At 40.4% G+C, this 279,718-nt stretch overlaps 1 protein-coding gene across 6 annotated transcripts; it reads right to left on the bottom strand.

The window, feature by feature from the left end:
* Positions 1-39,824: 39,824 nt before the first annotated feature.
* On the bottom strand, positions 39,825-214,512 carry LOC140494638 (leucine-rich repeat and immunoglobulin-like domain-containing nogo receptor-interacting protein 2). Of its 6 annotated transcripts, none has more exons than XM_072594038.1 (3): positions 213,969-214,512; positions 115,826-116,015; positions 39,825-44,688 (listed from the first exon to the last, which is right to left on the bottom strand). In XM_072594038.1, exon 3 carries the CDS (start codon positions 44,686-44,688, stop codon positions 42,832-42,834), a length of 1,857 nt encoding a protein of 618 aa, XP_072450139.1. In that variant the 5' UTR covers positions 115,826-116,015; positions 213,969-214,512; the 3' UTR covers positions 39,825-42,831. The 6 variants fall into 6 exon arrangements, with proteins under 6 accessions (XP_072450139.1, XP_072450141.1, XP_072450140.1 ...); XM_072594040.1 differs by lacking the exon at positions 213,969-214,512 and adding an exon at positions 192,379-192,547; XM_072594039.1 differs by lacking the exon at positions 115,826-116,015.
* Between the last annotated feature and the right edge of the window lie 65,206 nt (positions 214,513-279,718).

The following is a 279,718-nucleotide window of genomic DNA, read 5'->3' as shown; positions in this document are numbered from 1 at the left end:
AAGAAGCATCATTCCAGATTGATAGCTGCTCTTTTTGTAAACTGACAAAATGTTTTCAGGATAAATTAAATCCAACAGTCTTTAATAATGGAATTTCAATCCCATATGCCTTTGATTCACCTTCTATGGTCCTTCTTCATGCCAGTAATGAAGATCATCAGGCCATTTCTCTGAATTGCAGCTTGTTCAACTGCTGCTTCCTGAACATCTGAAATGAGTTATGTTCCCCTGGGTCTTAACAGGAATGGTAAAACAAATAGGAAACTACTATACCATCTTCCTGTAACTCAGTTTACTCAGTATTACATACATTAGTGATCTTAAAAATGTTTAACATTTTTTGTTTGAAATGACATTTAAATTCACAAAAGCCTGAAAGACAGGTGTACAATAGTCTCTCTCATGATTAATGACAAGGTCTGTAACAACAATTGGAGTCAATTGACCACTGTATTTCTATTTCAGGTCTCTCATACATGATTACCCAGTTAGTTTGACACAGCCTATGTATGGTACAGAAACTTGGTTGCTACACTTGGGGAGAATGGAGAGGAGATTTTATTTTAAATCAACCCATTTGAAAGTGTTAGAGGGTGGTATATGCTACCAAATGAGGTGGTAAAAGCAGATACAATAGCAATGTTTAAAAGGCATCTTGACGGATACTTGAATAGGCAGGGAATAGAGGGATTCTGGATTAGTGGTGCTGGAAGAGCACAGCAGTTCAGACAGCATCCAAGTAGCTTCGAAATCGACGTTTCGGGCAAAAGCCAGAGGGAGTTGAGAGTGTGTTGCTGGAAAAGCACACCACGTCAGGCAGCACCTGAGAAGCAGGAAAATCAACATTTCGGGCCGGAGCCCTTCATCAGGAATAGAGGGAGACAGACCACGCAGAGGCAAAAGACTTTTAATCTAGAACTATGTCATGTGTCAGTACAGACTCGGTCGTTTGAAGAGCCTGTTCCTGTGCTCTATTGTTCTTTGTTATGACAGACCTCTGAAGCAGATAGGATTTGAAGTCAGACTTTCAGGTCCAGAGATAAGGACATTATAACTGCACCAAGAGTGACCTCCACAAGAGGCCTAAAAGTCCTTGATTCATTGTTAACAGCAACAATTAAAATATGATGTCTCACACTCCATGTATGCTGTTGTGAAGTTCTCTGTTATCTATCAGTAGCATTTTATGTGCAGCTCCTATTTACCATCCATAATGTGAAAGGAGGCTATAAAGACTTTTACAATGTTCAAAAGTAGGAGTAATAGAGGGATGTTGATTAGTAAGGTACAGCCAAGCATCTAGCAGTTCCACACAGAGCTATAATTGAAGAACATGTAAATAGAAAATCCTAAAAATATTCATGCAGCATCAGTAGAGAGAGAGAAAAAAAAACAAATTTCAAGTTTCAAATCAATAATCTTTTGGTAGAAGTCAGGGATATAACTGTTACATTAAAGGGATAGGAAGCCAAATCAAAGCAGCCACTATCACAGGATTCGCAACACATTGATCTTAAAACATTCAATGCCTTTCAAAATTGCTCAATTATTCCTAATCAAACTTTACAAATAAGCTTGTAGCTTAAACAAAAATTAACAATTTATTACTAATAATGTAACATCAGCAGAAGTCAGACGAACAACAAGACAATCTAATTAGTATTTGCAATCTGAGTCCAATCTTCTTTGAATATAACATTCCATCCACACAGTGACAGGCAGACCCAGTTAAAGGATAATTTAAAAGAAAAGAGTTGTAAGTTGCCTTTTTGATAACTATTTCAATGGTGAATACCAGGCTATCTTGAAATCCTTTGATGATAGACTGTATTACACGCTGGAAGGAATGTATATTTTACTTGAATTCTGAAGTCACTAGTCAATGTGAATAACTTCTGTAGACCTTGTTTATTACTTAATTCTCACAAACTCTTTTCTCAGAACTAGAATAATTAGACAGAGCAAAGGCCAAAGAGTTCCTCAGCCCAGCAGCTTCTGCCCCCTACCCAAAACCCGGTCAGCACTAGTTCACTGCATGTTTTCTCTATCCTTTTCAACGTTCTCTGTGGTTGGCTGACTAGGAGCAGTGATTCAATATCTGATCAGCTGCCATTCCCTGAGCATAACAACATCTTGGTGACAGCTCGTCTACAGTTTTCTTGCAGCAGTAATTAATTTGTGTTAGCTTTCTAGGCCAGTTCCAACAGGAAGCATCAGACTTTTGGTCTCTCCTTGTTTTATAAAAACAAGCTGCTGATCAAAGTTCAATTTGCAAACGCATCTCAAAGTTCCAAACTGAAAATGAGAAAAGTATGAGAAAAATAATGATGGTCTCCACATAATAGGCGGAACAAGGACAAAAAGAAGGTCTGAGAGAAGAGAGACTGGAGAAGGCTTATAGTGGCCTGTTGAATGCTGCACAAGGGAATACCACATCGTTATGAGGGCATAGCTGTTGCCACCAACTGTATAGTGAGAAGCTAAGAAGCTGAAGGAGGCAGACAATGAGAACAAGGAAGGGAAACTGTCCCATTCTGACTAGCTTATCAGTTGTTCTCAGCCAGTGACACAAATAAATACAACCGAAATTCTCACAACTTCACTTTCCTCCATTACTGATCAACATAGCACTGCTCATTGCAAAACTAATGTATTCACTTTAACTCACAGGTAGCACAAAGCTGAAGTACCACCTGTGTTGTGGGGTGGAAATTAATCTCACTTGATAATCCCTGTGCCTGTTTTTGGGAGGGTCTATTGGGTTGTGAGAAAACAGTGGCTTTAAGGGTAGAATGCTGTAAAATGAACAATTCATGACTCTTGGCAGGGAAATGCTGTTAATTAAGTGCCATACCATTAATTGGTATGTATTAATCCTAGTAATTGGTCACACATAAGTCAAGCATTAATCAAATTCTGTGGTTTGTGTCTGGAAAATTTCTATTTGTATAGAATATCAGTGATACTCTGAGTTTTTAGATATTCATTCACTTGGAAAAATCTTTGCATTCTCTCTTGTTACCAGGTTTTGACTATATGGTAGAGTGGAACTGGAAAATGCATAGCAGGTCAAGCAGCATCAGAGGAGAAGGGGATTTGATGTTTCTGGTCAGAACCTTTCATCAGGGCTGGGGTAGGGGGAAGGGGACTGCAAAACAAATAGAGGGAGGGGTGGGGCTAGGGGAAAGCGGGATGATGGTAATAGGTGGATGCAGGTAGGACCTGGTTGTGATTGATCAGTGGAAATGGTGAAACAGATAGGTGGGAAGGAAGATGTACAGGTAGGATCAGGTTAAGGGGGTGGGATGGAGAGCAAGTGCCGGGCCTCAGATGAGGTGGGGTAAGGGGAGATTTGTTAAGGCCATAAGATCATAAGCTCCTGAGGTGGAAGATGAGGCGTTCTTCCTCAGGTTTGCATATGGTCTTTTGTTGACAGAAGATAGAAATGGACAGTGAAGGGTTGGGGAACTGTGAGGTTGGAGGCTGTTGGATGGGAGATCTCCCCAGGTGATGAGAATGTAGATGGTCCTGGACATGATGGTTTGGTGATGACAGGTCGGGTCATGATCAAGGGGGCAGTAGAAGGAGGTGTAAGCAAGTTGGCATGTGGCTTCAGCAAGGCCTCAACTGCATCGACTCCAACTCCCAAATCTCTGCCCTCAAACAAAGCTCCCCCAACCACAACAAGGAGACAATCCCCTGGTCCTCACATTCCACCCCACTAATCTTGAAATCTAATGCATAATCCTCTGCTATTTCCATCATCTGCAGTTTGACCTCACTACCAAAATGATATTTTCTTCCCCACCCCTATCTGCTTTCCGTAGGGACCGTTCCCTTGTTAGGTCCACAATCCCTACCAACCTCCACTCCACACTGGCGCCTTTCTCTGCGGACGCAGGTGATGCAAAACCTGTCCCCAGACCTCCCTGCTCACCTCCATCAAAGGCCCCCAAGAATCATTCCAAGTCTGACAGAGGTTCACATGCATTTCCTCCAAACTGATTTATTGCATCTATTGCTCTCAATGTGGTCTCTTCTACATTGGAGCGATTGAGCACAAACTTGAGAACTAGTCCAGGGAACATTTATGGTCTGTAAGCTCCAATCAACTCCACACCCCAGTTACCAGCCATATCAACTCCCCCTCCCACTCATACTCCATGAATGATGTGTCCATCCTGGGCCTCCTCCACCATCAATACAAGGCCATACACAAACTGGAGGAAGAACACCTCGTCTTCCACCTCAGATCTTACAGCCTCTAACATAGAATTCACCAGCTTCCAAATATTTCCATCCTTCACCTTATCCCAGGCCTCACTCTCCCTTTCCACCCCACCTTCTTAACCTGACCCTACCTGTCAATCTTCCTTCAAGGTACCTTTATACTCTGAGATAATTATTGAATTGTATGGTTATTCTTCAAGTTCCATTTATTCCTCTAGCCCATTTTGATTCTAAAGGAATTCTATGTATTTCCTTATTGTTATATTGTTTGGTCCTCTGCAATTGTTGAATATGTAAGTTACTTATTGGAACTGGAACATGTACATAAGTACAGAAGAACTTTATCCAACACTGTTGGAGTCATACCTAGCACAAATGACGATGGTTGCGGTTGTTGGAGGTCAGTCATCTCAACTTCAGGACATCTCTGCAGGAGCTCTTGAAGGCCATGTCCTAGGCCCAGCCATCTTTAGCTGCTTTATCAATGTTCAGCACGTGAAGCAGCCCATGTCCAATGCAGCAAAACCTGGACAATATCCAGGTTTGGGCTGAAAGTAGTAAGCAACATTCACGCACCTTTGTGCCAGGTGATGACCACATCCAATAAGAGAGATTCTAACCATTGTCCTTTAACATTCAACACTGTCACCATCACTGAATCCTCCATTATTAACTTCCTGCAGCTTACTATTGACCCAAAAATGAACTACACTAGCCAGATAAATACACTGGCTACAAGAGCGAGTGAGAGACTATGAATACTGCAGCAAGTAACTGACCTCCTGACTCTGCAGTGCCTGTTCACTATTTACGAGGTTGATCCCATTTTGTTGGGATGAGTGCATCTCCAATAATGCTCTAGAAACTCGACACCATCTAGCAGAAAGCAGACCACTCATTTGGCATAATATTTCTAAACATCCACTCGCTCCACCACTGGCACTCAATAGCAGCAGTGTGTACAGTTTACAAGATGCACTGTGGAAATTCACCATGGTTCCTTAGGCACCTTCCAAACCCATGACCTTTTCCAGAGAAGGAAAAGGGCAGCAGTTACATGGGAACAGCACTTGCAAGTTTCCCTCCATGCCATTCACTGCTGTGACTTGGGAAATATATCTTTCTTTCACTATTGGTGTGTCAAGATCCTGGAAGTCCCTCCTGACTTGGTTTTGGATCTACCTTCAGTACAAGGAGTGCAGCAGTTCACCACCACCTTCTCAAAGACAACTGGGGAAGAATGTTAAATACGAACCCAGCCAGTGATGCCCACGTAATTAAAAAAATCAATTATTTTACACCCACACCTCTCAGGCAATAGAGATGTTACACCACTTCCTTCAGCGATTCTTCAGTTTTTAAAGTATTTTAAGTCTCTTAAAGCATCATACATCACTTATTCCCTGAGAAAAGCAAAAACAAAATCAATACAGACGCTACAGGTCTCGTCTGTGCTCAATCACATGTTAAAACAGGATGTCAAAGGACAAAAAAACAAAGTTCTGGTCAGATATTTGGGGTGGTAACAGATGGTCCAAGGATGTGTGAATCCTCTGCCAACACTGTTTCCTGTGTTCAGAATGGCCGCTAATGACAGGTTAACTGATGGTTACTAATGACAGCTTAACTGATGGTTATTATTAACAGGGTAACTGTTGGCTGATATTGACAAGTTAACTGATTGTTACTATTGACAGGTTAACTGATGGCTTTTGCCTGAAACTTTGATTTTCCTGCTCCTCGGATGCTGCCTGACCTGCTGTGCTTTTCCAGCACCACTCTGATCTAAAATCTGATGGTTGATATTGACGGGTTAAATGATGGTTGATATTGAGAGGTTAACTGATGGTTACTATTGAAAGGTTAACCAATGGTTACTATTGACAGGGTAACTGATGGTTGATATTGACAGGTTAACTGATGGTTACTAATGTCAGGATAACTGATGGTTACAATTGCACATGAAGCTTCAGCTCAACACATCTCAAGGAAAGAAGAAAAATGCTAACAATCGAGCAGATTAATCACAAATAAAAATAATCCTACCAATTTCTTCAAAATTGAATGATTTTTACCCAGCATTGACCACTTATGGACAGTAAACAATTTTACAGCTTTCCATGTGAGTTATATTAGGTAATGTATTTAAGCTTAAAGCTCGGGGTTCCAAGGGCTCTTGAGACCCAGTAGTAATTTAACGTATCTCTAAGACAGGATGTTCTTGTTCAAGTGTGTCATATCAACTCTGAACAAGTTGATTTATAAAAAAGCAAATAAATAGGAGTGGCTTTCATTACACAGTAGCAATGTTACTACTTCTACACTGTTCAAAATCACACAGCACCAGGTTTTGGTCCAACAAGTTTATTTGGAAGCACTAACTTTCAGAGCGCTGTTCCTTCATCAAGTGGTTGTCCTCCAAGTCATATTTTTACAGCAGAAGACACAGGTTCAAGTCTCACGTACTTCAAAGATGTGTACTAATATCACTGAGCATGATGATTAGGAACTACCTAGAGAAAGAAAACCAGGTGCTATTATGAACTATACCTGTTTGTAGGCTGAAGTAAGTACAGCAAAATGCCGTTAATACAATAACCTTTACATATTAGTAGCAAGAAAACTCTAAAAATAGCTTAATTACAGCTTTAGCATCTGTAGACTCTACAAAAACATGTACAACTTGGTTTTGAAAGTATACCCTAAAAAGACTGATTCGGAGAAACCATTTGTATGACTTAAGTAGAAAAACAGAATTATACCTTTACTCTGGGTATCGCTGCTAAACATGTGGAAAGAGAACTATTTCATAGTGACATCAGACATCAGGAAGAAGGGCTGATGCCCGAAACATCGATTCTCCTGCTCCTTTAATGCTGCCTGACCTGCTGCGCTTTTCCAGCAACACATTTTCAGCTCGAATCTCCAGCATCTGCAGTCCTCACTTTCTCCTCGAATTCCTGAAGAACGGCTGATGCCCGAATCGTCGATTCTCCTGCTCCTTTGATGCTGCCTGACCTGCTGTGCTTTTCCAGCAACACATTTTCAGCTCGAATCTCCAGCATCTGCAGTCCTCACTTTCTCCACATGGTACTGGAGCCTGCTTTTGGAGGGCTCCAGCTAAAATGCATTTTCTTACTGAATCATAGAACCATACAGCATGAAAACAGACCCATTGATCCAACCAGTCCACGCTGACCATGTTCCCAAACTAAACTAATCCCACCTGTATGCACTTGGCCCATATCCCCCCAAATCTTTCCTCCTTATGAACTTATCCAAATGTCTTCTACATGTTGTCACTGTACCTGCAATCATCACTTTCTCCAGTGGTTTATTCCACACACAAACTACTCTCCATGATAAAAAGTTGCCCCTTATGTTCTTTTTAAATCTTTCTCCTCTCACCTTAAAAATATGCTACCTAGTTTTGAACTTGCTCATCCTAGGGAAAAGACCCTTGTCATTCACCTTATCTATGTCCTTAATGATTTTATAAACCTCAATAAGGTCACCTCTCAATGTCCTACACTCCAGCGCAAAATTCCCAGCCTTTCCAATCTATTTTTATATCTCAAACCTTTCATTCCCAGCAACCTCCTGGTAAATCTCTTCTGCACCCTCTCCAATTCAATAATATCCTTCCTATAACAGGGCAGCAAGAATTGGATACAGTACTCCAGTAAGAGTCCTCACTAACATCCTGTACAACCCCAACATGACATCCCAATTCCTTTATTAATCTTTGTATCTTCTGTGTACAGTGCCAGGTAATGAGGTACTGAGGTCCTAAGATATGTTAATTTTAAGAGGCTGCATAGAAAGTTTTATTCAAACAAAAAGGACAATGAAATACAACTTAATATTTGTATGAATATGTAGGCAATTGTGCATCAAAAAGCTAATAATCTGCTTTGAAAAATCTATCTTGCAATAAGCCAATTTGCATTATACTTCCAAATGAAAATACATTGATTTCTTAATTAGTATATATGGAAAGTTTTAATCTACAGTGATAGAAGGGCAGTTGGACAGATAACAGTTACTAAATGGAAACAGCAATACTATATACATGAATTTAAAATATTTTCTTTCATCGTTTTTGGAGAGTAAAGTTACTGATGACATCCTCAGATAATAGGAGACAAGGTTTATCACTTTCTATGCACATAATGCTTAATGCAGACTGCTTTTGCAGCTTTGTTGGCTGCAGGTCATTCTTGATGTTTTTCAGCTGTGAAAATGACCTTTCTCCTGAGCATTCTGCTATCAGTAGGCTCAAAAAGAGCTGTAATACTGTTACTACATAGGGAAAACCAACGGAATCTTATCTTGGGCAACAATTTCATGTGGGTTTTAATAGCATAAGTATTCTTTAACTGAAATATCCTTTCCTAGATATAAAAGCTTAGAAGTCCTTTATTTTTCTAATGAGTTTAACATCAATGTTGTTGCGATAATTTTTCATCTGAAGCTTTGTACCTTCATCTTTAAGTCAACCAGAAATGAAAACATTTTTCATAGATAATTGCTCTTTTCTTCAAGTTGGATTCAAGTGCATTCAAAAAGGAGTGAAGGGCTTAACTCAAAATGTTTCTCTTGGAGAATGTATTTCATCAGCATTTGGTGTATCACTATCATCTTTTTCTCTCAGTCTTCTCTATTGATTTACACACTTATAGTCCACATCAAGCAGGCTTTCCTTCTCTTACAGTTCACTTTCATCAGGTTTTCTTGGGTTTCTTTCAGGAAGTGAGGAAGTGATGTCTGAAGTTTTGCACAAGCGTGAAAGGCCATGTATGATTCCCGAACATCTTGCTGATGTAAAACTGAAACAATTCCAAAGTCCGAACATGAGCACAATCTCTAATTCCTCCATTTACGCTTGCAGTATGCCAGCTTAGAATGAAAACGTGTAAGAACATTTATAATTGATCTATAACTCACAGCTATGGCTGAAGAAGTGTTTGCATTTGCTTCCTAACTATTGTCAGAGACACAATTTGGTTCAATGGATTCAGGACCAAAATTGATTTGAGTACTATGCAGCATTTTCTGCAGGCAGAGAAGATCAATTGTGGACATCAGTTCAAGGATATTTATGCTACCAAAACCAATAATAAATCATCACCCAAGATTAGGTTCAGTTGATTTTCCTTAATGTAGAAGCAATATTACAGCTCATTTTGTACATCGGTTGTACAACAACAATTTATTTTACTGAATCCAGGCAGCAATCAGCTGCAACATGGCCAGCAAGATTTAAATGTCTTTCAACAAGAAATATATAAGCATACTTACTTTTCCCAAAAAGACTTTGCTGCATACTGTTACCTATCACAGCAGCTGCTTTATCTCATGGCTGTCCTTTGCACTTACTGAAGTCAAGATGCAGTCGTTGTTTGAATGATCCATCTTGGCTCGAAACATTAGCTTGCTCTGTCTCCAAGCTTCCTGACTCATTGTGATCTCTAGCATTTGTTGTTTTCAATCCAGCCACCACGTTGGTGATGATTTCCCAACTGTTCCTTGCTAATTCAAGGAAGGTTAGAGAAGCATTCTTTTACAAAACCATCCTCAAGTAAGTTATAAATCACACTGTGATCTTTTGCTATAAATTCTGTGTCCTATGATTCTGCTCCAGTAGCTACCTGACAAAGGAGCAGAGTTCCATAAGCTTGTACTTCTAAATAAGCCTGTTGGACTATAACCTGGTGTTGTGTAATTTTTAACCATTGCAGATGTCAGATTGGCCAAATCTCTGTGTCAATTTCCCTGTTTACTGCATTTGCCCGTATGCCTTATGTTATACTTATCTTTTGTGCTGTAAATAAATGCAGGGATTCTTTTGCCCTGAAACACCTGCCTGCTGCCCTCTTCATTTCACATTCCCTAAATAAATCCATAATCTAGAACCAGGGATCTGAGGGTAAGTCAAACTACCTAAAAATCAGAAAATTACTGATGGGAAACCAGAAACCTTCACACTTCCTCCATGATAATCCTCAACACCAGTGCCCCACAAGGCTGTATGCACAATCTCCTAATGTACTCCTTATACACTCACGACTGTGTAGTCAAATTCCGCTCCAGCTCCATTCATAAGTTTGCTGATGACACTATCACTTTAAGTCAGACCTCAAACAAATATGAGATAGAGTATAGGGAAGAGGTTGCGTGCCTAGTGGCGTGGTATAAAGACAACAGTCTCTCCATCAATGTCAGCAAAATGAAGGAGCTGGTCATTGACTTCAGGAGGGGAAGTGGAGGGCATTCCCCTGTCTGTATCAATGGAGCTGAGGTAGAGATAGTCAAGAACATCAAGTTCCTGAGAGTGATGATCACCAAAAATCTGTCCTGGTCCACCCACATCAATGTGACACTCAACAAAGTACAATTGAGCCTCTACTTCCTCAGAAGGCTTGGAAAATTTGGCATATACCCATAGACTCTTACAAACTTTTATCAATGCACCATTGAAAACATTGTATCCGAATGTATCACAGTGTAGCATACAACTGCTCTTCCCAAGACCAAAAGGAACTCCAGAGTCATGAGCACAGCCCAGACCATCACGCAAAGCAGCCTTCCATTTGTTGATTCCATCTATATTCCTGCTGCCTCAGGAAAGCAACTGTCATAATCAAAGACCCCTCCCACCTCGATTATACTCTCTTCCACCCTCTTCCATTGGGCAGAAAATATAAAAGTGTGAATACAAGTACGAACAGATTCAAGAACATCTTCTTTCCTGCTGTTCTCAGATATATAAACGGATTTTGCAAATTTCAATGTTAATCACTCTCTGCATCTTCTCTGCAGCTGTTACAATGTATTCTGGAACTTTGCTCTGCTACCCTGATGCACTTTGTATGGTACAATCTTCCTGTATATCATGCAAAAATAACACTTTTAATATTATCTCAGTACTTGTGACAATGATAAATCAACTCAAGTCAAATCAAATCAAAATATTGAGAAATATCCAGTACAAATTATATTCAATATAAATTGAGTTTCCATATTATTTTGGTCAGATCCTATCCACAAAACTGGCCACTGACCAGATCAAGTTAAGTACCAATGTTTCTGCTAATTACATCTATTTGTGAGCTTATAAGGAAGCTATTAACGTTATTTTTTTTCAGAGCAAGGGCACCAAGAAGCAAGTATTAATTGTTTTTCAATATACTAAGCAACTGGCCACTATACATCACTACAACTAGAGAATGGTACTACACAGTTTCAGCAAGTAACTTTCAGTAGTCTTAAAATAAAGTTGAGTGGTATCATGAGATTCATGCAAATCGTGATGATGGAACTGATGATGTGACACTGACATCACTAGAGAAAAGCCACAAGACTAGAATGATCCTGTCAAGAGGTCTAAGACATTACACAAGTGAGCTGATTGTGAGAAGACACTATGATCAGCTGTGATGAAGAGCTGCTAAAGTATATAATGAGTTAAAGAGTTTTACTTAGTGATAAGGAGCAAATAGTTTCAGGGCTGGTGTGTGTGTAAATGCCCACAGCTCTGTGTGCAGGCATCAGTATTGACTTCAAGATCAGGGAAAGCAGATCACTTGCATCTAATGGTTATAAGGGCTTACATATTGTGATGAATCAATGTTTAGCTACTTAATAAAATAATGCAGATTAACCAACCCAACCCCAACTCTTCAATAGATCAAAGAATATTATCAATTCTACTTTATATTAAAAAAATTCTAACACACTGAAGTGATTACAGCTCATGTATGATCAGGCCCTTAATTGGCCATCAGTTGATCTCTTAAGGGCATCAACTGGTAGTGAGGCAGGAGGGGAGATCTTGAGCCTTCTAACCTAGGACTTGGTTTTGGCAAAAGTGAGAAGGTGGCCACATTCTGATCTGCACCATTCCCACCTCATTAGGTTCACCCCTGGCCTGCTGAGTCACCATTCTAGGCCTGAAAGATTTCCCTCAGAAACAAAATTAGCAAATGACTCTTGCATTCCCCTAACTTGTATCTCTTACTAATTTGTAATTAAATATAAAGTATCAAGTTAATCTGGGAAAGTGGTAAGCATTTTAACGTTAATTTGTCTGATTTTTGTCCTCAGGGAAGGCCTACATGTCTAACTTTCATGCTGATTTCTTCAGGTACCATCAATTGGCATCTAATATTGGGCCCTTGGGAAAATGTAACCTGAAATAAATTAAAACACTTGGATTTCAAATCTATTTTTGCTGTTTTTGTCTTGATATAATCTTATTCATTAAAAAGGGGTTGTAGGGAGATGCAAATTCCCCTCAGGTATTATGTTGTAAATTCCATTAAGAAGGGAGGTATGATTCGATGTAGGAATGGTTTTTCTGCTGATAGTTGTCTCATTTGACTACATTGGACAATTAAAATTATTATCTTGAAAGCAGTACAACTTCAAATAATTGCTCTCGATGAAAGCCGTTGATCATAGCACAACATAATCCCAATGCCAATTAATGATAGTGCGAATACATAAATGTGCCTGGAATTTTCACTGAGATTCTCTGGCAGGAGATTGGCAAAACTTTTGGAGCTGGGTCCCAAACAGGTGACAGCTGTCTTTACATGGCAAGATTGTCTGGAAAGGGTTTGATCAACAGCAATAACTTCTCATGAATAAAGCAAAACCTAGAAAGATTATCAACAAAATTTGATAAATTGCAAACTACATAGGGAGATATTTGGATAGGCGCCCAAAAGCTTAGATATAGGGATGGGTTTAAAGCAGCTTTTTACATGACAATAATGACATAGAGAGGTAGAAAAGTTTATGGAGGCAATTACAAAGTTTAAGCCAGACAGCTGAACACACAGTAAGCAATGGTGGAAGAATGAAAATCAGATTTGAATGAGAGATCAATAATGGAGAACCATTATGATTTCAGTTGCTTGTAGGGCTGGAGGAGATCACAGAGATAAGGAAATGTGAGGTCATGCAATGGTTTGAAAACAAGAACGGGAATTTGAGTTTTCCTCAGACTAGGACCCAATGTAGGCAATTGACAATTGCGTGGATGATTGAACAACTCACATCTTTTGACACAGAAGCAGAAATGCTGTCCCTCAGTCAAAACTCACTCCATTAGCTGAGTGAAAGGAGGCACACATTTGGTGCCATAGGTTTTCCCCAGTTAGGAAGGAATATCATATCAAAGAACAACATAAAATATGTGAAGTGATTTTAGTTTCCATGTTTTTACAGATACACTGGTAGGAAGAAATCCAAATAACTCAGTTCTCTTGTGTATAGATCACAATTCTACATCGTATTAGCCAGCTCACAGATACTATTCTCTTAGAATTTGACCTCAATAAGTGGCAGCATTGAAGCTGCTTCTTGCTTTAGGTTTGCACTCACTGGCAACTAGATGGAGATTGCTGAAACCATTTTCATGCTGAATTCTTTCAGCCAGCAGAGGGCATAGATTTCTACCTCACTGCTCTGTGCTGGATTCTCAAGAGGCAACAGTACATTTCCAATGTAAACGAATTGTAAGTTTTTGATAATTTACTTTGCAATGTGATAACAGAAACCACTCAACATTGTATATTGTTTTGTTGTAATGTGCAAACTACTTATCAACTTTTGCAGTATCATGCTAAGAGTGGGAGACTCTCACACGCAATGATGCCCATTAATGGACTGTTCACCGATTGCTGCTGTTTTTGGTAACCTGGATAAATGCTATACATGTTCTTTAACAATATCCATTTGGTTTCTTGTATCCAAAACAATGTAAATTTCTTTTTGTCAATTATCTTGACATACAAATTCAATTACAATGTCAAAAAAGTCATAAACACAAATACTTCAATCTTAGACCCATCATTCTTACTATCAATACTTGACAAATATATACATCATGTCATGAACCAAATTTGCCATGCTATTGGGATTATATGATGTTTGAGTAACATTAACTTCTGAAACTTTGATGAATAAATAAAGTCAAGTTATATTCAATTGACAGAGACTTTTTGAATTCTAAGATCCACTTCCATTTGTCCTAATTTTGGGTGTATCAGGTAAACACAGTTATAACTTCCTTATTTAATTTATTGTGAGCTTCACCTATGGAAATATAGATCATATCTTCTTGTGAAGTCATAATAACTCTGTTTGAACTGCTCAGGGCTTAGTATTGGAATTAAAGATCAGATTTCACAAGTAGAACATTACATGAGCTAGTATCATATGAGTAAAGCTGTTGCTGCATTTTCAGGCTGTTTCCTCGCTGCTGCATGCATTTAATCTTCAGAAGACAGTTATTTTCCTCAGTAAGTGTTCAAGGATGCTTCTGTACATCATTAGAGAGGGTAAAATTTGAACCAAGGTAGAGATAGAAACACTACTACTACTACTGTATCACATGAGCCCCTAACTTTCAGATGACCTAGAAAATATAGGTATTGGCAAGAACTATTCCTTGCAGACAGATGCCAGATTTCTCTGACAGCTATAAACTCAAACTAGTCTTCAGTTTCAAATTGCTTCATCTAACAATCGTCCTGGTTGATGTATTCCACTTATTGTCTTTCTACTCCCCAAAATCAAATGGATTAAAAGTAACAAGAGTTTAACAAATTCTCTACTTTAAATTTTCAATGTACAGAAAGTGTAGAATGTTGCATTTTTATTTAAGGTTTTGTACTCCAAGTTGATTCTCCCCTCTTCCACTTCTCCTCTCTCAGTTTTTATCGAAGTAGGTTTGTCATTCAATGCCAACAATTTTCCAACCACTTAAAGTAATTATATGTCAAATTTCTTACTGAGGAAACATGCAAACATTCCGTTAGTTAAGTTTTCATTTTATCTCAGTGATCCTAATTGTGGAATGAATCATTTCTATTAAGACAGAGAGTTTATTTTTTAAAGTTTGGTTTTAGGATCATTGCCAAGAAGAGTACTTATTCTCCATCTCTAATTGCCCTTGAGTAGGTTCGTGATAAGCTGCTTTCTTAAAATCTTGCAGTCCATGTTGTGAAATTTTAGCTTTTATACTGTTAGAAAGGGAGTTTCAGGGTTTTGAATTAGTGACAGTGATGGAATGAAGATAGAGTTTCAACTCAGCCTTGTAAATGACTCAGATGTAGATGCACTCATCACTTAGCGGCACATAAAAAATGAAAATCTATAACACTTGACATTTAATGATCCATGCCATCCCATTGAAAGAGATAAATCATACACACCCATGAGACAAAATGTTGTGAGCTTCAGCCACTGGAGACTTGAACATATAATCCGTGTTGAATCATGAGCATGATACTAATAGGAAGTGCTGACATTCAGATGAGAAATTAAACTGAAATCCTGCCTACCGTCTCAGAAAGTCTTACGACCATATTCAATGAAGTTTGAGGGAATTTTTCAGGTCTGCAATCCAGTAGATATCCATCAAAGTTTCACCTGCACTTTCACACATGTCATTTACTGTATCCGTTGCTCCCGATGTGGTTTCCTCTACAATGGGGAGACAGGACACCTACTCACATAGTGCTTCAGAGAACATCTCCAGGACACCCTCACCAACCAACCCCACCGGCCCATGGCAGAACATGTCAACTCCACCTCCCATTCCGCCAAGGACATGCAGGTCCTAGGCCTCCTCCATCGCCATTCCCTAACCACCTGATGCCTGGAGGAAGAGCACCTCATCTTCTGCCTTGGGACCCTCCAAACCTACGGCATCAATGTGGACTTCACCAGTTTCCTCATTTCTCCTCCATCCACCTTATCCCAGATCCAACCTTCCAGCTCAGCACCACCCTCATGACCTGTCCTGCCTGTCCATCTTCCTTCCCACCTATCCGCTCTACCCTCCCCTCTTACCTATCATCTTTATCCCCACCTTCCTCCACCTATCGCACTCTCAGCTACTGACCCCCTTCCAATTTATCTCTCCAGCCCCGAGGCTCCCCGCCTCATTCCTGATAAAGGACTTTTGTCTGAAATGTTGATTTTCCTGCCCCTTGGATGCTTCCTGACCTGCTATGCTTTTCCGATACCACACTCTCGGCTCTAATCTCCAGCATCTCCAGTCCTCAGTTTCATCCAACTAGATATCCCTCAATTGTAAAACAGATCACCTGGCCCTTTGTGGAACATTCCTGCGCTTCTCTAAATTTTAATGGAGTCAACATTTCTTTGGCAGTAAATATTTCTGAATGCCCTGCAAAGCATTATAGAAATCCTTTCATTTTAAAATGGTAGAGCTAAAAAAAGCCTTCCTCTTAGTAAACCAGTATGCTTTATAAATATCCACAAACATAATGAAATAGGATGTGCTCTGAACAGCTTGGACTGATAGCAAGTCATCCATATTGACACATCATACCAATTTTACAGTCACATAAAAGATTGCAAGTACAGAGCCCAGAGTGAAATAAATGACCTGACACAGGACAGATTTCCCTTCCCTTACTATCCAATTTATATCCAGACCCATTACTTGGCTATCTTGTTTCATTTATGCTTAAATGTAGATATAACAGAGGTGACAGTGTTTTTCATCATTTCATGTGAAAATTATGTTAAATCAGACGAGGAAGTGACAGGCTTTACCCATGAATGCTAAGCTTGGCCATTTCTCTTGACTGTGCCCCCACCAGCCGATAGGTCCCTGCTCCTGTGGCACTAACTGTTCAGCTTTGTTAGCCACTCAATGTTTATTGCTCCATTCCCTTTGCCCAGAGCCTGATGTCCCGCGTCAATCAAAATAGAAAATATTGACTGACATAATGAACATAATAAACATATTTCACATTCAGTTAGTTGTAATTATGCAAAATCTTTTTGCAGCTGTTTGGTAAAATTGTACCTTGTTGACAATAACATTTTTGTTTTACATTTAATCTTAAATCTTGCTTCTATTCTGTGTCATTTATTGTTTTGTCAGGGTCATAGCTATTGCAACTACAATAGTGCTGGATCATCCATATTTTAGCTAATGACAAGAATAGAGACATTATAATATTTTGCTAACATATTATGTTTTAGAAACTTAGCAGACACCTTCATCCAAGGCAATGTATACTACTTATTTCACTTTTACCTTACTTGTGCATTTGATATACTCCAATTTCAGAAACATTAATTAGGGTGTTTAGAGTTGTGTTCATGAACTGGTGCTTTGATACATATGTTGGTTCCCTGGAGACAGAGCATCTCATCCAGCTAGCTTTCCTAGAAAATGGTGACTTAGGATAATTAATTTGGACTTCTTCTGGTTACTTGGTCTGTGAGAATAATTGAGGAACTGGTGGGGAGGACTCAAGAGCCACAAAGGAAGCAGAGTCTGATGCAACAGGAGCAGATGACAGTTGACTAGTAACTGACCTACAAGTCAACAAGGCTATGGGTTTTATGTGTGCAGTTGGTGCAGCAATACAACTCAGAACTTCAAAAACTGCAAAATGCAAATAGGTGAGACCCATGGAGAAAGAAACAAGGAGTGACTGCCACCATGGGACACCAGCTGAGGCAATAGTTGTAAAATCTCTGGTCTATCAAATGTTGGAGCCTTAGCTACGGCACATAATTATGGTCATGCAATAATCACACTGAATTTACATGTTGTGGGATCATTCCATGCAGTATGTCTGAGGAATGTTGGCTTGGTGAGGTGCACACTGGAAAAGCGCAGCAGGTCAGGCAGCATCCAAGGAGCAGGAGAATCGACGTTTCGGGCATGAGCCCTTCTTCAGTCACATTCCTGAAGAAGAGCTCATGCCCGAAACGTCGATTCTCCTGCTCCTTGGATGCTGCCTGAGCTGCTGCGCTTTTCCAGCAACACATTTTCAGCTCTGATCTCCAGCATCTGCAGTCCTCACTTTCTCCTTGGTGAGGTGCACATAGCTTTTGGGAATGTTAAGTGTGTTTACTGCTATAATGGGGGTAGTCAGTAGTGCTGTGCTGTGCACAATTGTGAGGACTGTGACCAGTGTGTTGTCAATACTTCTCAGGCCCATGCCTGGTATTTATTGCCTAGAGTTCTAATGATTTTTAGTTAATTTTGTTCATTTTTAATCATTGTGAAAAGTTCTGAGCCCAATTTCTTTTTATCACTGTTAGTAACCTTCAGCATCATGGTTAGTGAATTATGGCTATAATTCTCATGATACTACTATTTCCAGTATTTGTTATTTCAATTGTTATTCCTAATAAATAGGGTCAAACTATTGATTCTAACATCACCATGATACTCATGTCATGACATATATCTGCTCATTGTTCCTACTTCTCAGCATTGCAAACAGATGTTGTGACTAAGCACATCCATATTTCAGACCAGTACTCCTTCTCTTTGATTTTACAGTATTGCTCTTTGCCTGTGGAACATGTGTTCACAGTTTCCAAACAAATTGGTTTTAATTTGATTTTGCCAATAAAGTTTATTATGTTTCAAAATGTTTTAGGGCAAATAATATACTCGGCAACTGGCAAACACTGCAATGGTTATCTTTTCTTTGTTATTACAGGATGGTTACGTTTAATAATTTGGTTACTTTATACTATGTTTTTGTGATATTTCCTTCAGCAGGGAAACAATTGGGTTAAAGTTCATGCAAATCTGCTGACATTATAAAATAGGAAAGCCTAATATAGATACACACCAACAAATGACAGGAAGATAACAACTAACTTGAAATCAGTCAAAGTGAGGATATCATTATTATTGATGTACATTGTAAGGCAAGATGCCCAGATTGAGGTGACTCAAGTGAGGGGTAAGAGGGGCTAGTGATTACAAGACAGGCAAGGAGATTACACACTAAAATATGGGGTTGAATTTTACCAAAAATTGGCCAAATGCCAATTTTGGTGAGTTTCACAGAGGGCTTACATCTGCAAGTCTTCGTGAGTTTTCTCACAATATCTTCCTAAACTCACCTCATTGCCTGTGCACCATGTCTCTATGCCCATCATATGCAGAAGTACTCCTCTCTGTTGGGATTTCTTAGGATCCGTGACACTGGCTCTATCTTTGAAGCTCAGCCATATGCCCGATCTAGCCCTGGCAATCTAGAGTTGCCTTTGCTGGCACAAAATGGGAGCATGAGCTTATACCAACACCTTTTGGAGCACATAGGTGGCACATCATTGTGCAGACAAGTGCATGTTTTTATATCTATTAAGTTTAAGTACCAAGTCAATTGGGGTGAGCAAAAGTCCATGAAGGGCTAATGTGAGAGACTAGATGGAAGTTTCCAGTCAACCTGTGTGCACCCTCACGGACTGGTCCATCGACATGGGAGCACCTTCCTTGCGGTAGATTGGAAAGCCATTGCTCCAGGTTGACTTTGGGGGCATATGTTGCCCCATGTGGAAGGGTTTCCTTTCTTCACAATAATAGCCCAGCTGTTGAGAGTGCCTTGTAATGAAAGCCTGCAAAAATTGTAAAATGGACATCTCAAGATAAGGGATCATGACCTTTATTTGAGCCCCCAAAATCCTGTTGGCTAGAGAGGCGGGAACGTTTTTCACTGGAGCTTAAGAGGTTAAGGGGTGACCTCACAGAGGTTTATAAAATTATGAGGGCTATTATAAGGTGAATGACAGGTGTCTATTCCCTAGAGTGGTGGATTTCAAGACCAGGGGGCATATTTTTAAGATGAGATGAGAAAGATTTAAAAAAGACAACTTTCTTTACGCAGATTTGTGTGTGAAATGAACTTCCAGAGGAAGTGGTGGATGTGGATACAGTTACAATGTTTAAAACACATTTAAAGAAGTGCATGAATAAGAAATGTTTGGAGGTTGTGAGCCAAGTGCAGTGAAGCAGTTTAGTTTGGGATTATGGTTGGCATGGACTGGTTGGACCAAACGATGTGTTTCCATGCTGTATGACTCTGTGACTCCATAATTCTGTGATTCTATGAGTTATTGGTCACTTTCACCAGTTTTATGAATAGATTACTGACTGCTAAACTATTAATCCAGAGATTGAGGTCATGTTCTGGGGACTTGGGTTCAAATCCTGCTGTGGCAGATGATGGAATTTGAATTCAGTAAAAAGAAAATCTGGATCTGAGAGTTTAATGGTGACCATGAAAATGTTGTCACTTGTCAGGAACAACTCATCTGATTCACTTATATCCTTTAGGAAAGAGATCTGACCTCCTTTCCTGGTCTGGCCTACATGTGTCTCCAAATCCATAGCAATGCGGTTGACACTTCACAGTTAAAGATGTGCCTAGCCAGTGAGGCCCACATCCTGTGAATGAATAAAAAAAATCCTTTAATACTTTAATGATACACCACCACAGCCATAAGCACAGGCAGTAAAGTATTAATGAATTCTGCTGCCACTTTAACTTATAATTTATGTTATATTATCCAAAATGAGCAAAGCTGCAAAACCCATTCACTAAAATCTTCTTTAATGCTTCTCAGATGTCAATGGACATTCTGTAAACTTATAAATACTATGCTCACAGCAATAGTTTTTGCAGTGTGTCAGGTTGGGGCAATACAGCAAGTGATAAGGCTTAATGTGAAAAAAAATAATTTCAAATTAGCATAAGCTCCACAAAACTCTTCTCTGACAAACTACACTACCAGCATATACAGCTTTCAAAGTTATGTTTGAGATCATCAAGTGACCCATGGAAGCAGAACAAAGCAAGAATAGTCTCATTGACTCAATCCAGAATTTGCAACAATTGTACTCAGACATGTTAAACACTATAGGAAGAGTGAAAAGTGATGCAACCCCAGAGAAGATGCAATTCCATCAATTCTCAGAAAATGCAGCATTCATCAATAAGAAACTCAACTGTAATGTATATGGCTCAATGGTTAGCATTGCTGCCTCACAGTGCCATGGACCCAAGTTCAATTCCACTCTCGGATAACTGCCAATGTGGTATTTGCACATTCTCGCTGTGTCTGCGTGTATTTCCTCCACATGCTCAGGTTTCCTTCCACAGTCCAAAGATGTGCAGGTCAGATTGATTAGCCATGCTAAATTGCCCATACTGTCCAGGGATGTGCAGATTAAGTGGATTAAGAACAGGGTTACAAGGATAGGGTATAGGGTTGAATCTGGATGGGATGCTTTTCAGAGGGTTGATTGGACTCAATGGGCCGAGTATCCTGCTTTCACATTGTAGGGAATCTATATTGACAGGAAACACAATAGCATCATCTGCTGTGTGGATCAACACATACATTGATGTAGTTCATTTGCATACATATTAAAGAAAAATAACCCAATTAGGATATGTCTAAATCGGAGATGGCTGAACCTTTCCCTAAAGGGATACCAGTACAAGTTTCCAACATAAAAGGAATTGAATCCTAAGTTCACAGGAATGGAATTCTTTTGCATACTGGATGGAAAACGTGGCATTGGTTTGTATACTTAGTCAGGGAATCTCAGGAAGTCACTATCTTCAGAACATTATTTGGCAAATATTGCTTTCAAAACTGCCTTTTGGTTTATTTGTCATCAAGATCTGTTCCAGAAGCGTATGAAAAAATTACTGAACATGTTCCTTCATTTCTGATGATGAGAAACCTTCACTCACTGATAGCAGTAGTTCTCTACGAAGGGTCTGTGTTCAACAGTAAGAAGGGCTAGTGAGTGTACTTCAGATCAATTCTTTTGATTCCATGTATTCAGGTTATAAAGTCTGTCCAGATCCTGGTAAAGTTGAAGATGTTAGACACATGCTTACCTCGCAAAACAAAAAAGATGAAGTCCTACCTTGGATTCTTCAACTCCTTAACACCATACATTCCAAACTTTTCTGATCAAGCTTCAACATTGGGAGAGCTCCTAAAGAAGCTTTATCATATGTATGGCAGGCAGACAGTCAAGATATTCTCAAACAAGCATTGTCAGCAGAAAACTACACCCTACAACAGTATGACTCAAGGAAAGTGATAACCATGATGTTTGACACTTGTCAAACAGAACAAGGAGTGTGAATCCTGTAGGATGGTAAATTGATCGTATTTGCATCCAAAAGCCTAACTCAAGTTCAATCCAGTTAATCCAAAGTAGCGCATTAAAGACATGCTTTGGGGTTTGGGACCATGAGATTTCACACCTAGCTGTTTGACAAGCAGTTCACTGTCAAATTTATCTCAGGTCACAGGAAATGATTTTGCATATACCATTGACACATGCAGCAACCCTGACTCTTAGTAAAAGTAAAGAGATACAATTTCAATGTCTGCTGTGGTACCAAAAGGTCATAGAAACAAATAAACATAGAACCTACAAATAGGGGTAGGCCATTCAGCTCTTCAAGCCTGTTCTTACATTCAATATGATCATAGTGATCTCCTAACTCAATGTCATATTCTCATTTCATCTCCCTACATCTTGACATCTTTAAAATATATCTCTCTTCTTGAACATATTCAGTGACTTGGTATTCAGTCTTCTGTGGTTGAGAATTCCACAGGTTCGCCATCTTTTGATTGAAAAAATGTTGCATCACCTCAGTCTTAAATTATCAACATCTTATCCTAAGACTGTGTCCTCATTCTAGACTTCCCAATCAGGAAAAAAACATCCTCCCTACATCTACTCTGTTAAGCCTTGTTAGAATTGTATGTTTTTCAATCAGATACCCTCTTATCCTTCTAAACTCTCCAAGTCCAGACGAGCAAATCTCTCCTCATAGGACAGTTCCGCCATCCCTGGTATGAGGATAGTGAATCTCCATTGTGCTCTCACTATGGCAAGTATACATATTTTCTTCGATAGGGAATAGAAAACTGTACACAATATTTCAAAACTGTACACAATATTGTACACAATATTCCTTGGTGATCTCACCAAGGCACAATTGCAATAGGCCATTCCTACTTCTGAGCTCAAATCCTTTTCCAAGTAAGGATAGTATACCACTTGCCTTCCAATTTGCTTTCATTACCTGCCTGTCTACTTTCATTGATTGGTGTACAAGGGCACACTGATGCCTTTGTCCATCCACACTTCCCTATACATCGCTCTTTAAATAATATTCTTCCTATCTGTTTTTCACACCCAAATGCATAGCTTCACATTTAACCATCTTGTACTGCATCTGCCATGTGTTTGTTCACTCACTCACCTTGCCTAAACCACCTTAAAGCCTCCTTGTGCAGTCTCCTCACATTTCACAATACTGCCCAGTTTTGTGTCATCAGCAAACTTGGAGTATTTCATTTGATTCCCTCAGCCAGGCCATTTATACATAGCATGAATAGCAAAGGCTGCAGTACACCACCAGACACTGCCTGCCCATTGGGAAAAAAATCCATTTAATCTCACTCTGTTTTCTGTTTGTCAACCATTCTTGATCCATGGATTAGTGGTGCTGGAAGAGCACAGCAGTTCAGGCAGCATCCAACGTGCAGCGAAATCGACGTTTTGGGCAAAAGCCCTTCATCAGGAATAAAGGCAGTGAGCCTGAAGTGTGAAGAGATAAGCTAGAGGAGGGTGGGGGTGGGGAGAGAGTAGCATAGAGTACAATGGGTGAGTGGGGGAGGGGATGAAGGTGATAGGTCAAGGAGGAGAGGGTGGAGTGGATAGGTGGAAAAGGAGATAGGCAGGTTCGACAAGTCAAGGAGAGTGTGCTGAGCTGAAAGTTTGAAACTAGGATGAAGTGGGGGAAGGGGAAATGAGGAAACTGTTGAAGTCCACATTGATGCCCTGCGGTTGAAGTGTTCCTAGGTGGAAGATGAGGCGTTCTTCCTCCAGGCGTCTGGTGGTGAGGGAGCGGCGGTGAAGGAGGCCCAGGACCTCCATGTCCTCGGCAGAGTGGGAGGGGGAGTTGAAATGTTGGGCCACGGGGCGGTTTGGTTGATTGGTGCGGGTGTCTCGGAGATGTTCCATAAAACGCTCTGCTAAGAGGCGCCCAGTCTCCCCAATGTAGAGGAGACCACATCGGGAGCAACAGATACAATAAATGATATTAGTGGATGTGCAGGTAAAACTTTGATGGATGTGGAAGGCTCCTTTAGGGCCTTGGATAGAGGTGAGGGAGGAGGTGTGGGCACAGGTTTTACAGTTCCTGCGGTGGCAGGGGAAAGTGCCAGAATGGGAGGGTGGGTCGTAGGGGATGTAGACCTGACCAGGTAATCGCGGAGGGAACGGTCTTTGCGGAAGGCGGAAAGGGTGGGGAGGGAAATATGTCCTTGGTGGTGGGGTCTTTTTGGAGGTGGCGGAAATGTCGGCGGATGATTTGGTTTATGCGAAGGTTTGTAGGGTGGAAGGTGAGCACCAGGGGCGTTCTGAGCTTCAGGCTCACTGCCTTTATTCCTGATGAAGGGCTTTTGCCCGAAACATCGATTTCGCTGCTCGTTGGATGCTGCCTGAACTGCTGTGCTCTTCCAGCACCACTAATCCAGTATTTGCTTTCCAGCATCTGCAGTCATTGTTTTTACCTCATTCTTGATCCATGTCAATATATTTAACAATAACCTACTAACCACTTAGGAAGAACCATATCAAAAGCTTCTGAAAATCCAAATACACCTCATCTACTCATTCTCCCTTGCTTATTCTGCTAGTTACATCCTCACAAAATTCCAATAGATATATTCAACTATAACATTTCACCCTAGATTGCTCCACATGAGTAAGCATCCCCTCTATGTCTACTTTGTTAATCTCTTTTATCATCTTACAAATCTTAACCAGATCCAGGTCTCACCTTCCATGGAACTGGGCCTGATATCCCAGGAGAAAGTGAGGACTGAAGAAGGGCTCATGCCCGAAACGTCGATTCTCCAGCTCCTTGGATGCTGCCTGACCTGCTACGTTTTTCCAGCAACACATTTTCAGCTCTGATCTCCCAGGAATCTGTTTCACTCCCTCAGACACAATTGCTCCAGCCATGTATTCATCTGGGTTTGTTTTGTTATTTTTACTCTCACCAGTGTATGGCACTGGCAGTAATCCTAAAATTACTACCTTTGAGCTCCTATATTTTAATTTTCTGCCCTAACCCCCTGTTTTCTGCCTGTAGGACCTCCTCTTTTCTCACAATCTTGTTAATACTGACATGTACCATCACCACTGACTTTGCAATCTCCTTCAAGCACACCAAGCTATGCTTGACCAGTCATCAAAGAGGTGGCATACCATCCCACAGTCTCTTTTGTGGCTGCAGAAATGCTTGTCTGTCCCCTCACTATTGAGTCTCCAATTACTGTAGCCCAGGCATTCTTCCTCCTCTCTAGTGCTTTGGAGTAACTCATGGTGCCATGGGCTTGGCTTCCACTGCTATCCCCCAAGGAGTGGCCACCTCTGACACAGTTTATTGTTCACTACAAATCAACAACACAAACACCAAGATAGAAGGTATGCGTTTTGCTCAGCATAACTGGACCATCTTCAATGAGAAACAGCTAATCATCTATAACTGAAAGCATTGTGGAAATTTAACAATGAAGAGTGGCCTGGCACAATAAGTAAGGTAGAAGACACTCTCAGATGCCTTACAGAACTGAGCTCATTATTTGAGGGGGACATTTTTCGAAGGAAAACAAGCATTTGTGTTGAAATCTTTTCTGCCAACATGTAATGTTACAAAAGGGAATATAGTGGATAAGACAATTGGCAGCCGATTTATTCTGTAGGACTTGGGCCAATGGTGACATTGAAAAGTTAATGAGGATGTCAGAGGCATGCCAAAGCCACTAGCCACAGCAATGTAGAGAATCTCTACATTCTCGCCATTTCCACAAGCAATCACTGCGCTTAAGAAGAACAGAAACTGCTGGAGAAACTTTTTTATTTTAGTGTACTAATCTAACAAGTGCTCTTTTATGTTCCAGTTTATTCACTAGCACTAATGTTGTGTGACCTGCAGAGGAATTTTGAGGTGTTGGTGTTCCGATGCACCTTTTGCCTTTGCCTGGCTGGTTATAGGTTTGGGAAGTACTATCAAAGAGGCTTTGTTGAATAATCAGCGCAATTTTCCGAACAGCTTTAACATTGATTTCAGCGATTATCTTATCTTTAAAAAGGATAACAAGTTGTGTTGACTTTTTTCTGAAAACACAAGCTGAGAAATCTTCCCTTGGAAGAAATTGCATGCCTGGCTCCAAATAAACAGAAGGGGGCAGTGATGTCTGTTTATTTCCTCTCAAGTTTTAAGCAGGATCAATTTAAAACTTATTTTGTACTAATCCAATTTTCAGGTGTATATAAATGGGGAAGGATTCAGCTTGGTTTTTTCCTGTGCAGCCTTCTACCATTATGTTGGGTAGATGAGGCACACTTGTCCTACATTGGAATGCTAAAGTATTGTAACATTATAGGCTGCATTTGATTCTGCCATCCCACATAAAAGTACCACAATATTCAAAGATTTTAGGTCATAAGCAATGTTTCTGTAGATTAGAATCAACAAACAAAATAAGAATGTACATTTATGTAATGCCTTTCATGACTTCAGGATGTTAAGACTCACTTTGAAGCCAATTAATCTAAAGTGTAATCTCTGCTGTACTATGTGAAGCATGGCTGGCATCCTTTGCACTCCAGGATTCTACAGAGATACGTTAATAACCAGATAATCTTTTTGAACAATTTTGTTTAAGGGACAAAAATAACCAGAATGCTGAGGATAACTTACCTATTTTTCTTTGAAATCATATCAGGGATATTCAGCTGGTAGGACTGAGAGATTTAGTCTAATGTCTTGATGAATGACTACACCTTCAATAAGCAACACTCTCTCAGTACTGCCCTATGTTTTTGTACTCAAATCGCTGGAGTGGGTTATGAACATACAGTTATCTGTAACAGAATTGAGAGCATTATTACTGATTTTTCTGCTTTTCCTTTCTCATTTGATATTCTCGAAAGTATGGACCATTTTTAAATCAATCTCACAATGCCTTCCCACAGCCACTATATATTTTCCAGAAGCAGATATGGGAAAAGAAATGCACAGATCAATCTTTCTTAACTATAAGAGTTCAGCTGTTGCTTTCACTGCCTATTTCAGGTAACTCATTCCAGATTAATGCTCGCCTGCACAGAATTTTTACACAAAGAAAACATACTCACCATTCTTTCAAATACCTTCAATACTTGTGTCTCTGTAAGGTTAGCAAATAGTGATTTCAATAACTTAGAAATTATACTTTAAATCTAACAGTCAATCTTCCTAGCAAAATTATAGCATGGACATTTTGAACATTAAAGAGGAAGTTTATATGTCCTCCATCCTGCAACAAAAAAAGTAGGATAGCAGAATTAAAATTGATGTGATAACCTTACTCTCCTGTCCCTGTTTTGCTACCATTTTACCTGTGGCATTTTGACAGCAGACAGAAAAACTGGCAGTGGCCTCATCCATCTGTTTTAACCAGAATTGTATAATTTACATAGAACCTCAATGCCTTTGAGGTGGGTCATCTTAGAAATCCTAGCGGCAGAGCAGAAGTAGCAAGGAAACGTTAGAATGAAAATGAGTTTAAGATTAAATTCCCTATAGTGTAGAAACAGGTTATTTGGTGCAACAAGTCCACACTGAGCCTTTGAAGAGTAACCCACCCTCCGACTGCACCTGACACTATAAGAAATTTAGCATGGCCAGTTTGTCTGATATACACATCTTTGGATTATGGGAGGAAACCCACGCAGATACAGGGAGAATATGTAAACTTCACACAGACAGTCACCTGAAACAGGAACCGAGCCTGGATCCCTTGTGCTGTGAGGCAGCAGTGCTAACCACTGAGCCACCCCAGCCACTAAGCCTCTGTGCTGCCCCATCTGATTGTGGAATCAGAAAGCCAGAAAGGCTCCACAAAAATAACATGGATTACTTCAGAAACTGTATCCATCCCAAAAGGGAAATTAAAAATATTATTTGAAAAATGAACATAAGGTTATACTGGAATGTCATTTTGTGGTATCTTAAATGAATAAGACCAGTTTGTGTCATTTGCAACTTTCAATCATCTTCTTTCTGGGACCCCACATAACCCTGTGCACCAGATCTATTCTTTGGGTGTTTGGGTTGCTGCCTAGATTAGTTAACATTGTCTGGCCAGGCACCCACTTGTGACGTGCAGGTTAGCAGCAACATGTTGAACTCCTGAAATGGCTACGGTCTCTGCCGTGGGGTCAAACAACCAACTGTTTGAGAGTTAAATAAAAACCAAAGAACTGCGCGTACTGTCAATCAGAAACAAAAGCAGAAATTAGATTACCTACAGTGTGGAAACAGGCCTTTCAGCCCAACAAGTCCACACTGACCCTCTGAAGAGTAACCCACCTAGTCCCATTTCCATCTGACTAATGCACCTAACACTATGGGCAATTTAGCATGACCAATTCACTGACCTGCACATCTTTGAACTGTGGGAGGAAACCCACACAGACACGGGGAGAATGTGCAAACTCCACATAGACAGTCACCCAAAGCTGGAATTGAACCTGGGACCCTGGTGCTATGAGGCAACAGTGCTGACCACTGAGCCACCGTGCTGCCTCAAATGGCTGGAAAAGCTCAGCAGGTCTGGCAGCATCTGAAGAAGGGTTACTCAATCCAAAACGTTAACTCTGATTTCTCTCCACAGATGCTGCCAGACCTACTCAGCTCTTCCAGCAATTTCTGATTTTGTCTAAGAGTTAAATTTCACCCAAAAACATCTTCTGGAGTTTTCCAATTCTCAAGAACTATTTCTGCATCCAGGTATATTCGTGGATTAAATTATTTACTGTAATTAAAATGACAAAAAAGGATTGTAATTATATATTAGGAAATGTTAATGTGCTTTAAGATTGTAATGATATATCCAGACATTTTACTGATATGCAATTACCAAATAAATCAAATTATTTTTGGTTACATGGTATTTTTTGACTGAGCTTCATTGTTGTTGACTTAAGAAAATGGCAAATAACTCATTTTTAAATATATATGCACTTAAGTTTTCAAGAAGGAGTTAGCTATAGTTCTTCGGGCTAGAGGGATCAAAGAGCTGGTGGAGAAAGTAGAAAGGGGATACTGAGTTGGGTGATCATCCATTACCATATTGAATAGTACACATATTGGAGATCAGATTTTACATTGATTTTACATCAGCTCCTAGTACAACTCCAACAGATGGGGAGGAAACTAGGGCACTGAGCTATTTCTCTGACTTAATGTGCTTTCCAATATTGAGAAAAATAAAAGCTGTTCCAAAATTTGCAATCTATGCTCTCTCCTACCCAAACCTACTAGAAAATGAAACTAACAGAAACTTAAGTTCAGATTATGATATTTGACTTCAATATTCAAGTAATTTTGAAGAACAACTGAACATTGACTACTAGGAGCTGAGAAAAAAATAACTTATTAGTATATAGTTAACTGAATGGTTTTTAATGTATCTTTGGATAGATCTTGCACAGTGAATGTACCTATTATTGTCTGAGCAAGGTTAAAGCCTTCAAGGGAAAATATAGTAAAATACAATGACCGAATTAAAAAAAACTTTATTTTTGTACAGAAACATTTGAGTTAAAGAATCTTTTTCTTTGAAAAACATTTTGAACAATTTGAGACAAATATAACAAAGAGACACCTAGTGGCCAGAGTTTCTAATTACATTGACAGACTGAATCCAGGTTGTGCAGAGCTTTCCCAAGATAAATTAATATGACTGTATAAAAGAATTTTCAATAGCAAAATATGTCAGCATAAAGTAAGGTTCGAATCAGAAAGTATGTCCTTTTGTGAGATTTTGATAACTTAATTTTAAATTTGGGACAACATGGGCGGAATTTTCCAGTCCTTGAGTGAAGTGAACCGTGGTGGGTCAGCTGGGAAAATGTGGCAAGACTACAGTGAAGAAACACACAATTTGGAACATTGAGCTCCACACCAATCCTCCGAAGAGCATCAGACCCAGACCCATCCCTGTAACTCGACATTTCCCATGGCTAATCCACCGAGGCTGCACATCCCTGCTCACTATGGCATGGCCAATCTTCCTAGCCTGCACATCTTTGGACTGTGGGAGGAACCCTAAGCATACATGGGGAGAATGTGCAAACTCCAGCCGAGGGTGGAATCAAACCCAGGCCCCAGTGCTGTGAGGCAGCAGTGCTAACTATGCTGCCTGAGAAAATTCAGACTTTCCATGGAAAGTTTTAACAGTAAGATGATGACCTTGGTAGTTGTAAGGGCATATCTGCATGCATTAATATCTCCTAATAGCCTTAACTTGACTCATTTACATGCAAGATGCAATTATGCCAGGTAACAGAGAGAAATTGGATGGCAATAATTCCCGACACGGTGTCTGGCAGGATAGTTTGCTCCTTTGTGTGTCCGTCTTGGACAGCCATCTGCAATGTTGTAGGTCACGCTCCCAATGCAGCAAGTGCCTGCACCCAGCAGTCTGCAGAGTTTGGCATCAAACAATCATTGGCCTCGCTTTGCCTGTGGTCTTGGGGCTCACTCACTTTGCATCTACTTTGCTCACTGTATCTCTGCCTTGTCTTTCGTGCAATGCTTGTCATTCAGAACTTACAGGCTCACAGTGTTTCTGCCAGGCCTTGCACATCATCATAGACACAAAACCAGGAACCTGTCCTGGTGGACAGCCGTGTCAGTCAAGGGGGTAGATATATCACTGTACAGCACTGTGTGACATCAATGTCTCACTTACAGCATGGGAATAGCTTGGCTAGGAGTGCAGCAAGTTCTATAGTACTATTGCTGGAATGCCATCAGGACTCATAGCTTTTGCAGTATCCAGTGCCTCTGACCATTTCTTGATGTCATATGGAGTGAATCTAATTGTATGAAGACTGCCATTTGTGATGCTGGGGACCTCTGGAGGAGACTGAGATGGATCATCCATTTGCCACTTCTGGCTGAAGATTGCTGCAAAAGCTTCTGTCTTATCTTTGCCCTGATATGTTGGGCACTTCCCTCGTTGAGGATGGGAATACTTATGGAGCCTCCTCCTCCAGTGAATTGTTTAATTGTTCTTCACTTCATGACGAGATATGGGAGGACTGCAGAGCTTAGATCTGATCTGTTGGTTGTGGGATTGCTTACCTCTGTCTATCAGGGCAGCATGGTGGCTCAGTGGCTAGCACCACTGCCTCACAGCATCAGGGTCCCAGATTTGATTCCAGCCTCGGGTGACTATCTGTGTGGAGTTTGCACGTTCTTGCCGTGTCTGCATGGTTTCCTCCAGATGCTCCGGTTTTGTCCCACAATCCAAAGATGTGCAGGTTAGGTGGATTGGCCATGGGAAATTGCTCGTAGTGTTAGGTGCGTTAGTTAGAGGGAAATGGGTCTGGGTGGGCTACTCTTCGGAGGGTCGATGTGGACTGGTTGGGCCAAAGGGCCTGTTTCTACACTGTAGGGAATCTAATTACTTACTGCTTATGCTGTTTAGCATGTAAATAGTCCCATTTTGTTGCTTCACTAGGTTGACGCTTCACTTTTAGGTATGCATGGTGCTGATACTAATTTGCCCTCCTAGAGTTATGGTTGATCCCTTGGCTGCATACTAATGGTTGGGTGAGGGTTATGCTGACCATGAGATTACAAATTGTGCTGGAGTGCAATTCTGCTGCTACTAATGGCACACAGTGCCTCATGGATGCCCAGTCTTGAGTTGCTGGCTTTTCTTGAAGTCTGTTCCATTTTGCAGAGTGTAAGGTGGTATCAATGCGAAGGCAGTAATTCATCTCTATGAAAACTGTGTGGTGGTCACTCTTACTGATACTGTTATAGACAGAGGCCTCTGCAGCCAGTGGATTGGTGAGGATGAGGTCATTGTTGGTTCCCCTCTTGTTGGTTCCTCTCATCACCTGCTGCAGATCCAGTCTGGCAGCCAAGTCTTTTAGGACCCAATCAGTAGTGCTGCTGCAGAGCCACTCAAGGTGGTGGACACTGAGTTCCCCCACCCAGTGTATTTCCTGTGCCTGTAACAGCTTCAGTATAGAGTCAGTTAGCTCAGTCAGCTAGAAGGCTGTTTTGCAATGCAGAATGATGTCAAACGTTTGAGTTCAATTGCGGCACAAGCTGAAGTTATCACAAAGGACTCTACTTCAACCTCTCCCATCACCTGAGCTGTGGTGACACTTAGGTTAAACCACCATCAGTCATCTCTCTCTCTCTCTCTAATGAGAGAGCAGCCCTATGGTTGGGTAGGACTATGGTGACCTTACAATCCCCTTCAGGTGTTGGTTACCATAGAGCAGCACAGAGTCATTAACTGAGGGAGGATAGTATGGAGTGATTAGCAGGATGCTTCATTGTCCATGTATGAGCTGATGCCATGAGACTCCAGGTGTCAAGGTTAAATATAGAGGACTCCCAGGACAACTCCCTCCTGACTGTATACCACTCCTCTGTTGGCCTGTCCTGTTGGTGGGACAGGACCTTTCCAGGAAAGGTGATGGTAGCGACTAGGGCATTGTCCATCAGGTATGGTTCCCTGAATATGACTATGGCTGGCTGTCGCTTGACTGGTCTGTAAGATAGCTCTCCCATTTTTGGCACTAGCCCCCAGATGTTAGTGAGGAGGACTTTGCTGAGTCATCAGGGATGTTTACTCCATTGTCATTTCTGGTGTCTAGGTAAATGCCAAGCGGTTCATCCAGTTTCATTTCTTTTTTGAGTCCTTCTAGTGATGTCACAACTGAATGGCTTGCTGCGCCATATCAGAGGTCAACCACATTGCTGTGGCTTTGGAGTCACATGTGGGCCAGATTATAAGGACAGCAGATTTTCTTTGCTGAAGGACATTAGTGAGCCAAATGGGTTTTTCCAACAATGGACAGTAGGTTCATGGTCATCATTAGACTCTGTTATGGACCAGACCAAACCCCCTCAAAATAAATTAAGAAAATAGCCTAAATCCTGACCTCTTCTTATTTTAAAGGAAAATGTAAGGTGCTGCATTGCAGATTGGTCAAACTACTTTACTTTAGCAAAACATACTTTATTTTTACATTACAGTTAAAATACAGACAAAATAAAAATAAAGGAAAAGAATTGGCTGAACTGTAACTCTACTGAAATGCTTAAAACATATATAACTACCATAAATTAACTGTTCCAATATAGTAACATGCCAGAAACACACCCTTGGCAAAGGTAAAATCAGTAAAATAGATTGTCTCACATGCAATTCTAGCAGCAGGAAGGGAACCCCAGCTTTGAGCTATAACAGAGAGAGCAAAAAGAGTGAGTTTTGAGAAGATTTGTAGCTCAGGTTGAGGTTCTAGATGTAAGTTTGCTCACTGAGCTGGAAGGTTCATTTCCAGACATTTTGTCACCCTGCTAAGTAACACCGAGGCCCACTGAAGATGTTATCTAGTAGGGTGATGAAACGTCTGGAAATGAGCCTTCCAGCTCAGTGAGCAAACCTTCTTCCAGAGGAATAAGAGTTTCCACATCTAGCTTCAAGATCCCAGCAACTGCTGAAAGCTAAAACCAAAATTCCTGGGTCTTTGGGAGCTTGACCCCACCCATTCAGGCCGCCTCTATTGTTCCAACATTTAAAAAAGAACAAGGCCTCACTTTATTGGTTCTGAGCAGACTGTTCGTACCCTCTATCTCAACTTTGCTGCACAAAAAAGGATAAAATTCATCGCTTAAAGCCATAGTATTGTCACAACTCTTAATTCCAGAGTTTTTTTTAACTCAAATTCCACATCTGCCATGACAAGTTTAGAACCCAGGTTCCAGGACATTAGCTAAATTTTTGGCTTGGGATTGTTAATGAAGACATGAAACAACAATTAATTGTTGAAAACATTCTTAGATAAACAAGTCTGGGTGAAAGTGTGTGGAATCTCAGTACTTATGGGGTTGATAGTGAGTGCAAGGAAGAAAGGAACAGGAAAGTTGGGAAGGGAGCATTACCCAGTTTCATTGGCTCAGCCTGTGGCTCACTCTGAGAAGCAGTATCTGTATGGTCTTGCATCCACATCTGAATTGCAAATGAACAATGGAGGTGAAAAGTAGTTGCCACCACCCTCAAAAATAAGCGGAATAACTTTTTTTTTCTGTCTAAGCACATGGTGTCTACCTGTGAGGTGTGTGAGAGACTACTGAAGGATCAATTTCATGAGCCAGACACTTAAAGATTAAAGGTGAAAGATGTTAAATATCTCACAGTTTTCCTTATATGTTCAAGAGTCACTTGATGTTGAATACCAACTGCTTCTACATTCTACTGGTCTTCAGAGAATCCCCCCAAGGATGCTTTGATTGTTCCCCAGAAATTGGTCTCTCTCCCAACTTCTGATTGACATTTTCAGATTTGCACCACCACCACCATCTTTTTGAAGCACTGCAGTCCATGTGGTGTATGTCCATCGTGCTAAGAGGGTTAGAGTTGCAGAATTTTGAGTCAGCACCCAGTGCAGATGATGTGAGAATGATTGCCCATGACTCCAAGGCAGAATTTAATCATGTGAGGCATCAAGAAGCCCTCGCAAAACTCAGTGGGAGTCAGGAAGAAAACTCTCTACTGGTAGGAGTCATACTTGGTACAAAACAAGATAGGTGTGCTTGTTGGATATCAATCATTTCAGTCCCAGGACATCATTGCAAAAGCTCCACATGGTAGTGCTCTGGGCCCAACTATTTTTAACTGATTCATCAATTAGCATTATACAGCTAAAAGTAAGAAAGTTCTCTGATAATTGCACAACGTTCAACACCATTCACAACTCCTTTGATGAAGCAGTTGTTGGCAATATATCGCAATACCTGGACAACATGGAGGCTTGTGTTAATGACAAGTAACACTTGTGAAACATGGGTACCAGGCATTGGGTATCTCCAACAAGACAGAATCTAACCATTGTGCTCCTTGACATTCAATTGCATTACTATCACTACATCTTTCACAATCAACATATTGAGATTGCCAATGATCAGAAACTGGACCAGACAATCAATTTAAATACAATGGCAATATAAAAGTAGGTCAGAGAACTAGGAACCCTGTGATAAGTAACTCACCTTCTGTCTCTCCATTGTCAGTACACCATCAATAGGCAAAAGCCCCCAAGTGTGATGGGGTACTCTTCACCCCTCTGGGTAGTTGTAGTTCTAACAACATTCAAGAATCTCATTATCATCCAGGGCAAAGAGGCTGGCTCGATTTGCATCCAATTCAACATTTGCTTCCTTCAGCACCAAATCACAGCAGCAGCAGTGTATAACATCTGAAGACACACTGTGGCAACTAACCAAGACTCCTTGCAACTTACAAACCTGTCACCTGTATTACCTGGAAGGACAAGAGCAACTCTGTTTGGGAACAGTGCCAGCTTCAAGTTACACACCAACCTGACTTGGAATCATATCACTGGTTCTTTATTATTGCTAAGTCAGAATCCTGTAACTCTCTTACAGTACTATCAGAGTCTGTATACCCCAAGGACTACAGCAGTTTCAGAAGATGGCTCACCACCTTCTCCAGGGTATGTGGGAATGGCAATAAATGCAGGCCTGTTCAGTCAAATCCACATCTGATAAACAATGCATAAAATAAATGTGCTATTCAAACAGCCTAAGTGAGTACTCATAGAATCATAGAATTCTTACAGTGCAGAAGAAGGCAGCTGACCCATCAAGTCTGCACTGATCCTCGGAAGAGCATCCCACCCAGATGCACCCCCCCCCCCCCCCCCCATCCCTGTAACTCCCTATACGGTTTTTACCATAGCTTACCTAATCTGCATATCCCTCAATGCTCCAGGCCAATTTTTTAGCACGGCTAATGCACCAACCCTGCTCATCTTGGACTGTTGCAGGAAACAAAGGAAACCGGAGGAAACCTATGCAGACATGGGGTGAATGTGCAAACTCCACCCAGACAGAGACTCAAGGGTGGTATCGAATCCGGGCCCCTGGCACTGTGAGGGAGCAGTGCTACAGGTAGTTCAGCTTGCAGATTGTGCACACACTACTGCAACTCTGGTGCTGGAAAGTGATATGGTAGATGGTACTATCAAGTGGGCTATTTTGTCTTGGATGGTGTGGAATTTCAAGGGTTGTTGGGGTTGATAAATTTGGGAAGCAGAAGCCTTTCTTCAGCAGGCAATGCTTTGCGCAGGTTTTTAAATTCATTCGTGGGATGTGGGCATCACTGTCTAGGCCAACATTTATTGCTCATCCCTAATTGTCCAGGTGGCAGTTAAGAGTCAACTACATTGTTGTGGGTCTGCAGTCACATGCTGGCCAGACCAGGTAAGGGTAGCAGTTTGCTTCAAAAAAACCAGATGACCTTTACCTGACAATCGTCAATGGCTTCAAGGTTATCATCAGACTCCAATAATAATTTCCAGATTATTATTGAATTCAAATTCTACCATCTGCTGTGGCAGGATTCAAACCAGGATCCCCAGAATATTACCTGGATCGCTGAATTAATACTCTCATGATAATGCCACGAAGCCATTGCCTACCCATAAAAGTCAACACAAGACATGCACTCTCTGTTCTACCCAAAAGCCATGTGGCCTTCTTGTAGAAGACCAAATGAAATCCAGGAGAATTTGGGGAGAAAAATAGGAACATTTTTCTCCAACATCTTCAGGCAATCAAAATTAGTTCAGAACACCATTTGGGTCCTAGTTAATGAGATAGTGGACTTACCAATTAAATAGTGATCTCCACCATAACTCAAAAAAAAAGGTCCAGCTATCATTTAAAGTTGTTTGGCATCTTGGGGTTTATGGACTAGCTTGCAGTCTCTTCAATATGCCGACTATTTACAGGGAAAGGAACCACCTTCTAACAGCCAACCTGTTCTGACCTGTAAAGTGTAGAGTCCTAAATCTTTGAAACTATTTTAACAAGGGATAGCTGTGCTAAGGGAGGATATTCCCGGAAATACATCCAGGGAAGTTATTTGGGTGGAACTGAGAAATAAGAAAGGGATGATCACCTTATTGGGATTGTATTACAGACCCCCCCCAATAGTCAGAGGGAAATTGAGAAACAAACTTGTAAGCAGATCTCAGCTATCTGTAAGAATAATAGGGTAGTTATGGTAGAGGATTTTAACTTTCCAAACATCGACTGGGACTGCCATAGTGTTGAAGGTTTAGATGGAGAGGAATTTCTTAAGTGTGTACAAGACAATTTTCTGATTCAGTTTGTGGATGTACCTTCTAGAGAAGGTGCAAAACATGACCTACTCTTGGGAAATAAGGCAGGGGAGGTGACTGAGGTGTCAGTGGGGGAGCACTTTGGGGCCAGCGACCATAATTCAATTCGTTTTAAAATAGTGATGGAAAAGGATAGACCAGATCCAAAAGTTGAAGATCTAAATTGGAGAAAGGCCAATTTTGACGGTATTACGCAAGAACTTTCAAAAGCTGATTGGAGGCAAATGTTCGCAGGTAAAGGGACAGCTGGAAAATGGGAAGCCTTCAGAAATGAGATAACGAGAGTCCACAGAAAGTATATTCCTGTCAGGGTCAAAGGGAAGGCTGGTAGGTATAGGGAATGCTGGATGACTAAAGAAATTGTGGGTTTGGTTAAGAAAAGGAAGGAAGCATATGTCAGATATAGACAGGATAGATCGAGTGAATCCTTAGAGTATAAAGAAAGTAGGAGTATACTTATGAGGGAAATCAGGAGGGCAAAACGGGGACATGAGATAGCTTTGGCAAATAGAATTAAGGAGAATCCAAAGGGGTTTTACAAATATATTAAGGACAAAAGGATAACTAGGGAGAGGATAGGGCTCCTCAAAGATCAGTAAGGCAGCCTTTGTGTGGAGCCACAGAAAATGGGGAGATACTAAATGAATATTTTGTAAAAGTATGTACTGTGGAAAAGGATATGGAAGATATTGACTGTGGGAAATAGATGGTAACATCTTGCAAAATTCCAGATTGTGGAGGAGGAAGTGCTGGATGTCTTGAAATGGTTAAAGGTGGATAAATCCCCAGGACCTGGTCAGGTGTACCTGAGAATTCTGTGGGAAGCTAGAGAAGTGATTGCTGGGCCTCTTGCTGAGATATTTGTATCATCGATAGTCACAGGTGAGGTGCCGGAAGACTGGAGGTTGGCAAACGTGGTGCCGCTGTTTAAGAAGGGCGGTAAAGACAAGCCAGGGAAATACAGAAGGGTGAGCCTGACCTCGGTGGTGGGCAAGTTGTTGGAGGGAATCCTGAGGGACAGGATGTACATGTATTTGGAAAGGCAAGGACTGATTCTGGATAGTCAACATGGCTTTGTGCATGGGGAATTGTGTCTCAAAAACCTGACTGAATTTTTTGAAGAAGTAACAAAGAAGATTGATGAGGGCAGAGTAGTAGATATGATCTATATGGACTTCAGTAAGGCGTTCGACAAGGTTCCCCGTGGGAGATTGATTAGCAAGGTTAAATCTCATGGAATACAGGGAGAACTAGCCATTTGGATACAGAACTGGCTCAAAGGTAGAAGACAGACCGTGGTGGGGGAGGGTTGTTTTTCAGACTGGAGGCCTGTGACCAGTGGAGTGCCACAAGGATCGGTGCTGGGCCCTCTACTTTTTGTCATTTACATAAATGATTTGGATGTGAGCATAAGAGGTATAGTTAGTAAGTTTGCAGATGACACCAAAATTGGATGTGAAGTGGACAGCGAAGAGGGTTACCTCAGATTACAACAGGATCTGGACCAGATGGGCCAATGGGCTGAGAAGTGGCAGATGGAGTTTAATTCAAATAAATGTGAGGCGCTGCATTTTGGGAAAGCAAATCTTAGCAGGATTTATACACTTAATGGTAAGGTCCCAGGGAGTGTTGCTGAACAAAGAGACCTTGGAGTGCAGATTCATAGCTCCTTGAAAGTGCAGTCACAGGTAGATAGGATAGTGAAGAAGGCGTTTGGTATGCTTTCCTTTATTGGTCAGAGTATTGAGTACAGGAGTTGGGAGGTCATGTTGCAGCTGTACAGGACATTGGTTAGGCCACTGTTGGAATATTGCGTGCAATTTTGGTCTCCTTCCTATTGGAAAGATGTTGTGAAACTTGAAAGGGTTCAGAAAAGATTTACAAGTATGTTGCCATGGTTGGAGGATCTGAGCTATAGGGAGAGGCTGAACAGGCTGGGGCTACTTTCCCTGGAGCGTCGGAGGCTGAGGGGTGACCTTATAGAGGTTTACAAAATTATGAGGGGCATGGATAGGGTAAATAGGCAAAGTCTTTTCCCTGGGGTCAGGGAGTCCAGAACTAGAAGGCATAGGTTTAGGGTGAGAGGGGAAAGATATAAAGGAGACCTAAGGGGCAACTTTTTCACACAGAGGATGGTATGTGCATGGAATGAGCTGCCAGAGGAAGTGGTGGAGGCTGGTACAATTGCAACATTTAAGAGGCATTTGGATGGGTATATGAATAGGAAGGGTTTGGAGGGATATGGGCCGGGTGCTGGCTGGTGGGACTAGATTGGGTTGGGATATCTGGTCGGCATGGATGGGTTGGAGCGAAGGGTCTGTTTCCATGCTGCACATCTTTATGACTCTATAACTAAGTTGTATTAAACAGGTCATTAATCTGTTTCTTATGCAATAAAGGATTATTAACCCAAACAGTACATGATGAAAACTCATTGTTTAGCAAAAAGTAATCATTTTGTGATAAATAGTTTATTTTATAAAATGCTTTCCTGTTACATTTTACACACACATATATATATATATATGGACAAGTTTTGAAATAAAACAAATTATTGCCATTTGAGTTGGAAGCACTATCAGTCGTTGAATAATGTTATTTGAGTGATACTATCCTCTCATTGCTACAGCACTTATTCATACTACAAACAATTGGCAAAGCCACATACATGTTGTATAAAACTAGTTCATTAATTTTGAATATTGTTGTGATTCATTTAGTCGGTATTCATAGTTCTCAACAGAATTGTGGAAAATTGCATTAATTGACTGCAGTTTTATTTTTCTCGAGTTCACTGGAAGTAACTGAAATTGATCAAACTGTTTTAAAAATGTCCTATTTCACATATGTGCCAGCTCATCTTAACATTTCCATCTATTATGTTCATGGAAAAATATAATTGTTCTTCTGATTTTTTATTTTAAAATTTCACAGTTTTTTTGAACAAAAAATGTTCTGAACCCTTTTTTAATTGTCGTTATTCATCTTTGCCATCATCTGGCTACAGTGCACCATCATAACTGGCTGGTTTGCAGAGTTGATGAAGCATCATATGCATTGTAGACAGGTACTCAAAATTGCACATCTTTCAACATTTACACTTCCATAAACTCAGCTTCATCAAAAGAGGTTTTCCAACTGTGAAAACGCTCCACTTTTTCACACAGTAATGTTTATCTTAAATGAATTAATATGTTTCAAATATCTCTGATTTCCTATAGTAAATTATAACAGTGCCAAAAGACAAGACGGTAGAGTTTTCAATTTATTTGCTAATTAAAGCATATCATACTGTCAGTGTAAGTTGCTTTTTAAGATTATTATAAAATGATGTAGAAGTACACATAATTAGTAATAGAGTTTTTTTTTTGAAGAATTGGGACTTTTTTTTAGCTTGACTGAAATAAATTGGAATGCTGCGGGAACACTTAACAGGTCATTACCAATGGCACCATAATAACTTTGCAAAGACATCCTTTACAAAACACCACAAAAACATTCAGCAAAACAAATTACAACAATTGCCACAGGCTTCTTTTTTCATTTTACTTGTAAGCAAAAATGTTTATGATGTAAAAGATAAAGTTCATAGAACATGTGTTTTTACATAGACACTATATATAAAACAAAATGTTCATAAATCAGTTTATTTTTAAAGTAAAATACAAAGCTGTTTCAACAAACTTGTATAAATAAATAATTTACAGCCAACTCAGTTTCTGATAACAGGAAAATATTATAGTATGGGCAAACCTGAGCAATTGTCCACTTGACTGCCTAAGAGCTGCAAATTCAGATTTCACTCCAGGGCAGAATTTGATTATATACTACTGTACGTGGAATGCTTTAACAATATAATTCCTACAAATTTCTGAGATGTGTTTTGAGATAATGTTCTCCATAATAAAGAAAGATCAAAATATTCCACTTCTCACAGAAAACAAATAAGCTTTTCATTGTCATGTATAACCAATTGGCCGAGTTTAGTTATTACAAAGGTTAAATACTTGCTTGACACAACTTTGTTGGATTATTGTGTATTGGTAAATTGAACACTCAGCATACTAGAAGACCATGTTTAGCTGACTGCTGATGGGGTCACAAGTGAATAAAGACATGGCTGGACAATTTTATGTTGTGGCATTAAAAAAGTTCTTCTAATTTGTCAATGCTAACGATGAACCACCTGAGTGGAATGTAAAGTGAAAAACAGGGTTTTATTGTGCCTGTTCTATGAGCTTGAAACAGATCCAGAACCTTCCCAATTTATTGCCAGTCACAGGGTGTTGGTGACATTTGATGCTTTGGCTAGGGGCCTCTTCATTGTTTAAGGGTATCTGCCAAGAATAGATGCCAGTTTTTCTGCTCATTCAACACAAGTTTAAAATCCCTTTGCTAAATCAGAGCTGGCTAGACTGCAACAGATGTGCTGTAGGTAGTTGTTAGGTGCATTGAAGCAGCCAAGCCAGTGGTCAAATGGTCTGTTGGAGGCAGCTTCCAGTGAGGGAAGCATTTAAAAGCAAAGCACTGCAGACACTGGAGATCCAAAATCAAAACAAAAGATGCTGCAGAAACTCAGCAGCATCTGGAGATAGAGAAAAACAGTCAACTTTTTGAGTCCAATATGGACTTGAAATTTCTTTGGAATTGAAATGGGCTGGAATAGCGGTAGGTTTTATACGGTCAACAAAGGTCGAAAGAGCAAATGGAATAAATGACAAATGTGTCCCCAAAAAGAAGGTGAAAGGAATGCTAATGGATGTAGGGAAAAGAATTCTATGCAGACTAGGCATGATGTTGTTAATAGCAGAAAATAGGGGTCAGCTGTACTCAAAGTACCCATTAACAATTCTATTCATATTGACTATACATCAATTGCTCTTCTGTTATGCCACTAAAACTCCCTTAGTATTTTATATGAAAGTACAATTACCATCTATTCCATTTGCTTCTCTCCTTTTTGTTTTACCAATGTTAAACCCACTGCCTATCTAGCCCTTTTCACTTCTGAACGAGCCATTCTGGACCTTTTTATTTCATGTAGACTAATTGTTTTCTCTATACAGATGCTGCTAGCCCTGTCTGTCTTTTACTAAGGCCAGAGGATCAGAAGGAGGTTCCTCTGTTGCTGTTTTGCATCTGTCTCAGTATGATGGTCCCCGCCGCCGCTGCATTCACACCTGAACCAATTTCTATCCTGAAAGAATTTTTTAGCGAGTTAAGTAGGTAATGATGCATTACAATGAGCCATGCCAGTCAAAGGACTGGGGGACGATCTACAGCATGCAACTCTCAGCTCTTATTTGAGCCATCAATGAAGATTAATTCACACCGTATCAGTTATGCTTATTATTATAACATGATAAGCAAGTTTGAGTTAAATGATCACTCAGTGTTGACCATGAAAAAACTGTCACCCCTAGTTTACACACGGGGTCCGTTTCACGTTGAGTTAAGGTGACTTAAATCATCTTCATGTTGAATTTCCTCGCTCCTCCTTGTCCGCCACTGACTGTTGGGCCATCGACCTTGCGGAACGAGTACTCAACGGAGAAATTGTTTTTGTGGTGGCCCCTTCCTCGGCTCCACACAAACAGGAGCAGGAAACAGAACAGCACCACCCCTAAGAAGGTGATGCACCCCATGGCTGTGGAGACCAGGATGGTTTTCACGTCAAGTGTGAACTTCAGGAACACCTGTGTGTCGTTGAACGCAGTCTCGTTGAACTCTGTGAGGTATGCTGTCCTGTTCGCATATAGGGCACCGTCTGCTGGCCGTCCCTTCACAGTCAGCACAGCGAATGAGGTATCGTTGCCTCCGGCGTTACTCGCGATGCAGATGTGAGTGCCACTGTCATGGACTTGGACAAAGCGGATCTCTAGGGTCCCACCGGGCAGGATGGTTATTCTGCCGTTACTTTTACTAGTGATCATCCTCCTCTGGGGAGAGACCCACATGATAACAGGAGCTGGTTCCCCATCAGCCCTACAAGTGAAATAGACTGTCTGCCCTTCCCCAGCGGTGACTCGCTGTGGTTTCCTGTCCCGGATTTTGGGCTTTTGGCAGGTGAAATAGCTGTGGACGGCGGAGTCCTCGAAGTCTTTCAACTCGCTGCCCTGGATATCTGCTGGGGAGGCACAGACCGGCTGGCTGCCCTCAAAACTCAGCCTCTTCCTCCTGTGCAGGAGCCACAGGAGGCGGCAGTCACAGGACAGGGGGTTGCTATCCAAACGCAGCACCGCCAGGGTGGCCACCGACTGGAAAGCGCTCTCTTCCAGGGTCACCAAGAAGTTGTTGGAGACGTTCAGCACTTTTAATTGCCTCAGGCCGAGGAAAGCATGCGGCTCGATGGTGGCGAGCATAGTGCTGACCATGTACAAGTGCTGGAGGCGGATTAAATCACGGAAAGAGCCCGATTCAATGCTGCTGATGGGATTGTAGGACAGGTTCAGCAATTGGAGATAGATCAGATTCCTGAAGGCCCCAGAGGGGACACTGGAAAGGTTAGTGCTAGTGATGGAGAGAAACGTGAGGTTCAGGCCATACAGGGTTGTGGGAGTCATGGTGTCAAGTAGTGGCCAGTAGTCAATCTCCAGCTCTTTCAAGTTGTAAAGTTTCCGAAAGTTCTGCTCTTCCAGAAAGTTGATACTGAGGTGGCGCAGCCTCAGTGTGATCAGGCTCTGCAGGTAGGACAAGGATTCAGCAGAAATCGAGGTCAGGTTGCATTTCTCGATGGTGAGCTGCTCCAGACTCACCAAGCCACTGAAGGCCCGCTGGGAGATGTAGACAAGATCATTGTCCCCAACTTCCAGGTGTTTCAAATTCCTCAAATCCTGGAACATGTAATCCAGGAGAATCACCAGCTTGTTCTCACTAAGATCCAGGCGGGTTAAGTTGCTCAGTCTGCTGAACACCCCGGTTGGGATCAGTTTCAGCTGGTTGCTACGAAGCTGCAGGGACCTCAGGTTGAACAAGTTGCTGAAAGCTCCGGGTTCGACGTTTGTGATGATATTCTCGCTCAGGTCAATCTCTTCCAAGAGAGGAAATGCTGCCAAGTCCCCTGAGTTGATGCACCTCAGTCTATTTTTGCTCAGGTCAAGTATTTTCGTTTCTGTGGGAATGCCGTCTGGAATAGCTGTCAGTCGCTTTCTGTGGCATACCACTGATCTAATTTGAGCCGCACATTCACATCGAGCTGGGCAGCTCACTGTTGATCGTGTAATTAAAACCATTAGGGTCAGACCCAGAAACTGTTGGCAGCATGATGACATTGTGTAAAACATGATGTTACTGATGCAGTCTATCATTCTCCCACGCATCTGCAATAGAAAACAAACAAACATAGTCAGCAAGATTCATTCTGCATCTTACAGTCAAACAGGTGAATCTGTTAGTTTTTAAAAAATCATACTGTCACATTTCTATTTCGGATACATTGTTCTTTTCCTTTAAACAAAGCTCTGTTTTATATTTGTCTGTTGCATAACAGCTGGGATTATTCTACCAGCACTCAGTTTGGTCCACCCTTTCCTGCAATCCCCAAACTGTTTTCCAGAGTCAGGATGACAGGATAGTCTGGTTTTGAAATTCCAGCAGCACCATTAAAATCTTACTGAATGGCTAAAAACAGAACAGGATCCTGAAAATACAAGTCAGCATCCCAGCAAGTCTAAGACCACTGAAGAAATAAACACACACTGGGATAAATCCTGAAAGCAGCTTTGAGTTGGAGGTCTAATATTATAATGGATAGTTTTGCTGCCTCTGAACCAGAAAACCTGGGCTCAAGGCTCACTCTAGGACTTGATGGCAATGGAAAATGCATTCAATATTGAGCCAAACATCATGAATATTGACTTGGACATCTTACCCTTGCAGGAGGATTTCTACTCAGCCGTGTGATAGAAGTGAAGGGGAGCTCACCCCCAAACACAGTGGAAAAACAGTAACATATCCCCTTCTCTGAATTATACCTTAAACACAATAGGATATTTTCTGTGTCTTCCTGTAACACAACATATATGGCATTTTCTAACAAGAATGATGGCACAGCAAAAACTGTCCAATAAATAAATCATAAGTACACAAAAATGTAAAGTTACTCCAGTCACTCCTGTGCCCAGAGAGAGCTACAGTACAATGGGATTAACCTTGATTTATGTGCTGGTATAAAACAGGTGAGATTGAGTTATCAATTTGTTTGCTTTTGCATCACTTTGAATGGATTTCAGTGGAGTTATAAAACAGGCTGACTCTATCACCCAATTTAACTATCACACACAGTCAATATTGCCCTCATTTTTCAAAAACATACATTATAAGATTTTTTTTATAGATATGAATGTCGGAAAATAGCTAGTTGACTTTTATTAGAAAACTTCCTCTCACTACTTTCTGTTAGTGTCATGACGACAGATCAAACCCTGGTTCACCTATGGATATGTTAAACTTTTAATTGCAACATTTAAAAAAGGGGAAATACAGTCACAAAAGAATTGCACATGTAATTTATGTGGCTATTCATAGAGGAGCCCTGGAATGCTACATGAAGGTGTCAATGAAGCTTTAAGAAGAGAAATACACTACAAATTGAACAGTAATTTTCTATGAATATCTCAGACTGTGAATATGATGAAAGACAGCCATCTGGGTGAGAGATATGTTTGTGTTTTCCCTTTTCAAGAATACACAGGGACTTAGGTTAAAAACAACCTCCAACACTGACAGGTGTGTCTCGGTGAGCTGAGGTACTTGTGTGTACAAGTATGAGTTTAAGTGTTAGTGTGCTGTGAAAGTAATTGTTGGAGGACTATCCAGTAGTTCATCCTGCATTCATAGGAAAGGACTCTCTCATTCTGCATCCTGGAAACTAGTCAGCAGGTAAGACTCTCTCACTCTCAGTGCTGGAAGTCCATCAGCAAGCTAGTTCAAAGGAAACATGACAAAATAATTTCTCACAATCTGCAAATCTTGGAATAAACTGCTCAATTCTCAGGATTCCATTATCTTCACACATGATCCGTTTTCCCTGGAGTGTCGGCGGCTGAGGGGTGACCTTATAGAGGTTTACAAAATTATGAGGGGCATGGATAAGTTAAATAGACAAAGTCTTTTCCCCAGGGTCGAGGAGTCCAGAACTAGAGGGCATAGGTTTAGGGTGAGAGGGGAAAGATATAAAAGAGACTTAAGGGGCAACTTTTTCACACAGAGGATGGTACATGTATGGAATGAGCTGCCGGAGGACGAGGTGGAGGCTGGTACAATTGCAACATTTAACAGGCATTTGGATGGGTATGTGAAAAGGAAGGATTTGGAGGGATATGGGCATTGTGCTGGCAGGTGGGACTAGATTGGGTTGGGATATCTGGTCGACATGGACGGGTTGGACCGAAGGGTCTGTTTCCATGCTGTACATCTCTATGACTAGGACTCTATGACCCACAGGCTGATTTGTGTATCTTTTAGCTTATATTTTATTTTTGTACTTCCTTCTCATTTCTGATATATGTGCATTGCATTATTATTTCTTCTTGTGGTTAGTAAAGAAGAATCCTCACTCTTTCATTAACTCGAGAAAGCCTGGTTAAATTGACACTTTTTCACATGGAAATTCATTTGTTCTGGGAGAAAGGTATCGACTAGGGAGGGGATTTTACCAAAATGACTTTTTTGCAGTGGAGACAGGTGAATAAAGAAGAGGGTCACTTCATTGCTCCTCACTCAGGAACTTGACAATTGGGTGTATCCTATTTAGATTAATAAAATGGGCAACATAACTTGGGAACTGGTTGCAACGTTAAACGTTGTTACATCAATCACACTGAGATAAATATTCCTATATTTACTACATCTAGTAAAATTGTCAGATCTCTCTCTGGGAAATAGGACTTAAGGTTTTTGTTTTGTCCTATATTCTGAAATCTGTGGATTATTGAAAAGATCAGTCCGTCTGTTACAATAATGACTGTTACTTAATTGGATATCAGCACAGTTGGGGGTGAATGTTACCAGACTCCTGTCACTAATTCTGCAATGGTCATATTCATTTCTGTGGTGTTTCACTGTAGAAGGTTATCAAATATTTTTTGAGTAACCACAGCAGTTTCATTTTACACAACGTAAAAACAGAAGTTGCTGGAAAAGCCCAGCAGGTCTGGCAGTACCTGTGAAGAGAAATCAGAATTAACATTTTGGGTCTGGTGACCCTTCCTCATTTTATCTGGTTTCTGAAGAAGTCATAACAAACTTGAAACATTAACTCTGTTTATCTCTCCCAGGTGTTGCCGGATCCACTGTGTTTATGCAACATTTTCTGACTTTGTTTCCATTTTATTTGTGATAGAGTAGATGGTGTGGTTTGAAAAAAATGAAGGATTTAGCGTGAAAGGGGTCAGGTGCAATTCCTGGTCCATAGAATCATACAAAATCATACAATCCTGACAGTGTGGAAACATGCCATTTGGCCCAACAGGTCCACACCGACCCTCCAAGAAACATCCTACCCAGACCCATTCCCATACCACTCTACATTTACCCCTAACTGATGCACCCAACCTATACATCCCTGAACACTATGGGCAATTTAGCATGGTCAATTCACCTGACCTGCACATCTTTGGATTGTGGGAGCAAACCAGAGCACCAAGAGGAAACCCATGAAGGTACAGGGAAAATGTGCAAACTTCATACCGACCGATGCTGGAATCGAACTCAAGTCCCTGGCGCTGTGAGGCAGCAGTGCTAACCACTGAGCCTCCATGGTCTAAGTTGGCAAATATAAGCCAGAGCAAACTTTCAGCTTGTGACACACTCATTTAGGACAGGAACTGAAAAATGCTATCATGGGATTTTTCTTCTTGTTGCTACCTCTGCGGAAGCTGATGTCAAAATGATTAGTGACAGCAGTAGGACATCCTATGGTACTGTATACATTCTTAAATTTTGCACAGAAATTTTGCATTATATAGAATTTGCAATGTTCTACAAAGTCAGGAACATTGTGTAAAATTTTCTGCTCACTTTTAGAAAATAAAATCCATTTTTGAATTTCCTCAGCCGTACGCATTGGAATTTTCTCTCTGTCAAGGTTCAGAGCTGAAGAATAACCATTAAAGAACCATCAGTGGGCTTCAAGCAGAAATAAAGCTACACGTCTGTATAAATTCCTCAAGTGAGATAGAGCCATGGTTTAAAATTGGAAGATTTAAGGGAAATAACTACCAAAATATTATAATTATGGAGTTATTCAAGGAGTCATGATATATTCATTTGAAAGAATAGATTGCATCTGAGCTTTGTCAAAATGTTAAAATTTTGTGTGCTAAATGTTTAGCATCAGTCTTTACAAAAAAAAATGCCAGCCAGTCAGATAAATACAATTTTACCTTTTAAAAAAATCCAAGCCGACTCTCCCAAATCAATCCACATTTTTTTCAAGTCACCAAACACAGACACTGGCTGCTGTAAAATGGAGTGTGGTTTGAATCCCCCCCGCCAACTATACTGCCCTCCAGGGAAATACTACACTACACAGAAATTGCTCCTTAGGAGCTGGGATCGGAACTCCTGGCTAGAAATGCAGATCTCAGTATTAACATTAGAAAGACGAATGAAGTTGCAATTTGTTTATGTTTGCCACTTCTCAGAATAGCTGATCCAATGCAGTCTCACAAAATCACTAAATGTGATTACTGTGCTGGCAAACAATGCTTACAAAATTCATTATGGTTACTTTAAATTTAACAATACCTCTACTAAAGTAACAAGTTGACCTCTGGTTCAAAATAGTGGAAAGATTGGTTTGAATATAAGTTTGTTAGTACTTTTGTATCTCTGTAAGCATCAAGACCAAGCACTTGATTAATAATTTTTAAAATTCATTCATGTGAATGTGGATGTAGCTGGTGAGGCCTGCATTTATTGCCCACCCCTAATTACACTGGAGAAGGTGGTGGCATTCTTAAATTGCTGCAGCACATGTGGTGCAGGGAAACCCACAGTATTGTTAGGAAGAGTGTTCTAGGACTTTAACCCTGTGACAGTGAGGGAACAGCATTACAGTTCCAAATCAGAATGATATTTTTCAGGTGTGGTGTTCGCATGTATCTGTGGTCCTTATCATTTAAGTTTGCAGGTTTGGAATATGCTGTCAGAGGAACCTTGGCAAGTTGCTACCCTGCACCTTGTAGATGGTACACATTGCTTCTGTGATGTATCAGTGCTGAAACGAGTGAATGTTTAAGGTGGTGGATTGGTTGCTTTGTCCTGGATGCTGTCCAGTTGCTTTAGTGGAGATACATCCATCATGGCAAATGAGCAGAATTCCATATACTCCTCATTTGTACCTTGTTGGTGGTGCACAGGCTTTGGGGAGTCAGGAGGTTACTTGCTACAGATTCCTATCTATGGTTAAAAATCCAAATAAAATAATTTTATTGTGATTCTGAATCATTTTAAAATACAGTAAATTTGGTGGTACAAGCCTTAACTGGAATTGTGAAGTCTCGTGACTGAGGTAAAACACAGCAAAACACTGAAATATTTGATTATTTAACAGCATAAACATTGGCATTAAAAATTTTAAGGAACCTATGGTTATAATTCTTAAAAGCAATTAAATGTACTCTTATATTTGCAATCAATGCAAAATTGGTGACACAAATGTCACAGAATTGTGGAATTTTACGCAACTGAATGAGGCACATTTGGAACATCATGCTTTTGAGAGTTATCCACAAAAATTCTCCTTCAGTTTCCTTCCCTCATAACCTTCTAAAATTGTCACAGACATTTTTTAATCAACCTGTTCAGATGTGTTATGAACATTTCTGGGACAGATGGGATTTGAACCCAGGCCTCCTGGTCAGAGATGGAGACACTACAACAGCCATGCAACATTCCCATTTGAGACAGCCATATTTTCTTTTGACCTGTTAGGACTCCTAACTTCTTTTGCTTAAGGTACGTTTGAAATCCCAGACATTTAGAATGATAAAAAAAAGTCACAAGATTCCACAGCTTAGCACAAAGGAAAAAAATTTTACAAGATTACAAAAGTAAAATAATCCACTCCAAGTACAACTTGTACTCCAACATCCAGAAGGAACATAAAATAAACATGGATGAACAGACAAATTGTGATTGAATACCCCCACAGAACCAAGCAAATAGCAAGTGAAATCCAGAGAGATCCCACAGATTTTTCATTAATCTACCCTGACATTCTCAATTTTTTTTTGAGTCTGAGTTGATTGATCTCTGAGACTGCATTTCACTGTCTTGACCATGCTATACCTCAGTGTCCAAACACAGGCGCAATCACAGTTCCTCAGCCAACAGTACTCACCTGCCAGTTACTTGATCTCTTGTCCTGAGACTACATTTCAGTGAGCTTCACAAGACTATATTCCATTGTCTGCCAGCAGATTCTCCAGGGCATTGGCTATCCCTTGCCCAAGCTACATGGATTCTGGATTAGTGGTGCTGGAAGAGCACAGCAGTTCAGGCAGCATCCAAGTAGATCTGGTTTCCAGAATCTGGTTACCAGCATCTGCAGTCATTGTTTTTACCAAGCTACATGGAGCCAGCTAACTGGACACTTCAGCCAAATGGACTTACGTCTCTGACTACTTGTCTCTTACTGACTAAAACAAACTCTGAATTATTGTTCACTGGCACTTGAACTGTTTTGAGTGATGTGCTAAAAACCTTGCAAAAATATCCCAACTTGTTCCCTGAAATATTGAAACATTTCTAACAATCTGCCCCATATTGTAATTTTCAGCTAACTAACCCTCCACCCCACATCTGGGCCAGATTCAACACACAGAATAAAACTGGTTTTATTGCAGTTTAAATTCAAGTAGGATACTTTAGAAAATATTTGAGCACCTTGGAGAGGGTGCAGAGGAAATGTTCTTTTTAAGAAACCTTTTCACAGGACGTAACTATTTCTAGCAAGCTTGCTGTCCTTTTATAATTGCTTCTTGTCCAATTCTTCCACAAATCTTGTTATTGCCTATATCACTCATACTCCTATAAGTTTCTACCTGTGCTTTCTTACAACAGTATATCAGTACAGGTCCTTCTCATCAATTACATTAGCATGGTATATCATGCTCAGCCACAGTGTACTATGCAAGGAGGCCAATGTCATGTCCCGATATAGAGTTCTGAGATACGTAACCCTCTTGAGGTGTATGTTGCATTTGCAAAATACTAATGCTACACTGGGGGAGTGAAGTACAGTCATAAATGCAAAATTATAGCGCCTCCTCCCAAAAATAGCTACCCTTGAACATCACAGACCATGTCATTACATGATTAAGTGTATGTGTGGCAATTCCAAAGCATTGTGTTCCAATATCAGGCATGAAAAATGCTGCAGAAATGACTAGTCCAGATGAAGCTTTTAATTTTGTGGCTGCATAACTTTGTCTACCTGATACCACAGGAGGCCAATTGATGCAAAAACTGATAATCTATTTTTAGTTCAGCAGCTGTCAGGATGATATAAACTCATTGTAGGGAAAATGCATGGGGAAATATGAATTTTATTTTCAATAACGGCATTAACTTTAAATGGAGACAGAAGAACAATACGAAAATGTTATAGTGTGGAATAACTTTTATTCTGAAGCTCAATAGCTCTCCTAAATCAAGAATCAAGATCTTATGATATTATGAGATTTAATATGATTGTTATGTCTAATTCTGAAATTATTTTATGAAATGAAATTAACTAAGACTTACTGCCAAACAGCATTAACCTATAACTCTTTTAGAATACTTCTTTTGGCAATATAAGTAGCATTTGATACAGATCAGTAGTTAGAAAAGGCACTGAAACAAAAACACATTTAAAATAAAGCTCATAACAGACCGCCAGAAAAATGAATGTTCAAATTATTTTACTACAAATTTTCCAGTCTCTGCAATATTTATGTAAATTGTTTTGTAATAATCCTGAGGGACTTGGCTAACATACAGCACAGTCCACAAACTGTGTTTAATGTTTCATTTGGAATGTAAATATGCAATCTCATCTGAGTTTTAATTGAATGCTGCTGTGATATCTGTCAACCTAAATTCTGTTTTACTTCAATCTGCACTGCATTCTCATGCTTGGGAATAGTTTGCTTAGATATTAACTATAATGGAGTGAACTAGATTTCCTCTTGTCCTGTGCAAAGGACTAGGTTTGCAGGTAAGTCCATGCTTCCTATCAACTGAACTAGGAAAAGTAATCTGAGTAATAATGTACCCAGGATGAACTTACTACCAAAAAAAATGATAGCTCGATATCCTCGAATCTTTCTGGCTGCAGGGAAAATACAGTGTAGAAGATTGTGGCCCCTCAGAAGGGAACAAAACGTAATGGGGCTAATTTTGGAAATTCCAGGAATGAGTTGATCCTGGCTAAATGTAGAGGCAGTACCTCATCATTGTTAGGGGGAGAAATAACAGTTTCAAAGGCTACCTATTAAAAGAAGAAAAAGCAAATCTGCACCCAAAAAGCCAAAATAAAAGGCTACTACAAGTTACGTGACAAAATAGCCACAATCTTCAACCCTCCCATTATGAAGGGTTTGCAACAGACAATGGAAATATGTGAATTTCACACATGGAGTGAACAATGGACAGGAGAAAGAACTTCAAAGGGCCTGGCACAATTGACATTGCTTTATGGAATCCTGAACTCTTCAAAATTGTCAAACTATGATTTTGAGCTCTGATCTGTTTAAAATTCTGTGGGATGCCATATTAAGTCATATCTCCCCAAAAAGACCTCTGAGATGCAATATCTTCAGAGAGGTCTCATTTCATGATAAAGGTTTGCATCAGAAATCAACCACAGTAATACCGAAAGTATCCAGCCAATCTGCTATAGCCGCAGAATTAGCGAGGAAAAACAAACCTCTTTCTCTCTCTCAAAGTCTGCATGACTTACTGAGTGTGGCTATATAAGAAAGATCCAGCATACAACTGCAAAAGCCAACATTGCTTGTCGATCTGAATTCAAGTCTAACCTCTTACAACAGCCACAATAACAAGAGTGAGGCACTGGGCTGCAGTACTACACCATTGAGGCTAATTGGAACTTGCCAGGTCTTTGTCTGAATCCTTCTCTTTTAATCTTTATAGTTGTCAGGTTAGTTTACAACTTTGCGTTTTTACTCTTAAGCAACTTTCAGTAATAGCTTGTAAACTAATCATTAATTTATTTAAACAAGGAGGCTGACTGCTGGGTTACTTTGATTTGAACTCCCAAATGAAAACTGGGGTTAGATGAGCTATTTTTAATTCAGTGATCAATGCCTGATGGTTGCCACACTCATGATGAGCTTTTTCCTCTATTTGCCACCTACTAGCTGGTGAGATTGAGAGGGTGGTCAGTATGAAAGCCAACAGTAAAAACCTGCTAAGAAAGACTATCAAGGATGGTGTCCATCAGGGAAATTCTGCAAAATTGTTGTAAATGGGAACCAAGGGAAATTTTTGCACTGGTCACAAAGGAAGATGTCTGCTGTTGTTACAGGTCAGTCATTTCAGTTTTCAGGATATCTCTGCAGGTGTTCCTCAGTGTCGTGTCATTGGCCTAAGTATCCTCAGCTGCTTTATCAATGACTTATCATCCATAAGGTCAGAAGTGGGAATGTTGACTGATGATTGAACAATTAGCATTATTCATGACTCTTCAGATATTGAAACAGTCTGTGATTAAATGCAGCAAGACCTCAATAATGTCCAGGCTTGAGCTTTTTTTTAATTCATTCATGGGATATGGATTTTGCTGGCTAGGCCAGCATTTATTACTCCATAAGTATTTATTGCCCATTTATTGGGGTGAAAAGTGGCAAATAATATTTGAACCAGACAAGTGCCTGGAAATGACCATCTCCAACAAGACAAAATCTAACCATCACCCTTTAATTTTCAATTGCATTACCACCACTGAATCTCCCACTATCAACATCCTGGCGGATTAACATTGACCAGAAACTCAACTGGATTTGACATATAAATACTATGGCTACAAGAGAAGGTCAAATACTAGAAATCCTGCAGTAAGTAAATCACCTCCTGACTCTTAGAATCATAGAACCCCTAAAGTGCAGAAAGAGGCCATTCAGCCCATCAAATCTGTACTGACTTTCCAAAGAGCATTGCATTCAGATCCACTCCATCACTGTAACCTCACATTCACCTAACCTGCACATCTTTGGACTGTGGGAAGAAAAATGGAGCACCTGAAGGAAACGCATGCAGACATGGGGAGAACATGCAAACCCCACAAAAACAGTCACCTGAGGCTGGAGTCAAACCTGGGTCCCTAGCACTGGATGCAACAGTGTTAACCACTGAGCCACCATGACACCTCTCCCCAAAATGTGTCCATCATCTTCAAAACCCAAGTCAGGAGTCTGATGGAATATTGCCCACTTGCTTGGATGAGTGAAGCTCCAACAACACTGAAGTAGTTTGACCCCATAAAAGACAAAGCAGCCTGCTTGATTGGCACCAGATCTGCAAACAATCACTCCACCGAACAAGCTCAGTAACAGCAATGTACACTATACCACCTACATAATGCAATGAAGCAATTCCCCAAGGCTACTTAGTCAACATCTTCTCAACCATAACCACTATCATCTGGAAGGACAAGGGCAGCAGATACAAGGATTCACCGCCATTTGCAAGTTCCCCATCAAGCCATGTGACTTGGAAATATATCACTTTCTTTACTGTCAATGTACCAAAATTGAGAAATTCACTTTCTAAGAACACTGTGATCTACATATACCAAACAGACAGCCATGATTCAAGAAGGCAGCTCATGGCTAACTTCTCTTGGGCAATTCGTGTTGGGCAACGAATGCTGGCCCAGCCAGTGATGCTCACATCCTCTCAATGAGTAATTCTATTCATAAATCTTTTGGAAAATTTGGGTTGATAGTTGTGTGATTGGGTGGCAGAGGTTGAAGACAGAAATTGGCAAGAAGCAAGAGTGGGAGAAATTATATGGTTTTGTTTAGATTACTTACAGCATGGAAACAGGCCCTTCAGCCCAACAAGTCTACACCGACCTGCCGAAGTGCAACCCACCCAGACCCATTCCCCTACATTTACCCCTTCACCTAACACTATAGACAATTTAGCATGGCCAATTCACCTAACCTGCACATTTTTGGATTGTGGGAGGAAACCGGAGCACGCGGAGGTAACCCATGCAGACACGGGGAGAATATGCAAACTCCACACAGAGAGTCGCCTGAAGTGGGAATTGAACCCGGGTCTCTGGCGCTGTGAGGCAACAGTGATAACCACTGTGCCACCATGCCATGAAGTGAGGGATGTTTATTTATCCTAGATGATTTATCCATGAACCATGGGAAGCACATCCACATGTCCCAAAAGCTGTACTCTGAAAAAGCATATTTGCAAGCTCCATCTACTTCAGCCTCTACTTAACTGCAGGTTCTCCTGGGCCCTGGGCAACTGATGCAGGTGGCATTACATTAAATCATTGCCAAAATGTCAGGAACACAATTTATTTTACATATTATACTAACAGACCCACTTCTCCAGACTGGGTTGCACCAAAATCCAAAACACAGTTTTCCAAATGGGGGATTGTACCCCAAGAATTGCTCAGAGTTTCAATTTTGGGTTTATGTATGGTGCCAAAACCTAAAACACAGGATTTCTTAAAGTAGGAGGGCTGTAGGCTCTGTGGCTGATATGGCCAACTATCCCCCTCCCCCACTCTCCTGTTGCTCTTAGAGGTCTTCTCCTTATCCCCAAACCCCACTCCCCAAGGGGCCACAATATTTTCAAGCTTCAAAATGACAGGGTTTGGAAAGCACTAGCATAACGGTTTATCAAAAACAAGTGTGTTCATGCTTGTTGGGTCAGGTTTTGCCAAAGTATTTTAATTTAATTTTCCAATAACCTTTCCGGCTTGTCATGTTAATGGTGGGGTTTAAAGCTTGTCACTCTATGCTTCAGATTATAAATGATGAATCATGTTTATGAAGAATCAAAATTAAAAATGGAATTGAGCAATTACAACAGAGTTTGCTGGCATGTGAAATTGTTCGATTCCTATTCCAAATAATGAAAGTATTCCAAAGTTCTAAATGTCACTGTGATAATACATAATTTAATCTGAGCCTGTCATTGTTGTACTGTCAATGGGTGAATCTCCTGGATCTGATTTCAGCAGCAATTCAGGAAAAACATGGACAACCACTTTCTTAAGATAACCAGGAAAAACCAAAAACACAATGTGCCCTGCATATGCCCAACCTTGAGATCAAAGACGGGAACCTGAAATATGATATTCATAAGTGAAATTTGCATTTACAAAATGGTCCTATAGCAAACCGGAACTAAGTATAAATCCGTTAATAGCCTGTCTGCTTTGAATTACTCTCTGCTTTGAAATCTGAACTGAGACAAAAAAAAGACAGCAATAAGTCTTCTGTTAAATATAACAATTGGTAGCTGCATAGAACAGAGGTTGACTAATTGATCTTGCTTCCCCAGATAGAAAAAAAACAGGCATTTATTATTCCATAGATTAATATGAACAGTGTCAGGAAGAGTTAGAAGCAATTGTGAAAGTGGCAGTGCCAATTGAATGTTCATTGTAAAAGGCGTCCATAGGCAAGGTAATTCATAATCAGTTTTTTTGCCAAAATAATAAAATTACATCTCATTAATCTTTTCTTAACTGCTGAATGGCAATGATTTAAGATTGAAGCGAAGTTATAATTTTCTGCTTCTCTATTTCCTCATACCATGTTGTCATCAATGACAAGATTGGCATTTGTGGTCCATCTCATTGATCTGCAACTGAACAGCTCTCTAGGCCATTACAAAGGGAAGTTAAGAATTAACCAATTTGCTGAGAGTTTGAACTCACGTGTAAACTAGATTTCCTTTTCTAAACATTCAATGAGTTTTTGCAACAATGAATGGTAGCTTCATGATCACCATTACTATGGCTTTCAATTCTTGATAATTAACTCCATTGGCCAATCTGGTGGGGTTTGAACATATGGCTGCAAGCATTAGCCTGGGACTTCGGGTTAAGATTCCAGTGAGACTACTATTATGCCACCTTTTCCCTGCTAACATGATCTGGAATCAATGATTTTTTTCGGCATGCATAAGTAAAAGACAGATCATAATGATGCTCTAGTTTGAAGGGCACGATTGAACCTTTCATACTCATCTGACAATGTTTTCTGATCAATAGATCAACTGTTGGAAGAATCCTGTTATCCATATGCTTGACAGAGAAAACAATTAAATCTTAACTTAAGGCTTTTCATGATGGTTTTAGATAGTTATTGTTATATTTTTATTTAATCTGAATGCAATGAATTCATGCATCTTTAAGAAAAACTTCAGCTGATTGAGGTCTTTTGATGGTAGGTAGTTTGAAGAACTTGTGTCTCAAAGGAGTTTACAGAAAATAGAGCTCAGTCAATACTCCAGTGGCAGATTGGGATTCAATTAACTTTGTTTGGAATTAGCTATGCTTCAGTCACTGTTTTGATGAAATACAGAACTGATTTTAATCATATTTAACTGATGTATGCCACACAAATCAATGTTGATAACAGATATTTACATGAGATTAATGCATGTGTTGTGCATTTAGCATTTATATTGTATCGAACTTCTAGATAGATCTAATTCCAAAGTAAAGAAACAATAAATACAGCTCTCAAAAAAATAAAAAAAAAGTTATGTGCTTTGTTGAACAGATAGTTTGTTGAGCAGCCTTTTAAGGCAATTGGAAGATGGTACAATGTGGGAAGGGTTGGCACTAAACCTACAGGATTATTGTGGTTAGAGGCTTGATGGTAAAAATAGAATGAGAGGAAACACTGAATCAGAACATCTTTTTGAATAAAGTATTAGAAGGGATCCTAAGACAGGATACAATAGCATGAAGTAAATGTGGTTTGTAAACAGGGGTCAGCAGAGATTTTATGTTGGTGTGAAGTCAAGTTGAATAAATTTACTGGGGTTCTTTGCAGAACTTACAAAGAAAATTCTGTGGATACTTAGATTTGAGAAACATTTTAGGGTTCTGTGTCACACAAACATTTCACAGCAATACAGGACAGAATAGATTTATACACAAGTTCACACTGGATTTGAAAATTGACTGAACTAGAGGAGATGGTTGTGGATAGAAAGATACTCATATGCTAAAGGTCAGCAACAGGATAACTGTATTAGTTGCTGCTTGCAGTGTGTGTAAATGATTTAAAATTGAAAATTTTAAATTTTCAGACGGCATCAAATTAGGGATAAACTATCAACTACTAGCAAAAGGGAACTCAAACATAAAGATACTTAGGTATTTTGGGAAGGGGACAATGGTTTGCAAATTGGATTATCGGCAATTGCGCCATAATGGTACCAGGAAAAGGAGAGAGGATACAATTTAAAATGTCAGCAGTAAAACTGAAGACTGTGGAAGATTTAGTGAACAGTTTGCTCACAATATTACCATGAAAAGCTAATTAGATCAAGATAAATAGCCAGCAGGATAAACACAAATCACAAGAGTTGACATAGATTATACATTTACATGGATACATTTGGAACATAGCATTCATTTCCATTTGCTGTACCAGAACAAGCATATTCAAACATTGGAAACAAGGTGAAAGAGGCAAACAAATAGAGTCATAGGATCACGCAGCTTGGAAACAGACCTTTTTGTCCAACCAATCCACGCTGACCATGCTCCAAAACTAAACTAGTCCCACCTACCTGAACTTGGCCCATATCCCTCCAAACCTTTCATATTCATGAACTTATCGAAATGTCTTATATGTTGTAATGGTACCTGAATCCACCATTTTCTCTGCAGTTCATTCTACTCATGAATACTCTCTGTGTAAAAAATGTTGCCCTCATATCCTTTCTAAATCATTCTCCTTTTACCTTAAAAATATACCTCCTAGCTTTGAACTCTCTCATCCTAGGGAAAAGACCTTTGTCATTCATCTTATCTATGCTCCTCATAATCTTATAGCCCTCAATAGGGTCACTCCTCCAACTCCTATGCTCCAGTGAAAAAAAGCTTAGTGTTTCCAGTCTTTACTGAACCCTCTACAGTTTAGTAATATCCTTCCTACAACAGGGTGACCAGAACTGCACACAGTACTCCAGAACAGGTCTCACCAACATCCAGCACAACCTCAACATGACATCCCAACTCCTATACTCAAAGATCTGAGCAATGAAGGCAAGTGTGCTAAATGCCTTCTTAACCAGCCTGTCTACCTGTGATGAAAATTTTAAAGAATTAGGTACCTGAACCCTGGGTCTTTCTGTTCTGCAACATGACCCACGGTCCTATCATTAATTACATAAGTCCTGTCCTTGTTTGTTTTACTAAAATGCAATACCTCAATTATCCAAATCAAACTCCACCTGCCATTCCTCAGCCCATTGACCCAATTGATCAAGATCTTTTTGTAATCTTAGATTACCTTCTTCACTGTCCACCAAACCACCAATTTTAGTCTCATCTGCAAACATAATAACCATGCCTCCTTTATTCTTATCCAAATCATTTATATAAATGACAAATGAAAGTGGACTCAGTACTAATCGCTGTGTACCACTACTGGTCAGAGGCCTTCAATCTGAAAAACAACCCTCCATCACCACTCTCTCTCTCCTACTGTCAAGCCAATTTTGTATCCAATTGACAAGCTCACCCTGAATCCCACTTGATCTGACTTTACTAATTAGTCTATCATGTGGAATCTTGCCAAAGGGTTTGCTGAAGTCCAAGTAAACAATGTCTTCTCTCTGCCCTCATCAATCTTTTTGGTTGTTTCATTAAAATAAATTCAATCAAGATTGTGGGACTTGATTTTCCTCACACAAAGCCATGCTGACTATCCTGAATTAGTCCTTGCCTCTCCAAATGCATATGAATCCTATCTTTCAGAATCACCACCAACAACTTACCAACCATCAATGTCAGACTCACAGGTCTATAGTTTCCAGGCTTCTCCTTCCAGCCTTCCTTAAACGATAGCACAATATTAGCTACCCTCCAATCCTCCAGCACCTCACCCATGTTTATAGATGATACAAATATTTCTGCTAAGGACCCCACAATTCCCTCACTAACTTTCCACAATAACTAACTGAATGGATTTAGCTACAGAGCAGAGATTGAATAGCCTGTGACTGCACACTCCACAGAAGGAGAAGCTAAGAAAAAATATTCCTCAAATATTCAAGATATGAATTGGAACAAATAAACTGGGCCCTGAAACTACCACAAATGTATGAATCAGAGGACATGAACAGCAGTCTTTTCTCTGATTTTTTTTGTGACGTTGACTGGGGCAAAATTTGACGTCGGAGAGAAAATAAAAGACCATGGTGTCACTTTTTGCTATTCATATCCAAAGATGATGATCACATCCACTGACTTCAATGGAATTGAATATTTGTTGGGAATATAAACGTGATCCCACCCATTTTGTATTAGTTCCAAAATTAAAATTCACCTGTCATATAAAGTCCATTATTCATTGGGACTGTTCCATTCTGAGTGATGGCAAGATGGGCAGTGGGATTATGCATTCTACTCAGTACCTAGTTAAGTAAATCCTGAGTCATTTTTATAGATGAGTCAGTAAGATACTGGCACTGAACCAGCAATAACAAATACTTGGCAATCAGATTAGCAGAGGGTGAGGGTAACCCAAACATCTCCTTGCCACACCGGTGATGATTATCCAGAACCTCCACAGCTCTACTGCTGGAGGTAAGATGGAGGAACTGGAGAACTGCCATGAAAATTAACCCCTAGTGCTAAAATTCTGGTTACTGCAGAAGATCAGCAGGAAACTTAAAGAGTGCCAGCGAGCTCATTTCAATCTGAAAAGTGTCAGCAAAAAGCCCAGAGACTATGATTGCCTGGTAACAGTTCAATCAATATTGGAATACCAATAAACAGAACATGCAAGTGCACAGGTCCATTTCTCCTCTAAGGCTGGTCTACTAATCTTAAAACATTCTCATTTGATGCTTGTCCCAAACCAGTGCCACAGTAAAATAATGCGCTTAAACAGCTTATTGGAAAGGTTTATGCATTCAGGTCATTTTTACATTATTTCTGAAATATCCATCGCTCACAAAGTTTTGAAATAAATGTTAATGGGGCAGCACCATGGCTTAGTGCTTAACACTGCTGCCTCACAACACCAGGGACCCAAGTTCAATTCTACCCTTCAGCAACTGTCTATGTGGAGTTTGCACATTCTCCCTGTGTCTACGTGGATTTCCTCTGGGTGCTCTGGTTTCCTGTCTCAGTCCAAAGATGTGCAGGTTAGGTGGACTGGCCATTGTGTTCAGGGATGTACAGGCTAGATGGATTAGCCATGGAAAATGCAGGGGTAAAGGGGTCGGTCTGGGAGGGATGTTCTTTGGAAGATCGGTGTGTAATAATAGGCTGAATGGGCCCGCTTCCATACTGTAGGGAATCTATGATTATGGTATCTTGTAATGTACCATACCCATCCAAAAAAAAATTACAACATTAATTTATATTGCTCAATAAAGTCAGTATTGAAAGTTTCTGTCTAACTGATCACTGTAGTCTGAAGGTAATGCAATGCAAATCCTTCTCTGGGAGTAGCTTTTTCATTCCTAATACAGTTAATACAAATAGGATCCATTGTAAATAATTTAATCTTCCATTCCTTACTAAGCATGTGTCGAATGTGACTCATTCAGTAGCACAGTCAGCTCTGAATCAGATGGTAAAACAAGGTCTTTGTTGATGTCTCGGGAGGGTGTAAGGATCTTACAGCATGAATTTGAAGTAAAGCAGTGAAGTTACCAGAATGTCCTTACAACTACTTGTCCTTCCATAAACATTACAGAAACAAATTATCAAGCCAGTTGCTGTTTGTGGAGGTTTAATGTGTGCAAATTGGCTGTCTTGTTTCCGCCACTACAGCAGAGACTGAGTTCCAAGGTCTCTAATTGGCTGTCAAGTCTTGGTACATCCGGCAGTTTTGAAAGATGCTACATAAATGCAAGACAATTTTTTCTCTCCTTTTTTAATCATAGTCTGTCCACAGGCTCTTCCCAAAAATGAGATTAAATTGATTTTTTTTCTGAATTTATAGCTTTTCTTTGAAGAGCTGCAGTCTATTAGTCACAGAGATGTAGGTTCATTCAGCATAGAAATAGGCCCTTCAGTCCAACATCTCTATGCTGACCAACAAACACTGAACTACACTAATCCTACTTACCTGCACTTGGTCCATAGCTTGGCATTTTAAGTCCTCATCCAGATGCTTCTTAAATGTTATGAAAGTACCTGCCTCCACCATCCTTTCAGACAGCGCCTTCCATATCTCAACCACCCTCTGGGTGAGATATCGTTTTTCTCAGATCTCCTCTAAACCACTTACTCCTTGCCTTAAACTTGTGTCCTCTGGTCTCAGATATGTCTACCATAGGGAAAAAAAATTCTCACAATCCATCCTGTCTATGCCTTGCACAATTGTCTATGCCCCATATAATACCTCAGTCAGATCCCCCCTCAGCCTCCTCTGCTCCATGGAAAACTCTCCTCATAACTGAGACCTTTCAGTCCAGGTAACACACCGGTGAATCTCCTCTGCACTCCCTCCAGTGCAAGCATGCCCATCCGATAGTGTGGTGGCCAGAATCCGACACAGTATTTTGTCTGTGGCCTAACCAATATGTGATAAAATTGTAACAAGACTTTCTTGCTTCCAATGCCCTGGCTAATGAAGGCCAACATCCTGTTTAACTTTCTTCACCACCCTGCTTACCTGTGCTGACACCTTCAGGGATCTATGGTCTTGCACACCAAGGTCCCTTTCCTCCTCAGTAACCCCTAGGGACCTACCACTCATTGTGTATATCCTTTCCTTATTAGAACTCCCAAAATGCAACACCTTGCACTTATTGAGATAAATTCCATCAGCCATTGCTCAGCTGATCAATAAGAGGCTTTGTATCCTGAGACCATTCTCCTTACTATCAACAACACCACCAATTTTTGTGTCATCTGCAAAATGACTAATTCTACCTTCCACATCCATGTCATTAATGTATGTAAGAAACAGCAAGGGTCCCAGCATAAATCCCTATCAAACACCGCTGATCACAGGTTTCCAACCACAAAAACAACCCTCCACCAACACACCTTGCCTCCTATTGGTAAACCAATTTTGAATCCATTTTGTCACCTTGCCTTAGAACCCATGGGCTCTTACCTTTGGACCAGCTTTCTATGTGGGACTTTGTCAAAGGCCTTATTGAAATCCATGTAAACTCCATCAAGTGCACTACCCTCATTGATATATTTACTCACTTTTACAAACATTTCTATTAGATGAGCTCTCTAACAAATCCATGCTGACTATCCCTGTCCAATCTCTGTTTTTCCAGGTATCGATTACTCTTGTCCTGTAAAGTTTTTTTCAATAATGTTCCTGCCAATGACTAACTGGTCTGTAATTACCTGGCCCATCCCCGTTGCCCATCTTGAATAAGGGAAACACATCAGCTATCTTCCAGTCATTTGGCAGTTCAACTATGGCCAATCAAGTATTAAATGGATCCACCAGAGCTCCAGCAACCTTCTCCCTTGACTCCCAAAGCAACCTGGGTACATCTAATCAGGCCGTGGAGATTTATACACCTTTAGAAGGAGTGGGTGATGTAGAAGAAGAGGGTCAAGTACCTAGGGGTGACGATAAGCACCAATCTGTCCTGGATCTCCCACATAGATGTGATAGTTAGGAAGGCACAAAAATGCCTCTTCTTCCTCAGGTGGCTTAGAAAGTTCAGCATGTCCATAAGGACACTCACAAACCTTTATAGATGCACCACAGGATGTATTCTATTTGGGTGCATAACAGCCTGGTATGGCAATTGCTTCACCCAGGGCTGTAAGAAACTACAGAAATTTGTGTGCACAGCCTAGACTGTCATTGAAGCCAACCTCCCATCCATGGACTCCATTTACACCTTTTGTTGCTGCGGAAAGACTGCTAACATCATGAAAGACCCCTCCTACTCTGGTAATGCTTTCCTCCAACGTCTTCCGTCTAGCTGAAGATACAGAAACTTGAAGACATGCACAAACAGGTTCAAGAACAGCCTCTTCCCTGCTGTTATTAGACTGCTGAATGGACTTCTCTAACTCCAAATAATGTCAAATTTGCTTTGTGCGCCTCCTGTGCAGTGTAACCTTGAATGCCTCACTCTGTCTATGCACACTATGATTTGTACGTCCTTGTTCACTATGATCTGCCTGTGTTGCTCGCAAATCAAAGCTTTTCACTGCACTTAGATGCATGTGACCACAATAAATCAAATCAAATGAAAATGATCCTTCCCTAATATTGTCTTGCTCTCTCCTTTCCCTTGACTCTGTACTTGCTTAAACACTATTCATCTCTAACACTATTCAATTCTGATGTAAGGTTATCGACTTGATACTTTAAATTTGTTTCTCTCTCCAAAGACATTTCTAAGCAGCTGAGTGTTCCCAGAATTTACCATTTTTTTTCTCAGATATTTGGCATCTGCAATAGTTTGCCTTTAGTATAAAAATAATTCTAATTGCTTCATTTCTTGAGAAAGTGGGCCATATATTCAGCAACTGAAAAAGAAATCCATTTCTCAAGGCAGGAAGATACTAAAAATGGGAATCAAACACCAATCCCGAAGGCTATCCCTTAGTATTAAATTAATTTTGAATCATTAGGATTAGTTTCATGCCCAAAGTGGATGGGTTTAGACTCAGCTGGTAGTTTCAATGATAAAGTTGTAAGATAACTGAAGAATCAATATGTGAATGTAATGATTGTCTCTACGTCACCATGGATTTTCCATGAGGATACCAACTCAGGTCATCATGAGTGACAGTGATACAGAATCATAAATGATACAGCAGACAAAGAAGCCATTTTGTGTCTGTGTCTACAATGCTGCTATCTATGCTCCTTATCTATCCTTTCAAATTACTTAGCCTCACCCAAGTAGCACAGTTCTCGATCATTTTCTCATTCATGTATTTAACTAGCTTCCCTGAAATGCATCTATACTATTCGCTTTAACTATTGTATATGTGACAAATTGCACATTCCATCCATTTTCCCAATTCAGATGCTTCTTCTGAGTTCCATATTTGAGTACAGCGTCACGTCACTTTACAGAGTGTTCCATTGTGCTAATGTCTAGAGTAAAAGCTTGTATCCATATAAGCAAAGAAATTATGGAGCGGTAACACTCCAGAGTACAGTTACTGGACAGAACAATTATCTTTTTAATGAGAACATAATAAAGCTTGTATTTTCTGAGGGATTTACAGATAATTGACTTTTGCTAATTCTCTTGCTGCTGTTTCCTAAATAATTTAACTTTGTGATTGCAGACTAATGCAGGTCCAACTGTCAATGCATGACCTACTTCTCCTTGTAACTAGATTGAAATGATGTGTAGGAATCCATAATATCTGTAATAAGTTATTTAATTTGGTTGATGTGGAGAATGACCTCTGGTGTAAAGAAATAATCCTTTATTGATTAATCCCCAATGACAAGACATTACAAGCCTTATATTTGTATTCTTTAACCCTGTGTTGATGCTAGAGAGGTGCAGCAAGCCCAAAGTGCATTGTATCTGTGATAGTCGCAATCATTTGGAATGGCCTGAATTGGTCTCCTGGAAGAGTCAAGTCTTGTGAACAAGGAAACAATCACAAAGATCCAGCACCTTGCTGGGAAAGTATATATCTTTCTTGGTGTTTCTGATGTTGAATTGATCAGAACTTATGATCAGAGGAAGATCCTAATGCAAGACTTAGCACCAGCTTTTCAGTAAGTAAAGACTTGTTGATAATATTGGGATCATGCCCTGTGTGGGATTTCATAACTTACCTCATTGAGGTTCACATGCTTAAGGGAATAGTTTTAATACAAAAGGTTTTTGATATTGGGTGGCACAGCTCCAGTGTGCCTCTGCTGGAGACCCCAAAAGCATACCTGAAACCTGGGAGGGATTACAGTATGTTCAACCTCCCCCACCCCAGATAGTGACCAGAGCATATCCCACATCGGGGAGCGACTTGAATAATTTAATGGCTTTTCAATCATGTTCTGGTGTCTGCTCACTTTTATCTACAAAAAGATCGCCGCGTGCCTATCCAAGATGTAGTAACCTGTCAATTTATGTCATTTCTCTTTGAGGCTGAGGTTGTGAATCTTGAAAAGATGTGCAATTTCTCGGTCTATATCGTGTGGATGAACTGTCCATTACACCATGATGGTTATACTTTGCGTGTGTGTGTTTTTTTTCTTAGCTATCCCGTGCTTAATAGAAGGACCCATCAGCAGTAAATGAGAAACCTGCGGAAAGTCACTCCCATGCTTGTATAGTGACCCCCTTCCCTACCTTACCATAGCCGAAAAGGAATTCAACTATGATTCAATTTTTCAACTTTGCAAAGAGTGTTGGAGTCTTTTTTTTGAAACTCAGCCAAACATTCGTAATGAGCTCAGCTGTAATTACAACTTACTGAATAGGAGAAGAAGCTTGAGGCTTCTTGATCCTGGACTCATTTGCCATTTCTGAAGCCATCTAAAGTCATCCTAACTCTGCTAAATGGGGCACTTTACATCTTTTAAAATATTTATTGTTCAAAATAAGGAGTGAAATAAAAACAAATGCAACTGTATTTAATACTGGAGTTTTATATTATTAATTATATTCATATATGTTTCTTGATATCTAAAAGGCCTCTGTACCTATACAGAGCCTTATATAGTAGTCAATCATTGTAATTTATCTTCTAAACATGTAAAATATATAATTCTATAGGGATGAGATTTAGTGCTGTTCCCAGGTTGGATTGGTGGAAACTGGGTGTAGGGGGGTGATTAGAGTACAGCCGTTTTAATTTAACAACATCTCCTGTATAGACAGAACAGTTATTTTCCAATATTTGGTATATTTTCTGAATTCACAGTAGAGCTACCAGCCAGAGCAGAGTTTCTTTAAGAATATGACAGGCAGAAATACAAACAACTTGCTAGTGGCCGTTTCATTGTTGTAAATTGTCTTGATCATGATGCCTATTAATCAAACCCTGTCAGCACATCATCAGAGCGTTTTGCAGTTTTTTCATTTGATTTCCTTGGTGCCCAAAAGCTCAAAATATAATGAGACACATAACTCAAAAAAACCCAGCAAATGGAGCAGTCACCAACCCCATCTTTTCAGGGAACAGAAATCAATTTATGTAATGGGATATAAATTGCCTTGATGCAATGCCACAGACCTCATTTACACGTGATGATTTGCCACAGGCTGGCAAAAAACACAGATTGCAATTTGGATTGACCACTAATTCTTGCCATGCTATGTAGTGTTGTGATATTCAAGCTAGTGGATCAAAACCTTAGTGATGTTTGCAGATTATAGTGAGTGAAAAATTATCTAATGCATTGCCTGTCCATATTGCTGTATGGCTGATGGCGAACCAATTGCAATCAGCATTAACTTGAAAAGCTGTCTTTATTACAAATTAATGTCTTGCTGTGCTATGTATCACTTGTTCATTTCAAGCCATTTCTCATCTGTTTCAGCTCAGATTAATTCTAAATATCTCCAGGTAAATGCAATTAAAACCATGAAATGCAATTGTGAATCCATAGACACATCTATCAAGATGCAAGCTGTTTGGATGATAAGGAACTAATAATCAAAGCTTTTCAGATATTTCAGTGCCCTGAAATTTCCTAGAAATGATTAAGCAGGGGAAATTGGTGCCCCACTTCGTGGACAACACATGGAGGTCCTGGTGGAGAGGTGGTGCAGATGAGGGGCATAATCATTCCCCAGGACTGGCAGAGGAGTCCACGACACCAGTCTCTGTCAATGTGGTCTGAGGTTGGTATCTGGGTCAGTTTAGTTTCAGTTGTCTGGGGGAATGTGCAGCAGTTTAAAAGATCAATGACTTTGTCCACTCCATTAATGTAAGTACAACCATCTTCTCCCTGAAACCTCACTTTCACTCTCTCTCTGCTGCTGCAATCACCTCCCACCAAAGCTCATAATCTACCACTCTCATTATGACATACAACATCTTCCCTCATTTGCTGCTACTTCCATCAAATCCCAGCACTGTTAATCCAGCATGACCTGTCACTCCTTACTCAACTCACTCAGGACACATTACCCAACTTTTCCCTACATGCACCAGCACTAACATCTATGCCAACCACTTTCATGACTCTTAATATCATCCCTTCTCTCAATTCATGAAGAAAACAGCCCACTGGAGGGTAGAAAGAGCTAACTATGGGTATCTCGGGTGAATAGCATTTAGCTCCAAGACTGTAGATTGTTACTGGAAGCTGACCTTGACAATGGACTGGGTCCCACTGACTGCACTGTGTTTCCTTTATCTGGACTGATGACTGCCAACAACTGTGACAAGCTCCCCCAGCTTGTGTCTGTGCTAAATGACAGGGAAAGACAGAAGTACTTTGAGCCTGGTAGCTTGGGCCAAGGGAAGGACGTGCAAAATGGCAAGGGAAGGCAGCAATGATTTGAGCATCCAGGTTAGTTCAAGGTGAGTGGGTAGTAAGTGTTCAAGCTAACAGCCTGGAGAGCCTGGCTAAAACTGTGAGCTGGACACCTGTCCCTATGGGTAAACTGTCCTTGCAGCAGCATTGCAATGGAAGTTGCTGGTGCAGACGTTGCTGCTTGACAGCAGCATGGTTTAAATGGATTTGAGATGTGTCATGACAATGCGGAGAGGCTGGCAACTGTCCAATGCCAATGTTTGTGGATGTGGGGGGTGTGCAATCGCTGCACATAGAATGTACCCTGAGATGTTCATGTTGGATATCCAAGCTGGACAAACATTGACAGCCCAGAGTTTCCCTGAATGTTTCACTGTCCTGGACATGTTAGACAGAGGGTAATTTGCACCTGCAGATTCTGTAGGTGGAATGTAGGGTCACTGCCCATCTGCCCCTGAATGTTAGTGATTGATTGAGGTTCAGGAGAACAAACAGCAAACTAGAGTTGCCAGGTTTCTGCTCTGAAATTCATGTCTGAATGTCACCATCTAGTTTCTAGGCAATTAGTGGGAGAACAGGTAATGTAATGAGGTTATTAATACATGCAAATATGTCTCTCACTGCTCACCAGCCAGAATCTCATCTTAACACTTGGCTTGGAAAATTGTGCACTAGATGGCAAAAATCTCCTTACTGTGGATTTTAAATACGTCTCCCAACTTTCTCACCAATACTCAGTTACCGAGGAATTAGAGTAGATTTTTAATCCTCTAACGTTTTCTGGGTAACTATGAAGCTTCCGTCAGTTGGAAGCCTCCAAATTCTTTTATTTTCATGAACTTTCTCAGAGGCTTTCAGATGAAGGGGAAATTGCCTACTGGGAAATTCAATTTTCTGTGCAATTCCCACAAATGTATCTGCATCAGGAATTCCTCATGGTCCCAATGTACAACTCCAGTCTACATTGTCCCAGTAACACTCTGAGCATTGGAATATCTGGACCATTATCTTCAACTCAGAGAAAAGTGAGGACTGCAGATGCTGGAGACCAGAGTTGAAAAATGTGGTGTTGGAAAAACACGGCAGGCCAGGCAGCATCCGAGGAGCAGGAGAATCGACGTTTCGGGCATAAGCCCTTCTTCAGGAATGAGGCTGGTGTGCCAAGCGGGCTGAGATAAAGGGTAGGGGGGAGGGAATTTGGGGGAGGGGCGCTGGGAATGCGATAGGTGGAAGGAGGTGAGGGTGAGGGTGATAGGCCGGAGAGGGGGTGGGGGCGGAGAAATTGGGAAGAAGATTGCAGGTCAAGAGGCCGGTGCTGAATCCGGGGGTTGGGACTGAGATAAGGTGAGGGGAGGGGAAATGAGGAAGCTGGAGAAATCTACATTCATCTCGTGTGGTTGGAGGGTTCCTAGGAGGAAGATGAGGCGCTCTTCCTCCAGGCGTCGTGTGGTCAGGTTCTGGCGACGGAGGAGGCCAAGGACCTGCATGTCCTTGGCAGAGTGGGAGGGGGAGTTAAAGTGTTCAGCCAAGGGGCGGTTGGGTTGGTTGGTGCGGGTGTCCCAGAGGTGTTCCCTGAAACGTACCGCAAGTAGGCCGCCTGTCTCTCCAAACCATACATTGGGAGACAGGTCACCTACTTGCGGAATGTTTCAGGAACACCTCTGGGACACCGCATCAACCAACCCAACTGCCCTGTGGCTGAACACTTTAACTCCCCCTCCCACTCTGCCAAGGACATGCAGGTCTTTGGCCTCCTCCATCGCCAGACCCTGACCACACGACGCCTAGAGGAAGAGTGCCTCATCTTCCTCCTAGGAACCCTCCAACCACACAGGATGAATGTAGATTTCTCCAGCTTCCTCATTTCCCCTCCCCCCACCTTATCTCAGTCCCAACCCCTGGATTCAGCACCGCCCTCTTGACCTGCAATCTTCTTCCCGACCTCTCCGCCCCCACCCCCTCTCTGGCCTATCACCCTCACCCTCACCTCCTTCCACCTATCACATTCCCAGTGCCCCTCCCCCAAATTCCCTCCCCCCTACCTTTTATCTCAGCTCGCTTGGCACACCAGCCTCATTCCTGAAGAAGGGCGTATGCCCGAAACGTCGATTCTCCTGCTCCTCGGATGCTACCTGGCCTGTTGTGTTTTTCCAGCACCACATTTTTCAAAACATTATCTTCTGTTCATAAAGATAATCCTTTCTTTGTTTCAACTGAGGTCACAATGCAAACCGAAGCAATGCAAACCGAAGCTGTTGATACATGCACAAACATATGGTTTAGTTAAGTCAGAAGGCAATTCATACCTTATATAACGCCACACAAGGCCCAACAGAGTGTACACAATTCCAGCTTAATTTTCTTTTCAGGTACAGAGCACAGACCTTTTTATTCTTGTTGCATGATTACAGTTGAAGTCCTTGACTTGAATATATACTACAGTTATCGAATTAAATTGATTTGCTTGTTTGAAATTGAGATTGGTCATCCTCTGTAAGGATTTTATTTCACATCTTAAAACAAACTGATGTGTATTTATAAATGATTTCTGCTTTACTATTCCCTATTTTTGTTTAAGAAGAGCTCTATGCCAAACAAAGGAAGTTGCTAGGAAAACCATAGAAGGTGGCAACTAATATTCGCATTGAACAAAAAGAAATATTCCTCAGTAGTTGATTATTGATACTGGGATTTTCAGTTGGTATCTGAAATAGAACTCCTGAGGCTGTCACATCAGCATAGCTCCAAGTTACCTCAAACCCAACACATTATAATTGATGGCAAACAAGGTTAACCTATATAAAGCAAGTTCACAATCTGATTTTCAGTCTATTGGAATGACTAAGTAGATACCACAAACCTCCAATAATATTAATCAGAAACTTTAGTCAGTATTAAATCACACAGCTTAGTACAGGACCAAAATTTAAATTCTAATGTGCCTGCCATCGATACATCATTTGACCATCAAACAATACAGTCAATATAATCTAAAACAGCCCACTGAACTCTGATGAACCACACACTAACATTGTCTAGCTATCACTGCTTTCAAAGTTCCAAAGCTGTGATGGATATGTGATAATGCCAGAGTTATTTAGGGACCTCATTGTTAAAGCTGCAGATGTATTTTACCGGGATGAAGGTGTTCATGCCTGTAAACAATAATCAAAGTGTCTATACTGATGGTCGGTAGGCTGTGTGTATCCAAAATCCTAGGAATGGGTTCAGAATGTTATATTTTGTAAATGGTTATACTTTAAACTGTCTGTTTAATTTTAACATATTATTAAATTTGGAGTGTAGAAGATAGCAAAATAGCATATCTACCTCGTTTCAAGGTAGGGGATCAAGGAATATGGGGAGAAGGCATGAGAATGGGGTTGAGAAACATATAAAGTCACAGAGATATGCAGTATGGAAATTTATCCTTCAGTCCAACTCGTCCATGGCATCCAGATATTCTAAATAGATCTAGTCCCATTTGCCAGCATTTGGCCCATATCCCTTTAAACCCTTCCCATTTATATATCCATCCAGATGCCTTTTAAATGTTGTAATTCCAGCCTCCACCACTTCCTCTGGCAGCTCATTCCACATATGCACCACCCTATCAGCCAGGATTGAATGGTGGAGCAGAGGAGATAGGATGAATGGCCTAATTCTGCTATCTTCTGGTCTTACAAGGATGATATGATTTGGGTTGTGATGGAGTTGGGCTTTAAGATGCAGATAATAATGGGAAGCCATTGTAGGATCAGCTTACAGGGTGCTTTCCTAAAATGTCACTCATCCTCAGGGACTAACTCAGTCTATGGGAATCTGATAGAGAAAGCTGAGAGATAAAAGCAACAAGTCTCTCCACACAAAAACTGCAGATGGGAGCTCATGGTCAGATTGAAGAGACTGCAATCACGAGAACTAAAAATTGGAAGATACACATGGCTTTAGCTAGAGGGAAGAATCTGTAATGCATTCTTTACTGTAAAAGTCAGTTTGAGGAAATGGAGTTCGCAGGCCAAGAATGGAAGAAAGGGGTTGGCAGTTAGGAATCACTTTGGAGTGGTTCTGAGTGAAGAGAATGTTTGCTTCTTGCACAGAGTAAAATGTAACTATGGGGCACCTTTCAGTGGTTTAGTGTACACGTTACCTCCTGAAATAGTGTTTGCTTAATCATGCTTTTTGTTTGTCAAGCAAAGACCATAAAGATTGAAAACTCGCAAATGTCATGCAATTCCTTTAAGTTGGCTTGGAAACAAAAAAATGTATTTTAAAAAGTTCCTGGTTTCTTTGTGGATTGTAATAAAATGCACACAGAATGGACAATTTTATGACTACCAACCAAGTGGAAACTGGATGCTCTTAAAATGGCAAGTTAACAATGCAACTTGAGCTGGACCTGTTAATGTTTTGCCCATTAACCCAAGGAATTAAACTTACCCTAGTAAGTAGGTTCAAATGACAAACATCAAGAAAAACATTGGGTCATGATAAAATCAGGATGGAATCAAAAGAAGGTCCTTCATAACAAGCATCACAAATCCAGACTTTCATATTTCTTACATCTGAAAAAAAGACAATGCCATTGAAGCTGTTTAGGATTCTAAAGTTCTAGATCCAGTTGTGATACATGATATTTTAGATGTCATTGTAATTAGTATTTTTTTACACAATTATTCTGAAACATGTTTATGTGCTTGGTTACTATCTGTACCTTGGCCCATTCATTTTTCCTGAGTATCAGTCATTTAAATATTTCTTGTAACATTGAACTGCAGTTATTAGTAATCTGAAACCTAGAGGTTCAATATAAATGAATTTGAGTAACATGGTGGATCTGATATTGACATGGAAAGGATCGTTATGACATTGGTGCTGGAGAGCTTCCTACTTAGATACACTGACTAAAGCTATTTTCAAATCTAAAAGTTCCTGAAGAACTGTGGAGATGCATGAACATTGTAAAAGTAATAAGTTACACACAAGGGTAGCACACTAGTAAATTCAGCGGACTGATTATCCAGAGGCTTGGATCACGGCTCCAGTGTCAGATTTTAAACTTTCTTCAACGCCATTGAGGGAATTTAAATAGAGTTAATTAATAAATCTGGAATAAAACATTAGTCTCTTTCATGGTGATCTGGAAATAAATGAATTGTTATTAAAGCATATCTGGTTCATGAATGCCTTTCAGGTAAAGAAATCTTGTTCCCTTTTCTGGTCTGAAAAGAAGCTATGATGATCTCAGCCTCCTCCCGATCTCCCCTGTATCACAGACACCAGCCTTCAGCCAATTTGATTTCATATCCATTTGACATCAAAAAATAGCTAAAGGTACTCAATATGCTTAGGTTGTGGGCCTAATAACATTCCAGCAATAGTAGTGAAGATGTGTGCTCCAGAACTAACTGTGCTCCTAGCCAAACTGTTCCAGTACAATTACGACACTGGCTGTATCAAGGAATGTGCAAAATATTCCAAGCAAAACAGTCCTGTCCTTAGTGTTATCAAGCGGCATACAAATATTCAAGATGAAAAATGTTATCAAACATTCATGCACGCAAATGCCAGGCAATGACCACTTCCAACAAGAGGAAACACAACAAATTCCCCTGAATCTCACATAATTTGCATCATAGGGTATATAATTGAGCAGAGGCTAAAATGGACCAGCTACATTGTATAACATGACTACATGAGCATGCCAGATGTTGGGAATTCTCCAGTAAGGAACTAACCTCCAGACTGCTCTACACTTGTCTGACATTTACAGAGTACAAGCCAGGAATGTGACGGATTACTCACCACTTGAGCTGGAGATCACTCAAGACAAAACAGCCAAATTGGTTAGCACTCCATATACAACTTTTAATATTCTCTCCTGCATGACATACAGTATCATCCAAAAGATGCATTGCAGCAACTCAACAAAAGTCTTTACACAACACCTTCCAAACACTGGACCTCTACCGCCTAGAAGGATAAGAGCAGCAAATACCTGAGAACACTACCACCTGCAGTTCCCCACCAAGGCTCACAACATGCTGGCTTGGAAATATTTCACTGTCACTTGGAAGGAACTTCCATCTTAACGGCACTGTGGATGCACTTACTCCACGTGACCCGCAATAGTTCAAGAAACATCAAGAGCCAAAAGGCCTGTACTGTCATGAAAAGTTCTAAGGAAACTCACCTCCTTCTCAAGGACAATTAGTGATGTGCAATGAATGCTGGTGCAGCCAGTGATGTCCACATTCTACAAACAAAGTCAAAACACATAAAAGAATACTAAAAGCAAATTTAGTTTAGCAGTGTTGTACACTGCCTTTCAAACCTTTTTAAGTGCATAAATCACCACAAGCGTGGAGACCAATGTGGAAAACTGAGGCAAAATTATCACTGTTCAACTGCTGCAGCAGTTAAGTTATCACTACAATGATTCCCATGATTTTTTAGTTCATATTTTTGTGCTGTACATAAAAAAAGGAAACAGTGGGTGGAACCTTTTAGGAGTTTGAGTGTTGTGGGCGGTGCTGAGACATGTGGCAGAATTTGACAAGTGCAACAAGGCCCATCTTGACTTGGGTGCAATACGAGACATCCTGGTCAGAAGTCACATGGTGAGATTCTCAATAGGCTCCAACAAGATGTCAGTTCATGGTCATTATTGCCTGTTAAATGCCTCACTAACAGGCTCACTTCATTGATATTCAGCCTCCCACTAAATGATTATGATGTCGGCAAGGAAACTAAGAACCGAACATCTGGCAAGTTTGGCTCATTGTTTATTCTGAATAACTTCCGTTTCAGGGCATGCTCCATAACAGATATTGACACCCGATGTGTGACAGCCTCTAACACTCAAGACACATCTCTAATTCACTTCTAGGACAATGCTGCACTTCAGTGCTACTCCATGGACTACTCTCATTGTAATGCTGCAGCAAGAACCCTGCGTGGCCAGGGTCATACACACAGTCAATGGACTTGATGCGACTGCAGTTCCAGGCTTTATTTTGCTGCTATAGTGCTCAATTGCTCACAGCCTACTTTGATTTTCCCAGTATTCCAGCCTTGTTTTGTACTGACCTTTTGCACTTTACCCCTCAGCTGAAGGTATGAGTCTCATCTTACTGCTGTCTTTCCATGCTTTTAAGTGCAGACATAAAGTCAGGAAACTTGTCATGGTTGTTAGCAGGCCTCAGCCATATATATCAAAGAGTGATCAGCTTTATTCAGGGGCTCCCAGCACAGTAAGTCAACGGCAACCTCCAATATCAGTTGAGGGTGGTCAGATAAGGGAGGAGTTAAATGACAGGTCACACAACATTCATCTTGACTCTTTCTGTCCTTTGTGGGCTGAGTTTCTCTTGAAGTAAGAGAGAGAGAGAGATAGGTATTATGGGATATGTAAGTGGGTAGCACAACTATTATGATTGGTGCAGGTGCCCCAAGTGAGTGAGTGGGCAACGCAGAGGGTATTTCAAGATTAGTAGCATCAGGATTTGGTGTGCATGAGAGCAAGTGGGGTAGACAGTGCAGGCAATAGCGAGAGTGGTAGAGCATGAGTCTTTGTGGAAGACAGGTAGCAGGTAGCAGAAATAGATTGAGTATAAGGTAATGGAGAGAAAATGGTGGGACATACACTGGCTGAGCATAGTTCTTTCTCCATGCCAGGCATTCCTCCGGATGGCTAAGACTGTACTGATCAGGTGGCGTGGTTGGTGCTGTCACAGAGGAATAGGAAATCCTATAAAGTCAATCAGGCCAGAATCAGACATCATAAGACTGTCATAAGGATGGGACTGGTGGTTAATGAGGCAAATTTGGTAAGATATGGCAAGAGAACTTGCTTGACTTCACACTGCAAATTTCTTCAGAAAACTTGATGCAACTCACACTAAGGTATATAAACAAGATTCAGCCCAATGTTATTTTGTGGCAGCATAATGTATCTGACATCAGGTATGTGATAGGCCGATTCTTTATAGCCTAGGATGAATGATCAAATTCATTTTAAATTAGATGATATACAAAAGTCAAGAGCTTAGGAAACCACTATTCAACACTGCAGTGGTGCATGAAAGATCCAGAAACTATTAGGTCATTAGACTATAAGAAATAGGAACAGGAGTAGGCCATTCAGCCCATTGAGCCTGCTGCATCATTCAGCAGGATCATGGCTGATTAGACACTTCTCCCAACCACTGTCCAGCCCTTTCCCCATAAACCATCATTTTGTTACTGAACAGGAATCTAATAACAGTCTTAAATATACAGAAGGTACCTACTCCAATGGCTCTCTGTGGCAAAGAGTGCCAAAAAACCCCAACCCTCTGAGCGAAGAAATAACTCCTCATCTCAGTCCTAAATTGGTGCCCTTTATTCTAAGACTATGTCCTCTGGTTCTAGACTCCCCCATGAGAGGGAGCATCCTCCCAGCATTTATCTTGTCAAGTCCCTGAAGAATCCAAAGTGTTTCAATGAGTCACCCCACATTCTTCTAAACTCCAGTGAATCACCGCATTGAAAACTGCCCACATGACTTTGGTTGTCTCAATTTCTCTGCTCCTCTCACACACTCTAACTTATCCCCTTTTGAAATTGTTATACTAAGCTCTCTCAGGTCCAACCCCAACTTTGTTATCCAACCGGCTGACAAAGGTAGTGCTGTTGTAATCTGGCGTACTGATCTTTACCTTGCAGAAGCTCAATGCCAACTCTCTGACACTTCTTCTTACCCACCATCCCATCCACTCCCTCCCACCCCCAACCCCAACTCCCCAGTCCATGACCCTGTATCCAAACATCAAGCCATTGTTGCCAGAACTGTCAACGACTTCATTACCTCTGGAGATCTTTCCCCCACTGCTCCATCCTTCTAGTCTTCCCACACTGGACAACCCACTTCTACCTCCTTCCCAAAATCCACAAACCAGACTGCCTCAGTGGGCCCATTGTATCAGCCTGTTTCTGGCCCACTGAGCTCATTTCCTCCTACCTTGACTCTATCTTTTCTCCACTTGTCCAGACCTTGTCCACCTTCATCCACGATTCCTCTGATACCCTCCACTGTATTGACAATTTCCAGTTCCCTGGCCCTAACTGCCTTCTGTTTACCATGGATGTCCAATCCCTCTATACCTCCATTCCCTACCAGGACAGTCTGAGAGCTCTCAGCTTCTTCCTCAACCAGAGGCCTGAACACTCCCCATCCACCACCATTCTCCTCCACCTGGCTGAACTTGTTCTCTCCCTGAACAATTTCTCCTTAACTTCATCTCACTTCTTCCAAGTTGATGGAGTAGCTATGGGCACCCTCATGGGTCCCAGTTATGCCTGCATCAGTGCTGCTTCACTTCCCTGATCTTGAAAAATTTGTTCATTTTGTCTTCAATTTCTACCCCTCTATAACTTTCACATTGTCCATTTCTGAAACTTCCCTTCCTTTCCTTGACCTCTCTGTCTCCATTTCAAGGAATAAACTGAGCACCACCATCCACTACAAAGCCACTGACTCCCATAGTTACCTTCACTACAGCTCATCACACTCTACATCCTGTAAGGACTCCATCCCATTCGCCTTCGCCTGTGTCCTATATGTTCAGATGATGCAAACTTCCAAAACATTGCCACTGACATGACTTCCTTCTTCCATAGCTGTGGTTTTCCATCCACAGTGGTTAACAGGGCCCTCAACTACATCCAACTATCACCCATTGCTCACAACAGCATGATTGAGTCCTCTTTGTTCTCACTTTTCACCCGCCAGCCTTCACATTCAAAGGATCATTCTCTGCCATTTTGACAACTCCAGCAGAATGCTACCACCAAATACATCTTCCCCTCACTCCCCAGTCTGCATTGAGTAGGGATTGTTCCTTTTGGGACACCCTAGTCCATTCATTGACCACCAACACCAACAACCCTTACTCCCCTTCCGACAGCACATTCCCATGAAACCGCAGAAAGTGCAACACCTGCCCCTTCATCTCCTCCCTGCTCACCATCCAAGGGCCTACACAGTCTTTCCAAGTGAAGCAACATTTCTCCTGTACTTCCTCCAAGCAGTGTGTACAATATTTGGTGCACCCAATGTGATCTACTCTACATTGGAGAAACCAAATGGATACGGGGTAACAGCTTTGCACAACACCTCCAGTCTGTGTGCAAGCATGACCCTGACCTTCCAGTAGCTGGTCATCTTAACACAGCGTCCTGCTCGCATGCCCACATGTTTATCCTCACCATGATGCAATGCTCCAGTGGATTACTGCAAAAACTGGAGAAATAACACCTCATGTTTACAATCTTTTGGAAAAAATATTATGTTCAACACCTACAAATTGTGCATCAGCTCCCATTATTCTCTCCCATTCTTTTAGCTTTACTTGTTATATTCTCTGTCACCATGTCCTCTCTCCCCTCCCATCATCCCAGTGGGATTGTCTGTTCTTTCAAGTTCTGCCATTCTCACATTCTGATTGCTTAATGTTAACTATCAACATCCTTTGCCCCCCAATACATTACACGTCACCCCTCCCCAACTATAGCATAAATGCTACCCCTCTCCACACTTCACCAGCTCTGATGAAGTCACCTAGACTCAAAACGTTAGCTTGCTCTCTCACCATGGATGCTGTCTGACCTGCTGTGATCTCTAGCATTTGTTGTTTTGAGTCTAAAAGTATTCAGTACCCCAGATGTGATCTCACCATCACCTTTCCAGTTGTAGTAAGACCACCCAACTCTTCAACATTAGCCTTCCTATACCTGTGTGCTTTGTGTTTCGTGCACAATTACCTCCAAGTCCCTTTTGCGTTGCAGCTTTCTGCAGCCTTTCTCCATTTGAATAATATTCTGTTCTTTTGTTCTCTTTTCCAAAATGAAGATTTTCCCATAACACCCTCCATTTGCCAATATTATGACCACTTACTTAACCCATCAATGTATCTCTTAGCTGTTTGTGACGGCCTCACAACCTGCCTTTCCACCTATTTTATTGTTGTCCGCAAATTTTCCATTCACATCATTCCTCTAATAAAGATATGTTGTAAACTGTTACAATCCTAACACTGAACCCTGTAGAGCACCACTGCTCATGGACTGTCAACCTGATAAAAAACTCTTATTCTCACTCACTCACCCACGAGGCTATTCCCTATCCATAACAATATACTACCTCCAACACCATGGGCTCTTAATTTATAACGGAACCTTATTTGAGGTGCCTTTCCAAACGCCTTCAAGAAGTCCAAATACAACCCAGCCTCTGGTTGCTCTCCATCCACTCTAGTCGAGACTTCCTTGAAAATCCCTCATAAATTGGTCAGACTCAATTTTCCTTTCATGAAGTCATGTTGACTCTGCTTGATTAAATTATGATTTTCCAAATGTGCTGATTTACTTCCTTAATCATTGTTTCTAGTACTTTTACAACAATAGTTAGGCTAATTGATCTATAGTTAACTGCTTTTTGCCTCCCTCTATCCCTTTTTAAACAGGGGTGCCATTTTAGCAGCTTTTCAATCTTCTGGTACTTCTCCAGAATGTAACCATTTTTAGCAAATTATGACCAAATCTTGCACTATCTCTGGAGCTACCTATTTTAGGATGCTAGGATGGAAACCATCGGGATAAGGGGACTTATCTGCCTTTAGCCCCATTAGTTTGTCTAATACCATTTTTTAAATGATGGTGATAGGATTTATTTGGCATTACCAATTGGCACATTGCAGCTGCCTAGCGAGAACCTTGTCACATCTTTTGTGAATAGCATAAAAGGTGCAGCAAGATCATTCTGATGTTGAGATGAGCATTGCTGCACTTTTCACCTGATTCTACCCATGTCACTCACACCCCTATGAGACTCCACCCTTTGTTAGCTCTGACCTCGCCATTCTCAGAGATCCACCTGAAATGTCTGTGACGACTCTTGAACACAAAATGTGTAAATGACTTAGATCATAACTTTCACATTCTGGGTTAAAGGACATGTATTATATTTGGTATGACTCCAAATTTAGTTGGAGCCATCAGATCCCTTGATTGGGTGAGTGTGATTGATATGTGTCTTCAGGCATCAGGTAATGGCAAACTATTTGATTTTGGGCAGGATCATCACACAGCCTTTTTGCTTCCATGCCAAATTTGCCCAAATTTCTTCCCTAATGAAGTATAGTCATAATTTTTGTTACCAAGGGCAATTGTGCCTATAATGTGCTGCTCCTTTTTCAAAGCAATATTGGCATTGTGAACAAGTGAGAGCTGGTTAGGGTGGACTGGAGAAGGAGTTTAGCAGTGAAGATGGTTAAGAAACAGTGGCAGACATTTAAGAAAATAGTTCATGGCTCACATGAAAGATATATCTGAATGAGGAAAAAGGATTCTAAAAAGGGGATGAGGCAATTGTGATTAACCAGGGAAAGTACAGATAGCATCAAATTGAAAGAAAATAACACACAATATAGCAAAGACTAGTAGTAAACCAGAGGATTGGGAAAGTGTTTAAAAAAACAACAAAAGACCACTTAAAAATGATTTAAAAAGTAGGAAATAAACTTTGAGGGTGAAATTGCCAATAATGTTAAGTTTGACAGCAAGAACTTCTTTAAATAGTGAAAAAGGAACAAAGTAGCTTGGGTAAACATGGGCTCCTTTGAGAATGAGACTTGGGAAATAATAATGGAGAGAGGAGTTGAACAAATATATTGCATCAGTCTTCACAGTTGAAGACACTAATAACATTCCAAACTTACCAAATATTCAAGAGGCAAATGGAGGACAAGTAATAAAAACAGTAACTATCATTAGAAAAAAAAAGTGCTCAGGAAACTAATGGGGCTAAAGACCGATAAGTCCCCTGGACCCAAGGAGAGCTGTTGTAGGATATTAGTGGAAGTAACTCCAGGGATAGTCAATGCAGTGGTAGCAATATTCCAGGAATCTTTAGGTTGTTCCCCCTTGTGGAAAAGTCTAGAACCAGAATAAGGGGTTACATATTTAGGAGAGCTATGAGGAGGTATTTCTTCTTTGTGAGGAATTGTCTGTGGCAAAGAGCTGTTGAAGTTTGTTCGCTAAGTATATTGAAGGCTGAAGATTTTTTAATCAATAAGGGAATCAAAGGTTACAGGGAAAAGGCAGGAAAGGAGAGCTGAGAATTATCAGATCAGCCATGATCTCATTGAATGGTGGAACAGACTTGATGGGCTGAATGGCCTACTTCTTCACATGCTTTCATTTTTGTTAAGTTTCGACATTAATGACTAAAGTTAATCAAGACCCTTTCTCAGACCTGAATGAAAAAAAAGATGAAAAGTAAGGGCCAAGCAAGAAGTTAAGAGAGTTGGCAGTCTGTTTACATAATAGAAAAAGAGGTACAGATGGAATTGGGACAATCAATATTTAGGAGAGTCCAGTATGAGCGAAAAGTACATGGTGTGCTGGAGAATGGTTTGATAAATGACATTGGAACAGCTTTTCAAAATGGTACAGTTGGACATAAAAGTAATTTGGCATAATCGGTTGGACATGAAGTGATGGAAGACTGAATGAGGATATGCCAGACAGAGAAATACTTTGGCATAGGATAGAGAGCGTGCAGTGCAATCATCATTAATCAGGAGCAAACTGAATATCACATAGATTTAGTTAATTAAGATATATTTGAAAATGAATACCAAAGCTCAGTTGTTTGTCAACACAATAACAGGTACTGCACTTCAAAATTAATTAATTAAATGTGAAGCACTTTGGGAAATCCAAAGGTTATGAAAAGCCATTAGACAAATACAAGTCTTTTCCTTCTTATTATGTACCATATAGGAGATTCTTGATTCGAATTTAACTGTGCTCTTGTTACCAAACGCTAATAACATATTTGAAAGGAAGTTTTACAATATTTATGTACTCTTTGTATAACACAAAAATCTCAAATTGTTTCACTTGCGACTAACGTAACTTTGATGTCTGACAGTATCTGTTAGAAGCTAATTAAAAGCACCTGTATTTACAGTGAACCATGACCAATTGGCAAATAAATGAGTTTAGGACAATAGAATTAGTGATTACTTAAATTTCATTTTATAAATTATTCTGTAAGACTGCATGAATAGATTCATCTGTTCACATCACATGGTCTGTAATGTTTACACAGCCTGGTAATGGACAATATATAATTGTGCCAAATAACATTAGAACAAAGGATGTATTCATAACAGGGGAAATTAAATATGCAATTTTTCTGAAAAACTGTAGCTAGCCACAATCCTTGGTACAGACAGGTATATTTCCAGCTATGTTTTACAACTTGTTTTTGCTACAACTGGAACTTTGTCCTGTGTTGCTCCCTCTTTCAATTATCAATTTAGCAGAAGCTAGTAATTATAAAGCTACATTTCATGGCAGAAAGCTTTAGGATATCCAAAGGATTTAGCAGCTGGTTTGTTTTGTGGCTTGAACCAATTTAATGTTGGAAATAAAAACAAATACATTTGATGTCGAGGACTGCTTCACAGATTCCCCCGGATGGTGGTGAGAGTCTGGAACTCACTATAATTCAAGGTGGTTGAGCCAGAAACTCTCAAAACATTTAAGCAGCATTTGAATGTGTTGCCATAGCCTCCAGGGCTGCGGGCCAAGAGCTGGAAATTTGCATTAGTCATATTCTTGTTAACTGGCACAGATACAATGGTCCAAGTAGCCTCCTCCTGTGCTGTATATGTCTCAGAGTCTGTGAGATGAAGAGTTACTAGAACGTCATGGTCACTGGAGGAGGAATGTAAACATTTTGGACATATCATTGGCAAAGGAAGATTATACAATACACTCTCAGACCTCTTCGATTTCTTTTAATGTTATTACAGTTATTACAGGGACATACAAAGTCAATTGGATGGCCAGTCCTTTCCTTTGTAAGGCCTTGCTTAAATCTAGCTTGGACTAATGAGCTTAAATGATTCCTATTTCTTGCACTACAGAAATGAAATGAATTCAACAGGTAGTAACCCAGTGTTCTTGCTCCTGACTACAAACATAGTAATTGACATCAAGTTGCCATCTTACTCACAACCCTTAGAAATTATTTGGTGAGAAGAAAGGAAACAGTACCCACGTTCAAAAAGAAAACTTCTGATGTTGAGTTGATAGTGATATATCCCCAGCCTATGGGTTTAGTTTCCATCTAATTTCGGAGTTAGTTTATCTGGAAGAGTTTGATTCTGATACAAAGTATAACATGTGTAGATTGAACATAAATTCAAAGTTCCTGCATTTCTAGAGATGTCGGGGAGTCATTCTCAAGTCCAGATTCCAACAGTTAGTACAGACCAGTTGAACTATCTGGAGGTGGCCTCCTGTCAGCAGTCCAGGGTGCTGGATCTCCCTGAGTGGCCTGCCCGAACAAACACCAGATATGTTGATGAGGGAAATGGCTTTAGAAATGGCTACAAATGGTAGTAAAAGCCATTTCTTAAAAAAAAAATGTTGGAGGGCACTTCCATTTTGTAGTAGGTTCTTATTCAGTTCTTTGTCACTGATGAACACAGCCTGTCACCTCTGAATGACCTCCTAGGTTTGAGAGCTTGCCACTACACTTTATTGGATTGTGTGCCAGCCTTCTTGTCATTAATTGTTTGTTCTGGGAAAATCCTATGGAGTCAGTGTTTCTTACATAGTATGGATTTATGAACCCACATTTTATCCTGATGGCGGTGTTCAGGAGCTATGTGGATAACCTTATCCATTCGTACCAGGTTATTCTGTCTGGAAGGAAATTGGTGAGCTAATGTGTTTTTAGAGAAGATAAGCAGCAGTTTTTATGGTTATGTTCTATTGTCAGCCCACAAATAACCAGATTTAGCAAATTCAAATTCACAATTGAAATCCATGTCCGTGAGGCTAAGTTGGGAACGCAGAATGAGGCTAATGCAATGTGGAGTCAGTGTCAAGAACTAGATAGCAACTGGGATCCTCATTGTGGCAATCATCAAGGTACTGACTGGCTTTCATTTCTGGGCCAGGGTTGGAGCACAGAAAAATCAACTGCTGGATTGTAAGCTTTCCAATTTGTCACCTTTAAGCAACATAAAGTTAGTCGATTTGTATCGAGCACATATCACAAAAATACTCATGTTTAGATTATGATGTAATGGTTTAATATTTGCAAACAAAGTGCAACAGCAGAGGGTGTTTGCAAAAAGTGCATTTTGGAACAGAGTTGGGGAAGTTTGATCTGTTCTGTCAGAGTTTGATTCCACCACTATTATATCCAAAGTAGAAATGTGTTCAAAGGTAGTTATTTAGCTTGTGTGGATGAAGATCAATAAAATAAAAATAAAAGTTTCACTGCACTTCGTGAGTTTCATACCTCTTGACAATATTGAGCTTATTTATATTGGTTTCTGTTTGAAAAAAAAATGATCTTTAGAAAATGATGTATTGCTTTAATGCTTTTCAACACGTTTCCTGAATTTTTCACTGTGATGCCAGACAGTGGAATACTGATTAATTGCTATCGTATATGTGGTACACATCATCGGAAAATGTACAATTTTCATTCTATAGGTACTCAATCCTTGATGGTTCTAAATGATTGCATTGGTCCCTGCAATTATTTTCGACCTAGGTCGATCATATCATTTGACAGCTTCAGCATTAATACAAGGTTCTGAGATTAAATTTTGTTGGACCAGAAAATAAACTCCACCAGTATACAGTATCCTGAAGAAGGGCTCATGCCGGAAACGTCGATTCTCCTGCTTCTTGGATGCTGCCTGACCTGCTGCGCTTTTCCAGCAACACATTTTCAGCTCTGATCTCCAGCATCTGCAGTCCTCACTTTCTCCTAGAAGGCCTTATCAACTGTGTCCTATCCACTCATAATTTTGTGTGCCTTTATCAGATTTCATCCTAATCTCCTCTTTTCCAAGAATGTTATATTTTCCAAAATCCACTTCAATGTCTCTCACAATCCTTTGTCTTTTACTGATTTTCCCATAAGTATAGACACATGTCTGATATTGCATCAATAAGTAATATAGGCTTGAATTTCTGCATGATATCCACCAAGGTATGAGCAAAATCTGGACATAATTCAGTGGAAGAGCACAGAATAATTATAGAACTGTGAGTGTAACATATCCACTTTAAGCTGGAATACCAACAATCTTTTGCACTGGTTCAAAGTTCCCTCCATGTAGAGCAGCTATCACCTTAAAATTGGTCCTAAACTAAAGTCAAAAAGGCAAATTTCCAGATATGCACTTGAGACGTTCATCACAGTGCGATGAGAAACTGGGTAGAGAACCACCCATGGCCACATGAATCCACCCATATTTAGCTGACCTGGAGTGACCAACGTCAATTTAAACCAAATTAAAAATTAAAATCATGTAATTAAATCAGCAAATTGCTCAGTCTTGTGCTACTCCAGATTACTCCATTCAAAAATGTTGACAAATGGTATTTTAAATCATCTGTTTTATGCTGGAAAGTGACTGTTTCAGGCATGAAATGACTGCACTGGCGTGCAAGTTCATCTCAGAAAAACTGGTCCAGAGCCCAGCTCCTTCAAGGTACATTTTGACAATGTAGAATAGTGCCATCAAATTCTATGTCCACAATTCATAAACTTCTCTATGCTCTCTGACGTTCTTTAAAGCTACAGAATTTTTACTGCTAATGTTCCAGACACTACCATCATCATATATGGATACGTCCTATCCCACTGACAGGATAGACCCAGCAGTGGTGGCGGCACAGTGGTATATAGTCGGGAGGGACCTGCCCTGGAAGTCCTCAACATTGACTCTGGACCCCATGAAGTCACATGGTTTCAGGTTAAACATGGGCAAGGAAACCTCCTGCTGGTTACCACATACCATCCTCCCTCGGTTGATGAACCAGTATGCCTCAATATTGAACAACACTTGGAGGAAGCACTGAGGGGAGCAATGGTGTAAAATGTACTCTGGGTGGGGGACTTCAATGCCCACCACTATGAGTGGCTTAGCAGCAGTTTTGCTGATTGAACTGGTTGGATCCTAAAGGACATATTTGTCAGACTGGGTGTGTGGCAGATGGTGAGGGAACTAACCAGAGGGAAAAACATGTCCTCATCCTCACCAATCTGCTGGCTGCAGACGCATCTGTCCAAGGCAATATCAGTAGAAGTGACCACCACACAGTCTTTATGGAGACAAAGTCCCGCCTTCATATTGAAAATACCCTCCGTGGTGTTATGTGGCATTATCATGGTGCTAAGTGGGACAGACTTCAACAGATCTAGCAACTCAATACAGGATATCTATGAGGTACTGTGGACCATCAATAATAGCAGAATTGTATTCCAGTACAATCTGTAACTTCATGGCCTGGCACGTCCCCACTCAACCATTACCATCAAGCCAGGGGATCAACTCTTATTCAATAGAGAGTACAGGAGGGCATACCAAGAGCAGCAGCAGGTGTACTTAAAAATGACGTGTCAAAACCTGGTGAAGCCACCAAACAGGACTATTTGCATGCCAAACAGCATAAACAGCAAGTGATAGAGCTAATCAATCCCCCAACCAACAGATCAGATCTAAGTTCTGCAAGGTAAAAACAATGACTGCAGATGCTGGAAACCAAATTCTGGATTAGTGGTGCTGGAAGAGCACAGCAGTTCAGGCAGCATCCAGGATGCTGCCTGAACTGCTGTGCTCTTCCAGCACCACTAATCCAGAATCTAAGTTCTGCAGTCCTGCCACATCCAGTCGTGAATGGTGATGGACAATTAAACAACTCACTGGAGGAGGAGGGTCCACAAATATCCCCATCTTCAATGATAGAAGAGCCCAGTACATCGGTGCAAGAGATAAGGCTGAAGCATTCGCAGCAATCTTCAGCCAGAAGTGCCAAGTGGATGATCCATCTCAGCCTCCTCCAGTGGTCCCCTGCATCACAGATACCAGCCTTCAGTAAATTTGATTCACTCCACATAATATCAAGAAATGGTTGGAGACATTAGATCTGCAAAGGCTATAGAGCCTGACTACATTCTGGCAATAATACTGAAGACTTGTGCTCCAGAATTTGGCAATCCCTGAGTCAAGCTCTTCCAGTACTGTTACAACTTTGCTATCTAACTGACAATGTTCAAAATTGCCCAGGTATATCCTGTACACACAAAGCAGGACAAATCCAACCTGGCCAATTACTGCCCCATCAGTCTATTCTCGATTATCAGGAAAGTAATGCAAGGTGTCATCAATAGTGCTGTCAAGCAGCACCTGCTTAGCAATAACCTGCTCCATAGTGCTCAGTTTTGGTTCCACCAGAAGCACTCAACCCCTGACCTCAATTACAATCATGGCTCAAACATGGACAAAAGGAAATTTCAAAGGTGAGCTGAGAGTGGCAGCCCTTGTCATCAAGGCCACATGCAACCAAGGAGCATGAGCAAAAACGGTATCAATTTGTATCAGGGGCAAACTCTCAGCTGGTTGGAGTCATACCTGACACATAGGAAGATGTCATGGTTGTTGGAGGTTAGTCATCTCAGCTCCAGGACATCTCTGCAGGAGTTCCTCAGGGTAATATCCTAAGCGCACTATCTTCAGCTCCTTCATCATTGTCCTTCTTCCCATCACAAGGTCAGACAATGGGGATGTTTGCCAATGATGGCACAATGTTCAGCAGATACTGAAGCAGTCCATGTTCAAATGCAACAAAATCTGGACAATATTTAGGCTTGGGCTGACAAGGGGCAAATGATATTTGCAGTACACAAATGCCAGGCTATGACAATCTCCAATAAGAGACAATCTAACCACCAACCCTTTGCATTCAATAAATTTTCTAGTATCAAAATCCTTGGAGTTACAATTGACCAGAAACTCAACTGCACTTTTTTGTGCTAGTAGCTACAACAGCAGGTCAGAGGCTAAGAATACTGTGGCAAGTAACCCACTGCCCAAAGCTTATCCATCAACACAAGTCAGGAATATTATGGAATATTCGGCACTTTTCTGGATGAATATAGCTCCAATAACACTAAAGAAGCTTGACACCATCCAGGACAAAGCAGCCTACTTGATTGGCACCACATCCACAGACAGTGACTTCCTCCACCACTGATGGTCAGAAGCAGCGGCGTATATGATTCACAAGATGCACTGCAGAAATTCACCAAAGATCCTTTGACAGCACTTTCAAAATGCATGACCACTTCCATATAGAAAGTCAAAGTGATACATGGGAACACTCCCCCTCTCAAGTTCCCCTCCAATCCTGACTTGGAAATGTATCACCATTCCTTCACTGTTGCTGTGTCATAATCCTGGAATTGCCTCCCTAATGGTGTTGTGGGTCAAACCACAGCAGGTGGACTGCAGCAGTTCAAGATGGCAGCTCACCTCCACCTTCGTTAGAGCAAATAGGGATGAGTCACAAAGGCTGGCCCAGCCAGCGACACCCACATCTGATGAATGGATAAAAAAGGGTACTAGAATAACAGCAAGAAAATTAAATAAATGTCAATCAAACAGTGAATAATCTTAATATTTCATGTATCACTGAACTGCATAAAAAATTTAAACCCTCCAACCCAAAAATATTGCAAAAATATTTGACTTGTTTTCTTATTGATGCTAGAAGCCATATTGATTCTATTTCCATCCAGATTCCTAGGTCTCTTCCTCCTGCATTTATTTGTTTCTGGCTCCTCTCTCTCTGGCAGTGTTAAAACTCTAGATAGCAAACATCTTAGCAATTACCTCCCTACATGGATTACTGGTCACTTAACTGAAATCATGTGATTTCTTGAAAACTTCAATGCAAACTCAATGTTCAAAATTATTTTTTGACATTTCGAAGAAAGTCAAATAATCACAGAACTGAAAATCTAAAGGCTTTTTTCCTCCAATTTAAAAGGCAGATTTTCAACTGACAATATTACATTCTAAACTTTCAAGTGCAGGTTCATAGTTCCTTGAAAGTGGAGTTGTAAGTAGACAGAGTAGTGAAGAAAGCATTTGGCATGCTTGCCCTTATTGATCAGTGCATTGATTATAGGAGTTGGGAGGTCATGTTGCTGCTGTATAGAACATTGATTAGGGCCCTTTTTGAATACTGCATTCAATTCTGGTCTCCCTGCTATCGGAAAGATGTTGCTAAACTTGAAGGTTCAGAAAAGATTTACAAGTATGTTGCCAGGGTTAGAGGGTTTGAGCTATAGTGCTGGGGCTATTTCCCCTGGAGTGTCAGAGGCTGAGGGGTGACCTTATAAAATCATGAGGCGCATGGATAGGGTGAATAGTCAAGATCTTTTTTCCAGGCTAGGGGAGTCCAAAACTAGAGGGCAAAGGTTTAGGCTGAGACGGAAAGACTTAAAAGGGACCTGAGGGGCAACTTTTTCACACAGAGGATAGTGCTTGTATGAATTGCCAGAGAATGTTTTGGAGGCTGGCACAATTACAACATTTCAAAGGCGTCTGGATGGATTTATGAATGGGAAGTGTTTAGAGGGATAGGGGCCAAATGGGACAAGATTAATTTAGCATATCCGGTCAGCATGGATGAGTTGGATTGAAGGGTCTTTTTCCATGCTGTACATCTCTATGACTCTATAACGTTATAACAGTGTGTGCGATTTGGTATGTCCACTACCAGATAGTAAAGGGCCCAGGTGCTGGTGGATATTACACTTACTCCTTAGAACACTGAACACTGGGTTCAGAATGTTTAGTTCAGTAAATACTTGCCTAGATGGTTCTCGTGGACCATCAATTATTGCAGCATGCTTGGAAAACAAATCAATACCTGAGAACATAGTAGCTTCAAATGAACACTCCAATTAAAAACATGCAAATACTGATTTGTGTGATATCATTTTTGTCCTATTGTGTTCATGATTGATATTTATGTCTAGAAATTATTGTTGTTAATATTAGCAGGCAAATGTTTTATTGTCCATACAATAAACTTCTACTGCAAATTAATGTTCTCACTAAAATCGGAGACAATGTATGCCTTATTAATCATCCATCTGCTGCTAACAGCATTAATGTTTCCAGATATTAGTTCTATTTCACTAATTCTAGTCTATGGCTATTATGTTTCATATCCAGACGACTGATCTGCTTTCTTCCATGAGTTTTACCACTTTCAATTTAATGGATATCAGAAGAAGTCAATGGAGTTCATATTACCATTGGACATCTATGAGTGAGGAAGATTAAAATAAAATTGATATGGTTTCTTGCATCACTTAGATAGTAAGTTAAATGGTTTTGCATTATTTTGGGTTGGTCGGTTAAAATATTAATGCTGTTCAGTGATATTGAAATACAAAGATTATTAATCCCTTGATTGGCATTTATTTACTTTTCTTGCTGTTATTCTGGTTAATTTTCACCAGCAAAATGGGTGTAACTTTAGGACATGAGAGAGCATTGACAATTCTGGGATTGGGGACACGGAGTTTCATGGCACTGACCTGCACTGTCAAAAAGAACCTTGAAGATCCACCAACTCCTGGAATCTTTACTACCTATTAATGGACATGTCAAGTTTCACCAAAGTTATATTGTAATGAGGAGCATTATCGTTTTTTGAAAACTTGCATTCTAAATTGGAGGAAAATGGACTTTAGAATTTCAGCTGGAATACCTTTTTTTTGAAAGGTCAGAAAATTATTTTGCACACTTAGCTTACAATGAAGTTTGCAATAAATTACATGATTGTAGATAAATGACCAATAATCCATGTGGGAACATAATTGCTAAGGTGTTCGCTGACTTGAGCTTTATGACAGAGAGGGAGGAACGAAAAACATGTTTATGCAGGATTAAAAGGCATAGGAGCTTGGATATGTAGGCATCAAACCTCTGGCTCTCCTCTCAGTAATAATTGTAACCAACAAACACCTGATGATGGAGCAGCACTCCAAAAGCTAGAGATTCCAAGTAAACCTGTTAATGTGATTTTTAACTTTGTACACCTCTCTTCCATGAGTCTAGAATCACAATGCAAAAGCTCAGACTAAGTGTTGCCCAGTTAGAACAGAGGTAAGAAGGAACTTCTTCTCTTAGTGAGGAGTGAATCTGTGGAATGCTTTACCACACAGGTCTGTCAAGACTGGGTCGTTAAGTATATTCAAGACAGAGACTGAGACAGACATTTTAACTCAATAAGAAAATTGAAGATTATGGGAAAAGGCAGGAAATTGATGTTGAGGATTATGAGAACAGTGGAGCAGACTCAATGGGCTGATTGGTCTACTTCTGTGCTTATGTCTTAAATTTCCAAACATCTGCTGTTGTTGAGATGTCATGGATCACACCGAAGGTTACTCCCTATCTACACACTGATTATGTGTCAGTTTTCCCCGCACATGGACAAAGATAAAAATGTGTAATATGTTGTGCAACATGTTAACCCAGTGCCCAAACTAGTCGTAATCTTGTGAGTGTAGAAACATTTTCATTAGGAAACGTGCTTGGTGCAACTTTTCAATCTAAATGCGAATGTATTTAAAAAGTAATTTCTGCCAATCCTTTATATTTCCCTTCCCCTTATCCCTCTACCCCAATTTGTACTCACTTTCCAATTCTAAAATCCATCTTAAAATCCATAATTTTGATCACCTCTCCTAACTCTCCCCCCATGAATTAGCATCTCACCCATTTTATTTTTCCCTCCAAATTGCAGTTTGGGATGTGTATTTCTATCAAAGATACCATAGAGTTGCTGTAATTATAGATTTGGTAAGAGTTTACCCATTGTCTATATGACATTGCCAGTTTTTGGTAAACTGTGAGTATAATTACCTTGGCAACCGTGCAAAGCACAGCAAATTTACCATTCAGATACAGGGAACAGCAATGAAATTAAGTGTCAATTTCCTCCAGGCTACTCGAGATGTTGTTTTTATTAGAGGACGCCTTTTACTCCAAGAAGAATCACTCTTCTCTATAACGCGTTTTGCAGAAGTAAGTCCAAAGCGTTACTTTTGAATAGTGCTGTGCTGCCTACAAATTAAGTTTGCCATATTATTTATTTGGAATCAATTCCATATGAATGAATACCCCTTGTACTTTGAGAGTGGAGATTGACGGTTATTCCACTCCATGCTCTGCACATTCTCAGTTATACAGTGTGGAACATGAATGCAATTATAGCATCTTTATTTAAATGAACTGACAATATAATTATGCAAAATCAGCAATCTCCACTGCAGGTTCAAGCAGCAGTGGTACCAGTGCATTTGCAATGGGATTTTATGTATAATAAGACTTTATGCAATCTTCTTGTAAAGAATATTAGAACATTGTGTTTAACTCACTTTAATAATCTTGTGTTAACAGAACGTAGGAAAAAATCTTTGAAATTTAAAAATACTTCAACCTTACTCAATTTTGATCAGATAATTAGAATTGTATTCCAGTTTCTCACCTGACTTTATATTTCACACTTGCTTAATAAAAGGTTATCTGTACATTGCACAAACCAAAGGCAGAGTTATCATCTAACAGGAATGAATTACACAGAAGAGGTCTGGTGTATGTTTCTGCCCCACTAGCTAGTATACAGACACAAGTCAGCAGTTAAGGTAAGTTAATGTCAACTAAAAGTGGTTCTGAGATGGTGACTGGAATTTCATAGTTATCCTGTCAAAACTGAGGCTTATATTTTATCTAGTAATGGGGTACCTAGTGCAGTTATGGAGTGGACATTCCAGAGTATTGTAAACATATCATTCCTGTTACCTGTTTTTTCAGCACAGGATCTTGCTTTCTGCAAAATGGCCACTCAGTTTGCCTCCAGGACAACAGTGACAACATTGCAAAGTAATTAGTTGGCTGAAACCACAATTGGGACATTAAGTTAATCTGATAAGGCACTTACAAAAATGAAAGTTTTTCATTTGATATAAAGTTACTTTTTGAATAGTTAGTTTAGCAAAACAGAGGGTTTAATTAAGCTGAGCCAGAATAAGTATGTAAATATTTAATTAACCAATTACATTGCCAGAATGTTGCCAGCTTTGTCATGTTACTTCTAGATCCAGTGACGTTAACTCAGCAGAGAAATAATCTGCCCTAAAATGTATAGAGATTGCTGAATTTTGACTTCAAAATGGCCCAGAGAAATAGCTATGATGATTAATATATTTTTAGAAATGATTAGATTAAAATAAGACAGCAAGAGAGACTACTGAGCACCCAGAGAAGGGTGTTAATAAGAAGTCTACACTGCAACATTGTAAATGAAAGTGAAGGCATGTTAGTTTATAGCAGCTGAAGCAATACAGAACCAAAACTCTCTTCTAAAGATCTTCAATACTACCTTCTGCTGTTGGATAGTAGACATCCCCAGTTTTCTTTCAATGTCAAAAAATGAAGGAACATTTGCTAGCGTAGTTGCAAAGATATCAACAACAAGATAAATATGATGAAAGCAGAATGAGTTTGAGGAAGATTCAAAAGTTGAACATTAGCTGACAATTGTCAAGGCAGACAAGATTCCAAAACTGGCCTAAATGCCTCCAGGCTATAGATGGTCAAAGTGTGCAGAAATAGTAATCTTGAAAACTAGGCAACACTGAGAGTACTCATCGCCCTTACAGAGGAAATCTCAAGGAAGGGATGGGATAGAGTCAGTGAAAGCAAACTTATAATTGTTTAATACATTTCCATTAAAAATTAAATTGAAAACATTCTGACTTACTGCTATTTTACTTCTGTTCATTTAAAATAAAGACCTTCTTATGGTGTAATGTGTGCCCTTAAGGCAAATGGACTAATTGCATTCCTCCTTTGAGGTTGAAAAAGGTAATGGAAAAGGCATGGTAATTTGTACAGCAGCAACATAAAATGCACAGGAAGTTATTTCCAAGAGTTTTGGTACATTAGACTATTTATAAAATGTAATTCCTGTAAATTTCTAAATTGATTTGAAGTTGTAGTCTAAAGAGTAAATGTTGTGAATATGGTCAAACAAGAATTGCATCTGAGACAAAAGGATAATGGGAGATTGTAGAACAGAAAAAGATAATTACTGAAATATATTTAATTGTTACATTAAACTGCAAATATAAGAACATAACTATCCTTGTAGCACTTTGATTTTTTTCATCTGTTAATAACTTCATTCTATGAATGCACATGAGGAATTTGAAAATTTTAAATGGCACCAGAATGTACTATTTCATCGGTTGATAGGATTAGAATTGATTTTTAAGCTTAATGATGCATTGTTTATGAGGACCAAGGGACCAGGACTTGTGTGAATATTTTCCCAAAGGTACTGTTGTGGTTTCACAACTACTGCAACATGACATTAGTGTAAAAAGGAAAATGTGATGAGACTGAACTTGCATTATTTCTTTGACAGACATTGACATTTCTTCTCTGTAATCTCACACTTGGAGTGATTTAGATATTTTGAGTGTGTTTGCAGTGCCTGCAGCAGACTCTGTTAATGATAGAGACCATGTTGCTGGGGAGTTGTAGCTCAGAGCAGAATCCTGTCACTCAGTATGGGCATCCAAGTGCATTAAACGCTAAAAAGATCTTCATTCCCCAGAATGATCACAGGGGCAGGGTTATGTCAAAGTAATTGATTGCTCTAGGAATTCTCTAGAATCAACTGGCTTTCATTCTTTACTTCTTTAAGATGCTCAGAGAACTCAAATTGAAATTCAGAACGGCCCTCAGCTCATATGGAATCAGATGGGTTTATGGTGAGTGATAAAGCTGAAGGACACCATCCTTCAGGGTCATTGACTGTCATTCTGTCTGTCCTTTCACACTACAATATAATACTTAATGGAAAAATATTATCAGGAAAACACATTACATTTCAACTCATCTGTAAAAAATGTAGTAATATGATCAATTTATCCAGAGCTCCCATGTTTCAGTTTCTATGTAGCTCAGATGTTTTAAAATAGGAATAAATTTGACTCGAATCCTCTTTGTTACCTACTTGTGTATATGCTATGTTACTGATTATGTAATATCTACCAGATATTATAGATTTGCTGCAGTAAAGCAATCAGGAAATATGCATAACTCTAAGTACAAATTTTCTGACTGCTGCAAACAGACTCATTAATATTTCCTGGAGTTTCTGTTTTTGTGCCATATCCCTTGGCAAAATTTTTCAAGGTCCAATGAGAATTTTCTTGTTCAAGAACATTTCTGATAACTACCAAGCAATGTCCCATGATCAATTTGTCATGTTCTGCCTGTTGGCTTGTGACTATTCAAACTGTATACATGTAGATCATTTCTTTTCCTCTGTCCCATTTGTCCATCATAAAATGCTAATACTGAATTTTGAAGATGTATAGAAGTATGACAAAGCTCCCCACAACTGTTTTTCTTCTTCTGTGAATGAAACTAATACTTGTATTTTAAATTTCCAAAGGGAACTTTGCTTATCAGGCACTGGAGCGTTTGTCACCTTCAAGTACTGAAGGCTATGGATTTATGACAAATTCAAAATTCAACCAGTTTACAGCAGAAAAGTGAAAATCCTCATTGCTTCCATTAGCTGCTAAACAATATTCCTCTGAACTTTAAAGGATGATATAGTAATTTTACATACACTAGATCCCACTCCCGTGTATGAAAAACATATAGCCTGCAATAACATGGAGCTGGATTTGGCTCACTTATTTGTTCTGTGGTTTGATAGAAGATAAAGTCCCTAGATAGAGTACTAGCTTTCAAATTAGATGTAATTATGCTGTCACATTGTTACAAATCACATTTATTATTGTGTTCAAATCAATGTTTTCTTGGCTGACCTATGCTTTCACTACAGGGATTGGAACTAAGGATATAATTCATGTCTTGATTCTATCTCTGATAGACTGCTTGCAGAATGAGTTAAGATATTTCCATTATTTGTTTAGGAGTGGAGGATAGTTAGGAAAATTAAGAAGCATAAATGCTTGGATTGGAATTTTACTACCTTAAGAGAGTTGTTGAATATTCTTTGTAACACCTGGAGCCAATTAACAACGGGCATTAAAAAGTAAATCCATATGGAGTCACGGTATACTATCCGTCTCTTCACACTTCAATATAATACTTAATGTTAATATATTTTGGGAAAAATACATTATATTTGAGCTTACCTATAAAAACATAGTAATCTAATCATCAATGTTGAGAACAATGTTGAGCAGAACAGAATTCATTACAAAAGATCAGTTTCTGTGATTTGGGCACTCTTGTAGAACAGTGGTATTGTCATTGCCCCTGGACTGGGAGGCCTGAGTTCAAGTCCCATTTGATCCAGTGGTGTGTAACAACATTTCTGAACAAGTTGATTAGAAAAATGGGGTAAGTTGGGGAAAACAAAAGCCATATTAAGGACCAATTGGTATTGCAAGATATTTATAGATTATCGTCATTTCTGCAAAAGTATTGATCATTCTTTAATTTGGTGCCTAACTTAATAATATATTGCAACCTAAAGATGTGAAAGAGCTCACGCCTGAAGGACCTGTTCTGTGCTGTACTTTTCTATGTTTTATGTTCTGTTGTTACAATATTAGTACTAATTCTTCACAATGGTTGAAATTTTCAAATGTCAATAGCCATCTATATTATTTTAATGAAAAGGCTTTGAGCCTACTGGGTTCTGGCAAGGCATTCTGCTTATTTGTTTATCCATTGACCCGTGTCTGATGTATATTCAGAAACAGTTGCACCTTATAATTCCAGTCTAAGATACCTTATGTATGTTTCCAATGTAAAATTGGGAAAATCAGAGTGTAACTTGATGTCAAATATTAAATGGAGGAACAAAGGACTCAGAAGATAAATTGTGAGAAAATGTAAACATGCAAAGATGCTCAGGGCAAGAGTAAACTCTTGCCATAAAAATATAATTGGCCTGATTATGCACCTGAAGTATGCAGCATAGATTATAAACACACTGCTAAACAAAATTGTGTTTAATGTCATAAGAGTTTTAGCAAGTCAAAACAACAGGGAACAAGTAATATGAGAAGATAACATTTAGTAACTGGAACAATGCAAGTATTCAGAGTACAGAATTTATATAATATTATTAAGAGGCTCATATCCAATAGTAGTCTTTGTATTCTACATAGTATTTCAAAATACAGGAAGCATGATCATTTTTTGAATTCACCTCTGCTATAGGCTAATTTGACACACAGAGAACCCTTGTGAAAGATCTATTTGAATTAAATTGGTTAGAGTTAAGAAGAAAGCTAAAGTTACTCTGCACAAAATGCTTGCCATCTAATACCTAACATGCATTTGTTCAGCACAGACTGCTTCAGGCAGATGAAATGCAAACCACCGAGAAACAGCTAATTCATATACAGCTATTATGTGATCTGTAAGCATGAGAGGTTTCATTGGCACAGTAAATAGGGTTTAGATTACACTGCACTGGATCCAAATTTGGCAGCCTGCCAGAGGTTCTTCACACTATTTTACACATGACAAACAAAGACCGTGGATATGTTTGAAAACCTGCACTGCTCTAGATTAATAAAATTTATTTGTGTTCTGTATGGATAAAAGCTTATCTGTATTCCCTTTCTTCTTATTAATTCCTTAAGTTGTCCTATTTTATACACCTTTCATGACACAAGGAAAGAGAGTGATTGGCCTTTGCCAACAACATTCGTAACAAGTTATCGAGGGTAAGATGGAGTTCATCCTAGTGACACTTGAGTTGCATTTAGCACTGCATGCAACATGCAGCTCAGATTAAACTCCAACAAATAGCAAAAGTAGCCTTTGTGGATTCCTGTACTGTATATGTGCTTAAGCATCAAAGTGCTCACCAGATCTCTGTGTTAGTTATTTTTCTATACAGTGGTATAGATTTGGAAACAATTTAAATGCAAACAAACAAAAAAACATAAAAATGAACTGTAAAAGCTCCTTTAAGAACACAAAAAGGAAAAGTTCAGCTAAAACAAATGTGGGCCCATTACAGACAGAGTCAGAAGAATTTATAATGGGTAAACAGAGAAATTAAAGAAAAGATAAAGGATTACTTTGTGTATATTTTTACTGAGAATGATATAAAATCACCTGGAGCTAGAGATCTAAGTGACTGGGAAGGATGAAAAGTTGAAGAGAAATAGTGTTAGTAAAAAGATTGTGGTAGAGAGTTTAATGGGACTGAAAGTTTATAGATCTCCGGGAACTGATATTCAGCATCCCCAGTGTTGAAGGAAGTGGCCTTGGAGACAGTCAGTGCATTGATGATTCTCTCCCCAAAAGCTACAGATTCAGGAATAATTCCCATGGATTGGCAAGTAGCAAATGTTACCCCACTATTTAAAAATAGTGATAGAAAAACAGTTCTGTTGGCCTAAGGGAAAATACTAGAATTTGTTATCAAGGATGATTAAATCAACACTTGAATAAAATAGACACTTGGATAATAATAATTTGACTGGGCAAAGTCAGTGTGAATTTGAGAATGGGATATCTTGTTTGACAAATCTTTTGAAGACATTACTGACAAAATCGTTGAAGAAGAACCGACATAGTACGCTTAGATTTTCAGAAGGCCTTAAAAAAAATCCTACAGGAGGCTGATCAAAAAAAATTAAAGTACATGGGATAAAAAATAATGTACTGGCATGTGTTACTGATTGGCTAACTGACAGAAATAGAAAGCAGGAATAAGTGAGTTATTCTCGTGCTGGCAGGATGTGACTGATGTGTTAGTCCCTGCATCAGCAATTGGGGCCCAGCTACCCACAGTATATATGAATGACTAGAGAGCGAGAAACCAAATGAAATATTTTCAAATTTGTGGATGATACAAAGCTAAATGGAATGTATTACGAGGAAAATGTGAAGTGGTTTCAAGAGGATTTGAACAGACTTATTGAATGTGCAAGAATAGAGCAGATGGAATATAACGTGAGGTTATCCACTTTGGTAGAAGGAACACATGTGCAGAATATTTCCTAAATAATGAGAGACTGAAAAGTGTAAATGTACAAAGGAACCTAAGTGCCCTTGTCAATAAGTCCCTGAAACCTAATGTGTAGGTTACACAAGCTAATAGGAAAGATATCGAAAAATTGCCTTTATTGCAAAACAATTTAAGTGAAATCTTGCTTCAGTTTTACAGGAGCTTGGTTAGACTGCACCAGGAATTCCGTGTGCAGTTTTGGTCTCCTTATCTCAGTAAAGTTATCGTTGCCATATTGCAATGAGATTTCACCAGACTTGTTCCCAGGATTACAGAACTGCCCCATGAAGACAGCTAAACGGTAATATCAAGTTACTTTTGAACATTGTCATTTTTAGTACCTACAGCAAATTATTATTGCCCACAGCAAATTCATAATTTCATTCCTGTATGCTATTACTAGACAAATTGTAAGCACATTCAAAAATCTGTCTGTTGAGTTAATTTGATTCTAAAATAGGGTCTGGATTTGCTCCAAACCAAAATCTGCAATGTATCTGGCAGAATTGAAGACTTAATACATTGCGGTTCAGGCTTGTGTGAACTGGCACCTATTTACACAAAATGAGATTTGAAGCAAGTTTTTTGCACAAACAGTTTGCTATGCCAGCTATACTCATTCACAGTAGAGTAACCTAAACATAGTTTCCCTATGATGCAGACAGAAGGCCATTCAGCCCATCAGGTCTGCACCAACCTCCAAAGAGCATTCTACCCTATCCCCACAGCCACCACATTTACCACAGTTAACCTACCTAACAATCACATCTCTGGACATTACGGGGCAATTTAGCGCAGCCAAACCACCTAAGGTGTATATTTTTGGACTTTGGGAGGAAACCAGAGTAACGGGTAGAAATTCACGCAGACACGGGGAGAATATACAAATTCCACACAGACAGTCACCCGAGGGTGGAATCGAACCTTGATCTCTGGCACTGTGACACCCTAAGTTTTTAATTAAACACAACTGAATGACTTCTTCAAAACATTACAAAATAGGCAACCATCATAAATGGAGAATGCAAATTTTTAGCAATGAATAAAAGGTTCTGGCGAAAATTAAGCAGAGATTTACCACTGAATACTGCAGAAGCAAGATCCATAGCAGAGGGATCTGGATGTCCTTGTGCAAGAATTGCTAAAGGTTAGTATGCAGGTAGATTAAGTAATTAGGAAAGCTAATAGAATGTTATCATTTATTGTGAGGAGAATGAAGTCAAAGGTAGGAGGGTTATAAGTTAGATATACAGGTCACTGGTGAAACCACATCTGAGTATTGTGCACAGTGCTGGTTATCTTATTTAAGGAAGGATTATATACACACTGGAGGCGGTTCAGAAAAGATTTACAAAATTAATAACTGATGAGTGCGGCGACTGGTGGGAGGGAAGGAGACGGTTGTCTTACGAGGAAAGGTTGAACAGGCAAGGTTTATATCAACTGGCGTTTGTGGTGATTTCATTGAAACATACAAGATCCTAAGGGAGATGGATAATGAGAGGATGTTTTCTCCTGTGGGAGAACATAGAACAGCCTAACAGGCTAGTTACTATTTAAAAATCAGGGGGTGCCCATTTCAAGGAGAGATGAGGCACATTTTTCTCTGAAATGGTTATGAGTATATGGCACCTTCTTCCTGAAAAGATTGTGGAAGCAGATCCTTGACTATATTTAAGGTAGAAGTCAATAGATTCCTGAGAAGTAACTGAGTGAAAGGTTATCAGAAGCAGGAATGCAGATTTGAGGTCACAACCAGATCAGTGATGCTCTTATTGAATGGTGGAGCAGGTTTGAAAGACAGTATGCCGCCCTCCCGTTCCTAATTCATAAGTTCATGTTTGATTCAGTGGAAATGCTGTTAGATGGAATTTGCAAAGGAAGGTTGTACTGTTAAACTAACGAGGAGCAGGAGCACTGTATTTTACGATTTGACATCTTTAACAAAGCTGAGTTGTATTGAGTGCATGGAAATAACTGGGATTGCACTTTAATCTGCATCAACTATCCAGAGATACTGAAAAAAAATGTTCAGGCATTACACCAGTTTAGATATCTGTATGGATTGATTCAACAAACAACAAAAAAAGTATTTTCCATGTTAATAAAATGCAAACTCAAATAAGCATCATTACTTCATACTAAGTAGATGAGCACAAGAGACAAGAGCAGAGACGTAATAAGTGGACAACTTCATTTCTGTCATTTTCCACTTGCCTAAATGGAGGTGGGAACAAATCCCATTTTTCACCTTGCACCAGTGATTAAGTGGTGGAGGAGTATTGACCTTCTATGACTTCTGACAGATGTTCTGGCACATTATTAAGTGGAATGAATGTTAGTTTTGAGAGGGTCACTTAATTGATTGACAGTTGGGCTGATCTCTGAGTAAGAGTTCTTTTGTAATGACACTGAATGATGATTCAACTACTTATGTTTGATTAGAAGCAAATCCTTCATGTTCCAGGAAAACTTAGGACACAACCATTTAAATAGAGTTATCAGTAATTCCTGTGTGCTTTCCATTCAACTCATTGTTCATATCTAGTGCAACTGGCCAGAGGCTCACTTTACATTCTTCTTACTGCTTAGAACAAAAGGCACTGATTTACAAAGGCAGAGAGTGTCATCACTCAGCAATGTGGAAAATTGCATGGATATATCCTGCCCACAAAAAGTGGGAAAAATACAACCTGGCAAATTACCAGTCTATTAGTCTTGTCCCAATCATCAGCAAAGTTATAGAAGACCAGTCAACAGTGAAATCAAGTGGCACTTGTTCAGAAATGACCTGCTCACTGATGCTAACCTTAGGTTCTGCTTGGGCTCCTGATTTCATTACTGCCTTTGTCCAAAAATAGACAAACGAGCAGAATGACAGAGATGAGGTAAGAGTCACCGCTGATAACACAACAAAGAGGCATTTCACTGAATATGGCAACAAGGAGCCCAAACAAAATTGGAGTCAATGGGAATCAGGGGTAAACTCTCCTCAGCTTGAAGTCATACAGAATACAAAGAAAGATGACTGTGGTTACTGGAGATCAATCATATCAGTCTCATGAAATCACTGCAAACATGTCTCAAGGTGATGTCTTAGGCCTAACCAATGTCAACAACTTCATCAATGAACTTCCCTTCATCATAAGTTGGGATGTTTGCTGATGATTGCACAATATTCAACAAAATTTGCAAATTCTCAGATACTGAGATTGCTCATGTGCATGTGTAACAAGGCCCAAACAACTTTTTTGGTTGACAAGTGGCAAGTAACTGTTTGGAAAAATTGAACTATATCCATAGTGTACTGGCTGGCTTACTGCATGTGACCTCTGCCTCTGCTCTAAAGGCAGTCTGTGGCAGCTTTTAAACATGATGTCAGATTGGTGAAGCTGAAAATGTGTGGATTTTCAGAGCTGTAAGAGAACCAGCTACTAAAGAAACAGCAAGGAAGAAAGAAAAATAAACCTGCAACTTTGAATTACTGGGTGAGTCAAAAGCTCTGTACCTTTCCCTCCCCACTACTGTCAAAATGAAAGGAAACATGAGACAGAATTGAATTTTTCCATTCTCTCAAACCCACACTGGAAATGCTAAATCTGGAGGAAGGGATTTGCAGCATGTCACAACCCAATCAGCTATTGACTGCTGATCAGATCCTAAAAGACTGCGAAGAGTGATCTGGTTTTTCAGGGCTTGGATACCTTCCTGATGAATTTCATCTCAAAGTGAAAGAAAGTGTAAGATCAACACAACTTCATTCGAGGAAAGGTCCAGACGCCCTCAAATCCAGTCAAAAGACGCCATAGATGAGCTGCAAAAGAAGAGAGCACTCGAGAATGTAACAAACATCCACAGACTGGATTAGCAGTGGTGAATAAAGGCTGGAAAACTGAGAGAATGCTTCGATTCAAACAATCTCAATAAAGCTTGGAAGAGATCCCATGAACAAATGCCAAACCCATTTCAGATGTTTTGCCACAACCTTACAAATGGCTTTGCCACCCTTGATGCAGAGGAAGGTGAGTGAAGCTGGGGGAAAGCAGTTGTTTTCGAACAACATCCGAGTACCGATGGTTTTGCATGCCATTTGGCATTTCCACTGCTCCAGAGGAGTGCTAATGCATATAGCATAAGACAGTCACTGATTTTCCTGGAGTGGAAGCTGTTGTGGATAATCTGGTAGTCTCTGGATGTGGAGCCACAATGCAAAAAATAATTGCAGTCACAATCAGAATCTGGTGTGACTCTAGACAGAGCCCATCAGATCAAACTGAAGCTGAAAATAAAATAAAACACAATTGAAAAAGTCTGAAAGCAAGGGCATAGGTCATGTACTGGTCATAGGTCATGACAGGAAAAAGGATTCCACCTGGATCCTGACAAGGTGAGAGGTGTGGCAGAGCTGCAGTGACCTAGAATTGTGGAGGCAGTGTACGATTCATTTGATTTGTGAACTATTTAGTAAAGTTCTTGCATAGTTTGTCATCAGAGTGTGATCATCTTCGCAAGTTCACTGCTAAGCACATGCAATGATACTGGGGAACAGAAAAAGAAGCAGTTTTCACAAAAATCAAACAAACAGAGATGATATTGTCAATGCTGAGGTCCTACCGTGTCAATGCTGAGGTCCTACTGTGTCAATGATGAGGTCACTGTGCATTTTGATACCAGTGAGAATGGATATGGAGCAAGCATTTCACAATCTAGTTGCATTTTCATCCAAAATGTTAACAAAAACTGAACGACGCTATGCACAGATAAAGAACGAGTGCCTGACAATTGTCTTTGCTTGTAGGCATTTTAATTAATAACTGTTTGGGAGAGACAAAGTGGAGCCTGACCATAAAACACCTTAATAAATCTTCCTCAAATTACTTCTATTTGCTCCAATGCTTGTGTCAAGAATGTACTTCATTTGGTGATGATGTGAAAGCAAGGGAAACAGATGCCCTTTGTCAATCTGTTGCTAAGAGGAGCAGTCCCGATGAGGAAGGTTGAGCATGCTGAGACACAGTGTTAAATCTTCCATATTCAAACTGATCTTCAACCTCAAAGGTTGACTGGCCCCCAGGAGCAAAAATGGATCAGCAACAGAAGTTACCATAGCAACAGAACTCACCATAGAAGTGGTATTCCCTAGGAATGAGTCAATATCAGAGGATAGTCAGAGAGAATGCACTCACATATAATTAGATGACCTATACAATCTTATAGATTCTTACAGAAGTCTGAACTGTAGGCTATGGTGAGGTTTGTGAAAGAATTGGAAAAGAAATTCGTTGAATCCTACCTCGATATCTCGATCTCACTGCATCATTTACACTTTTGACAAGTGGCAAGACTTGCTTGGCAATGGCATGTTGCCAATCAAGGGTCTTATATCTGGTTAAGTGCCCTATAAATTGCACAACACAGCCCATTAATATTCAGCTTCCTATTACCAAAACAGGCTGGGTATTGAGGAAACTTGACGTGGAAATCAGGGCAGGTACCTGGCCAATTCAGACAGCCACTTGCTCTGTGAAGGAGCTCCTTGTTGCTCAGAAAGACACAGCATCTTCAGATCCAGGGGCACCAGCCACCTGCATCCCTCATCCAGACACCGGCAACTGGTATTCACCCCGCGTGGCTGTCATGGCACTTTTCTCTTGCATTTGCAGGTACAGACCTGTACTGCAGGTCACACCAGCATCTAATATTGAAAAGCTGCAGCAGGGATACTGTGTGCATGGAGAGACATCTAGCTTATTGACTGGATCAGGCTTCATCTCAGGACTGCCTGCTTGGTCTCTTACAAGTCACTCCCAACTCCATTCCCCAGGCATGAGCACAGGCACAGAGTCGATGCCAGCTCCATATTTCCTGGGACATGATGACAGAATGATGCCATTTGCTGAAGCAGGACCTGAGGGCTGTAGGACTGGGAAGCCTTCCTCTCCAAGTTGCTGTGAGAGTGACAGCTACTCTGAACATCCATGGGGTCAATCATTCCCGGGAACAACCAGTGACCTGTGTGGGGTCTCTCAGTCAAGCATCCACAAATACATCAGAACACTGACTGCCATCTTCTCGAGGACAACTAGGAATGGGCCACAAATACTGGTCTTGACAACAGTGCCCACATAGAGTCATAGAGATGTACAGCATGGAAACAGACCCTTCGGTCCAACCCGTCCATGCCAACCAGATATCCCAACCCAATCTAGTCCCAACTGCCAGCACCCAGCCCACATCCCTCCAAACCCTTCCTATTCATCTGCCCTTCCATGTTGCAATTGTACCAGCCTCCACCACTTCCTCTGGCAGCTCATTCCATACCTGTACCACCCTCTGCGTGAAAAGGTTACCCCTTAGGTCTCTTTTATATCTTTCCCCTCTCACCCTAAACCTATGCCCTCCAGTTCTGGACTCCCCAACCCCAGGGAAAAGACTTTGCCTATTTACCCTATCCGTGCCCCTCATATGAAAATAAATGTCACAGGAATGGTATCCATGCCTAATTTCCTGTAAACTATACACTGCATCTTCGGAATTAGAAAATCCTCTCTTATATATTCTTGTTGTAGTTTTCATTTAAGAAAATACTTGTTCAATTATTCCATATTGTTTTTAAAATGAAAACTTTTGGCTGAAAACACACATGTTGCATTTTCTTATGCCTTAGGGAACACTAAATCCCAATCTTATACAAGAATGATATGTATTGAATGATAAATTATTTACAATTTAATACCACAGTGAACAGATTGGGCCAAATTAATTCAGTTTCAACATCAAAACTTCAAGGACTTTGCTGACTTCAATTTTTTGCATGTAATTCTAGTTTACTTTCCTGGACACAAGAACCACTGGCCTTCTCTGCTGTTCAGATCTATGTCCTTAAAGCATTTTCACACAGAGGGGATAATTTATTCTATTTGCTGATGTTAACATAAAGGTCAGCATGAGTGTAAAACAGTGACATTTCTGTTAATATTAGTCAAGACTGTAAGAGATCTTCACATGTGATATTATCGTTGTTTTATATTCCACTCTGCCTTAAGGTGACTCTGAAAATAGAGAAGTCAAAAAGCAAGCATTTCAAGCAATAAATCATAAAAGTAAGTCAATTTTGAAGATTTTTGTAAATTATGAAAATGATAGGTGTATCAAACTCATCTTAGATGACACTGTCAGTGCATATTTTTCTCCTTTATACCAATGATACGGGATATTAATAATTTAATTTTAAATATAGCTAGTTTAAAAAGGTCATCGAATGAATAAACATCCAATTTATTTTTAGCTCAATCATTGCACATTCATTCTAAAATTAGGATTCTAAAATGTCCATGTTAGTTCAATTTGGCACAGTTCTTTTAATAGCAGTGCAGCATTTTATGAAAGTAATCATTATGTTTTCTTCTATTTTTCTCCACTTTTCTCTAGTTTTTTTACAGGATTAACCTTATCTGGGGAAATAATCTCATCAGCGCCCTAAGTCAAGGCTTCTTGTCCATTATTTACTGTTAACCTAAGCAATGAGTATCCAAAGACAATTTTACTTTAGAGAGTTATTACATCAAGTTACCATTCAATTTTTACACTTGATTTCATTTCTCCAGGAAGCCTGATGGAATTTTTCTTCTCTCCCTATTCAGGTTGCAGAACCAAGCTTAACTGTCATACTGACTGAGAACGGCCAAGGCAGCACTTTACACTGAATCATGAGGAAGTTCCCGTATAACATTTTCTGGGTTGAGTCTCTTTGGTATTTGTTGTGATATCAAATGGAGATGGAGTTGGGCACTACAGTAAGTTTTGCATAGTTCAGCTGTTGCTGTCCCATGACAGTCAGACCACAGATCAAATAAAAACTGCTTGGCTGAATGAAGGAAATATTTCGTGTGACATTGTCTGGGAGAATAAGATTTTGCAGAGATCTGAAAGTGAGAAAAAGGAGATGTTATAACTGAATGATCATTAGGGCGACTGGTTGTTTTGTGGGACTGAGATAAGTGGCCATCTTCAAACCAAGACCATGAATTGTATATTACACCAATGCAGTGAATTCTCCCTGAAAGTGGATTCACCATGTGTACAAGTGAAAATATGCTTTACTGAATGTTAGTTTTGCCAATTATAACAATTACGTATTAACTTTGTATGAATTTTACACAGATTTAAAGTACTCAAAACATCCCAACCTACTTCACAATGCAAACTTTCTTGATGGCTCATTATGGTTGTCAGCAGTCACCAGTCTGGGGGGGCACTGGACATGTTGCTATGTCTCACCTCGCTATGTCGGTATTACATGTGCATCTTGAGCTAGCAGCAGAGAGAAAATACTGGCACTCATCCTGGTAAAGCAGAAACGTTTATTGACCTTCTTCCTGCACTGTTGGCTGTGCCACCAAATCTGGGGCTGATTCAGAATAGTTCTAGTAGCTTTAAAATAGGCATCTTTGAGATGTTGAGGGATTATTGCAGTGGAAGAACATTCAATCATAAGCTGTAATTTAAAAAAAAGGGCAGCACAGTGGCTCAGTGATTATCACTGCTGCCTCATAGCACCAGGACCCAAGTTCGATTCCAGCCTCGGGTGACTGTCTGTTTGGAGTTTGCACATTCTCCTCGTGTCTGCGTGGGTTTCCTCCTGGTGCTCCGGTTTCCCGCCACAATCCAAAGGTGTACAGGTTAGGCGAATTGGCCATGTTAACTTGCCCACAGTGTTCCGGGATGTGTAGGTTAGGTGCATTAGTCAGGAGTAAATGTCATGTAAGAGGGCAGGGGAATAGGTTTGGGTGGGATATTCTTCAGAGGGTCAGTGTGGACTTGTTGGGCCGAAGGGCCTGTTTCCACACTGTATGATTCTATTTGATGAAATGGCAGAGACTGCGCTGACCCGGGTAACAACCTTGGATGAGGTTGACAGGGTTGGTGTCGCGCCTTCTACTGCTAATCCTGGGGCTAGCTGAGGTCTCCTCTACCTCCAGGTCGCTGTCCACAAAACAGGGCACCAAGTTCCTGTTCTCTGCTAAATGCAGGGCAAATGTCAGAAACCTTGCAGGGTGTCTCAATACTGATAGCTCTTGCCTGGTGCACAATGACCTTTTAAAGGTGGCACCAGTGCCAGGGCTGCCAGTCTATTCCAACATATCCAGCAGTGGAGATTTCTTCTTCGAGCTACAGCAACTGTGTAGAATTGGGCTAGCATCAGATAACAGGGATGCCATGGGGAGGGGTAAACAAGTCGGACAAAGGAGAGCCAGTGGACATGATCTATTTGGATTTTTAGAAGGTGCGACACAAGAGGCTGCAAAATAAGCTAAGAGCACAGCAGTTCAGGCAGCATCCGAGAAGCAGTAAAATCGATGTTTTGGGCAAAAGCCCTTCATTATTTCTGATGAAGGGCTTTTGCCCGAAACGTCGATTTTACTGCTCCTCGGATGCTGCCTGAACTGCTGTGTTTTTCCAGCACTATTCTAATCTAGACTCCGGTTTCCAGCATCTGCAGTCACTGTTTTTACCAAAATAAGGTAAGAGCCCATCGTTTTAGGGACAAGATACTGGCATGGATTGAGAACTGGCTGCCTCACAGAAGGCAGACAATGGGGATAAAAGGAAAGCTTGCATTAGAGGGGATTCCAGAGGAGGTTTACAAGAATGAAGGGATTGTCATATGACCAGTGCATGAGGACTCTGGGTCTCCACTTGTTGGAGTTTAGAAGGGTGAAGAGGCATTGTCTTGAAACTTACAGAATACGGAGAGACCTCGATGGACTGGACGTGGAAAAGATCTTTCCGGTTGTAGGAAAGACTAGGACCTGAGAGCACAGCCTCAGAGTGAAGGGACAACCCTTAAGAACTGGGGTAAGAAGGAATTTCTTCAGCCTAAGGTTGGTAAATCTGTGGAATTTATTGCCACAGAAGGCTGTGGAGGCCAATCACCAAGTGTATTCAAAACAGAGATGGTTAGGTTCTTGATTGATAATGGGATCAAGGATTATGGGAAGAAGGCAGGAGAATGGGGTTGAGATCGAATGGTGGAGCAGATCCAATGGGTCAAATGACCCAATTCTGCTCCTATATCTTATAGTCTTATGGTAGGTTGTTAATAAGGCAAGTTTGACAAGTGCGAGGGAATTCACAAGTCTTGCTGATAGAAACCATCCTTGATCCTTGACAAAAATGACGTTTGGCCAAAATATTCAGCCCAAATGTCTGGATTTTGTAACCACCAGCAAGTGTGTGCTTTGACCTCAAACATGTTGTGCTGGTAAATCAAGGGAACATTATCTTTCTCACTACGCAGTGGGCTGCAGTTTTCTCTGAGGCAACCAATCAGGAAATGGAAAACTCCAGAATCAAACCACATTGAAAAGAAAATTACATCCAGTAAAATAAAGATTTTGACACACAGGTGGGATGAAGGTAGAAGCTGAAATACCTTGGAAAAACATTTTTAAAAACTTATTTTTGAAAAAGTAAGTAGTCAATTTTAATTGTGACATTTATCAACACTCAACTAATCGAACAATGTTTTAGGGGGAGAGCAGATTTGTTTTGCATCATTAATTATTGCTCAGACCACCACAAACAAGTCCAGTTACACTTGACTGAACAAAGGATAACCTTCTGTAGAGTTTCTAATAGAAATGTGAGAGTGGAAAAGGGGACATTTTTATTCATTCTTTCACTGATTTCAATGATATTTGGCTTTGGCACTGTTGGGACAGTATGTTGGGGGAAGACAGAGGATACACATAGATGGTAGACAAGGCAGTACAACCAGTGACAGACCAATGAATGACAGAATCTAATGTCAGGATTCCCATATTAAACTAGGTTTGCTCTGAAAATAAAACTGTGGTTAAGTACAGTGGGGTAACTTGGCAGAAAGCCGTAGTTCATCAACAAAACCTACCTAAAATCATTACTTAAAATATGGGAATTTCCTCAGAAGAAGGCGTTCCATTGCAATTCGAGTGGCGTTAAGACAACATGGATTGTTTTTTATGGAGATACTGGTTGACTGAGGTGGGATTTCCACACCTTGGCAACAGACTTGCCTCAGAGAGTTGTCAGCCAATTAGAGACAGGTAGCTCTCTAGAATGGGCAGCACCATCAGGTGTGGTGGTCAGTGCTGGCACTTACTGAGGTCAACATGAAGGCATAGAACATAAAACATAGAAGATTACAGCGCAGACCTTTGGCCCTTAATGTTGTGCCGACCTGTGAAACCAATCTGAAGCCCACCTAATGTACACTATTCCATTCTCATGCATAAGCCTATCCAATGACCATTTAAATGCCTTAAAGTTGGCGAGTCTACTACTGTTGTAGGCAGTGCATTCCATGTCCCTACTATTTTCTGAGTAAAGAAACTACCTCTGACATCTGTCCTATATCTATCACCCCTCAATTTAAAGCTATGCCCCCTCGTGCTAGCCATCACCATCCGAGGTAAAAGGTTCTCACTGACCAACCTATCTAACCCTCTGGTTATCTCTCAATTGTATGTCTCAATTAAGTCACCTCTCAACCTCCTTCTCTCTAACAAAAACAGCCTCAAGTGCCTCAGCCTTTCTTCATAAGACCTTCTCTCCATACCAGACATTTTAGTAAATCTCCACTGAACACTTTCCAAAACTTCCACGCCCTTCCTATAATGCAGTGACCAGAACTGTTTGCAATACTCCAAGTGGGGCCGCACCAGAGATTTGTACAGCTGCAGCATGATTTCATGGTTCCGAAACTCAGCCCCTTTACCAATAAAAGCTAACACATCATATGCCTTCTTAACAACCCTATCAACCTGCGCAGAAATTTCCAAGGACTTAAGTTCCTTGTCACTGAGATCTCTCTGCTCTACACTACCAAGAATCTTCCAATTAGCCCAGAACGCTGCATTCCTAGTACTCCTTCCAAAATGAATCACTTCACACTTTTCCACATTAAAGTTCATTTGCCACCTCTCAGCCCAACTCTGCAGCTTATCTTTGCCCCTCTGTAATCTACAACATCCTTCTTCACTATCCACAAGTCTACTGACTTTAGGGTCATCTATAAATTTATTAAGTCGTCCTTCTACGCCCTTATCCAGAACATTTATAAAGATGACAAACAGCATTGGACCCAAAACAGATCCTTGTGGTACACCACTAGTAACTGAAATCCAGGATGAATATTTCCCATCAACCACCAGCTAAATATTTCCCATCAACCATGTTCAGCTAGCCAATTTCTGAATCAAACCGTTACATCACCCTCAAGCTCATGCCTCCGTATTTTGTGTAATAGCTTACCATGGGGAAACCTATCAAATGCCTTACTGAGATCCATATTCACAACATCAACCTCTTTACCCTCATCCACCTGCTTGATCACCTTCTGAAAGAACTCAATAAGGTTTGTAAGGCACAACCTACTCTTCACAAAACCATGTTGACTATCCCCAATCAACTTATTCCTTTCTAGATGATTATAAATCCTATCTCTTATAACACTTTCCAACACTTTAACATTCTTATGGGCGGCACGGTGGCACAGTGGTTAGCACTGCTGCCTCACAGCGCCTGAGACCCTGGTTCAATTCCCGCCTCAGGCGACTGACTATGTGGAGTTTGCACGTTCTCCCCATGTCTGTGTGGGTTTCCTCCCATAGTCCAAAGATGTGCAGGTCAGGTGAATTGGCCATGCTAAACTGCCTGTAGTGTTAGGTAGGGGGTAAATGTAGGGGTATGGGTGGGTTGTGCTTCAGCGGGTCGGTGTGGACTTGTTGGGCCGAAGGGCCTGTTTCCACACTGTAATGTAATGTAATCTAATCTAATCTAAAAACCGAAGAAGAGCTGACTGGTCTATCATTACCAGGCTGCTGGAACCGATGCCAGAGTTAAGGCTGGAGAGGTGGGGTAGCAAACGGGAAAGGTGGTAAAAGTGGAGAGGTGCTGGTGAGGGGAAGAGTGGAAGAGAATCCTTGGGAGGAAAGTGCACTCTAATTGATCCAACATGCCCTTATGGTAGCACTCCCTCTTGCCCATCACTAACTGGTATGGTGACAGTTATCAGACATTTGGCATAGCCTCTCACACTACAGGTTAACTCACAGCAGGAAGTAGAATGAGGACCTTGTGTGGCCTTTGCCTCATCACATCCCTTTACACATTCATCTGCCATGGCAAACTCCTCTAAGCCCTCTGTTTCTTCCTCTCCTGCTGACCCAACCATTACCCTTCCACCGACACATTAGCTCAATTGGCAGAACTGGTCCTTACCCTCGACAACTTCTCCTTCTAATTCTCCCACTTCCATCAGACCAAAGGAGTAGCCATGAACACCTGAATAGGTCTCAGCTATGCCTGCCTCTTCGGAACAGTTCATCTTCAGCTGTTACACCACCACCACTCTCCACTTTTTCCTCTGCTACATTGATGACCGTATCAGTGCCACCTTGTGCTCCCACAAGGAAGTGGAACAGTTCTTCAACTTCACTAATACCTTCCACCCTGACCTTAAATTTACCTGGACCATCTCGGACACCTTCTCCCCTTCCTGGACCTGTCCGTCTCCATCTCCGGTGACCGACTCAATACGGATATCTATTTCAAACCTACTAACTCCCACAGCTACCGGCACTACACCTTCTCCCACTCCCCTCCTGTAAAAATGCAATCCCTTATTCTCAATTCCTCCGCCTCCACCACATCTGCTCCCAGGAGGAGTAATTCCACTCCAGGACATCCCAGATGACCTCCTATTTCACAATTCCTCTCCCACATGACCAAACCCATCCTCCAGTACACCTCCCCAATTCCCACACCTCTGCCCTTTAATCCCACCCCTCCATCCACATAAGAATAGAAACCCCTGGTCCTGACCTTCCACCCCATTAATCTCCAGATACAACGCATTATCCTCTACCATTTCCACCACCTACAATCAGATCCCAGCACCAGAGATATATTTCCGTCCCCACCCCTAACAGCATTCTGCAGAGATGATTCCCTCCACAATTCCCTCGTTAGATCCATGTTTTCTTCCAACCCATTCTCCACTCCAGGCACCTTCCCTTGACACCACAAGAGCTGTAAAACCTGTGCCCACACTTCCCCCCCCCCTCACCTCCATCCAAGGTCCCAAAAGGTTCCTTTCATATCTGGCAGAGAATTTTCTGCACATCCAAACACCTCATCTTCTGTGTCTATTGCTCTTGATGTGGTCTCCTCAACATCGAGGAGACAGGATGCCAACTTGCGGAGCATTTCAGGGAACATCTCTGGGACACACGCAACAAATAGTTAAAAACAATGACTGCAGATGCTGGAAACCAGATTCTGAATTAGAGTGGTGCTGGAAAAGCACAGCAGTTCAGACAGCATCCAAGGAGCAGGAAAGTCAACGTTTCGGGCAAAAGCCCTTCATCAGGAACACGCAACAAACAGCCCCACTACCCTGTGACCAACCACTTCAACTCCCCATACCACTCAGCCAAGGACATGCAAGCCCTGGGCCTTCTCTACCACAAAATCCGAGCTAGAAGAATGCCTCATCTTTGCCTTGGGACATTTCAACCACACAGCATCAACATCGACTTCACTAGTTTCCAAGTCTCTCCTACCCCAACTCAGCCCAGATCCAACCCTTCAACTCAGCACCGCCCTCTTGAACTGTCCCATTTGTCCATCTTCCTTCCTACCTACCTACTCCACCATCGCCATCCACCTACCACAATGTCCTTTCCAGCTACCTTCCCCCTAGCCTCACCCCCACCGTCCTATTTATCTCCCATCCCCCTTCCCCCCTCACATTCCTGATGAAGGGTTAATACTCAAAACGTCAACTGTCCTGCTCCTTGGATGCTGCCTGACCTGCTGTGCTTTTCCAGCGCCACACTTTTTGACTCATGGATTGCAATGAGAGGGGATTTTGGACTGAGGGGTGCCTCTTGATGACTGTGCCATCTTTTGTCAACTTGGAGCAATGTGAGCAGTTTGGCGGCTGGCCCAGTGCCCTGGTATTTATGGCCCTCCCATCTGCCGACACATTGCTGAGAGGTCACTATGGAATTCAGTTCTCGGTTGGGAGCTGCTCCAAATTTCCAGAATTTCAGACTATATTGATGGAATGTATATTGACGGAAATAAAAGGCTTTGCATATGTTTCTATTAGAAACTTAGGATCTGTGTGAAACAGAACGAAAGAACCTGTATTTGTTTAGCCCCTCAGGAAGTCCCAAAGTGTTATACAGCCAATGGGGTATTTACAGCAGTGTAATTACTCTTACAATGCAGGAAACACAGTGGCCAAACTGTACACAGCAAGCTTCCACACACTGCAAGGTGGTAGTGAATAATGATCTGTTTTTAATTAAAGGATAAATATTGACTCGGACACTGGGGAATAACTGCCATGTTGGTCTCTGAGTCAATGTTCTAGGTTTGTTTATCTCTCTCAGGTAGCAGATAGAGTCCTAGTTTAATACGTCATTCAAAAGAATAACACTGCAGCATTTACTCAGCACTGGCAATGAGTGTCAGGCTGAATTTGTTTGTGCCCAAATTTCTAAGTGTGAGTTGAGCCTATAATCTTCTGACCCAGAGGCATGAGGACTATCAGCTAACATGATTGATACCTAGACCTGAGCACAATCAAACAGGGCTGAAATATGTATCTTTCTGAATTGCAGCATGGCATGCAGTCTAAGATATACTGAATGATAACCTGGTATATTGCAAATAAATAAAATGCTTTAGTTTTACTTAAACCTGTAATATTCCATTCTAGGTTGGTAGCAAATAAAGGGGTCCAGCATTGTTTTGAATCATAGATGAAATAAAGATCAAGATTACATCCATTACTTACAGTGCATTCTGGTTCCAAATTTCTGTGATGCCAACTGACAGCAGATGGGTGGAATCGGTTTGGGAGTGGAAGGCATCAAATTCTCATTGCTTTTATAGCCTGGGATCCACGTTCACCTCAGACTGATAGGGAAAAGGCTTCAGGAGTAAATGCAGAGGTCTTCTTGGCCAGGTAATCTCCAGAGTACAAGCTGCCAAATTCAAATTAAACTTCTGATAAAGGTGGCAAATTTCATAATTTCTCAATTGTTTAAACTCGTCCTCATTTAAGTTGGTTTAAGCTTTGTTTCCCTGAAGCTCAAATACAATATTTTGCTGCTGTTGATCTCCTGATTGGTGCCAAGGATCTGATGATGATGTTCAGAAAATGAAGTAATTATTGTAAGATTTGGTCTGATAACTTTCAATTGTTTTCTCTTTAATATAAAGTTCAGTGGAAAATTACAAATGGAAATTATTTTCAAATATAATAAACAGATACATATTGGAAAGACATATTTTCAGAATGAATGGATTTTATTCAGTTCCCTTTCTCTTATGTTCTAGGAAAAGGGTCTTGCCTTATGGTTTCTGCTGCAGTGCTGCAGAGTGAACTGGCAGCAGGAGCATGTACCCAAAATACAGGGATCATTCTGCGCAATGTGACAATTCACTAATGATCTCGTAAACTGCAGACAAACTACAAACATTGGAAAGTGTGTTGGAGATTGCAATTCAATGTTTAATTGAGGTTTTATGGCCTGAAAGAATAAGATGAATCGTAATAATATTAATCAATTGATGTTCCCAGCATCTCTGAACCAGAATCAAATGTTCCCTGAGTCTCGAGCCTGTGGATGTATGATATGAAATGAATAAAGATGAGATACTTATCCAATTAGATATGTTTAACCCTTTATGTTTGGAGAAAAAAAACATTGGTTTGTAAAAACAGAAATATGCTACAAATCAAATTGCAAAGCATATTCATGCAAAAAAAAGTATTGCTGAACATTATATATACAGCAAAAGCACAAAAGACATGAAATCTGTTTATTTGTATTCAAGGTAGCACACAGATGCGTGACTGTGGAGAAATGATGTAATTGCAGCTCATCTTCATCCTGATGTAAACAGAGAGTGAGCTTCCATGGAGACTGACACTTTAACTGGTTAGCATTTCAAAATGGAATGGATTCCAATTGTCACTTAGCTCACCCTCCACCCCCGCCACCCCCAACCATATTTTAACTGTAATTGTGGAGAAAGATACAAGAAATCTAACAATAAGTGGTCTTGGATCTGAATGTTATATATTTTCACTTGTCAATCCTCCAGTTAATAAGCTGAATTTCCTTATATATGTTATATTTTCATGTTCTGTGGACTAAGTTTTGAATTGAAAGTGCAGATTAGGTATTTTAATATTAGTTCAAACATCTGTTTGATCCACTTCCTTTATGGTTGATTGTGTGTCTAGTATCTGCTATTGAAATGTATTTATTCTTTGGATTATTAGGAACTTACAAAGTGAACAAGCCTAGGTACAAAGACATACCCCGTTTTTATATTCAATTGAGTAAGTATTTTGTGTCCAGTATTCTACTTTACTATCCTTGTAGAGTTAATCGTTTTTCTGTTTTGTACTTGCATTTAATCTTTGCATTTATCAAGAAGCCAAATATTATTCAATTATCTGTTATAGAAGACATTTCATCATCACTCTGCAGCCTTCATTTCCTGCTCCTCAGCATCTTTCACTGTATTCTGTCCTACATTGTCCTTGCTCAAAGTATCAGCCATGTTACCTGTTCTCCTATCACTGGCATATATTTAATTCCTGAAATGAAAAGTGTATAGGATTTTCCTCAGTTGTAAATGTCAACGTAAAACAATATATAAGTCTGTTTTTGGCTCCAATTAAGCACTACTGCAAAAAAATTACATGCAGTACAATGTAAAGAAAGGGGAAATGATATAGAAATATTCTATTGTATGGGTTTTATGAATTTTAGAAACTTACAAATGTATTCTGAGGTATGGATTACATCGAATACTTGTAATTTAAACTTAATTTTAAGAGAACAAACAATAACTTTTGTTATTAATGGAGGAAAATGTACCATGTTTATTTTGCTGTTTATCAATAACAGAATGCAAATTTTATTTTGAACGGAGTTTTGAGATCTTTCTTTTGCATGAAATGTAAAAAAAATTGTTAACGGGGTTAATAGCTTGAAGATAAAATAGATTATGAAATTATAGCAAAATTAAAAGGACACTGAACTTGATAAAAGATAACTAATTGCTATCCTCTATTTAATTTTTTGGAAAAGCAATGTTCACAAAAATTGACACATAAACTTTCACTTTAATTGCTAGAGTTTACTGCTTAGTGTAATTCACTGAAGGTTCCCAGTTCGAGTCATAGACTCATAGAGATGTACAGCATGAAAACAGACCCTTTGATCCAATTTGTCCATGCCAACCAGATATCCCAACCCAATCTAGTCCCACCTGCCAGTAACCAACCCATATCCCTCCAAACCCTTCCTATTCATATACCATCCAGATGTCTTTTAAATGTTGCAATTGCACCAGTCTCCACCACTTCCTCTGGCATCTCATTGCATAAATGTACCACCCTCTGTATGAAAACGTCGCCCCTTAGGTCTCTTTTATATTCTTCCCCTCTCACCCTAAACCCTGCCCTCTCATTCTGGACTCATCCACCCAAGGAAAAGACCTTGTCTATTTACCCTATCCATTCTCCTCATGATTTTATAAACCTCGACAAGGTCACCCCTTAGCCTCCGACAGTCCAGAGAAAAGAGCCCCAGCCTACTCAGCCTCTCTCTATAGCTCAAACCCTCCAATCTTGTCAACATCCTTGTAAATCTTTTCTGAACCCTTTCAAGTTTCACAACGTCCTTCCAATAGGAAGGAGACCAGAATTGCATGCAATATTCCAAAAATGGCCTAATAAATGTCCTGTACTGCCACAACATGACCTCCCAACTCCTGTACAAGAAGTTATTTTATACCAACAACTGGAAAAACGATGGAATGTATCAAAGGAAGAACTGTAGATAGAGTTAACATAGCTCAGAGCGAGGGATGATACTTGATCAAAGTATTTTACTCTTTTGATGAAATGATCACCCAAGTTGACAATGAAAAGTTATGTCACATTAGTCAGATGTTACATCATGAACACTAGAAGCATATTTTGCCTTGATTTCATTGAATGGTGGAACAGGCTCAATGGGCTGAAAGGCCTACTCCTGTTCCTATGTCTATGATCCCTCAAAAACAGAATGTGAAGATTTCTTATCTTAGCTGCAGAAATTTTGCCAATGATTTTCAATTCTATGGCTCATACTTCTGAGAGGATAGCTTTCGTCCATCTACATGAAAATTTCTAATTTTCTTTAAATGCCTTATTAAGCTCTATCTTAATGTCTCTATTCCATTGAAGAACCGAAAGGTCTGTTTCCGTGCTGTATAACTCTATGACTCAAGAAGAATAACTTCCCAGTTCTCCTCATAAATGGAGTCACTCATCTGATAATCTCCTTTGTTTCCTTTCATATATTTTACATCTTTCCTGAAGTGCAATGTCTAGAATTGTCTACAATAATTCATCTGAGGCATATCCTGTGACCAATAATATTCTGGCATGATTGAATTCTTTGATGAGTAACAGGAGAAAGTTGATGAAGGTAGAATGGAAACACATGACCTGACAGTCATTAAAATGGCTTTTAATGTTTTACATGACACTGTTTGCTTAAACTACCCAATCAAAACAAAAGAGTGGTAAATTATGTCGCCTGTTCAAGTCCAGCTAGATGATCCCTCTCTGTAACTTTGAAGAGAAACTCAAAAACAACTACATTTTAATCAGAAAAGTTCCTCAGAAAGCAGGTTGCCAATACTTGCTCAGAATTCTATCATTGAAATTTGCTCACAGAAAACATGTCCCATTTGACTATTGCAAAAGCAAGATCCTGTAAAAAGACAGAACATGCACCTCTCATCTTCACAAAATATTGCAAACTGTTGCATATTAGAGGACAAATCTAAAAATCACATGACACCAGGTTATAGTCCAACAGGTTCATTTGGAAGTATAAGCTTTCGGAATGCTGCTCTTTCGTCTAGCTACCTGACAAAGGAGCAGCCCTCCGAAAGCTTATACTTCCAAATGAACCTGTTGGATTATAACCTGGTGTCATTTGATTTTTAACTTTGAGAGAAAGTGAGAACTGCAGATGCTGGAGATCAGACTCGAAGAGTTTGGTGCTGGAAAAGCACAGCCCCTCAGCCAGCATCCGAGGAGCAGGAGAATCAATGTTTCAAGCATAAGCTCTTCATCAGGAATTCCTGATGAAGAACCTTTGCTCGAAAGGTCGATTCTCCTGCTCTTCGGATGCTGCCTGACCGGCTGTGCTTTTCCAGCATCACACTCTCAAGTCTGGTTTCTAACTTTGTTCACCCCAGTCCAACACTGGCACCTCTACAACACATTTGTGGAGCACTGTTAAAGCACCTTTTCTGAAGTCATACTGTTTCCCTTAGATTATGGGCTGGAGTCATCAGAGGAACTTTTAAAAGCTGAATATGATTTCAGCATAGTTGAAGAAATTAGCTTTTCCTGAACAATTCTTCAGTCAATGAATCTATTAGAGGTGTAACCTTGCTATATTTTTAATTGTTAAAGCTATTACATGTTCTACAAAAAGCGGCTCTATCCAAACCTCAAGGTGATAGCATTTTTAATTAGCTAAATGATGGGTGGGAATTTGTGGATGGTTCAAACATCAGCAGGGGAGCTATCTGATGTGACAGCAGCCCAGATTATAAACCTGCTTATTATGAGATATGCATTAAACAGTGACAGAGAAATAGCCGTCTATCTAGGTAAGGTCTACTGCCTAATTTAAGACTGGACAGCAGGACGGTGAAAGAGAGCCTTTGATAGGAGTAATGTATGCTGAATGCTGTCTTGTTTACTCAGACTGTCTAATAAATAGGTTGACACTGGGATACAGCTCAGGGTTTTCAAGGAACGTTCACCTTTGAAACGTTCCTCGAGGGAAAACTTGGTAAAATAAATATTCCCCTCAATTAGTGAAGAAAGCATAAAAAGATTGAACTTTAGTTTGAAATCACAACAGACCAAGTCAATCATGTATCTGATTTGCTGGAGTACTTTGCATTAGATGTCTCAGCCAGAAATCTGTCAGCATCATAGACAACTAATTCCGTCTGCCTCCGGACCTGTGTGTGCTTCAGTGGTCAAAAGGAAATTGAAAAAAAAACTCCTGTTCTAGCTTTCACCCGAGGGCCAGCTGATTAAACTTTTAAGAGCACCATTAGATGGGAAATCAGTGCTATCTCCTTGGAACAAGTAGGAGCATTCTTTAACTGTATGATTCTCGCCTAGCTGTGGACTGCCACCTTCCTGAGATGAAGAGGCTTGTGTTTTCCATTGATCCTCTACACAATGCCGTCAGGAGTTCCAAACACCTGGTAGAACCAACCATGATGGTAAGATTGGAACAAAGGAACCAGACAAACTGCAATCCAAGACAAGTCCTCAATGGCAACCCAGGCAGAAGATATATGTGTGATATCAACAGCTGTGATGGAGGAAGAAGACGGCAGCAGTATGGAGATCCCTAGTCTTCGGGATTCCCTTGCCATTGGAACTGGGTCTACCTTCTGTCAAGGACTGTGTGTCTGCTGATGTTAAACCGTCTTACCATGTTAGAAGTTGTCCTGCCCAAGAAATTCAAACCCCTTCACACACACAACACAAGCTCTCCAGTGATCAGCAAAAGGTGACAGGGGCAGGATTGTGAGATTTGGAAGTCTCTTAACTTTGGACTGGCACATAGCTGGTGGATTTGAATCAGTCATTTCCCTCTTGGAACAGGGACAGGAGAGGGCTTCAGCAGCTTTCTTCACAACTCATCAGAATCCACCCTGCTGAGTCTGCGTATGGAAAGGGCGAAGAAAAGATGTCCTAAAATTAGTCTTCTTCCACCACTAATCTGACTGGAAAACTGGGTCCAGCAAGTCCATCTATCTGTGCTCAGAAAACCAAGTGAAATTCAATCTCATGGGCAAAGAGCAGAACAATGGTCTGGAATGAAGAGCAGCCCTTTATGCTCAAGGACTCAGGCATTTCAACATTGATCTCACTGTTCTGCAGGAGCCTCAAAGAGAAGGCAAAGGGCAGCTGTGGTAAGTTAAGAGTGATCCCTTGACATCAAGGCCAAATTCAACCAAGTGGGGCATCAAGGAGCCCTAGCAAAACTGGAATCAATGGGTATCGGGGCCAAACTCTCCACTGATTGGAGTCATACCTGGCATAAAGGAAGATGATTGTGGTTGCTGAAGATCAGTCATCTCAGCTCCAGGACATCTCTGCAGAGGTTCCTCAGAGTAGTGTTCTCGACCCACCATTCTTCAGCTGCTTCATCAATGACCTTCCATCCATTATAAGGTCAGAAGTGGGGATGTTCACCAAAGATTCAGCACCATTTGCAACTCCACAGATACTGAAACAGTTCATGTTGAAATGCAACAAGATTTGGACCGTATCCAGGCTTGGGCTGACAAGTGGCAAGTAACATTCATACGACACAAATGTCAGGCAGTGGCGATCCCTGGCAAGAGACCAACCTAACCATCAGCCCTTGACATTCTATGGTATTACCATCACTGAGTCTGCTACTATCAATAGACTTGGGATTACCATTGACCAGAAACTCTACTAGACTCACCGTATAAATACAGGGCCTACAAGAGCAGGTCAGAGGCTACGAATACTGTGAAAACTAACTCACCTCCTGACCCTCCAAATCCTGTCCATCATCGACACGACACAAGTCAGCAGTGGGATGGAATACTCCCCACTTGCCTGGATGGGTATAGTCCCAATAACATTCATTAAGCCTGGGACCATCCAGGACAAAGAGGCCTTCTTGATTGGCACTACATCCACAAATATCCATGCCCTGCATCAATGCTCAGTAGCAGCAGTGTGTACCATCTATAAGGTGTACTGCAGAAATTCACCAAAGATCTTCAGACAGCACCTGCCAAACCCAAGGACAATTCGGTGAGAAAGACAAGGGCAGCAGATACATGGGAATACCACCACCTGCAAATTCCGCTTCAAGCCAGTCACCATCCTGACTTGGAAATTTATTGCTGTTTCTTCACTTTTGCTGGGTCAAAATCCTGGAATTCCTTCCTTGAGAGTACTGTGGGTCAACCTACAGCAGGTGGACTGCAACGGTAAAAGAAGGCAGCTCAGCATCATCTTCTCAAGGGCAACTAGGGATTGGCAATAAATGCTGGCCCAGCCAGTGAAGGCCATGACCCACAAATGAATTAAATTAAAAGCTAAGAGAAGGAGGTGATTGCATCTTCTTCAGAAAAGGAAAGCCCAAGGAATAACAGGAACCCATGTACTAGATTCACAATGAAGAACAAACTCATCAATTGACTCTCAGAGCTCCCTGTTCATATCACCAATTGCCTCATGACTGTCCGTTTACATCTTGCCATGAATCAGCAGGCAAATGTACAGAGTGCCTCTACCCCAATTCTGGATGCCACAGATCAGTCGAAGGAAAGATTCTAACTCTCAATTATGGAAAGGAATTATCAGAAAGGAATGTTAACATTCTTTATCTGACCATGAAAAAGTTTCCCAATGATGTGGATATTATCTATAGAATGGACAGAAAGATTTTCATCCAGTACTGGTTGAAATCCAAGAAGAAAATGGACCAACCTCACCTGTTGAACTTCAGTATGTGGATGACAGCGTCATCTCTACACTCTTGGAAGACAATCTTCAATCTTCAATTAATGCCTTCACCTCAAGATGACTCAAATAATTTATCAATCTGTCTCAGAATAAACTCCGGCCCATATCTCCATTAAAATCAAAAGACAAATCCTCCTAAATATGATACATTTCTCATACTGGGAAAGCCATCTCTCATCCAAGGCTGACATTGATGATTGATGTGGAGATTCAATATCATATCCAATGTGCGAGCACTGCTTTCAGATACTTAAGGACGCAAGTCATCAATGATTATGACATCTGTGCTAATAGCAAGATCCTTGTGTATAAAGCAGTCAGCCATCAGATTCTTCTATATGGCTCCAAATGCTGGAATACATAGAGACATGACCTCAAGTCTCATGAGAAATGTCATCAACATTGTCAACATCAACATGCAGATTCTCTACAATCTGCTGCAAGCACAGGCGTACTAACATCAGCATCTTCGAAACTGCTAACAGCATCAGCATCAATGTCCTAATCATTCAAAATCAAATCCACTAGGTCAGCCATGTGCTTAGGGTGTCTGAGTTCCAAGTACCAAAGCAAATCTTCTTCACCCAGCTCAAGGAAGGCAATGAGAGAAGGACAAAGGATGTGTTTCAAAGACTCCCTGAAGGCCTCCCTCAAATCTTGGATTGACTCACCTTTATTTTTGTTTGAGTTAACTAAGGAATTATGTGCTGTGAAGAAGAAATATAATACTTGTGATTGAGCAAGACAGTGTTAAAAACAGAGAGAGTTGATTACCACAACTCACTCAGTGATAACACATTACAGTCCTATTCACTGTGCCCAGTTGAATGGCTGCATGTAGCACTCTATTAATTGATGTTCAATTTGCATTGAGTCTGACTCATGTTTAAGTAAAGTTAGAAAAAAAATGGAGACATCTTATAATGACTTCATTCCATTGTTATTTAGTCAAGTTATTTGTTTTGGTTTATAGATCTCAATAAGGATCATGATTTGTTGAATGAACATAAGTTCATCTTCTAAATGATCTATCCTCTGAGGAAAGGCTCAGTGTATATAGGTAATATTTTGTGCATTTAATCACATGATCCAATATTGTGTTTACTTTGCAAATTAGTAGCATATGAAATGTTGCTTGTACTTTCCACACATAAGTGATTTCTCTGATCCACCTGACTGTCACATTCTTTACAATACAATTATACTTGCAGTGCTGAATAAAAGTGATATATATTACCTGCCATCTCTCAATAATGAGCATCATCTGTCTTTCGGACATTTACTTGCTCATTCTTTTTAGTGCTTCATAATATTCACTCCTCACAACTTTGGGCTTTCCTACAGAAATTGATGTTATCCTTGTTAATAAACATTCTACCTCTTGATTTCTCCTGTGATTCAGAATCAGGTTCATTAATGAACACTCTGAACTACAAGCACCCAGAGCAGTTCCCTTGGGGGCTGTGTTAGCTACTTAAATTGGCTGCTTGCATATTGTCAGTTTGCTTGAAATGAAAGGCATTGCCATTCTGAAGATAGTATGTAGACTGAACTACTGAAATACAGCTATCAGGCAAAATAAGGCCTGTTGATTTTAGAATCGTATTGCGCATATATAAAATGAGAAGACGGGTAGGTATCAAGGCTATTATTTGCTTTAATGTAGAATTTAAAATGTTTGAATATAACTAATTATAACAGTAATATATTTAATTTTTGAGAAAAGTCTGTCTTAGCTTTGAAAACCTAATTCAATGTCCAAATACTAAATTAATGGATTCCTGTTCAGAAAGCTTCAGTTAGAATTCTGACCTTGACTGATATTCATACTCAGATAAACTCTTACAGCTCGCTTTTAAAATTCACAACACGGCTTTTCGATTATGGTGCACTCACTGTTGATTAACATGGAAAATTGCTAATGATGGTCACTGAAAATTCGGAGGCTGGGATCATCTTGTCCTTGTCTGACTGTGCGATGCCATATTGAAGGTAGGATTGAGATTTATTTGAAAGGACATCAAACTTAGTAAAAATCCCAAAATACTACACTGCATTTTTAATTAGTTTTTTTTCAGGTTTTCAGGTTTTTAGGCAGAGGTAAATAACATCTTACTTGTTCCCGTGAGATTAATATCAGGGATACATTCATCAGCATTCTGAGCAAAGCAGAACACATCTTAATCCGAAATCAATTGAGCCCCAGCAAAATGTTTGACTAGCTTACAAATGAAGGGCGAATGAAGGAGTAATACAAACTTCAGAAACAGCAGGCTAGAAATTGCAATATTAGTACATAAGCACAGCATTTTCATATTATAATACTTTGGGAACAATTTTAGCTGAGAGTTTTACAACCACAATGTAATGGCAAAAATCAACTGGACCTCCGATAAATTTATTCAACATTTGAATGGTAATATTAAATAAAACCCCAGAATTCAGAAACAGATGTGTGGGGAGGAGAGGGAGATAAAGGTTTTGAAGAAGAATAATTACTCTGCTCAAAATGGGAGACTCTGGGGATCCTAAGAATTTGGGCCCTCCCTGGAGCTCATTATTATAAAGCTGGCATTACTCAATAGCCCTGCTGACTATGGAAGTGAAAGGAAGAGTTGACCAGGGCTCAATGTGTTTTGATTGAGTAGGTGGAGGGAGTTCAGGGATCAAGAGACACGTTTGCACGTTTGAGATGGGGCGAGTCAATCAGGGGTCTGTTTCAGAAAGGTCAGAATTGGTGTTCATAGGAGAAGGGCTTTAGAGACACTACACTGAATATAGAGGTGATGGAGGGACAAAGCATCTGGTTAATGGGAACAGTGATCATTATTTTAAAGTGAACATTTGGTCTCTAGAAGTCTAGGACTTCCTGCTGTAGCCATCCATCTTTTTGCTGCTCCCTCCTGTGGTTCTGGAAGCACCCATTATCTAGCACTGCTGGAGCTACCAGTCTGAGGGCAGAACTTCCTCACACTAAGCAGTGGAAGTCCCACTCCCACCCACTTGTGCCTGTTTTGGGTAGTGGGTGAGCTTCTTCTAGGCATCTCAGCTGGTAGCCAGCTTCCTTACTGAGGGCAGAAGGAAAACGTGCAACCATCCTTTCCCCCTGTCCCCTCTTCGTCCCTTCTCTGAAAATGCAGCCCCAAGTTTCTACGAGAACCTGAATCGGACATTAAGCTTCTGATGAGAGAATGTTAGTACTTAACAGCCACTGCAAGTGTGAGTAAAGAGCATCTGGATTGTCCTCTCATAAAATTGCAGTCAGATTATTTCCAGTCACATTTGGACTTTCATTATCTGGCCTTTCTAAAGGTTGATGATGTGGCATTGCATGATACAATTTCTGGACAGAGATAATTTCTAAGTTTGTATTTCTGGTGCTGTTCAACACGTTGGTGAATGCACCTGCTACAGTAATCTTCAGTTTACCATTTAACCCATCCATTGCCCAATCATCTTAATATTATGATGTCTTCAATTCTTCCCTCATTCAAAATATCACTTCTCTATTCCCCCCATAACTTCAATTATCTTTAAAGTTTCCTAGTCCTTGGCTAGTTCCAAATGAAAATTATTTAACTGAAGTCTATTATTAGAGAGCTCTTTTGGTGCAGTGATAATGTCCCCACTTCTAGGCCAGGAGGTCTGTGTTTAAGTCTCACCTCCTCCAGAGCAGTAATATCTTTAAACTGGGTGATTTGAAAATACCTTGAATATCATTGTTGACCTCAGCTATGTGTGCAACATACTCCAGTCCTGCAACCCTCCTCTTTATTTACTTTTTCTTGTGAAAAAGAACATACACAAGGTTTGAACTAGTTAGATTTTTCCAGTTTTTTCAAGCATCTACTCAACTGGAATGGTGAGACTCAAAATAATTATCTGTATTTTCATTTCCAATGCTAATTGACTTCTGAGGAATTTTGAAATGTTTGTTTCTTAATTCTAGCATCATCTTTTATCCCTTGAATTAATTTTAGACCACAATGATAAACCTCCCCCGCCCTAGAACCCAGACAGATAGATCAAAGAAAATGAGCTGTTTTCGTAAATTCATTCCACAAACAGGAAGACCCACTCCAGTATAGTTTTCTGTGACAAATAACAGTGACAACTGGATATCAATGAAAAGCTCTCAAAGGTTCAAAAGAACTTTAATAACAGTTGCCTGACAAACTTAACTGCTAGTCATGAGCCTCCTTGCTTAGAGCTAAGATTGCTCTCAAGCAAGTGACAAGACTTCTCCCGTTTTCCATTGAAATCAGCACACCTTGCAATACTAAGTAGCATTTTAACAATCCTCCTGGCGCTAAGAGGAACCATGCTTGAATATATTTGGACCCTGAAACAATGCTGTTTAATCTAGAATTGCAACTAATTATTTTATGTGTCACAAAATTGCAGTACGATGAATTTGAAATGGATATAATATATTCATTTGAGACATTTCATAACAGAGATTACTACCAAAAGACTAACCCAAATTCTTTTTGATGACACTGTATTAGTCTGGAAACTACAGCAATGGAGATATTGGGAACAAACATTGTAAAACCATTAACAAGAGCGTCTTTCTGCATGCATTGTCATTACACAAGTATTCCAGGACCAGAGGAGATGGGGGAGATACTAAACAAGTATTTTGTATCAATGCTTACTGTGGAGAAGGACATGGAAGCTAGGGAACATGGGAAAATACATAGCAACATCTTGAAAAATGTCCATATTACTGAGGAGGTTGTGGTGAATATCTTAAAACACATAAAGGTGGATAAATCCCCAGGACCTGATCACATATACCCTGGAACTTTGTGGCAAGCTAGGGATGTGATTGCTGGGCCCCTTGCTGAGATATTTGCATCATCGATAGCCACAGATGAGGTGCTAGGACACTGAAGGTTGGCTAACATGGTGCTACTATGTAGGAAATGTGGTAAGGAAAAGCCAGGGAACTAGAGAACAGTGAGCCTGACATTGGTGTTGGGCAATTTATTGGGAAGGGATCCTGAGGGACAGGATTTATATGTATTTCAAAAGGCAAGGACTGATCAGGGATTGTCAGAATGACTTTTTGCATGGGAAACCATGAGTCATTAACTTAATTGGGTTTCTGAAGAAATAATGAAGACAATTGATGAAGACAGAGTGGTGGATGTGATCTATATGGACTTCACGAAGGCATCTGACAAGATTCTACATGTAGACGGTTAGCAAAGTTACATCTGATGGAATACAGGGAGAACTAGCCATTTGGAGCCAGAACTGGCTCGAAAGTAGGAGACTGAGGGTAGCAGTGGAGTGTTGCTTTTCAGACTGAAGGCCTGTGATGAACGGTCTGCCACAAAGATCGGTGCTGGGTCCACTGCTTTTTGTCATTTACATAAATGATTTGAAGGTGAACATAGTAAGTTTGCAGATGACACCAAAATTGGAGGTGTAGTGGGCAGTGAAGAAAGTTACCTCAAGGTACAATGAGACCTTGATCAGATGGGTCAATGGCCCAAGGAGTGGCAGATGGAGTTTAATTTAGATAAATGTGAGGTGCTGTATTTTGGAAAGGCAAGTAAGGGCAGGACTTATACACTTTGTGGTAAGATCCTGGGGAGTGTTGCTGAACAAAGAGACCTTAGAGTACAGGTTCATTGTTCCCTCAAAACTGAGTCACAGGTGGACAGATAGTGAAGAAGGCATTTGATATGCTTGTCTATATTGGTCAGTGCATTCAATATAAGAGTTAGGAGGTCATGTTGTGTCTGTACAGCACATTGGTTAAGCCACTTTTGGAAAATTGCATTTAATTCTGGTCTCCCTGCTATAGAAAGGATGTTGTGAAACTTGAAAGGGTTTGGAAAAGATTTACAAGGGTTGCCAAGGTTGGAGGGTTTGAGCCATAATGAGAGGCTGAATAGGCTGGGGTTGTTTTCCCAGGAGCTTCAGAGGCTGAGGGGTGACCTTATAGACGTCTATAAAATCATGAGGGGCATAGACAGAGTGAGTAGCCAAGGTTTTTTTCCCAGCATAGCAGAGTCCAAAACTAGAGGACATAGGTTTAAGATGAGAGGGGAAAGATTTAAAAGGGACTTTAGGGTTAACTTGTTCACACAGAGGGTGGTGCATGTACAGAATGAGTTGCCACAGAAAGTGGTGGAGGCTGGTCTAATTGCAACATTTAAAAGGCATCTGGATGGGTATATGAATAGGAAGAGTTTAGAGGTATATGGGGGAAAAACCAGCAAATGGGACTAGATTAATTTAGGATATCTGGTTTGGATGGATGAATTGGACCGAAGGGTCTGTTTCCATGCTGTACAGTTCTATGAGCCTATGACTCTACCAATTGTATCTTCTGGCCACTATCCAAGTATTCCTTAATTTGCTCGGCATCTAAAAATTATCAAACTCTGTCTTTAAAATACTCAGTGACCATGAAAACTCTCTGGAATCAGGAATTTCAAGGATTCATAACGTAAATGACTCATCTCAGTTCTAAATGGTTGAGCCATTATTTTGTGATTTTGGCCTGAATTTTCATAAAGCTGGGAGATTCTCCATCATTGCACAAATGGTCCTGGAGGAGTGAAACAAATTGAGCACCTCATGCAAGACTGGATCTGATCCCCCTTCAACCAGCTGTTGGACTAGACCTGACACCCCGCTCACCAGACTGAGCTCAAACCAACCCACTTCATTCATCACAACATTTTTGATACTACCAACCCACTTAGTTCCACCTTCTATGTCATACCCATGTGGACCACGTAAAGGACTCATGTTCTCATCTGCTAAAACTGCTCAACATTCAATGATCATCTTGAAATCCAAAAGTAAACACTAGTACCTTTTCTTGACGGTAAGCTACCTTATTAAACTTGTCTCTCATGCTTCTTTCACCCTCACCTCTGATTCTTTACTACCAAGACTATCAGATCAGGTGCTGACCTGACCCTACCAGGCCAAAGTTCCTCAGAAACATCCCTATTACTCTTGTATTGAATTCAACCCATCTTCTCTCTTTGGTCCTCATGTTAACTGATACATATAATTGTCTGCTTTCCTCAGATTCTGTTCTCTCTGTTCTCAAAATCTGCTATAATTATCTTATCTTCAAAAAATACCCACACCAAACTCTGTCACTTAGAAAATCCCCATCTATAACCTTCATTTCCTCTCCAATGTTCTTAATTATGGTACCACCATCTACATTTGTGCCTATTGTTTCCAATACTTTATGTATGAATCCCTTCAGTCAGGTTTTGGCACCTATTGCTGTATGGAAATGGCCCTTATCAAGGTCACAATAATATCCTGGGGCAAAGGTAAACTTTCACTCAGCTGTAATGGGCCAAAAAGCCTTTATTTGTGCTGTAAATCTGAGTCTATGACTCTCTCCTTGTCTTTCTCAACCTTTCTGTAGTCTTGACACAATTGATCACACCATCCTGTGGGGTGGCATGGTGGCTCAGTGGTTAGAACCGCAGCTTTGTAGTACCAGGGACCTGGGTTCAATTCTATCCTTGGGCAACTGTCTGGAGCCTGGACAGTGTGTCTGTGTGTACTCCCCCTTTGGGTGCTCAGGTTTCCTGCCAAAGTCCAAAATGTGCAGGTTAGGCGGGTTAGCCATAAAAATGCAGGGTTACAGGAAAAGGATGGGGGGGGGGGGGTCTGGGAGGGATGCTGTTTGGAGGGTCAGTGTGGACTCCATGGATCAAATGGCCTGCTTCCACACTGTAGGGATTCTATGATCCCTCACCAACAGTTCTCCACTGTCATCTAGCAGGATGAGACTGCAGTCATCTGTCTCCATTTTTACCCATCTCAGTGTAGCCTGGAGAGTCACAAATAACATCTTCCCTGTTTTTTCCCATACATTTACCTCTACTTACCCCAATCATGTATCTTTGGCCATCTGCTATTCCTCATCTACATGTTTCCTTCACAGATGTCATCCAAAATACCACATCAGTTTCCACATGTTCTGAGAAACAGTCATTTTCATTGTGAAATGGTAATGCTGTTTCTCAATGAACTGATATCACAAAAGCTGCTGAGTAGGATAGACAACTTTACCTCTTTAGCATGCGTCCGAAACTGTCTGCTATCTCTCAATTAGCAGATTGTTTATCTGAAATCCACTGCTGGATTAGTAGACACTTCCATCAATTAAATATTGGATGAAGCCAGTGTCCTAGGTTTCTGCTTAAAATTCTACTCCCTAATCACCAACATCAGCTTTCTTCCTTACAACTGCCTGGTCCTACATTTATAATCTTAAGTGCCATATTTGATCCCTTCCTGTAACATATTCATTGTCTCACCAGGTCACCTATTGCTTCTACTGTAACAGTACCAGACTCCGCACATTGTCCTTCTGCTGCTGAAACACTCATTCATGCCTTTATCACCTCTGGATTGGACTATTCTTGTGTACTGCTGGTTGGTCTTCCACGTTCTATTATTCACAAACTTGAGATCATCTAAAACTCTGCTGCTTATACCCTAACTTGCACCAAATCCTATTCAACTACCATCCTATTTCTGCTGACCAACATAAGCAGAGGACTGAGCAACACCTTGATTTTAACGTTCTCACTCTTGTTCTCAAATCCCTCCATGGTCTTGCCGGTCCTATCTCTTTAACCTTCTCAACTCTCTATCAGTACTTCTCTTATTTCAGAGTCTTTGGCATTCCCCACACTAATTGCTCCACCATTAATGGCCTTACCTTCAGGTGTCTAATTCCACCTCTGGAATTCTGTCCCAATTCCCTGTCTGCCTTGTTATCTCACTTTCCTCCTTTATGACACTATTAGCATTTTGACCATTCTGCTCTAATGTCTCTGTATCGTATTCTGTAAAATCATGCCTCTGTGAAACGCCTTGGGCTGTTTTGTTAGTTTAAAGGCTCTATATAAACACATGCTGTTATTGCATTGAAGTTTTATATTGACACATGATTAAAGCTTCCTCATATTATTTGTGAGTAGCTGAAGACCAGGGAATCCTGCATAAATTTCTACAAAACTCCACTTGCTATTTTGCGGATTCATTTTTAAAATGTCCTTTGATGAGCTGTTTTCATTGTAATCAATTAATGCTTTAATAATGCAATGAACTAAGAAGTAGATTAAATAGATGGTAACTCATGCTGCGTGGAACTATGGAATTTCTGATGTTTTACCTAAATAATTGGAGGGTGCAAAAATCTGTCCACATTAAGGCTATATTTGTATTCTTACCTGAGACAGCTAACACTAATAAGAGTTATTATTAAGCTCATTCAGAAACACTTCAAATACTAATCCAGAATCCGAGAATAGCTAAGTCCTGTACCAATTCATATACAGCCCCAGTAACAATCAAATAAAAGGATTTTTGTTGTCTGATGAATACAAGATGAAGTGATACACAGATATTTGAGTTATGTTAAATTTAATACATATCCACCTTAAATAGATTAATATTCTCTCCTGACATACCATCAATCAAATAATAGTGTTTTGTGAGGCCGGCCAATGGACAATCATTTCCTGAGACATAACTTTAAAATGTGTATTCAGTTTACAGGCAGAGAATTATCATTGTAACATTCCAAAGACTTTTCGATCAGTTTACACACGAGAAATTAAGTGAAGATTGTAAAACAGCAAAGTATTTAAATTATTTATCACTGACTTTAATTTATTAACATATTATGGTGCTTTGGCTGTGGTCAATAATAATTTAGTCTACCCTGCATGCATTTCTCAATTTATTCAACACCTAGCATTTCAGTAGATCAACTTCATTGCATGGTTTGTTAGACTTTCTTCTCCACGGTCCATGTAGTGAGTCATCATCATCAAATGTATTCGTATTCTTGGCTCAGCTACCCAGCCAACCTGTCATATTCATGCTGTTGTCTTTCAGCCTCATATTGTGCTTGGTCTAGACATCAGATTATGGCAATTCATGAAATAGATTTCATTTCTGATTTACTGTAGAATCTCGATCAACCTCCTAATATCAGTTCTTAAGTTGTTTCCATGAGAAGTCTGTGTGGTCTCATCTTCCACAATTATTGCTTGCTCCAGCTAAAGTTGTTCACCACATAAGCCATGAGAAGATGGCAGGTCCATCATTTCAGCTGAGCTGCTGCTCTTTCTCTGCTCTGCTTTTAAGACTTGACATCTTGCTCCCCTTGACTTCTCCCTGTAAATTCCTCCGCCTTTTAACTCCTGCTTTAAACATCATTTCGATTCTAATATCTATCAACAACTTCTTTACTGAATTCCAAACCTCAGGCTGTTAGGGATATACTGCTGTGTAGTGATAAAGAAAGTGGTAATCTAATACTAAGGGATAGGACTTAAAATCTCAAAGTTACTTTCAGTAATGATGACTTTGATTGTTGTACAAAAACACTTCACTGCTTCACTAATGTCCTTTCAGGAAGGTAATCTGCCAATTAGGTTCAAAGCAATGTGGTTGACACCCTTGAAGTGAACCAGCAAACCACTTAGTTGAAGGGGTAATTAGGGATGGGCAACAAATGTTGGGCTTGCCAGTGATTCCCATGTCCTTTCAGATGATTAAAAACAGCTAAGTCATGTGGTTCCATTCTGGTGTGCAAATGTACTTTGATAAAATCTGTCAGAAATGATCAACATCACTTAAACCTGAGACTAGCACCACCAACTAGCTTTCATGTCCCATTAACAAAACATTTCTGAGATTGCTTGACTGCAGTGAAACCCTGGTTTTACAAATAAAGTGACCCGACTATTAACATCCATTTTGTTTTATGATTATAGCAGTTTGCTGCATTCAGACATTTGGGTGGTTGTTAGTGAAAAGCCACCTGCAGTTTTGCTGCTTTCCAGAATTCGTTGTCCCAATAGTTTTGCAGATTTCCATACACAGTTCAAGATGTTGCAATTAGGATTTATTGCTGGCTTGGTGTTCACTATACTTCAAGCTTTCATCATATTTAGAATTTTTTTTGTCAAGATAATAAGCAGACAGTGGACAAACTGGGATGCTTTTCATTGGAACAGAGTAAATGATGAAGATTGATGAACAAAGCTGTTCAAATTTCTTCGGGCTTTTGATAAGGTAAGCAGTGTGATGGTAACTAGTGAGATTACATTTTATGTCCAAAAAATATGAGGGAAGAGTTTTGTTTTGCTGAGTTGATGTGACTTATGAGTTACTGTGGTGAAGGAGTACCTGTAATAGCTCTATGAAGTGGGTATATTTTGAAAAGGAATGATTAAAAGAAGCGACTTATAGGCAAATGAGAAAAACAGTGAAATTCAGACATCTGTTTCAGAAGGACAGAAATCTCCTAGAATTTTCAAGTTAGTAGCTGATGAACTGGCTCTAATATTGACCTATCTCTTTCAACAGACAGTCAACATCGAATACTTACCAGGCAAGCTAACATCTGTAACTTATCCAAAGATGGGCAGAAAAGTCAACCAGAAAAGTACAGATGTGTCTCCTTTTAGGTTCATTTGCAAATTTCTTGAACACATTGCTCACTCTCAGTTCACAAAATACTTTGAAAATCACAGTTCCCTGGTAGATAACATGGTTTTAGGGAAAAAAGAACAACGAGAACACAGCTTTGGTAGATTGGTTACAAATCTGAAAAGAAACTAAACTTATCACATAACAATCCTTGACATTGCAAAAACCTTTGACAAAGTGCCTCATGCAAATCTCTTGTCTGATCTCTGTTACTATGGAATCAGGGGACAGCGGCATGGTGGCTCAGTGGTTAGCACTGCTGCCTCACTATCCCAGGGACCGGGTTCAATTCCAGCCTCAGCCAACTGTCTGTGTGGAGGTTGCACATTCTCCCTGTGTCTGCGTGGGTTTCCTCTGGGTGGTCCAGTTTCCTCCCACAGTCCAAAGATGTGCAGGTTAGGTGAATTGGTTATGCTAAATTGCCCATGGTGTTCAGGGATGTTCCGGTTAGGTGCATTAGTCAGGGATAAATATAGGGTAGGGGAAATGGGTCTGGGTGGGTTACTCTTTGAAGGGTCGGTGTGGACTTGTTGCACTGAAGGGCCTGTCTCCACACTATAGGGAATCTCTGGTTATTAAAATGTATTAGGCACTTCTTTACCAACATGAGACAGAGGTGTGTGTGATTAGGAGTCAACCTACCCTCAAGAGAAGTCCTCTCTGGAGTATCCCAAGGATCATGTCGGAACCTTTACACTTCTTGACATACTTAAGCCAACTTCTCAAGATGTTAAAAAGACACAGGCTATGACTATTTGCAGATGACATGTTGTTTACTCACCAGGCAAAAAACATAAGGTGAACCTCTGGAATTGCAAAAATGACAAGACCAAGGGGAGGTAACAATGAAATGCCAGAAAATCCAGTGTCTTGCTAATCACCATCAAAAGTATACACCAACAACTAGCTTTAGTTCTCTGATCAAGTTCTTCAATAGTGAGATGGACTCCTCAGCATGGTTGTGCATCTTAGAAACAATCTTTAAAGGAGATTCCTCAATCAGCAGACAACATCCAAAGCAAACAGGGTTCTTGTATTTCTGAGGATGAATTTTGGTATTGCAACAAAAACACTGGAGTTATAGTTTACCAAGTATTTGTTTGGCCAGTTCTAGAATACACATAATGTTTGTTGGATTCCTATAATGTGGGAGATATAAATAAGACAGAAATAATTCAAAGACCGACTGCATTATTCTACATGAATCAGAATAGGTAACAGACTGCCATTACATTCTTGATTAACAATTTGGAATAGGAATCACCACAGCAAAGAAATATATTGACCATGTTTTCTTAAATACAGAATGGACTTGTGGGAATTGATATAAACAGGTGCCTATTGCTTTCTGGCGAAATGTGAGGTAGTTATTCACAACCTACAAATTCTATTTGTTTCTAAGACTGTGTATCAATATTCATTTTTCTCCCACTTTCACAATGGAACAACCAGCCAAAGGAAATAGTCACAACCTTGGAATCTTTCAGGATCCATCTTTGGATTACTTCCATTTAAATGTTTTCATTGTCAGGACTACCATCTCAAAAGCTCATGCCTGGTTTATCTAGTATGCTATAAAAATGTTAGTGAAATACTGCTCTTAGTCCATGATGCCAACATAACTAATGAAGAAGCAGACTATTCCTTACGCCATTAGTTATTCTAAATAAACACTGGTATTATCCCATAAAATATGCCTCAGCAATTTTCTAAGTAGAAAGGTTATACTTAGTGGTTACAGGAACTAATAGGAGGGAGTGAGGTCAGCTGTATGTTGTAAATTCCAATGAATAGCCACCATGGAATGATCATTTCTGAGGTTCAGGTGGTTTTAGACTTTGCATTAGAATCAATTTAGTTGACATGACACTTGTGTACAAATCATACGATTTTTTATTCAAGACCCCATGGAGGTTTCTGAACTTAATTGAGTTTAGTAATCCAGTGAAGAACTAAAGCACTGCTGGATATCCTGGTTGCAGTTCTGCATCTGAGATGTTAACTTCTGCTTTACTTGTTAGTGTGAATATTAAAGATTTTCACAGGCGTATTCAAAGAACAATGGAGCTCTCCCATTACCCTGACTAACATTCCTGCCTGGTCATCATTCCTCCGTAAATCAATACCACTAAAGAAAACAATATCTGGCCAGTCCTGTCAGAGCTATTTATGGGATGTAGTGTTACAATTTGGCTGCGATGTTGCCTATACTTCAAAAGGTAATTCACTGTGTGTGACGAACACTAAAACATGTTGAAATAATAATACATCCTTGCAGTAAATTTATAGCCTGGAGAGAGGCATTGCCAGACAGCCATCCTTTCTGAAAGCAGTTGCATTAATGGACAGCCACCTGCACTAAATTCCATGTTTTAAGAAAGGATTGACTGTATCAGAGTGGACAATATTGCGACATACTTATTTTACCCCCTTTTGACCATTCAGGAAAATGATTATTTAACTGCATTGCTGCAAGAATGATTTTAACTCTACTTTGAATGCAACTGGAGGCTTGCATCAGCCTATAACAGCCAAAGGATCATTACAGGATTCGGGAAAGTAGAGTGAGAAGCTAACCTTGAGTTTCTAATTTTTCAGTGAAACAGCTACAGACAGGTTTGGGCCCAATTATGAATAAACTCAGTATGCAGTGAGCTCAGCCACAATGTACATATACCTAGCATTCTATTTGAAGCATGACAGGAATTTAAGAACTATATTGAAAAAGAAAAAATAATTGATTAGCAGAATACTGCTTTCAGTCTGGGAACTGTTCATTAGGAGAATATTTTGGTCTGAGGGGCACAGCATAGACCTTTTAAAAATTTATTCACAGGAGGAAGCTGTCACAGGATAGGCAGCATTCCTTACCCAATCTCTAATTGCCCAGAGGGCAGTTAAGGGGCAACCAGACTGCTGTGGGTCTGGAGTCACATGTAGGCCAGACCAGGTAAGGATGGTAGTTTCTCTCCCTACAGGTGAGAAACAGAGGGATGGGAACCCAAATTGTAGTTTGAGTATACAGGAGGTTGAGAGTAGTAAGGTCCGAAATAAGGTTTCAAGGTTGCAAGAGAGCACCAGCAAGCAAAAAGCTGGTTTGAAGTGTGTTCACTTCAATGTCAGGAGTATCTAGAATAAGGTGGGTGAACTTGCAGCATGGGTTGGTACCTGGGATTTCGATGTTGAGGCTATTTTGGAGACATGGTAGAGCAGGGACAGGAATGGTTATTGCACGTTCCAGGATTTAGATGTTTCAATAGACATTGTTAGTCAAGGACAGTATTACAGTTGCAGAAAGGATATTTGAGGACTCATCTACTGAGGTAATATGGGCTGAGGTTAGAAACAAGAAAGGAGAGGTCACCCTGTTGGGAGTTTTTTATCGGCCTCCGAATAGTTCCAGAGATGTAGAGGAAAGGATAGCAAAGATAATTCTCTGTAGGAGCAAGACTGGCAGGGTAGTTGTTATGGGGGACTTAAATTTTCTAAATATTGACTTGGAATACTACAGTTCAAGTACTTTAGATGTGTCAGTTTTTGTCCAATGTGTGCAGGAGGGTTCTTCCTGACACAGTATGTAGACAGGCCAACAAGGGGTGAGGCCACATTAGATTTGGTACTGGGTAATGAACCTGGCCAGGTGTTAGATTTGGACATAGGTGAGCACTTTGGTGATAGTGACCACAATTTGGTCATGTTTACTTTGGCAATGGAAAAGGATAGGTATATAATGTAGGGCAAGAGTTATTGCTGGGGAAAAGGCAATTATGATGCGATTAGGCAAGACTTAGGATGCATAGGGTTGGAAAGTAAACTGCAGGGGATGGGCACAATTGAAATGTGGAGCTTATTCAAGATGCATCTACTGCGGATCCTTAATAAGTATGTACCTGTCAGGCAGGGAGCAACCACGGAGGAGCCGTGGTTTACTAAGAAAGTTGAATCCCTTGTCAAGACGAAGAAGGCAGCTTATGTATGGGTGAAATGCGAAGGCTCAGTTAGGGTGATTGAGAGTTACAAGTTAGCCAAGAAAGACCTAAAGAAAGAGTAAGAAGAGCCAGGAGGGGAGCTGAGAAGTCGTTGGTGGATAGGATCAGGTAAACCCTAAGGCTTTCTGTTGGTATATCAGGAATAAAAGAATGAATGGAGTAAGATTAGGGCCAATCAAGGATAAAAGTGGGATGTTGTGCATGGAGTCAGAAGATTGAGGGGAAGAACAAAATGAATATTTTTCATCAATATTCACACTAGAAAAAGACAATGTTGTCGAAGAAAATACTGAGATACAGGCTCCTAAACTGGATGAGATTGAGTTTCACAAGGAGGAGGTGTTAGCAATTCTGGAAAGTGTAAAAATAGATAAGTCCCTGGGTCAGATGGGATTTATCCTAGGATTCTCTGGGAAGCCAGGGAGGAGACTGCTGAGCCTTTGGCTTTGATCTTTATGTCGTCAATGTCTCCAGGAATAGTGACAGAAGACTGGAGGATAGCAAATGTTGTCCCCTTGTTCAAGAAGGGGAGTAGAGACAACCCTGGTAATTATAGACCAGCGCACCTTACTTCGGTTGTGGGTAAAGTGTTGGAAAAGGTTATAAGAAATAGGATTTATAATCATCTAGAGAGGAATAAGTTGATTAGGAATAGTCAACATGGTTTTGTGAAGGGTAGGTCATGCCTCACAAACTTTACTGAGTTCTTTGAGAAGGTGACCAAACAGGTGGTTGAGGGTAAAGTGGTCAATGAAGTGTATAGGGATTTCAGTAAGGCGTTTGATCAGGTTCCCCAAGGTTGGCTATTGCACAAAATATGAAGGCATGGGATTGAGGGTGATTTAGCGGTTTAGATCAGAAATTAGCTAGCTGAAAGATGACAGAGAGTGGTGGTTGATGTGAAATGTTCATCCTGAATTTCAGTTACTAGTGGTGTACTGCAAGGATCTGTTTTGGATGAGGGCATAGAAGGATGAGTTAGTAAATTTGCGGATGACACTAAGGTTGTAGGATTGTGGATAGTGCAGAAGGATGTTGTAGGTTACAGAGGGACAAAGATAAACTATGGAGCTGGGCTGAGAGGTGGCAAATGGAGTTTAATGTGGAAAAGTGAGAGATGATTCACTTTGGAAGGAGCAACAGGAATGCAGAGTACTGGGCTAAAGGTAAGACGCTTGGTAGTGCAGATGAGCAGAGAGATCTCGGTGTCCATGCACATAGATCATTGAAAGTTGCCACCCAGGTTGACAGGGTTGTTAAGAAGGCATACAGTGTATTTGCTTTTATTAGTAGAGGAACCATGAGGTCAAGCTGCAGCTGTACAAAACTCTGGTGTGGCCACACTTGGAGTATTGCATACAGTTCTGGTCACCGCATTATGGGAAAGATGTGGAAACTTTGGAAAGGGTTCAGAGGAAATTTACTAGGATGTTGCCTGTTATGGAGAGAAGGTCTTATGAGGAAAGACTGAGGGACTTGAGGTTATTGTCATGGAGGAGGTTGAGAGGTGACTTAATTGAGACATATAAGATAAGCAGAGGGTTAGATAGGGTGGATAGTGAGAGCCTTTTTCCTCAGATGGTGATGGCTAGCATGAAGGGATATCGCTTTAAACTGAGGGATGATAGATATAGGACAGGTGCCAGAGGTAGCTTCTTTACTTAGAGAGCAGTAGGGGTGTGCAGTGCAACAGCAGTGGACTCGCCAACTTTCAGGGCATTTAAATGGTTATTGGATAGACATATGGATGAAAATGGAATAACATAGGTTAGGTGGGATTCAGATTGGTTTCATGGATTGGCGCAACATCAAGGGCCACTCTAGGACATGAGTGGATCGATGGGCTTTTCCTGATAATCGGCAATACATTCATGATCATAGTTATACTTTTAATTCTAGATTTTTATTGAATTAAAATTGCACAATCTGTTGTGGTGGGATTTGAATCTGGGCCCCCAGAATGTTGCCATGAGGCCATCACCTCCCCACATGAGAACGCGACTGGGGAGAAAAGGGTTAAATTATGATGATTGATTGCATCAGCCAATGGATAAGGTAATTAGACAAAATATTTTCCCTGTCTGATGGCCTTTCTTCTCGAGGTTTCAGTGGGAAATAGCAGTTTTACATGAGAGGAGCAGGTCATTCGGCCCAGTGGACTCATACTGCCATTCAGTTCGATCATGGAATTGATCTTCAGTTCAATTCAATTAACCTGGTTTTGACTCATCTGCCTTAATAGTTTTCACTCATAAAAATCTATTGGTCCCAGCGTTGAAAATGATATTGGCCCAGCACCCATGTCTTTTAGGGATGAGTTCCAGATTTCTCTAACTGTAGAAGAGCGTTTTCTTAATTAATTTTTTTTAAAAAATCATGCCATTAATTTTGATTTCCTCATCAGAGTAGTACTTTCTCAGTGTACATGCTTTCTAATCTCTTAATCATTTTCGACAACTTGGTTAGATCATTCCTCGACCTTCTGTACTCAAAAGGAATACAAACGCCAGATTCATGCAAGCTGCTACATAATTTAATTTAACCCTTTAACCCTAGTTTTATTCTGGTGAATCTGAGCTATACTCCTTCCAATGACAATATAGCTTTCCTGAAGTTGCCAGCTTACTGTTTCACATTTTCAAAAGTTCTTTCATGTTTTTCTCTTTTGTTGGATTTTTACTTTTCTTGTCTTTTCTTCCAGTTTCACTCATTTAATTTGTTGGCCATAGCTGGTTAACCACACAGGTGGAATCTGCCTTTTAGGAGCACAAACTGGATATTATTAATTTAATCAACCTGTTTGAACACATCGTGACATTCCACCACGGCAGTGTCAATTTGAACATGAGCCTTCTGGTCTAGAGGTTGAGACATCACTATTGTGTTACAAGACCCTCTCTCTCCCACCCCCACTAGCAGGTAGTTTGTGAAGTTAATTTATAGGCCAGTTATCGGAGTCTGACTGGAAATTTCCAAGTTAGTCTGATCTGCCCAATGTCAGGAGCGTGGCAGCAAACTGACAGGATCCCAGACATAGACTAGTGGTCTTGTGCCCAAGATGATGTTGAGAACATTTTCTGCCTTCCTGGCAACAGTTAAGATCACAAGCTGTCCACGGACAGAATCATTATCCCCCCCCCTCCACCGCCGCCAGTCCAAACTCCCCCACTGATGGTGACCATCTGGCTGTGTCCATCTTTTACTATAAATTTTTCAAATGTTGCTGAAAAGTGTTTCAAGGTCCTTCTTACCTGCAATACAAGGCCTCCTAACGGCGTTACAAATTCTAGAGCCTGCTAAATGGAGCACATCCACTGACTAACAATTTGCCAATCTGGGCAAAATCAATGTCAGGTGACTTCTCCTGACATGTTGTGGGGTCAGGAGCCAAATTTCAACACCATGTTGGATAGACAACATAAAACCTTCCCAAACACAAGAAATGCAACCTTTCCAAAGTCTCTGTCACCAGATATGATCTTCAGTTTACATTAGTGATAACCTTTCAAGGATTGGTCCTGAATGTGCTGTAGTGCTTGTACTTTCCTCTCAAAAATAATGTTGATCCCAAACTGACTGTCATTAAACATGGCTTCCCAACAGCCATAACATGTTCCAGACAGCTTTTGGTATCTGAGAATGGGATCGCCTCCTCAGACTTAACCAGTTGGGTCTTGTGACTCCTGATACACAGCAATGTGGTTGACTCTTACCTGTCCTCTGAATTGGCTTAACAATGCATGTAGCTCAAGGGCAATTGGGGTGGGCAACAAATATTGTACTTGACAGTGATGCCCACATCCCTTGAACAAAGAAAAATGAGGAACTCTGCAGTGGATACCACTGAGATTGCAAGTGGCCCTGGGGTGAAGGCAGGATAGATCCCAGACAAAGGTGTAAGTCGAGAGGTATTAGACATGAAGGTATCAAGAAGCCCGGGAAGGGGAACAAGCAAGATAGATGTTGATATATTCATGCATCATATTATTCATATTATTTGATCTTAGCCAATGAATGAAGAAGGATACTGTTTTTCCAACAGAAGTTTCTAAAGATTAAAAATGGTTTATGTGTTGCAATTTAAGAAAAGGGATCATTAAAAAAACCATTAATAATTTTGCTGGTAATAATCTAACTACATTTTGAGCCTCCCTTGAATTTGTATTTACAACATCTTGCTGAAAGATAAAGCTTATGTCAAATTAGATTTCATTTTACAAAGGGAAGAAAAGTACTTTCGATTCAGAAATACAACTTTGAAACAAATGTTAAGCATGTGTTCAGTTTACATATTTTGCTTCTTAAATCCATGCGATTATTTAGATAACATCCAAGCATGGATTCATTTGCATTCAGATTATATATCAATTAAATACGAATTGGGGCACACACTGGTTAGCACTGCTGACTCACAGTGCCAGGATCTTGGATTTGATTCCAGCCATGGGTGACTGTCTATGCGGAGTTTGTACATTCTCCCTGTGTCTGCTTGGGTTTGTGCTGGGTGCTTCAGTCTCCTCCCACAGTCCAATGATGTGCACATTAGGTGGACTGGCTGTGCTAAATTGCCCCGTAGTGTCCAAGGATGTGTAGCCCAGCTGGATTAACAATGGTAAATGGAGGGTTACAGGGTGGAGGTGTGGTTCTGGATGGGACACTCTTCAAAAGGTTGGTGCAGACTCGATGGGTCAAATGGCCTCTAACTGCACAGTAGGGCATCTATGGTTCTAAATTGGGTTATTTTAGCAGATAGTAATCTTACCATATTCCACTGCAGTACAGGACTCTAAACAGTAAAATTGACAGCTGATCAAGAGTGCTTTTTTGACAAGATGACAAACTGAGTTTTTTTTTGACAAGCTTATTATATCTTCTCAATTCCACACCATTATAATCCTTTGCTGTGGTACAGATTGTCCCAATGGAATTTCTTTTGGGCAGGTTCATTCCATCTCTTTTTTCAGAAATGCTTCAATTTCCCATCTGCTTCATAAGGAGTTGATATCTTGAACTTGCTCGTGAGTTTTTATTCTGATCAGATGAGTATTAATTATTCATCAATTCAAAGTCCAGCTTCTGAATTTTAGCGAGTTGATTCTCCAAATCTCCCCAAACTTTGCCACCTCGACCTATGCTAAATCCTTGTCAGGTGAAAGGCATAGGAAGTACCCCATGTCTTTTCAGAACTCAGGGAACTACTAGGAGAGTTTTACAGAAAAGTGGCACCACATTTTCTGGTCTCCCTTTCCAAATTTCCAGGTTGCATAGCCCCTTGATTCAGTACCCTTCAGGTGTAAGTCCAGGAAAATGTTCTCCTGTTCCTTTGGCATGTAGACACTTGGCTATAATGCAATATGGCCTCTGAGGATGGATTCAGAGGCAAGAAGTCTGACAAAATGGAATGGGAAGACTGCAGATGGTATGCCTTAGGTCTTCCCATTTCCATAACATTTGGAAATCTATATCTTGTGAGGGGTGAGAAAGATGGAAGACTGTCAGTCTTTCCAAAGGCCAACTGAGCCATGAGGAGCCAATTGAGGAGAGTTTTTCACTTATGGGATGAAGGCATCACTGGCTAGGCCAGCATTTCTTGTCCATCTCTAATTTGCCTAGAGGGTATTTAAGAGTCAACACGTTGCTGTGAATCTGGAGTCACATGGAGACAAAATCTGGTAAAGGTGGCAGTTTCCTTCCTAAAAGGACAGGGTTTTTCCAACAATTAACAGTGGCTTCATACACAACATTAAACTCTTAATTTCAGATGTCTTTTTATTAAATCCAAATTCCACCACCTATCATGATGGGATCCCCAGTACAGGTTGTTCTTTTATAATGTGCATTTCATTAACACAAATTTGCTGTGATGCGATTGCTGAATTGGGGACACTGTTTCTAAAGTGTGAAGTTTTAAAACGTGCGTTGGTTGTAATGTGATTCCATCACCAATACTTCAAGCACTATTTCTAAAGCATGGTTTTTCTATAATACTTCCTCATATGGGAATGGCCCCAGGTAAATGTCATGGAATTTCTACTTTTTGGGCATTCTTCAGCTCATGAAAGGGTCACAGGTAGCAATGCCTCCCCCTCCTCCTCCATAGCATGGGCATCAGTTGTCCTCTGCCACCCACCCAAGCCCCTCAGCATAGTCTTCCATATTGGCCCTGGCACTGTTTATGCCTATTACAGCACATTCCTCACAGTGCCCTCCAGGTTAAGCTGCAGCAGTGACCACTAACAAGCCTCAGTGACATTACTGAGCTGTTGATCCTCTGGCCTGTCCAGGAGACACATGGGGCACACCATCATTCTTAACAAAACAGCAGGCCTGTCAGCAGGCCATAATGAGCTGCTGCCTGTACAATTCACTCCTCTGTCCCACTGCCCCCAAAGTGGGGGTGCACACTGCTTTTGGCCTCAAAGATAGATCCCCAGTCAGCTCTGAAAAATCCAAGCCTTGGTGTGAGCCCAAATCAGTTATCTCAAGAATATTTAGAAATTTTCAGGCCAAACAAAGAGAGGTTCACATGTAGGTGAAATAACTTCACAAAAGCCGATATCCCGTCATCAAGTCACCCTTTATTTACATGTGCGTAGTACATGGAACTGACCCAATTCGCTCAGAGCCAGCTGCTAGAGTGAGCAGAACGCCTGACACTTCTGCTTACATCTGCCAGCCAGGACTCACTGATTGGACCTGGTTAAGAGCCCCATTTGGGGAACTCAGATTTATGAGGTCCATCTGGCTCAATTTGTTCCAATTACTGCAGTAATACTATGGATCCTTCTGGTGCTGAGGAATTTATATCTCCCAGTTACTACTAACAGGAAAGAGACGAAAAGTGTGGTGCTGGAAAAGCACAGCAGGTCAGGCAGCATCCGAAGAGCAGGAGAGTCGACGTTTCGGGCATAAGCCCTGCAGTCAAACCTTATGATTTTGTGGAGCAAAACTAGTGATTTTTTTTTTTAAATCATCGATGTATTATGGATGTCACCGACCAGAACAGCATTTATTGCCTTTCTCTAATTGCCCCATTTAACTGGAGTGATTTCAGAAGGTCATTAAGAGTCAGCCACGTTGCTGTGGGTCTGGAGTCACATGTAGGCCAGGTAAGTTAAGGATGGCAGGTTTCCTCCCCCAAAAGATAATAGCGAATCTGATGCATTTTTAAAAAAATGGTTATAAATGCCACTGGCCATTTTTTCAAAATTCTAGATTCTCACTGACTTCAAGTTTCACCATCTGCCATCGTGGGATTTATAATGTCCGCATAGCATTAGCAAGGAATTCTGGATTACTAGCCCAGTGACATAACCCCAATGCCACTGCTTTTATTTAGCTTAAGGATTGATAGATTGCATAACTTTACTTGATGCTCCATGTTGGATTTTGAACCAGAACAACACATGTGTATGTTCAAAATATTATTGCATTTTCCATTAAAAATGTTCACTACAGCTGACAGCTTATTTAGAAACCTGTTCCTTGTCTTTTTGATTATAACTTGGCAAATTTCCTCTTGTGGTGAGGTTGCTTAATGAAACTTAGCAACAGAATGGCAGGTCATTAGATGCTGTCTATAGACAAGCACACTGGATGTTCGCAGATCCCTGACCAGTTTGTATGAAGAAAAAATTTCAATCCCTGGTAATGAATGGAGTTTCAATCAAAAGGGCCCCAGTGATTACTGAAATAGCTCCTCTGATTTGGGCACTTTAAAACATTATGAAATTAATTAGAAAATAACTGCAGAAAATTTAATAACTATTGCTGCAGAAGTTTGTTGGAAGCTTCAATCTTTATTTGGCAAACTGTTGCAAACATCAGTGCGATGATACAGTGAACCTTTTCCTTATGTTGTAATTATTTGTTTTGTTGGCAACATTTTTCCTTTATACTTTCTGGTCTTTTGGCAATTAGACCATTTTGTAAATTTTCATGAAAAATACCCTTGGCTATTCTCTGATAGTTTTAAAATTGCTGACATTATTAGTTCTCAAAATGAAAAACGAGTGACTTGTGGTGTCGCACAAGTACCTGAAATGGGGTCTTAATCACTCACTAATTTTACTAATGGTTTAGATAACATAACACAAAGCCATATATCTAGGTTTGTCAATGACGCAAAGGATCAGTAAGTAGCACTGATAAAAGCATGAAATTACAAAGGGATATTGATTAGTGAGTGAGCAAAGGATTGCCAATGGATTTCAGCACCAGTAAACATGAGATCATCCACTTTGACAATGAGAAAATCAGATGATTAATTATTCTAAAAGGTGGCAAATTCAGAGTAATAATGTCGAAGTGATGAAAGGTTCCTTGTATACAGATCGCTAAAATGTAATATCCAAAAACAAAACAACAATCTGAAAAGCTACTGAGATATTAATCTTTATATCTACAAGACTCGGATATAAAGGAAAGTTTTGTGATAGCTCACAGCTAACCTACATCTGACATATTGTGTATAGCTATGGGTTCCTAGGATATGCAGGCATTGGAAGCAGCACAGCAAAGACTAACTAAGCATTTAGCAAGGTTCCAAGGTTAAGTTTTGAGATAAATCATGGCTATACTCTCTGTCTTGCAGAAGGTTAAAGGGTGATTCGATTAACGAATGCATCATATCTAGACTGCTACTTCTCAACAAACTCAATTAACTATCAGAAAATTGTTACTAAGTGTAGGATTTAAAAAGGAACTCATACGGTGCATACAGAACATTTTTTAAGGGGTCTAGGACAAGGGAATTAACTGAAATGTCAAGGCCAACACATTCAGGCAAGAAGTTAGAAAACAAATGTGGTAGATATTTCCCCCACAAAGAGCAGTAGGTGACAGCTCAATGAATAATTTAAAATCTGAGATTAATAAATATTTGCGATAGAATAGATATCTAGCTAAGGCAGATGGAAGTTAGGGAGATTTCTTGGTGTCTCTGAAGCAGGGCCTCTGACCCAAAGGTAGGGATATGATCACTATGACACAAGAGCCCCTTAACAATGGCATTTTAAAGATGCTGTGGGCTCAGGAAATGTTGGTCTTTGTGTGGATATCTGCTGAGTGGAAGCCACAATGATCACATAAGTTTTCTTGCTAGCAGGTTTGCTTAAAATGATCCCATTTGATTGCAACAATTAAAGATGCACTTTTAAGCATTCAATTCTTGAAAGGCCAGAATTTTACTGGTGTCTCTTAATCACTTCATGTGGGTGAGTTGAATGAACAGTTTTAACAAGTCAAGTAAAAAATCTATAATGTTAAGTTTACCACTTAAATGTAACTCTTGCATATTTTCACAACAACTTGATCACATTGCCATTGGAAAACTACGCTTCAAAGCATTACAATAAAATGATTGTGAACCCAAATATGTTTTTTAACGTCTATGTACTCCACTTCCTGACATTAACTAAATAATACTATTTTTAAAGACAGGTTTAGAATTTTACAGATTTCAAACCTCCAGCATCAGAAGAAGACTCTTAGAGGATCTTACCTCATGAATTCAGTTTGAACATGGAGGGATGAATGAATAGATCCATCAGGTAAGTCAATATATTTCCTTTAGGTAAAAACAATAACTGCAGATGCTGGAAACCAGATTCTGGATTAGTGGTGCTGGAAGAGCACAGCAGTTCAGGCAGCATCCGAGGAGCAGTAAAATCGACGTTTCGGGCAAAAGCCCTTCATCAGGAATACATCAGTATTCCTGATGAAGGGCTTTTGCCCGAAACGTCGATTTTTACTGCTCCTCGGATGCTGCCTGAACTGCTGTGCTCTTCCAGCACCACTAATCCAGAATATACTTCCTTTGTCATGCCAGGGGACTGGCTGTCAGCACAGGATGAACTGTTAGCCAATCTTCATCTGCTGCTCTGTGTCCACTGGGTCTCCATTTCTAGCAGAGTATGGAGTAGTGGTGTTTAAATGTCTGGTATCTATGTTTTGTTGACACCTGCTGCTGCCTCGAGGTGTACATGAAATTTACTTGTTTGAGTAGCATCTTCACCAGAAACTCAACTGGATTAGAGTGTATCTCGAAGATTTTAAACTGCTTCTCGTTACTACATCAACAGGACTAAATATTTTAAAAATTGTACATTTTGATGATTTGTACTTGTGTTAGGGTTCCTGAAACAGCAATCTATTTAGCCCTATGTCACCAATACTCTTACCAGACTTTGTCTAAAGAAAAATATAAATAAGTATTGATTCAAAAAACACATTATGTTGAGGATTTCATTTTGTACTCATTAGCATAATTTGTAGGAATATCAATTTAAGGGGAAAAACAACATTTTTATTAAATAAGAGAGGAGTGCTGGTTGGTAGAGGTATAGCCAAGGAGAATGAATTGACAGTTCAGAGCCTTATTTAAATTCTAGCCCAGACAGCTTGACCTTGTCTTGCCCTGAAAAATGAACCCATGAATGGCTGTCATATGTTTGTCAAGTTGAAACTGGTGCAGTGTGTATATACGTTCTGCCTGTCTGCAAAGAGCAGGGTCCTGTGTATTAATGTATGTCGTTTCCACTACATACAATGCACTACACTATAAGACCAAGTGATAATCCTAAATTGGTTGTCCACATAATTGGTACTCTAGTGGATTGTCCTAATTCACGCAAGACAGAAACCTTCAACAATATGTGCCTTTATTCAGCAATAATCAAGTCCTGTAATACAAAATAACTAAAAGCATAAATATTTATTCATTTCATTATTAACAGATATGCTGGGTTTTACTTCCATCATTGTTTCTGGTCAGGGATTCTACATCCAAATAATAGACTCTCTGTAAAGAAAGACTTGCCTGATTTCCCTGTTTTGATAATGATTTGTTTATTTTGGTTATGATTCATTGAGTCATAAAGTTTATACAGCACAGAAAGAGGCCCTTCGGCCAATCTTATCTGTGCCAGTCAACAAATATCCATCTGTTTTCCAGCATTTGGCCCATAGCCTTGTATGCTGTGTTGTTTCAAGTATTCATGTCAATTGTTCTGAACAGTCTCAAAGGTCCCTGCCTCTACTATCCTTCTATTCAGTGCATTCCAGATATCCACAACCCTCTGGGTGAAAAAAAATCCTCAAATCTGCTCTGAACTTCTGCTCTGTACCTGAAAACTGTGTCCCCTGGGTATTCACCTCCCCTATTAACAGGAAATGTTTCTCTCTACTTACATTGTCTATGCCCCTCAGAACTTTGTGCATCTCAGTTAGACCTCTGTGTAGCATTCTCTACTCTAATGGAAACAAGAAGAAAGTGAGGACTGCAGATGCTGGAGATCAGAGTCAAAATGTGTGGCACTAGAAAAGCACAGCCGGTCAGGAAGGATTCAAAGAGCAGCATAAGCTCTACATCAGGAATGCACCACAAATTTGAACTCTAATGAAAATAACTCCAGCTTATCTAGCCTCTCTTCATAGCTGTATCTCTCCACACCAGCAACATCCCAATGAATCTCTTCTGCAATCACTTCCTTCCAATAAGGTGGTGACCAGTATACATGCAGTAGTCTAGCTCTGGCCTAACTAACAGCTCGATCATAGCCTTTTTGTCCTTGTATTCAATGCCTTGACTAATAAAAACATGTATCCCATCTGCCTCCTCAACCACCTTATCTAACCGTATTGCTATCTTCAATGATCTAAGTCACGCACAGAAATGTTCCTCTGATCTCCATGCTTCTTAGGGTCCTACTATTTAACCCGTACTCCCTGGCCTTGTTAGTTTGCCCAAAATGCATCACCTCACACATTTCAGGATTACATTCCATTTGCCATTGTACAGCCCATCTGAACTGCCTGTCCAGATCATCCTGTAATCCAAGATTTTCCTTTTCACTATTCACCACGTCATCAACTTTTTGTGTCATCTGCACACTTACCGATCATATTTCCTACATTCATGTCTAGATCATTAATGTATACAACAAACAGTGATGGACTGAACACTGAGTCCTGTGGTATATCACTGGATACAGGATTCCATTTTCAATATCACCCTTTAACCATCATCCTACCACTAAAACAATGTTGGATCCAATTTGCTAAATTGCCCTGCATCCGATGGGCTTTCAGCTTCTAAACCACCCTTTGCTAAACATTGTCAAAAGCTTTACTGAAGTACATGTAGACTAGATCAACTACACGCACAGACACCTAATTGAAAAATTCAATCAACTGTGGTTAGACATGATCTTCCTTTTACAAAGCCATGCTGACTATCCTTAATTAATCCTTGCTTCGCCAAGTGCAGATTAATTCTATCCCCCAGAAATTTTTTCTGATAATTTTCCTCCCACTGATATTTGACTGACCAGTCTGTGGTTTCCTGGTTTATCCCCACCACCCTTTTTGAATAATGATACCACATTAACTGCCGTCCAGTCTTCTAGTACCCCTCTTGTGTCCAGAGGTCATTTAAAAATTAATGCCAGAAGCCTTGTAATCTCCTTCCTCACCTCCCACAGCAGCTTGGGATACTTCTCATTTGAGCTGGGGATGTATCCACTTTCAAGTCTGCTAATATTGATGAATACTTTCTCTTTAGCAATACTAATTCACTCAAGTAAATCAAAGTCCCTTCCTGGATTTCGATGCCTACATCAGCCTTTTCTATAATGAATTCAGATGCAATACAGTTATTTAAAATCTCAGTTCTGTCTTCCAGATCCCCACTCAGATCTTCAAAGAATTTATTTCCCAATTTACCTAGAGAAAATCCATGCAAATCTGATCACCTCTTTATCACATCCCTTCCTCACCATTTTTGTTCTACTGGAGAAAATCCCCAGTTGCTCAAATGTCACATCAAAACAAAAGCCTTTTATCCCTAGTTAAAATTACATGATATGGATGATTGACACACAAGAATGAGAAGCTATCTTTTAAAAAAGAAAATCTGCCTTTATGACTGTATCAATCAGGTTAAATAAAGTGAACAATGGAAACAGAGTAGTTGTATTTATATAATTGTTTCATCTCAGGCAATAAAGTAGGTCACGTATCCTATAGGAAAGACGTACCATTTAGTTTTCTTATAACCTAAAGTTATGCAATGAAGCTGCTCCTGTGAAACTGGAATAGATTTTGAGTATTTAACACTTGAACATTGCTCTCAGGAATGTTGTGCTGTTACTGTTATTCAGCTTGCAATAGCAAAAGCAACACATTTCCTGCCAAGTGATAAGTAACTGTTGCTCATTACAAACCTGCAAATTCTCTATCTTCTTTAATGATAATATTTTGAGACTAATGATACTCCTAACCAATTAGGAAATCAAAGTGAAATAATTAGCAAATTTAAAGTAATATCATGGCACAGACTCGTTACTTAGTAAGGATTTATCGTGCAGGTTTCAGGACTCGCTGTCATGGTCAAACTAGGGGCAGAAGCCCGAACTGTCATAGCCTATGATTTCCCTGAACATCCAGGGGCAGATATGCTGACCAATTCAGGTTCATAGGAAAGCTCTGAAGCAGGAGGGCAAATAGGAAGCTGACTGAAAAAGTAGCAGGCTGCCTCCAAGGTAACAGGGAGTGGGGAAGCGGAGCTGCAGTAAAATAGATATGCCCACTCTTCACATTTTCAGCCTTAAATTAAAATAAACTCCTCAGCCTGAAAGACCAACAATGTGGAGGTGGTCCCCCTCCTGTGGCTGCAGCTAAGTTGGAAGACTCTCTAAGTCTGCCAGAGCATTGACGTCCTGGTCTGCAGCCAACTGGAGTGGGCTAGGCAGCTGCCCTATTCTCCAGAATCTCCAGGGACCTGGAGGCCAACTGGAAAAGTTCAGTGGGTTCCCAAAAACAAGCCTCTAATGAGGTTAGTTGACGATACCATTACTTTCAGATGGCAGTGCTTCAGCTCCCCATCTCTCACCTCTTAGCAAAAAGGCCAGGAGATGGACAGAGCTGCACAACTGAGGCACAAATTTATGTGTCTGCCTTTCAATGTGTTTGCCCCTTTTGGGATCAAAGTCCCAGTCCATATTGCCATTACACTTCAATATTCCAAAGAATTTTAATTAAATTCCATTATAACATGAACAGATCAAAGTGTAAACAACTTTACTTGAACGTGAAACCAGCATATATTTTATGATGCACTTTCAAATGATCTCAGAGAACAGTGGCATTATTATGTACCCTGAGAACTTTTTGTTGGCTGTTTACAGAAAGCTCGCTATGCTTTAGGATAGGCTTTGCATGTGCAAATTCACTCAGTTTATACAACCGCACTTTGATCTTGTTCTCCAACATCAGTGGAGCTCAGAGAATCCAGATGGAAAGCAAAGGGTGTAAATCAAATGATTCTCCTTCAAAACAAGCACCACTGGGAATTCAATTTGCTTTCAGCAAACTACTTTCAGGAAGAACCGGTATATGAATAATTTTATATATAGACCATTGACATAAATAACAAAATTGACTTGATTACTGAACTTAATGCTCTGAAACCCGGAGAATGAGTTCTAACTTCAAATGATAAACATGATGCAAAGGTTAAGTATTTCAGAGATGGTTGGTGATAGTTAAATTGTTACAAGAATATTCACTATAATTTCACATGGCAAATATTAAGCTTCCATCAGTAAAGGAAGATGTTGAATGTTTAAACTCATGGTTATGTCAAATCTTAATAATATTTTTACAAAAATCTGCTCAAGAGGCTAAAGTGTGTTTTGTTACCCTGCTTAAAATTCCTGCTGTGAAGCTTACAATATAGTCACCAACATTAACAGAAAATTCTTGTGAATTGGTTATTCCTGTCAATTTTTGTAATAACATTTCAGAGCTATCCTCATAGTAGAGAGGGAGTACTGCCTGATTGGACTTAACCTACAGTACTGATTTCAGCTGGGAATCAATGTTAATGCCCACTCCAGGCATGTAAATCTACTCACAACCTGAAGATAACAGTTTCACAATTTGGAGTAAAGACATCACCAGGTAATAAAAGCAGGGTTTCAAATAGAAATAAATAAGTAAGCTTAAAAAAAAGGATAATTAATCTAGAAAATTAGGAGCAGGAATGTAGGATGTTTAAATTCTATACAAAAAAGAATCAGTGCTGATAAATGCATGTAAGTACATTGGTGTAGAATGGGAGACTTTCAGCAGGAAAGAGGAAGTATCAATAGTACTCTCAGAGAGTGTACACAGCCACATGTAGAGCAGGGTCAGAGGCCAGAAAATACATTAAGTGTGCAATTCCATTTCTCCAAACATTCCCCTTGTCAAAAAAAGAAAATACAAGCACCATTATTTTCTGTTTCAAGTTGTGCAAATTATCCAAGATATGTATAAAAAAATTTATTCAATAACAGAACAATATGCTAACTCTAGTCAGTCCCATTTTTGTCAGTCTCTGCACATGTATTTCATATACACTGCTTAAATTGTGCGGTTCACTTAATGGCATGTGTGTGCATTCCCATTGGCTGTTTCTCTAGTATATGTTTATTCCTAAAGTGACATTCCTTTTCTTGGATATGTCTATTCCAGGGTGAGTGTTATTACTATGGTAACAGTTATGGATTAATTCCTTTTGCTGGAGAACAGTGAACATTTGTGACTGAAAGTCATCTTGTATTCTGTGTAGAGCATGAAATGATTTCTTCTTGATCCCTTGTTCACAGGGAAGTCAGAGCTTCTCTAGTTGTACACAGACATCTGCACTTATGAAGATATCACTGGTCATTCACATTCACCATGGATGGTCAAGGTGACAGCTATAAAGGTTTGTTTATAACTACAAACTTTCATGTTTGGTGATTTTTATTGAGACTGTTGAACATTTGTACTCTGGCTGGCTCACCAATTCTTGCCTCTGACAATGACTTGACAGTTTAATCAAAGTAAATTTTTGACATTTCGTATCAGTTCATCTCTGTAAGCCCCAATACTCTCTTATGACAACAGGTACATTAATGATACATTCAGGGTGTCCTTTCGTTAATATTTTCTTCAGCATTTGGAGATTAGCTTTTTTTTTGCTTAAATTCACAAGACAATTACCTTTCAGATTTAATGTCTCTGCTACTGTTGTAACATCCTCGATTTCCTTTATAGGGTTAGTACTCCTCTCGACAGCATGTTAGCGATGTGAAGTTTTCTTACTTGCCTGCATTTCACATCCAGGTGATGTCTCTGCAAATGAAGTAATATTTTTTTGCAGATGCTTTGGAGCAGATAGAAGCAGTTTTAGAAAAATGCTTTGAAGTGACTTGTTCATTGTCATTCCATCCCTTCCAATTTGGGGTGGGAATGTTATTGATTAAAATTCTCTCAAGCAAATTTGAGAACAAGTCACTCTTTCTCTGTCTGTGTATTGTATCATTCAGTTGGTGTTAATGTCCTGGATACAAATGCAACTGGTTGTTCTGTCTTTTTTAGAAATTCACTGATGGGATGTGGGCATCCCTGACTGGGCCAGCATTTTTTGCCAGTCATAGTTATTCATGGGAAAGTGCTGGTCAGAGTAAAGATGGGGTTACAGGAATAGAGTCATGGGCTGGGTCTGGGTGGGATGGTCTGCAGACTTAATGAGGTAAAAACAATGACTGCAGATGCTGGAAACCAGATTCTGAATTAGTGGTGCTGGAAGAGCACAGCAGTTCAGGCAGCATCCAAGTAGCTTCGAAATCGACGTTTCGGGCAAAAGCCCTTCACCAGGAATAAAGGCAGAGTTCCTGAAGGGTGGAGAGATAAGCTAGAGGAGGGTGGAGGGTGGGGAGAAAGTAGCATAGAGTACAATGGGTGAGTGGGGGAGGGGATGAAGGTGAGAGGTCAAGGAGGAGAGGGTGGAGTGGATAGGTGGAAAAGAAGATAGGCAGGTAGGACAAGTCCGGACAAGTCATGGGGACAGTTACTGAGCTGGAAGTTTAGAACTAGGGTGAGGTGGGGAAAGGGGAAATGAGGAAACTGTTGAAGTCCACAGTGATGCCCTGGGGTTGAAGTGTTCCGAGGCGGAAGATGAGGCGTTCTTTCTCCAGGCGTCTGGTGGTGAGGGAGCGGCGGTGAAGGAGGCCCAGCCATTTGGCCTCTTTCTGCACTGTAGGCCTTCTAGGATACTTTCTCTTGGTGGGACTATTGTATTGTTGTTTGTGTAGTGATATAGATTAATGTGGTTGTGGGAAGTTGATTTGCAGACGTTTCGTCCCCTGTGTAGGTGACATTTTCAGTGCTTTGGAACCTCCTATGAAGTGCTGCTGTACTGTGTCATCTGGAAATTATTTGGTTCTGTTTCTGCTGCTTCCAGTTGCCAGTTCCGGTTGTTCATTGTAGTGGCTGGTATATTGGGTCTAGATCGATGTGTTTGTTGGTAGAGTGTAGAAGCAGCAGAAATAGAACAAAATAAATTCCAGAAGATGCAGTACAGCAGCACTTCGCAAGAGGCTCCAAAGCATTGAAGATGTCACCTCGACAGGTGACGAAACATTTGCAAATCAACTTACCAGCTCGGCGAATATACCCACATTCAAGACAACTGGCACCTGAGCTATAAATCTTTCCACAAACCTTGAATATAGATTAACATAAAGTCACAGTATAAAAACTAACCATTTGGTCCAATCGGTCCATGCAGAACATAATCCCATACTAAACAAGTCTCACCTGCCTGCTCCTGATCCATATTCCTCCAAACCTCTCCTATTCATGTACTTATCCAAATGTCTTTGTAATGTTGTAAAACATTGTAATTGTACTCACATCCACCACTTCCTCAGGAAGTTCATTCCACATGCGCATCACTCTCTGTATAAAAAAATTGCCTTTTATCTTTGTTTAATCTTTTTCCTCTTATGTGCCCCTTTGTCTTGAAATCCCCCATCTAGGGAAAAGACAGATACCATTAGCTCTATCTACTCCTCTATTTTACAAATTTCTGTAAGGTTGCATCTCAATCTTCTACGCTCCAGTGAAAGAAGTCCCAGCCTATACGGCCTTTCTTTATAACTCAAGTCTGCCATACCCTGCAACATCCTGGTAAACATCTTCTGAGCCCTCTCCTGCTTAGTAATATTTCCCCTGAAACTTCAGCATCTTTCTCCATTCTCTTTGGCACTAAGGGAAACATTTTGAAGTTTTATTTCTTGGAAGTTCCTCAGTTGTTTACTATCCCCAAGAGCCTGGACTAATTGGTATGATATGATGATAGAATAAATTGAATTTGGTCTGTTGGGAAAAATTAGCTCAATGAGGCAGACAGGTTTTCCTGTTGTGTGCATTGTGATAGAATGGTTAGCAAGTAACTATATCTTTTTCCACGATCTTTTCTCACATCTTTCTGATTATTATTATCAAGAGACATTTGAATGCTGCTGAGTCTCTTCAATTAAACCAAATGGAGTGCCAAATGACATAATCAAGTGCTGTTAAAGGTTGGTAAATATGGGATATGATTGGCTCACAACATCACACTTCCAGATTTGAATTCTCAGGAGTCAACCAATTCAACTTGCAACTGCTTAGTTAAGGAACTATCAAGGTAAGATAAGAAACCCTGTTTCAGTGAACCAAGAACACTAATCTTCCACGTTCACAGAAGCTCGCCAGCTGTAAGCCACCATTCTTAAAGAGAATTAAATAGTGATGATCTGTATATGGGGAATTCTGTATGGAAGTACATAGTAACATTCCCCCAATATCCTAATGAGTAAAGCAACAAGACAGCACTGAGCCACACCAGATTTGTAGTTTGGTGCATCATTGCTGATCTCAAGAGGCCAGCAATTGATTGAGTGTACTTGGCATCAGCATTTCATGTGACTGAGAGACAAGTCATTGCTGATCAATGACTCCTACACATGAGGTGGGAACAGGGATTGAGCCATGCAATTAAAATGTCAGTATTTCTGTTTTGTCTCCACACTTATTGACACCCAAGGAGAATGCTCAGTTTACCAAGCAACTGATGAACCCATTGAAACTTATCCAAAGCAGTATCTCAGGAGATGAAGAGATTTGTTTGTGAGTGTGTTTTTCAAAATTAGAAATTGCTGTCAGTTATTGAACATTCCAACATTCTGAAATCAAATTTCTCACCTTCCCATTTTAGTGGATTTGATACTTCTTCTATTCCTATTTACAACTGTTGGCATATTAAATTTATCTTCTATTTCTTAGAGTCATGGAGTTATACAACACAGAAATAAACCCTTTGGTCCAACTCATTTGCATTGAACAGATATCCCAATCTGATCTAGTCCCATTTGGCAGTACTTGGCCTATATCCCTCTAAACCTTTCCTATTCATATACTCATTCAGATGACTTTCAAATGTTGTAACTGTGGGTGGCACGGTGGCACAGTGGTTAGCACTGCTGCCTCACAGCGCCAGAGACCCGGGTTCAATTCCCGCCTCAGGTGACTGACTGTGTGGAGTTTGCACGTTCTCCCCGTGTCTGCGTGGGTTTCCTCTAGGTGCTCCGGTTTCCTCTCACAGTCCAAAGATGTGCAGGTCAGGTGAATTGGCCATACTAAATTGCCCGTAGGGGTATGTAGGGGTATGGGTGGGTTGCGCTTCGGCGGGTCGGTGTGGACTTGTTGGGCCGAAGGGCCTGTTTCCACACTGTAATGTAATGTAATCTAATCAGTCTCCACCTCCTCCTCTGGCAGCTAATTCCACAAATGCGCCACCCTCTGTGTGAGAAAGTTATCCTTCAGGTCCTTTTTAAATCTTCTATTGTAATAGAATTGTTAAACTATTTGCTCCAACATTTTGATGATTTTGATAACCTACTAAATTCAAGTGTATAAATTAGTCTACTAAAAATAGCAGAGAAAATATCTTATACCTATGTAGTGGATATCCCATTGACCAAACTGGTGACAGTGAGTTCTACCCTTTAATGTCCTGGTGACCTTCATCCCTTCCCCCATTCACCTATTGTACTCTATGCTACTTTCTCCCCACCCACACCCTCCTCTCACTTATCTCTCCACCCTTCAGGCTCTCTGCCTGTATTCCTGATGAAGGGCTTTTGCCCGAAACGTCGATTTTACTGCTCCTCAGATGCTGCCTGAACTGCTGTGCTTTTCCAGCACCACTCTAATCTTAACAAAATAATTTCTTGCCATACAATATGACTGGTGCAAAGAAAAAAATATTGGTTCAAATATTTTGGCTTGTCAAGCAAGAAGAATAAATCTTGTGATGACATGTGATCATCAGTTTGACTATTAAAATGATGCTGAATAATCTGTTCACAAACCCCTTTATTAACTTCATTCCCAAGATGTGGAGACCACTGGCTAGGCCCACATTTATTTATTTTCCTTGACAAAGTGGTGGTGAACCACCTTTTTCAACCACCTCAGTCTCCATGAATACGGGTGCATTTACTGTGCTGAGAAGAAGGGGCATCCAGGATTCTGACCCAGTGGCAGTGAAGGAATGGTTATATAATTTAAATTTGGAATGGTGCGTGACCCAGATGTGAACTTTTAGATGGCAGTGCTCCCATATCTCTGCTGTATCTGGTCCTTCTACTTGATAGAGGTCACAGCTTTGCAATGAGAAGGTGCCGAAGGAGCCTTGCTGAGTTGTAGCAGTTCATTGTGTAAATGATATACACTGCATATCAGCAGTGGATACAATGAATGCTAATAGTGGTGACTGGCTTGGCAATCAAATAGGCTGCTTTGTCCTGGATTACATTGAGTAATTTGAATGTTGTTGGATCCAAACTCATCTAGGCACTTGGGGAGTATTCCATCACATTCCAGTTTTGTGCTTTATGGATGGTGGACAATCTTTGAAGTGTTAGGATGTAAGTTACTCATTGCACAATTCCTAGTGTCTAACAAGCTGTTATAGCCACAGTGTAAACAGATCATGTCTGCGTGTTGTTCAGGGAAGTGCTCATTCATACACATTTAAACGAACCAGTAAAACTTGGAAATGATGTCACTGCTCTGAACTGGAGATCCATATTAAATGGATTTGGACCAGATCTGCTCTTTCCAAATGTTATTGAATTTTTCCTTTCTCTGGTGGTCCACTTCCCAACAGCACGCCTCCCTCTGATAACCTTTTTATTTAGCAAGGTAAAGTCATGTCAATGTTCAGCCATGCTAAGAACCATTGTTTAGTTCACTTAAAAACACCATAATTAGTTTTGTAAAGAAAATTATCCAATGATTTCAGTTGTTATCAATGGAAAATTTATTTTTATTGAGAAATCACATTTATGACAGCATTTGTTTTGTAAAATAATCACCAATAAAATGATATGAAAACTCTTCACAATACTTGAAGTAAACTAGGTTAAAAAAAGCTAAAAATGAAAACAATTGTAAGCAATATAAATGCATAACTCTTATCACAATGATATGCTTGTGATTGACATTAAGGGCCAAATATTCTTTTTTTTTGCTGTGTTTGGGTTGGAATGGAGGCATGTGAGAGAAAAGAAATTGCACCAATATTATGTGTGATGATGTTCGCCCTCTGTTGCTGATCCTGCCGATCAATGAAAGGTCATGATGTTTTCACAACAGGGAATCTGCTGTCATGAGTTATAAAGCTGAACAGCTCCAGCCTGCCAGGGGTCGGCTGGCAGCAATCCAAACCCTTAATTTGATGGATAAAAGTGGAAGTTTTGAAGAAAATCTATTTCATCATATCATAATTTCCATGTCCTTTCCGGATTCCAACTTTTGATTAATCCTGACCTATTTGAAAATTCAAATGCTTTCATTGTTTTAATCAAGGTACAGTCAGGCCAGAAGGTACATTTCCCTGCTACATCTTCATTGCCAATACTCTAATTCCTGAGGGCTCTTGTTCCACAGTGATAGTGTTCCTACCTTTGAGCCAGAGGGGTCCATACTCTCATCCCAGAAGTATGTTCAAAATATCTATTTCAACGCCTTTCTTTGTATCAACAATATCTATCCCAATATAAGTAGCCACTCATCCCCACCAAACTAGGAAGCATTTGCCTCTTTCCATAACTCCCAAACCTAAACCACCTCCTAATAAAACCTAATTCTAATTCTAATCAAGAACGTATCTATCTTTGTCTTAAATACACTCATTGACTGGCCTCAGCAGCATTCTGTGGCAATGAGTTCCATAGATACACCATTCTCTGGATGAAGAAATTCCTCCTCATCTTAGTTCTAAACAGATTGCCCTTCACTCTGAGGTAATACCATCAGTCCCAGTCTTTCTGACTGATGGTAACATCTTCTCCACATCTAATCTATCCAGGCCTCTCGGCATTCTGTACATTTCAATAAGATCCATCGACATTCTTCTAAACTCCATTGAGAATAGACCCAAAGTGCTCAACCGCTCCTCACATAGTAGGCCTTTCACCCCTGGGATCATTCTTGTGAACTTCTTCTGGACCCCTCCAACATCATGACATTCTTCCTTAGATATAGAGCCCAAACCTGCTCACAATATTCCAAATGCGGTTTGACCAAAACATTGTATAGCCTCAGCTGTACATTCCTGCTTTTGTATTCTTGCCATCTTGAAATGAATGCTGATATTGCATTTGCTTTCCTTACTGCCAACTGAACTTGCACGTTAACCTTGAGGGAGTCTTGAACTCGGATTCCTAAGTGCTTTGGTGCTTCAGATATACAAAGCCTTTCCCCATTTAGGAAATAGTCTATGTCTCTGTTCTTTTTACCAAAATGCATAACCTCACACTTACCCAACATTGTATTCCATTTGCCATTTCTTTGCCCATTCTCCTAGCCTGACCAAGTTCTTCTGCAGCCTCCCTATGTCCTCACCACTACCTGTCCCTCTACCTATCTTTACATCATCTGTAAACTTAGTAACAAAGCCCTCAGTTCCTTAGTCCAGATCATTAATGTATAATGTGAATAGTTGTGGCCCCAACACTGACCTCTGCAGAACTCCACGAGTCACCAGCTGCCATCCTGAAAAAAGGCCCCTTTATACCTACTCTCAGTCTTCTGACAGTCAGCCAATCTTCAGTTAGCTATGCCAGTACTTTGCCCGTAACAGAATGGGCTGTTATATTATTTTGCAGTCTCCAGTACTGCACCTGGTCAAAGGTCTTTTGGGAATCTAAATCCATCACATCCACTGGCTCTCCTTTGTCTAACCTGCTCATTATCTCTTCAAAGGATTCTAACATATTTGTTAGGCATGATTTCCCTTGATGACTCATCCTACTTGGAACATGCAGTTCCAAGTACTCCATAATCTCATCCTTATAAATGAACTCTAAAATCTTACAAAAGTCCAAGGTCAGACATATAGTTCCTAGTCTTCTGCCTCCCTCCCTTCTTAAACAGCGGTATTGCGTTAATGATTTTCCTGTCTCCTAGGACCCTCCCTGACTTCAGTGATTCCTAAAAGATCACTACCAATGCCCTCACAATCTCCTCTGCTATCACCTTCATATTGAACAGCTGCTGCAGTTACCAGCAGCTGTTTTGCACCAAAGGAGAAGTGAACAGCATACAAACAAAAAAAAATTGAAAGCAGCATGAAAAAGTAAATGCATATAGCTTGAAGCCTACCTGGTTAAAAACAACCTGAGCAAAAATCTGTTTCTGAATAAAATCAATCACCCCAACATGAAGTATCAGAATTTAGCAGTGCACAGCTGGAAGGGGCTCTGGGGATAGTCTCAAGAATGAATTCAGTCAATTATCAACTGTAATGTCCATGGCCACAGGGAATTTGTTGGGAGCGCTGATACATATCTGTTCACATCATTCTGATGGCTCAAATAAGGTCAATGCATTCATGAAACACCACATTTAAAACTTCTTCCATGAAATCAGGAGATGAGGAAGAATTTACTGAGGCCTACCTCGCCTGGTTACATCCAGGAGCTGTTCCATGAACACAGCTTGGGAACTCAGGACTGAAATGATCACTATCATTATAAAACACACAGCTCTCCTACTCCAGTATGTCAGATTTAATTTCTCCCCATTTTTCTCATGACAGAAGTTCAACTAGCCTATTTGCCACAACATTGAGAATTGGGGTGTTTCTTCTCTCAATTATTAAGGCCGTAATAGCATTAAAATTCCATACAATCCAATCCTTATAGGATATTACAGCAGCCATTTACCTAATTGGTTTGGTCGACCTCCTTGGGCGTTATAAATAAGTCTTACATGGTCATTTGGATTCCACAAGTCAACGCCAATGGAATACCATTGATATTAGTCTCAAATACAGAGGCTAGAATTGGTCAACAGTAATGTAACCCAGAAAGGATAGAGAGCCCTCTGTAAATTTTCCGAAGTGCTATAGTGGCAGTATTGCTGGTTTGATAAAAGGAAATGTTTAGTGCAACTTGCTGCCATGTGCCTGCACCTGTGGTGCCACATGATCGTGTTTCAAGTTGAGAATAACATGTATGAAAAGAGGAGATTTACAAAGCATTCCCAAGATGTAAAAGCCAGAGAGGCAAGACTAATTACATTTTTGTGCAATGCCATTGCTTAATAAGGTCAAATAAGGGAACAAATGTTAATATCAAATAAGGGTTAATTACTGAGTTGGGGGGGGTAGTGCCACACATAAAGCAGGCAGCATAGCTCATCCACATGTGGCAAATTTAGAAAAGAACTGTGGCTTTATTCCAATATTATAAATGTAGATGAAACCAGCATGCGTTTCCTTCTGCGCTCGATAGTCAAGCTCTGTTTGTTCCTACCTACAGCGATGGTCTGTGCAGTTTCTGGTTATGCTTTTGAACCCAATGGAATCCAACACAATGTGGTTAAACAGTTACAGATTTCCCATTGGGCTGAACTCCTTGGATTTTCCGGCATCCACTTGATATATTGTTTTCCCAACAACATTGTGTCTGGGACTGAAGTGTAGCAACAGGCTTAGAGACCATATTGTACACAATATCATTTTTTTAAAGATTAAAAGTTAACAGCAACTTGAAGGCACCCAGAGGAAGATCAAAAATTGTGGCTTTTTAAAAAAGGTTTATAGAGTGAAAAACCTCACCAGTGGCCAGAAAAATAAATACCGAAGCAAAAGATTTTCAAGTGATGGTGCAGCTGAATTCCTTGTTTGTTGGCTGTTGAAGTGGAAATACTGCTTCTTGGTAACATTCTCAGTTATTTCAACTTAAAACAGTCTTTAAACTCCTTTTGATTGTTAGTGAGTTTACATAGTGCATATCTGAGCCACATATGCCAAGAGACTCCCAGACAGAATCAAAATTCTGTCACTTGGCAGGAGGAGTGTGACATTAGATTAAGCATCCTACATGAGAGGTAAAGGTTAGCACTTAGGGCTAAAATAGCCAATTCCCAATGACTAAACCAACTACAATGAAGAGGAGGATGAGCAACGCTCTTCCTCAAGGGCGGATGGGGAGGAGGAGAAGGAATACCAGGCACTGTCAAGGAACTTGGGGTCCAGACTTTGGGGGAAGACTGAGAAGTTATCCCAGACCTCATGGTGATTCATCGGCTTTACTATAAGGGCCATGTTGATAATAGACAATAGACAATAGGTGCACGAGTAGGCCATTCTGCCCTTCGAGCCTGCACCACCATTCAGTATGATCATGGCTGATCATCCTTAATCAGTATCCTGTTCCTGCCTTATTTCCATAACCCTTGATTCCACAATCCTTGAGAGCTCTATCCTACTTTTTCTTAAATAATCCAGACACTGGGCCTCCACTGCCCTCTGGGGCAGAGCATTCCACACAGCAACCACTCTCTGGGTGAAGAAATTTTTCCTCATCTCTGTCCTAAATGGTCTACCCCGTATTTTTAAGCTGTGTCCTCTGGTTCGGCACTCACCCATCAGCGGAAACATATTTCCTGCCTCCAGAGTGTCCAATCCTTTAATAATCTTATATGTCTCAATCATATCCCCTCTCAGTGATCTAGTATGTTTAAGATAAGTCCTATGGCAGATGACTCAGAAATGAAATTTCCATCAAATAAAACAAAGTATTCAGCAAGCACACACACCTGAATAATTCCATCACCACCCAAATACATTGATTGTGTTCTCTACAACCATCAAATACACCATGCCACAGGACGTGGGACTGGACCAAACTCAGGCCTGCATCCTTTAATTCTCATCCCTATCCTGATGTCAACCTTCAATAATGCAAAGATCAGATCGATTTTAGAATCAATTATAATTAGTACAGAAGCAATAAATGTTGCAGCAAGCATAAGTACAACTAGCAGTGCGGTGGCTTGCACTCTCATCCACTTTTAGGAGGAGATCATGACACAATAATCCTTTAATATCTGCCTAATGCCTCAAGAATTTGTGGTTCATCAGCCAAATGACTTCACCCGTTAAAGGAGCAGCACTCCGAAAGCTTGTGATTTCAAATAAACCTGTTGGACTATGACCTGGTGTCATGTGACTTCTGACTTTGTCCACCCAGTCCAATGCTGGCACCTCTACATCATGGCTACAGTGTGATCATGGCTGATCATCTTACTCAATTCACTAATCCCACTTTCGTGCAATACCTTTTGATCTCTTTAGCCTTAAGAACTATATCTTTCGTCTTCTTAAGAATGTTCAAAGTTTTGACCTCAACCGCTTTCTGCAACAGAGTTTCACCACTCTCTGGGTGAAAGGTTTCTCCTCATCTCAGTCCTAAATAGTCTACCTCAGCCTTAGACTGTGACTCCTGGTTCTCACCTCCCTGCTCATTGGGAACATCTTCCTGTTTTTACCCTGCCTAGTTCTGCTAGAACTTTACATTTATTAGATAACACACCCCTCATTCTTCTAAATTCCAATGAAAATAATCGGAATTGGTCTAGTCTCTCTTCAAATTTCAGTCCTGCCATCCCAGGAATCAGTTTGGTCAACTTTCATCGCATTCCTCCATAGCCAGAATATCCATCTGCAGATAAAGGAAACCAAAACTGCACACAGTACTCCAGGTGTGATTTCACCAAGGTCCTGTACAACTATAGGATGACATCCCTGCTCTTGTGCTCAGCTCCTTTTCCTATGAAGGCCAACATACCTTTTGCCTTCTTCACAGTCTGCTGCACTTGCACGCTTATGGGTCAGACTCTGTGAAGTCTCCCCTTCTGAGATTGAGAATGATCAGGATGGGATGATGGGGAGGTAATGGCCAGATAGTGTTACCGTACGGTGAGTATTCCAGGCGAAGGTTTTAGGGGTATGGGTCTGAATCACATCAAAGCAAATAGTGTACATTGAATTCAATCTTAAAATGATGTGGAATTTTTAAAACAAAAGCTGTCCTAATTATGACTAATTATGTCCTAATTATATCACATCAGTTGTGACACTATGATCTTTGGCTAGAAATTCTGTGTCCCATGATCCTACTCCACTAGCTACCTGAAAGCTTGTACTTCCAGATAAACCTATTTGACTATAACCTGGTATTATGTGATTTTTTTACCCCAGTCCAACACTGGCACCTCCATATCCTAATTATGACTGTCAATTGTTGTCAAAACCCATCTAATTCACTAATGTCCTTTAAGGAGGGAAACTGCCATCCTCACTGGGTCTCACCAACATGTGACTCCAGACCCACAGCAATGTGGTTAACTCTTTATTTCCCTCTGGGCAATTAGGGATGGCAATAATTGCTAGCATTGCCCATGATGCCAACATCCCTTGAATGAATAAAATCCTCAGCTCCGTCTCTGCTGTAAGCCTTTGGCAAAGGAGCAAGCTGGTGATGAGATCTCTGCACAATGAACCTAATGTGTGACAGCAGTGGAAAAGTCATAGCACGTAGAGTTTCCACCCTACCCTTCACCTGATGACATAGTTATCAATGACTTTGCTCTTCATAGCCTTCAGCCTTGCCATCACTAATGATCTGCTTCAATGGGAGCTTCACCATGTCTGGCCCTACCTTCCTCATCAGTATCAGGTCGACTGGGGTCCCCAGATTTCTACATTTAATACACCACATGATTTTTGAGCTCTCTTTTCCTGCAGGATCAGGAGAGAATGATGGTCTTCCTCACCTTTTCCAATATGGGTCTGACATGAGCTATTGTGCTCCTCAGTGTTGACCCCTTCATTACTGTACTCCTATGTGAAGTGTCTGACTTCTCAGGGATTCAACTGTCCACTAATTCTGACATTTCAGGTAGATCTATAGGTACTTAGTCTGCTCAGCTTGTGTGTATAATGCTGCATAAAGTTAACCATGATATGAAGGCGCCAGTGTTGGCCTAGGGTGGACAAAGTCAGAAGCCACATGACAACAGATCATAGTCCAACAGGTTTATTTGAAATCACAAGCTTTTGGAGTTCATCAGGACTTCAGCTGTGATTTCAAACAAACCTACTGGTATATAAACTGGTATTGTGTGACTTCTGACTCAGAAAGTTCACAGCCTACAATGTAGGTGTTGCTTGTCTTTCATGTTTCCAGATAGAATCAGATAATTGATCCTTTCCCATCATTGAAAGCATGTACCCTGTCCACTCCTCTGCTGCTGACTTCTACAGTCAACTCCATTTGAATCCTTCTGGGGTCCCCTGGTCGTTTTTTTCTCCCTGAAACCAGGAACAATATCTCTCGCCTCTCAGCGATTGCCTTGGTTGAGATCCATGTCAGGCACCAGAAACCTTCAGCATTGTTTGTCCATATTACACACTGGTCCTCTGCGAACCCACTTCTGTCACCTCCACAGTGAGTGCTACTTAAATTTTCAGAATGCTTTGATTCAATGTTCCACCTCCAGGCTACTCCCGGTGCGGCTAATTGGGTGCCAAACCTGCCTCCACCCTGGCTAATTAGGAACTTTGCATTTGACAATTTGTTGTGAGTGTAGGCCTGTAGAGCATGTACTGAAAATCTATAAATGCACATCATTGTTACTGTGAAACTCACCAAAGGAAGGAAGGAGGGGAAATTGCCAAGGGAAAAATAGAGGATTCAATGTTTTTTTTTCTAATTCAATCCATGCAAATTTTCAAACATTCAAATGTTGGTAGCATACTATTATAATAATAATGTTTGAAAATATTTAAAATCAAGTTGTAAAATATTTAACATTACATAATAAAAAGGAATTCTGAGTATGACATTAGCAGCATTTTAATTGGCTTGGTTAGGATCACATTAATGACCATACAAACATGGACAAAAATAGATTGTAAGATGGAAAACACAGCCCGAGTGTAAATAATACATTACTGCACAACACAGTCAGTGTCCATAACAGGCTTTAATTAGCATCTGTTCAGTCAGGATACATTTGCTCCTGCATTGAGATCTTCATCTTTGTAGGTCAGAGTTTATAAGGGTTTTAAAAATTGACACATGTGCAACATTTTGTAGGTGTTAGCATTGATCAGTCGTCTGTGAGTCTAAAGATTAGAATTTCAATATCGGATTTGAGCTCAGAATTGGGCTAAGGGCAGCAGTGGAGAAGTGATGCATTGTCTTAGATCTCTTCCAAACAAGTTTTTAACAAAAGCCATTTCGTGCTTTTCCTTTGGATGTCTAAGACTCTGTGGTATTTTCTGAAGAGCAGGGAGTTCCCCTGTTGTTGGTGGAACACTTCTTCCCTTAACCAAAATGACTGAATAAACAGTTAACTAGTTGGCCACATTACTGCTGTTTTTGAGATCTTAGGAAAGCCATCCTCCAGTCATTGTATGCAAACCGCTCACATTCCCCAAGTGAGTGACCCCCATTCCACCCCTTTTCGTGACCTATACTTAAGTAAAAATGTAAAGTTACCATAGTTGTACCAAGCCATAGGACTGTCCTGTCTTTAGAGAGAGATGGCTAGTGGTGGTTTAATATGAGGGTCACCACACCTCAGGCAGGAAGACAGGTTAAGCAGGAGAATCCTTCATGGTAACCTCAGCTGGTGCAGAAATTGAACCCACACTATTCGCATCACTCGCATTGCAAACCAGGCATCCAGCCAACTAAGCTAACTGACCTGGGACCTCAAAAGTTAAGGCCTCAGTTTATTAGCAGCAGAAACCACCCTTCCCTGGTGCTTGGGGGTGCTGCTGGTGTTTGTCTGGAGGCAGCTCTTCAGATGAGATTTCCATTTGACTGTGGCCTTTATCGAATGGGTGACTCATTGTTCTCCAGTTGAGAGCTTAATTTCAATAAAATAGATCCAGAAATCCTGGGGAGAGTTGAGAGGGTCTCCACCAGTTTTCCAAAACCATTGGTAGGACTCTCATTGCATAAATTAAATTCTGCTGAAGTATTTGGTGAGAACGCTACCACTCCCTTACATTTAGAAATGTGGGGTTTATTCTGAATTTCAATGCTGGTGATTCACCATTTGTTTTATGTTTCTTACAAATCAAGTACAGATATATGAAAGGCAGCTGAATCATATCACTTGATTTGTTTTTAAAACATCACACAAATTCAAGCTAAAGGACTCATGTGGTGCAATGGTAGCATTCTTACCTCTTGGCCAGGAGGCCTGGGGTCAGGTCTGACCTCCTACAGAGGTCTGTAATGACATCTCTCTACAGGTTGATTAGCTAATACCTAATCACACAAATTCAAAATTATCCACGGGGCATGTTTGATTGCAGTGAACTCATATTAATGAGCAAACTAGTAAATCTCAACAGGAAGAAGCAACGAGCAGAATAAAACTGCATCAGAACCATAGGAAATAATTGCAACACATCAGTATGCTACTAAGTATTTTTATTCTCTAGCTATTTAGTGGGTTTTGTTATTATATATAATGTGATAAGTGTGTATGTTGTCATGATTGTGATAAAGTATGGATGATGGATTTTTGAATCCAATCATCTGATTTTAATAACTGGGACCTTTATGGATTAAAACAATTTTTAAAAAGTATAGGTACAGACATAAATGGCCAAAGTCATTACCTGACCTGTAGAAGTCAGAAGGTGGTGGTGAAAACGTTGCCCCTTAGGTGTCTTTTATATCTTTCCTCTCTCACCCTAAACCTATCCCCTCTAATTCTGGACTCCCTCACCCCAGGGAAAAAACTTTGTCTATTTACCCTATCCATGCCCCTCATAATTTTGTAAACCTCTATGAAGTCACCCCTCAGCCTCCGACACTCCAGAGAAAACAGCCCCAGTCTGTTCAGCTTCTCCCTATAGCTCAAATCCTCCAACCCTGGCAACATCTTTGTAAATCTTTTCTGAATCCTTTCAAGTTTCACAACATCTTTCCGATAGGAAGGAGACCAGAACTGCATGCAATATTCAAACAGTAGTCTCACCAATCTCCATGTACAGTCGCAACATGACTTCCCAACTTCTATACTCAATACTCTGACCAATATAGGAAAGCATACCAAACACCTTCTTCACTATCCTGTCAACCTGCGCTGCCACTTTCAATGAGCTATGGACCTGCACTCCAAGGTCTCTTTGTTCAGCAACACTCCCTATATAATTAAGTGTATAAGTCCTGCTAAGACTTGCTTTCCCAAAATGCAGCACCTCACATTTATCTGAATTAAACTCCATCTGCCACTTCTCAGCCCATTGGTTCATCGGATCAAGATCCCATTGTAATCCGAGGTAACCTTCTTCACTGTCCCCTACACCTCCAACTTTGGTGTCATCTGGAAACTTACAAACTATACCTCTTATGCTCACATCTAGATCATTTATATAAATGACGAAAAATAGTGGACCCAGCACCAATCCTTGTGGCACTCCACTGGTCACAGGCCTCCAGTCTGAAAAACAACCCTCCACCACCACCCTCTGTCTTCTACCTTTGAGCCTGTTCTGTAATAGTGGGTGGCACGGTGGTACAGTGGTTAGCACTGCTGCCTCACAGCGCCAGAGACCCGGGTTCAATTCCCGCCTCTGGCGACTGACTGTGTGGAGTTTGCACATTCTCCCCGTGTCTGCGTGGGTTTCCTCCGGGTGCTCTGGTTTCCTCCCACAGTCCAAAGATGTGCAGGTCAGGTGAATTGGCCATGCTAAATTGCCCGTAGTGTTAGGTAAGGGGTAGATGTAGGGGTATGGGTGGGTTGCGCTTCGGCGGGGTGGTGTGGACTTGTTGGGCTGAAGGGCCTGTTTCCACACTGTAAATAATCTAATCTAATCCAATCCAAATGGCTAGTTCTCCCTGTATTCTGTGAGATCTAACCTTGCTAACCTGCCTCACATGAGGAACCTTGTCAAACGCCTTACTGAAGTCCATATAGATCACATGTATCGCGATGCCCTATTCAATCCTCTTTGTTATTTCTTCAAAAACTCAATCAAGTTGTGAGACATGATTTCCCACACACAAAGCCATGTTGACTATCCCTATCAGTCCTTGCCTTTCCAAATACATATACATCCTGTCCTCAGGATTCTCTCCAACAACCTGCCCATCACCAACATCAGATCTATAATTCCCTGGCTTTTCGTTACCACCTTTCTTAAATAGTGGGACAACGTTAGCCAACTTCTAGTCTTCTGGCACCTCACCTTTGATTATTGATAATACAAATAGCTGTGAAAGCGGCCCAACAATCATTTCCTGAGCTTCCTACAAAGTTCTAGGGTACATCTGATCAGGTCCTGGGGATTTATCCACTTTTATGTATTTCAAGACATCCAGCACCTCCTCCTCTGTAATATGGACATTTTTCAAGCTGTTACCATCTATTTCCTCACATTCTATATCTTCCACGTCCTTCTCCACAGTAAACACTGAGGCAAAATATTTGTTTAGTATCTCCCCCATCTCCTGCAGCTCTACACAAAGGCTGCTTGCTGATCTTTGAGGGGCCCTATTCTCTCCCTAGTTACTCTTTTGTCCTTAATGTATTTATAAAATCCTTTTGGATTATCTTAACTCTATTTGCCAAAACTATCTCATTTCCCCTTTTTGCCCTCCTGATTTCCCTCTTAAAAATACTCCTACTGCCTTTATACTCTTCTAAGGATTCACTCAATCTATCCTTTCTATACCTGACATATGCTTTTTTCTTTTTCTTAACCAAAACCTCAATTTTCCTCATCATCCAGCATCGCCTCCATCTCCCAGCCTTTATTTACACCCTAACAGGAATATATTGTCTCTGGACTCTCGTTATTTCATTCCTGAAGGCTTCCCATTTTCCAGCAGTCCCTTTACCTGCGAACATTTGGCCCCTAATCAGCTTTTTAAAGTTCTTGTCTAAAACTATCAAAATTAGCCTTCCTCCAATTTAGAACCTCAGCTTTTAGGTCTAGTCTATCCTTTTCCATCAATATTTTTAAACTAATAGAATTATGGCCGCTGGCCCCAAAATGCTCCCCCATTGACACCTCATTCGCCTGCCCTGCCTTATTTCCCAAGAGCAGGTCAAGTTTTGTACCTTCGCTAGTAGGTACATCCACATACTGAATCAGAAAATTTTCTTGTACACACTCAACAAATTCTTCTCCATCTAAACCCTTAAGTGAGGCAGTCCCACTCTATGTTTGGAAAGTTAAAATCCCCTCCTATAACCACCCTATTATTCTGACAGATAAGTGAGATCTCTTTACAAATTGTTTTCTCAATTCCCTGCTGAGAGGGCAATATGAATAGGAAGGGTTGAGAGAGATTGGGCTAAGTGCTGGCAAATGGCACTAGATTAGGTTGGAATATCTGGTCGGCATGGACGAATTGGACCGAAGGATCTGTTTCCATGTTGTACATCTCTATGACTCTATAACTAGTAGGAAGTCTATCATACAATCTCAATAAGATGATCATCCCTTTCTTATTTCTCAGTTCAACCCAAATATCTTCCCTGCATGTATTCCCAGGAATATCCCCCCCTAAGTACAGCAGTAATGCTATCACTTATCAAAAGTGCCACTCCTCCTCCTCTCTTGCCCCCCATTTCTATCCTTTCTATAACATTAAGCTGCCAGTCCTGTCCATCCCTGAGCTACGTCTCTGTAATTGCTGTGATATCCCAGTCCCATGTTCCTTATGATACCCTGAGATCATCTGCCTTCCCTATTAGGCCTCTTGCATTGAAATAAATGCAGTTTAATTTATCAGTTCTACCTTGTTCTCTGCTTTGTTCCTGCCTGCCCTGACGGTTTGACTCGCTCCTTTTCCCAACTGTACCAGTCTCAGATTGATATTTTTCCTCACTATTTCTCACTCCATTGCATCTTACTGGTTTAAATCCTCCCAGGCAGCTTAGCAAATCTCCCTGCCAGTATATTAGTCCCCTTCCAATTCAGGTGCAATCTGTCCTTCTTGTACAGTTCACTTCTACCCCAGAAGCAATTCCAATGATCCAAAACTGTGAACCCTTCTCCTTTGCACCAGCTCCTCAGCCATGCATTCATCTGCTCTATCCTCCTATTCCTACCCCCTCTAGCTCATAGCACCAAAAGTAATCCAGATATTACTACCCTCGGCGACCCCTTCTTTTTAAATGCCTGCCTAACTTTCTATATTCTCCATTCAGAATCTTATCCTTTTCCTTGCCTACATCATTAGCTCCAATGTGTACAATGACTTTTTGCTGATCCCTTTTCCCTTTGAGAACATTCTGTACCCTCTCTGAGGTATCCTTGATCCTGGCATCAGGAAGGCAACACAACATTCTGATTTTTCGCTGGTGGCTGCAGAAATGTCTATCTGTGCTTCTGACTAGATAGTCCCCTATCACAATTGATCATTTGGAACCTGACATATCCCTCATTACATAAGAGCCAGTCTCAAGAGCAGAAACTTGGCTGTTTGTGCTACATTCCTGTGAGATTCCATCACCCATACATTTTCCAAAACAGCATACTTGTTTGAGATGAGGATAGCCACAGAAGACTCCTGTACTACCTGCCAACCCCTCCTGCCTTTTCTGGAGTTAACTCATCTACCTGACTAGAGCTGTGGCTTTTCTCCCTTCCTATAACTGCTATCCATCACACCCCCTAAATCTTGTAAATTCCTTATTGCCTCTCACTGCTGCTCTAACCGATTCATGTGATCTGATAGAATTCAGAACCAAAGACCGTTCCTGCAGACATAATCATCATTTACATAGAAACTCCTACATCCAACAGGAAGAGCATATCTCTCTACTAAAGACCATTTTTGCTCCTTCACTATCTACAGACCCACAAAATAACACCGTCTTTTTGCTCGATAAACACTGCTCTAGGCTAACTTAGTACTTATGAATTATATTTCGAAAATGTAATCAAGAGACAGATCTCAGGAAAACATTTAGTCAAGAAAGAACACATTCTACACTCTACTATCGACTTACAGCAAGGTTACACTTAAAAACTATGCACTTATCTGTTCCAGTGCTGTGAGCTTTCCCACACAGGTTCCTCCAAGGTCAGCTGTGAATTTTGCTGTTTGTTAATTTTTCCTAGATGCACTGGGATGACCAGAGATACATGAACTCAAATAGCAAAGGCAGTAACTGTGCAGATTCACTGCGGTGTCAGTTAGCAGTGTCGGTTTCTTTCTCTCGCTCCCTCACTGACAATGTGGTCGCTGCCTTTTGTCCTTCTCCTTTTAAAAGTGCTGCTGTTTTGCACTTTTTCTCCCCAAAGTTCCAAAACAATGCAACAGCAGATAAAACAGTAATTGCTGTTCCTGGAATTTGAAGAAATCACCTCCAATACCAAAAATACCTCAAAAAAGGAGCAGCTCTTACAGCCACAATTTTTTCCTGTCCTCCATCTGAGATTACCCAGAATCCTTTATGGAGGATACAGGACATTGCTAAATTGACAATTGTCTGAGGTTAACACCTTACACCTCAAAGGACATAATAAGGACTTTAAATTTCTTTTTTTTTAATTTTTCAATGCTGGATTCTCTCTCTCATCTCTCTTCATCATTGTAACACTAATAATCCATTCAAGGTAGCATTTAACCTTTTGATTTTGGTGATGATCACATTAATATAATTTCACACAAGATTTATATCCACTACTTAAACAATCTATCAGGTAAGTGATAATAAACAGCATTGTATGAGATCCAATATTTGGAAAATATGTACAATTTTATATATTTTTATTACAGAGTCAGAGCGGCAGTGTGAGTGGAGCCATGGGAACATGATTGTAAACAGCAGCAGGAGCTATTGGATATAACCCTGACAAGCAAGGTCTGGATAAACCTCACGTTGAGTATTGGCGAGAGCAGGGTTCAGCTGAATCCAGAGGTGGATCTCCAGAGGTGATGTCAATCCATATCTAACATGTGGGAATCTTCTAAAAGCCAATTGATCTGAGTTCTGGACCAGTACATTCCTGTGAGGCTGATAGAAAAGGATGGCAAGCTTCAGGAAACTTGGATGACAAGAAAATCTGAAAGTTTAGTCACAAAGTTGATTGAGTTTTTTGAGCAAGTGATGAAGATGATTAATGAGGATAAGGCAGAGGACGATGTCGACACGGACTTCTACAAAGTTGGCTTGGTCATAGAAAATACAGGGTAGTTACAAAAGGGTGTTTCTCTGACTGGAGATCTCTCACTGGTGGTGTTCCACAAGGATCAGTGACGGGATCTATGTTATTTATAATATATATGTGTGATTTGGATGAAAATGAATGTCTGATTTGTACGTTTGCAAGGTACACAAAAATTGGTAGAATTGTGGATAATGAGGAAGGTTAGCAAAGGATAGATCAGAATATACATCAGTTGAAAAGTTGGGTGGTAAAATGGCCAAGGGAGCTTAATCAGTACAAGTGAGCTGATGCATTTTCGGAGGTCAAATACAAGAGGAAAGTATAGAGTAAATGGCATAAAAATTAGGGGCTTGGGGTCCAAGTTCATGGCTCCCTGAAAGTGGTAAAGATGGCGTACAGCATGCTTGCCTTCATTTGTCAGGGCATTTAATACAGAAGTTGGCAAGTCATGTTGCAGCAGCACTATATTTTAGTTAGGCCACAGTTGGAGCATGGTATGCAGTTCTGGTTACCACAGTGTAGGAAGGATGTGGAAGCTTTGAAGAAGGTGCAAAGAAGTTTACCAGGATGTTGCCTGGATTGCAGTGTATTAGCTATAGGAGAGGTTTGGCAAACTTGAATTGTTTTCACTAAAGTAGTGGAAGCTGGGGAGTGTCCCAATAAAAGTATATAAAATGATGAGAGGATAAGGTAGATCATTGAAATATTTTTACCAGGATGGAAATTTCAAATTCCAGGGGGCATTGGTTTAAGGTGAGAAGAGAAAAGTTGAAAGGAGATGTGTGAGGAAAGTTGTTTTTCACATAGAGGGTGTTAGGTGCCCGGAAGGTACTGCCAGGTGAGGTGGTCAAAACAGATATGTTAGCTAAGTTTAAGAGGCATTTAGATAATCACATGAGCAGGCAGGGAGTAGAGGGATAACCACCATGTGCAAGCAGATGGGACTAGTTTAGAATGGCATCATTGTCAGTTCAGTCACTGTGGGCTGAAGGGCCTGTTCCTATGCTGAACTGTTCTATTAATGTAGGATGGAAGAGGTTGGCACATTGATTCTTCTGAGCATTCTACAGTGAGTGCTTAGTGTTGAGAATAATGGGGTATGATCAATGGTGAATGACTGGAAGCTACTCCAGTGCCTGGCTGAATTGGTGGTGGAGTAACCTGGGATGTTCTCCCCCGACCAAGGTTATTGCTTGCTGCTCTCTGATTGCTGTTGAGCGAACACACTGTTTCACCTTACTGCCAATTGGTTCTTCTGCAGAGCTTACAGATATCTGGTACAGTGCATTGTTTTTGGCAGTTAAGTCCAGTGTTGGGTCCGACACAAAGCAAGTTATGGAATCACACAGCTGAAATGCTGACTAGAGGTTTTGCACATCATTCACACGCATAGTTTCCAAGCGGTTGTTTGGTAGTACATGATATCACATAGTGCAGTATTCTCAGAGTATTTTTCTTTGAACAACACATTATACTAATGCTCTGCCTGTTGTCCAAGTGAAATATAAATTTTCACAATAAAATTTCAGACAGTTCTCTCCTTTTGATGAGTCGAGAGTGTGGTGCTGGAAAAGCACCTCAGGCATCCTCAGGTGCTGTCTGACCTGCTGTACCTTTCCAGCACCACACTCTCAACACTGATCTTCAGCATCTGCAGTCCTCACTTTCTCCCCTTTCGATGAGTCTATCATTATCCCCCAAGATAGCTTGCCCTAGTGGGTACTCGGTGAGTTGGCACGGTAAGTGTAAGGACATAAGGGAGTCCATGGATTAGTATGAGTTGATGCTACATTGACATAGGGGGTATAAATGACCATGGGGATGAGAGGAGGGTATGCAAAGGCTGGAATGTATGGAACATGGGAAGTGTGGGGAATGGAGGTGAGGACGATTTTTTATTTCTTTCTCTCTTTGTCCTTTGCTTGGACTAAAATGGGAGTACTGAAGCATGGCTACCCTGCCAACCTGTCCACCCAACAACCTCTAAACTCTTCCCAGCACCGCTTGCCACAATCCCCTCCTTAAAACCCAGACATTTTTGAATGATTGGTGGGATTTCTGGGGAACTTTTCTCCCAATGTGGGTTTGAGAATCCAGGAATTCTCTGCTCTTCCAACCTCAGGAGCATAAAGTCAGGCCTGACATTTTATTCTATTGAACCGAAGTTAAATGGACCTGGTGGGATTTGAATACATGTCTCTAGATCATTCCTCCAGGTCTCTGGATGATAAGCAGAGTAACAGATATAATGCTCTCATGTATCTATAACTGAAAAAAAAACAAGTTAAAAGCAAGGGCTTTAGAACATGGTGGACAGCTTTAAGAAACATAGCAAAGAGACTGTAGTGATTGTAACAAGGTCAGCCAGGTGGACCTCACAAAATATGAGTTCACTGACTGGGGCTGTTAATCTGGTGTAAATAAAGGGTGAATTTTGACAGGATACCAGCCTCCATGGAATTATTTCAGACAGCATGGGCCAAATAGCTATTTGCGTGTTGTAAAATTCCATGATTCTTTTCTATGAATCATAAACCTTCAATGAACTTATCAGAAATGTCATGATGAGTCTGCAGTGAAGCAAGCTTGCATAATGAGCCTCCACTGAATTGGATGTAAAAAAAATGTTATAGATGTAGCTTTATTAATGGTTCCAGCGTAGCGTTCATCCTGCCAGCCTCTGTTTATATTTTTGGGACTATGGAACTGAGCTTCACTTGCTTCCGCCTTGTCCAAACCAGCACATTTCTGGCCTCAATGTCAACATCACCGAAAACAAATGCAAAATCCATCAGCTCTGGACTTGATTTCAATGGGAAATGACAGCTCTAACTGAAGCATTCATATGTGCAGGGTAGACAAGCTCAGGAAACTGGAACATTTATTCTCATTATACCTAGAGTCAGACCTGATCTTTCACTTAGAACATCTTGACAGCAAAATATATCAATCGGAAATAAAAATCCATCAGCGTTACCTTTCAGTTTGTTTACGCCGTTCAATATATTTAGATTCTTAATGAATTTTTTAAAGTGCTGGGAGATATCTAAAACTTAATTTATCATTGGTGAAGATGATCCTTTTCTAATTCAATCTTGCTGGAGGCCTCTTGGAGCAAAATAAAGCAAAGATAATGATAGAAGAGATGGCTTTGAACTTAGCAGCAATCAGCAATGAGCAAAAATGTAAGTGGCAGCTCTAATTTAAACATATCACAAATTAAGTTTTACCTCTGAGATAAAACATTTAAACATTTTTAAAACTATCAGCATTACCTCTGTAAAGCAGTTGTTAAAAAAAAATGCCATGCATCAACTTACAACTTAATTTTCCACAAACGATTGTATCAGCACTTTTATTACTAAAATGCAGTTTTATTTTCTGCACAAAGTGAAGATGTAACAAAAGCAACCAGAAAACAAAATGCCATTTAAGGCTGTTTGATATTTGTTGGTGACATAAAATCAGTGTTCAGAATTTTCCATAAAAACAGAATTTCCAAGAAAGATGTCATTTGAACAAACCAATCCTATTGTCTACGAAGATGCCACGACTTTGTGAACAAAGATGGAGCTACAAGTCTCAGTAGCTTTTGTCAATGTCAGTACAGCTCTGTAGCATTCTCAGCCATCATCTCAAACGTTTCCTGTGCTCAACTCCATTACATAGCTCATTCTGTCATGACAGCTCTCAGGGAAAGATCAATATCAACCTATATTTCTAATGTTAGACCATCAACCCAAAATTTATATTGTTCAATGTAACCACGAGATCTTTCTTGCAGGCTTCATAGCCCAGTCATCAGGCTCACATGAAGGTTGAGGTCTGTCTGGTGAGTGATATGATCATATGAATGAGCAACTGGAGTAGGCCATTCAGCCCTTCAAGAAAGCTCTGCCATTCAATCCTATCATGGATGATCAGATTTTAAATCCTAAATTCCTACCTACTGCAGATAATCCCACTGTTTTTTAATAAGCAACCATGCCTTGAAATTATTCAAAGATTCCGCTCCCACTATCTTCCGAAGAAGAGTTCCAAAGACTCGTGAGTCTGAAGGAAAAATGCCTCTTACCACAACCTCAAACGTGTAACCTTTTATTTTCAATACATAACCTCTGGTAGTAGCTTCTACCACCACAGGGGCATCCTTTCCACATCCAACCTGTCAAGATTGCACAGGATTTTATACGTTTCTGTCAAGTTACCGCTTACTCATCTAACCTCTAGCAAATACAAGCCTAGCCATTCCGCAAAAGAGAACCACCTATTCCAGATATTAGTCAAGTAGGAGCCCTCTGAATTGTCTCCATTGCATTTACATTGTTCCATAATCAGGGAGACTAACATTATTTATAGTGATCCAGATGCGGTTTCACCAATTCTCTCTCTTGCAGAAGCATAACCTTCTTGTTCTTAAGCACTCAATTTCCCTCACAATAAAGGATAATATTCTTGAGCTTTCCTAACTACTTGCTGTTCTACTCACATAATAATCTCTTGTGATTTATGCACTAGGACACAGAGTTATGCAATCTTCCAAATTTTAGACAATATGCTTATTTTTTATTTATCCCATCAAATTGGACAATTTCAAATGTTCATACATTATATAGCATTTGCCAGATCTTTGCCCACTCTGTGAATCTATCTACAGTATATTCTTTTGTAACTACTTACGTCATTGTGGTCTGGCATGAGCATGGGCACAGGGCAGTCTGCAGCTCTTACTGAAACAGGGTAAGCGAGGGACAGCTTCTAATCCTACTGGAGCTTTACTAACACCTCACCCCCTATAGCCACCTCAATTCGCCACAATTCCACAACCCCCCCATCCAGGTCTGTGACAGGAAGACCACCTCAAGGAAGATGCACTGTTCTCTGCTACCTGTAGGAATCTGGATATCAACTGAATAACCCCAGAATATAGTAAGACATTGCACGGCTCTGTAATGCTGAAGAGTCTAGATGTCTTAGCACATAAAAGATTTGTCATGAATGACCATTAGCAGATCAATTGCATTGTTTGCAGTTGGATAGCCCTGCCACACTAACCTTTCTTTCCCCATCCGATTTCGAAAATAATGATGTGGGGGAATGAAGAGGAAGCAGCTTGGAGCCAGGTACACTGTCTGGCAGTGCTATTTTTAGTGCCAATCTGCTTTCATCGCTGACCCTACTTACACTTAAAATGTCAATATATGGATTTAGATTAATCAATCCCATTGCCATACTAATCAACATTAATGTTAGAATAATCAGCTCCAATATCAGATTAGTCAACCCCAATACCAGATCAGTCATCTCCAATTCCAGACTAGTTTAGCCCAATGAAGGCAAATTATTATTGATGCTGGAGATCTGAAACAAACACCAAAGGTGGAGAAATTTGGCAGATTTGGCAGTATCTGGGAAAGAGTTAATGTCTTGAGTTCAAATGTCTCACCTTCAGAACTGTTTGTTCTATGTCTCCCTGGAGAGTATCATAGAATCATAGAATGTAGGACATTCCTTGTTTCAGTCCTATTCAGGCCCTCAACCCACAACTCTTCCTCAAATAGATCCATGATGTCATCAATGCTGCTTCCTGCTCTCATCTGGAATTGGAAAAAATTTATCAATTTCACTTACAATTTCCATTCTTCTCCCACCCAGGCACATCTACAACTCTGTCTTCCCCTTTTTTGACTTCTCTCTTTCTATTTCTGGAGATAGACTATCTACTAATATCAACTACAAGCTCACCGACTCTTACAGTTAACTTGACCACACATCATCACACTTCGCTTCCTCCAAGGACTCCATTCCATTCTCCCAGTTTTTCCATTTCTGTTGCTTCTGTTCCAATGATGTTACCTTTCACTGGGGTGCCCCTAACATTAGTGACCTTTTCCTCAACTGAGGACTCCTGCTCAATGTGTTTGACAGGGTCTTCACGCGTTTCCAATCCATTTTCCTCACTTCTGCTCTCACTGCTTCCCAATCTTCCCAGAACAATTCTCGGCTTCCCCTTGTCCTTTCTTTCCATCCCACTAGTCCATGCATTCAAAGGATTATCCTCCATCATTCTGTCATCTATAGCAGGAGGCCATCACCAAACACATCTTTCCTTCTCCTCCATTGTCAGCATTCCATAGGGATAGTGACATCTTACAGCAATCCTCCATCACTCATAACACTTCTGCACTCCCTCTTGACATCTTCCCATGCAATTGCAGAAGTTGTAATACTTGACCATTCTCTTCCGTCCTCCTCACCATCCAAGGCCCCTTATGGACCTTCCATATGAAGCAACATTTTACTTGTACTTCTTTCAAGTTATCGACGTTTCGGGTCCGAAACGTCGATTCTCCTGCTCCTTGGATGCTTCCTGACCTGCTACGCTTTTCCAGCAACACATTTTCAGCTCTGATCTCCAGCATCTGCAGTCCTCACTCTCTCCTTCTTTCAAGTTAGTCTATACAAACTCTCTTACAATGTAGAGTCCTTTAGATTGATGAGATGAAACACAGACTGGGTAACTGCTTTGCAGTGCATCTCCACTCTGCCCATAGGAATGACCCTGACCTTCGAGTTGTGGACTATTTCAATAAAACACCTAGTTCTCATGCAATCATTTCTGACCTGGGCCTGCTGTAATGTCCCAATAAACTATAATGCAACTCGAGGAAGAGCATCACACTTCCTGCTTAGGTACTTTACAGCCTTGAGGTGTCAATATTGAACTCCACAACACCAAAGCCTGATTACATGATGCCCATTCTCTATTCCCCTTAAATTCATCTCATCCTTATGCCGATTATACTCTACTTTGCTCTCAGCTACTTTCATCTTTCCACACCTTCATTTAGATCCATTTTCTATCAATTTCTCTTCTGCCCTATTGAGCAACATTTCGCCTTTTGTACTGGGCATCCAAACCAACTGTTCCCCTCGCTCCTCCTCCTCCTCAGTCAAATTGTAAAATCCACCATTTAAAAGACAAAAGTTCTGGAAGAAATCATATTGAACTGAAATCATTAACTTGGTTTCTCTCTCCACAGATGCTGTGTTTGTACTCAACCTCAGGTTACACTGGTCATTCCAATATAAGAGCAGTCAATACAAATGTGAGGTTGTGCGTTCCCCAATATCAGACAATTTTATATCTTAAGCTGTGGCCTACTTTCACCTGTAAATTTTAAAACAATACCTTTCTAGGTCAGGCATTTTTTCTTTAACTACAGACTCTGATCTATTTAACCAAGCAGCGGGGCAGCCGTGAGAAAGAAAAAATATTAATTAGACAGTCAAAGAAAGCTGGATTTCAAAGGAAAGTGGTAGTCATTGCAATGGCTGATACCAAAACAACATGACAAATGGAAAAGTATTGCAACATATCAGTACTCCTAGGGAGGGAATTAGGGGTTGGATTTTCTTATTGATCATTTAACACAGTTATTACACTGTGAAATGAGTTCAATCATTTGTACTGAGGGATAAACAGCACCCCTCTTCATCTCACCTCAATCTGACATGATCTCTTATGAGTGAACTTGTAGGAGTATTTGTTGATCAATGAATGAGTGTATGGTCGATTACTAACTCTCCCTAGGAATATATGCCTTATTACTGAGGCTTCATACTTAATGTATTTTCAGACTTAAATTTTGAAGGATTATGGAAAAATAGATTAATTTCTCGTTCAGTAGGCAAGTTTAGTTTTTTTGCAGAATGAAAGGGTAATTTTTTTGTAAAAAGTCACTTCTGGTAAACCACCTGACTTCAGCTAATCGTTTGGACTTACTTCTTCGAAATGACCAGTCTGGTTTTATGTGCTGCTTCTTTGAACAATGTTTTACTTGGAGGTAGCTTGATCTTCAGTTGGGACAGAGGAGGGGGGGGGGGGAGAGGGGAGACTATGGTGGAAAGGGCTGCACAGCTCACTGTGCTCCTGTTTCTAAAACACTCTGATTGTGAATCCAGTGTGAAATGTGATCATTCTCTTGAAGAAGGTGTGGGAAACTTTTCAATATTCTGCTTACTGAGCAAGCTGCATCTGCCAAGATCAGGAGACAACTGCACATGCCAAGTGGCCTGTCTATGTACATCAGAATGACAGATCAACAGCCATGTAAACATTCCACACTTCTTTCCTTTTGCTTCAAGAACTAGTAATTATTAGCTAAAAGTTTTTATTCCATAGTGAATCGTTGCAAGGCGAAATCCATTTTCTCCCCCTATTTTCATATTACAAACAATGCGTTTGGGAGTTCTGCACTTTTTGACTTTTTATCTGGTATATTAACCAAACAAAATACTCCCCGCCCGTTTCCTTCGGTGAATCAAGGTTCCTCTGTATCTGGTTTCCTCATATGAAAAAGAACAATTCAATCACCCTACTAAAGGTAAAATTGCCACAGTCCTGCCAATCTATTGGGCTGCTCTCTCATTAGAGAGAGAGATAACTGGTGGTGCTTTAATATGGGGGTCACCACCAGCGAGGGGAGAGGTTGAGAAGGAAAGGAATTGAATCACTTTGTATCACAAACCAGCTGTCTAACTAACTGAGCTAACCAACCCCTAGATGATCACTTTCCTAAACCCTGGGAAAAGGAATAAAATCATGACACCAAATGCACACAAACACTGGTATAACATTTAAAAATGACAGACCACCTAATTCAAAATGTAAGATTGAGAATATTCAGTCAATGGGGCTCTTGACTCCTTTGGGTTACCCTAAAATCACGAGGTTTTTTTTCACAATATTTATCCTCAGTAGTAGAGAAGTGTGTCAGTATCTATGAGTTCTCAGTGAATAGGTTTTCTCTAATTTGCTTGATGACTGGTTGCTGGGTTTTGAGGGAGCATGAGAGATACAGAGAAAGGAAGAACAAGCCTTCCAGTTTTGCTGCTGTGAATCTATTTTCTTTTCTCTGTTCTAATCAAAAGCAGTTACCTAAAATGCAATTCATTTGCGTACCCTTTTGGCTGGCTTCATTATTTTTTTCCAAGTTGGATAGCAGGCAAGTCTTCACTGCAATACGTACAAGTTTTGAAAGATGTAATTCAAACAGATAATACAGATCTGAGTGACTCCTTTCTGTTATTTTAATGTATTCATTTCAGTTCAGACTGGATCATATTTATTTGATGGTTTCATTAACTGCACGAACCTGTGGTCAGGTGATCATTGCAGCCATCTTAATTCAGTATTTATTTATAATAGTCCAAGAATGGTCCCACCCATTAGTAATGAAATGATAGAAGTCGAACAGTGATTGTCTATTTTACTATTATCTTAGCATTGTTTCATTTTCCCAACAAAAGGCATTGCTAATAAACACTTTAAATTGAGTCCCTTAAAAGCTCTCTTTTAAAAGCTGTGCTTACTGTGTAATAAGATGTATTCAGTGTGGCTACACTAAGCACGCAAGATAAAATAAAGTCGTAAAGAAGTAAGGTAAGAATATGTTTTAAATATATTGCAGGCATTTTGGCCCAGATTCATGATAAAATAAAGGAGCTATCTATGCTAGGTGAAAGTGAGGACTGCAGATGCTGGAGAGTCAGAGTCGAAAAGTGTGGTGCTGGAAAAGCACAGCAAGTCAGGCAGCATCTGAGGAGCAGGAGAGCCGATGTTGCGGGCATAAGCCCTTCATGGATCTATCAATGCTCACTGCTATTGGGGACTAAATTGAGAAATATCTTCTGTCAAGTGCACAAGTATTGTTATACATTGCAATCAGGAAGTTCCTCTCCAAGAAGTCTTGCTTTTCCAGAGACTTTGCTATACAGGCATCTCGCAGAGAAGCCAAACAATGAAGAGCAATTCAAAGTTTTTGTGCTTACAGAGTATTTGCTCAACAAACATGATAGAAAATGTTTCAAGTTGTCTATTCCAGTAAAAGTGGATTTTGAACAGCACAATTAACTTGAATAATTACCAAACAATCTTTCTAGTACAAAAAATTCACATTTATAAATGCAAAGCCACATTCCTTCATTGGTTGCAATTTAAACAATTAAAAATAAGTAAATAACATGTCATTTCTACCTGTTGTTTCTCCTCTTCCATCTCTATCACATCTTCCTTTTCCTTTATTTCATTTTCTAACCTGACATTAGATATTCTTATACTTCCTGATTTAAACATTAACTATTCTTTGTTGGATTAGTTTAAATTGGATTAGAAGATATAACATTGCTTTTTCAAGATTATATGTGCAAGATATAGGACTTGCATATTTTGTCAGCATTATACTGTCCATAGCTCTTTAGCAGAAATAACAATTTACAAGTGACTGATGATAAACAGCAGGCAAATAAAGTTACTGTAATTCTAATACTATTGGGTATTCACATCCTAATTGTTGCAGAGCTGGCTCCCTACAGCCTAATTTACTCTGAGGAGGTCCTGTAGGGTTGAGCATGACTTGCTTCCACTGCAGCTCTTTGAGAAAGTTAAAAATCTAAGGACAATCTAAGCCACATATGGGGTACGTGGTACTTTAAGAGTTCAATAGGTAAATTGTTTGAAACTTTATGTGCTCTGTTTGATGTCTCAGCTTCAGCTTTGTAAGTTCACAATGGAACCTTTTGATATGTTTGATCTTTCAACCCCATTCTTGCACTTTCTCCCTGTAACCCTTGATCCCTTTCATATGCGAGAACCTATCTATCTCATTCTTAAATATCCTCAATAAGTTGGCTTCCACAGCCTTCAATGACAATGAATTCCATCGAGTCACTGTTCTCTAGTTGAAGAATTTTCTCCTTATCTCTGTTCTAAAAGGTCTTCCCTCTACCCTAAGGCTGTACCCTCAGGCCCTAGTCTCTCCTATCAATGGAAACATCCACTCTGTCCAGGCCATTCAGTATTCTGTTTGTTTCAATTAGGTCCCCCCTCATCCTTCTAAACTCCATCAAATATCGATCCAGAATCATCAAACATTCCTCATATGTTAATTCCTGGGACCATTCTCATGAACCTCCCCAGAACACACTCCAGGGCCAATACATCCTTCCTGAGATATGGGGCCCAAAACTGCACACAATACTCCAAATGTGGTCTGACCAGAGCCTTATACAGCCTCAGAAGTACATCCTTGCTTTTCAATTGAAGTCCTGTCAAAATAAATGCCATCATTGCATTTACCTTCATAACTACTGACTCAACCTGCAAATTTACCTTGAGAGAATCTGGACTGGAACTCCCAAGTCTCTTTGCACTTAAGACTTCTGGATTTTCTCCCTACTTAGAAAATAGTCCTTGCCTCTATTCTTCCTACCAAAGTGAATGACTTAATGCTTTCCCATATCATATCCATCTGCGACTCTCCCAACCTGTCTAAGTCATTCTGCAGCCTCCCCGTATCCTCAATGCTACCTGTCCCTCTATCTGTCTCTCTACCTATCGTTGTCTCATCTTCAAACTTAGCTAGAATGCACTCAGTTCCTTCATCTCAATTATTAATGTATAAAGTGAAAAGTTGTGGTCCCAACACTGAGCCTTGCAGAACACTACTTGTCACTGGCTGCCATCCTGAGAAGGACCCATTTATCCCCACTCTCTGCTTCCAACCAGACAGTGAAGCTTCTATCCATGCTAACACCTTGCCTCGAACACCATGGGTCCTTACCTTACTCAGTAGCCTCCTGTGTGGACCTTATCAAAGGCCTTCTTGAAGTCAGGGTTGATAATATCCATTTGCATTCTAGCAGATTTGTCAGGCATGACCTCCCCTTGATGAAACCATGCTGACATTGCCCTATTCTACCAGACACTTCCAAATATTCTAAAATCTCATTGTTCACAACGGATTTCAGGATCTTATCCACGACTGACTTTAGGCTAATTGGTCTGAATTTTCCATCTTTTGCCTTACTCTGTTTTTAAACAGGGGTGTCACGTTAACAATTTTCCAGTCCTCTGGGACCCTCCCTGACTCTAATGATTCCTGAAAGATCACTTCTAACACCTTTACTATCTCTTCAGCTATCTTCCTTAGAACCCTGGGGTCTAGTCCATCTGGTTCAGGTGATTTATCTATCTTCTCCCTCTCAAATTGCATAGCAAATTCAATCATATTATGATCACTGCCTCCTAAAGGAACATAAGATGAATGAACCTTTATCAAGTCTCCCTCATTGCACAACACTAAATCCAGTATTGCCTGTTCCCTCATGGGCTCCACCACCAGCTGCTCCAAAAAGCCATCATGTAGACATTCCATAAATTCCTTTTCTTGCAATCCACTAAATTTTCTCAGTCCACCATGATCACTGTAACTTTGCCTTTCCTACCCATCTTTTCTATCTCCTGGTGTATCTTGTGTCCCAGCTCCTGACTACTGTTTGGAAGCCTGTACATAACTCCAGCTATGTTTTTTTTTACCTTTGTGGCTCCTCGATTCTACCCACACAGATTCTACATCATCTGACCCTTCTTCATTTCTGAGTATTGATGTAATTTCTTATCTTATTAATAAGGCACCCTCACCCTCTCTCCCCAAATCCCCCACCTGCCTCTCTTTTTGAGAGGATGTATATCCTTCAATATTCAGCTCCCAATCCTGATCCCCTTGCAGGCACGTCTCCGTGATGCCCAACACGTCATACCTGCCAATTTCAATCTCTGCAATAAGCTCAATTACCTTATTCCTTATACTGCATGCATTCAGATCTAACACCTTTAATCCTGTATTAACCATCTCTCTTCCCATTGTCATTCATTTGTCCAGTGTGTTTGAAGTTTGATTGCTAACCCTTTCCAAACACTGTGTTCTATTTGTGTCTGTGTTGGAGATCTTAATAACTTCTCCTGGGATCTGCGATCTTACCTCCTCCTTTAATTCAGGCTTTCTAATTTCACTGATAACTAACTCTCCCCCCATCCCTGTTTACTTTAAAGCCCTGTCTACAGCCCGAGTTATGTGATTCACTAGGACTCTGCTCCCAGCACAGTTCAGATGAACAGGTCCTTTCTTCCCCAGTACTGGTGCCAATGTCCCATGAATTCAAACCCATTTCTCCCAAACCAATCTTTGAGCCACATATTTACCTGGTTAATCTTATTGACCCTGTGCCAATTAGCTCATGGCTCAGGTAGTAATCCAGAGATTATTACCTTTTTGCTCCTGCTTCTGACATGGGCCAGCCTCAAAGAATACTCATGACTGATCCATTTACACAATACTTCTGCATTTTAATACTGCACCAGCAATTCTCATTGTAATACTGCAGCAAGGATGCTGTGTGTTCAGGGATACCCACCCAGCTCATGGACTGGACTCGGCTGTATCTCTGGATTCTTCTTTCACTGTCTCGGTGTTCTGAGCCAACCTTTGATGCTCACAGCATTCCAGCCTCACTTTTGCTTTTTGCATTGTCCATAGCATGAGAGATACCAGACTCATGTTACTGTTGTTAGATTAGATTATCTACTGTGTAGAAACAGGCCCTTCGGCCCAACAAGTCCACACCAACCCTCCGAAGACCAACCCACCCAGACCCATTGCCCACATTTACCTCTTCACTTGACACTATGAGCAATTTAGCATGGCCAATTCACCTAACCTGCACATTTCTGGACTGTGGGAGGAAACCGGAGCACCCAGAGGAAACCCACATAGACACGGGGAGAATGTGCAAACTCCACACAGACAGTTGCCTGAGGTAGGAACTGAACCCAGATCTCTGGCACTGTCAGGCAGCAGTGCTAACCACTGTGCCACCGTGCCGCCCACTAGAAATCCATGTTGTCTTCCATAGAAATCCATAGAATCCTGACAGTGTGGATCCAGGCTATTTGGCCCAACAAGTCCACACCAATCCTCTGAAGAGAATCCCCTGCCCTATCCCTGTAACCCTTCATTCTCCATTGCTAACACATCTAACCCTATATATCCCTGGACACGACAGGGAAATCTAGCATGGCCAATCCACCTAATCTGTACATCTTTGGACTTTGGAAGAAAATGGAGCACCCAGAGGAAACCCAAGCAAGTACGGGGAGAATGTGCAAACTCCACACAGACAGTCACCTGAGGCTGGGCGTGAACCTGGGTCCCTGGCACCGTGAGGCAGCAGTGCTACCCACTGAGCCACTGTGACACCCCATCTTACTGTGCTGCTTAACACAGAAACAAAGCCAGGCAGCTTGCCAGCTGGTTCAGTCAAGGAGAATAGACTTCAGTTGGAGTTCCCAGCACTGTGAGTGAAGGGCAGCCTCTGACACCAGTCTTACTGCCCGATTGAGGGCGGTATTCCTCATGAAGTGAGACAGAGGTAGGCATTATGGGAGATGAAAGTGGACACTACAGCTATTACTGTTGGTGCAGGTGGTGAAGTGTCCCAGTGAATGAACAAGCAGTGCAGAGGACTTATAGTCTGCTTAACGGTATTGCTTAATGGTGAGCATGAGTGACTGAGAAAATGTTACAGGCAGTAATGTGGTAGAGCATGAATCTTGGTTGGAACTGAGTATAGTAGCAGAGATGGAGTCAGTGTGAGGTATTGGAGAGCACATTTGCTCATGGATGGAGAATTCCATTGACCTTCTTCTTACATTTCCAGCAAATTGTGTTTTTGCTTCTTCGTAGTTGTTGTGCATTCTTCCAAACAACTGAGACTGCTTTTACCTAGGTGTCCAGTTCCGTCCAGGCTAGCATGGATTGGTGTCATGGTCTGGAGGAAGAAAAAGTCCCATCTCTGCATCACCCTATCCAACAGGACCAGCTGGACACTGCCCACAAAGGAGGACCCTAACTACCCCTGTCTGACATATCCAGGGAAAAAGTCAACAGCTGTAACAGTGCCTGTCTGAGTGAAAAACAAGCTTTTAGAGATGGCAGGTTGTAAGGGATGCCAGGAATTCCAAATGTCTAAGCAGTAACGAGTTGTTCTGGGTATGGGGCTATGTAGGATCAGGCAGGAATTGGACATTTCTACATAGGTAGTTCATGTGCTGGGTTTGGTAAGGTATGACAAGAGAACTCATAAAGCTTTGCATGGGAAACTCTCCGAAAAATTCAATGCAACTCAGACTGAGCCAAAAAGTTTAAGATTCATCCTGAGGAAAGGTCACCAATCTAATATGTTATCTATTTGTATCTTACCACAAATTTGCTGAGTACTTCTAGCATTCCCTGCTTTTCTTAATCCTAACAGCATATTTGTTGTAATAGAAATATTTTCACGGTATCACAGAAATGTTATGCAGAAGAAAGAGGCCATTTGGCCGTTCCAGTCTATACCAGCTCTCCAAATGAGCATTCTGACTTTGTGCCATTCTCCTGTCTTCTTCCCCTACCCTTGAAAAGTATTTCTATTCAAATCATCCTCCAATGCCCTCTTGAATACCTCCATCAGTTCCTGACAGTGCATTACAGACCGTGACAGAACGTTGTATGAAAAGGTTTTCTCTCACATCACATTTGTTTCTGTTGCAAAATACAAACTGCGTCTTCTCATACTTGATTGTGTTACACGCGGGAACAGGTTCTCATCTACACTATTGACCTCCATCATGATCAGATCCCCACTTAGTCTGCTTCTCTCCAAGGAGAACTGTTCCAACCTCTCAAAATAATCCCCATAGCTGAAGTTTCTCATCGTTGAAACTCTTCTGGTAAATCCTCTGTACTCTCTCCAATGTGATGCTCAAAACTGTACCCATACTCCAGTTGAGGTCTATCTTGCATTTTATACAAGTCCAGCACCACTTCCTGGATCTTATAGTCTACACCACTTTTAATAAAGTCTCGACACAATATGCTTTATGAACTACTGTCTCCCAGTCCTGTCACTTTCGATGATCTCTACACCTATATGTTCCAGTTCCTCTGCTCCTGTTCCTCATTTAGAATGATACCCCTATTTTATATTCTGTCCATTTCCTTCTTAACAAATATATATCTCATATGTTTCTGTGTTAAACTTCACCTGCACTACCTGCCCACTCTGCTAACCTGTCAATGACCTTGTCACTATCGTTGGAACAGTGTCGTCCTCTCAATTTACAATACTTCAAAATTTCTACCAAATAATTTATTACAACTGCCATATCAGTTATTGTGATTAGTTGAAATTCACTGTTCTTTGTCACATTTTTGACAAATATATTGCTTGGTGGTCATAAGCTAGACTGGAAAACATAGCAAAGTCAAAGATATTCATAATTAGAAGCAATCCCTTCATCTATCAAGCCACGTGGACTTTTGTACTTTCCAAATATTATAAATATCGACTGCAATTTAGTTATCTCACTTCAATAATTTACACGCAAGACCATAATTTCAGATTACTTTGACTCTTGCAGTTTTGATTTTCAAATCTCTCCATTTCTCAGTCATAATTTCTGGCCAATAATCAATATTACTCTTGGAAACTCTAATATAAACTTAACCAGGATGCTTGTGAAAGGTCCCACAATAGATTCAAACTTATTTAAGCCAGTTTATAGTTGGTTAACGATCTGAGCACTTAAAGTTTAAGTAGAATAAAAATATCTAGACAAAATACTGAGGCTCAAAATTCTATTTGCTGTTTTTACAATGTGCCAAAAATAAGCTCTGTAGACTTTTTTTGTATTAAACATATCAGCTAGCAGGTGAGTCATCCCAAAGTGAGATGCTCCCTTTCGGCAACACAAGAGGAGAAATTGATAAGATGTTGTTTGACCACTTTGGGTTTACACAATACACTGCTGCCACTAAAGCTGTGCTTCAACATTACAGTTAGATAGATCTTTCCACTGTGAGCACGCTAATTGAATGATTGCATTCTTGTTGAGGAGGGTTTGACAATCCATTTCAAATGAATCATAGCTTATATCCATCACAGTGAAACATAAACATATTATACAAACTTCCCCCTACCATTTTGTGAGCCGTTGATTGTGTTCTTTATCCTGGAATTAGGATAAGAATCTGAACACAGAATCCTCACTCCTGCTGTCAGTGTCACTCCACAATCAACAGAACAATGAGTACTCTGCAGGAAGTGACTGGTCAGCTGTTAGCATCTCCCCTCTGCTGAGAAAGAATGTTTTGTCCCATGCTGTGCTGCATTTAACAATGAGTCTTTTCTTTGATGTGCAATGTCCCACGTGCATAGGAGCTTGGTGCTGTAATCTGGGATCAGTACTCAAACTATGTCAGTGGATTATCAACTGCAAATTGATTTCTTTCTCTGATGCCTTGTGTGCACGTAAGTCAGTCTGTGATGTTGCATATTGTTGGCATTGTGGCACTATGTCCAGAACCCTATTTTGTTGATGTTAATGTTGCTTGGCAGGCAAAATAAACAGTGGGCCAAAAAAAACAGATGCAGTGGATGAAAAATAATACATTTAATTGTATAGGCTTTGCTGATCAATTTATGTATTCTGAGAGAGATACTAACAATCATTCAGTGTGGCAGAGGGAGAAAGCCCAATGGTACAAGCAGGGCTGGCAGTTATACACTGTGCCTGCTTATCATTTCCATTGACTTTAAGGAGTAGTGTGTATATTTGCTGTCCATAATACATGCTCTCTGTAAATTACCCCTTAGTACTGCTGGGCAGATTTCAGTTCCGTGGGTATTAGCTTCCCTTAATTTATTGTAAGCAATGTATGCAAGTAATGATGAGTTAAAATCAAATCGTAATAGAAAGAATCATAGTTTATTGTTATTGGTATTTTTTTTCAGAAAGCGCAGTGAAAAGTCTTTAAGTTGCATTACTCCAGCACCATTTTAATAACATATTAAATTGTTAAAAACAAATTAAGACAAAGTCCATCTTCATTCAATTCACGGCTCCAGGGCTCCTGAGATTGAGGAATCTCAGTCGGTTGCCAAAAGCTGATGCTGAAAGCTGTTGAAAGGTATCCCGGCTGTTCGAATCCTGGGCTGGATCCACCACAAAGCCAAAGAAGCCGCAGAAGCTGCCGCATGGAATCCTAGGTCCCTACAGACCCACTGTGCACCAAAGGGTCGTATCCAAAAAGTTGACTTCACCATCTCCCAATGCTGCATGGTTTGCTGTATTCTTCCAGCCTCCTGCTTGTCTACCTTGGATTCCAACATTTGCAGTTTTTTTGTTTCTAACCAAGTTTGTACCACAGCCAGGTCTCTACAAAGGATGCCCGCTTTGAGAAGTTCTCTGCCTCCCACAGACGTAAGTCCCTTTCTCACTGCCACAGAACCGAAGATGCAGCAGAAGCTGCTGTAAGGAATCCCGGGTCTCTGGAAACATGGACCTGGACCCAGCTCATCGCCAAAGCCACCGCTGAAGTAACCCGTCACGTTGGAGGACCCACCAGGATATGGCTGCAATGACCATCTGGAACGGCCGGATCCACACCACATTCTCCACGACAACAGCTTCTTGAAAGCTCTTTCCTGCCCCGAAGCCAGCAACATAAGGTACAATGAATTTTGATGTTAGAAAATAATTTAAAGGAAAGAAGAATGCGGCCTGGTGATCAGAAGCAGATGGGTCAGGGGCCTAAACACTTCATCTGCTGCTGCCACTTTTCAACAACTGATGATATTTATTAAAAATTACTCCATTAATTCTCAACCCATCTGTTCAATTTCACTGATTTCTTTAGCATTTGGACTGGTAGCAGTGAATTACTTTACTATCACTGAGACATATGTGGATATAAAGACAAAGTAATCTCAAAAGTTAGATTCAGGGGTGCTGATCACTAACCACAATAATCAGTAAACTTCATTGAAAGCAAAGTTTTTAAGTTATCAGTCAATATATCTATATAACTAAATATTTATTTATAACTAAGTATCTATAAGGTCTGATGTATCTTAAAGTATTGTTATAACCAAGTGAGGAAGGGGAATTAGCTCTCCACTTTTTAGCCCCCTCTGATTCCGTCGCAACAAATGGTTTTATTTCTTTTAGCACACAGCTTTAACCCTACAATTAAAACTCACTCCATTAGAAATGAGTGGAGTTAATTACCAAGGTTTTCTTTGGTGAAAGAAATCAGAATTTTATGCTTTACAAACCCTGAGAAAAATGATAAAAACATGACATCAAATGCAAGCAAACACAAACCTCAAGTTTATGAAGGAGACTGTCTCTTACAGATAAGGGAGAAAAAAAGGTGACGCCATTAAATCATCAACTTGTTCTGCTTACTCCAAGAACTCTGAAACAATAGCAACAGTGAAGTGATGGCAAAATGAAAGACGATCAGTGGGGGTGTCAAGTGGAAACAACATGGTCAAGAACTGGTGTTAAGTAGTGTGCTGATGGCAGGGATGAAAGGTAGACATGCTAATTAAAGAGAATAAGGTCAAGGATGCTGAAGGGTTGGCCACTGATACAATGGAAGATCTGTGTTGGGGAACCTTAGAGTGTTGTGCAATGATCTACAGCTGGAGGAAATCATGTAGATAGTGAAGATGCAAGGGGCTAGGATCAGTACTATTTTTCAATAGACAATCAAATAAATTCTGTAAACACCCTTGAGGTTTCATAACAAAATTAAAAATTCCAAAGGAAACTTACACCACTACAATTACAATATCATTTTGCAGGATAATGCTGTGTTGGCATGTACATGGTGCACTGCAGCAAGTCACGAAGGTTCCTTTGATAGCACATTCCAAACTTGTGACCTCTACCATCTAGAAGCATAAGGGAAGCAGATGCATGGGAAGACCACCACCTATAAGTTCATCCTGACTTGTAAATGCGTCATTGTTTTCTTGCTGTTGTTGGGTCAAAATCCTTGAACTCATTGCCAAACATCACTAATGGTGTATATACGTCTCACAGACTGTGGCCTTTCAGGAAAGTGGCTCACCTTAACCCGCTCAAGGTCAATCAAGGACGGCCAACAAAGACAGTTCGAGCCAGTGGCACATTGTATGAAACGATAATTTAAAATTACAAGATACAAATCGGGGCTTCTTCTCTCTTTCAGGTGAGATACCTTCCAATAAGCAGTCTCACACACACACACACACACCCCTCCATTCTTTTTGCAGGATAGATTGTAATTCAAGCTTCTAATAGAAGAGAGGAAAATGTACAGATCGCTTTCTTCTTGGTGATAGTATTCATGCTGCCACCATGATACACTACATCTTGTTTTCATTCTCTTAACAGGGCAGGCCTTTCTCAGTTTGTTTGGATTTTATGTTTATCTTGATTAATATAGCTCCAAATAAAATTTCCAATGGAAGCTCTACTGCTGTTGCCTGAAAAAAATTACATAGATTCAGAAAATAGCAGACAGTCAAGTGAGACAATGAGATGGTGAATGAGGCAGAAAGCTTATATATATATATATCAAGTTTTCCAGGTGGAAATAGATACCAGTGCAATGTTTATCATTTTTGACAAATGAATCCTTTATAATTACTTTTGAAATCGATTCTTAAAACTGATTTTCATTCAGCCCACAGCATCTTTTCAGAACACAGAAGGAAAACTGTTAAATTGGAGAATTGAAGGGAACAAATAGCAGCTCTCTCCTTGCTGTATTTGCAGTGTTGTGTAAAACACATGCCAAGTGCACAGGGAATAATGGTGCCTTCCTTTGTATGAAATAATGGATGTTACACTGCTGTCTGATCATTCACAAACCGCAGAGGCTCAGATATATCCTCACAAAATAGTTGAAGTAGGAACTAATGAAAAGTTAAGACAACTGACATATCGCCTCCTCAAGGACAATTGGGGATGGGAAACAACTGATGGCCTGGTAGCAATTCCCATATCCTTTAAAAATAAAAGCAAGTAAGAAGCTACAAATGCTAGAAATGGGGCTCATCCTCTACCCAGCAAGATACCTGCAGAAATACAAAGACACTCACAACATACTCGACAGTTCAAATAGAACAGAACTCCATCTGATTCAGAGACTCTAGCAATGGCAGCCAAAGAACCAGTATATTCCAGTATTATTTTGGCTCCATTTAAATTGCAAAACAAGGCCTTCGAATATCCAGGGATTCTTACTGTTGATCTAGGATTGAACTAGTCAGATAGGCTATAACTGATAGAGGCCAAGACAATGTGTCAAGTTAAGTTTCAAGTTTTGTTTTGTTGATCCAAGACTACCAGGAGCAATCCATCAGTGTCACACCATATATCATTCAGGCTGCTTCCGTCTTCAGTTCTCCTTCATTATGCAATCTCCACCACTCAGGTTTACCTCTTTCGGAATTCACCGGGTTCTGAACAATGTGGGACCTGAATCCATCCACCTGCAGCTGGCGAATTGGCAATTCCAGAGAAATGCACCTTTGACCACAAGTCCATCAGGAGGTGATCAGTATGCAGCTTTCGAGATCCTGCAGGAAAAGGAGAGGGCTGATACTGTCGGGTTGTTCCCTGAGCAGACTGTCAAAGTCATTTAGCAGAATTAGATTAGATTACTTACAGTGTGGAAACAGGCCCTTCAGCCCAACAAGTCCACACAGACGCACAACCCACCCAGACCCATTCCCCTACATTTACCCCCTCACCTAGCACTAAGGGCAATTTAGCATGGCCAATTCACCTAACCTGCTCGTTTTTGGACTGTGGGAGGAAACCGGAGCACCCAGAGAAAACCCACACAGACACATGGAGAATATGCAAACTCCACACAGGCGGGAATTGAACCCAGGTCTCTGGCACTGTAAGGCAGCAATGCTAACCACTGTGCCACCCACTATATTACTCACCATCAGAACTTTCAAACAAGCACCAAGACATTGTTTGGCTGGTGATGTGAGGGATACTCCCTCTGAGGTCTTTCATATGTCAGGAGTCTCTGCGCCACTGCACGTTGTCCTCAAAGTGGCTGGGATCGAGCCTGCCACACATCTGCTGTTAAAATGTGCCTTTGCAAAGGAAGTCTGGAGAGAGATAAAGTGGTTTTCCTCAAGGTTTGTCCCTAGCAGCTCTATGATGCAGGACTGTACTCTACAGTCTGCTCCCTGGGATGCACTCTGAGCCAAACATTGACTACGCTTGGAGGACCATCAACACAGTGAAAGATGCTTTTGTACTACCCGAAACTTGCTGATCTTCCAGAATAATGAGTTGATCTCAACTGAGTGTCGCAGACTGGCACATTCCAAGGTCCAGGACCATGTGCTGAGGGACGCACTAAAGCTTGGGGCAGCTGCTGCCAAGGTGCAGTGGGGAAAGACCACTGTCTCAGGTCCTTCTACCTAAGTTCAATGGGGTCCATTCAGTTATTGGATCCTCCAGTGCCTCAACTGTATGTAACAAATGCCTTGTATCAGTAAGAAATGCCTTGGGGTTGTTGTGCTCCTTATGTAAAAACTGTACAGAATGGAACTGCTCTAGTGACTAGATCTTTCTTTAAAGATATGTTAATGAATAAAGTGTATTTTTGAAATTTAAAAAAACAACGTCATGCAACTGGCTGGTTGAATTTAAATGAGGCTTGGACCTCACGCCCCAGAATCCATGCTCTGATTGCTTGCTCCTCCAGTAAGCTGCCCAGAGATGTCCAACTTTGTGCACTGAACTTTACAATTTTTTTGGCGGGTTTCGTGGAGAGCTTCTCTCTATAAAGTCAAGTGAGGTTTCTCTGCCTTCCAAAGCATTGCTCATTAACTACCTATCCCAGTCTGTGTGGCCCTTCCCATCTGTTTCTATCCCAATTTTACCATTCACCATAGCCAGAGGTACTTGCTAATGTTGAGTAGACCTGAATAGACCAGTATTCCTGGCACTGGTGTCAGGTTTAAACCACTGTTGTACATTCAGTCACAGTCTGGCATTCAGGAACTGCACACATGATGGCAGACACGAGGAAATTGGTTCCCTGCTCTGTGGCCATGGACCTAGGAGTCCTGGTGGATGAGGGGGTGCAGAAGAGAGATGTCCTCTTTCCCCAGGAATGTCAGAGGAAGCCATGATTCTTGACCCTGTCAGAATGGTCCAGATTTGCCACCTGGGTCAATGCACTCTCCACCATCTGCGTGAATGCCCAGCAACACAGTAGGAAAGTCAATGATTTTCTCCCTTCCATCTGTGTAAATGCCATCATCTGCATTCCAATCCCCATGATTAGGTTTCCCAACCTTCCTCCCGCAATACTGATAGCTTGTCCCTTGACTTTTAGTGGACAGTGCCCCCGCCCGACCATGGCCCACCACCTTGAATGAGTTGGACAGACAGCCTCGAAAGATGAGTGACAAGATTCCTGTACAGCTCACTGATTATGCTCCTGCAACTCCCTGGACTGATTGCACTGGACCCACAACACTGACCATGGCCCAATCCCCAAATTGCAGAGATACAGGTTCCCCTGACTACAACTGCCCAAAAAGCATGTCTGTCTTCTGGACCTAAGCCCCTGGACTGACTTCAGAAGCTGCCTTTGACTTATTGTGGCATGACCCCTGTACTTCACTGAGGATTATTCCCCTTAGACGTTGAGGTATGCTTGTTCACTTGTAGCATGTGCAGTATGTTTGTCATAGCTGCTAGCACACAGTGCACATGTCAAACTGATGTAGCAAGGTGTCATACAGTTTCATGTACACCTCTGCACCTTATGGCTATGGACAAGCATGGAAGGCTGTTTGCCTTTGTGCCTGCATTAACAGCAAGGGCAACGCAGCAGGTCTTTAAGCCTCTGAGCTCCGGCTGAGGGTGCAACTTGCAAAAAGGTTAAGCAAGACAAGACGAGGCAAGGCAGGGCTGTTTTGAGCATCCAGGTAGGTGCAAAATGAGTGAATGCTAAGAGAGACAGCGAGGAGTCCTGCAATGCAGTCTTGTCCAATCGATGAACTGGGTGACTGCCCAGCAACACACAATGACCTTCAGCAGCGTTGTAATGCTAGTTATTGGCACATGCCTAAGTGCAGCATTATGCTGATGTGCTATGATGATGCAGAGAGGCTGGCATATGTCAGATGCTAGCATCCATGGAATTATTAATAATTGCATGCACGCCACTACTGACAATACTTACAATTATCTTTTAGTAATGGAGCAATGAACATCTTCAGAAATATTGATAAACCTTACTAAAGCATGACTGAAATAAATTATATATTCTCCATAAGAAAAAGTCTCAAATTTATGTTGTGAAAACTATGAATTGTCAATTCACAAATTTCAGGTCCAAGTAAACTAGTTTGTGGGTGTAAAATTCACTTCATCTCACTAACGTTTTTAATCCATCTTTTAAAAACATCAAAAAATGCATAAATGCAAAAGTAGAGTATCACAGATGATGGAAATCTGAAATAAAAGCATAACATATTGGAAACACTCAGCTGGTCTGGAAGCATCAGAGGAAGTCTGTTGAAAATTCATTAATTCTGAAACTATTTCTCTCTTCACAGACGCTTCCTCAGTTGCTGAGTATCTACAACACCTCCTGTTTTTATTCAGAAAATGAACAATTTGGTCAGTTCAACATCCCATTCTGTGAAATATATGCTATAATATCTGACAGAGTTCCCTGCTCATGCACTAGTTTAATTAGGTGTTGAGGAGTAAACATATGCACCATTTCTTAGGGAGATGGGATCCACTTCCAAGACTGATTCATGATGTTGAACCCAAGCGAATATCTCATGCTGACCTGAAGTTTGTAGCAATGCCTCAGTATCCATTCTTATCTTCCTTATTTGCCCCAAAGGTCTCTCTCAGTAATTGTTTTGGAAGGCATGGGGTCAAGCTTCACATTTGTGCAATCACCCCTGATCCTTTGACTCCTGGTAAACTGACTATGGACATCAAAATCTAGATGATTAAGAACCTCCATTAAACTAATATCATTAAAACCCAAGCCATCCTCTTCTTCTCCCCCAGTTTCAATCATCTCACCATCAGCTAGCTTATGGTGAATCCAAGAGTGCTGTTATGTGCTGCACTGAGGGTCAAACCCTATCCAGCCATTATGTATTTCACTTCCAGCAACATGATTTGTCTTTAGTCCCAATTAACCTTCATTACAGTTACAACATTTATCTACATAATCCTGTCACATCTGGACTCAATTCTTTCATTGTCTCCCTCTGAGTTCTGCTTTTACAAAGTGCAATTTGTTAGAAAATATTACATTTGCATCTGATATGGCAGGAGGTTCTACATCCATTTAATTCCTTGGCTCTCCCACCTTCTGTAATTGATATTAAACTTTTCCCCTTTTGGCCATACTTTAATGCTTGGTTTCACTTCACCCCATCGATGAAATCTTTCAGTCCTTACCCTCAGTATCTGTATTTCTAATTCCACTATCTTTTCTACACCATCTCTGTTATTTCACCTTTGTTTACAGAATTTTTATCTGCCTGAACTCCGCATTCCATTTAGTTTTTCCTCACTTCCACATCTTTTAAAAGCCCTTATCAAATTTACAAATGAACATACATCTGAATGTATAAGTTTGGAGCAGATGTGGATCATATGCCCTTTTGAGCCAGCTTAGCTGTTCATGTTTGTCTTTGGAATTCCATGTCCCCATCTATCCTTGGTAACATTTCATTACTTGCTTAACAAGAATTTATCTACCTCAACTTAAAAATTATTTCATGACACTGCCTTCTAAAGTTGACAGCTCCAAAATCACAACTCTAAGAGAGAGAAAAAAAAACCTCCTCAACCCTTGTGCTAAACAGAGGATTCCTATCTTTAAAATATTGGCCCTTAGACTTGGACTGACTTTCAACATCTACCTTATCGAGACCATTCAGTATATTATACATTTCAATCACCACTAACTTTTCCAAATTCCAAAGGAAAGTTGCGCAGCCTACTCAACTTATCCTCAAAGAATGTCAGGAAGGGACAGAGGGAAAAATACATAGGAATCAGGAATAATCAAGATTTGATGTTGTGAAGATAACAAAAAGTGAAAATTAATGTCTTGATATCTAAATGCTTTTATCACTCACAACAAAGAAAATGTGCTCATTGAAGAAAATGAGTATGATCTGTAAGCCATTACAGAGGACATGGATACACTTTAACAAGGATTGGGTTCTGAATATTGAGTGATATATGACATTCATGAAGAATGGAAAGCTAAGTAAAGGTGCAAGGGTATCACTATTAATCAAGGGTGCTTGTGCTACAGTTAGAGATGAACTTGGTTCGGGAGATAGGGATGTAGAATTAGTTTCAATGAGGAGAAGGAATGGTAGTGGAAATAAGTCACATTTAGGTACCACTCAGGTCCTCTAACAGTAAGCACAGTCCTCCCGAATAGCCAGGGCTTATTTGTCTCGAATAGTCATGTTTGGTTGTTTTATTTCACGAGATAGGTTTTGTAAGTGCCTTGAGGATGTAATAGCCTACTGGTATTATTGATAGGCTATTAATCCAGAAACTCAGCTATTGCTCTGGGGACTTGGGTTCGAATCCCACCAGAACAGATGGTGAAATTTGAATTCAATTGAAAAAAAATCTAGAATTAAGAATTTACTGATGACCATGAAACCACTGTTGTTGGTCAGAGAAAAGCCTATCTGGTTCACCAATATCTTTTCCATTGAAAGCAATGAAACCAGACAGATCATCTGGCATTGCCCTAGGAACTGGAAAAGACAATGATAGAAACAGTTCTATCAATCCTTCAAAGTCCTCCTTTGGGGGCGGCACAATGGCTCAGTGGTTAGCACTGCTGCCTCACAGCACCAGGGACCCAGGTTTGATTCCCATCTTGGGCAACTGACTGTGTGGAGTTTGCACATTCTCCCCATGTCTGCATGGGTTTCCTCCTGGTGCTCCAATTTCCTCCCACAATCCAAAGATGTGCAGGTCAGGTGAATTGGCCATGCTAAATTGTCCATAGTTTTAGGCGCATTAGTCAGGGGTAAATGTAGGGGAATGGGTCTGGGTGGGTTACTATTCGGAGGGTTGGTGTGGACTTGTTGGGCCAAAGGGCATGCTTCCATACTGTAGGGAATCTGATCTCCTTTTGGCTAGCGCCAAAATTGGGAGAGATGTCTCAACAGATTATTCATAATCACATAACGTCCGAGACACCACCAGCACCATCCACACTGGCAGGAAAGACCCAGCAGAGGGGGCAAAGTTGGTAAAGTTGGGAGGCAGTTGTCCTGGAAATTATCAAAATTGAATGTAGACCCTATGACGTCTCATGACTTTAGATTCAACATGGGCAAGGAAACCTTCTGCTGATCACCAGGTACTGTCCTCCCCCGGCTAATGAATCAATACTCCTCCATGTTCAACAACACTTAGAGGAAACACTGAGGATGAAAAGTTATGCCTTGTACACAAAAAACAGATTAAATCCAACCCAGCCAATACTGCCCCATCAGTCTACTCTCGATAATCAGTAAAATAATGGAAGATGTCATCAACAGTGCAGCACCTGTTCAGCAAGAACCTGTTCAGAAACACCCAGTTTGGGTTCCACCAGGGCCACTCCGTTCCTGACCTCATTGCAGCCATGGTCCAAACATGGCCAAAAGAGCTGAATTCTGAGGTGACAGTAACAGTCCTTGACACCATGGCTGCATCAATGGGACATCAAGGAGCCCTAGCAAAACTGGAATGAATGGATATCAGGGCATCTCCATTGGCTGCAGTCATACCTGGCACATAGGAAGATGGTTGAGGTTATAGGAGGTCAGTCATCTCAGATCTCAGCTCCAGGACATCTCTGCACATGTTCCTCAGGATAGTGTCCTAGATCCAACCATCTTCAGCTGTTTCATCAATGACCTTCCTCCATAAGGTCAGAAATGGGGATTTTTGCCAATGATTACACAATGTTCAGCAGCATTGGTGACTCCTCAGATATTGAAGGGGTCCATGTTCAGATGCAACAAGATTTGGACAATATTTAGGCTTGGGCTGACAAGTGACATTCATGCCGCATAAATGCTAGGCTATGACCATCTACAGTAAAAGGCTATTTAACCACTGCATTGTGGCATTCAGTAGTCTTACTATTAACATCCTGGGGGCTACCATTGATTAGAAACTCAACTGGAATCATCATATAAACAAGGTGACTAAAAGAATAGGTCAGGTGCTAGGTATACAGCAACAAGTTACTCACCTGTTGATCCACCATCTACAAGGCATTAGTCAGGAGTGTGATGGAATACTCCCCACTTGCCTGGATGGGTGCAGCTCCAATAGCACTCAAAAGCTAGACACTATTCAGGACAAAACAGTCCACTTGATTGGCACCACATTCACACGCACCTACTCCCTCCAACACTTGATACTCAGGAGCAGCAGGTTGTACTATCTACATGATGCACTTCAGAAATCCACCAACGATCCTCAGACAGCAGCTTCTAAACCCACAACCACTTCCATCACAAGGACAAGAGCAGCAAGTACTTGGGAACACCACCACCTGAGTTTCCCTCCAAGCCACTCACCATCCTGACTTGGAAATATATCGATGTTTTTTGACTGTCACTGGGTTAAAGTCCTGGAATTCCCTAATGGCATTGTGGGTCAACCCACAGCTGGTGGACTGCAGCAGTTTAAGAAGGCAGCTCACAACCACCTTTTTAAGGGCCACTAGGGACAGGCAATGACTGCTGGGCAGCCAGCGATACCCACATCCCACAAAAAATATCCCACAAAAAATATCCCAGGCATACCCCACTACAAATAACATAATTCCTGTCAGTTTTATGTATTTCGCAATATTCTGGCTACATACTTTGCTGCATTGTTTTGTTTAAACACACGTTACATTTGAGGAAATATGTGGATACAGAAAGTATGAGAACTCCTGCATAAAGTACGTGCCAAAAAAGGAATGTGAAGAATATCAGAATAAACTTTCCAAAAGGTATAGGGAATGAGCTGCAGGGAAAGATTAGGGCAGGTTAAGCTCTGCAATTTAGAGAGAAGATTAAAAAGGATCCTGTCGAGGAAAATGAAGTATTAAATTGTATGAAAAAAATGAATTCAACATGTAAGTGGGGTCAGTAGGACACAGGATATACCTTTATACATAAAAACATTAAATTAAATTAAAAGTAAATAAGGAATGAAAGGATATTTTCTCAAAGAAATATTAAACATCTTATTAAATAATCCACCAAGAAAGATTGCATAGGTAAAGTCACTGAACCCATTTTAAATGTTTATCACTGAACTGTAAGTTTGAATACTGGAAGGACACTATATTATTCTATCCCTCTGCATCAAAATGCTGGGAATCCTGATGTTGTTCCACCTTTTCTCTCTGGGAATAATTGATTTTGTATGAATACATTTTTAGAAGGAATGTATTTCTGATTGCATTGAGACAGTGTCACATTTTATCGGAGAAGTGCAGATGAAAAGTTGAACTTCTTCCAGCTGAAAGCACCATCCACATTTTTGAAGACTACAGTGATAGTGATATATAAACTTTTAATCAACCTGCTTGAACACATCCAACACAGGCTGACCTTAAACATGGACCTTCTGACCTGGAGGTTGAGACACTGTCACTGTACTACAACATGCTGAAGGGCTGTGATCGCAAATAAACTAAACAAAGTACAGAATTTAATATCTAAGCTTATTATCTTGATACTATCAAAGCTGCTTTGGTAAAAATATAATTTTACATAGAAGTGCAGATTTGGTTATTGCATTTGTTTATGCTTCTGCAAATGTATAATTCATAATCTCTAAAAATATGAATTTAACCATTCTTTCAAACATTAAAAATTTGATGGACAGTAACTTCAGAATGCATTCATGGAATGTCTGCAAATGTGACAAATAAAATTTCCCATTTACTGTTTGCTCAATGAATTTTTAAAAGTTTTCTGAGTAGTTGAGGAGGACTAATCTTTGTTTTTGACTATGTAGCTTTGTGTAGTGAAAAAAGATACAAAAAGTAAGCAAAACAGATAAATTACCTCAGTAAGTAGCACTGAGAGATATCGATCCATTATGTAATCAGAAAAGGGAAATTCTGGTTTAAAAAACATGGACTTCTTCAATAACAATGTGCACTGCTGCATAACACCATTTAACGAAGAAAGACATGAATTAATCTTTTTGTTTAAGTCTTTGGGCTTTGTGGCATCATGACAATACCCTACCTCATAACCTAGGGGTCAGTTTGTTTATTGTGTAACCTGAGCCACCTTAATTCAATCCAGTTAAGCTTTGAAATATATTAAATATTAGAACCATTTTCTTTAAGACTTGCATTTTGTTGTTCTAGTAATGAAGAAACTATCTGACAGGTGTTTGTCACAGTTTTCTCTCAAGGTGAAATAATTCTATGACAACCATCTCAAGAGGTGGTGGTGTAAAGTGGTGCAAATATTTGAACAAAGTAAATATATAATTAGGTATCTCTTTTGTCAAATCTGTTTGCTGTGTCCTACTCCTGATGAGCACAAGGCAAAAAGCTTCATCTTCTCGTCTCCTTCTAGCAATTTTTGACTTCTGTACTAGCAAGCAATTATTTAGATTGACTTTATCATCACAAGCTAGAAGAACATAAAAGATGTTATGATCAGTTGTGTTATGAGAGAAGCCTGGCAGTTCACAGACCTTCGGATGCTCCCAAATTATATTTACTACCTCAACAAAAAGAAGACCGACATGCATAGATCCGCACCCCCCCCCCCCAAGAGAGCTAGATTTGCAGAAAAGTCATAAAAGGAGCAAATGAAATTGGTTTGATGAAAATAATCAAAGTAAAAAGAAAAATGCACCACACTGAGCATAGTTGACAAACAAAGATACATCCTCTGCTAAGAAATCACCGCAGATGAGGAAAAGTAAAGCATATCAGAATTTGGGATGGATGTATCCATCATAGTCGGCAAACAAACTAGAGAACCTCTTGCCTACATCGAATAGAACACAAGTGAGGTGCTGGAAGTTTGGAGGATAGTTAATGTGGTGTCATTATGAAAGAAAGGTGCAAGGGAAAGGTAGGGAATTATAGGCCGGTGAGCCTGACTTCAGTGGTGGGTAAGTTGTTTGAGGAGCTTCTGAGGGACGGGATTTATACACATTTAGAAAGGTAAGGATTGATTAAGGAGTGGCAGTCTGGCTTTGTGCATGGGAAATTATGGGTCGCTGACTAGACTGATATTTTTCAAGAAGTGACAAAGAAGATTGATGAAGGGAGAGCGATAGGCGTTGTCTGTATGGACTCCAGCAAGGCTTTTGACAAAGTTCCATACTGGTTACCAAGGTTAGATTATGTGGAGTCCAGGGGGACCTAGCCAATTGGATACAAAATTGACTTGAAGGTAGGAGACAGAGGGTGATGGTGGAGGGTTGTTTTTCAGACTCGAGAGCTGAGACCAGTGTTTTGTTGCAAGGATTGGTGCTGGTTCCATTGTTTTCCATTGTTTTCCATTATTTATATAAATGATTTGTATGTAAATGCAGGAGGTATGGTTAGTAAGCCTGCAGATGATGCCAAATTTAGAGGTGGAGTGGAAAGTGAAGAAGGTTACCTCAGAGTACAATGGGACCTTGATCAGATGGGCCAATGGGCAGAGGAGTGGCAGATGGAATTAATTTAGATAAATGTGGGGTGCTGCATTTTGGTAAGGCAAACCAGGGCAGGACTTATACAGTTAAACATAGGGCCCTGGGGTATATTGCCGAACAAAGGGACCTGGGGTGCAGGGGCATAGTTCCTTGAAAGTAGAGTTGCAAGTAGACAGGGTGGTGAAGATGACATTTGGCACACTTGCCTTCATCTGTTCAATGACACCTAGTTTGGGTTCTGCGAGGTCCACTCAGCTCCTGACCATATTTCAGCCTTTGTTCAAATATAGACAAAAGAGTTGAATTCCAGAAGTGATGACATCAAGGCTGCATTCAACCGAGTGTGGCATCAAGGAGCCCCAGCAAAACTGGAACCAATGGGTATCAAGGACAAACTCTCTGGTGGTTGAAGTCATACCTGGTGCAGAGGGAGATGGTAGCGGTTGTTGTAGGTCAGTCATCTTAGCTCCAGGACATTTTTGCAGGAGTTGCTAAGGGTACTGCCCGAGCTCCAACTATCCTCAGCTGCTTCATCAATGACCTTCCATCCATTGTAAAGTCAAAAGTGGGGGTGTTCACTGATGATTGCACAATGTTCAGCACCATTCATGACTCCTCCATAGACAAGCAGTCCATGTTCAAATGCAACACTATCCAGGTTTGAGCTAACAAAGTAACATTCACACCACTCAAATGCCAGGCTATGACCATCACCAATAAGGGACAATCTAACCACTGCCCCTTAACATTTGATGGTGTTACCCTGAATAGGTGCCCCATCATCAACATCCTAGGGGTTATCATTGACTAGAAACTCAACTGGACTCAATACATAAACACAAAGGCTACAAGAGCAGGTCAGAGGTTGGAAAAATGTGGTGAGTTACTCACTGCCTGACTCCCCAAAGCCTATCTATCAGCAACAAGGCACGAGTCAGGAATATGATTGAATACTCACCATTTGCCTGGATGGGTACAGCTCTAACAACACTCGAACACCATCATTCAGGACAACGCAGCCTGCTTGATTGGCACCAAATCCTCACATATCCATTCCCTTCACCACTGACGCTCAGTAGCAGCAGTGTATACTAACTTCAAGATGCACTGCAGAAATTTACCAAAGATCCTCAGACAGCACCTTCCAACTCATAATCACTTCCATCAAGATGGACAAGGGCAGCAGATACATGGGTAAACCACCATTCTCTGCAGGCTTCCCTCCAAGCCACTCACCATCATGACTTGGAAATATATTGCTGCTTCTTCATTCTCACTGGGTGAAAACCCTGGAATTGCCTCCCTAATGGCATTGTGGGTCAACCCACAGCAGGTGAACTGCAGCAGTTCAAGATGGCCGCTCAACACTACCTTTTCTAGGGCAACTTGGGACGGGTAATAAATGCTGGCCCAGCCATCAACAGCCACAAATCACAAATGACTAAAATAAAAATGGGGTAGCTGCAGGTAAGTATTCAGACTATCAAAAACCAGACAGCAAACACCTTGTTATATAAGTTAACAAAGCCATTAGAAACTTTCCCTCAAGAAAAGGGGAGAGGGAGAGGAAGAAGGAAACTTACTTAAAGTTTGAGGAGGCAAGGGTTAGACAGGGCTTTACAGGGTTACAAGGCAGCCATAAAGAAACTGGCTAGAAGGGGGGACATGAAAAAGCTTTAGTGGGTAGCATTAAGGAAAACATGAAGGCATTCTACACTTACATGAGGAAGAAGAGCATGGCCAGAATGAGGGTGGGGCCAATCAGGGACAGTCGGAAGAAGTAGGGGAGGTCCTTAATGAATACATTGCTTCAGTATTCACGACTGAGAGGGACATTGACATTTCTGAAGACAGCTTGAAACAGACTGATATGCTCAAACAGGTTGATTTTAGGAAGAAAGAAGCAACAAAAATCTTGAAAACGAGAAGGCAAGATAAATCCCCTGGGGCAGACAGGATGTACCCTAGGTTACTACAGGAAGTGAGGGTAGAGATAGCTGCACCTTTGGTGACGATCTTTGCATCCTCACTGTCCACAGTGCCAGATGATTGGAGGGTGGCAAATGTTATTCATTTGTTCAAGAAAGGGAATAGGGATAACCTTAGGAATTACAGACCAGTCAGCCTTACGTCAGTGTTAGGCAAATTATTGGAGAGGAAACTGAGAAACAGAATTTATTATTACTTGGAAAACCATGGTTTGATTAGAGATGGTCAACATGGCTTTCTGAGGGGCAGGTCATGCTTCACAAACCTTATTGAATTCTTTGAGGATGTGACAAATTACGCTGATGAAGGTAGAGCAGTGGATGTGGTGTAGATAGATTTTAGCAAGGCGTTTGATAAGGTTCCCCATGGTCAGCTCATTCAGAAAGTAAGGAGGCATGGGATACATGGAAATCTTGCTGCCTGGATACAGAATTGGCTGGCCCACAGAAGACAGAGGTGGTGGTAGATGGAAAGCATTTAGCCTGGAGCTTGGTGACCAGCAGTGGTCAGCAGGGATCAGTTCTGGGACCTCTGCTCTTTGTGACTTTAAGAAATGACTTAGATGAGGAAATGGAAGGGTAGGTTAGTAAGTTTGTCGATGACATGAAGATTGGTGGAGTAGTGGATAGTGTGGAGGACTGTTGTAGTTTACAACGGGACATTGACAGGATGCAGAACTCGGCTGATAAGTAGCAGATGGAGTTCATCCTGGAAAAGTGTGAAGTAATTCACTTTGGAAGGTTGAATTTTAATGCAGAATACAGGGTTAAAGGCAGGATTCTTGGCACTGTGGAAGAATAGAGGGATCTTGGGGTCAATGTCCATACATCCCTCAAAGTTGCCACCCAGGTTGATAGGGTTGTTAAGAAGACATATGGTGTGTGGCTTCCATTAGCAGAAGGATTGAGTTTAAGAGCCATGAGGTTATGCTGTAGCTCTATAGTGCCCTGTTTAGACCACACTTGGAATACTGTGTTCAGTTCTGGTCGGCTCATTACTGGAAAAATATGGAAGCTTTAGAGAGGGTGTAGAGGAGATTAACCAGGATGCTGCCTGGACTGGAGGACATGTTTTATGAAGAAAGGTTGAGGGAGCGAGGGTTTTTCTCATTGGATCGAAGAAGGATGAAAGGTGACTTGATAGAGATGTACAAGATGGGGCGTAGATAGAGTGGGTAGCCAGAGGCATTTTCCCATGGTGGATATATCTATCATGAGGGGGCATAATTCATGAGGAAGGTTTAGGGGAGATGTCAGAGGTAGGTTCTACAGAGAGTGGTGGGTATGTAGAATGCACTTCCGGCAGTGGTAGTAGAGTCAGACATTTACATAATAGACATTTAAGCAACTCTTGGGTAGGCACATGGAAGATAATACAATGAAGGGCACGTCGGTTAGTCTGATCTTAGAATAGGATAAGAGACTGGTACAATATAGAGGGCTGAAGGGCCTGTACTGTGCTGTGTTCTATGTTCTAAAAGCTCCAAGCTCAGATGGGATCCCATCTGTGTATAAATCTGGGGGACGCAAGGTAGCGACCTCATGCACAGAATGTGAGATTAACAAAGTTTTGCTCAGGAGTTCAAGGGCATACAATTGTTCATTTCACAAAGGAAAAGGACAAAAATCTGTGTGCGACCACCATGGAGAAAATCCAAAGCTTGTGGTAGCTCAGATGATTCTAATAAAAGATTTACTTAACAGACTGTTAAGTCATAATGAAAGTGTATTGCCAAAATGTTAAAGTGGGATCAGGTAACACAGAGACAATAGCCTTGTGGTCTTCAACTTTCAGCAAATAACAGAGAGATGCTGCAAACAATAGATAGGACTCGGCTGCAGCTTTCCAAGCACTCTGCGTATTCCTGTCTTTCCTTGCTTTTACATGATTGGTCCCCTTAGTCACAGTTTAAAGTCTGACAGGACTGGGATATTGCCTTGCTGTTCAATGCAGCCACAAAGCTAGGCAATTTGCTATGTTGGTTAATAGTCATTAGTTAAGGAAGTGAAAATCCTGCTACTGTACACACCATTGCTGCCTCAATCTCACACTGTACCATGTGCTAGCTGCTTAAACAGCAAACACTGTGTATGCTGCAATTGACAGCCATATTCCAAGGCCCAAGGGGAACTGTCCTCAGTGAAGCCCAGGGAGATACCGGGTCAATCACTGGGTCCTGACATAAGAAGTCAAGGGAAGCCTTTGATGTCGATCCGGGGGGCTTGGCCTAGTCAGTTATTCAAGAGCTGAAGGTCAGGAACCTGGCCTTGTACTGGGTGAGTAGGTAAATGCCAGGTAATCCAGCACATTACTTGGCTCTTTCTGCCCTACTGTGGACTGTTCTTTCCTGGACCAAGAAAAACAGACAGTACAATATGAAAGTGAGTGGCTTAACTGTTACTGCTGCAGTAGATGGGGGGGAAAGTGGTGAGATGCCCGAGCGAAATGGTTGGCAGCGCACAGGGCATGTCGAGTTGTGTGTGTGTGTGTGTGTGTGTGTTTGGGGGCCGGGAGAATGGTGGTGATGGTGGATGCAGTTTGGGGAAGATGAGAGCGGTAAACACCCCATGAGCCTTACTGTAAAGTTTGAGTAGTAGCAGACATTGAGTGAGTGTGAGGTATTAGATAGAAAAAATAGTGCCAATTCCCCTAGTAGAATGGAAGAGGTCATTAACCTTCTTCTTACAATGCTGAGCATTCTTCCAGACAGCTGAGGCTGCACTGACCCAAGTGGCAACCTCATAATAAATTGGGAGGGGCTGGTATTGTGCCGACTACTGAAGGGCAAGAGGACATCTCTCCAATCCCGACGGGCAGTCCTTGACCAGGTGCACAGCATCCTTTTGAAGGTGCTGGTGGAGGAGAAAGTGAGGACTGTAGGTGCTGGAGATCAGAGCTGAAAATGTGTTGCTGGAAAAGCGCAGCAGGTCAGGCAGCATCCAAGGAACAGGAGAATCGATGTTTCGGGCATCAGCCCTTCTTCAGGAAGAAGGGCTGATGCCCGAAACGTCGATTCTCCTGTTCCTTGGATGCTGCCTGACCTGCTGCGCCTTTCCAAGATACTGGTGGAACCAGGGATCTCAGCATGTCCCAGAATGTTCTGGCAGTGGCAAATACTTCTGACTACAGACAGTGAGAGAATGGGCCTCATGTCGCTCTTCTTCTCCAACTCTTGAACATATTCTTCCAGCGCAGTCGTTGAAAATAGCGGAGCCCATTTTCTTCCATGTTGTGCCCCTCTTGTGTCTATCTCTAGCTCTGAAGCAGTTTCAAAATGGCTTCCAGCATTAGTATCAGATAGATTGCACCTACTCTTTATAAAATGCAGGCAGTTTTTTGGATACCAGTGTCTCGTTCTGGCTGATGGGACCATTCATCATTTTCCAAGCTAGTACTCAATGCTTAGCTTTGTGCCAGCTGTACACCACAGTCATTTAAATGAGCAGGCAGCATAAAGTTTGTATACTGTCTGCATTGGAAGAAACACCCATGGATAAATCAGGCATCATGGTCTGCACATCAGTCTTTTGGGTATTCTGGCATTTGAAGGTCCAAGTATTTTCACTCAACATTGAGATATATTAAAACTGGCACTGTTTAGTTCTGGCGCTATGAGCAGTGACTTCTTCATGATTTTACCAGCACCTTTTCAATATTCTGAAAATAGTTACATTTGGCAGCTAATGTCTTTATTTTAGTGAATTTTCCGCAGGGCAAGACACATGGTGTGCTTTATAATGTTGTTTCAAAATAAGCAAATCAAATTAATCAATATATACCACACGATGATACAAGTCTAATTGCCGTTAGTTAGTTGAACCCCTATACACAACAGCAGATATTCATATGTCTTCCTGATACAAGATACACCCCGCTGCATTACTCTTTCAACTTAATTTTAATTCCTCTGTGGATCCACATTGACTAGAAGTACTAAGCAAGCAAGCTATGACAGCTCAGAAAGCACTGCATCAGCAGATGTATTCTAGATCCACACACACACACTGCAGCTATGCAAGACAAACAATGCCATAAGCAGCCATCAGTCCTAGTGCATGTCTCTTAAGTGTTACTGACAAAAAATTTTTAACTTCATTAAAAGCTTATTGTTGAATACAAATATTTCACAGATGCAATTAAACTAATCTTAAAAAGCTGTGATAAAAATTAAATCAAAATTTACAATCCAAACATATCAATTATAATTGTTACTAAACTCACAGATAACAGTTGAAAACATAACTTCATGCAGAGATGGAGAACCAAAAACAAATATTTAAGTGAAGGATATATTATTCAATTAATACAATCTTTTTCATGAAATGAGTAAATTATGATTAATGAAGAACTGCTAAAGATATTCAATAATGTTTAATTCAAATCAAAATAGTCAACATATTGAGTGGCTAATCAAAAATAATTTTTCCAGTTAAATAAAGGATTTCAGTATTACAACACAAAATCTCCATGTGAAATAAGTTTCCTAATCTTTCGTGAACCTGCAATGTAAGACTTTGTAAAATCACTTTCTGAAAAAAGATCTTTTTTAAAAAAGACAATTAAGTACTTTGATGTCCAGTTGGAAAGTAATTGGTAACACTGCATATCTGGATTTAATCTCTAATTCAGGATAATGGAAGATTGTAACACTTTATCACTATCCAAAAATATGTTCTAATTTCAGATGGATTGCTGAATACCAAGACTGGTGCAATAATATGAGCGAGGTGCTGAATGTCAATGCAGATTTTATTGCAATATTCCAGAAGTTACACAGATTTGGAATTCTACAATGATCTGCACACTGGCTAGTTTTTCTCTGCTAACATTTGGCAGTGGGATAACTCAAGTACAATACAGTGAAGGTGCAGCATTAAAATCAAACGGCTGAAAGCCATGTTTTCACCTACTTATCTGCATGCTTGTTTGGCTAGAATGAGACACTGGGAAACAGAAACAGCTATAATTGCTAACACTAAATTTAAAGAAATGAAGAAGTAATATATAGCAAAACAACAGATTACTTACCCAGGTTGGTATTTATCCCCACATTCCATATCATCATCGAAGAGTAGCTTAGTAGCAGCTGCAGCTTTGCTCTAAGCTGTTGACCAGCAGCACAGACTGTGAAAGACTTGTGGAAAGACACTGAATGAAATAAAATTTGAATTGAATATCTGTAAGATACTTTTCATGTTTTTATACAGTCCAACCAGCTCACAGTGCCTTGTGCTATTTTGGGAATGCAGATATATTTTGCTCATTCCTCTTTCCTTTGGGAACAGCATAGAGAAGAGCCTGTGTCCCAGAATCAACCTTCACTTCATCGGCTGTTAGTGATCTGCTTCGAACCAATGTTAAAAGCTCTGTGGCAGGCATAGATCTGTCAGAGGTGTTTACAAAACTAGTTATCACTCATTACAGGCAACTGTCCCTGCCCTTACAATTCATACCACAATAGTAAAGGTCATTCTGCATATTATATCCAAAGCCTTTAGGGATTTGCTTTAATGATCTGCTGTTATAATTTGCGAGAGTTCAGCACAGGCAGCCACTGTAATGACAAAGACAGCTCCAGTTTCCTGTGTGTCACATACACTGTCAGTGCTGGCTCGCTTGGTATCCTTCCTCTGCTGTAAAAATTCCTGGTCCTCTGCCAAAGTTATTCCATGGACAGCGAATGAGCAGTGAGCATAACAGACACATAGCTGCTGGTAATGTGAACAAAGACATCGCCATGCTTCAAGATGCTGTTTTGTTTTTAATCATCCTTGTTTCTCTTTAGAGCTGAATTAGCTTAACTGATTGCCAGATTTAGGACAAGGACAAATCCATTTCTGTCCTTTACATTTTATTCTTTGTCTGAAAAATATTCTGAAGTCTGTTATACCAATAATTAGGCTCAAAGTATAAAGCAAAAATATCGTGTTAGAAGTTTGCACAATTTATGTTATCGCACAGTACCAACAATTGCTGTCGAAACAGTACAAATCATCTATGTCAATAAATCATTTGAATAGATACTTCTTTTTCTGAACAGAAAATGGCCAATCAAATGATGCAAAGTTTGCTTGAAATTTACACTAAAGTACTTCCCTTAATTCAGCACATGACAATCGCTATTTAATCTCCTGTGGTGCTGTTCAGCTAAAAACAAATTTTCTTGCAGAACTGTAACTATCTGATTGACCACTTTCTATGCTTTATATCTCTTCTTGCCATTATCTTCCACTATTTTCTTTCTTCCTTTTCTCACTCTCTCTTTACTCTGCTCAGATATTTCCTCTTGTTGTGCGCATATTTATTTCTCTCTAAATTCCTCTCTCATGATTTATCTTTTTTATCAACCTTCTTTCCCTGGATCTTCAGGACCTTGGAGAATAGGGACAGGGAGTAGTCATTTAGCCCACTGGGCTGGCTCCACTATTCAATTTGATAATGGTTGATCATTGCCTCAATGCAATTTTCACCACACTAACTCCATTGTCTTTGATGTTATTAGTTCCAGAATCCATCAATGTTCAATAATTAAACTTCCACAGTCCCCTGAGGTCTAGAGATCAAAAGATACACCACCCTCTGAGTGAAGAAATCCCTCCTCATCACAGTCTTAACTAGCTTCTCCCTTATCCTGACAGTATGATCTCTGGTTTTAGACTAAGCAGCCAGGGGAAATATGCACAGTCACCCAATAGGAATATTGTAAGTTTTAACGAATTGACCTCTTGATATTTGAAACTTTAAGGAAGACAGATCCATTATCCTCAAATCATTGCTCATAAGACTGTCCCGTTATTGCAGGGATTAATCAGGTGAACTTCTGTTGCACTCATTTTATGGCAAGTATAATCCCTCCTTACAGAATGGGATCAAAATTGTACACAATACTTCAGGTGAGAGCTCACCAAACTTCCATACAGCTGCACAAAGATATCTTTACTCTTGTGATCAAATCCTCTTGTGATGAAGGCCAATGTAGCACTTGCCTTCCTAACTGCACATGCTAAATTTTAATGACTCACGAACAAGGCCATCCAGGTGACTTTGGACACCTGCACTTCCTAACCTCTCACCTCTTAAAACATTACATTGCCTTTCACCTTTTCTCTTCCAGAAACTATCATCCATCTGCCAGGTTAGAGCCCATTCATTTTGCCTATCCAAATCTCCTTGAAGGCTCCTAGAAACCTCCTCACAACTTATGTTCACATTCAGTTTGGTCTTATCAAAAAATGTGAAAATAATACAAATGGTCCCCACATCTGGTCCCCAAGGCCAATCAAAGACAGAAGTGGGAAGTTGTGTGTGAACCCTGTGGAGATCAGAAAGGTGCTAAATCAATATTTCTCATTGGTTTTCACTTAGGAAAAGGAGCATATTGTCAAGGAGAAGACAAATTCGAGACATCAGACTAGAAAAGATCGAGGTTAGTAAGAATGAGGTGTTATCAATTCTAGAAGAAGTGAAAGTAGACAAGCCCCCTGGGCCAGATGGGATTTATCCGAGGATTCTCTAGGAAGCTAGGAAGGATGTTTTAGAGCCTTCCGCTTTGATCTTTGAGTTGTTATTGTCTTCAGGTTTAGTACCAGTGGACTGGAGGATTGAAAATGTTGTGCCATTGTTCAAGAAGGGCAGTAGAGATGACCCAGGTAATTATCGACCAGTGAACCTTACATCTGTTGTAGGAAAAGATTTGGAAAGGATTATAAGAGATAAGATTTATAATCATTTAGCAAGCAACAATTTGATTGCAGGTAGTCAACATCTGCAGTGTTTTCAACAGTGTTCACGATAGAAAATGAAAATGTTGGCAAGGAAGATACAGAGATACTTGCATCTAGACTAGAAGAGATTGAGGTTCACAAGGAAGACGAATTAGAAATACTGCAGAGTGTGAAAATAGACAAGTCCCCTGGGCCGGATGGGATCTATCCTAGGATCATCTGGGAAGCAAGAGAAGAGATTGCAAGGCCTTTGGTATTGATCTTCAAATCATTATTGTCTACAGGAATAGAGCCTGAGGACTGGAGGATAGCAAATGTGGTTCCCTTGTTCAAAAAGGGTAGTAGAGACAACCCTGGTAATTACAGACCAGTGAGTCTCACTTCAGTTGTTGGTAAAGTGTTGGAAAAGGTTATAAGAGATAGGATTTATAACCATCTAGAAAAGAATAATCTGATCAGGGACAGTCAGCGCGGTTTTGTGAAGGGTAGGTCGTGCCTAACAAATCTTATTGAGTTTTTTGACAAAGTGATCAAACAGGTAGATGAGAGTAAACTGGTTGATGTGGTGTATGTGGATTTCGATAAGGCGTTCAATAAGGTTACCCACAGTAGGCTATTATACAAAATGCGGAGGAATGGGATTGTATTTGGCTTGCTGAAAGAAAATAGAGGGTTGTAGTTGATGGAACATGTTCATCTTGGTTTCCAGTTACTAACGGCGTACCGCAAGGGTGTTGGTTCCACTGCTGTTAATAATTTTTATAAATGACTTGGATGAGGGCTTAGAAGGGTGGGTTAGTAAATTTGCGGATGACACTAAGGTCGGTGGAGTTGTGGATAGTGACGAAGGGTGTAGTAGGTTGTAGAATGACATAGATAGGATGCAGAGCTGGGCTGAGAGGTGGAAAATGGAGTTTAATGTGGACAAGTGTGAGGTGATACACTTTGGCCGGAGTAATCGGAATGCAAAGTACTGGGCTAATGGTAAGATTCTTGGGAGTGCAGATGAGCAGAGAGATCTCGGTGTCTATGTACACAGATCCCTGAAAGTTGCCACCCAGATTGACAGGGTTGTTAATAAGTCATACAGTGTTTTGGCCTTTATTAATAGAGGGATTGAGTTCCGGAACCAGGAAGTTATGCTGCAGCTGTACAAAGCTCTGGTATGGCCACACTTGGAGTATTGTGTACAGTTCTGGTCACCGCATTATAAGAAGGATGTGGAAGCTTTGGAAAGGGTGCAGAGGAGATTTACTGGGATGTTGCCTGGTATGGAAGGAATGTCTTACAAGGAAAGGCTGAGGGCTTTGAGGCTGTTCTCGTTAGAGAGAAGAAGGTTGAGAGGTGAATTAATAGAGACATACAAGATAATCAGAGGGTTAGATAGGGTGGACAGGGAGAGCCTTTTTCCAAGTATGGGGACGGGAAACACGAGGGGACACAACTTTAAAGTGAGGGGAGATAGGTATAAGACAGATGTTAGAGGTAGATTCTTTACTCAGAGAGTAGTAAGGGTATGGAATGCTTTGCCTGCAAGGGTAGTAGATTCACCAAGTTTAAGTGCATTTAAGTCGTCATTGGACAGGCATATGGACGTACATGGAATAGTGTAGGTGGGATGGGCTTCAGAATAGTATGACAGGATGGCGCAACATCGAAGGCCAAAGGGCCTGTACTGTGCTGTAATGTTGTTTGTTCTATGGTTTCATCAAGGGCAGGTCATGTCTCACAAACCTCATTGAGATTTTTGAGAAGGTGCTCACGCATGTAGATGAGAGTAAGACAGTTGACATATACATGAACTTCAGTAAAGCCTTTGATAACGTTCCACATGGTAGGCTGTTGGAGACAATGCAGAGGCATGGGATTGAGCGTGATTTAGTTTGGATTAGAAACTGGCTTTCTGAAAGAAGGCAGTGAGTAGTGGTTGATGAAAAATATTCAGCCTGGAGTCTGGTTACTAGTGGTGTGTCACAAGGATCTGCTTTGCAACCACTGCTGTTTGTCATTTTTATAAATGACTTAGACGCAGGCATAGGTGGATGGGTTAGTAAGTTTGCAGATGACACTAAAGTCAGTGGAGTAGCGGATAGTGTAGAAGAATGTTGCAAGTAGCAGGGGGACTTGGATAAACTGCAGAATTGGGCTGAGAGGTGGAAAATAGAGTTCAATGCAGCTAAATGTGAGGTGATGCACTTTAGGAAGAAAAACAGGAAGGCAGAATACTGGGTCAATGGAAAGATTCTTGGTAGTGTGGATGTGCAGAGGGATCTTGGAGTCCATGTACATAGATCCCAGAAAGTTGCCACCCAGGTTGATAGTGTTGTTAAGATGGCATACGGTGTGTTGGGTTGTATTGGTAGAGAGATTGAGTTCTGGAGCTATAATGTCATGCTGCAGCTATACAAAACGCTAGTGCAGCCGCACCTGGAATACTGTGTACAGTTCGGGTCACCCCATTACAGGAAGGATGTGGAAGCATTGGAAAAGGTGCAGAGGAGATTTTGCACCTCTCCTCTGGATGATGGTGCCTGGTTTGGAGGGATGGTCTTATGTAGAATGGCTGAGAGACTGTGGTTTGTTCTCATTGGAAAGAAGAAAGCTAAGAAGGCATTTGATAGAGACATACAAGATGATCAGAGGATTACGTAGGGTTGACAATGGAAGTCTTTTTCCTAGGATGGTGACATCAGCTTGTTCGAGGGGGCATAGCTACAAATTGAGGGGTGATAAATTTAAGACAGATGTCAGAGGCAGGTTCTTTACTCAGCGTGTGGTAAGTGCATGGAATGCCCTGCCTGCCAATGTCGTTAACTCAGCTTAGATTAGTTCACAGGTAGACATAACATCGAGTGCTGAAGGGCCTGTTCTGCACTGTATTGTTCTATGTTCTATCCAAACCATTTATATACATTATGAAATGCTAGGGACTTGATGCTGATTCTTGCATCAACACCAATGCATCAACCTGCCATCTTGAGAAGGATCCATTTGTTCTTGGTCTCTGTTTTCTGTTAACCAATTCTCAATCTATGTTATTATATTTTTCCCAATCCCAAGTTGCATTAATTTTACTCAATGACTTTCATTGTGGGGCCTTATCAAAAACATTTTGAAATTCTGAATATAACACATCTGCAGTTTTTTTTAATCAGTTCTACAAGTAATATCCTCAAACAATTCTGCAGCAAATTTGTAATACATCATTTCCCTTTCATAAATCAATGTTGCTGCCCAACTTTACCATTATTTTCTAAATGTCCAGTTATCACATCCACTATTGTACATTCTAACATTTTCCCAACTGTCATCAAACTAATAGGTGTGTAGTTCTCTATTCTCCTTCTTCTTCCCTTCTTAAATAATGGGTCAGATTTGTTAGTTTTCAATCTGCAGGAACATTTCCAGAATCGATGGAATTCCAAAAGATAATCATCAATGACTATCAATGTCTCTTGAGCTAACACTTCAATATTCTGGGATGAAGCTCATGTGGTTCAGGGGATTTATCAACTTTCAATGCAGTTAACTGTTCAAGTCTTTATTAATACTTATCTTGTTTAGTTCCTCAGTTTCACAAATTCCTTGGTCACCTAATGTTTGTATGAGTTTTTCTTTATTTACTAATGATGGGAGACTCTGCTTCTGCAATGGTTAGGATTTCTTGTTGTTTGATGGCAGCCTAGTAAGGAGACATTAGTAGTTGAAGACTGATTGGCAAAAGGAATGGAAAGGTTGAATCATAGATGGAGAAAAGTCAGGGCTGGTGCAATGGTTAAAATCTAAAGGTGTGGACATGCCAGAGAATGAAAACAGGTAAATATGGCTGAGCAGGAGAAATGAATTTACCCAGAACAAGAACATTATTGACAATATATTAATACCAATTGGTTTTCAGACATTAATGTGATGTCTGCAACTAATAGACATGAATTTCCTAAAGTTCTCTTGTAGGATGTAGGCTGTGTTGACTAAGAAATCATAAAAGCAGTACTGAGTACATTATTCACATAAGAGAACAAACACTATTTTGTCTCTTAAAAAAAAATCTAATTCAAAGGGGCAGCACGGTGGCTAGCACTGTTGCTTCACAACACCGGGGACCCGGGTTCGATTCTAGCCTCAGGTGACTGTCAATGTGGAGTTTGCCCATTCTCCCTGTATCTGCGTGGGTCTTCTCCGGGTGCTCCGGTTTTCTCCCACAATCCAAAGGCGTGCAGTTTAGAATTGACCATGCTAAGTGGCCAATAGCGTTCAGGGATGTAAAGATTAGGTGCATGAGTCAGGGATAAGTGTAGGGGAATGGATCTGGATGGGAAATTCTTTGGGGGGGTCAGTGTGGACTTGTTGGGCCAAAGAGCCTGTTTCCACACAGTACGGATTCTAAAATATACCTAGCTTTGCAGACAAAAGGTGGGATAAAGGTGAAGACAGGTTTAAAGCTGACTTCATCGGATCAAAGTTATGAGTCTAAAATGCAATACCAGTTCTAATTTTGGGGCAAAATATTGTAGTCAGAGAGTGTCTAATAGGTTATGGGATCTTTTTGCACATCTCTAGAGTTATGCCAAAGAGACATTATGCTGCTCATGTATATAAATAAAGCACTGAGCATCTGTTTTTGACTTCCATCCCAACATTCAATGTCATAAAATGAAGCAAGAGACAGACATCATCTGCTCAAGATTCAAAATGGTCAATAAAAATCCTCACAAAATTATTTATTGAGTACACAAAGAGTATTGAAGTATGAACATCAGGCAGCAATAATACTAGCAGCAGCCTTCAGGTGGACTGGGGTTTGAATGGACTAACTAAGGATGGTTAGTGATTAACATTTTATTGCTGGCCTTGGAGACTGCAGAGAAATCCTTAGTATGGAAAACTCAAAATGTACCTTTGCATGGCTCATTGTGAATGCTGTTGTACAGGGAGACAGCACCAAATTTACATTACTTAAGGCCCTGACATTTGTTTTAGTGGTGCCTAAATAATTAGGCTTCCCATAAGTAGCTCCCTTCAGGAAGGAATAAACAACAGAACTGAATTTCCAGTGGGCATACCCACGTTCTATTAAATCATAGTAGGAGATGTGCAGCCACCAAGACAAGAGGGTCAGGAGAGGTAATACTTCCTGGAGAATTCCTGTCAACAGAGTTGGTGGAGAAGCCAACTAAAATTTCAGCCTGATTGTGGCATAAGTTGAATTGATTAAATTCCAGTTTAATATGGAAGATAAAAACATACCATATGTATCTAATTGACCTGCTCCAAGATTTTATTACACATTTCTGAAGCAGGTGAGTCTTGAACCTGGCCTGCTGAAAATATGTCATTTATTAAAGAAATTCTGTCATCAACTTTTCTTTTCGCAACAATGCCATTTCTACAGAAACCAAAATAAATGATTAAATAAGTATGTCTTTAGTTGCACTGAGCAGTTATTGCACTAAACATACACATTCTTGACTATTTTAACTGTGCAAAAATTATACACATCAAAGCACACACAGACTATTTGCTACATTATTAAAGTGTGGAAATTTCTTGAGTTTATGGCATCTTGTAATTGTGTAAATTTGCAATGTTAAAACTATTCTCCAGGCACTACATTTCAGACAAGTTTAAATGAGGATTTCTCACTCACTGGGGCTTTTGATTAACATTTTTAGACTATAGCATTTTCACACCACACCATAGGAATCAAATTCCACAAAATCATAATGGAGAAGTAGTTGCAGGAGTAACTAGAAGGCAAAGCTCAGTGGTTCATGAGGTATAACCATCCACATTTTGTGTACAGATCTTACAAAGAGCCCTTTGAAGACTTGTGCGGTGGATAGTTGCACATCTTTTCATCAACTCCAGTTTCATTACAATCACTTGACTGCTTTCCCAGAAGACAATAAAAGTAAATTAGTGAATGACACATACCAGTCCAACTTATCTTGAATACTTCAAAATGGAGCTCCAATACAAGTATACATTCCATTCAAAGTATTACTGCCCTTTACTGTTATTTTCCCTGAGTTGTCCATTGTAGTTTGAGCAATAGCATCACTGTACTTAACAACACATCCTTCCACATTACCAAAGGGTATCTCAGCCTTATTTCTTTATTGAAATAATGGCATAGATGCTGAAGCTTATGAATTGATAAAAAAAAAGCTTTATTGCATTTTAGGTAAACCTACGTCGCTATTGGCCTGAAAACACATTTTCTAGAACTTTTTAACTCTGTAAAAATGATACATATCAAACCACTGGCAGCGTACTTGCTTCACTGTTAAAGTTTAGAAATTGTAAGCCAATAATTAGTACGCATCTTGCAGGTTCACAGATGCACCCTTCTATACAATCACATATAGGGTGCCATTTTGGTGGTACAGGGTTCTGAAAGCACAAACTGCGCAGCAGGCAAAATATATGAACGCTGAGAGGTTCCATTCCCAAGGCTGTCCAGCTTATGTTGCCAGCAAACATGTCCATATCATCATCCTAAAGAGCCTCAGTCCCAGGGAGGAGTCACACTGGACTCAAAATTTCAATTCTATTTCACTCTCCACAGCTGTTTCCTGATCTGCTGAGTTTCGCCAACACATTGTCTTTATTTCAGATTTTCAGCATTCTGCTTTTATCAGAGGATGCAGTCTATAGACACCCTCACTAACTGACTAACTGCAGTGAAAGTATTACCTTAATTTGCATACCCAAAGAGATCATGTTAAAAGTCAACTTCCTTGGCCAGGTACAACCATGGCAAAATCTTCATTTGTGAGAAAAAAAATGAGTATTTTGCATCAGTATTTACTATGGAAAAGGACATGGAAGAGAAAGAATGTAGGGAAATAGATGGTGACATCTTAAAAATATCCATATTATAGAGGAGGAGGTGCTGGATGTCTTGAAATGCACAAAAGTGGATAAATCCCAAGGACCTGATCTGGTGTACCCTCAGATTGTATAGGAAGCATTGGAAATAATTGCTGGGCCTCTTGCTGAGATTTTGTATCATTGATAGTCACAGGTGAGGCGCTGGAAGACTGGAGGTTGGCTAACGTAGTGCCACTATTTAAGAAGGGTGGTAAGGACAAGCCAGGGAACTACAGATCAATGAGCCTGATGTTGGTGGTAGGTTAGTTGTTGGCTGGAATCCTGAGGATCCTTTGGAATGGCAAGGACTGATTAGGGATAGTCAACATGGCTTTGTGCATGGGAAATCAGGTCTCACAAACTTGATTGAGTTCTTTGAAGAAGTAACAAAGAGGGCAGAGTGGCAGACATGATCTATAGACTTCAGTAAGGCGTTTGACAAGGTTCCCCATTGGAGATTGGTTAGCAAGGTTAGATCTCATGGAATACAGGGAGAATTAGCCATTTGGATACAGAACTGCTCAAAGGTAGAAGACAGAGGGTTGTGGTGGAGGGTTGTTTTTCAGACTGGAGGCCTGTGACCAGTGGAGTGCCGCAAGGATCAGTGCTGGGTCTATTACTTTTCATCATTTATATAAATGATTTGGACGTGAGCATATAAGGTATAGTTCGTAAGTTTGCAGATGACACCAAAATTGGAGATGTAGTGGACAGTGAAGAAGGTTATAGCAGATTAAAATGGGATCTTGATCAGATGGGCTAATGGGCTGAGGAAAGGCAGATGGAGTTTAATTTAGATAACTTCGAGGTGCTGCATCTTGGAAAAGCAAATCTTAGCAGGACTTATACACTTAATGGTGAGGTTCTAGGGAGTGTTGCTGAACAAAGAGACCTTGGAGTGCAGGTTCCTAGCTCCTTGAAAGTAGAGTCACAGGTAGATAGGATAGTGAAGAAGGCACTTGGTATGCTTTCGTTTATTGGTCAGAGTATTGAGTACAGGAGTTGGGAGGTCATGTTGCGGCTGTACAGGACATTGGTTAGGCCACTGTTGGAATATTGCGTGCAATTCTCGTTTCCTTCCTATCAGAAAGATGTTGTGAAACTTGAAAGAGTTCAGAAAAGATTTACAAGGATGTTGTCAGGGTTGGAGAGCTTGAGCTATATGGAGAGGCTGAACAGGCTGGGGCTGTTTTCCCTCGAGGATCAGAGGCTGAGGGGTGACCTTATAGAGGTTTATAAAATCATGAAGGGCATGGATGGGATAAATGGTCTTTTCCCTGGGGTGAGGCAGTCCAGAACGAGAGGGCATAGGTTTAGGGTGAAAGGGGTAGGTTTTAAAAGAGACCTAAGGGGCAATGTTTTCATGCAGAGAGTTGTGCATGTATGGAATGAGCTGCCAGAGGAAGTGGTGGAGGCTGGTACAATTGCAATATTTAAAAGGCATCTGGATGGATATATGAATAGGAAGGGTTTGGAGGGATACGGGCCAGGTGCTGGCAGGTGGGACTAGAATGGGTTGGGATATCTGGTCGGCATTGATGGGTTGGAGCAAAGGGTCTGTTTCCATGCTGTACATCTCTATGACTCTCTGACTCTAATTCCACACTGGCACAATAGTCCATTTTGTAACTCACTACAATATTCATAAAGAACACATAAATGAGACGTGCCTGGTACATTATAAAGAAAGTCTGTGTTTTATTGCAAGTTAAGGGAGTGGAAAATTATGTGTGTAGATAAAAGTTGCAAATGTGCAGCAATGGTGATCTCAGAGGTGATGTCAATGTGGATGTCTGAAAACATTGGATAAGATCATAAAAACAGGAATAGCCTTCAACCCCTCAAGCCTGTTCAATTTTATTGAAACTGCACCTGAAGTCTGCTTACGTGCCTTTGCTCCATCAGTTGATAACCTTACCTAACCAATAGTTATCAATATGCTACAAAAACAAAGTGCTGGAGAAACTCAGCAGGGCTGGTAGCATTTGTTGAGAGAAAATAGAGTGAACATTTTGAGCCCAGTGACCCTTCATCAGAAGTGAAAGCAGCTGGGAAATGGTAATATTTAAGTTGTTGACTCTGACTGCTCTTTCTTTCTCTCTGGGCACTATCTCAGATCCCAACACACACACACACACACACGATGTAGTACTAGGCCGTGTAGTACTAGGCCGTGCAGTCAGAGCATGCGCAGAGCAACTGGCAGAGGCCTTCCCAGACATCTTCAACCTCTCCCTATACCAGGCCTCTGTCCCTGCCTGTTTCAAGAGGGACAATGTCATCCCTGTGCCTAAGAAGGCTCATGCAGCATGTCTCAATGACTACCGCCCAGTGGCCCTAACTTCGGTGGTCATGAAGTGCTTTGAAAGGCATTAATCAACTCCAACCTCCCCATTACTCTTGACCCACTCCCAATTGCCTATTGGACCAACACATCCATGTCAGATGCCATATCACTTGCCCTTCACTCCTCCCTAGAACATCTTGACACCAAGAACAGCTATGTAAGAATTCTACTCATTGACTACAGTTCAGCCTTCAACACTATTATTCCCTCGAGACTAATTACTAAACTTAGTGATCTTGGACTAAGCTCCACTCTCTCAATGGATCCTCAGTTTCCTGATCCACAGGCCACAATCAGTGAAGATTGGGGACAATATTTCATCCTCACTAACACTCGACAATGGAAACCCCAGGGGTGCCTACTCAGCCCCGTGCTGTACTCACTGTATACCCATGACTGTGTCACCAAATACCAGACTTATGCCATTTACAAGTTTGCTGATGACACCACCATAGTCAGTCGAATTTCGGATGGCGACGAAACAGACTACAGATGGGAGGTGGAAGACTTGGAAGAATGGTGCGCTGAGAACAACCTAGCTCTCAATGCCAGCAAAACCAAGGAACTCATTATTGACTTTTGGCAGGATGTTACTCATGCCCCCTTACACATTAACCGGACAGAGGTGGAACGAGTGGAAAGTGCCAAGCTCCTCGGAGTGGTCAACCACAACAAGCTTTCTTGGACTCTTCATGTGGATGCACTGGTTACAAAGGCCCAACAAAGTCTCTTCTTCCTCAGGCAGCTGAGGAAATTTGGCATGAGGGCGAATACCCTTGCCAACTTTTATAGGTGCGCCATCGAGAGCATTGTCTGGACGTATCACTACCTAGTATGGCAACTGTACCATTCAAGATTGGAGAGGGTTACAGAGAGTGGTGAACTCAGCCTGGACAATCACAAAGGCCAACCTCCCATCTACAGAATCCATCTACCAGGCCTACTGTCAAAGAAAGACCACCAGCATTCTCAAAGATCCATCTCACCGTGGCAATGTTTTTCTACAAACTCTACCATCGGGGAGAAGGTACAGAAGCCTAAACACATGCACCAGCCGGTTTCGTAACAGTTTCTCCCTACTGTGGTTAGAATACTGAATGGACTCTCAAACTCTTAACATTCACCTGTACCTGCGTTTTTGTTTTTGCCGCTGTTTACCTATTATTTACTATCAATGCTACTCAACTCTGTGATCTGTGTGTAATGCTCACAAGACAAAGCTTTTCACTGTGTCTCGGTACACATGACAATAAATTCAACTCAACACAAACACTCACACACAAAATAAAAGGGGGTAACTAGGTGAGACTTCATTGGATGGCACAGTCATTAGTGTGGAGCATGTGGGGGACATATCGGGAGGTGCACTGAAGCACAAAAGGTATGTAATATTGCGTGAGAGTTTGCATTGGATGTAGGGTAATGACAGTGAGTGAGGGAAAATATTGTGGGCAATAGTGAGAGCAGTATAGCTTTGGTGGATGTTGAGTGCAGTAACAGCGACAGATTGAGTGTGAGATGACAGAGAGAGATTGTGGCATGTACCATGGTAGGTCCAAGTACATCACTGACCTTCTTTCTACATTTCTAACCATTCCCACATGCTGAAGACATTGATTGAGATTAGTGGTATTATCACTAATCAAGAAACTCAGCTAATGTTCTGAGGACCCTGATTCAAATTCTGCCATGGCAGATGGTACAATTTGAATTCAATAAAAAATATCTGGAATTAAGAATTTACTGAAAAACATGAACCATTTTTGATTATAGGGGAAAATCTTATCTGGTTCACTGATATTCTTCAAGGAAGGAAATCTGCCACCCTCACCTGGTCTGGCCTGCATGTGACTCCAGACCAACAGCAATATGATTGAATCTCAACTACGCTTGTTGAGAGGCTAAGCAAGCCACTCAATTGTATCAATTGCTACAGCTTATAAACAAAGAAATGAAACCAAAAAAACTACCTGGCATCAATCTAGGCTCTGGAAAAGACAACAGCAGAAACAACCCCATTGACCCTGTAAAGTCCTTCTAACTAACATCTGGGGACTTGTGCAAAAATTGGGAGCGATATCTCACAGATTAGTCAAGCAACAACCTGACATAGTCATACTTACAGAGTCATACCTGACAGACAATGTCCTAGATACCAACATCACAATCCCTGGATGGACAGACCTAGCAGAAGTGACCGCGCAATGGTATAGAGTCGTGAGGCAGCTGCCCTGGGAATCAACATTGACTATGGACCCCATGAAGTTTCATGGCTTCAGGTTAAACATGGCAAGGAAATCTCCTGCTGATTACCACATACCATCCTCCCTTGGCTGATGAATTAATATTCCTCCATTATGAATAACACTTGGAGGAAGCACTGAGGGTGGCAAAGATGCAAAATATACTAGAAGTGGGGGATTTCAGTGTCCATCAACAAAAGTGGCTCAGCAGCTTGGAAAGTCTTGGAAGCAGAGGAGGTTAAACAGCTATAAGGAGGGAGAGCAGGGAAGTGGGATTAGTTGCAGATGGCACAAGTGAAGACCCTATTGTATTCCTGCCTGGAAGAGAATGTGGGAATGAATTAAACACTAAAATAAAACAAAAGCTGCAGATGCTGAAGTTCGGAAACAAAAACAGAAATTGCTGGAGAAACTCAGCAGGTCTAGCAGCATCCGTGGAGAAAGATACAGACTTTACATTTGAAGTCTGGTGATTCTTCATCCTAATATTTGACAAATTCCTTTTCAAAATGCACTTCCATAGTTACATCCAGTTCTGATGAAGAATCGCTGGACTCAAATGTAAACTACTGATGCTTATGTTATAGATGGCAATCATTTTAGAAGTACATGTTCAGTATGCATTCACTGTATGCTACAAAATGATGGCTCAAATGAACTGACTTACCCTCACCAGCATTAAAGCGCCGAATACATTATTTTGCTTTGTCAAGCACTGTAATAGCCGAATGATTGAACTTAAAGTCTACTCGCCGCTTATCATGATTCTTTATCTCTCTCCTGTGGTAGGCTCTGACCATCATTAATTGCCGACTAATTTGATTATCTGAGGGCCTCATTGCTACAATACAGGCCTCCCTCAACAATTTGGAATTCATTCAGCAGGGGTCAGTACAAAGGTCAAATTCATGCAGGGATGGTCATAAACACTTTGTAAACCTGACACTCATGATGTGTTTTTCAAAACAGAACTAACTGTTAGTGAGCAAGAAATTGTGTCTAAGGAGATGAAGCTAAGCTAGAGGCTGGGAAAGAAATGGTCCCACCTCCTCAATGAAAACGTGCATTAGTTATATATTTCAGCCATGCTCTCTGCTTTCCAATGGAAATCATGTTTTTTGGTATCATGTTGTCTCACTCCTCTTCTTATCATCATTTTACCATTTCTATGCCTGTAGATGATGTTAGGATTGCCTTTTATCCTAGCTGCCAGTCTCTTCTTTTATCCCTTCTCTTATTAGCTTTTACACAACTGCTCTGAACATTATTCAACCGAGTACTCAATTCATTTCTCTATCTGACACCTGTCATGAGGGCACACTTTTTAAAATGATAATCTCTAACCTTTTTTATAATCCAGGAAGGTCTGGATTTGTTTGCCCTATCTTGTGAAACGGAACCTCTCTATCAGCCTTCAGCACAATTTGCAGCAATAACTCTAAGATCCATGCGACAGCCTTAACCTTAGAGACAAAAAAACTGCAGATGCTGGAATCTGAAATATTCAAAACGGAGTCTGGAAGAACCAAGCAACCAGGCAGCATCAGGAGGTGGAGAAGTCAATGTTTCAGGTTATAGCCTCCAGCTTGTCTACAGCCTCAGTACATTGATTTTCCAATTGTCACAATTCAGGCACACACAGGATCCACTTAGACAGTGTATTTAAGAGAAACTGCAATGGGGCATCATCACACCAGTCCACTCCATTTGGTCAGGAAACCCAAAAGTCACATCCAAATATAGTGATCACATTAAAAACCATGCTGCTGAAACAACTGGCTTCCCAGACTGCGACCAGCTTCCTCTGTTGCAATGGAAACTAAAATTTGAATTCATGATTTTCATCAATTTACTGACAGATGCCTTCTAGTGAGGAGTTACCAAATTCATCACCTTTCCAACTGATCAACAGCACTGATGTATCAGGTCAATATATGTCTATAGCTCAGCATTCGAAAGGTCACTAATTGTGTGCATGTAACTGCCTGGACCTTTGAATGCAACCAAAACCATTGAAGCAGTGCAAAGGTTTATTATTTAAAATTACATGCACTGGTTACTTGATCACTGACATAGAAAATGCGGGTAAATGATTGGAATGTTCTTTCTTACCCCACATTCAAAGAATGAGGCAGTTGCTGCCCCTGTGTCCCCGCTCCCGCCGACTCCCCCCCAGCACCACTGTAAACCACCTCAATCCTCTATTAACACTGTTACCTCTTAACCTGATTATTCCTCTTACTCAAACTTTTCCCAGTCATCCTGTCTTTCTGACCAGACCCTGCCCCTTCTCTGTCACTCATTGTTGTGATCTAATTGTTGCTCATTGTTGTCACTCTCTTCTTTGATTAACTAACCAATCATTCTCCATCTTACATGACTTCCCTTCCATTAACTAATTGTATTATCGCCCACACAGTCCTTTTGCATACCCAAATGTTCCCCATTCTGACTTGATTGTCTCTCCTTTAATTGCTTCTTCTAAGATATCATACTGACCTCATCTTCAATGCTGTTTCATTGACTGCTTTGTTCTGCATTATGTTATGATAGTTCATTTTTATCACTATCAATTTTTATTTCCATCAACAGATTTTAATATCTGGGAACTTTCATGAACTGAAACAGTGTTAAAAATCGATAAATACAGTTAAGATGAGCACTGTAATCACCTAACAAGTTAGAGCTAAGTTCATGAACTGGCCAATTAACAAAATTCAGTCTGAATTGAAATTGACATATCATCAAAGTCATGAAAATAGTCACTCAAACTTGCATCTCCTGTTTGATTTGTAACTTTAAGTTTCACAAATTGGGATGAAAGAGAAGTCTGCAGATTATCCATCTGGGGAAATTATGAAGCTACTCACTAGAATAAATAAATGAACAGTCTTTGAAGAACAGGTTTTGGGTAGAGCAGAGAGGAAAGTGATGCATTCAGAACAACAGAACTGGAAGCTCTGGTCTTTCTCTCTCACCTTTTATAATCAGCCTCTCGGAAGCATATACCTGGTAAAAAGCAAATCAGAGAAGCATTCATTCATCAAGAACTCAAAGGCACCTATAATTTCACTAATAAGGAGGATACATGTCATCAGCTAAACAACCATGGTCTCAATAAACTTAATACCTCAAGGACTCTAAAGACTTTTTGAACTACATATTCTTGATCTTCCTTTTTGTACTCTTTTCTAACAGCTTTGAATGAATGTTTGCTTTATCACTCTCCAAATAAGTTAGCAATAACATTTGTCTTTCACTCTAGAAAATCTTGGAATTATTTCCTTAATTTCCAACCAAGAAATACTATTTAACTGAAGTGTTATGTAGCTGTGTGCTTAAAAAAAATCAAAATCTTTGTCACCACCAACTGAGGAAGAAGGTTAGATGAAGAACTGAATTACCCCATCTCATCTGATCAAAACAAAGCTTCTCAAATGTACATTGTAGAAAGGCTTTAGCATAGGAAAACTAGCAGAGAATGCTGAAGCTGTGGCAGGGCAGGAAGCCAAGGCAGAGAACATGGTGGCTCAGTGGTTAGCACTGCTGCCTCACAACACCAGGGACCCAGGTTTGATTCCAGCCTTGGACAGACTATCTGTGTGGAGTTTGCACATTCTCCCTGTGTCTGCGTGGGTTTCCTCCCACAATCCAAAGACTAGGTGAATTGGCCATTCTAAATTGCCCATAGTCTAATGTGCATTAGTCAGAGGGAAATGGGTCTGGGTGGGTTACTGTTTGGAGGATCAGCATGAACTTGTTGTGCAGAAGGGCCTGTTTCCACACTGTAGGGAATCTAATAATAATTTTAAAAATGTTGCAAAATCAGCACGGAAACAAAGAATTGTGCAGATCTGGCTCTGGATTCTGCAAATTCCCACTGCGACAATTGAGGATCTGGCATGTTCACAAGGGTCAGCTGCTGAATCCATGATTTCCACATTCTTGCCACTGGTGCTGGAGATTTTATCAACATACACTCTCAATTTGACTGACAGCTGAACAATGAGTTTTGAAAAACTCTGACATAAAGTAATAATCATTCTTCAAGCATTCTGAGACTAGAAAATAAATTATCTTTGAAGTTAGATTTTAAGCAATCCATGTTGAGTATTCATAATAGATGTGTCGTACTGTGCCTATCACCCACACCCTTGAGGGTTCTATTGTGAATGTCACAGGAATTGCCATGTGTACCAAGTGGATACACTGCCTTGCAGCCAAATGTCTGTCTATAATTGCTCCAACCAGGTCATTAACTCCTTTGCACTACATCCTGTGGAGAATTCTACGGATGCAATAACTTGTAGGATGATTCTGCAAAGATGACAATGTGTCAGCAAGCAGACATTGAGAGATACGATTTTTGCATTACATATCATTCTGGTCTTCCGGCTTTGTGTAGTCATCATCATTTGCTATTTCTGCATTTGCTCTCTCTCTACCCCATTATTTACATTTTCTGAGGGTGCATAACTTATGGCAGAATCACAAAATACAAAAGGATGATTGTGATAGGGTTCTGTGCATGTAGGCTTGCTCAAAGTTGCTGTCTTTTGCTGATTCTTAATCCTCCTATTATGTGAAAACAAAGTGTCACTGTCGTTGTAGTCGACCCAAAGTACCACTATTTGTCTTATGGTGCACATATGATTTTATTAAGTTGGGGCGTTTTTATTTGTGAGGCTTTGCATGCATAATCATTTAAATAGTTTAGGTGGTGTCCGCATGGAAGCTTTCAGGTCCTACGGCCATGTAGATTGTGTCCCAGTTATTGCTATTAATTATATAAATGGGAGGTGAGAGATTTGTATTGATTAGTTCTACTGAAAGTCTTACTGGTTGAAAACCACTATGTCTTCTAAGTAGAGCTATAATATTGATATGAAAAATTTACAAGGCATTAACTAACTCGGGAGGTGCCAGACATTATTAGTCACACTGAATAGGCATCAGACTAATACATTTATTTTTAACCATTAACTACCTCTTGAAAAGCTGCCCTAACAATATTACCATTTATGCTAATCACTGACTCAGAAATTACAGCAGGAGCTTGTGGTGACAGGATGCCAAACACATTTTCCATGTTCTTTAGCACTCTCTCTTTTCAATCCTCTGTGCAATCCATTAAAATTACAGAGCTTCTTCTTCAATTGACACCTATGGTAAAGCAACCAAGCTCTAATAACTCACTGTCACTCTTCCAATAATTAATCCCAACTACATGCCCTCTTCTTACTATGTCACCAACCAGTAAGAATAAGCTTTTATCTTTACAAAACAGCTCTAAAAACCTCAGTTTATCTTCTTGCTTCACTGAGAGAATCTCCAATATTTCAAGTCTTTTTTCATAACTATGACTATTCAGTTTTTGCCATTACTCTTGTGGAAACATTGAATGTTGTAGAAGTACTTTACCCACCATCTGTACTCATTGTCAAGTCACTGGCCAATATTTTGTACCTAGACAGATGTTGTATGAGTACAATTAAGCTGAATTTCCAATTTATGTTGGAGTGATTTCTCAATTAATAAATAATTTTATTTGCTTCACTATTGCTCCTGAAAATTTATTGCCAGAAATATTTAATTTCCAATCTCATCTTTCAATTTCATAAAATTAGGCTTTCTGCTTCTTTGACTTGATTTGAATGTTTTCCTTTACTCTCAGCTGCAACATTCTCTTCCTTTTTGTAAAAGAAAAGCTTGGATGCAAGTATTTGGAACTACTGTAAATCAAGTGGTCGCCCCCATCCCTTTCAGAACTTCCCCAATCCATGACCATCACTCATCTCTTCTCATACATCACCTCGCTTTCTCTCAGCACTCTTTGAAGTTAGCTTCTCTCATCCCAAATCACAAAGTGCCATATTTATCGCAAGGTTTCCTTGTCAATGATTAGCACCTTTATACAGCTTTCTATCGAGAAGCAAGAACGGTTGAATGGTTTCTTATATCTGCCACAAATGTGGATGCATATCATGCATATATTCATATTATATTGACTTACTTTTGTGAACTTTGAGAAATCTGACATCTCTTTCCTGACATTCTGCCAGATCTGACAGGCCTGAAGATAGCAGTCACCAGCTCCACAATTTTTATGCTGCCTTTTCCACAAGACATTTTAGGGAATTGAAGAGAGGTGGTTGGGTGCTTCTCTGCATTATAGATGATCTCCTAAATTTTTCTTGCTCTTTCTAAAAGCTTTTGAATTATCAAGTCATCAAACAAGGCCTTCCTGTGCCTCATACACTATACTTGCAAATTAAATCGTTCTAAGCACTCTGGTAATAATCCAGATCTTGCTGACAGATACTATTTCAGAGGTTTGATATGGCTGCTGGTGCTGTTAAAAGGTGTTGACATGATAAATGCTTCTCTCCTTCCACTGGCTTCTGCATTGCGCCACGATTTTGTAATGCATTATATCTTATACCAAAGTTAATCAGTAACATTGTACAACTATGAGTTTGCTTTCTTACTAAAACAGCTCAAGCAATGTTCAGTTGCTTTTCAGTTATGCACAATAGCTTTCAGTCTTTACAATACTTACATTACGACTGCAAAATGCTGAAATCCTCTCTCTACAAAAGCTTTGCTTTTCAACTATTGTAAAATACATATTTTTTTCTTTTACATCAAATTTAGCATATTTGTTTAAGCTGCAAGTACTTTATTATAGTTTATTCTTTATGCCTCCCTCACAAAACAGATTTTTCCTTCCTCATTTATTCCCATGTTTCTAAAATGTATTTATTTTCTCTTTTCCTTTAACACTGGATTTCTCACTTCTTGAAACAACCTTGGTGTAGCACTACAGCAGGGAACACTTCCCCAATACCAACCATCACATGAGTAGAATCTTCGCCAATATAAACACTATATTTTTAACTACTCAATGTTTTATCCTCAACTTCTTGCGTGATTGTGTGGGACCAAAGCTCAGAAATAAATATTGCAGAACATTCAATGTTTTAAAAAGACAAACCAAATGGGAAATGGAGGTCAGATGGGGCATTGCTCTGGCAAATACATGATGGCATAGCACAATAGACAGTAAGGAACTTGACTCAAAACAGAATAAAAGAAACCAGTGTGAGAAGTGATAAATAAACAGAGGCAGAAATTGTTGGTGGGGGTAGATTATAGAACCCCTACTGGTGCTGTAATATGGGCAAAATATTAAGCAAGAAATCAGACTGACTTAAAACAAAGAAATACAACTACCAAACAGGACTCTAATTTTCAAAATTTTGAGGATAAGTTCATAGAATGCATTTGGAACAGTTTCCTCAAACAATTTGTCATGGAACCAAACAAGGGGGTGATTTTATTTGGTTTTGTTTTGTGGAATGAGATAGGACTCATTAATAATCTCTTAGAAAGAAGTAATTGTAATAAGTATCATATTGAGCATACAGAAGTTGAAAACTAGAGTGTTAAATGACACCAGTGACATAGATTTAAGGGGTGATTTGTTTAAAATAGATTTAGAGATTAGATTAAGAGGTAGATGAGCAAAGGTGCATGCGTAAAGAAATAAGTCAATTTAAGAAATGAAAACTTCACACTTTCAAGAGGTGAAAGATCGTATTAGATTAAAAGAAGGAGCTTATAGTATTGCCAAGTAATCAGTCTGAATTTCAGGAACCGGCAAACGATACCAGAAATATTGAAAAATAAAGGAAGGAATACAGAGTATAATAATGAAGTATACAGTTTGACAGTATGCAAACTCAGTGTTGTGTTTAACTCTGACCTGAGTTTAAAAGCACATGCTTGGCACTGTCAAGATCACTTATTTCTATTTTTGCAATGTTTTGCATCATTTCTACTTTAACTCCATTGCCAATGTGGCAGTAGTTACCCCAGTCCAACACCGGCTCCTCCACATCCTAATCTGAATTTGAAGGCATACGTGCCAAATGTAATCTTTCATAGATTAAAACTTATCCAAAATATCATCATATATATACATACATATATAAATATAGATATATCCCATGCCTTTTTTACATTTGTCCTTGTCAACTTCCATTAGCTTTTTAAACTCCAATTAGTTAATTTAAAAATTCCTTCTAATTATTAGTTCTGCTGTTTCTCCATACTCATTACCTCTACAGCCTAATGTGGCCTACTGTCCCTAAAATCACCTTTCCTATTCTGATCATGACCTTCATTTTGTCCCCACGTCAGCTATAAAACTTCAAGTTATCTCAGCGTCGCACAACCAAATGCTTCATCTCTCTAACCATGTCTGCTTCCCTCAAATTCTTGCTCAAAACCAACCTCTTATCATACCTTCAATCACTGGTTATTTTAGCCTTTATAAAGTCTTGTTGCATGATTATTATGTATAAGGTGCTACATAGGGGCATGTTGTTGTTTAGATTTTTGAATGGCATTAGTGACATTACAATGTCTTTCCATTTCACTAATTTTGGTCTAGATTGGAAAACAATGGCCCCTTTATGTCTCAGCTGTTTGCACAGCTGTTAATGCTGGCTCTATAATGAAAAATGCTAGAAGGATATGTAAATGGAAATTAAATATTCACCCTGCAGCACAGAATTCCACATGTCACATGGAGCAGAACACATTTTCTGCTCTGTAGGATGGCAGTTCATTATTTCACAAATACTTAACACATTCACATCAAATTCCTCTCTGCTTTTTCAAAGGAAGCATTAATCCAGTCAAAATAAATTATAAGTGCAACCATTAGAGAATTCAGTCTTCCATCACCTCAAGGATTGTGGTACGAAAGGGAAGGATTACAGCAGGCTGAGGTGGTATGTTGGGGAATTGGGGGCAAGATACCCATCGAATGTGGGTAGGTTGTAAAAGATTGGTGTGGGGAGTAGCCTGGGACTGGAGGAGATTGCATTAGAGCAGAGGAAACTTTTGGATTACACTGAGGAAAAAGGCTCTATTGTAGTAGATCGATGTGGTGGGGGTAATTGGGGGGGTGGTAAGGGAGGCAGAGGGGAGAATGTGAATATGATGGACTATAGTGGAGTGCAATTTATTTATCATGGGATGTATCGAATTGCCTGAGTATAGGGAGCATTATCTTCTTTCCCTGAAGTCACCAAAAATAGATCAGCATATTTTTCTAAAAAATAAATTCTATAAACTTTCACTTTCTATAAAATTCGATAAACTTTCACTTTCATTTCTCAAAGACATCTCAGTTCAGGCCCTTTAAAAAGTTACCAATTGAAAAGAGGTCAACTATACACAGATTGAAGCTACTACCTAGCCAGTTGTGACATCTCATGTTAACCCTCTGCCATCAGCATTGTGAAATAGTGAAGCATCAGAATGGAGTTAATCTGAACTTAGGTACCAATGGGAAAAACAAGGCCAGCTCTTTGTACCATCCAAGTGCTACTGGATCTAACATCATCAACCATTCCCATGTTGTTCAACAGAATGCAGACCACTGTAACTGTACATTTCTATTTGACCTGAGGTGAATTTCCAATTCCAGATTTCATCGATACCCAGAGGACCATATCCTCACACCCATTCGTCATTGTTCAACTATCATTAACATGTACATTGGGTGTTTTGAAAAGCGTTAAGGTACACAAGTCCTCAGGACCTATTGGAATCTATCCAGAATGTTCAGGTAGTCATGTGAGAAAATTGCTGGGGCCTTGTATGAAATCTTTGCATCCTTTTTTAAGCACAGGAGAGGTCCCAGAGGACTGGAGAATAGATAATGTTGTTCTTTTGTTTAAAATGGGTAACAGGGATAATATGGGAAATTGCAAGCTAGAGTAAATTATGACAGTGGTAGGGAAATTATTGCAGTAGATTCTTAGGGATAGGATTTACTCACAGTTGAAAAAATATAGACTTACTAGTGATTGTTGGCATGGCGCTATGCAGGGAAAGTTGTCTCACACAAACTTGATTGAGTTTTTTTAAGGATGTGACAAAGATGATTGATGGTGTCAGGACAGTAGATATCGTCATATGGACTTTAGAAAGGCCTTTGACAAGGTCCCTCAATGCTGATACAAAAGATTAAGTCACATTGGATATTCAATGAGCTGGCAGGATGGACTTAGAACTGGCTTAGTCATGGAAGACAAAGTAGCACTGGAAGAGTGGTTTTCTGACTGGAGATCTGTGACCAGTGTTGTCCCACAGGGATCAGTGCCAGTGTCAGTGTTGTTTGTAATATACATAAAACATTTGGAGGAACATGTAGGTGACCTGATTAGTAAGTTTGCGGACAACAGAAAGATTGGGGGAGCTGCAGATAGTGAAGAAAATTGCTAAAGGACACAGCAGAATATAGATAGGCTAGAGATTTGGGTGGAGAAATGACAGGTAGAGTTTAATTCAGACAACTGCAAGATGGTGCATGTTGCGAAGGAAATATACAATAAATGGGGCAGAACTGTTAGTAGCATCAACACACTGAGGGACCTGGGCATACAGATCCACAGCTCCCTGAAACTGGCAACACAAGTGAATAAGATGGGCAAGAGGCATAATGGCATGCTTGCCTGCATTGGTTGGAGCACAGAGTACACAAATTGGCTAGTTATGTGCAGTTGCTTAGAACTTCAGTTAGTTAGACCACATTTGGAATATTGTAAACAGTTCACAATACATACTGGAAGGATCTGGAGCTTTGGAGAGAGTGCAGAAATGATTCTAATAGCTTGGTTTGGAGGCCATTAGTTATCAGGAGAGAGTGGACAACATGGTTTGTTTTCATTTAATGTCAAAGGATGAGGGGCGACCTGATCGAGTCATATAACACAGAAACAGACTCTTCAATCTAACTCTTCTTCACCAATCAGAAATCCCAATCTGACCGAATTCCATGTGTCAGCATTTGACCCATATCCCTCATTAAACCCTTCCTATTCATTTCCCATCCAGATGCTATTTTAAAGGCGTTAATTGTACTTGCCTCCATCACTTCCTCTGGCACCTTATTCCATACACACACTACCTTCTGTGTGAAATGTTACCCCCTCAGGTCCTTTTTAAAATCTTTCCGCTCAAAGGCACGAATAGAATGGATAGTCAGAGTCTTTTTCCCAGGGTAGAAATGTCAATTACAAGGGGAGTTTAGGTAAAAGAGGTAATTTTAAAGAAGATGTGAGAGGTAAGATTTTAACATAGAGGGTGTTAAATGTCTGACATGCGCTTCCAGAGGAAGTGCTGGAAGTGGATAGAATATATCTTTTAAGAGGCATCTTGACAGATTTATGAATAGGTGGAGAATAGAACTACTGTAAAGGTTTTTAAGTTTAGAAAGACATCATATGGCGGCCCAGTCTTGGTGGGCCAAAGGGTCTCATTCTGTGCTGTACAGTTCTCTGTTCTTTGTTTGTTCGATCACCACTTATTCAATGTTTTCCCTTTGTGGACTTTACAAAACTCAACTTCTGAAACTTCAGTTAATTCACAGCACAATGAAATTGGTCCTCTCTCAAACAGATCCCACTAATTCATCACCCGATCCAGAGCCACTTGCACATAATCTGCAGTCTCTAGAACATAAGTTCTAGAAATTCTCCTTTGTGGAAAGAATACATATAAAGAATTTATCATACAAAGACTCAACAATATAGAATACTTGGTTTCAGAAATCAGGAAGGAGATTCAAAATACTTCAGCCAGGACCAAGTCACAAATCCAGTGAACTTTCTGTCTAGAATCCAAAAGCAAACGCAAAAATTACAGGTGTAGAGTCAGCAACGGCTGTAATAAATCTAAAGCAAAGCTGCAAGAGATAATGTAATAGATAGAAGCCGAGATGAGTTCCAAATCAGATTACAGTAATGGAAATATTAATGAAGTACAGATGAAAATGGATGATTTATGCTCAGTTGAAAGTGGATGACCTTCAGATAACAACAGAGGGCTAAAGAGGATGCGAAATTTAAATGGGAAATGTCGTCAAATAGCAGTGCAGTGACCCAACAACTGCACAGAAGCTACTGCACACTGGGAAGTGTTGTGTTAATCACTCGGAAGATTTGTCCACCATAAGACCACATGCATAGACTCATAGAGTCATTCAGCACAGAATCAGACTCTTTGGTCCAACCAGTCTATGTCGACTGTGTTCCAAAACTAAACTAGTTCCACTTGCCTGTGCTTGGCCAACATTCCTCTAAAACCTTTCTTATTCACGAACTTATCCAACTTTTAAACATTATAACTGTACCTGCATCCACCACTTTCTCTGGCAGTTCATTCCACACACGAACTACTCTGTGTAAAAAGGTTTCCTCTCATCTCCTTTTTAAATTTTTCTCCTCTCAGCTTAAAAACATGCCCTCTAGTTTTGAACCCACCCCCCAACCCTAGGGAAAGGATTCTTGTCATTCACCTTATCTATGCCTCTCATAATGTAATAAACATCAATAAGGTCACCCCCAACCTCCTATGCTTCAGTTAAAAATATGCATGCCTTTCCAATCTATTTTTACATCTCGAATCCTCCATTCCCAGCAACATCTTGGTAAATCTTTTCTGAACCCCCTCCAGTTTAATAATATCCTTCCTGTAACAAGACAACCAGAATTGCACACTGTACTCTGAAGTGACCTCACCAATGTCCTGCACACCTCATTATGACATCCCAACTCCTGTACTCAAAAGTCTGAGCAATAAAGGCAAGCGTGCTAAATACCTTCTGAAACATTGCAGGTTATAATGATTTTAACATAAAACGATTGATACAGTTTGCATTATTCAAACATGGAGCTTATGTAAGAAATTCAAGCAGGCATTTCACTGAAGGTGACATGGAGGTTGTGCTGATACAACAATTGACTAATTGGAATCTTTAATATGATCAGGAGGAAGAACAAGGTTTTGACCTTTATTAACTACAATATAAATTTATGCCAGAATGAGTAACACAATAGATTATGAGGCATGAACAGCTAAATTCAACAATCTAAAATAGCTAACAAGAGCTGGATTCACTGCTCTCAACGTACAGGGAGCCTCACAGACTGTACAAAAGATCCATCGTGGTGGCTAGAGACCTACAAATGAAACAATTACAAAAACCAAAAAAAGTTCTCTTCGACCTCACTCACGCACACCGCACCCCATGCACTCCCCCCCCCCCCCCCCCCCAACCATTCTTCAACTCGAAGTACTCCTCAAGCCCCATCCATACCAACTAATGGCATCTAGTGCCCATATCCTCCATACTATTTCATGACTCTCACACATTGCCTTCCACCATGGCTCTTTATAGGCCGTGTGCCAATTTACATTCTCCGCCATCCTTCACTCTTACAAACTCTGTGCCAACTCATTCAGTGGCCACCATGGGCAGAGTTCACGAGCATGGTGAGATGAAATAAAGTTTTTATGGGGTGAATGTGGCCAGTCAAATGTTCATCAGCTCTAAGAAGCAGATCATGGCAGAACGCTCTGTTTGGGCCAATTCACTCTCCTCATTTACCTAATTGGCTGCAGACTAGCTTTCCAAAGTGGGGTGAGATCTCCGTTGAATTGTTCAGTGCTGACACAGAAAACCTGGCACTCTTTAACTGTGTCTAGTGAATTTTGATGACACAGAAGGAGGGCATTCATTCCTTTGATTCCAGGCCAGCTTTCTATAGAGGAATCCAGTCTGTTCCAAACACACTAAATTCTTGTAATTCAACAAAGATGTCGTGAAACTTGAAAGGGTTCAGAAAAGATTTACAAGCATGTTGCCAGGGTTAGAGGATTTGAGCTATAGGGAGAGGTTGAATAGTCTGGAGCTGTTTTCCCTGCAGTGTCAGAGGCTGAGGGGTGACCTTATAGAGGTTTATAAAATCATGAGGGGCATGGCTACGATAAATAGACAAGGACATTTCCAAGGGGTGGGGGAGTCCACAACTAGAGGGCATAGGTTTAGGGTGAGAGGGGATAGATTTAAAAAGGACCTAAGGGCAACTTTTCACACAGAGGATGGTGCATGTATGGAAAGAGCTGCCAACGGAAGTAGTGGAGGCTGGTACAATTGCAATATTTAAAAGGCATCTGGATGGGTACATGAATAGGAAGGGTTTAGAGAGATATAGGACTAGATTCAGTTAGAAAGCTGGTTGGCATGGACGAGTTGCACCGAAGGGTCTGTTTCCGTGCTGTATATTTCTATGACTTTAAGATTTTTAAAACAGTTTCCGTGTAAGACCAGCATCTGTTACTCAACCTTAATTGCCTCTGAGATGTTATTTTTCAGAGTGATCATCCAATTTCTTTTTGAAGTCATTGATCATCTCCTCTATTTTCATCCTCTTGGGCAATGAGTTCCAAATCATTATCACTCATGTCTAAAAAAATGGTTCTTCCTCAAAATGGCCAGCTCCAGCCCAAAATATTAAATCTGTGTTAATTTGTTGTTTGGACATCATCTATTGTGTACATTTTTTAAAGGAAAATTACAATTTATAACTAATTCCCATTTTTGTAAATCATGCTCTTAATTAACACAAAGTGGACAATCTTTGTGGCTTCTGCTGGAACAGTGGCAATATAATGGCATTCTGAGTAGTGACTTTTGAATCATTTTTAAAACTCTTACCAAATGAAAATCTGCAGCAAAAACATATTTAATAGCAGAACCAAAATTATTGATAACTAATGTTTCTTTCTTGATTAATTCAGTTGTTCCTTCAAAGCAAAGAAGTCATCCTTTAAAACGTGGCAGCATTTCAACTCATTCACATTTCGAATCAGCACCGGCAACAACACTTAATTATTCAGATGAGTGGGTCCTTGGAAAGGATTGCTCCAAATTGTCACCATGTGCAAGTTGTATTGTATTAGTGGAAAATCTCCCCTGATCTTTAAAAATTTGTTATATGTTGTGTTATGGACCAGATCAAAACCCCTCAAAATATAATAAGAAGATAGCCTAGATCCTAACTTTTTCTTATTTTAAAGGTAAGTGTAAGGTGTTGTGTTCCAGATGCAATTTGATTGGTCAAATTACTTAACTTTAAATAAAACACTTTATTTTTACAGTCTAGATTAGAGTGGTGCTGGAAATCTCAACAGATCAGGCAGCATCCGAGGAGCAAGAAAATCGATGTTTTGGGCAAAAGCCCTTCATCAGGAATGAAGGAACTCCTGATGAAGGGCTTTTGCCCGAAACATCAATTTTCCTGCTTCTCGGATGCTGCCTGACCTGCTGTGTTTTTCCAGCACTGCTCTAATCTAGACCTCTGATCTCCAGCATCTGAAGTCCTCACTTTCGCCTACTTTATTTTTACAGTACAGTTAAAAGACAGACAAAATGAAAGAAAAGTAAAGAATTGGCTTAACTGTAACTCTATTAAAATGCTTGACAAAATAATATATATATTAACTATTACTTATTAAGTGTTTCAATACAGTAACCTCCCAGAACACACCCTTAGCAAAGGCAAATTCAATAAAATAGATTGCCTCACATGTAATTCTAGCAGCAGGAAGAGAACCCCAGCTTTTACATGTAACAGAGAGAGGAATAGGAGCTTCCACATCCAGCTTCAAGACCCCAGCAACGGCTACCGAATGAAAAATCTTGGTCCCGTGGGATCTACTTCTATTGTTCCAACAAAACCAAGGTCTCATAAGCTGCTTATTTTATTGGTTTTAAGCAGGCCAATCGACATCTCTATCTCAACCTTTCTTCAGAAGAAAAACAAGACAAAACACATCTCTTAAAGCCATGGTATCATTACAGTTATCTTATGTGATAACCAATGCATTTCAGGCCCTATTTGTATGTCTGCATATACTGGTTACAATTTATTTTTGGTATTTCAACAAAAACCTAATTCTATTCCTTTGAATGCTTTGCAAGATAATTCTTCCCTTTTGCAAATTCTTCTAAGGATAAACAAATAACTGACAACCACACCTGCCTTAGTTCTGAAAAGTATTTTTGCAGTCAATTCTCCTGAAATGTATGTACAGAAAACGTGGTCAAATTCGCTCATGAAGATTTGTACTGCGGATTAATGCTTCATGTGTATTTATAATATTATAAACTTTACATCACATTTTGAGAAGGTCACATATGAGAGGTGGTTGTAGGAGGTCTTCCGCCAACACTCCCCAGAATGCTTTCCTAATTTGGACTTCAATTGGAATTTTAGTGACAATGGCACTTGTTACATTCAGCTCCAGATGCTGGTCACTGTTCCTTTCATTATTTTTAAGTATGAACTAAGGCCCTAATCCTCAGTACAGATCTCCTGATCACCTATCTTAACTTCAGCAGAAAGTCTGGAGAAATGACATGAATAGTTATTTTTGTGTTCTGTGTACTCTGTAGATCATAACACTGATGTTATACCTGTAAATTGGTAAAACATAATGGAAAATATCAAAAATATGAGAGTAACTGCTGTAAAAATGTTTCAGAAGTCAACGGACTTGCAGTAACTAATCTGCATCTATGAAATGCTCCATGGTGCTGAGAAACATCTTTTCTTTGCATTAAATATTATGCCATTTCATTCAAACATAACGTCACATGCAGTGAATCTTTGCTTACAATTTTTACTATTAAATACACGTAACTCTATCTTACTACACATCACTATACTGGTTTAAAATTGCCATTTCTCACAATATAGTCTCAAGGACTCTCAGCAAAACTATTCAATTAGTACAAAATAACAGACAGCTGTAAACCCTGTTTAGGCCCAGCTAAAAATAGATTCACATCATTAGGATTAAAGTTACTACAAATATCTACCAGATATTAAAGTGATGAGTTTTGCCATTCATCTGTCTGGTCCAGATTCCATCCTAAAAGGCCAGAGATAATAGAATACTTAGCAGCTTGTGACTTTTGAGTGTCAGTATTTAATTTATTATGGGATAAAGCAAATTTAATCCTTCTTTTTGTTACAGTAGATTATCCGTTGATTATGACATTCACTTGTTTTGTCATCAACCTGAATTTCCTTTTTAATCTGAGTGAGATTAGGAACTCACCCTGGAGACTGGACAAGTACACTCGTGTGTTGATATATCAAAAAATTACAATAGCGGGGCAACTTCATTCTAGCCTGGACAGTGAAATGTAATTCTTGCTCAACCAACTATCACTATTGCCATAGGAAGAGACCATTCTGCCCATTGTGTCTAAATTGTGTTAAGATATCTCATATTAAGAAATGTGAAATAACCTCAGGCACGACTGAGAATCCCACTTCCTGCTAAACCACAAGTCTAGCACATAAGTAGAGTAGCAGCATGACAGGCTGTGCATGGTCTTTTCCATTTTTTTTACTGCCTCTTGAAAAGAAGGATGTACAAGCATTATGGGGATTGGCATGAGGGTGACCACAGAATTTGGGAGAACGTGAAAGGGGAGCAGAAGACAACCAATCAGCTGGTCAGAGGCAGGTGAATTTAAAGATTGGTCCCATCAAGCAACATACAGTCAGGTTAAAACTTAAAAGTTGGGTGGAGCAGCTCTGGGGCAGCAGAGGTGATGCTGGTAGCAGTTCTTTGGCAGGTTGGGCTTGTAAAATGTCCTGAAGAGCTGAGAAGGTGAAAGAATGCTGAGTTTGTGTTGAAAAGACCAGACCAAAGAAGGTGCCTCTGTACCGTTAAGGTGTAGAAGTTTGCTCTGAATAGTAGCAGTTCATTGTAAAAAGGAAACTGTTTGGAGAAGAACATGGAAGATATAGAATGTAGCGAAATGGATGGTGACATCTTGAAAAATGTCCATATTACAGAGGAGGAATGCTGGAGGTCTTGAAACACATAAAGGTGGATAAATCCCCAGGACCTGATCAGGTGTTCCCTAGAAGCCTGTGGGAAGCTAGGGAAGTGATTGCTAGGCCCCTTGCTGAGATATGTGTAGCATCGATAGTCACAGGTCAGGTGCCAGAAGACTGGAGGTTGGCTAATGTGGTGCCACTGTTTAAGAACCGTGGTAAGAATTAGCCAGGGTACTATAGAACGGTGAGCCTGACATTGGTGGTGGGGGCAAGTTGTTGGAGGGAATCCTGAGGGACAGAATTTACAGGTGTTTGGCAAGGCAAGGACTGATTAAGGATAGTCAGCATGGCTTTGTGTGTGGGAAATCATGTCTCATGAAATTGATTGAGTTTTTTGAAGATGTAACAAAGACGATAGATGAGGGCAGAGCATAGGTGTGATCTATATGGACTTCAGTAAGGCGTTCGACAAGGTTCCCTATGGGAGACTGGTTAGCAAGGTTAGATATCATGGAATACAAGGAGAACTAGCCATTTGGATACAGAACTGGCTCGAAGGTAGAAGACAGATGGTGGTGGTGGAGGGTTGCTTTTCAGACTGGAGGCCTGTGACCAGCGTTGCGCCACAAGGATCGGTGCTGGGTCCATGACTTTTTGTCATTTATATAAATAATTTGGATGTGAGTGTAATAGGTATAGCTAGTAAGTTTGCAGATAACACCAAAATTGGAGGTGTAGTGAACAGCGAAGAAGGTTACCTCAGATACAATGGGATCTTGATCAGATGGGCCAATGGACTGAGAAGTGGCAGATGGAGTTTAATTCAGGTAAATGCGAGGTGCTGCATTTTGGAAAAGCAAATCTTAGCAGGACTTATACACTTAATGGTAAGGTTCTAGGGAGTGTTGCTGAACAAAGAGACCTTAGAGTGCAGGTTCATAGCTCCTTGAAAGTAGAGTTCCAGGTAGATAGGATAGTGAAGAAGGTGTTTGGTATGCTTTCTTTTATTGGTCAGAGTATAGAGTACAGGAGTTGGTAAGGCTTATGCCCGAAACGTCGATTCTCCTGCTCCTCGGATGCTGCCTGGCCTGCTGTGTTTTTCCAGCGCCACACTTTTCAACTCTGGTCTCCAGCATCTGCAGTCCTCACTTTCTCCTACAGGAGTTGGGAGGTCATGTTGCAGGGATTTACAAGGATGTTGCCAGGGTTGGAGGATGTGAGCTCTAGGGAGATGCTGAATAGGCTGGGGCTGTTCTCCCTGGAGTGTCAGAGGCTGACAGGTGACCTTATAGAGGTTTATGAAATCATGACAGACATGGATAGGACAAATAGGCAAAGTCTTTTCCCTGGGGTGGGGAGAGTCCAGAACTAGAGGGCATAGGTTTAGTATGAGAGGGGAAAGATATAAAGGAGACCTAATGGGCAACTTTTTCACACAGAGGGTGGTACGTGTATGGAATGAGCTGCCAGAGGAATTGGTGGAGGCTAGTACAATTGCAACATTTAAAAGGCATCTGGATGGGTATACGAATAGGAAGGTTTGGATGGATATGGGCCAAGTGCTGGCAAGTGGGACTAGATTAGGTTGGGATATCTGGTTGGCATGGATGAGTTGGATTGAAGGGTCTGTTTCCATGCTGTACACATCTTGACTCAATGACTCTATACTAGTGGTGGTGAAGGAAACCCACAAGCAACTAATGCTTGGTTCAGCTGAGAAAGACTGAGCCTGAGAGAAATGCAGTGGCTATGCCAGCTTAAAAATGTCAGTCTATCTGTAGAAGAGCTGGAATTGTGCCATAAGTAAATGCTGGAGTTTAGCTTCGAGATTCCAGGCATGCAGTCCCAGGGGAAAAGAAAGCTCACCTACCAGGAGCTGAGCAGTTGCTGAGGCAGTTTGTGGCAGAAAAAAGATATTTTAAGACAAGATCTTCAAACACCTTCCCTTCATCATAAGGCCAGTAGTGAAAGTGTTTGCTGATGATTGAACAATGTTCAGAACCACTCACAATGCTCCAGAAATTGAAGCAATCCATATTTAAAGCTATTAAGATCTGGATAATATTTAGTTTTGGTCTGACAACTGGCACATAATATTCATGCCACACAAATGCCTGTAAATAACCATCCCTCAAATAAGAGAGAACCCAAACATTGTCTCTTGAGATTCAACAACATTATCACTGAATCCTCCATAATCAAAGCTCTGGGGATATGTTTGACTGAAAACCAAATTAGATTAACCACATACATACTGTGGTTACAAGAGCAGGCCAGAGGCGAGGAATCCTGTTGTGAATACCTCACCTCCTGACTCCCCAAAGTCTATCCACTATCTACAAAGGACAAGTCAGAATGGGATTAATACTCTCCACCATTTGGATGAATGCAGCTCCAACGACACTCAAGAAACTTGATCCAGGACAGAGTGTTTCATTTGATTGACACCACATCCACAAACTTTCATTCCCTTTACCATCAACACTCAGGAGTAGGAGTGTGGACCATGTACACAATGTTTTGCAGAATTTTACCAAGGCTTCTCAGACAGTATGTTCGAATACATGAACATCTATAAGGACAAGTGCAGCAGATACATGGGAACACCATCACCTGCAAATTCCTCTCCAAGTCACTCCCTATCCTTAAATTGGAAATATATTGCCATTTCTTGGTGTCAGTGGGACAAAATCCTAAAATTCCCTTTCCAACTAGGGGCAACTAGGGATGACCAGTAGAGTCATAGAGTCATAGAGATGTACAGCATGGAAGCAGACCCTTCGGCCCAACCCATCCATGCCGATCAGATATCCCAACCCAATCTGGATCCACCTGCCAGCACCTGGCCCATATCCCTCCAAACCCTTCCTATTCATATACTCACCCAAATGCCTCTTAAATGTTGCATTGTACCAGCCTCCACCACATCCTCTGGGAGCTCATTCCAAATACGTGTCACACTCTGCATGAAAATGTTGCCCCTTACATCTCTTTTATATCTTACCCCTCTCACCAAAACTTATGCCCTCTAGTTTTGGACTCCCCATCCCAGGGAAAAGACTTTGTCTATTTACCTTAGCCATGCCCCTCATAATTTTGTAAACCTCAATAAGGTCATCCCTTAGCCTATGATGCTCCAGGGAAAACAGACCCAGCCTGTTCAGCTCTCCCTATAGCTCAGATCCTCCGACCCTGGCAACATCCTTGTAAATCTTTTCTGAACCCTTTCAAGTTTCACAACATCTTTCCAATAGGAAGGAACCAGAATTGCATGCAATATTCCAACAGTGGCCTAACCAATGTCCTGTACTCAATACTCTGAGCAATAAAAGAAAGCATACCAAACGCCTTCTTCACTATTCTATCTACTTGCGACTCCACTTTCAAGGAGCTACGAACCTGCACTATAAGGTCTCTTTGTTCAGCAACACTCCCTAGGACCTTACCATTAAGTATATAAGTCCTGTTAAGATTTGCTTTCCCAAAATGCAGCACCTCACATTTATTTGAATTAAATTCCACCTGCCACTTCTCAGCCCATTGGCCCATCTGGTCAAGATCCTGTTGTAATCTGAGGTAACCCTCTTCACTGTCCACTACACCTCCAATTTTGGTGTCATCTGCAAACTTACTAACTGTACCTCTTATGCTCGCATCCAAATCATTTATGTAAATGACAAAAAGTAGAGGACCCAGCACTGATCCTTGTGGCACTTCACTGGTCACAGGCCTCCAGTCTGAAAAACAACCCTCCACCACCACCCTCTGTCTTCTACCTTTGAGCCAGTTCTGTATGCAAATGGCTAGTTCTCCCTGTATTCCATGAGATCTAACCTTGCTAATCAGTATCCCATGGGGAACCTTGTTGAACGCCTTACTGAAGTCCATATAGATCACATCTACTGCTCTGCCCTCATCAATCCTCTTTGTTACTTCTTCAAAAAACTCAATCAGGTTTGTGAGACATGATTTCCCACGCACAAAGCCATGTTGACTATCCCTAATCAGACCTTGCCTTTCCAAATACATGTACATCCTGTCCCTCAGGATTCCCTCCATCAACTTGCCCACCACCGAGTTCAGGCTCACTGGTCTATAGTTCCCTGGCTTGTCCTTACCACCTTTCTTAAATAGGGGCACCACGTTTGCCAACCTCCAGTCTTCCAGCACCTCACCTGTGACTTTTGATGATACAAATATCTCAGCAAGGGAACTAGCAATCACTTCTCTAGCTTCCCACAGAGTTCTAGGGTACACCTGATTAGATCCTGGGGATTTATCCACTTTTACCTGTTTCAAGACATCTAGCACTTCCTCCTCTATAATCTGGACATTTTGTAAGATGTCACCATCTATTTCCCTACAGTCTACATCTTCCATATCCTTTTCCACAGTAAAAACTAATGCAAAATACTCATTTAGTATCTCCCCCATTTTCTGTGGTTCCACACAAAGGCTGCCTTGCTGATCTTTGAGGGGCCCTATTTTGTCCCTAGTTACCCTTTTGTCCTTAATGTATTTGTAAAAACCCTTTGGATTCTCCTTAATTCTATTTGCCAAATCTATCTCATTTTGCCCTTCTGATTTCCCTCTTAAGTATACTCCTACTTTCTTTATACTCTTCTCATGATTCACTCAATCTATCCTGTCTATACCTGACATATGCTTCCTCCTTTTCCTTAACCAAACGTTCAATTTCTTTAATCATCCAGCATTCCCTATATCTACCAGCCTTTCCTTTCACCCTGACAGGAATAATACTTTCTCTGAATTCTCGTTATCTAATTTCTGAAGACTTCCCATTTTCCAGCCATCCCTTTACCTGCAAACATCTGCCTCCAATCAGCTTTTGAAAGTTCTTGCCTCATACCATTAAAATTGGCCTTTCTCCAATTTAGATCTTCAACTTTTAGATCTGGTCTATCCCTTTCCATCACTATTTTAAAACTAATAGAATTATAGTTGCTAACCCCAAAGTGCTCCCCCACTGACACCCTCAGTCACCTGCCCTGCCTTACTTCCCAAGAGTAGGTCAAGTTTTGCACCTTCTCTAGTAGGTACATCCACATACTGAATCAGAAAATTGTCTTTTACGCACTTAACAAATTTCTCTCCATCTGAACCTTTAACATTATGGCAGTCCCAGACTATGTTTGGAAAGTTAAAATTCCTTACCATAACCACCCTATTATTCTTACAGATAGCTGAGACCTCCTTATAAGTTTGTTTCTCAATTTCCCTCTGACTATTAGGGGGTCTTTAATACAATCCCAACAAGGTGATCATCCCTTCCTTATTTCTCAGTTCCACCCAAATAACGTCCCTGGATGTATTTCCAGGAATACCCTCCCTCAGCACAGCTGTAATGTTATCCCTTATCAAAAACACCACTCCCCCTCCTCTCTTGCCTCCCTTTCTATCCTTCCTGTAGCATTTGTATCCTGGCCCATCCCTGAGCCATGTTTCCATAATTGCTATGATATCCCAGTCCCATGTTCCTAACCATGCCCTGAGTTCATCTGCCTTCCCTGTTAGGCCCCTTGCATTGAAATAAATGCAGTTTAATTTATTTATTAGTCCTACCTTGTCCCTGCTTGCCCTGACTGTTTGACTCACTGCCCCAGCCAGCAACACCAGATCCCAAAAACAAATTTTAAAAGAAGTAAACAATTGGAATTCCTTGTAAAGTTGACAAAATTTTCATGAGATTTTGTGACCCCCCAGTATTCCTAACACCTGGATTGGCTTGCTAAAAATCTGTGGCAATGGTTTCCATTATTTAATGTCTCTATTGGGTGTTTGACCACATTTTGTTTGTTGATCCATATGTTTCTCGTGTTTCTGCAGGACATTAGATTATTGGATGTTCGATTGTTTTGCTTTTTCTAAACTTTAAATAGTAACATCAATTTTGCTTGTTCAAAACCTTAGAATTTTGTGGCTCTATTGTCATGATCTAGAAAAAGTGCCACCACTGCCCAGTGAAGTGCTTGATTGACATTTAGTTCTGTGAGTTTTCCTGAAAAGACATGATGTTGGGCTCTTGCAAACTATCCAGCTCATGAAAAAACTCTGTCATCTCAATTCAATACCATCCAAGGGTCTATGCAACAATACTGCATTATACAGGATAAATAACCAACGTACATTATGTTTTAATCTACAACAAAGAAAAGTCAGGCTGTAGGAACATGAGTGGGTAAGGAAACATTGGGAAGCCTGGATCAAGATAATGCCATTTAATCCTTCTGCAATCAATCCATCATTAATTCCAGTCAATAAATTATTCAAACATGATAACATTCTGTATTCCCCATTCCGTTCTCCATTATTCAAACACACTGCTTTCCACAAATAATATTTCCAGTGGAGAACCTGAACATATCGAAAGCATTTCAGTAAAAAAAGGTGAAATAGAAGAGGTAAAGGTCTCCTTGTACTTATAAGCACTGACGCTGGATTATTCATTGTATAATATAGCAGTTTTTGTATGTTGCAAATCCTACAGAATTAATTATTGCAAATTCAGATTGTGTAGAAATAGATTGTTAACAATGCAGAGTTTGAGTTACATTTTTGAGCTTTTGATCAGTTATCCTGGGAAGGATTTTTCATTGAGTGTCACTAATGTCTTCTGTAAGTATAACTTATGTGCCTTCACCCCAAAACCCAAAACCTAGGCTTGTTTTAGAGAAATGTCTTGGAGAGTTGCGATGACATCTTGGGAACTTGTGTTGTCACTGCTGTCTCAGCCCAATGCAGGTCCAACGTGCACTGCAAGATTACACAGAATGAGATCAGTTATCTATCGGTTTGCTAGTTTAGAAGCAAAGAAAAGAAAGTGTATACATCATTTCCAACCTGTTCTGGCATTAAAACTCCTACCATTAGAATGGATTGAGTGCCACTCTGAATTTCCATCCAGCCATCATTTTTGTGGATGTCTCTGGTGAACGCAAAGGCATAGACCATCTGTATAAATTTTGAAAGTCAGCCCATCGCTGGCCTCTTGTACAGGCTCTATGTTGAAGGCCATGGGAGGCCAAGAGTCTTCCCCCACTGCAATTCTGGAAGTGGAATAGAGGCAGTGAAATATCAAAGCCATAGTTCCCAATGGTGACAATTGAAGTGTTATCTTTTATGGAGCTCCTATTTTTCTTTGATAAAAGAATATAAGCCATGAGAGAATACACTAGTGATGAATTATTTGATATAGAATCACTCTCTGGGACACATAAACATAATAAGTTAATAATGTGGGAAATGAGAATCTCTCTGGGGTGAGAAAGATGATGGTGAGAGGTATAATTAGAGGTAGCTACACTTATAGAACATAGAAAATGGAACAGTAAGCGCAGTACAGGCCCTTCGGCCCTCAACGTTGCGCCGCCCTGTCATACTAATCTGAAGCCCATCCCACCTACACTATTCCATGTATGTCCATTTGCCTGTCCAATGATGACTTAAATGCACTTAAATTTAGCGAATCTACTACCGATATAGGCAAAGCATTCCATACCCATACTACTCTCTGAGTAAAGAAACTACTTCTGACATCTTATACCTATCTCCCCTCAGTTCAAAGTCGTGTTCCCTCGTGTTTGCCATCTCTATACTTGGAAAAAGGCTCTCCCTGTCCACCCTATCTAACCCTCTGATTATTTTGTATGTCTTTATTAAGTCACCCTCTCAACCTTCTTCTCTCGAACGAGAACAGCCTCAAAGCCCTCAGCCTTTCCTCGTAAGACATTCCTTCCATACCAGGCAACATCCTAGTAAATCTCCTCTGCACCCTTTCCAAAGCTTCCACATCCTTCTTATAATGCAGTGACCAGAACTGTATACAATACTCCAAGTGTAGCCGTACCAGAGCTTTGTACAGCTGCAGCATAACCTCCTGATTCCAGAACTCAATCCCTCTATTAATAAAGGCCAGAACACTGTATGACTTCTTAATAACCCTGTCAATCTGGGTAGAAACTTTCAGGGATCTGTGTACATGGACACCGAGATCTCTCTGCTCATCTGCACTCCCAAGAATCCTACCATTAGCCCAGTACTTTGCATTCCGATCACTCCGGCCAAAGCGTATCACCTCACACTTGTCCAGATTAAACTCCATTTGCCACCTCTCAGCCCAGCTCTGCATCCTATCTATGTCTCACTGCAACCTACTACATCCTTCGTCACTATCCACAACTCCACCAACCTTAGTGTTATCTGCAAATTTACTAACCCACCCTTCTAAGCCCTCATCCAAGTCATTTATAAAAATGATGAACAGCAGTGGACCCAACACCGACCCTTGCGGTACGCCACTAGTAATTGGACACCAAGATGAACATGTTCCATCAACTACAACTCTCTGTTTTCTTTCAACAAGCCAATTACTGATCCAAACTGCTATGTCTAACACAATCCCATTCCTCCGCATTTTGTATAATAGCCTACTGTGGGGAACCTTATCGAACGCCTTATCGAAATCCACATACACCACATCAGCCAGTTTACTCTCATCTACCTGTTTGGTCACTTTGTCAAAAAACTCAATAAGATTCATTAGGCACGACCTACCCTTCACAAAACCACGCTGACTGTCCCTGATCAGATTATTCTTTCCTAGATGGTTATAAATCCTATCTCTTATAACCTTTTCCAACACTTTACTAACAACTGAAGTGAGACTCACTGGTCTGTAACTACCAGGGTTGTCTCTACTACCCTTTTTGAACAAGGGAACCACATTTGCTATCCTCCAGTCCTCAGGCACTATTCCTGTAGACAATGATGATTTGAAGATCAATGCCAAAGGCTCGGCAATCTCTTCTCTTGCTTCCCAGAGGATCCTAGGATAGATCCCATCCGGCCCAGGGGACTTGTCTATTTTCACACTCTGCAGTATTTCTAATATGTCTTCCTTGTGAACCTTAATCTCTTCTAGTCTAGATGCAAGTATCTCTGTATCTTCCTCGCCAACATTTTCATTTTCTATAGTGAACACTGTCGAAAAATATTTATTTAGTGCTTCCCCTATCTCCTCTGACTCCACACAGGCTCTAATTTAACTCTCGTCATACTTTTATTCCTGACATACCTATGGAAAGCCTTAGGGTTAACCCTGATCCTATCCATCAACAACTTCTCATGTCCCCTCCTGGCTCTTTTGAGGTCTCTTTTTAGGTCTTTCCTGACTTCCGTGTAACCCTCAAGCGCCCTAACTGAGTTTTCACATTTTGTCTTAACATAAGCCTTCTTCTTCTTCTTGACCAGGGATTCCACGGCTCACGCGTTCTATATCTTCCTCCCTGCCTGACAGGTACATACTTATCTAGGACACACAGGAGCTTTTCCTTGAATAAATTCCACATTTTCAATATGCTCATCCCCGGCAGTTTCCTTCCCCATTCTACGCTTCCTAATTCTTTCCTAATTGCATCCTAATTTCCCTTCCCCTAGCTGTAACTCTTGCTCAGTGGAGTACACCTATCCCTTTCCATCACTAAAGTAAACCTGACAGAATTGTGATCGCTGTCTCCAAAGTGCTCACCTACTTCCAAATCTAACATCTGGCCAGGCTCGTTACCCAGTACTAAATCTAAAGTGGCAGCTAGCAAGAAGAATCAAGAGATCTCCATGAGTCTGGAGCAACAGGCTGGCAGGTTTTAGGACAGTATCACATTGAGCAAGTTAACAAGGGCTATTGACGTAGCCAATGTGTGGCACTAGGTTTGTCTAAAGACCAACTTTACCAAAGAGCAATCACACTTCACCAGCTAAAATGATGGGAGAAATTCCTGTGGTTATCAGAAAAAACAACCTGTTCCACAAAAGTGGACTTTTAAATATGAATATATTGTTTATCAAAAGCCAGAATTGTTTATGACAAAATAGATAAAGAAAGCTGTTCATCCTATTCAATCATATCCTTCCAAGACACCAGCATTTTCATTAAAGAAATTACAATTTCTTAAAGAGTTCAGAATTTTCTTTTTACCAGTTTTGAAACTATACTCTTATTGGGCTGAGGGCAGTTCCAGCTGTTGATTATCCTCTGTATAAAGAAATACTTCTTGACATCCAATAAATTTGCTATCAATAAGATGACATGAAAGTCTGAGCATTACCTGATAGCTTCAGCTCATCACTTGCTGGCTCTAGGCCTCCATCTTGGTCAACAATATCTTAGGACACCCAAAGCACCATGCATCAGAACTGAGTGCACGTTTGACTGTTTGCTTGCATTCTCCGTTTGCACTCATTCACTTTTAGTTTATTTGCATGCTCACTAGATCTCTGCCTTTGTCACATTTTTGCCTCATTCAGAACTTACAGCCTCCCAGTACTTCTGTCTTGCTGGCTTTTTAGCACAGACACAAAGCCAGGCAGCTTGTCCTGGCTGCCAGCAATGATCAGTCAATGTGCTGGACATGTTGCTGTATGGCACTGTGCTACATCAATGTCTCACACACAGTGTGTGCCAGCAGTTTACATGGCAAACACACTGGATGTGCTGCAACCAAATGAACCTGCCTCAAAGCCTGAGGAAATTAATCCTCACTCAAGGATGGCAGTTACCAATCAGGGGATCATGCTATAGTCAGCCAAGGGTATCATTTGATCTCTGTCCAGATCATTGGACACAGTCATTCTGTCACTTGGGGCAGGGGTTTTACAGTGTGGAGTTGGGTTGTAGTCAGTTCTGCAAGTTCAGTGCAACCTGTCAAGTGATGAGAGGCAAGTCAGGGTCCAGTCACTTATCAGCCAGAGCTGTTATTCCTTGGGTCTGTACACAAAAGGTAAAGGGTGTTATCTGGGGCCATTGTTATTGTGTGCTATTTGGGAAGTGTAGGGATTGGAGGCCTTTGATGCAGAGGGGCAGTAAACATACTAGCTGTTTGTGATTACAGGCACTAAATCTTAGAGGTCTGTGCCAAGTACACAAGAAGCTACCATGTTGCTTTCTCAGGTTCCTGCTTCACTTCAAGAGCTGGATGCCTGACACAGATGACTTCTGGGAGACAAGGGCTTCTCACTGAAACCATGGCTCCTGATTGCAGATCAACCTCCTGACAGAAGCCAAGCGCAAGTCCAATACTGCTCATTGATGGACGAGGGCCAGTGTCGAGCAGACAATAGGCCTCTTGCAGATGTAGCTCTGATACTTGGAAAGACTTAGAATGGTCTTTGGCGGTGGGTTGGTAGGAGGGCAGCTTGCAGTCCAATCCAGACAGAGTATCGCATCAGTTTTTCACATTGCACTCTACAGAACTAGAGCTGACAAAGGTAGGGTGTGATGGAGGATAAAGAGCAACAACTCTTTGTAAGTAATCTAATCTAATCTAATCTAAAAACTTCAGTGTTAGATGGCAAGGCAGATTTGAGCTTAACAAGTCAGACAGGAGTCACTTGATATATCTGTGAACTGGGGGAAGTCTTCACTCATTGACTGTAAATGTGCTGCTCAAAAAGCAAGCAACCCTGTTTATTGGCTGAAGCAAATGCAGCATTTTAAAAAATTGTTTTGTTTGCATTTCCTGTTGTTCAATGAAAGTTCATAGTATTAGCTGGTTGAAAGCATGCGATGCTCTCACATTGAGCAATTTTGAGATGTTTGCCAAGTTGATTACTGGGGAAGAGTACAAATCTTCAAAAAGGGTTCTAACATGGAATGGTGCTGAGGACAGGTAGCCACTGTAGTTTCATTCCTGAAGCTGCAGTTACTGTGACAGTCGATAACTAGGCGTTTGTTTAAAGAGGCGATATACTTTGAGTGTGAGATTCTATTCCAATGCAGTGTCACCCATTCCACCTTGGCACTGCTTTCTGTTTAGCTTCCCTGCTATGTCTCTGTGATGGACCTTTCCTGGCTGGAAACATCTGACCTGGCGCACAGTTGGTCTTTAAAAACTGAGTTCTCCAATTTCAATTAACCTTCATATCCATCCCCAACTCCCTTTCCAGCCCAGCCTCCTCCGTTTCATCCCTCTGACCAACCTTTCCTTCCAGCTACCAACTGGATTCATTCCTCCTATTGACCTACCAGGTTGTACCTACCACTTGTATTCACCCATCACCACCTCAGTCTTCTCCCAAATCCCCTTTATTTGCAGCTCCCCTTCCCCTCCACCTCCATTCTGAAGAAGGGTTATACCCGAAACATCGGACTTCCCCGCCTTCTCCTGATGCTTCCTGACTTGCTGTGTTCTTCCAGCCTCCTGCTTGTCTACTTTTAATATGGCACAGCATGCGAAAGCTGGAAGGTGCCAGAAGCAGGGAGTGCTTTCCCAACAGTGAGAGAGTATGGCACCGTCAGGGGCACAATCCATATGTGATGAGGTGAGAAGTAGAGAATTCTGAGATTTGGGTGGCACAGTGGATAGCACTGCTGCCTCACAGCGCCAGAGACCCAGGTTCAATTCTTGCCTCAGGCGACTGTGTTGAGTTTGCACATTCTCCCCGTGTCTGCGTGGGTTTCCTCCGGGTGCTCCAGTTTCCTCACACATTCCAAAAATTGTGCAGGTTAGGTGAATTGGCCATGCTAAATTGCCCATAGTGTTAAGTGAAGGGGTAAATGTAGGGGAATGGGTCTGGGTGGGTTGCTCTTCGGAGGTTCGGTGTGGACTTGTTGGGCCGAAGGGCCTGTTTCCACACTGTAAGTAATCTAATCTATTAACTTGCTAGAGCTCAAAGAAAACTCTGTGAAATGCCGCGAAAGTGGTACATCGCTGATTCTTGGTAAGGTTTGCCCAATGCGTTTGTATGGTATTTCTCAGCCCAGGATTTTAGTGGAGGCAATGAAGATTATAAATTTTTTTTAAAAACTATGGTTGCTGGTAATCCGAAACAAAAACAGAAACTACTGGAGAAACACAGCAGGTCAGGCAGCATGTGTGGAGAGTTTTAGAGTTAATGTATCCGGTCCAATGACTCGAAATGGTCACTCCTTTCTCTCCACAGATGCTGCCAGATTATAAACTACATCCTTTAACAAAATAGCTGAGGAAAATGTCCTAAGACCAGCTACATGATCATAACATAAATATCTTTAGGCTAATGCCCACTTTGCTATTTACACCGTCAGAACCTGTTGTTAATGAGTAACTACATGAACTGATTTGTAATGAGAGATATGAAGTATGTATAATAATCTAGTAAAGCATCCTTATGATCATCTTACACCTACAGTTACTTCTAACCTTACAATTTCAAAAGTAGAAGGTGCCTGGAAAAATCAATTATTTCTCCAGCTCCACCTAAAGAACATGTTCCGTGCATCAGCCCTCGGTACAATCAGCAATTCAATTAGAAATGAGCTCTGAATTAATTTTGCCACCTGGGAAACAGGCCACTTCAACTGGGTCAAACTTTACAATTTTGTTTTAAAATGGCATGACAAGCTATGCCTTTGTATCGTTACATGTTTGCAGCATAGCTTTTTCTCTTCACTTTGTCCAGTTATTCTGTCACATTTCACAATTGTTTATCGATGTATTTGCATTGCAATGTGTTAGACTTCCAGGGGGTCAATAGTTAGATTGCTAAGGTTAGGCAGAATTTCGAGAACAATTTTTATCTATGGTAATGCAAATGAAATGTGGTTGAAAAGTATCCACTTTTCTCATCACCCAGGATGTTTAAACATCGGAGGGATCCATTTCAGCTGAGATAGACTGGACCCTTGACACTAGATCCCAGCTATTACAGCAGTTGGCGAATATTTAATTGCATTCTTCATTCACTATTTTAAATGATTGAAGTAATTGCAATCATTAGGAACTGCAACACTTTCATTGGTAATGTTTTGGATTCATACCAGTTCAACTGAAGGTAAAGGGGGTAATCAGGGCCTATGGTTGTTGTGGGCTAATTGGGAAGTGTAGAGTTGGAGGCAGCCTGCTGTGATGCAACCACGATAGCAGGAGATGAACATTTAATTGCATTCTTTAGTCACTATTTTAAATGATTGAAGTAATTGCTCCCACTAGGAACTACAACACTTCCATTGGTAGTATCTTGGATTCATACTGGTTCAATATGTTTAAAGTCGTTTTGCAAAATGTCCTCATTCTCTCAAATATTTATCCCTAATGGTCACGTCTGCTCCAGAATACATATAATAGATGAAGTATACACTAATTAATATATTGAAAATAGTGTAGAACTAAATTATTGAATGTAAAATCTCCAAAACATGCTCTTTGAGAAAGAAATAAAGTCACTTCAAAAATGTCGGAAGTGCTACAATTACTCAGCAGTTCATGCATCTCTGTGGGGACAGAGTTAATACTTCAGTCATCAAACTGCAATACAAAAAAAAATTCTAAAAAAACTCAGCAGGTCTGGCAGCATCAGTGGAGAGAGAAACAGAATCAATGTTGAGTCCAAGGACTCTTCCTTGGAAACTGCAAGGTTAACTGTCTCTTTGCAGATGCTGCCCGAACACTTGAGTGTTCTTAGAATTTTTTTTATTTCAGGTTTCCAGCAACCACATTCTTATATTTGATTTCACTAATAGCTTTAGTATGAGTAAACATGCCTTTGCAGTGTTCACCCTTCCCTATTTGAGAATACATTAGACGAGCTTTCGTACCAACAGATGGGGAATGTTGCAATTTATCCGACAGAGTAACAAATCATATTAAAAGATCATAATTAGTTAAAAGATCTTAGTCTGTTCCCCAACTGGATACTGGAGTTCTATTTTTACTCACAACAGATTATATTGTTTATCTCCAATAAATGATGAATTTTTTTATGATTATGGTTCTGCTGCTTCAGTCAGGATTCTTACCTTCAATAAAAAGTTATTGACCCACTTCCATAATTGGCTACATTTTATTGTAGTAGGACATCTAACCGCATCTGCTGTTTGTTAAATTTCTCCTTGATCATTAATATTTCTACAGTTTTGTGTAACAAGTTTTATGTTGATGATGCCACATTATGGGAAACAGGCTCCAGACAGCCTGAGAGAATTGACCAAGGAAAGAGAAAACGGAAATTGCTGGGAAAGCTCAGCAGGTCTGGCAGCACCTGCGGAGAGAAATCAGAGTTAACATTTTGGATCCAGTGTGTTCTGAGAAAGGGTCATTTGACCCAAAATGTTAACTCTGATTTCTCTCCGCAGGTGCTGCCAGACCTGCTGAGCTTTTCCAGACATTTCTATTTTGTCTCTGATTTACAGTATCTGCAATTCTTTTGGCTTTTATTTTGAATAGACCAAGCAATTGTTAACCATATTAGCCAACCTTATTGAAGGATTGTGAAATTAACAGCTTGACATAGCAGTGCAAGGACTGAGAAATGTCAGTTAGAGTAGCTGAATTTAATTCAAAGAGAGACTGGACAGAAGAAGAGAAAAAAAGTTTTTAAAAACGTTTACACAAATTTAAAACGTGACTAAGCCTTCTCACTTGTGATGGTATCTTTTGGAGAGGTTATTTCATTGAAATAACATTTAAAACACATTAAACTGAAATGGACAGTTTTTTTCTCCCAGACCAAATTGAGTTCATATCCATCCACCAAATATAGCAATGTCATGGTGTACAATGCCTTTCTGTATCAGAGCAGGGTGTTATTTTGACAAAGCCTGATTAAGCAGGACAACTAAAACTGCCAGGAACTCCATCACAAATGCTGGCAAAAGAACTTTAACAAAAACCCAAATGTCTAATCAGCAGATCCAAATACTCCATACAATGATCACAGGAATTCCAAGACATTATCAAGAAAATAAACATAGACAACGACGAAGCGATGGTCTCATTCAAGGTAACAGCACTGTTTACCTTGATTGACAAAACCTTAGTCAAAGAGACAATAGCCAATTTCTTGGACAAATTGAACAGATGACATGATGGGGAACCAATCAACAAGGACTGCATGCTTAAACTACTGGACCTGTGCTTGACGACACGCTTCATATTCAACAGCTAGAATAATGAACAATTCAATGAGACACCTATGGGATCACCCATTTCTGGGGTCATAGCAGAAGTAGTGATGCAAAACTAAAACAAACAGCCCTCTCAAAAATCTGACCCAAACTTTGGATCAGACACATGGGCGACACTAAAAGAGCGGAGATCGAGAGCACACACCAGATTATCAACAAAATGGTCACAGGGATCAAATTTATGAGACAGGAGGGAATTAACAACCAACTCCCATTCCTGGATGTGATGGTAGAAAGAACACAGAATGGCGAATGCACAACAGAAGTGTACAGGAAAAGCCACACACACAGATCAGACCCTGAATTACAACAGCAACCACCCAAACACACACAAGAGAAGCTGCATTAGGATCCTGTTCAAAAGGGCTACAACACACTGCAGCACTCCCGACCTGCAAAAAGAAGAACACCTCTAAAACGTCTTTGCTTTGAAAGGATATCCCTGCAACTTCACCTACAGATGCCTGGAAGACAAATAATGCAACGAGGACATGCCACGACCAACACACTAACGACTCTATATAAAAAAACCGTCTTGGAACTGACAACCAGACTGCTCCGTCTACTCAGGTTTTTGATAGCACACAAACTGACAGCTATGCTCAGACAACATCTCACCAGAACAATACACCCAATACTCATCATGTGCAGAACAAACATGGTGAACAAGATTTCATGCAGAGACTGCACAAAACACTATAGAGGACAAACAGGCAAACAACTAGTGATCCACATGCATGAACATCAATTAGATGTCACGACCAGCTATCTTTAGTATCTATACACACAGATGACAAGAACCACAAATTTGACTAAGGCAACACAACAATAATAGGACAAGCCAAACAGAGGACAGTCAGAGAATTCCTAGAAGCTTGGTATTCATCCACAGACTCCATCAATAAACACATTCACCTGGACCCATTATACTGAGCGCTGCAACGAACAACTGAAACCGGTAACTGGATGCAGTGGAAATGAAACCAAATGAATTCCAACTGACACAGTACAGCAGCACTTCACAGGAGGCTCAACAGCACTGAGGATGTCACCAAGAAAGGGGACAGAGTGTTTGCAAATTCCCAACTCAGTGATCATAGCCACACCACCTGCAAAACTGCAACTCTTCGATCTCCACGTTTAACCAATGGTTCTGGCTTTTTGATCAACAATGCCTATTATATTGCCGTTCGATCATCATTCACTGGGAAAATCAAATAATCGATTCCTTCATAGATGTTAAAACTCTTTGAATTATTTGGAATGGTATTTATTGCCCACCAAAAATCAACTAAGTAACAAGTACATATGCAAAAATCAAAATGATTTTACTTTTCACACAAGCTTGATTAATCAACAATTGATTTAATGCCTATTTTAAGACACTCAAAATTATCTCTGTGTTGTCCAATTACAGAGTAAAATCTAACTGTGGATAAATGATTAAAAAAAGTCCTGCACATTGCAACTATGAAATAAATAAAGTCAATATACAGAGCAGATGGAAACAGGATTTTGCTCAGCTCCAGTGCCTCCTCTCAACCAATTCAACACTTGAACTCTGAAGAAAATATCTCATTAACATCATCTTGTCTCAACTCAGACATATCCTATGAACTGGGCTGTCAGCAGTGGTTAAGTTTCGAATCCAAAATACTCAGTACCAACAGAAAAAAAATAGGATGTTCAGTAAGGCTGAGAACGAACTAAAATTAAAACATAAATGGATCTGGTGAAAGATTTAAATCTAATCTTTCTGAGATAGAATTTCCAAGTAACATTGAGGACTAACTTGTGAATTACTAGGTAAGATTCTTTTGGCCTCTCTCTATTTTGCTCTCCCAAAGCAATGTTTCCACTCATACAGGCTCACCACTTTAAACGGCCAGAATTTGATGAAAGGAGAGGAAGGGTATATTCAGGAGCAAGTACTGATCTGTCATTGTCCTGTTTGTGATAGAGATACTTCAAACAACAACTCTTCCAATTAAACACTTAAGGAAATGAAATGGTGGCTGAATTCCAATTTCCTGTACATGGCAGTAATGGACCTCCTGCAAGGGAGTCAAAAGGCTCAAGCCACCTGAAGCAGCTCTTTATCCATGGTGTTCATTGGGCCATAAAAATCAGCCTTATAATGTTGTTTCGCAATTATTCAATAATGTTGCATTACCTTGAAAACTTACCTTCCAATATAAACACAATACAAAGCACTGACATGGCATCAAATACAATGAGAAATAAGTAGAACATTGCACAAAAAGAACAGAGAGTACAGATGCTTTAGGTGAGCAAGATAAGCATGAGAGAGGGAAGCAAATAGAGTAAAAGATTGATAAGTGAGGGAGGAGGCTTAAGGGTAGTATTAATGCTAGTGTGAACTGTTTGTGTGTAATGGACTATGTCTGTGTTGTCTAATTGGTGTAATTCTACAGAAACTTGAGAAGGAACATGATCAGAAGTGATAAACCCCAAGTGAATTGCAGCAATTTGTACAATTGGAGACCAAATTGCAAGCCACAGAAACAATCCTCTAACTTCAAGAAACATCAAAAACTAACTGACATTTAGAAGGTCTTGGGTGAATGCCAAGAATAAAAATAAAATATTTCCAGAGTGGAAGCTTGATTTGTATGAAATACGCAGAAGATTTGTTTTTAAAATCAGCAACAAACGTTAATGGCATTGCTGTTACAGCTTAAAGATACTGAATTACTATCCAATCCAGAAAGAATATATAATCAGAGAAAAGGTCATACCTGGCAAATTTAAAGGAGTGCTTAGCAGAAATAGGTAGATAGATATCAGAATTAAAGTGGATATTATGTATGAGGATTAAAATATATACTTGATAAGGCAACTCACAAGAGGCTTGTTGATCTGATTATGACACAGCATTAAAGGCAGTCTGACAATATAGATAGTAAGTTGCTGAAAGAACATAAAACACACATCAGTGTCAGAAAATGTTTTTCTCGACTGGAAGACTGTTAACAGTAAATGTCAGAACATTACTAGCATAAATAGAAGAAATTTGCGTGGGTATGTATTTTGCATGGGGTGGGTCTATACAAATGAGAAACTAAGGTTCATGGTGGATTTATCATGTTCCCTCAGAATTATAGAATTGTTAAAATGCAGAAGGTGGCCATTTGGCCCACTGTGTTTGTGCTGGTTCTACAAATGAACAATTCACTTAGTACCATTCTCCTGACTTCTCCCCATAACTCTGAACATTGTTATTTAAAAGACAATATCCAATTCTCTTTGAATACCTTAATTCAACTCACCACCACTGCATTTAGAAAGTACATTTCAAACCTTAACCACTTGCTGTGAGAATTTTTGTATCTTCAGATCATTTTTGCTTCCTTTATTATTTACTTAACATCCGTGACCTCGCATTCTCAATCCTTTCCAAAGTGAGAACATTTTCTACTGATTTACTCTGTCCAGGTCTCTCATGATCTTGAAAACTTCTACCAGCTTTCCTCTTGGCTCTCTCTTCTCGAAAGGAGGAGAACAAATTTCAGCTTCTCCAAATTATCTTAACACCTGCAATTCCTCATCCCCGGAAACATTCTTGTGCTCTGTGCTCTTCTGTGCTCTGTCAGATGCCTTCACATGCTTCCTGAAGTGCGGAGCCCCAGGATTGGATGCAATACTCCAACTGAGGCTGAAGTAGTGTCCTACACAAATTTAGATATAAATTCCTTGTTTTGTACTCAATGCTCCTATTAACTGTATGCTTTACTAACTGCTGTCAATTTGTCCTTTGACCTCTAATGCTTTACATCCAGATCAACTCTGTTTTTTCATCAAAAAAACCTCAGTAGATTGGTCAAATGTGATTTTTCCCTTTAAAAAGGTCCTTATTGAATCCCCTTAATGAATAGGATGGTCCAGTATGGTGGTGACCCATTAAGCTGTGACTGACTGTTGTCAAAAGAATCTTATTCACTGATGTCCTTCAAAGGCCATTCGCATCCTTATCTGTCTGATTTGTGTGAGATTCCAAGCTCAGGGCTGAGTAGTTGATGTTTAAGGGCCCTATTGTATGGTTCAGCAAAGCATTCAGTTCAAGGGGAAATTAGGAATAGAAACAAATGCTGGCCTTGTCAACCCAGATCCCATGAATGAATAAGAAAATGTACTTGTTCATGAAGAAATTATTCAAAGCCACATGAGAGACCATGGGGATGATTTTCCCAGGCAAGGGGAGGTGGGTTTTGGATTTAAATCTCTAACAGAAGACATCACGACATCATCCCAAAGACACTGTGCAGCTATTGTTTCAGCCATTTAATTATTTCAGAAAATAATTATGCTATGTTTTAATTATTCACTTTGAATTTTACAGACAACAGATGTATTTCCTGAGCCATGCAGAAACAGTCAGAGAGTCAAAGGCAATAGTGCACTGGGGTGCACTACTTCAGGGACAAGTGGCAGGCCAGGAAGCCTTTGGTCAATAGAACTGAAGAGCTGCAGCCAAAACTTGGTAAGAGACTGCTGCTCATAACGCTTCTCCATGGACAACTGTTTTACTATGTGAAGAATGATTAACATTTTCTTGGATGTCATTTTACTCTGTGGCACTTCATTCATGTTGTTAGTCCTCACACAGCATCAAAGCAGCTGATTCAGACCCATGTTTCAACTCTGGCAAAAAACGAAGGAGCAACAATTCCAACACTGGCACCTCAATAGCGGCCTTCTCCACAACACACGTCATTCCATAGGCACGAAGGAGATGGACCACCCAACGCTGCATATAGGGACAGAAGATCAGCTTATTTGACATGAGAGTGGCTGTACCTCAAAAGGCTCTGATTTTCATGGGTGCTTGCTGCTGACATTTGTAACCACCTGAAATAAGACTTCCTTCCCAAGGGACTAGGTGGCCAGACATTGCCAGTGGTCATCTACAAGGGAAGTCAGAAAAGAGAGAGTGTTCTTAAACTTCCCTTTGCACAGAATAGAGAAGGTCAACATTAGTGCAGACTGGTTATCAAGGATGAAAACTAATGGGTAACAGATTGAGGCCAAGTAGGAGTGTTGGCTGTTCAGATGTGGATGTGAGGAACCTAGGGAGAGGGCAATAAGTGCAGCCACAAGTGTGTTTTTCTGAGGAGTGCTTTCAGAGTGTAGATGCTGGCAAAGTCAGATTGAGGCTTGGCATCTTAAAATTTGATGTTACTCTCCTTCACTCTCCCGAGTTCCTGAATCCTCTTGGTGCACTGTCTCCAGCTTGGAGGGACCATACTTCTATTATGGTCTACCTCCACTATTTGCTTCCACACTTGCTTTGCTGGAGAGGTTATTCTCTCCCTCCCACCCTGGAGAAAGATCTCCCACACTGCAGTCTCTCAGAATCTCTAGCTATTAATGTCATCTACCAGTGATCTCCTTTCCCAAGTCTCCCCAGCATTGCTGTGGTTGATGCAGCCTCAAAGACCATGTCAATTTCAGTTATTCTCGTTCATACTGGGGCCCTCATAATTAGAAATGCCTTTTTTGACAGGCTCAAAGAATCCTCCTGTCCACCGGCATGGAGTTGTTAGAAGATTTAAATGCAAATGCTGTAACTCAACTGAAGCGCCCACCAAAGCTTGCTAAAGCTGTGAATGGTTTTCTGACCTAACAATGATTCCACTCTTTTGGAGAGTCTTAACTGGGAAATTTCTACCTCACACATGAATACACCCTGCTGTATTATGTCTCAAAGCCATTACCTAAGTATACCTTTCAAAGACCTGCTCATGATATAGTCACTGCATCATAGCCTATGACCTAGCATAAAGATCATAGTTACCATCTTAATCTGGTCACTGGCAGCATGATATGCTAGTGAATGCATGCTACTTTGTAAGTGAATAGCTACCACTAGCCCAGTACTTCTTCTCTGTGAATCTGATATTTGTTCATAACAATGAGCTATAATAAACATTCTATTCAATTATTCAATGCCACATTAGATATATCTAGTTCCCACATTGTGAGATAATTTATGAGGTGCAAATACCCTGGAGGCAAAATGTACATCGCGAGCATCTTTCGGTTCAACTGCACATTGCAACAGAAAGTTACTGGCTCCTGTCATAAAATCATGTTAAAGGTGTCGAAACTGTCACATTTGGGAAAGAGATGGTTGAAAATGCAGATGGAAATCTGCTTCTGCACATACTGCGGCATGAACTCTCCCTGAGCCAATACAGCAGCTGCAAAATTACATTTATAAAATATATTTTTCTTGGCTGTTCCAGGGTTAGAATCTGACTAAGAAGGATCACAGTGATTCCATAAATAATCATTTCATATTATGCCAAATCCCACAAGCTCATGACTCATTTTTAGGAAAGGATCAAGCATTATGTTTTCACAGCAGGGGGTACATGCATGAACTGCAAAAAGTTGGACAACAGCCACATCCTTGCCTGGTTCTCAACCCTCTCCAAGAACACCGCACTCATGTTAGCAACACCAGAGTCATTAACCACCCAGGCACTGTTCTGGAGATTCAAAGAATGGAATATTCATCACTTGAACAATGGTGTGAACATGAATTCAAAACTCATGGTGACATAAAAATAATGTTTTTCTTTTTATTTTCTTTGTTAAGTAATATACAAAATGCTTCAATGTGCTGCTAGTGGTGGCATAATCTCTTGGACAGTTAGCATCAGATCATGTTGCTGGAAGATTCAACACATGTTCAGTTACTGGCTCGAGAGACCACGGCTGGATTGCGATGCCCCAGTAACTTGGACTGATGTTCTGACATTACCCTCATTGAGATCGAAGTTCTCGATTTGAGGGTCTACCTACATGAATGGTGGACTTCTATTACATTACCTGCCACCAAAGCATGCCAGTTTAAAAGAGTATCCAGAGGCATCAGTGTAAGGTTGAACAGTTTGGAGGTGCAGAAGATGACGTAGAAGCTGATAACATTCTCAGGTGTTATGGGGCTGGGTAAGGTTGCAGAGATGGGAAGCATGAGTTCATGAGAGGATGCAAACAAATATTTCAATTTAAGGTTTTAGGATCTGGGATCCAATACTTATGAGGTAAAAGAAATAGAGGTGATGATTGAGTAGGACCTGGTGAAGGGTAGTATACAGGCAAGTGTGTTTTGGAAGAGCTGACATTTATAGAGACTGAAGGATGGAAGGCAGACCAGAAGAGCTCTGAAAATGATGACATCACAAGTGTGGGCTTGAACCAAAGATAAAGTAGCACAGAAGAAAATAGCAGCAATTTTCAGAAGATGAAACAGATAATCTTTATGCTGGAGGCAGCATATGGTTGAAAAATGAACACAGGACAGAATATAAACTAATAGTTAGTAGATGGCTTTGACCTCAGATCGTGCCTGAGGAGAATGGCGACATCGGTTGCAAATATATGAGGTATAGGGCAATGACTGAAAACAGTGGCTTTGATTTTGCCAAGGTTTCACTGCACAAAGTTATCTGACAAGTAACCTGACAACAAAGAGACAATGTAAGACTTAGAATGAAGGAATAACAGCAGAATTCAATCCCTAAAGACCAAGAATAACGCAATAAATATGACATTTGAAAATGATTAAAAGTCAATGATTCTGATACCAATCATGGTACAAACACCTATCTCATTAAAAACAATAACACACCAAATGTACCATTAATGATCTCACATGAATACATGCTTCCAGACTTCAAAACCTTACTCTTTCTCATGCTTTTGTCACACATTGGTGCTCATTTTTTTCTGTATAAATTCTTGTGACACTGTTTATATGGAAAATTGCCAGGCTGTTACTATTCCAGGTACTTCCTCCTGCTAATGGTAGCACTGTGGTCTCACAATTGGGCATTTCACAACTGCTTGGATCACACTGCAGAAAAAAAATGTATGCAAGAGCTTGATGTGAAGCATCCAGTGTGCAGGTGAAGAGAGTTTATGCTTTCCACTTCTACATTCCCTTGTTAGCCTCTGATGTTCAGCTATACCACTGTCTAGCAACAATATGAAAAATAATCAAATCGTTTGGCACCATAAACATCATCACTCCAGCCACTGACGCTCAATCGCAGCAGTGTGTACCAACTATAAGGTATGCTGCAAAATTTGCCAAACATTCTGAGATAGTGCCTTCCAAATACATAAACACTTTCAGCAGTTAGAAAGAAGAACAAGGGCAGCAGATAACAGGAGAACACCACCCCCAGCAAATTCCATTCCAAGCCACTAATCATCCTTAACTTGGAAATAGATCACTTTCCTTCAGTGTCACTGGGTCAAAGTCCAAAACATTGTGGATGTACCAATAGCACATGGATTGCAATGGTCCCAGAAAGCAGCTCACCACCTTCTGAAGGACAACTGAAGGCAATAAATGCTGACATAGCCAGCAGTGCCCACATCTCATGATTGAATAAAAAAGTCTAAATTTCTTCCTGTCAGTACACAGACATTCAACTGGCCTGTCCTTCGGGTGCATCCTCTTATGAACATATACTTATAGGATCTCTCTCAGCCCCAGATTAACATTTCAGAGGAACATTGTACCCATGCAGTGTACAGCTCCACGAGCAAGTGGACATGCTTTAGTACCCATCATCCCCTAAATAGCTGGATAAATAATTGTTCTGCCTTATGGATATCTATAAATGCTGACAAAAATCTGATGTGGAGCTCAAAGGTAGACTGCAGTCCAAATGTGCCACATTTCCAGCAATTCCTGTCATGAAGCCAGGGCAACTGGCTGGAGAGTGCCATGGAAGACTACATCGAATTGAACTCAGTGGAGAAGCTGGTCATGGGCACCACAGAAAAACAGCCTATCATGGCAAAGCTGGATAACAAACCCAAAATGGAGAAGATTAGCAAAGCTATTGACTGGCTTACAATGGGCAAAGATCCAAGTGCTACAGTTCTATAATTGAGAGTGTAGTGCTAGAAAAGCACATCTACTCAGGCAGCAGCCCAGGAGCAGTACAAGAACAAGGGCAACCTCAGCAAGTCCAAAGTCTATCAAGGTCTCATCCTACTGTGGGACAAGTATTTGCTCAGGTTGCCATTAGATTGCAGATTCAATCTGAACAAACCTACCCTAAATCTCAATGTGCTTTCAGAGCTGGCAAATTTGTAAATGACCTTACAAGAGACATGCCCTGAACAAAGGAAACCATTACGTATTGCCTTCAATCCATCTCACCTCAGCATTTGGCCATGTAAGTGCAGGCAGTCCATTTAAGCCGGAGAAAACTGGCTATGCACCAAAGCTACTCAATTTGATCTGGTCTTTCCATGACAAGATAATAGGGAAGAACAGCTAAGACAGGGCAACACTGATGCTCTTTGAGATCTACAGTGTCCTGACTCAAATACCCTTATAGCACATTCTCCTTCATGCTGCTATAGTGTGCCTTCAGGTCACATACAGAGTGTGCACTTGATTACTAGAATGAACAGAAAACTACTGAGCCTTGATTGTCTGAGGTTGAAGACAAAGCTGCACCAAGTTCTTATGAGAGAGTTGCTTTGCACTGACAATGCTACACAAACATTTCATACTGAGGAACACTTTCAGTGGCAAATGGAAAATCTCTGTCACCGATAGAGTTTGATTTAACCATCAGCATCAGAAAGACAAATGTCACAGAATGTTGCCATACTGCCATCAATGGGAAAACTGTTGAACCTAAATATATGGAAGTTAGCACACACCAACACGTCACTTGATGCTGAAATCACCCATGCATCACAAAAACTGCGGATGTTACATACAAGTTGAGTAAAACTGAATGAAACAACAGGAATCACAGTTCATTGCTGTGCATCTATCCAACCTGTCTTCAAACCTCAGTGCAGTACCCTATGGGCAAATTTGTAAATGACCTTGCAAGAGACATGCCCTAAACAGTCCCCTATGGTGCAGAAACCTGCAATAGAAAGCAGAACATTTTTCAACTGTAATGACGTAGACGTATCCTTGGTGTCTCCAAGTTGTTTAAGGTTACTAACTCAAATCCCATGCAGCATGTTAACTCTGATTTGCAGATACTGTTGTCTCAGCACAGGTTCAGCCACAAACAGATAGAACCTACCTCCATGGTTTTGCCCGGTGTGCAGAGCCTTCAGAAGCAGATGGCAGCAATTACATTAAAATCATTTAGAAAATGCAGTGTCACAGCTGAATTTAGAGTTGTCAATGAAATCACTTCCTTCTTGTCATGGGATGTCATTTCAAGATTTGGAACTTCTCTCACATGCAATACCATTGCAAACTCTTGTATAAATCTTGTATATAAATCTTTTGCCTCCAAAATTTGCAATGAGTTTTCTTTTGCTTTCCTCTCCAGGTGTATGGATTAATCTTGTTACAATCAAGTGATGAGGGATATTTGGCTCCCCTCTTCTCAACTCCCCCACAGTTGGTTGTAACAAATATTTTCACTTTTAAGCACATATTTATCACATTTCAATTAGACTTCTCTAACCAGATCAAAAATCAAGGAGAGCCAAATCCAATCTTTTCCTGAGTAAAAGAATGGAGTTTTACTACTAATTAAATCAGAGAAGAATAAAAAAAACATGATATCAAACACACACACAGATAGTACGTTTTTAAAGTGAAATGGGCATGGGGTATAGAATGTATTTTTCTGGACAGGAAGGTAAAGTAGTTGCTGTTTAAAGATTTTAGAGCATTTTAAGTAGTGAGAGTGAAATATTGAGTCCTAACTCATTAACTGTCGTCCTTTTTCTCAGGAAACGGAAATTCCACAGGGAACCGTTCATCTGCCAATAAGTGAATTCATTACAAGTAAATTAAGAGAAATGAATTTCTTGATGTCTCACTGAGTTTCAGAGCCTTTTCAATTAAAATGGTAATTCCTTGTGCTATCCATTTTGTATATTCTATATGAGTTGCCTGATCTTACCAGGTGATCTGCAGCCATTTCAGATCAGTGATGTTCTGTAGTTGAGATGATTTGTCTCCAACAACCTGAACTATCGTACCTGCCTCGGTATGCCTCCAAGTAGCAGGGAGCTCCCCAACTTCAAATTCCATTGACTTCAGTTTTGCTACAGCTCTTTGATGTCCCAGTCAGTCAAGTACTGTTTTGGTGTCAAGGGCAGTGACCTTTGCTACCCCTCTCAAGTACAGCTCTTTTGTCCATGTTTGGACCAAGGCTTAGTGGTCTGGCAGAACTGAACATGAGCATGAAAATTGTTGAGTAAGTGAGATTTGGTAGTACTTTTGACAACTTCCATCATTTTGTTGCTGCATGTCTTACATTACTACACTTCAAGTGCATTAAAAAGGGCAGTATCGACTTTGGGATGTCCTGAAGTCAAGGAAGGTGCTATGTAAATACTTTGAGCATTTTGCAAACTATACATTTATGTCGTACCATTCCCAGTTAAATAGTTACATTTTGCAGGAAGATAGTATATCAAACCCAGGCCTTCCACTAGTACTACTACATTCAAACTGAAAAGGCACAATAGATTCAAATGCTCCTGATGTTTGAGCAATCAATTTATTAACTGCTAAACTCATCAGAAAATAATTTAAGTTGAATGTGCCAAATTTATTCCTAATACATATTGCAACACTTCACCCATGGAATAGCAATCCCTAGTACAATTTCATATGATAGATTTGGGAAATCTGCAAAGCTCTCAGCAGACTACAAAGTAGCCTTCAATGGTGTTTTTTAGACTGCCAACACACAACATGGAAATCCAACAGGCCGAACTGAATTCAAAATTCTCTCAATATTCATATGGCTGTCATGCAGGACACAGGAGGGCTCCAACGGAATGGAAACTGGGAAGTTTCACACCACTGTACAGGATTATTTTGGAATAAATCTTAGCTAGACTCTTCCCTCAGCATTGTGCTTTAAAATTGTGATAAATGTTAGCAGCATTTCAAAACTAAGGCATTGATTTTTATAATTTAGGAGAGAGATCACATGAAATCTTCCCGGTCTGTCACCCGACAAAGGACTGAACTTATTTTTTGAGAATTGCATATAATTATGTACATGTTTTGCTGTTTTAAAAAGTATTCCTTGCAATTTTCATCAGCATTCCATTACACTCTTCCCTCACTTCACATTGAATTGAATGAGTGTTGTCTTACTCCTGAGCAATTTTAGCTGTTATGTAAAGTGATATATTGGAGTAACTTTTGAGTAAATAGTGATATGCCATAGCTCCAGCCTGCTTCTGTCTGATACTCATTGGAGAGAATGTCTGCTGTTCAGCCAAATGTTCAGATGAATTTGTCAGTAAAAGGTTTGCAAAACAGATACTTCTTACAGTCCTGCCACAATTTTGAGAACTTGTTTTCTCAGCAATTAAAAGTAAAGCTGCTTACTAGATCAAGAAAGCAAATTATATACCATTCCTTTTATTAAAAAAGAAGCATAATTAATAGCCTCATTGGATATTAAGTATTATGAATAAGAATTATTTATCATGTGTAAAGAATCTAGAAATCTCTAAAATCTCAACTTTTAATTTTCTTTTTTGAAAGTTTGATAAACCAGTACTGTTAGCCCACAGATCTGCCTTTTCAGTGTTGTAAGGTACACATGCGTACTCTCAGCTGATGCAAAAGATCCGTGACAGAGTTACATCCCTTCTGCTGTAACCTCAACAAGTTCTAAATTGGGTCTGTTTCTGTGCTGTGTGACTCTATGATTTGGTCATGTCTTGGACTGCTCCGTGCAAAGTGAAATCTTGTCAAGGGATCCCCCTCATTTACTTCAAAATTACATCAGCCTCATCCCACACACTGCTAAAGTCCAGATCTCCACACCAGTTCCGCCAATATACTGGACCATTATCAATTACATCAAAATGCCCTGTACCATCTTGAGATGCAGGATAAAAGCAGGACCTATGGATGGCACGGTGGCTCAATGGGCAGCACGGTGACTCAGTGGCTAGCACTGCTGCCTCACAGCACCAGGTCCCAGGTTCAATTCCAGCCTCTGGGTGACTGTCTGTGTGGAGTTTGCACATTCTCCCCTTGTCTGTGTGGGTTTCCTCTGGGTGCTCCGGTTTCCTCCCACAGTCCAAATATGTGCAAGCCAGGTGAATTGGCTATGCTAAATTGCCCATAGTGCTAGGTGCATTAGTCAGAGGGAAGTGGGTCTGGGTGGGTTACTCTTCAGAGGGTCGGTGTGGATTGGTTGGGCCAAATGGCCTGTTTCCACACTGTAGGGAATCTAATCTTAAAAAAAAATCTAATCACTCCCTAATATAGCTACACACCAAATATTTAACTCTTCCTTACTTTGTCGCAGTACTATTTCAGTGTAAAACTGAATTGAGAAGGCCACATATGTTTTGGTTAATCATAGAACTTACAAAACAGTGATGAAATTGCAAACCCAAATTAAATGGAATTTTAAAAAATGTGAGTTCCTGTGTAATAGATAGCTCTGATGTGACATAAATGTAAAAGCTCAGCTTAAAGGACATAAACACCTGACAACATTTATTTATTTTAACAATGGGCAGCTGTGGCAATATGTTCAAATTACAACAAGTAACTTCTAACTCAGTTTGAGCAACAGCAAGAGATCACCACTAATCAATTTAAGAAATGCTGTTTTCATAACTATAAGAGTGACAAGATTGTTGGGAACTGATCCCAGCTCAGCACCTGATCACTTCCTTAAGGGTATGTAGCACTAAATAAACTTGTTATCCGATCCACTGGAGGTCCCGATGCATTGGTGGAGCATGTGCCAGAAGCAGAAACTGTTTATTATACAGGACTGACTTCACATAATAGCAAATGTTCAGCAATGAAGACAATCAATGCATTGGGTCGGTGTTTCACAAATTCTTCAAATTTGCTCACATATACACTTCAGATTCACACACCAAAGTGACAAAATTGGAATTAGGCCAGTGGTCAGTTATATAGTCACAAAATTCTGTCAGTTTTCACATCATGTCTCTTCTGTTGATGGCATAACTATCTGGTTCTATTGGTGCTAGATATCGAAGCTGATGATTTGGCGTTACCAGCACCTGTGCATTATTTGCTTTTTGGCTTGATGCTGTTTGTTGAGAATGTCACCTGTGTTGTTGCTTGTTCACTTAATCAAAAACTCAGGGCAAAATTGTTTTCATTACAATGCCTCAAGCAGAGACCATTTGTCAATCCACCAACATCTTTTCTTCTCACACAGTAGAAACTGTTCTTCCTTTTCTAATCTAGTATTCTATCCTGATGAGTGTGTGATGAGCAACTATAATAGCAAGTCTCTTTTTATTTGCAACCCAAATTGCCTGGCAATACTTCAGAGTGGTTCTTGGAGATGTCTTTAAGAGTTCCTTGATTTGCCAAAGATGATGCATATACTCAACTAACCGTGCACCTTACCCTCTGCCAAGTTGGAAGCAGACAACTTAATGCTCTTTGTCAGTGGCAAGAGGTTTTCTGGCACCGAGCATTTCCGTAAGTATACCATTTCACTGCTTTCCTGAAGGTTACCACTGACAGCCTTCTCTAAAACCTCCACAGTATTACTTTATCTACCACCTCACCCTCCAGTGAGCTGGACAACAACCAATCCCTTACTTCTGACATGGCAACCTTGCCCGGATCGTTTATCACATGTTGATCCTAATTCGATACTAGTCTTTAAAAAGTGTGCTTGGAGAAGTGGTGCTTGTTAATCTCAAGGTAATGAAACCCACTCATTTAAACATTGCTCAGATCAGAAAATACAATAGAATCATTCTGTGAATTGATGATGAGACAGTAAACATAAGGTATCTCTGTTTCAGAGGTACACATTCACTTTTAGGCAATTCTTTTTTTCTTTTGAACTACTTTGTAGCAAGGTTACAAGGTGATAACACATGTGGGCCAACAAAAGACATTTCAATAGGAAATCATTTACAAACTTCAGAATGAGATTCCTAGGGAGTGTGTTGTTTCACCACCTGTTCACTGGGAAAGAACTGAAGGGCAAACTGATGGCACACTGCTATGTATGGAAACAGTTTAAAATTTCACACAGTGCAGTTTTCCAAGTGCATTGCTCAATTAAAAGCATCTTATTGCCAAATACGTTAAACCAAAATTGAGTGATCATGTGTATCTGGATATATACTATCTTTAATTAATATTAAATGATTTCAGACGAGTAAGAATGCAAGTCAATATTTTTTATTATTAACCAGCCAGTTCGAAAGCAGATAACTTCTGAGAATGATAATGTAACACAGCCTCACATAGTTAACTACCTCAACCAATATTACTAAAATGATTAATTCATTGTGCAATCAGGAATGTATAATCATGCAACGGGTGAACAGCAACCTTTGTTCTTCATTACAATATGTCATTTTAAAAGTACTTCACTGGGTGTAAAGTAATTGGGATCTCCTAAGGCTGTGAAAGCTGCTTTGTGAAAACAAGCTTGAGCTTTCAAACTTTCTTCTCAAGAATAGCAGATAACTATGTAAACTGATTAAACCTCTTACCGTTCAATGTTTTTGAATTCAAGCACCTTCTATTGGAAATAGTTCATAGGTGCAGTATGCAAAAGGTTCTAACTGGCCACATTTTTGGTCAAGAGTGTGGTGCTGGCAAAGTACAGCAGGTCAGGCAGCATCCAAGGAGCAGAAGAATAGACGTTTCAGGCAAAAGCTCTAATATTAGTCCATGGTATGTAGTTGAGTATCTTTGTTAAAGGATATGATTTTAATTAAAGAGTAATGGCTATGATTTTGGTAACTTTGGATATTTTTGATTTTTATCTACATAAACCTGAATTTCTCTTTGATGCAGTCAATTATATTAACATTATTCACTAGTGGTTATAACTCTACCCTTTGACAATTGAGGCTCATATTAATGCCATCACTGTTCTGAATAAACTTTGACTCTCCAGCATCTGCAGTCCTCACATTCTCCACTACTCTTCAATTAGTCTATCACTATCCCTGTTCATCCAGATAGTGCAGCGTACTTACCCTTGCATAGGATCTATGTACCATTTCTGGGTTTTTTGATTGTTGTTTAAATTTCAACATCCTGCTCAACATTTCATAATGGGTCAAAATTCAGTCAGGCATATTTAATGTTGCAAGTCAACCATGTGGGAGAGTTTTCACAAGCTCCTTAATGCATTTCTTTGACCCAATGATACTTTAACACTTGTGATCATTCTATCTGTGCCAACGAACAGACTGATGTTTCCTCTAGTTTGCGTAATAGCTATCATAACTTATTTCTCCATTTCTGATCATTTCTTCCATATTGGTCAGCCAGCTATCTGGATGCAGATAAACCAAATTTTGTTTGAACTTTTTTTATAAGAAACAATCAATGATGCATGAAAAATTTATGATGTAGATTGCATACTTTTCCTCATAGGAACACAGATATCAACAGCTTCCACTGTCAGTACCTTCAAACAAAACCAGTAAAGACATTATGAACATTGATATTTGATTAAAACATCCAGAAAACTGGTGTATGTACTAAATCAAAAATATTTCATTTTTATCACAGAGACCTCAGAGAAAATCTTCAAAATACCATGTCAATTTCCTCTGGGATTGTCTCCCATATAGCTAGATGGTGAGACAGGACCAACATGTGTGATGCGGAGGGGACAGGAACATAATGTACTTAACTATACAATAGTTTAATTTGCTTTTCCTTCAATCTGGTAGCATGGCTGTATAAATTAATCCTTATCCTAACTTCATCACAGATCTAACTGTAAACTTCATAGTGCTTAAAATGTTTTTTTTTACAATCCAGCTGGTTTATTAAAGAAAAACTTGTAAAATATCCATGTCTGCCCTAAGTACACATTGTCAAATACTAGATGAGAGCAAAAAGTAAAGTCACTCACGTCTCTTTGACATAAGGTTTGGCATTAAGTGTCAACAGTTGGAAAATTTGCCCCACTGATCTCTTTAGAGGTTCACAGCATGACAATAACAAGTTATTCTGCCAGATCTGACAAACTAATCATTCTAGTTGTGTTTCATGAGCTAATAATATTGCGTCAGTATGTGTCCAGATGGGTTGCAGTGTAGGAATTTGGAAGTGAGTAGTTACATGTGTTTGTCTTAATGCTCACCAAATATCATGCGTGCCAAGAATTGGAATTCCATGGGATTGCTTGTAAACAAATTAGGGATGAGTGAATGCATTTTTTTAACCTAATGCTTACCTGACCAGCTTTGTCTACAATGCATAAACTAATTGTTGTTACTCATTTCACAGAACTGAATGTGAACTGTTGTTACGATTCTGAACATTATTTTTATTTCCACACTCCATCATAAAACAAAAATGGTAAAATTCTGAAATCCTTCTCTCATAAGGCATAAAACAAATTTGGGGCATTGTCCAGTTGCACGAGCAGCTGAAGTTCCAGCCATGGGCAATTAAAGTGCCTGAGAGCAATTCGCTGCAAATCTGCTTTGGTCAAGACCTACTGCAATAACAGGATCAGAGACATGAGACCACAGAGACTGGGGCCTTTTGGCTACCAGTAGAGAAGCAAACAGGTTAGTAGCGTTTCAGTAGTAGAAAATATCTGATTCTGATCCAGTGTATGTGTGACCATCTACTTGTCTGAGAGCTGTTAAAAATAACTTAATAAAGTGAAAAAGAATAACAGTAAAGCTGCATCCATTCTTCCTGTAAATGGTATACTAACACAATAGCAATCATGAGCTACTTTGAAACATTATGACTAAAGAACAAAAACATAGCTTGGGTTTTATATTTGTAAATTACACAACTTAAAAATCTAAGCCAATCCTAACTTTGTATTGCATGACAATGATCTCACTTGCACAGAATTAACAGAACCAGCAGATTTTGGCCCAACATATCTCTGCTGGTGCTAATGCTCCACA

This window comes from Chiloscyllium punctatum, chromosome 24 (assembly GCF_047496795.1).
Source record: "Chiloscyllium punctatum isolate Juve2018m chromosome 24, sChiPun1.3, whole genome shotgun sequence".
NCBI lineage: Eukaryota > Metazoa > Chordata > Chondrichthyes > Orectolobiformes > Hemiscylliidae > Chiloscyllium > Chiloscyllium punctatum.
Note: the sequence above shows the minus strand (reverse complement) of the source record. Positions and strands in the feature narration are given on the sequence as shown.